At 37.4% G+C, this 288,358-nt stretch overlaps 2 protein-coding genes across 3 annotated transcripts; one reads left to right on the top strand and one right to left on the bottom strand.

The window, feature by feature from the left end:
• Nucleotides 1-21,855: 21,855 nt before the first annotated feature.
• Nucleotides 21,856-29,407, bottom strand: PTGS2 (prostaglandin-endoperoxide synthase 2). The gene is made up of 10 exons (XM_010992100.3): nt 29,120-29,407; nt 27,883-27,999; nt 27,617-27,760; nt 26,773-26,916; nt 26,250-26,431; nt 25,488-25,571; nt 25,127-25,373; nt 24,571-24,857; nt 24,108-24,255; nt 21,856-23,961 (listed from the first exon to the last, which is right to left on the bottom strand). The coding sequence occupies exons 1-10, from the start codon at nt 29,169-29,171 to the stop codon at nt 23,552-23,554; spliced, it is 1,815 nt and encodes a 604-aa protein (XP_010990402.1). The 5' UTR covers nt 29,172-29,407; the 3' UTR covers nt 21,856-23,551.
• Nucleotides 29,408-149,025: 119,618 nt separating this feature from the next.
• On the top strand, nt 149,026-271,575 carry PLA2G4A (phospholipase A2 group IVA). Of its 2 annotated transcripts, XM_010992101.3 has the most exons (18): nt 149,026-149,151; nt 172,087-172,189; nt 186,579-186,660; nt 206,332-206,480; nt 207,179-207,292; nt 218,846-218,883; nt 221,162-221,303; nt 234,133-234,269; nt 240,814-241,036; nt 241,796-241,910; nt 247,112-247,249; nt 247,334-247,426; nt 250,834-250,905; nt 254,980-255,222; nt 259,429-259,613; nt 265,861-266,056; nt 267,564-267,721; nt 270,961-271,575. In XM_010992101.3, exons 2-18 carry the CDS (start codon nt 172,157-172,159, stop codon nt 271,090-271,092), a joined length of 2,250 nt encoding a protein of 749 aa, XP_010990403.1. In that variant the 5' UTR covers nt 149,026-149,151; nt 172,087-172,156; the 3' UTR covers nt 271,093-271,575. The 2 variants fall into 2 exon arrangements, with proteins under 2 accessions (XP_010990403.1, XP_064333260.1); XM_064477190.1 differs by lacking the exon at nt 172,087-172,189 and having other exon boundaries at nt 149,040-149,151.
• Nucleotides 271,576-288,358: the final 16,783 nt, after the last annotated feature.

The raw sequence follows: 288,358 nt of genomic DNA, 5'->3' as shown, positions 1-288,358 counted from the left end.
CATGTTTCTATTTTACCTTATTATAATCTATTTTCTAGCAGCTAGGAAAATTTATATTGTCCCAGTGTTATTGTAAACTAGTAATAGGAGAAATGGAATCATGGAATATTTTAGTACTCTGGACCTTGGGAGAACCATTTCTAACAATTATTTCTTTGATATCAAGATCTTGATCAATAATGCTATCTATAACAAACTGTGGTGAAAAGGAGAGATTCTTTGAAGGTGGAATATGGTAGAATAGAATTGGAGGGATTATTTAAAGAAACTTTCAGTTATGGGTTTTAAGTTCTCCATCTTAGAAGCTCCCCACCTGCTCCATCCCCTCCACTGTTGTGTATCATCACATGCTGTGTTTTTCCGTAATGCACTGCACATACCCATTGAATATTGACAAGATTCATTAAATATACATTTTGAAACGATATAATGAATGACCATGTGGAAGAGACAATTGAGAATGAGATATAAAAAATATGTGCTTAACTGCAGTCTAGTGCAGGACTGTCAGCAAAAGTCACTTTCCCTCTTAGAGTGATCATCACTTTTATTCATAAAGCAGCCAGGGCAATGTTTGTGCAGTTGCATTTCATATGTCAACTTCTCTAATACCACTGATATAAATTTTATCTTGATTTTTTCCAAAAGGATTTTATTTATCTGCATAAAAGACATGCAAAATAACATTAATGAAATAGAAAGTCAGAGCAAAGGGGAAAAAGAAAATGAAAAATATCTTAACTCTGTGATAATTTATGAAATCAAACTTAATGTTTGTCTCAGAGCTTCCTGACATACTAGAAAAAAAAATGGAAAATGTGGTCAACAGTAGGGCTTCTTACCTATTACATCATAACAGAGCATTGTAATTATTTTAAGGGACATGATGGAAAACAGGTGCCTGCTCTATCCACCCTGGGATCCAGCAAACATGAGGGCTGATAGGATCAACATTTGGGCACACCTATAAACACTGGGGTACACTCATAAGCTATGACATCATGGGTGGAAAATCTGTTACATAGTTCACGTTACCAGAGAAAAGGGTATCTCCTAGTTTCTCAGGGGGAGTGGAGGTTGGGGTAAATGCTCTTCCTAGGTCTAAATTCTGAAATACTGCATTTGTCACATTGAGCATAAATAAGGATAGATTTCTCATATTTACAGGTGATATCAGCATAGTCATTCACTTCTGATGTTAATCAGTATAATGATTTGCCATTAAAAAATTTTTGTTTACACATTTGTTTGGCTTTCACTGTTTCTAGGCTTGGTCTCATCCTACATGGCAGGTTACAGCATCATCTAGCCTCCAGAGGAATTTCTTAGAGTAAGAGATGTAGGGCTTTCCTCCCTGCCTTCTAATAGAAGACATATAATTTCCCGTGGGGAGCCTTAAGACCAGCCAGTTGTTCAGCCATGGCAATGATGTATGAGTATGCGTTCTGCCATTGCCCTGCCCTTCCAAATCCTATGAATGGCTTGAAGGGCAGGGCACTGCAACTTGATGCCTGCAGGAAAAGGGAGACAGATTTTCATGTAAATGTAGACTTTTGCATAATATGCCCGCTTCCAAGTTATGCAAGTTGTAACGGGTAGTATTTTGGAAACAAACACCCAGGTATAATCAGCTACTAAGATACATAAGCAGAATATGTGGGAACTGTTTTTCTCCTACAGGGCCTCTTGAGGGGCGTGGAAAGGAGCTTTTAAAAATGAGGGAGACACCAAATCCCGTTGCCATGCAGAGCTGTAAAAAGTAAACAGTATATACACTCCAGGGGCTTTTCTCTAAAGGATCAGGATTGGAGTGAGAACAGCAGATATCACTTCCAATTGTTGCCATGGAAAGCAGAGGAACTAACCCAAGACCAAAAGATTCATGTGAACAGGTAACTCAGCTGAAAGTTAAAGGAACAACATTGGAAGTACTCATATTTACTAGGTAGATGATATTTCCACCTAGACAATTTTCTTAATAACTTTGGTTTGAAGTAATGTGATATTTCTTTAAAAATAAGAGTTTTTAAAAAAATATCTTTATTGAAGTATTTTTCAAAGTTGTGTCAATTTCTGGTGTACAGCATAATACTTCAGTGATATAGAAACATACATATGTTCATTTTCATATTCTTTTTCACCATAAATTTCTATAAGATATTGAATATAGTTTCCTGTGCTATACAGTATAAACTGTTGTGGGGTTTTTTTTGTTTTTGCTGAATTAGAAAAATGTCTTCATCTATGTGGAATACCTAGTTTGCTTATGAATCATCCTGACTGTACACATCACTACATTGTGTAGAATCGGTTTTCAGGGTGACCTGAATTATGTCCCAACAAATCCGTATGTTGAAATCCTAACCCCAGTACCTTAGAAGGTGACTGTATTTGGAGCTAGGGCCTTTAAGAGGTGATTAATGTAAAATGAGGTCATAAGGTTCAGCCCTAATCTAGTATGCCTAGTGTCCTTATTGAAAAGGAGATTAGGACAGAGACACACAGAGGAAGGATCAGGTGAGGACACAGGGAGAAAGCAGCCACCTACAAGCCAAGGAAAAGAAACCTCAGGAGAAACCAAACGTTCCAACACCTTGATCTTGGAATTCTGGCCTCCAGAACTGTGAGAAAACAAATTTCTGGTGCTTAAGTTACCCAGTGTGTGGTATTATGTTATGGCAACCTTAGCAAACTAATATACAGGGTATGAGATAAAAAATAACCTCCAAGTACTTCCTGATTTTTAAAAGATTAATTTCCAATATGCCTGCTTTACAAGATAAAATTCATGACTTTCTTCTAAAGTTGGCTGAAGTTCCAGAGTCCTCAATTTCAATAAGGGTCTCCCTGGCTGGCCTGTAAGTTCCTTCAGAAAAGAAACTGAGCCACATTCTTGTTTTCTGTGCGTCCCCTCGGTGATAGCATCTATTAGGTACTCACTCTTTAATTTAATTCTTTGATTTTTCATATAGGAGAAGAAAATGAATTCTGCAAACTATAAGTAAGTCAAAAATCTTGCCCTCAATTTGAATTAGGAATTCAGAGAGAACTTATTAAAAAGGCTTTTTGGAAGGTGAGGGTATATAGCTCAGCGGTAGACTGCATGCTTAGCATGCACAGGGTCCTGGGTTCAATCCCCAGTACCTCCATTAAAACAAACAAACAAACAAACAAACAAACAAACCTGATTACCTCCCTCCTCCAAAATAATTGATTTATCATTTAATAAAAAAAGGGATGGCTTTTTGGGTTGTGAGGGCACTTATACAATGAATCACTGACTGCAAAATTTAGCATGGTTCCACTAACTACAAGTAGTGTTAGCTTAATCAATCACTCAGTAATTCATTGGACATTGGACATTGGACATTACTGTCTAGCTCTTGAAACTCTCTCTGCCTTTGACGCTTTGACTTCTAAGACATTGTGTTGATCTCTCTTACCTCCTTGACAAGAGCTTCTCTGTCTCCTTCCCTAGCTTTTCCTCCTCCAGTCTCCTTTCCAAAGCTGTTGGAGTAACTGTTTACATTGAACAAGCATGCTTCTTACCATGAACAAAACATAACATTTATTTATTTTTAATGGGGTGAGGTAATTTGGTTTATTTATTTATTTTAACAGAGGTACTGGAAATTGAACCCAGGACCTTGTGCGTGCTAGGCATGCATTTTACCACTGAGCCAAAACCTCCCCACAATACAACATTTATTATTAAAAGAGCCTCTAAAATTTATTTATAGGGCAGTCAGTCTTCTCCTACCCTTGGATGGAAATTGATGGAGATCCCATTCCTTTGCTCTTACGTCTTAGAACTTTAGGGACTTAGAAGCTGGGCAGTATAGTGCTGGGACTCACCTATTCTTGCTTGATTCTTCATGTCATTCTTTGGTCAGGCTTTTCTATGTGTTGCCTGTACTCTGAGCTCAATACTCACAGCCCTAGAAGTTGAGGAGAAAAGAGGTTCCTATTGATCTGGATTTCTAAGTCATATCTGGCTTAGGTCATTTGCCAGGTTTTTACCAACTCCAAACTTTTATATTCTGCTTTGTGATGCTGGTGCTGGGAATACATTTCTCAGACTCCTTTGTCAGCTGGTTTCTTACAGGATGTATTGATAGGAGGCACTAGGGGAAAACTAGAGGGCAGGAGTAGAGAAGAAAGGAATTTCTTCCCCTCTTGTCTGTTCCTATCTTATCACTTCAGCAACAGGAGCAAGTGGCTCTAGATTTCAGCTTCTTTCTGAATTCCCAGCACCCCCTTCATTGTGTTCCTTAGAGGAGCCAGCAACTACTAGGGCATAGCCCGTTGCAGTTGGAGTAACAGCTGTTCTGCTGCATGTTAGCTACTAGGCTGTAACTGCCAGGCCATCCAGGGATCTGCCCAGACAAATATCCCCCTCAAAAGTCCACACCCCAGTTATGGAGAGCTTCCCTTTACAACTTGAAGCATCAGGTCTACAGGAGCCCCTCCCGTGAACTCCTCTATCCCTACTCCTCATTCCTTTTTTCTTCTGCAGATCTAGCAGTTATCAACCTCCCTGTTGCTCTTTCAATCCTTCTGCCCTTAAGAAAATCATTCCCTGGATTAATTCCTGTTTCTTTGAAATACCCAGAATGATTTCTGTTTAGTTTCTTGGCCTCTGAGTTACGTAGGTCACAGAGCCAATACCTAATTGCTGAGGCCAGAGAATGATCACAATTGGTCAAGTCTGGGACGTAAGCTTATTTCTTTAGCTGAAAGCATGGTCTTTTACTAGAAAAGGGATGAGTAGGGAGGATGGCACTAGTGAACAGCTATGAGGCAAAAACTACAGTCATCATTGTAAAAAAACAGCTTTTTTTTTTTTTCATGGGAAACTGGAGAATGATAACTGGAAAGGAGGAAATGAAATTAAGGAAGGAGTTTAGTTCTCAGATGGACATGCCTGTTTAAGTGCTGATGGCAAGGGCTAATATATGGAAAGAGGTAAAGAGACTAGAGAAAGAAGAGACACTTGGATGGTGTTGGGCTCACAAGGGACTGGGAACCCAGGTTGAAGCTAGGCCTTGAATAGGAGGAGGGACACATTTGATGAAATAGGAGTGAAGGAGGCCATAGTAGATCCAGGTGCAGGGACATTTTCTAGGTATGATAGAAGGAGCTTTTTGGTGTTTACCTCTGCTGGCCTCTATTTTCTCTGTTAAGATGGAGATAGGTCATCTTCAGGGAGCAAGGGGAAGACTGAGTCCAGGGCAGAAGTTTGAGGAGAGAGAAAGTGTGAAAAAGCCCTCCTCTTGGAAAGGGAGGAAAAGGTTGGCCAGGGGAACACAGTGGGATTCTGAGGAATACTGAAGGCACATCTGAATTGCATAATCATGAGTTTGTAAGGGTCTTTCTCTCCTGTGAATATGGAATAAGTATAGAAAAAGTATGAGGGGGTATGGGGTAAGTATGGAGAGAGTGTGGGAAAAGTGGATATTTTATTTCTTCCAGGGACTTTACCATAAAAAAAAGGAATGAAAGGGAAACAAGAGAGCTTCATGTTTTGGTGAGAGAATTGTTGAGGTGATGGATCATTTATTCTGGAAAAGTAGAGAACAATAGACAGAGGGGAGCTTAAAAAAAAGAGATAGAGTAGAGATACTAAAGGACTAGAGAGCCCAAGGGGATGCAGGAGTGGTCCCATGGGGGTTGTTCAGACAAGCAGTGTGGAAGGATAGAAGGATATGGTCACAGGGCAGAATGCACGATTTAATAGCCTGATGACTTTATCTAGTGGTGACCATGGAAGTGAGCCATTAAGAAAGAGTGGAAGAAAATGTACTGAAGAAGAACCTAGGAACCAGGAAATATTCATTTGTAATTACTACAATAACTCCGTACTTCATACATTCAACATTTGTTTTCTTTAGTTAAATTGGAAGCCCACTGAGAGCAGAGAATGTGTCTAAAATATATTTTTGTTCACCAGGAGCCTCGCAAAACCTCTTTCTCATAGAATGTTTTGATAGATCAACACTTTTTTAATAAAATAGTAAAAATGGCAATATTAGAATTGTTTTTGACATGTTTCACTGCCTTCAGGAAGATAAGATATGATTATTCTCTTTTGCAGGTATAGCAATTGAAGGTTTCTGCATAGGGTAAATTATTACCCACGGTGAGATAAAACTAACTTCAAATGTACAGAAACTTAGTAGACTTAAAAGAGAACACTTTCTTCTGAATTTGTTGTAACCTAGAACTTTGCCTTTTTTGTGGGTTTTCTTTCCATATATTGTTTTGTAAAATCAATAATGAAATGGCTGTTACAAGACATGAGTGTAGACTCAAAGGGACGTGGAACTGAGTGGCAGTGACAGTCCAGCCACGAGTAACTCGAGGGAAATGGGAAGTGCAAATGATTTCCGTGGTGTCATCTTTCCTGTTTCAGAACCACAGGAAAGGTGACGCTCTGCTCATTTGCGCACCATTTCCCCCTTTTACCACTCCTGCTCCCCTCTGTGTAACATTTCATCTGGGCCAGCCCTCTTTGTCTCATGCCCACCATCTCTGGTCCCCTCCCTGACCATCTCCTGAGACTTGACACAGTTTGGGATTAAAGTATCAATGGATTAGTGCTTAGAGAATTTTAAAATTCACCCTCCTGAAGTTATAGTTATTCAAAGTGACATCCCATGTGGTGCTCATTACAAATGGTAGCAGCTTTCATGACCCACCTGCTCCTACCTCTGTCTGCATTCCTCTTGCTCAGAAACTCTTAATCAGTGAATTAATCACTCCTGGGGTGGATTTAAAGTTATTTATAAAAGTCAAAGACCCACAGTTTGCAAATGTTTACTTCTTTAAAAATAAATCTCAGAGGAAACAACTGAAATGTCTTTCAACGAGTGAATAGTTCAACAAACACAGATACAATGGAATCTGTACAATGGAGAGATCAGCAGTGAGAGGGAACTGTTCATACATGTGACAACTTGGATGGTTCTCAAGGACATCATGCTTAGTGAAAAGAGCCAGTCTCAAAGGTTACAAACTACATGATTTCATTGACATAACATTCTCAAAATGACAAAGCTATAAAGATGGAGAATAGAAAAGAGGACAGGGTTGGGGTGGGAAAGTATGACTGTAAAAGAGGAGCGTGAGGAGTTACGATAAGCTGACGGAACATTTCTGTATCTTTTTTCCACCACACATAGGTGCGATTTTATTTTTATTATGATGAGAACTGTTAAGACCTATTCTCTTAGCAGCTTTTAATATACAATACAGTATTATTAACTATAGTCACTATTGCTGTACATTACATCCCCAGGACTTATTTATAACTTGAAGTTTGTACCTTTTGACCACCTTCACAACCATTTCACCTAGCCTCCACCTGCTTTGTTCTTTATATCTATGAGATAAGTGGTTTTTATTTGATTTTACATACAAGTGAGATCATATATGGTATTTGTCTTTCTCTGTCTAATTTATTTCATTTAGCATACTGCTTTCAAGGTTCATCCACATTGTAGCAAATGGCAGGCTTACCTTTTCTTACGACTGAATAATATTACACATATATTCATATATATATGTTTAATCAAATCATCCATCAATGGACCTTACATTGTTTCCATGTCTTGGCTATTATAAATAATGCTACCATGAACATGGGGGTACGGATATCTTTTTGAGTTAGCGTTTTTATTTTTTTTTTTCAGATAAATACCTGAAAGTGGAATTGCTGGATCATATAGTAGTTCTATTTTTAATTTTTTGAGGAACCTCCGTACCATTTTCCATAGTGGCTGCACCACTATGAAAATATACATTCCCACCAACAATGTATAAGCTTTCCCCTTTCTCTGTATTCTTGCCAATACTTGTTATTTCTTATCTTTTTAATAACAGGTATTCTAACAGGTGTGAGGTGATATCTCATTGTGATTTATTTGCATTCCCCTGATGATTAGTGATACTGAGCACCTTTCCATGTACCTGTATGTACATTGGCCATCTGTGTGTCTTCTTGGAGAAAATAGCTATTCAGATCCTTTGCCAGTTTTTAATCAGATTATTGTTTTTATGCTATTGAGTTATATGAGTAGTTCTGTATGTTGATTTTGATGGTGCTTACATGAATTTGTATATGGTATTAAAATTGCAGAGAAGTATACACACACACACAGGCAAATAAGTATATATAAAAACTAGTGAAAACTGACTAAAGTATGTAGTCTAATTTGCAGTTGTTATTAGTCAGGGCTCTTTAGAGAAACAGAACCAGAATTGTGATTTATTATAAGGTATTGGTTCATGCAACCATTGAGGCTGAGACATTCCATGACTGGCCACCTGGAAGCTGAAGACCCAGGAAAGCCAGTGGTGTAGTTTAAAACCCTGAGTTCCAGACTTTTACTCTGTGTGAGATGGGAAATCTTTTCACCCACCCCCTAAAATCTCACACCTGTGACCTAGGAGAACTGTGCCCAGTGTTTTTCTTATATCATTTTTTATTTTTTTTTTTGGTTCCATCATTTACCCCATTTAACAAATTAAGAGACTAAGTAGGGAGGTTACAGAAATTACTCAAGGTTGTAGAATTAGTCAATTGCAAATTTCTGTTCCAAACCTAGTTCTGCTAACCTCAAAACTCACTCTCTGAACTACTCTGCTCTACTTCTGGAGCATAATCTGATTTAAGGAGTGGAAAGAAATAAGGCTGTAGAGGTAGACAGTCTTCAGACTGCCAGAGATTTTGTATGACATACATAGTAAGTGTTTCTATATTTTATCTGTCTGACTTCCCCTCCACTTCCTCCTCAGGCTACCCATCATAGTGCCTCCTCCCAGGTCTGAGATAGGCACCCGATCTGTACTTGGCCTGTCAGAGTGACTCATTCACACCTCCAGCGTCAGTGGTTGAGCCAAAGATGAACATGTGATTCCAGCCAGGCCAACCAGAGGCTTTCATTGAAGATTTTTCTGAAACTAGAGAAGAGAACTTCTCTTCTGGGTCTTGGTGATATAAGTATGTAATGAGGAAATATGATCAATCATCTTTCTTTCCACGTGGTGAAATGAGTCTACAATGGGGAAAAAATAATTTGGGCATAGCACTCTTCATTGTCAGTCAGCTCAGGAATGCTTTACAATGTATCCCAGAGCAGGGGTGGAAAGAGAGAATAAATGTTCTTTTTGCAGAGTTGCATGAGGCATGTTAATATTAGCCCTCTCAACATAAAGTCAGTTATTTGTAAGTGGGTAGAATCTCTCTTTTAGCAATACGTTTCCTCAAGAAAAGCAATCTTCTTGATGATAAGCTGTTTGTGCATTAAGAGAAAATGGACTCCATCTGGACTGAAGAATGAAGACATGGGCTGAAGACCATCCATCATTTTTCCCTTCTTCCTGAACTCACCCTGTAAAGTGAGCAAACATTAAGATTCTTCTCTCTACATAGACATCAGAAACTGCACAGAAATGTTGCCTGAGGCTGTACTTTATAAGAATTCAAAGAGTAGACTGATCCACAAAGTGTATATAGTGCTTGTCACAGTTCTGTTCAAGGCCCCCAGAGAATCTCCACCACATTTAGGATAAATCCAGTCATCACCATGGCCTGTGAAGCCCTAGGTGACCCAGCATATGGCTTTCTCTCTGACCTCATCTTCTACTAGTTTCCTTTTTGCACCTTTTGCTCCTTTCGAACCAACTGGGCTCCTTGCTGTTCCTCAAACACTCTAAGCCCTCCTACTTCAGAAGGCTTGCGCACTCTCGTTCCTCCTTCTGAAACACCTTTCTTTCAGATACCCAAAGGACACTTTCACTTCTTTTAAGTCTCTGTTCAGATGTCACCAAAACATTGAGGCCTTTACTGCCCTCCCTAAATAAAACAACCTACCTGAATTTATGTGCTATTTTCTTTATAGTACTTAGGACTACTGACTTATTTCTTAATTGTCTGTCTCTCTCCGCTGGAATGTAGACTCTGTGAAAGCAAGAACTCTATTGCTTTGGTTACAGCAGAATTCCCTGCACCCTCTGGTAAGTGCTCAAGAACTGTTCTTTGATTGGATGAATGAATGTAATTGTGACATTCATTGTGACATTGTGTTAATAACTGATTTGTAATTATTGCTGTATTCTTCAAAGTTCCTTGAGTCTTTTCATTTTTACATTAACATCACTAAACATTTTTCTTTTCTAAAATTGGTCATGCATATGTACATGCACCAGTGTAAGAACCACTGAGTTGGTAGAGAGGTAAATGTGTTAAGATCACTCTGGTGATTAAGTGAAGGATAGAATTAAGGGAGAGAAAATTGTCAACAAACTGTTTTAATTCAGGCTTTGAATGATGAAAGATTGAATTAGGCAAGTGGAAATGGATGAAGGTGTATATTTAAAATGTTTAGGTAGTAATATCAGCAGAACTTGGGAAATAGTCATCAGGAGTTGAGTTAAAGGAATAGTCAAGGATGACTCCATATTTCTAGAAGTGAATGGTTGATGACAATGCTACCAAATGAGAGGGAATACAAGAAGGGGTGATGTGGAGGTGGGGACAATCACAAAGCTAGTTTTGGCAAGACTGACGAGGTAATGGTGAAGAAAGCATCCAAGAAAATATGACCAGCAGACCACTGGACATATGAAGCTGACAGTTAAAGGCATGGTCTGCAGATTGAAATCTTAGTGTCATGTCCAACAATTACAACTTGCCAACATGCCCCCAAATGAAATAATCGCCAGTCCTCTAAAATTGCTCCTGTTCTTCCTTCAGAGTGATGTATTTAGGTTTCACCATCTTTGAATAGAACAGATCAGTGAAGTAACATTTTTAAGTTAAGTATGACTTTACTAAAATGATAAATGTACAAAGTTTGAATATCAAATAAGAAGTCTTATATTGAGAAAAATCTTCCTTTCCAAACCATTACTACTCCACTGAAACAACTCCTTTTAGCTCTTAGTTTTTTTCCTTTAGGGTTAAGCTTCTTATTTCCTTTTTTTCTTTTAAGTCATTCCTTTTTTTCTTCCAGTTTTACTGAGATATAATTGACATACAACATTGTATACTTTTTTGAGGGGGTGGTGGGGTAGGTAATTAGGTTTTATTTATTTTTATTTAATGGAGGTGCTGGGGATTGAACCCAGGACCTTGTGCTTGCTAGGCACACACTCTACCACTGAGCCTATACCCTCCCCCCAATCTTCTTATTTCTAGATATTATGCTTACACTATTTCTTGGTTTGTCAGTTTTACATATTTTCTATTGATTTCCTGTAATGCAGATGAATTTTTTGCTCTCTTACTCTGTCTTTGTTCATCTCCTCTCCCAACATCCTAACCTAACTTTATCACAAGTTTTGATCAAATCAACAGTGTTTACATTATTGTGACTGGAATGTGATGTAAAAAGTCCTCAGAATCAAGTAGTATACCAACAGTTTGATTAGCTTTCCTTATTTGGCCCAAATTTAGCTTTTCTTTCAGTCAAATTTAATTAGCTTTTTATTTACTTAGTATTTTTTCCTGAATACCTATGCTCATTTTTACAAATATTTCATCATGCCTATTAAATTGCTATCAGTATTACTTTCTAAAATCCCAAACATGTCAAGTAATCTCTCAATCTCTCAATTCCGTATTTTCCTTTGTCCTCTTATTCCAATTTAACCAGTTGTTTCTAGTCCTGCTAAGTGTCTCATCCTGATTCTTTAAGCTTATCCATCAATGTGGAACTGAATTTTAATCACTATACTATATTGGATACCTTGTTTAACAAGACCCATCATTTTCTCCTTTCTTATTTTATATTCTTATTTTACTGTAGTAATCTTCTAATAGCTTCTTGTGGATGAATACTTGAGGTCCTTTTTTTTTTCATATTCTTTCTTTTTTCAATCCTTGCATGGCTGAAAAAGTCTTATTTTAGCTTCACATTTGATTGTGAATTTGGCTGGCTTTAGAATTTCATCTGGAAAATAATTTTCCCTCAGAATTTGAAAGGTATGTTTCTACTGATTCCTGGTGTCTAATGCTGTTCCTGAGAAATCCAATGCCATCTAGTTTTCTTTTTTTTGATTGTAACTTACTTTTCATCCTTTCTCTGGAAATTTTTCAGTTCTCTTCTTCATCATTAGTGTTCTGAAATTTTGTAACATATGGTTGGGTTCTGTTTTCATTTTCTAGGCTGGTTTCACTATAGAACATTTTTTTCGAATAATTTAAACAAAATTTCCCTATATTTTTGTTATTTTCTCTTTCTAAATGCCCTGTTTTTTAAGAGCTGGACCTCTTGGATTTCTCTGATCCTTTTATCTTTCCTTTCTCATTTCCCTCACATATCTTTTATTCTACTTTCCAGAAGATTGTCTTGAGTTTCTACATATACTGAATTCTTTACTCTTAGTAGCATGTGTTTAGTTATGTTTAGGTTCTTCTTTATTTGATGACTAATTCCTTTTCATAGCATTGCCTTTTTTAAGAATGTCAAAGCTTGTCCTCTGAACATATTAATTAAGGTAGGGGATTTGCTAAGTAGAGGACAAGTGAGTAGGAGCTTGGCTAAAGGGGGTGGGTGAGTGAACCAATATGTTTTAGCTAATGTGCCTAGCCCTTTCGGCTGTCCCTCAGTTATCAGCCCCTCAAGGAGTTTTCTCTTCTACTCTACTTTTCCAAATGTGAATTCCTCATGCATTGAAGACCTAACTGTGAAACACAACACTATACAATTAGTAGAATAATATGTAGACCTTAGAGTGAGGAAGTTTTTAGCAAGATTTAAAATCACAAACAATAAGGAATTCATAGTTTTGACTTCATAAAAAAGCAAAATTTCTATTCAAGTTAAGATAATACTGTAATGTTCTTATATGCCAAAATATTAGGAATAGTTATCTCTGGATGGTGAGAACATATCACAGGGAAGAAGAAAAACTCCAGAGAAGGTTGATTGACTGAAATAAAATAGAGGAATAAGGAATTAGTTCCGCAAGTATGAGTCAAGGTGGGAGATAATTGTTGGTACAGAAGTGAGTGGAATCAAGTTAAACTTTATGAGCTAATGTAGTGCTAAATGATGATGAAGATTGTCTTGGAAAAGAGTGGATGGTGGTTGAAATGGAGGAGTAGTGAAAATTATAGACCATTAAATAGATTAGCTACATGGTCCCTGTAATCTTTTAAACAGTGGGCAAGAGGTGTGGAGAAGTGTAAGACTCTGAGCCATTATCAAAGTCCTCAGTGTCTGATTAAGGATTGTCCAAGGATATTATAGACTAGGGAATTGGAAGACCACACTTCCAGAATTTGCTTCTTTATTCAAAGAAATATCCCATCATACTTACTTTTATCTAAAACTGGTTATTCATAAATCGCAGCTTTTAGGATCAACCTAGGAGGAGTTGTATTTTTTCACAAAGGACCATTATGTTGCATTTAATACAGCCATAGTTCTCCTCTGTTTAGCTTTATCTATGTAGTAAACATTTTCCGTAGTGTTGAAAATCTCCACTTTCCTACTAAACTGACTGTTCTTTCATATTTCAATCTCTTAATTTGTGTGCATACCTAATTGTATCAGTGAATTCAGGCTAAAGGAAGATGAAAAGGTAGGGAAAGGCTGTGACATATGACAAGCAACCTTAAAAAAATTTTTTTTTAATTGAAGTATAATCAGTTACAATGTGTCAATCTCTGCTGAACAGCATAATGTCCCAGTCATACATATACATACATATATTTGTTTTCATATTCTAAGCAACCTTTTAAGTCTAAGAAATTTTACAAGCCCCCTACTGATTTACAGAAGAAGTCTTCCAATTGTTTATACCAACTGATTGTCTTGTCTGCCCTAGGTCTGCCTGACCCACTTCCTGGGTTGATAAAGATTACTTGAATGCCAAGAAAACACTGGCAAGATTAGTCAGAGTCATTCAAAGGAAGTTACTTAAGAACTCATTTTGCTTATGTTCCTTTATAAACATTTGCACTCCTACCTTTTACCTAAAACTTTCACACTTGCCTCCCCTACTCCACACTACCCAAAAAACCCTACCAAAGTAATAATGAAACAGATTTGTATTCTAGTTCTTTGTGGGTGGTCACATGTTTTTGATCAGTGCCCATAATTGGTGCAGATTTTAGATTTTATTTTTTTCCTCTCATAACATGCAGTAAAAGTGATCCTCCTAGTATATACCTCCGTCCATTCAATCTTGAAGTTTGTTTCTTCTTCTGTCTTCGTAGTCCTTTAACATTCACTCAATATTTGTGGACATTAGGATTCTCCCTAATGGGTCCAGGAACCCATATGGTTTGAGTAGATTGAATTAACTGCTTTAAATTAAGGAAACATCCTGGGGAGACCATTTGATACATGAATTCTTTCAGTTCTACTGAATTCTAGTCCCCGTCGTGAAAATGCAGGCTGATTTTTATATATAATACACACACACTCACACACGTATACATATTTTTTAAAAGCAGTTTTTATCTTCTACAAATTAAAAATTCAATAGTCTGCTGGCATTCATTCAATATTGTAACTCTGTTTTTCTCCTTGATAAAATATAAGGTTCAGTTTCTTAGTATATTCACAGATGCAGGAGCATTTACTTCTATTAACTTGGTGCTCTGGGAATACAATCCCCCAGAGGATCAGAGTTCTGGTTTACCCTAAAACTGTGCCAACAATGCTGCAGGAACATTTTTGTTGTTGGGTCACCTCTTTCTAAACTACAAAAGAACACAACCTTTTTGGTAACATATTCTCTCCAGTAATTTAGAAGCATCAATAAGGCTACAGGTTTCTTTCACATTTTGTCATATTTTATGAGATTTCCAGGCCCTTGCTCTCTTGTTCCTGAAGTAATTTCTTCAGGCAATGAATCTTAAACAGTAAGTATGAATTTTGTAACACTATTTTATAGATTCTTAGATGCACATTTTATGTTTGCTTTTTATATACCAGAAACTAGTATTTTATGGTTGATAGCATTTTACAATTAACTGGCATTGTGGAAGGTGTATATATATGTTTATATCTCCTACTAGTTCTGTCTTTCTGGAGAACCCTGACTATTATGGAGAGTACACTAATTTGACTCACAAAACCCTGGATTACTTTACTCTTGTTATGATACTTTCTACGTTATACGAGTAAAGCCATTGTTATCTACGGCCAGACATCAGAGGCATATTTATTTATTAAAGATTTGTATGTTAGAGAAACTCCACATCTCATTACAACAATTCAGAATTTCATTCTAGTTTGAGCCCTTTCCCATTTAATTGAGAAAGAAGAATATTGTAGCCAGCGTCAACCTGTGCCTAATTTAGAAATGTTTATTCTTGGAGATCCGTCTGTTTATCTGGGCCATACAACTTTCGTGCTAGATAGAATTGCTTTAGCAGAAATATATTTTGACATTATGGGGATGATTTTCACTCTGAACTATTCTAGGCAACAATCATCTTTGGGCAATCTCTTTGTCTTTTGTCTATTCTCCAGGCCATCACAAATTAGGTTGTTCAAAACCACTTAATAGAAAACATTCTGAAAAAGTCCTTGTCAAAGAACAGATTTAGCTCAATTTTTGTTTTATCTTCTTTTGTCTTTCTCTTCTTGGTTTCTTCTTTAGACTTATTTGGTTTTTATTTCTTAATTATTTTGGAAAAAAATCATCATTCCTAATTATGGTAGGCAATATCAAATTATCTTTGAGAATGTATTGAGTTTAAATCCAATGATGATAAAAATTCCATAAAATGTGTGCAGATCTATATATCTCACAATGTGTAGTGAAATTTTATAACAGGTCAAAACAAGGTCAAACTTATTTTTCTAACAATAATTAAATTGTATGACTATTTATAAATGAAACTGTATATGTGGACACAGTTAACATTAAGTTCCTCCCAAAAAATTAAGGTGTGCTTAAAGCTATATGTCGTTTTTCACTTTTTTCTTCAATTATTTCTGTGCTTGGTTATAACTCTTGTGTCAAGAACTGTGTTATAGCAATACATTGAAAGACATTTTAAATGATGCCTTATTCTTCCTTAAATGATCATCTTTAATCAGCCTAGTGCATATTTTTTCCTCATTTGTAAAAGTGATACAAAGAGAGATAGTGAAGTCTACCAAATATAGACAGCTGAATGTCTGATACCCCAACAGATCATTTTATGAAAGATGCAAAGATTGCCCATTTCTAGTTGTTTCTTGTAATGGCCCCCAAACTGGACTAATCAGAGATTTATGACATTATGGAAATAGAAGTGATACTAGCACCTTAGGGATTATTCAGTTGTGTTAGTCTGCTAGGGTTGCCATAACAAAATTCCACAGACTGGGTGGTTTAAAGAACAGAAGTTTATTTCTCACAGGTCTGACAGCTGAGAAGTACAAGATCAAGGTGCTAGCCAATTTGGTTTCTGATGAAAACTTTCTTCCTGGTTTATAGAGGGCTCCCTTTCACTTAGTAATATGCATTTAAGGTTCATCCATGTCTTTTCATGGCTTGATAGCTCATTTCTTTTTAGTGCTGAGTAATATTCCATTGTCTGGATGTACCATGTAGTGTCTCTCCTTACAAGGGCGCCAATAGATCAGAACCCTGACTTTATAATCACATTTAACCTTAGTTACTTCCTTAGAAGTAAGTTCAACCATACTTGGGGTTAGAACCTCAACATATGAATTTTCAAGGGACACAAACATTTAACTCATAACACTGTCTCTTAGTAGCTTCTCAATTGAAAGTTCTTTCTATGACATTACTACCCTATTTTCTTGTGTAATTCTCTTAAGTCTTTTCCAGGTTGTTACTAATTCCCTTTCACTGCGTGAGAATCCACTGCCCTAGCTTCTTAACTTGGATTTTGCTCAAGGGCTTAAGAACTATCAGAAGTTTTATGATAATTTTTGTGTTATCTTTTGTTTTAGGTGTTTAGCTTTTAGCAGATCCTCAAAATAGTCTATGACAGCAAAAGTGCCCATCTACTCACTAAGCAGTAATTTTCTCTCTCCTACCAGAGTAACTTAGTCTTCTCACTTGTAAGTCTTTTCAATGCTAGATGAAGCATATCCACTCAGCCAAAAACCAGTAAGGAGTATTTTGTTTTGTTTTGGGTTTTGTTTTTTTTTTGTTTTGTTTTAAAAATTTATTATTTTTTCTTTTTCTTTTCTTTTTTTAAATTGAAGTATAATCAGTTTACAGTGTATCAATTTCTAGTGTACAGCATAATAGTTCAGTCATACATATACATATATATTCATTTTCATATTCTTTTTCATTATAGGTTACTACAATATTTTGAATATAGTTCCCTGTGCTATACAATATAAACTTGTTTATCTATTTTATATATAGTAGTTAGTATCTGCAAATCTCGAACTCCCAATTTATCTCTTCCCACCCCCTTACCCCCAGTAACCATGTTTGTTTTCTATGTCTGTGAGTCTGTTTCTATTTTGTAAATAAGTTCATTTGTGTCTTTTTTTTTTTAGATTTTGTATATAAGTGATATCATATGGTATTTTTCTTTCTCTTTTTGGCTTACGTCACTTAGAATGACAATCTCCAAGTCCATCCATGTTGCTGCAAATGGCATTATTTTATTCTTTTTTTTATGGCTGAGTAGTATTCTATTATGTAAATATACCACAGCTTCTTTATCCAGTCATCTATCAATGGACATTTAGATTGTTTCCATGTCTTGGCTATTGTAAATATTGCTGCTATGAACATTGGGGTGCACGTATCTTTTTGAATTAAGGTTCCCTCTGGATATATGTCTAGGAGTGGGATTGTTGGATCATATGGTAAGTCTATTTTTAGTTTTTTGAGGAATCTCCGTAATGTTTTCCATAATGGCTGTATTAAACTACATTCCCATCAACAGTGTGGGAGGGTTCCCTTTTCTCCACACTCTCTCTAGCATTTACTGTTTATAGACTTTTGAATGACGGCCATTCTGACTGGTGTGAGGTGATACCTTGTAGTTTTGATTTGAATTTCTCTGATAATTAATGATACTGAGCATTTTTTCATGTGTCTATTGGCTATTTGTATGTCTTCAGTAAGGAGTATTTTGGAGTTCCCAAATAGGATGAAGCTCATGCTAAGAATGAAAAAATGAATATCATGATTCTGTAATAATGACTTAGTGAAAGGGAGATTTATAAGAAGGAGTTGGAGAGGAGTAAATTTATTGAGCATACAAGTTTCTCTAACTCTAAAAACTATCATTTTTTCATTTCACCATGTCATGATAATCCTCAGTTTGACTTGCTTCCTCCTTCTGGATCTTATTGAAGCTGAAGGATATTGGGCATGAAGTATCTGACCAGTTTTTTCTTATTCTGAGCTGACATTATATTGGGAAAGGAAAAAATCTGATACTGTTGCACTTATTTTGAAAGTGGACAAGTTGAGGCTTTCATTTTCAATTTTAATTCCAATAAGAAATTATACATTCTTTTTAAAAATCTCCCTCCAGCCTACACACAATATAGATTAGAGTGGATCCCAACAGAGATACAGCAGAGGGTGAGCGCACAGGCAAAAAAGATGGTGAATCAACTCTATAGCTAGTATTTGCAGAGAAAAGTAAAAAAAAAAAGGAAGTCTCTGAAGTAATTTAGTGATAACTTTATGGGATTAAAGACTGTACTTAAAGTGAATTCATAAAACAGGATCTAAAAGAAACAAGTAATAAGGACCTTGAATCAAGAAGCCCACACCTGCCAGTCTACGTGGAATGCCAGAAGCATGTCCAAAAGAGACTGTAACATTAAAATGTAATAGGAGACTGAGCTCAAAATGCACTACATGATTTACTGCATATATTTTTGTTGAGTGATTTGCACATACTTCCCATGATAAGAGGTGGGTCCCATGACTCCCAGTCTGTTCTTCTCTCATCCACGTTGACTTCTGTATTAGTCTCCTATTGCTGCTGTAACAGATTACCTAAACTTAGTGGTTTTACCAATACAAATTTATTATCTTATAGTTCAGTAGGTAGTTCAGTAGGTAGTTCAGAAGTCCTAAATGGCTCCTGTTGGGCTAAAATGGAGGTGCATATTCCTTTCTGGAAACCCTAGGGAAGAATAAGTTTTCTTGCTTTTTCCACCTCCTAGAGGCTGCCCACACTCCTGCATCCCTGGCCCCTTTCATCTTCAAAGCCAGTAATAGCCAGTCAAGTCTTTCTCACATTGCGTCACTCTGACACTGACTCTTCCGCCTTCCTCTTTCACATTTAAGGACTCTTATGATTACATTGGGTAATCCAGGATAAGCTCTATTTTAAAGTCAGATGATTAGCAACCTTAATTCTATCTGCGGCCTTTATTCCTCTTTGTTGTGTAATATGTGAAAATTCTGGGGATTAGGACTTGGACAACTTTGGGTAGGGATACATGATTCTAACAACAGCTAGGAAGTTAAAAAATTAAGTGCCCTAATTAATGTTCTGTATAATAGTATGACAGGGAAGACCTTTCCTGAGCTGTAAAGCTTCTTATCCCTGGTCTCTTATACACATTAAACCATCTGAGAAACCAAGATTTATTTTGTTACCACAGGATATGTGGATATTAAGTTAATTTAGGAGTCATATATGAGAAGAGGAATTTTGTAGCCGTCTCTAAAACTTCTCATGGTATAACTGAAGCAAATGAAACCCAGAGAGATTCCTGGTTCTTGATGTCACAGAAAGCCATTATTAGAACATCAAATTACTTCTACTTTCTCTGCTTTCTCAATGCAATATTATTATCAACAGTTATTTACTGTATAATTAGAGGAATGAAAAACTTGAAAAGTCATTTGCCTTAAGTTATTGTTTGAAATAGAAAAATAAAAATAACTACCTTAAATTGTATGTCAATCCTGGGCTAGGAATACAGTAGGTAGTACTGTTTTCATAACCTTTTCAAGATGGGGCTCTTATTAACCACACTGCTAGAAAGTGGCAGAGCCCAGATTTGCCCAACTCCAAAGCCCATACCCTGGCTGCAAGCATCTAGCCAGTCCACCACCATGGTATTATCATCAGGATGTGAGAAGTCATGTTCTTGACTTGTAAGATCTAAATTAAGTAATTTACCTTAGAAATTCACAATTGTTTTATAATTCCCAAGGATATGTCCAACTATTTCAAGTGATGCTGTAAATTTCTAAACATAAAATAGAAGTCATATTCTAAATTAACCTATTTATGTGAATTCACTTTATTAAGACTGTTTATAATATATAACATCTCTTAAAAGAATTAATAGGAGAAAAGGGAGAGCTGAATCAATCTAGTTGGTGTTGAACTCCCCAAAGTTGGAACTTTAATACAATTATATTGTTTCTAACATTCAAAATCTCTCTCTCTCTTTAAAAGCAGGCATTTTCTGACTTAAACAGCAATTCATATAACTCAATATTTAGAATATTTCTCAATAGTGGTAAGTCAAGTCTAAGTAAAACAATACCATGATAATGTTACAGAAAACAGACATTTTAAATGGTAGATTTCAGGGTGTGGGTGAAAAGAGACATTCTTGTCCTTTGCATCATCTCCAACTATTTTTTTTTGTTTGAGGATAAGATTGTTTACCCATTGGCCTTTTTTCCTTGCTTTTTTCAGAGTACTATGTAAGTGTTTTCCACTCCTTCAAGAGCGTGCAAAACATACCCCACCCTGTGTTTTGTGAATGTTGCCATCTGAACAGATACTGAGTAACAGCCAGGGAAAAAGCCACACCATGATGCTTCCACATCGTCTGTTGGGAACAATCAGGAACATGAAAGGGCAAGTGAATGCTATCTGGACAGAGTCCATTGTACAGAGACATAGAGGCAGGAGAAGCCAAAGCACTAGAGGCTGAGGCACAGGACCAGTCCAAGCTGCTTCTGTGTTTTCAGTGATGAGTCAGTTAGGATGAAACTGATTGGTAAGTGAACTGAGGATAACTGTCCCTGTGTGCTTTATTTTATCAAATAACAATCTATTTTCTGAAGTTTTTCCCATGGGGTCAGCTCATAGACAATTTGGCCATTTTATTATTCTGAGCAAATTCACATAGACTGCTGAAATACATTCTACTTAATGGAGGGAGAGTAGACTGGGAAATGAGGGAGTAAGTCTAAAAATGGGCAATGGAATCTGAGTTACATGCATAAGGAAGGAAATAAAATAGGAAGTGAAAAATAGTGATGAGGTTTGAGACATCAATAGATTCAGTGAAACTGAAGAGTTAGATGTTAGTGTGAGTACTAAAATAGGTGAGCTGGAAGTGTTGGTAATAAAGGAAAATGATTGAAATCAAGTTTTTGGAAATGGTGCAGTAATTAATGATGAGATAGAAGTATGTATAATCATGGGAAATATGGTAGAAGAAGGCAACACTGGAATGGAGAAGGACAAGGCAGAGAGGCCAGGCAGGATTTTAAATACATGGTCCATGTGGACATTGAAACCCCCAAGATGTCAAGAGTAGAGTAGGAAAGACAATGTACTAGGTATCAATGACTTGCTCAACTGAGTGTAATCTCTCCCTCTTTGAACTTTTAACTCTGTACCTCCTTAGTAACTCATCTTGTTCTTTGACTTTTTTGTACTTGGTTTTTTTTCTTCTAAGATGAAGCAATGAAAACAAGTATGTTGCTGTCTCCTACAGCACAAAGCACAGGTTTTCTAATACAATGTTGAATGAATAAAAGATTATCAATAGTGACCCTAGGAAGCCTCTGTATGACTGAAGGCAGAACCATTTCATTAAGGGCAGGTCCAGTTTGGAATAGACAGGAGAATACAAAACAGTGATCTATTTTGAATATAACAACGCTTTAGAGAAATCATATCATATGACAAAGATATGCAGAAACAAGTAAAATTTATTTTAGAACTGATTTTTCAATTCTTAAATAGTACAAAAATAAACAGACATTTGTTTCAACTTAATTTTACATAAATTAATTTAATCATACATTTGTCTGAGGCACCAAAGCATTCAATACATATTCCAAATTCCCAGATTCAGTCAGATATTAACAAATCAGTTTTTTTATTTTTATTTTATTCTTTTAAATCAGGTTTTTTAATCAGTGAAGTTGATAGTTTTTTATACAAGCCCTTCTACTACTGACTTTCTTAACCATAACCCCTTTTATGTTTAATATAAAATCTTAAAAGTTCCCCTGAGTTATTTCTCTATAATGAACTTTCATTTTCTTCCTCTGCCAAAGAGGCATGCTTTTCAATTATTTACATAAATACTGATGTTATCTGTAATCAGTGCTGGATAATATTAAGACCCACAGTGCTTTGCAGACTGTCTTCCCCAGAAAGTTACGGTTGAATGAATTCATGAAACACCCACAGGTCCTTCAAAAATGTACAAAACGTCAGTCTTACAGCACATCCAGGCCAATGGAACACAATGTTCTCTGTGGGCTGGTGTATAGGTAAACCTTAAAGACATAAATTCCAACCTTACATCTCAATATACCAGAGTTGGATTCCTAAAAATTTATTCACAAATCTTAATCCAATCATTTATCTTGTAGTAATATTAATTTATAGAGGTAATCCCGAAAGATACATTGATTCTGACATAATGCAAAAATCAATGATTGCAGCCTTAAACCCAGTTTATAACAATAACCATCCTAATAAAACATAAATAAGAGTCCTCAATAAATTAAATTAATATACAGTACCAGAAAATGTCAGCTGACCATGAGATGTGGAAAAGAAGCATTATCTTCCTGGGAACTATTCAGTGTTTGGTTTTGTTTTTAAATGAGAAAGGACATTCATTAGAATAGGAATAACTTCCTTGCTGTCAAGAACTCCCTATAGTTCTAAGGTGTTAGCCTCTATAAGGCTTCTTTGGTTACACATGGTTAAAAATTATTTGTGAAGTTCTCTGCCTTTCACTTAAAATGAATGTATACCTTTTCATAAAGGCTCTTTGTAAGTTTTTTTTCCCCTTTTATTCCTCTTAAGAGGAACAAAATAGTAGTCCTGAGCTGAGGTTTTCCTGAAAGCTTGCAAAAGTTCAGATAAGAAAATATAGACAGAATCTAAAGAAAGACAAATTCAGATCTTAAAACCAGGAAGGCAAAATACAAGAAGCAGACTGATCAGAAGAGAATTTCTCTTAGCAAAATGGCTAAAAGATGATCATAAAAGGATCAGTGAGCAGGTAGTTGCTTCTCACATAAAATGGAAGATATCCTGGAAATATCAATAGTGTAGAAAGAAATGTGCAGCATTTCGTCATCTTGTAACAGCACTTAAATGTTCAAACATCTTAGCTTTTGTTCTTATTATAAGTTGAAATTCAAGTAAAAAGATGTCACGCATTTCCCATTGGCTTGTACAAAAGAATGAAAACTGTTTTCCCCTTGAACTTGAAAAGACATCTTTAAAATCAACATGAAAATCTTCACAAGTATGACCCCTTTCTCCTTAACAGAAGATGTTAAGTAACAGAGCTTAATATAAATATTAAATAATTAAGTTAAAAGAAATAGTTCATATAAATAAATAAATATGATCAATAGGCTTCTACAGTTCAGTTGAACGTTCTTTTAGTAGTACTGTGGGGTTGATATCATCTAGTCCAGAGTGGGAAGAACTTGCATTAATGGTGACTGTTTTGGTGAGCTGTGGATCTTGAACACTGAATGAGGTAAAAGGACAGCCTTTCACATTATTGCAGATGAGAGACTGAATTGAGGCAGTGTTGATGATTTTAAAACCTACTTCTCCACCAAAAGTGCTGGGCTTCCAGTACTCAGGAGAACATATAGGATTACCCATCAGTCCTTTCAAGGAGAATGGTGCTCCAGCTTCTACCATGGTCTCCCCAAAGATGGCATCTGGACGAGGCTTTTCTACCAGAAGGGCAGGATACAGTTCCATGACATCAATGTCACCATAGAGCGCTTCTAACTCTGCAGCCATTTCCTTCTCTCCTGTGAAGGTGACATTGACAGAGATACAGTGTAAAACTTTCACGAAGTCAAAAAAATAATTTTACCCCTTTGCTCAATTTGCTTTCAACTACTCTGTTGTTTCCATTTGTCCCTGATTCTTTTAAGAAGTTTAGAAACTTTCTCACCTGTAAGTTCTTCAAATGATTCATAGGGCTTCAGTAGAAATCGTTTGCGGTACTCATTAAAAGACTGGTATTTCATCTCTCTGCTCTGGTCGATTGAGGCCTTTGCTACTGTCTGTACTGCAGCTGGTAGATTCCTACCACCAGCAACCTGTGGAAAATGAATTAAATTGTAGAATATGAGTTTTAAGCATATTTATGATTTCCACTCTAAGAACATCCCTTGGGTACGAGGTAGGTAAGACTGAGGCTCCCCGCTCACAAATTATTCAAGTGTGAAGTATTTATAGAATATCTCTATAATCTAGATGTTAATGGTAACATTATATTATAATCTAGCTTATGTCTTAGACTTCTTATTTCAAGGAGAAAATTTTACTAGCACATTACTCTTTTAGTAAGTTTAAGAAAAATAATTTCTGTTGCAGTCCTTTGTTTTGTTTTGTTTTTCAATAATAATGCTTACCCTCCCAGCAATTTGCCTGCTGAATGATTCAACAAACTGGGTGACACCATGTTCTAGTAAGATAGAGTTGTTGTAGATAAACTGCTGATAGTTGTACTCTTGGTCACCAATCTGAAAGCTGTCAGGCAGAAGGGGATGCCAGTGGTAGAGTGTGTTAAATTCAGCAGCAATACGGTTTTGGTACTGGAATTGTTGGTTGAAAAGTAGCTCTGGGTCAAACTTCAGTTTGAAGTGATAGCCACTCAAGTGCTGCACATAGTCTTCAATCACAATCTTAATAGTTTCTCCTGTGGGCACGCACACAAAATTGAGAACATGAATTCTTTCTGCTCACAAACTGTCAAGCCACACTGAAGTGCAGTTTTATTAATTAGCCATTCCTTCACTTTCTATGTTTTCCTTTTTATCATCAAAACAAAAGGTAGATATATCACCACTCAAGCTCAAGGATCAAATTAATACAGAGCACATGATCTTACATTTACTATGTTCCTCAGAATTAGAGAAAACCTAGCAAAGAGAGTTTTGTTTAAATGATTTTCTCTTCTTGCTTTACCTATCAGTATGAGCCTGCTCGTCTGGAACAACCGCTCATCATCCCATTCTGGATGCTCCTGCTTAAGCACATCACACACTCTATTGTGTTCCCGCAGCCAGATTGTGGCGTACATCATCAGACCAGGCACCAGACCAAAGAGCTCCTGCCCCACAGCAAACTGCAGGTGTTCAGGAACATGAGGAGGGTAGATCATCTTGACCTGAGTATCTTTGACTGTTGGAGGATACACCTCTCCACCAATTACCTAAAAAAAAACAGTAATAAAAAAGAGGTAAGAAACAAATTTCAATCATTAGAGATTTTGAATATTGGTAGGTGGTGAGTCATAACTAATTCTTAACATTTAAATGGAACAAACCTGATATTTCATTTTTCCATCCTTGAAAAGACGTAATTTATGCTGTCTCTCCAAAGATTCACCATAAACATGATTTAAGTCCACCTAGAAGATAATGGAAAAATTTCAATTTGTTGTTTTGAAGTTGTTCTTATATAAAATGTCTATGATGTATTTATCACTAAATAATTTGATGAGTTTACTTTAATTAAAAGTTTTCAACAACACACATTTTTTTCATAGCCACAATAATAAATTTTAACTTACTTATCCACTGAAGCTACAAACCTATATATGTCTCCAACGTTTAAAGGTATTATTGTCTCATATGGAACCTACATCATATGCTTCACTATAATTATGTGGTATTCTTTTTAAAAGCATCATAAAATGTATTACTGATAAAAACTCTAATTAATAAGTTAAAGCTATATCATTGAAATCCAAGAGATAATAATGCTGCAAAAATCTCATCTTATAATAAAGCAAGATAATCAGGGTGTAAATGTTTTTGAATGTAACTTTTTGCAGTGCCAATATTTTAAACTAAAAGTATGAGCCAAATTGCAAATAATATCTTTATATATGTCAGTGTGTGTGGGTGTGTGTGTGTATGTATATTTTTACTAAACTAGTGAATTAAAATGGAAATTCTGTTAAGGCTTTTTTAGGTAGGACATTTTTAAAAAGAGGGTCAATTATTTGGTATGGTAAATATATACATGGCCTTAGTGTTAACACTTCACTATGATTTAGTATAATTCTGATTTAACTCTGTCTTACCCCATGGTTCAGTCCTTTGGTGAAAGCTGGTCCTCGCTTATGATCTGTCTTGAAAAACTGATGGGTGAAGTGCTGGGCAAAGAATGCAAACATCATATTTGTACCCTGGGGGTCAGGGATGAACTTTCTTCTCAGAAGTAATTTTTCCACAACTTCTTTTGAATCAGGAAGCTCTTTCCTCCCTGAAAAATGAGAAAGCCAAGAGAAATACAATTGTGAACAGAGTCATAATATAAATGGAAGTTCAAAGATACAAGGGACAACTTCTTACTGAATACTTTTCTTTAACTAGTACTAACTCGGTTTTAATGAAAGAATTTGAAAACATCATGACATTACACCAAAATGCCCATTCACTTTCATGGAATTGTTTTACATAGATTCATACTTTCAAAAGACTCTCCTATGAGATATTCATATGTTTTTATTAACAAATAAATGATAGTTTAGGGTCTAATTTTCTAGGTAGCAATCCAATCCCAGAATCCAATGAATATATCTCTAACTGCTTCCTCTCACTCACCTTTCACACCCATGGGTGTTGGGCAGTCGTCAGCCACAGGAGGAAGAGCTCTTGTATAATAGGAGAGATTAGAAAAGGCTTCCCAGCTTTTATAGCCATAGTGTGCATTGTAAGTTGGTGGGCTGTCAATCAGATGTGATCTTGCTGAAATTTCCAAGGGGGGGAAGAAAACCAAAAAAATCCCATTGTTATTTGTTTCCATACACAAGGTAAATCAATGTTTATTTTTATTGTAAAGTGTGCAAAGTGGCGCATTTAATTTGCCAGAGAATGAATTTAATTCCAAGAAAGATCCTCTATTTTAAAACAATTATACTTTAAAGCCTAAGTGCCACCTGTACTCGAAAAGGAAAGAATGATTCATTAAAATGCATCTTTGATAAAGTATACATACTTTATCAGAAGGCATTACAGTCTACCATCTTGATTTTTCAAATAGGCATGCACTTACAATTCAAGAGGCCTATGAGAAGAATCTCTGGGCTTGGCACTCACTTTAGAAATAAAAAGTTATTTTCTTGCTGACCCCAATCCAAATTATCCACTTATTTTAATGAGTGCAATTCTGTGGCCCTTGGGCATTCAGTAAACAACTGGATCACACTTCCTTCACAAATTGGTAAGAAAAGTGAAGGTTAGCAGAGGTATGCAGGATTTTTAAGTAGAATTCTGACCATGAGACAGAACTTTATAAACTGGAAGGGCCTGAGTTGTCAGTACTTTTGGCCAGTAAGGCAAACCAAAAAGGCATATTTAAATGTTTTGGATTTGGTTTAAAAATCTAAAGTTTTATCAAGTACATTTTTCTTTGAGGCAGCTGAAAACCCTAGAGATTTGTACTTACATATCAACACATATTTCATAATCATATTTCGCAGGAAGGAAATGTTATTGACAATGTTCCAGATTCCCTTGAAATGGGTAAGTATGTAGTGCACTGTGTTTGGAGTCGGTTTCAGGAATAATTTTATTTTTGTCAGAAATTCGGCTGAAATGAGAGGGGAGAAAAGGAGGCAGAAATTAACAGGACTCATTACAAGAGACAATTCTGTAAAGTGGTAGCTGTATATATCACCATTCTAAATGAGGGCACTGAATGGACAAACTTACGTGTTGAACAGTTTTCACCATAGAATCCTGTTCGGGTACAGTCACACTTATACTGGTCAAATCCTACGCTCATACATACACCTCGATTCTGGCATGGGTTGGAACAGCAAGGATTTGCTACAATAGAAGTAAGGACAGTAAATAAATCATTCTTCAGTGTCTTAATCTTGATGTAAACATTGAATTCTTTTACTTACTATGAGTCAACCTTACAATAAAAAAAAAATCAAGAAATATACAGGTAGTCATGGGAAAACAATTTTCTTTTTTAACTTGCCTCACAGAATGGTTATAATATAGAAATACCACCTTCCTATTCTAAATAAAGGTAATAGAATATTCCATCAGGGAAATCATGTTGCTAAGCTTTTCTTAGTAACTTTTTAGATGTCTGAATTAGCCTTTTTAAGAAGCTCAAAGAAGTAGGGCTTTAAAAATTAAAGTGAATGGGTCTAGTACATTAATCAAAATTTAGCTTTTTTTTTTTTTTTTTTTTTTTTTTTGTCAAAACTGCAACTGTAGAAAGATCTAGAGGAAGAGCATTCCAAGCTGATAAGGAAACAAGTACAAAGGTCCTGAGGCACGTTTGAGAGTGTGGCAGAAGCAGTGAGCAGGAGGTCGAAGGTGAGTTCAGAAAAGTCAAAGGCAGATTATATGGGTCTTATGGAAATCTGGGTTTTATTCCATGTGCCAAGGGCAGCCACTGGATGGTTTACAGCATTAAAGTGGCATAAGTTAATTTACATTAAAAAAAAAACAAACCAAATTTAGGGAAATTTTCAAAGTAAAACCAGCTTGCTTTTAAAATATTTTGCCTATCTTAAAAAATAATCAGGGCTTTCCTGGGGTAGGAAAGCACTAACTAGGGTATTTAAAATAATTATTTTCATTCAATAACAGTAGATACTACACAAAAACGTTTCGCATATATTGATTAGACCCTGTTTTATCATAAAAACAATCTGCAAATTAGTATCGGTATTCCTACTTAGCAGATGAGAAAAGTGAGACTCAGACGGGTTAAGTAACTGGCCTGTGATGATCAGAGCTAGTGGCAAAGCTGGGCTATCAGTCTAATTTGGACTCAAGTAGTCCAAATCTTTACCAAGTCATACAGTCTCTGTATTCCGAGTGTGTTCAGAATACCGGGAGGACCCGGGAGAGGTCAGAGCAGAAACTCAGCGCGGGTGTATGGAGTCGCGGAGTACCGGGCGCGGGGCGCCAGGTACCCACTCACCTGCACCGCAGAGCGCCAGGGCGGCGCAGAGCAGCAGGGCGCGGGCGAGCATCTCCGCGGCGGGCGGGGCGCGGGCTGATGGTCCGACGGGCAGAGGCGTTGCGGCGTGTGGGCTCCGGGCTGTCGAACTGGAGGCGGCGCTGTGCGGCGTTCTTGGGCGTTCTCTGAAGCTCGCTGTAAGTCCTTTGACTGGAAGCTAACGGAGAGGACCTTCCTTTTATGCTTGAAAACTAAGCCCACGTGACGGCATGACTGTTTCTTTCCGCCTTTCCTTCTCCCTCTCCAAAACTTTTCCCCCTCTCTCTACTTAAATAATTGCGTAAGACCCGGGTGGGGGTGGTACCCACGCAACTGAGAAATTCGGCAGCCCGGGGAGCTGCGCTCGGCTTCCCCAAGGTGGGTGCAAAGCGGTCCCGCCCCCTCCCCGCTCCCATCTCCCTGCGCCCCTGCTCCAGTTTCTCAGCCTCCGGCGCCGGGCTTTGCGCCTGATTCCTTTCCTTCCTCCTAATATTTGACCCAGGCTTCCGAGAGCCGGTGGGGAGGCATATCTTCTTCGGGGAGGAAGGGCGGCCCCTAGGCTTCCTCTCCGGGAACCAGAGCTGCTGGGAGGTACCGGAGCTACTGGGAGGTTCCGGAGCCTAGGGAATCCCCTCGCGCGCCGCCGCCCCGGGTCTGGTCCCTAGGCTTTAGTGGGTTGAAGAAGTCACAGTCTGGACAGACTCGCGAGGGTCAGGCCGAGAAAGGCTGACATGTTTTACTCATGTCATGTATTTCAAACGTGTGATGATTTTAGTCACGACCCTTAACCTCGTGTGTATACCGCACACACATACACACCTTTAATTATTTAAAATTTTTACTTGACGGAATGAAATGTAATAGGTATAGTCAGTGTACATATCTGTAACTTCTCTTTATGGCTAAGTTGTTTTCAACATAAGAAATACCGTTCTCCACACTACCACTCCCTCGCTCCACACTACCACCCCCTCGTTGCTTCTTGGAAAGGGGAAGAAAAGGTAAATTCCTCTCCTTAATACTGATCCTGAACAGTTAACCTGTGAATAGTCAGTTTGAGATCGAGCGGTCACCACTATATTTTTTCTCCTCTGATGAACAAGGGAAGCGGAGGTGACCGGAATCTGCAGAGATGCTAGAAGTCTAGCACATCTGCTTAATGCATTTCTTTTTCTGCCGCGTGGGTTTCCACTGTTTTGGTCAATACCTCTTCACAGGAGATTCAGATAGAAAAAAGCAGATTTTTAAAGTTTGCTTTTTTGTCTTTTCTGCCCACTTTTCCAAGATGGTGACTTGTGACAATGAATTAAAGTACATTACATTTACTTTTCAATTATCTGGGCTTATTAGGGCTAGTTTTCTGTTCTGATTTTGGAACATAGTTTGATGAAGAATTTGGATGGAAAGAACGTAAAGGAAGGGCGATTTTGACAATTTTGAACTTAATAGACCTTAGCTTTTGTTTAACGTCTATCTTTTGGTAATGGTTCAGAGGGGTGCGTGAGGGTGAAATGCTAGAAAAAAAAAAAGTAGCAACGAAGTAAAAAATTAAAAGCTCAATTAAACCAGATATGCTTAATGGAAAAGGACAGCATAAAACCTGAAATAAAACTACAACCAGATACCTCAATTTGTAGAGGTCTTAAAAAAAGACACTCACTAGATTTCATTTTTTATACCATTTTGCTTAATGTACACATTATCTAATTCTACATGAGACACAAATGACTAAAATTCCATCTCATCCAGGAAGCCTTTCTCCTCCTCTCGTCATATTTAATCATTCCACTTGTGACACTCCCATTTATTGTACTGACTCTTACATGAAATTTCAACTAAGAGCATAGATTTTAAAAAATAATTCCTTTTAATAATTCCAATTTTCTGTTTCATTTAAGAGAGTAGGATGTATCTACTTAAATTTTAAGTTGATATTTAGGACTACTAATTCAAGCTTGGTTAAATGCCATGTAAGAATCCATACTCTGACCCTGATAGGATACTAAAATTTTACATTGCAATACTGAATTCATTTTAAAGTCATCATCATCATCCTCATCAGATCTTAATTGTATACCTACCATGTATAGAAATGTGCTCTGTTGTTTGCAAAGACACTGATTCAAAGGTGAGAACAAAACAGGGTTTGGAGAATAATCACATTAAGACTACTTGGAACTTAAAGAAATCGAACTCCATTTCATAGTAGAAATTCAATTTAAAAACATCTATTTGGTTAAACTGCTCGGTTTAATCTGTAACTTCTGTAGCACAATTGAGTGGAGACAGTTGCATGTTCCTATGCAATCAGAAAATAGTTCAAAGAGAAAATAGCACTTTAAGGTTGGGTACAGTTTAGAAAGGAAGTCCAATTATGGGCTTGAGGAAAAACTTTTATGATATTTATTCATCAATTTTGACAAGTCAGAGACAGTAAAATAGAATGGATAAGTACATTTTGGGGTGCTGGTCATGGGAGGATATTAAATGTCCTAAACCAAATCAAAATGACTAAACCTGTTTTATGTGGAAAAGTACTATGATTATTATGCTATGACATGTCACACCATAAAAATAAGGTTATGATTATGTACAAATGTAACTCTCATTAGTGTATATATTTAGTGTTTCTGTGTACATTTTAGACAAATGTATGCTTCTGTTTTACAAACTTTCTATTATTAGTCTCTGAAATTTCTTGGAAAATTCTCAGTATGAAGTGAAAATAAGAAAGCCTATTAAAAATCTTCCAGAGTGTTCTGTTGAGTTTTACTGCCCCCTTCTGCTGCTTCAATTTCTGTCATCTTCTTTTTCTCTATGGTGCTATGAGGGTCGCTTAGGTAGGTTTTTTGTCTGATGTTACAGTGTTCTTGAAAGTCATATGTGCAGTGTTCATCTGAGATTTAACTTTCATGAATATACTGAAAAGGAATGAAATATGTACGAATTGAAATGATAAGCCATTTATATGAGTTAAAAGAAAATGAACAATAAAGACTATTAGTACCCAAAATTCCATAGAGCTAGCATTTTCAAGGGAGACTTTTTTTTTTTTTTTTTTTTTTTTTTTACTGTTTTGAGCAGGGTTCTACGTTCAGACATGGAGAGATGCTCATATTCACTATCTTAGGCAAGGAGCGTCTTTCCATTGCCCTGCCTTCTCCTTTGGCTGATTTAGTGATTCACTCAGAGAGTGCAGGTTGCCTTGTCTTTTTTATTCATGACATGCTGGCTAGAAAAAGAACTTTGCCATCTTGCATCTTGTCTTAAGAGATATTTTAGCAAGGTTATGCCACAGAGTGTGTATTTCTTGAAGGACAGGGGAAAAGACCTATAAAAGACCTCTACTTTAGTCTTTTAGTAAATCTTGGTTATGTAACCATTCCTGGCTACACAAAATAGGCTAAAAACAATTTGTGGACAAAGAATGTCACCTGTCATTTTATTTCAGTAAACAAAGGATGTAAAGCCACCAGCCACTAACTGCACCCCACCCCTGTGTACCCTGAGGGGAATTTAGGATGGAGATAAACAGGCTGCCTCAAGCCACCAGCCACTGCAGCCACCCCTGACTGTGCACCCTAAGGAGATTCAGGATAGAGAAAAATAAGACAGTGGCCCTATCAAAGGAGTAATTTCAGTAAACCCAGACTCTTGCATCTTCCCATACATGGAAAGTACTGTTAAATTCATTAACTTGAGCTACATGATTTTCTTTAATTAGCAGCAATCTTTTGATGTTTGACTACCTGTTTTTGTTTGTGTTTTTGTTTTTGTTTTTGCAAAAACTGTATATCCTGGCTCCTCCCTTACCTCTTCAGAACAGTTCCTCAGAACTATCCGAGGACTGCATCCTGGGCTTAAGTCTTCAGTAAGTCCACCGAATAAAACATAATTCTCAACTTTTAGGTTGTGCAGTTTTTTTTCAGTTGACAGGCATAAACATTTTCTTAACTAAAAAAGAAATCCTTGTCAAACAAACCAAAGAAACATCAAATAATATCCATTTCTAAGTTTTATTTTAAAAAGTTATCTCTTTTTTATCTCAATTCTCTGCATTTTTCTTTTTCTTTATTTTTTATGGTTGTGTATCATAACTACTAAGATGAGCTAAAATAGATTGAACATGGTCCTTGTGTTGGAGCTAGGAATCTCAAAGGGGGATAAGGAAGTACAAGAGGGTGTGAGCAGAGTGTGCTGGGGCCAGCAAGAACATACTCACCAATTAAATATTAGGCTTAAGAAGTCCAGTTTCTGATCCAGCTTGTTGCCACTCTGTCCTAACAACAAATAAAAATCTGAACAAACCGAAAACTCAACACTCTTCTTAGACCCCTCAAAGAAGTGAGGTGACAGGATAAAAAGCTGCCCCCCAAATTGGAGAGATCGACCATACAGAGGAGCACAATTTACCGGAGCAGAGGCCCAGAGGCAGAAACCTCCATGGAAACCAATGCCTAGGTAGGAAAACCCGAAGCATGACTGAGGGACTGCTGGTGCTCAACGTGGGTAAACCTGTGACTTAAAAATTCCAGGGGGTCTTTACGCTTTTGAGTGTTTTATTTCCTGAAACTCTTGGAGGTTCCCACAGTGAATATCAGGGGGGAAAAAATAATCCCCTTGAAGAACTGGCAGGGGCTACAGAGGGGGACTAACCATTTTGAAATATGTCAGAGCATTCTGTTCTTCATAATTAGGTCTGCACTCAGAAGAAACTGTTTTACCAGATCCTAATCTACGGGAATGTTATCAGAGCCTAAATGACTTAGGGGAAAGGAAATACTCAATTCCAGCACCCTCTAGCCATGTGTCTCACTTAAGGTGTGGCAATGAGAGGTGGAGAGGCACTTGTGATACCCACAGCTCAGAGGCACAGGCTCACTAAAAGAATGAGACCTGATCATAGGACTCTAGAAGACTTCTCCCACCCCTACCCCAGGCCTTCCTACCACGTTACTAAAGGTCTGTTTACCAGAATTCCATTCACCCAGTACATTTTGTCCAGCTTGTAACAAAAAATGACAAGTCATGATGAAAGGCAAAAAACACACTTTGAAGAGACAGAGAAGCATCTGAACCAGGCTCAGGTATGGCAGAAGTTACAAATATCAGACCTTGAGTTTAAAACAGCTATGATTCATATGGTAAGGGTGTTAACAGTATAGCAGATAATATGCAAGAACAGATGGGTACTATAAGCAGAGAGATGGAAATCCTAAGAAAGAAAAGAAACACTGGAATTAAGAACACTGTCACATATATGAAGAATGCCTTTGATGGGCTTATTAGTAGACTGGACATGTTTGAGGAAAGAATCTTTGATTCTTGGGCTTGAGGACATGTCAATAGAAACTTCCAAAATCAAAAAGAAAAAATATCAAGGAGAAAAAATACTGTAAAAAAATAACAGAATAGCCAAGAATTCTTGGGACAACTGCAATAGATGTCACGTAGGTATAATGGAAATGGAGTAGAAGAAGAAAGATAGAAAGGAACAGGGGAAATATTTGAAGCAATATTGACTGAGAATTTCCCCCAAATTAATGTCAGACACCAAACCACAGATCCAGGAAGATTAGAGAACACCAAGCAGGAAAGTGCCAATGAAACCATACCTAGGCATATTACAGTACAACTGCAGAAAATAAAAGGTGAAGAAAAAAATCTTGAAAGAAGCCAGAGGAGGGGAAGAAAAAACTCTTACTGTATATAGAGGAACAAAGGTAAGAATTATATCCTACTTCTCTTTGGAAGCCATGGTAGCAAGTAGAGAATGAAATAAAATATTCGAAGTCTTGAAACCAAAGAAATTCACTGACCTAAATTTCTGCATCCCAGGAAATTTTCCTTCAAAAGTGAAGGAACAACTTTTCTCAAAAAAACAAAATTTGGGGGAATTTGTAGCCAGTAGATCTGCCTTGCAAGAAATGTTAAAAGAAGTTCTTCAGAGAGAAGGAAAGTGATATGTCAGAATCTCAGATCTACAGAACAAAGAGCATTAGTGAAAAATAAGTGAAGGTAACTTAAAAACTTTTTTTTAAATTTTGAATTATGTAGAATCATATAGAATCCTCAACTAAAACCACAATTAGCAGAAAAAAGAGTAAAGACAAAATTAGGAACAGAAAACAAGGGCAACAAAATAGAAAACAGTAACAAATATGGTAGCTATTAATCTAGTATATCAGTAATCACTTTAAACAACAATGGTACAAAGATACCAATTAAAAGACAGAGATTATCAGAGTGGATCAAAAAAGAAGACCCAAGCATATGGTTTCTACTAGAAACCCACTGTAAATATAAAGACACAGAGAGAGTAAAGCAAAGAGGTGGAGAAAGATATACCCTGCTAACATTAATTAAAAGAAAGCAGTAGTAGCTATGTTAATTTCAGATGAAGCAAACTTAAGAGCTAGAAAACTTATCATGGATATTACATAACATAAAGGGGTTCATTCTCCAAGAAGACATAACAATCCTTAATGTGTACGTGCCTGACAACACAGCGTCAAAACACACGAGGCAAAAATCTGATAGAACTGCAAGGAGAAGTAGATAAAGCCACTATAAAACTGGAAGATTTCAACACTTCTCTATCAAAAACGGACAGATCCAGCAGGCAGAAAAATCAGCAAGAGCATTGGTGAACTCAACAGTACCATCAGTCAATTGGGTGTAATTAATATCTACAGACTGCCTTATCCAACAACACATTTTTCCAAAATCACACGAAAAATGCACAAAAATAGACCACATTCTGGGCCATAAAAAACACCTTAACAAATTTAGGACAATAAAAATCATACAATATATCAGAACACAGTGGAATTAAACTAGAAGTCAGTAACAGAAAGATAACCGGAAAATCCCCAAATATTTGGAGATTACTCAACACGCTTCTAAAGAACACATGGGTCAAATTAAAAACACAAAGAGACCATTTAAAATTTTTGAACTAAATGAAAATGAAAATACATTTAAAAATTTGTGGGAGTCAGCAAAAGCAGTGCTTGAAGGGAAGTTTATAGCATTAAATGAATATTTTAGAGAAGAAGAAAGAACTAAGTTTTCACTTGAGGAAACTAAAAACAGAAAAAAGGAAATTAAATCCAAAGCAAGCAGGATGAAAAAATATGTATTAGAGCAGAAATCAATGAAATTAAAAATTAAAACTCAATAGAGAAAGTCAACCAAAAGCTGAAAGCTGGTTGTTTCAAAAGATCAATAAAGTCAATGTGTCCAGCTAGGCTAAGTAGGAAAAAAGAGAGAAGACACAAATAACTTATATTGGAAGTGAAAAAAGGGCACTTTACTTCAGATCCCATGGAAATTACAAAGCTAATTAAAGTCTAAATCACAATTCTGTGACCACAAATTTCATAACCTAGATGAAATGGACCATTTCTTGAAAGACACACTTGCCAAAACGCCCACAAGAAGAGTTACATAATATGAATAGGCCTATATCTACTAAAGAAATTGAAGCAATAATTAATAACCTTCTAAAGCAGAAAGCACCAGCCTCAGATAGATTCATTATTCATTTTTACCAATTAAAGAGGAAATTATACTACAATAATACAATCTCTTCCACAAAATAGAAGCAGAAGGAATACTTCCTAACTCAATCTGTGAGGTTAGCGTTACTCTAAAACCAAAACCACACAAAGACATTACAGGAAAAGAAAACCACAAACTAATATTTCCCATAAATATAGGTGCAAAAATTTGCAAGAAACTACTAGCAAGTAAAGTCCAACAATGTATAAAAATTATACGTCATAATGAAGTGGAATTTATCCCAAGTATGCAAGGCTAGGAGCTAGCAAAATACAAAATCTATATGAAGAAAACTATAAAACTCTCATGAAAAAAATCAAAGAATTAAATAATTGCAGAAATATTCCATGTTCATGGATAGAAAGAGTCATTATTATCAAAATGTCAGTTCTTCCCAACTTGATCCATAGATTCAATGCAATTCCAGTAAAAATCCCAGCAAGTTATTTTGTGGATATAGGAAAACTGATTCTAAAGATTAGGAAATAGAAGAGACTCGGGCTATTTAGCTAAATATTGAAGGAAAAGAACAGAATTGTAAGGCTGACACTATTGACTTCAAGACTTATTATATAGCTACAGTCATCAAGTCAGTGCAGTATGGCAAAAGAACAAATAGAGCAATAAGACAGAATAGAGAGCCCAGAACAGAACCACATAAATAAGGTCAATTGATCTTTGACAAAGGAGTAAAAGCAATATAACAGAGAAGAGATTTTTTTTTTCAACAAATGATACTGAAACAAGTGAACATCTACATGTCAAGGAAAAAAAAAAGAATCTAGACACAGACCTAATTTTCTTTATAAAAACAACTCAAAATAGAGCTAAATGTAAAATGCAAAACTATAAAAGACAGATATAAAAGAAGATACAGAGAAAATCTAGATGATCTTTATGGCAATGACTTTTTTAGAAACAACACCCATGGCATGCTCCATTAAATCAGAAATAATTGATAATCTAGACTTCACTAAAATTAAACACTTCTGCTCTGCAAAAGACACTGTCAAGAGAATGGGAAGAAAAGCCACTTTGGGTGATAATGATGTGTCATTTATGTTCATCAACCCTAACAAATGCACCGTTCTTGTGTGTTCTGGTGGGGGATGTTGACAGTGTGGGATGTTGTGCATGTGTGGGGACAGGAGGTATATGGGAACTGTATACTCTGCATAATTTTGCTATGACCTAGAAGTGCTCTAAAAAATAAAGTTTATTATAATTACAAAAACAAAACAAAACAGAACCTCAGCTCATAAATAAGGGCTTTTGATTTTAGTTGTTTTCTTTTTCACTTGTTGACATATTAATTCTACTTTCCTCACAGATGTTTCACTTTATCTTTAGTGATGTATGAAAACAACCTCCACCACATGAGCCACAAGACTGTTTTACTGAAGGCAATGCATATTTGTTTGCCGGCTATTCATAATCATTGGTAAAAATCTTCAAAGTTGAATGCTGCAGGCTGAAAGATGACAGATGCTTGTTTCTTAACTAAAAACTCATTCTACCCTAGGGACAGTAATTCCTCTGTGAACACCTGAAGAATTTATTCTTTCTCTCATTCCTCTCATATCCAGAGATAGCGTTCATGTAAGGCCTCTTACTCCCTTTCTTGAAATGCTGCTGAACCCAAGTTCTTGTGCCCAACGCACAGTAAGGACAAATGGCAGTGTTGGAGTTTGAAGCAGAGAAAGGTTATTGCAAGGGCTCAGCAAGGAGAAAAGATGGCGCATCTCAAAAACCCTAAACTCCCTGATGGTTTTGGGGGAAGAGTTTTTAAAGGTAAATTTTTGAGTGAGGGCTGCAGGGTGTGTGACTTTCTTCTCATTGGTTGGTGGTGAGATAACAGGGTGGTGCTCCAGGAATCTTATGTTCCACATGAAGTTACCACCCTCCACCTGAGCGGAGGCCTTAGTTCCTGAAAAAGAACTCAAAGATATATTGTTCTATATATTCCTTGAGGAGGAACAGGGACCCCGCTTTATCGCTGCACTGTTGCTTGACTTCTCTTCCTTTGTTTCTGCATTCCCTCCCTTTTCTAATTAGTAACTGTTAGAATCTGCCCTTTGAAACTCAGGGAAAGTCTAGAAGGCTGAAGCCTCTTTCCTACAAATGAGAAATAGGGGATACAGAAGGCTTTTGTACCTGAAGGGCCCCACAGGGTTCTGCTCGTTACAGAAACACTACTGTCTTAGAATTTTGCATCCATTCCAATTGCTCCTACAAAAGCTTCAGGGTTCCTTGCCTCTAAACCTTTATCTCTACCCTGTAATCTAATTTCAGTTTCAGACACTCTTCCATTTGTCCCCTGGATCTTTTCATACGACTGTACTAAAAACCAAACTTATCCTTAACATAAAATTATTTTCCTTTAATTATTTATATTTTATTTACTATCTCCCCCACCAGTTAACGTAAACTCTATGAAGACAGAGGTTTTTTTATGCTTTTCTCACTGTTATACTCCAAGTGCCTGGAACAGCACTAGTAGTGATCGATAAATATTTATTGAATAAAGGGGTGAATCTATCTTCTGTGAAATCGGTTTTAATAATTAGATGACCTTCATTTCATCTTGTAGTCATTTCCTAAAATTTGAACTTCCGAATCAAAGGTATCTAAATTTTTAAAGCTCTTTTTTAAATGCGGTAATTACAGCCCACACTGCTGGAGTCCTCTAGCTCTGCCACTTGGAACTACATTGGCCGTTTGTAAGTCAACATATCAATGAGGTAAGAGAGGAATGTTAGAAAGAAGCTGAGTCCTTGATGGCATCATTGGGATGGAGTCCTGATTGATTTCCCCCAGAGTTTTCTCTACGTATGGATTTCTTATTAATGAGTTCCAACAGCTGCACGTAAGCAGTTGGACTGAACATATGTCAATTTTAGTATTTGGAGTTTTAATTTTTTAATTTAATTTTTTTTTGAGGGGAGGGAGGTAATTAGGTTTACTTATTTATTTATTTTTAGAGGAGGTAATGGGGATGAACCAGGACCTCATGCATGCTAAGCAAGTGCTCTACCATTTGAGCTACACCCTCCTCAGTATTGGTAGTTTTTGTTTTTTTTTTTAACATTTTTTATTGATTTATAATCATTTTACAATGTTGTGTCAAATTCCAGTGTAGAGCACAATTTTTCAGTTATACATGAACATATATATATATTCATTGTCACATTTTTTTCTCTGTGAGCTACCATAAGATTTTGTATATATTTCCCTGTGCTATACAGTACAATCTTGTTTATCTATTCTACAATTTTGAAATCCCAGTCTATCTCTTCCCACCCCCCGCCCCCTTGGCAACCACAGGTTTATATTCTATGTCTGTAAGTCTATTTAGTATTGGTAGTTTTTAAACTTATACTCTTAAAAGGGTTGAAAGCCATCATGTTCCATTTGTCAAGTCTAACTGCTTATTGCTTTGGAAATAAAAAGATCTAAACTCTTTACAATGGCCCATAAGGCCTTACCTACCTCTGACTTTTTCTCATAGAATACTTTCTTTCTCACTATGATCCAGTGACTCTGGGCTTTGTGTGTCTTAATTGCATCCAGCTCTTTGCTGCCCAAAGGCCTTTGCACCTGCTGTTATCTTTACCTGAAGTGGTTTTCCTCTGTATGGCTAGATTTTTCTTAGCTATCAGCTCAAATATTGTTTCCCCCAGTTACTCTCTCCATTATATGTTCTTGCTTATTTTTCTTTGTACTTTTTTACAACCTAATTTTTAAAGTTTATTTACTTATTACCTCCTTCCCTCTCTCAAATGTGCTCATCATGAAACAGTCCTTGTCTCTTCAGTTCATTACTGTATCTCCAACACCTAGTGCAGTACCTAGTACACATACCTAATTCATGGTCTGTGCTCAAACTATTTCTTGAACAAATGAATAAAATTATATGATGCTCAAGACATAGGTTACATGAAAAAATGTGGACTAGATAAAATTGTTTTAAATACTTATTTATTTTTTAAAATGCCCACAATATACAAAATTAAAAAGAAAAATTACACTAAGGAAATTCACTCGGCAAATAGTGATAATATTTACTAAATAAAGAACACTTGCAGGTGAATTAAAAAAAATCAAACATACCAGTAGGAAAACAGGCAAAAGCCATGATGAATTAATTCAATAAAGAATTGCTTAGTAATCATAAGAAAAAAAAAAGGTTTGCCCCTAAGAAGCAAAGAATTACAAGTAAAATCAAGAAATCATTTTACTTGAAAAATTAATAATTTGATAATAAAATAAAATAAATACTATTAATAGTGTTTGTGTATTGAGTTGTGTATTGAGTATAAATGTAATGTGATGAAAATGGTCACTGTTAAGAAATGTTCAAGGAACAGCACGAAGGCCAGTATGCCTGGGGGGAAGGGAGTCCAGGAGACCTTGGAAAACGAGATTTGAGAGATATTGGTATCCGGTAGCTAGCAGACACTTAATATTTTTTAAAGTGACTTCTCTTTGTGGTGGGACTAAAGGTAATTTTTATTTTCATATTTTTATTAACCTGTATTTCTGTGTTATCCAAACAAATGCTCATTATTTTTATAATAAGGAATAGGTATTTTAATGAAAATCAATGTCTTTTTATCATGTCTTTCTTATTTACAAAGCCTAATTTGATCTGAAATATTTGATATGAAAATATTGAACATATTCTTTATGTCAAGATGCCATAGTTATTTCCAACATAGTTTAATGAAAGAAGCATTTAATTTGAGAGATTGACCTTACATCTTTGAACAGGTCTTATATTTGTTATTCCTCAGTTTCTTATCTACTTATAAGTTGATAATGAAGGTAAGTAAAACATTCAGACTCCCTTGAACTATCAGAAGACATCTAAATCCAGGACATTCTGGCTTCCTGAAGTCCACTGCTTCCAATGCAGTCTGGTCGTTGTTGTGCTCTGCGGTTGAGATGCTGCACGCCTCTGCATTTCCACTCTTCCCATTGTCATCTTTTAAATTTTATACTTTGAGCTATTCTCAGATCAGTCCTTGGGCTGCTGGCTGTTGTTAAAAATTTCATCTGCCTCAGAGATGATCACAGGGCTGATATGACATTCAACATCCAGAGCATGTCTCCTTTTTGTGGTTTATCCTGATTCCATTTTGGCATTATTTGGAGAGTTGCAAACACTGTTTTTAAATTTACATTCTTCACTTGGCATTTGAGTGAAACCTTACTCTGTAAATCAGCTGTTTTCGCTTATAAGTGATGCATTAAATTTACTTTAGAAGCAAATGGAAAAAAATCTATTTAAAGAAGGTGCCTGCCCCCAACTTCCTTAACAATTTTTTTTTGTAAAAGATAATTTAGAAAAACAAAACAAAAATGACTTAATGAGTGCATCAATATTTACTAGGCCATTTATTGGTTGCTTCCAAATTTTAACTTTGAGTAATCCTAATACATTAAGCTAAAATTTCTATCTATTTAATATTCACTGAACGCAATATCTATTTTTTATTGCTATACATATTTTCACAGAATACTTACTTTGGTAAGTATCTTCTGTGGATAGGATATACAATGCTTATATCTGAGTCAAAATTCAAAGCTTGGTTTATTTAAGTTTTATTTTTTAGAGGGGAGGTAATTAGGTTTACTTCTTTATTTTTAGATGAGGTACTGGGATCGAACCCAAGACCTTGTGTATGCTAGGCATGTGGTCTACCACTTGAGCTATATACCCTCCCCTCAGAGCTTGGTGTAAAGCAAGCAAATCAATGACCTGCTTTTATGAGTAAATATGCCAATGGGAGTAGTTGTAAATCTCCACTCATACTAATTATTCAATAGGTGTTTGGCAAATGACAGATTGTGCATGGCTTTGATTCTTCTGGTTCCTTGGAACCATGTTCGCTCAGTCATCTACTGGCATTACAGGTAATAACAAATGATCACTGATTAACAAAAATAAGGGCCCTGCTTTTATCATTGAGGGGAAGACAGAAGATAAACTAGTAAGGAAGAAATGCATATATTTACAAATTGAAGTAAGTTTTATGAAAACATTGAACGAAGTTCAGTGATTAAGAAGTACAGGTTGGTCAGGGAGGGTCTGTTGATGCAGAAGATAACACATCTTTGATAACACATCTTTGTTCTTTGGTGAACTGTATTATGAATAAATGAACAATTTAAACATACCATATGTGGCAGTTTTATACAAAGGTTTTGAGCTTTACAGTAAAGAAGCTCTGTAGTAAGAAAAACAAAGCTGAGATACCAATTTATGTCATAAAACATCATTCCTTCTTTTATACTGTTTGATAGAAAAACACTTTAAACTTTGTTACCATGGAGTCTTCTCTAGGCCAATGATTGTTGATAAAGAAAAATATTGAATATCAAATGTTTATAATATTCCAGCAATTTAAAATAGTTTTCAAGAAATAAGTCAGGATTCTAGTGCTCTGATGAACACTTGGGTAATCATTCTTTCTACTACAGCATTGTCTACCACAGCACTTACTGAATATCTATTTGAAGTGAGGCATAGTATAGAGTGTAATTTAATCTCCACAACAGCTCTGACTGATGCATATTTTAAAGTCTATTCTATGGATAACAACATTTGGCCTCAGAGATGACCATGATCACACACCTAGTGAATTACTAATCTGAGATTTAGTATTTACATATTTGTTTTTCCAGCTATACAAAATAAGCTGCATAGCAGTAGGACCCTCTGTAGTTAAGAGTACAGTCTCTGAACGTAGGTTCTGCTAATTTCTTGTTGTCTAGCCTTTAAAAAAATACTTCACTTCTCTGTCGCTTAGTTTCCTTATCTGTAAGTGAGGATAAAGATATGATAATACACAGGAGACAGCTAGAACAGTGCCTAACAACATGGTCAACAGTCTGTAAATCTTAGGTGTTTTTATATTTGTTTGTATTTTGATGTTACTAATATTAATGACAGATAAAATCTATTTTACCCTTTCTGTATGCAAGCCCTGGGGGAAGTACTCTACACATGTGTTCTAACATCTTTAAGTGTTCAGCATCTCTGCATTCATGGGACTGTGTGGGCGGTACAGCTGCTCTAAAAAGTGGCTTCTAGTACTTTTAGAGTCTTTCAGGGATTTCAGAAAATTCGTTTCATATAATATTGATTTGAAGATCACATCAGGCTTTCCTATAGAAAATTGCCTCTACATTAAATACCCAAGTGTGTACAATGTTCATTGTTAGTAATGTCAAGTAAATTTTTTAGAATTGTTATAAAATATGGGTAAATGTCAAGTTTCTTTCATCAGGAGTGGTGAGGTTTCAGAAAATATCAAGTTTTTTATTTTTTATTTACAATGGAATATCAGATGATAGAGTTTACAGATAAACACTCATACTGTCTGAAATAAGTGACATTTTTTTCTCTTGTCCTTCCATTTTTAATGACCCTTCTTCTTTTTTCTAATTACTTTGTCCAGTTCTTCAAAAATTATGGTAATAATTAAGGTAATGGGGGTGCTTATCTTGTTCCTGATGTTAGACTATGAATATAGTTTCCCTATGAGGTATGATGTAATTTGAGTTTGAAAAAATTTACATTTTATTAGGTTAAAAAAAATCTATCCTTCCAGTTTTATGAAATTTTATTTTGAATCAGTAATGGATGTTTAATTTTGTCACACATCTTTTTGGCATCGATAGTGATGATTAAATGGCTTATTTCCTTTGACCTTTTAATTATATTAATTATAGCAGTAGATTTCATAACAGTGAAATACCTTCTTTGGGAAAACCCCTCTGAGTCATGGTGAATTATTCTTTTTATAAGCTGCTGAATTCTATTAAATGATTTTTACATTAACATTGATACTTATATGTGAGATGGATTTATACTTTCAAAAGATGACTTGGTCAGCTTCTGTTACCAATGTTTTATTGTGTGTCAGCCTGGATTCTGAATTGGAAGAAATGGAAACTTATTCTGACCAATAGTAGTAGAAAATGGGTTCATGAAAGCATTTGGGAGGCTCAGAGAATCTCTAAAATACTGAGAACTAGGCTAGGAGATTACACAGCCAGGCGCCATGCCCCAGAGTCACTCTCCAGGGTGCTATGGAGAAGACAGCACTTCTACCACTGGGGAGCACCAGACTTTGTGACCTGAATGGTCTACACAATGAACACAATGCTCCCAATGGCGCCACTGGGTCTGGTGCCACTGTTGTTTCTGGGAACCAGAAATAGCTGCAAACAATTCTGCTACTTATCAGATTTTACTTGATCAAGGCTCTGGTTCTTGAGTAGCTGGCTGACTTACAGTCTCCGCTGGGTACATTTCACAGGTGGAAACTGGGTTTTATGCCTAGCTGTATGATGCAAAGGATGCTGGGAAACCAAGTGTACGGCACTTCAGGTTTCTATTGTGGAAGTGGCCATTCTTGTCAATAGAGAATTCCTCAGTCAGTGCAATGGGTTTCAGTGTTGACTGACAAAACCAAAGGCCCCAGTCTTTGAAAATTACAAAGCCTATTTTTTCTCTGTAGGGTCTGGAATAAGTAAGTATTATTGAAATTATTTATTTGAGTAACTATATCATTTATTTGTGAAACCATGTAGATTTGGTACCATTTTAGCACAGAGGTCTTTGACTACTTGCTCATATTTTTTTCTATTAAAATCAGTCTGAAATTCGTACTTCTTTTTTTTAATTTCTAATACGGTATTTATATTTTCTGAAAACAATTTTTTAAATTCAGATATTCAAATGTTTTTGAATAGACTGGAGCAAAGCATTGAATTTTATTATTGCAATTTCTAGTATATAGGTGTGATTATTTTTTTCTCCCATTAACATTTGTTGTTTGGGAAATTTTTTTCCTTTGATTAGCTATGCTAGCTAGTGGTTAATTAGTTTTTGTTTGTTTATTTATGAAAGTAGATCATGGGCTTATCTATTATTTAATTTGTTTTTCCTCTACCCTTATCTGGTTATTATTTCCTGATTTTATCATGTTGATTTTTTTTTTTTAACAGAGAACCTTCTGTCTAGATTCTACTATTTTACTATACTTACTTTTTCATATCTATCTATAAGTCTGTCTACACATCCATCCATTTTATTTTTTCATGCATTTCAAAGTAAATTGTAAATATCTTTCCATTTTCTCTAAATGCTTCAGCATGTATATTATTAACTAGATTTTAGTAACATCAGAGCTTTCTTTTTTCCTTGTGACTTAAAATTTACATATAATGAAGTACAAAAATCTTAAGTGTACATTAGCTAACTAATGGATACCCTGGCATAATGCAGACCATATTAAGATATGTCACCATCCCCGTAGGAAGTTCCTTCATGTCCCTTCCAGTCAGTCTCCCATCTTCCCCCCTTAGAAGCTTCATGACTCTGATACTTTTCTACCATAATTTAATTTGCCTGTTATCTGAATGGAATTAAACAGTATATGACTTTTATATATGACTTTTTTACTCTGAGCATGTTTTTGAGATTAATTCATGTTGCTGCATGTATCAGTAATTCCTTCCTTTTTATTACTATGAAATGTTCTGTTGTAGGAACATACCACTTTCTTTATATATTTTCCTACTGATGCACAAGTGGGTATTTCCACCTTGGGGAGATAATTATTATTAAGTTGGTTACAAAACATTCTTATGCATATCTAGTTATGGGCATATGTTTTCATTTCTTTTGGGCGTTTGTCAATTTTTCTAAATACTCCATTATCACTTGAAAAAGCCACATTTTGTATTTTTTTGTTATTTAATTATATTACATAGTATCTATATATTCTTAGCCTATTTATTATGGATTGCATAAGTATTGTGGGTTGAGTCATGTTCCCCCTGCAAAAGGTGGTGAAGTTCTAACCTTCAGTACTGTGTATTGACCTTATTTGGAAATAGGGTTGTTGCAGATGATCAAAGTAAGAAGAAGCCCTAAATCCAGCATAGCTATTTCCTTACAAAAAGGGTAAATTTAGACAGAGATGGAACACAGGGAGAATACCATTTGAAGACTGGAATTATGCTGCTACAAACCAAGGAACACCAATGATTTCTGCAAACCACTGGAAATTAGGTGAAAGGCATGGTAAAGATTCACCCTTACAGACTTAAGAAGAAATCAGCCAGCTGACACCTTGATTTCAGACCTTTAGCCTCCAGAATTATGAGATAAAAATTTTCTCTTGTTTAAGCCACCCAGTTTGTGGAAATTTGTTACAGCAGTCATAGCAAACTAACACAGTAACGCAAGTTAAAAGTTCTTAACATTGTTCTCTGTGTATTCATCCTTGTATTAAGTTTAATTTAATTTTGCTCTGTAATTTTCAATACTATTTTATTTCCTGTATGAAGATTCACAGCAAATGGATCTTCATTTTTACTTGGCCTCTAGAGTAATTAAATTTTCTTCTGTTTTCATTTAATGCTTTTCTCTTGTATTCAGTTTTGTTTGACATTAATATCTTGGCCAGCCCTTTCCTTTTCTTTCTTTTTTTCCCCACATTTGCTTGCCATGTTAGTTCCTGTTCTCTTTTAGTCTTCCTTAACTTTTAAAAATGTGTGTTTTATATATTGCATAGACAGATTTTGTTTTTGTGATCTCACTGGTGGTATACACCTCTTGCTTAACCTCTGCACAACAAATATATGTAGCTCTAAGAAGTTTTGGAATCTCTTTCCAAGATGCTTTGATCCTACGTGATGTTTTGCAGTGCAGTGATTCTAAGATTATATGTATGTGTTATTAGTACCTGGTGACAACATTTCATTGTCTAATTTGAGAAATATAACCTGGAAGCCTAGCTTTCTGTGTTAGTTGGTACCTCTCAGAATCTAAAAATTTCCATTGTGTATGAAAGTTTCACATGCCTGGTTAGCCGTAGACTATTTTGGAAATTAAATGTACATATATACATATTTAAAGTAGTAAGAGGCAAGAGGCATATATTGTGGAAGATGGAGTAAAATAATATAACAAGTTTGGACATTTGTTCAGACCTTGTGATACTAAATCCCTCAGCAGTACAAGTTGCTATTGATCTTTTTTGCTTTTAAACTGCCCTTTTCCTTGACTTTCAGAAACAACATTCTCATGGTTTTTCTCATCCACCTCTGATGATTCTTAATCACTCATTTTTTAAGTTTCATCCTTACCTGTCCTATTTTGTTCTTCCTGCAAACAGGATCCCAGGCCCTCTTTTCTCCCTTCTTTGCCTTCTCCCTAGGCTCCATTATATGCAGATGGCTCAAATATTTCTCTCTCTGACTCAGACTTCTCTGAGCTCCAAACTTGAATATGTGAAGGCCTTCTTTTTTTCACTTGACTGTTACAGTGATACCTCAAACTTGGCACGTCCAAAATGGAACTCATGGTTTAAGCCTCTCTGCTCTCTTCCTACCCACCTCACTAAATCTGCTTGTCTTTTTTCCCTCTTTGACTGAATTATAGCATGATCCATCTATTTATAAAAAGCCTTTTTTCATGATTTTACTTCCTAAATATCTTTTTATCGGTGTAATTTTTTTTCTATATTCACCACCACTGTCCTGGCTCAGGCCATAATCTCCTCTCACTCCTACCTTCTTTCTGTCTCCTTTCCGTATGTTCTTCTTTGCAGCCAGAATGGTCTTTTCAAATAAAAATTTGACACATCATCCCTGTACTTAAAATCCTTCAATGTCTGTAGATGCAAAATTTTAGGATGAAGAGGAAAATTCTTCACACAGTCTAAGAGGTTCTGCATAAGCTGGTATCACCTACTTCCCACCCCAGCTTTGTCTCTCTGTTACTCACACTCACCACTTTTGGTTCTTAGAAATTAGTCAGAGTTCTCCAGAGTAACAGTACCAGTTTGATATAGAGATACATAAGATATTATCTGACTTGATTATGGAGGTTGAAAAGTCCCATGATCTGCTAGAGATCCAAGAAGGCTGGTGGTGGGTTGAGAATCAGTAGCATTGAGGACAGAAGATCTATATTGCAGCTCAGTTAGGTAGAGGGACTGTGAACCCAGCCTTCCTCTACCTTTTTGTTCTTTGCACACCCTCAGTGGATTGAATGATGCTGGCCCACTTTGGGGAGATCCATCTGCTTTATTCTGTCAGCCAATTCAAGGGTTGATCTCTTCCAGAAATACCTTCATAGGTATACCTAGCCATTATGTTTAATCAGATATCTGTGCATCCTGTAGCCCAGTCAAGTTGATGCATAAAATTAACCACCACACTCCTCGTGGCACTGTGTATCTTTCCTTCATGGTACTATGACAGTTACATTTTTACACTCATTTGTATGATGATTTGAGTAAGAGCCACCTCTCCCACTAGACTGTAAGTTTCATAAGAAGGACCTCGATTGTTTCATTCACCATTGTATTCTTAACATAATATGTATGCTCCATCTAATGATTGAATGAATAATTGAATGGATGATAAATGAGAATGAGTTCTATCTATGTAGACATTAAACTGTCATATTGAAGCTTAACATCACAAATATCTCATTGTAATACTTAAACTTTCTACAAAAATGTTGGATACACTGCATCATGGATTGTTTGTAAACCTACAACTACATTTTTTTTTATTGTGTAAGTGAGCTTTCTTCACATAGAAGATAGAATTTTACTGAAAAGGGTTAAATTGTAGGATTTTCGGCTTAAGAATTACATCTATACTAAATATTGTCAAAAGAGATGATTCACTTCAGTCAGATGATCTATATTCAGAAGCCCAGTCATGAGAAATAAGTAAACAACCATGGTCCTTAAAAAGAAAATCTAACAATTTACACAATGCTGTATATTTCCACTCTATTCCTCTCACGCGGCATTAATCAGAATCAACAATTTTATGGTTCAGAAGTACGTCATTGCCATAATCACATTAACTTTGGAGCAGCTTCAGTGACAACATATGTCATAGTTGCAGCAAACATGAATATGTAGAAAGATAATATGTGGAGTGAAAAAAGTTAGACAAACTTGTTTTAATTTTGGCTCCATCATTCATAAATTCTTCAAGTGTCAGTTTTCTTTGATCAGGAAAAAATAATTTCTATCTTGTGTTGCTGTAAGGAATTGCTGTCAAGTGGTTGGCCTGGTTTCTCTCTTACAGAAGGCATTTAACACATTTCCCTTATATTCTATTATCAATTTAATGCCAAATAAAAATAAATGTTTATATTCTATGAATTAATCAAATATTTCCAAATCTGGCTGATCATCAGAATCACCTTTGAAGCTTTATAAAAAGACAAATTCCCAGGCTCTGTCTACGGAGATTCAGATTCTACAGGTTTGTGTTGGGGCCCAAAGATCCGTTTTTCCAAAGCTCTACAGGTGATTCTGATGATGAGCCAACTGTTCCACCCCTGCTGGGGCATTTTACTTTTTATAACTGCTGTTTAGTAAGTGCCTGTGATGAGCCAGTTACTTTATTTTTATTACCCATAGTAATTCCATAAAATTGCTGTGGTACAAAAAAGATGAATAATTTGTCCAAGGACCCAGGGCTAGTAAGTTTAGGAGACGGGGTGTGAACTGAGTGTTGATAGACTACAAAGCTCATTTTCTTTCCTATTCTGTGCAACATCTCTCTGTCTCTCATTTAAAAACATATTCTTGGTAACTTGCTCAAGTTCTGTACTACAGGTAGATTCTAGAATAATATCTGAAAAGTTGCCATATGGAGGGAACATGAAGCAGCCTTTATGGATTAAATAGTACCAGACTGCGGGCGAAAGGCAGGACTGAGTCCCACTCCTGACACTCTAGCTTGTGGCTTTCGGCAATTCTATTAGGTGGTCTGAGTCTTAGCTTCCTCAATTGTAAAACATAGGTAATATATGAGATTACAAGACTTTTCTCATGAGGTTTATTGTGATAATGAGAGAATGTAATACCACATGCATATAAGGTGATATTATTATATGGGTTTGTAAATCTTGCAATGTTTATATATGTCTATGTGTGTGTGTATATATGTATATATATATATATATATATATATATGTATATATAGGCACCTTGCATTAGTTTGGGAAATAAGGACTCAAACATTACCGTTAAGATTTATAAATGCAAAGCAATATGTCTCCTTACAATTTCATTTATTCAGGCATTATTCTACTACAATAAAAGTGCGTGTGTGTGGGTGTGTGTGTGCACGTGCTAGTGGGTGTGTGTTCTCATTAGTTGTTAGGCATTTTTACATTTTTAAAATTATCTCACCAGTAAGCATTTTGTCGAACTTTAGAAATGAGCTGGTTAAATGAGTGTTTAGTTACATTTTAAAAATCATCATATCATTTACTTCAGAGGGCTGAATACAAACTAGGGTATGGATATCCGGGGTCTTCCTTAAACTTGAACTGGTAATAAAATTCCTATTGTGTGCTAAAATAATGAAAGATATGGGTACTTCTTTTCTGGGAACATTAGTTGCCCTGAGATAAACAGAAGCTTCATCCTTCCTAGATAAAGAATGAGGAAGGAAGTTAGCCCGGGAGGCAGTGGGTACTAGACATTTTATATTAGCCAGTAACATAATTTAATACTAAGTTTATAAGGAATATGAGGGGGGGGAATCTTTGACTAAAGTTGCCACATTTTGTGATGTGTTAGTTGAAAGACTAGAGTTTAGCAACTATAGAGAGTTTGGATTTTTCAGTTTCTTGAAGCACCTGATCACCTTGAACTATATTTACTATTTAAAGTGTATCTTCTGGTCTCTATGTTAAATCAGTATTGTAATTTAAAAAAAAATCAGTGGTTATAAACAACAGAGAATCAAAGTTTTGAGCCTTCTATAAAGAAAGCTGTTTTTCAGATCAGTTACCACCATCTCCAAGAATCTCACAGCTTTTTATGAAAATTTTGAAATGGTTGAAACTTTTTGAGAAACTTCCTCTAAGTTCTATATCTATTTTCAAACAAAGTCTAGAGGACAGAACTGGTTAGAATAAGTCACAATCAGAGAAATATCTGGAAAAATGATCTTTAAGATTTATCTGACTCAACTGATGGGCACCAAATTTCCTGTGATTTCATTTGTCCTCGGTAGGGAACTCAACACAGTAAATCAGCTGGAATTTTCCCTCAAGTGTGGGTATTCAAATGGGACCTTCATCTCAAGATAAAATTTATGTAAAAAATGATGAAGCAAAGAGGAAGAAGCTGGTAAGAGAAATCAAAGAAAATATCTTGCATATACTAAAATGCTGATAGGTCATCACTGAAGAATATAATATAATACTGAATAGTAAAGCTGAGTATGGATATTTTTCCTATTGTGGCTTAATTTTACATTAAAAATTATAATTGACTATAAATATTTAGTATCTCATCAGCTTCATTACATAATATTTACCCAATACTCACTAATCTGGGTTCTAGCTTCTTAAGGGTTCTCAATGTCTTAAGAAAACTTATCTTTCCTTAATATTTCTTAGATGTTGAAAAGAAACATGATTTTTAAAATAGTAGTTTTCATTGAATATGAAGTTTTGAGTGAGTTTTATTGTGACATATGTTAACTGTGGAGTAGGGAGACACTGTGCCTCTCCTAGAAACACTAATAAGAAATTCCACTTTTAGATAAGGCATGATGCCCAAGTGCAGGGTATCAGAACACAGGTTTTCAGGACAGAAGCAATACAGTTTCAAACCCCAGGTCCTGACGGGTAGGAGTGAACAATGAGAGGGAGCTTTAAGGGATGCTGTTCCAAGGGATTTTCATTGAAAATCCTGGCTGCCTAACAACTTGTTAGTGTAGGAAAATCAGAAAGCAAGAAATAAGGCTTTAATTCACTTAGTGGGCAATCTCTCAGGATCACAACACTCTGAGAAGGGAGGATGGTTAGTAAGAAAGTAAAATAAAGCCTCAGGCCTAGGAAGGGGAGGTCCTGGGATAATATTTCTATATTAGAAGGCAGGCCCTGATCCAAGGTAGAAGTTTAGTTTATAAGACCTTGGGCACAAGATCAGGGAGAGATTACCGTTAACAATGGGCTGATGCAAAATCCAACACGGTTGTACTTGTTTAACATGATAAAATCTAGTTTTGAACCTCCGCTCCACGGGGTCACGAGCTGGTTACTTCAGATAAGCAGGTTAGCCTTTTTTAGCCTTCCTTAACTCCTTTGAACTCTTCACAGTAATCTTAACTAAATTACTATAAAGTTATTATTCCTTTTTTTTTTTTTTGCAAAATGAAGATTATACTTTACAAGAATGTTTTATGAGTATTAAATGTTAATAATATATCAAAAATACCTGGTGTATAATAGGAAGTCAATGAATAGAAATACTTGTCCTCTTTTCTCAAATACTGTCTGACCTAGTCAGCTTAGTCCTGATGAGTAGAGAATGGGATGAACCAGTGGGTTTCATATTCTAAAGCCTGCATCTTTAAGTCCTATAAAGACCAATGCATGAACTGGAGACCTCAAAAGAAACCCAAAAGCAACAAGTTGCTGTCCTGGTGACCTGTTACGGTAACTGATCTGTCATCACCTTGATCTCAGATTTCCACAGTCCTGATCCTGGCCCTCATTTGTTCTGACATTTGTTTTGCTTTCCTGCCTTCAGATATAGACTTGTGATGAACTCTGTCTTCAGTCCATAGCATTGGTTTTGGCACTTGATCTTCTTCAACTTGAACCCATTCCTCTCTCTGGAATTGCTCTCACTTCTATCCTTCAGACAGATGTTGACAGAGTGCGTAAAACTCTTGGCACATGCCTGTTACCTACACAAGAGGGTACTCCACACAACTCTTTGCTGCATTATGAAGGGCTCTGTGAAGGACATTTTCCAGGATGTTATTCGTTGCTTCCAACATGAAATGCCATTTGGGAAATTTATTCAGAACTAAGTGCTAGGAAGAGATTGTCTAAAACACTGTTGTTTTCTCCATTTTGATAATGAAAGACCTGAAATGTATGTTATATCTCTTTCTTCTTTGTTTGTTAGTATGTTTAAAACTGAATTCAAAACAGCCAAAATGTCAATATGAATTAAAAAATCAGAATCAAGTAAATAGGAATTAAATTAGCATGTCAGAATTAGGAACCCAAATATGTGTGACCTTATGATCCTAATTCTGACATGCTAATTTACTTGATTCTGATTTTTCAATTCATATTGACATTTTGCATTTTTATCCTAGTTTTTTTTTTTTTTTTTCCTGTAAACCCTATTTGGATCCTTTGCAGGAAGAAGTAGGAGATAACAAATCAAATGATTTTATCCAATTCTCATTCTTATCACTCTAATAATAATTTTTCATGTGTTATTTCTTCAAGGCTTTGAATCCACTTTAAAATTTATCTTCATCGTCTCTGAATTACCTATTACAAGTAAATAATCAGCACATGTTTGTTGTATGAAAGAAAGCTAAAAGAGCCTCAACATTGGAAGACACAGATCCTGAACAGTTAGTGCAATTCACTCATTTATTCATCTAAGCTATTAAATAACCACAGGGTGTTAGACACTCCTCTAAGCACTAGGGGTATATTATTGTAATAAGAGATGTGAAATATTATTAGGACTTCTAGAATAGGATAAATGCCCCTTAATAGTAGGTGGCAAATTCAGGACAAGAACTTTGGGGGAGAACATAGATGTGACTTGAGCATGCAAATGTGAGAGCAGCTTAGGCTAACCTCTAGGTGAGAGTAGATTCACTAAGGGACATGGGCAAAGTCAAGCCTTCCAGACTTTTGTGTGATGCACAAGAATATAAATGATAACAGAGTTAAAATCCATTACATATAGAAGTCCTAAACCTCAAAAAGAAAAAGATCAACAATTCAGGACACATAGGGACAAACACACATTTCACAGAAGAAACACAAATGGCCAATACCTATAGGAAAATCTCCACCTCTTTACTTATCTGGTATATGCAAATTACAAACCCAGTGCTATATACCACTTAAATCCATCAGACTGTGAAAAATTACAGTCAGTATCTCAAGGGCCAGGATATAGAACAAATCTGTTTGAGATTAGAGAATATGTTTATTTAATTTCAGTAAAAACTATTGAAACATTGAAAGGCAACATGGACTTATGCTTGAAATAAGTAGTTTTGAAAACATACTGTTTCTGAGACACATTATTCACGAAAGTGTTTTTGCCACAAAAACAAGATAGAGGTCTTTTTTATATTTGTTTTCAGTGATTTATCCTTAGCATCTTGTACAATCCTTACCCACATTGAGTGCTCAATAAATCTTTGTTGAATTATAATTAATAAAAATTAACTTCAAGTGGAAGAAGCCCAACTTTATATATTTTGAATGAGAATGTGTTATCTCTGTGAAGAGATTTTTAATGAATCAGTGTTTTTCCATTCTTATTTGAACATGATGAGAACTTGGAAAGTGGAAAATTCCAAATCTTCAGAGATAGTTTTTTAAGAACTATTTAATTAATAAAATTGTTTGTATTTAACAATCTCAGTCAAAGATTTATTGATACTGATGTGCTGTCGCAGTTCCTACAAGTAGTGGAGGGAAATTTTAAAGCTTAGCTTAGCATAGTGATTGTGGAAAGAAAATATTTTTAATAAAGCTCTATATAATCTTTCCCTCTTGTAGTATTTTGATCTATTCAGTCTGGTATGGTAGATGAAGCACGGAATTATATTTCACTTACTTGCCCCTGCCACCAAATCCTGTGTAACTTTGCTAACTTAACTTCCCTGGGTCTTTGTTTTCTTTTGTGCAAGGTAAAACTCTTGTGACCTTTTAAGTCTCTACAAATGTAAGGAATTAGCTTATCTACAAGGTTCTGCTGGTAGAAGGAAACTTGTTTATTGTATGAATTGAATTTAGGATTTTTGGGGTGGAGGGGCTCTTAAGATACCATCGCAATAATCAAAGATATCCCAAATAATAATTTAAATAGGAAAATTTTATTGTTAATTTTATTGTTAATGTACCCTGTTCTGCTCTGTAGCCCTTGAGTTTCTATTTTGTTTTAGATCATTTGGGGCCACTGGCAAGGCATTTGAGAGATTTTTCTTTCCTAACTTTTCTCGGGAGTTAAAAAAAATCTGTGATAAAAATCTTACTGGAGTCAAAATGTAAATTTCCAGTTTATTCATTGGTCTATGATACATCGATGATACACTTACAAGACATTATCCAGTAACCTTTTCCCCGAATCCCAACTCTTCCAAATCTATTCATCCTTTAAAGTTCAACTAAATGTCACAGTCTTCTGAAATACCTGTCTTCTTTTGCTTTCTGCTATCTTGTCTCTATTCTACTGTTCCTTCATGTGGCTCCCTTCTCATCATCTGGCTGTCAGCTATCACTGGGCTGTTAATGTCATGAGGACAGATGAGGTATCTTGTTCACTGCTCAATCCTCATACCAAATGACATTAGAAAAAAGCACTAACAAATATTGACCAGTGAATAAATTAATGAATTAAACAGGCAACTTGTGTCTTTATTGTTTGAAGACATTTATCTTTGGTACGCTCTCCTTTCCAGTTTCTTAACCAACGTAGCCTTTATTTCTACTAGTCCCTATAATTTGTACTTATTGGAAAGAAAATTCTGCTAAAAGTGAAAGGCAAAATTTATGCTCCAGCCCAAGGTATTTATTGAATGAGTGAATGAATGAATGAAGAAACAATCAAACCTTTCACTAGATATTTAGAATAAGCCTTTTAAATTCTTTTGTACTCTACTTGTGTTTCTGTAATTCAATCACAAGCAAATGATGCTAAGATTAACCTGATCTGCTCTAAATACAATGAGAGTTGTGAATTTGGGTAGATAGTAAGTGTTAATGAATACTCTGCACTTGAGGGGGAGCTCAGAAGAACATAAGCGTCTGTTAAATCTGGAGTTTTTGTGGAGGTAGTAAAGGAATTATAAAGACAACTGAGTTGAGGACATTTTCCCTGAGTCTTTTTCTTGCATTTCTGTCTCAGGGAATTCTCATGGAATTGTAAGCAGTCAATGGGTAGTTTTCTATTCAGAGTAATGATTCTTCTTGCAAAACTAAGAAGGAACAGAGTAGAGCCCAAGAGAAATATAGAACTGAGATAGTCTAGATAAATGGAGCAAAACTACATTAGGATAGATTGAAATTGGGGCTTGGGCCTAAGACTAAAGCTAAATTTATTTTTAGGATCTTTTTAGGGTAGGATACATTTGTTGGTCCCTATTATATATTTCTTGGATATCTAGCTGTGGTATCATTAACTTGCACAAATGGCTAGTCAAGTGGATTTGTCCTTGATTACCTCTCCCAGAAGATAAAATTAATAGTAGGATGTCTTGGTGCATTTTTTTGGATTAACATGTGATATGATGAAGACAATATGCTGCAAAGATTAATCTTGTAGCAGTGTTCAGGGACAATTGAAAGAAGGTAATACTAGAACTGGAAAATCAACCAAGAAGTGCTTCGTTAATGCAGAATGTGATAATGAGGAATCAAATCAATGATTTCATGGGAATACAGATGAAAAGAAAGATTAAAGAGGGCACTGTGATTGTGAGAATGCAGGGAAGACAAAGACAAATGTTACTTGATGTAATTTACCCATTGTGCAACAGACTAGATTGCAGGCACAAAATTCACTTTCAGCTGAAGAAAAAGTTTCAAGATGTATGCTATTTCTAAGTCAAATCTATAAAACACATTTTCTTAATGTACTATGTTTTTTGTTTTTTTTTTTTTTTTTTACTATCCTTCTACATTTATTTCTTAATTCTCTTATCCAGCTTTCAGATAAAAATACATTTTAATTTAAAGTGAATTTTCAATCAGCCATTAGTGTAGCTTCGCAAAACTGGGAGCAGTAGATCAGGAAATATGTATAAAGTACCTAAAATAGGAACTGGCATAAAGTATGTAATCAACAAATATTAATTCCCCTCATGCTTTGTACCTTTTAACGGCACTGTAACATTGGGATTTGATATGTCTCCATTTGGACTAAGACTTCAAGCAATAGGGGCCAACTGATTTCAAATTCCCAAAAGAAGAGTATTTGATCCCCTTTTGTAAGACTTCAAAGAAGATAGTATCCAGTAGTTTTGCTATTCTTAGCTCCTCAACCCCATTCAGATATAAAATGGTGGAAGGTGAAGTAGCTGGGAATTGAGGGTTTTTCTGAGGAGAATTTTTGTCCTGGGAGGCCCACCCATGCCAAGGGGTAAATTGGGGTTCTTTCCCCTCACTTTAAGCATAGTGAGAGAGGATTTGTGGAGAACTCTTGAAGAGCTGTGTGTGGATCCTGGGGTTAAAAGTACAGAGAGATATAATTATATTTGATTCCTTCATGGGAAAAATGAAATTCCTAAGACAGAAGCTGGCTAAAACTCTCCAAGGCAAAGAATCTGAGGAGTGTTTGGGAAGTGTATCCCTCAAGAATGGGTCAATGATTAATTATTTTTTTAGGGAGCAAATGTGGAATATGAAGTAGGAGTTTTATCCTGGAATTGTTTGAAAGAGATCTTACTGAAGAAGGCTTCTTATAAGGGGCCAGGCAACCTCAGCATAAAACTTTTAAAGTAACCCTTTGGATGAAGAAAAGGGTCATACATTATCAGCTGAAGAATGCTGCCTGAATGCAAGGGAGGTAAACTACAGTAAGTCCCATTGGAGTACTCAAGAGGAAAAGAGACATTTTTTAACTTTGGCATCAGAGAGAAGAAACTAGTAGAGATTATATTGGTGTCAGTCAAGTAAGACCTTCCTACCTCTTATCTCTACTATCCATCCATCCCTTCTTCAACTTTGGATGAATCAGAGGCTGTCTAGTGAATGGAAGAAAGAAAACAAATTCTACAGGGGATTTCCACTTTCAGTAATGATGGAGTAGGAAACTGAACCAATTCACTCAGTGAGAACAATGAGAAAGCATCACCAAAGTACTTGAAAATGATGAGCTTAATGACATGAGAAGGCTAACAAGACAGTGAAGATGTGTGGGGCCAACATTTGGGAGAAGAAGAAAATGCAGAGAGATAATTCCAGCATTTGGAGCTTCTCTTTTCTTAGAGGTATCTACCAAGAAGAGGTGGCTTAGAGGATGAGAAGATGAAAAATATATTTGGACAATCTCTAGGACAATATCTAGTTCTAGTTATACAGATATATTGATATATATCCCAGCAGACTTTATACATATATTGATATATATACCAGCAGGATTTTTAATGGAAACTATCAAGTAGATGCCATAATTTATAAGGAAATAAAAAACACTAGAATAGGCAAAACAAGCTTGAAGAACAATAAAGTTGGGGACTAATACAACCATATTTTCAGACTTACTATAAAGTAATTGATTTTGGCTTATACATAGAAAAGTAGATCAGTGGGACAAAACAGAGAGTCCAGAAACAAACTCACACATATACCATCACTTGCCTTTCTACAAAGGTGTCGATGTAGTTAAATAAATGATGTTAAAGCAACTGTATACCCTTATGGAACCTCACACCATACATCATGGGCCTAAATATGACACTTAAAATGATAAAGGTCTTAGTAAAAACAGTTCTGGAGACAGGGGTGTAGACAGAATGAAAGCAAAGGACAAGTGTAGGGTACACCTAAATGAAAAATTACTGGATAAAACAACAACAATAACAACAATGTATTTGGCAGTGTATAATATACGAGTTAAAATGTTGTAAAACTATGGCATGTAAGTTAGGAGGGGGATAAATGGAGTTAAGGATTCAAATTTACATTAAACTTTAATGATATAAGGTTAACTCTAGATTCACAACTGAGACAATAATAAAAGAGTATAAAGCTACCAAGCTGATAGTGGGGAAATAATTGGAGTAATTTTTAAAAACTTATTCTAAAGACAAGGAAAGAGAAAAAATAAGAGACAGAACAAGTATAAAACTAGTAAAAAGAGATAGATTTAATATTTGCAAATGATGCAACTGACAAAGACTTAATTTCCAGAATATATAAACAGCTTATAAAACTTACAACAAAAAAAAAGCAAACAAACAACCCAATCCAGAAATGGGCAAAAGACCTAAGCAAGCAATTCTCCAGTGAAGACATACAAATGACCAATAGGCACATGAAAAAATGCTCAATATCACTAATTATCAGAAAAATGCAAATCAAAACTATAATGAGGCATCATCTCACACAAGTCAGAATGGCCATCATTTAAAAGTCCATGAACAATAAATGCTGGAAAGGGTGTGGAGAAAAGGGAATCTTCCCACACTGCTGGTGGAAATGTAGTTTGGTGCAGCCATTATGGAAAACAGTATGGAGATTCCTCAAAAAACTAAAAATAGACTTACCATATGATCCAACAATCCCACTTCTGGGTATAAATCCAGAGGGAACTCTAATTCAAAAGGATACATGTACCCCAATGTTCATAGCAGCACTATATACAGTAGCCAAGACATGGAAACAACCTAAATGTCCACCGACAGGACTGAATAAAGAAGTTTTGGTATATATACAATGGAATACTACTCAGCCATAAAAAAGAATAAAACAATGCCATTTGCAGCAACATGGATGGACCTAGAGATCATCATTCTAAGGAAGTAAGCCAGAAAGAGAGAGAAAAATACCATATGATATCACTTATATGTGAAATCTAAAAAGAAAAGAAAAGAAAAGAAGACACTGTGAACCTATCTACAAAACAGAAGTGGACTCTCAAGACACAGTAAACAATCTTATGGTTACCAGGGAAGGGGGGTGGGAAGGGATAAATTTGGGAGTTTGAGATTTGCAAATGTTAGCCACTATATATAAAAATACATTTTTAAAAAGTTTCTTCTGCATAGCACAGGGAACTATGTTCAATATCTTGTAATAACCTTCAATGAAAAAGAATATGAAAATGAAAAAAAGAGGTAGATTTAACACAAATAGATCAATAATTACATTAAATATAAATCAAATACTCCAATTAAAAGACAGAGAATCTCAGATTGCTTAAATATATGAAACCTAACTATATACTACTTACAATACAAGCACTTAATATCTAAAGGCACAGAAATATTGGAAGTAAAAGGATGAAATAAAGACATACTATTTAAAAACAAAAAGGTTATGATAGCCATATTATTAAATTAAGTGGACTTATATGCAAAAATTTACCGTAGATGAAGAGGATCAGTTCATGATATAAGGTTCCATTCATTATGAAGATAGAATAACACTAAATTTGAATGCACCTAACAACATAACTTCAAAATACAGAAAGCAAAAATTTGCAGAGATATAAGGAGAAATAGGCAAATGCACAATTATAGTAAGAGACTTTAACACAACTCTATTAATAACTAAAAGAAGAAGCAGATAAAAAAGTAGAAAGGATATCAAAGATTTGAACAAGGTGATTGAGTAACACAACCTAATTGACATATGTAGAACACAGCACCTAACAGTTGTAGAATATATATTATTTTCTAGTACAAAAAGAACATTTGCAAAAATTGACTTTTTCCTGGGCCATAAACAAGTTGCAACAAATTTCCAGCATTAAAATTATTTAAAGAATCTTCTCTGAGCACACTGAAAGTAAGCCAGAAATCAATAATACAAAGATAACTAGAAACACTAGGTAGAGAAATAAAAAAGGGAGCCAGCCCTCTCTTCCCTTTTCTTTCCCCTCTTTGAGTCCTGTAAGCCCTTAACCTGAGACCAGGCAGAAATTGGGGGAAGGAACAAGTTTTAATTTTAAATGCTTTTGGCATTTTATCTATTTGGTTCTGCACATGTTAATAATTAAAATTAACCTGTTCTAGGTAGTGAAAATAGTCCTTATTATCAAATTAGAGAGAAATTATAGTACCTTCTAGGTTTCAAAAAATGGGGTAGAGCAAAAAGATGAAACAATATATAAAGCAAAAATGGGACAAGTAGGAAAAAAATAAAATGGTATTTCTTTAACATAGCACCATTTGACACCTACTTATCCAAAGTGACAGCTACATTATGGCTCTCTACAGCTTTACCAAGAAATATACTAAATGGAAAAAAAACAAGTAAACCAGATATTTTACATTCCCAACATTAACAATTAATAGCACTCTGGAGGTAGCCATTTGATTGCCTGGTATTTAATGCTGTTACAGTGGCATTTGGTAGTAAAGAAACAAAATGCATGACCAGCCCGATAGAAATTTTAGCAAACCAAACTCTAGATTGGACAAACAGTGTAGTTAAGTGGGTAGTAGTTAGAAAGTTGGAATCTAGAGGCAGACTGCCTGTGTTCTAATCCTGGTTCTACCACTTACTACAATCCTGGGCAAGTTTCTTAACCATACTGTGCTATAGTTTCTAAATTTAAACTGAGATAATAATAGGATTTGGTTGAGAATTTTAAATAAGATAATATATGGAAAATGCTAGCATATACTAAACACTCAATAATTAGTTATTATTAGTTTTTGTATTTGTTACCTATCTCACCTTAAGGAAATCCCTCTAATTCATTTTGTATAGCTCTAAATCAGTATTTTTAATGGCTACATAGTAGACCATTGTATGGATGTACCATTGTGTGGAATACATCCTATTGATGAAAATATTCAATCATTTGCAACACAAAACATACTGATCATGAAATGAGTTGCTATGACTCATATACTGAATCACTGAGATGTGTCCTGTCATGTAGTTGTTGCAGTGATTTAGAATAATTTTAGTATGAATGTATTCTGTGCAAGAGAAAGGAGACTTATGATAGCCCCTCCCAACCACACCTTCAGCAGCATCTTTTGGGTGACTCGTGATGGTCCCTGTATAGTTGTCTACTGCTGTGTAGAATAAAAGGGTAGGGGAGGAGATGGTGGGTTTAAAATTGGCTATTAAGAAAAACTGTGTATCTTTAATGCCAAGACACCAATTTGCAAAGTGGAAAGATAAATAGTGTTTTTGGCATTTAAACCCTACTTGTTTTCCTTGATCGAATTTGAAAGAATGTTCTCTCTTCTTCTATTATAATTTATTTTCTATTGCCTAGACTCAAAATTCTATTACTTAGTATTCAGACAATCAATTCTTTGGCCCACACGTGTCTTCCAAGTCTTCTATCTTATATTATGCTCTTGCCAACCTGGAACACTTCACCTTTTCCCAACATGCTCTTTCCTCAGCTTTCCTGGGACATCCTTTCATCTACTTCCATCGATATCAAGCTCAAGGGTCAGCTCCTTCAGTGCCTTCTGTTTTCTGCCTCCCCTTCAGTACAGATCTTCCCTCATCTTAACTCTTGTCATACATTAAATCTGCCATGATTTCTTGCATTTTCTATTCGGGTTTTGTGGCAATGTGATTGCATGTCTTATGGCCTCTGTTAAATTATAAGCTTTTTGAAAACAAAGCATCTCTTATTTCTTAAATTGGATTAGCATACAACCTTGCATACATTTTATGCTCAGTAATACTGTTTAAACAAAGGAATGAGAATTACAAGCTAAAAAAGTTGTAAGGTAAAAGTTCACTTTTAGGTAAATCAGTAAGAACACCGATAGGAGGAACATCATTACCTTGCCTAATTGATTGTTAATTCATAGCTAATTAGCCATGGTTACTAGTAAGCATAGAAAATACAAATGATTATTTGAATTCCAGAAGCACAAAAAATACTCAAAAGAATGAATTCATTTAGAATACAAGACATCAAAATAAATGTATTTGGTTTAGATGAATTAATTCATTGGAATACACTTCTTTATATTTAACATATTTTGGAAAATATTTCCAGAAATAGACTAGACTACTAAGACCATGTACAGTTGCTTTTTGTCTCTGGTCTGCCAAGATCAGTCATCTAATGCTTTCTTTGTTTGCATATTTTAACTGTTCATTAGGCATCTTATGTATAAGAGATTTGCCTTATACCTAAAATAGTTCATGTGCATGATTTCTAGTGGTTTATGCATTTCTTTTTAGAAAAGGAATGCAAATATCTTTCAATTAATTATACAATCATTGAAAGAGCAGCACTCTTTTTAAAAAAAAAAAACCCAGATTTTACATTAGCTTTTTTTAGCTGTATTTTATATAAATATGAAAAAAAACAGAAGTTTTGAAGAATTTTATTAATTATACAAGCTCAGAACAATGAATCATTTCAGTGGAAATTATTAATTAAATGGGTACTATCCAGTTAAAATCATTCACAACTGGACTGTGAGGTGCTAGCCTGGATCATGAAATGCCTGAAGACAAAGTTCATGGCCATATTTGCCTGAGTTCCTGGCTCCTAGTGTCAAATTGGTGTTGGATAAATGTCTGCTGAATCAACAATGCACTAGCTAATGAGTAAGTGAATGAATGAATGTTATGCTTCCTGCCGGCTTTAGAACTGGAAGTGACATACTCACCAGTAGAAGGAAACTCTCCAATTGTGCTAAAATTAAATTCAGAATATGATAGGGCCAGCTTCAATCAATTGTCCAATGACATTTTATGAAGTGTGATTAGTTTTAAATAGGGAGAGATTTTTGCTTGTATGTTTCATCCATCTTTCACTCCCACCTCTCCTACTTGTTTAGAGATTGTTGTTTCTACTTGGACATAATTTGACTTTTGGTCAATGATGATTCAGAAGGGCCCCTTAGGTGATTCAGAGATATGTGCTGCACCCAGGTGACCTATCATTTTCCAAATACCTTTTCCAGTTCTGACAATGCCTAATTTTGTCTAGAATGTGAGTCTCATTACATTACAGGCATTATGGCTACTAGCCAGCAGGAATGTATTTACTGCACATGTAAAATTAATTTATAAAATTCTAGACTTCATGTGGACAACCCAGAATTGCTGTTAAAAAAATATGACAGCCAGTAATGGACATTTCCTGTCCATTCCTTCATGCATGATAATGAAAGATTATAAAGTCTGTCATGTTTTCACTCTAAAACTATAATTTTTTACTGTCCCTCATCAGTTGACCCTTATTGGGCCATTCACTGACAAAACTGAAATCCTGACAAAAAGAAATCCTGCTTTTGAGGGGATTAAAATCTAATTAGAAATACATGACACAAAATACAAAAAAGTGAAAATGACAATACGTTTATCTTTATATTAACTTCTAAATAAATGTGTCTAAAGACTTACCTGTGATGAGGCAAGCCATATGAAATCTGAGGTGCTACACTTGACTGGAATCAATCTTATAAGTGCTGTGGGCATTTTTATGAGCAGAGTTTATAGGCTGTCACAGTACTTCTGGACCAAGTCTAGGAAAAGTGCTGCCACCGTAAATACGGCCACCTAGATGCAAGGGTAGTCGTAAATAGGGCCACCTCAAATTCCTAATGTTATATTTACACATTTTCTTAAACCTATTTATTTTTTCTTTTTTTCCCTTCATATCAATGGAAGAGTAGCTAGCTGAACTTTACTTCCTTCACTTGTTCTTTAGATACTGCTTTCTCTTTCTTTTGCAGGAAGCTCACTTTTTCCAACTTTCTTTTCCCAGTTCCTTCCTATCAATCTTTAGGTATACTCAAGTCAATTTCTTATCTCATCAAAATAAGAAGATTCCTCTCATTTCTTAACCCCTTTATCTATGGTCCTCTTTCTCTTTCTACTCCACTTTAAAGAATAATTTTATTCTCTTTATATTCTCATTGCTCATGAAAGCACTCCAATCTGGTCTGCCCCCAAACTCTTCAGAAACTATTGTCAAAAATGTCACCAGTGATCTCCTTGTTGCTTAATCCAGTGACTACTTGAAAAGCCTTATCTTAACTAACGTCATTGTAACATTTCAAATTTTTAATTATTCCCTTCTTTTTAAAGCAGAATCTTCCCTAGGTTTCCATAATGATAGTGTCTCCTTCCTAACGTATTCCTTTGCTTTTTTTTTTCACTGAACCAGAACTTTCCCCCCAATATTTGGTGACACTGTATTCAAGCAAAGTTTTCCCACTTTTTACTTCAATGATTTATTTGGAAGAGTACACGTGACCTAGTCCTGGCTAAAAAGGTATAAGGAGGACTCTGGTAGAGGGCTATTAGCAAGCCCTCTCAGCCCTTGAATGAGCTGTGTGAAGAAGTGATGTCTAAAGCTGTGATAGTCATCATATAAGTAAAAAGGAGAGGCAGCCTAACATAGTGATTGAGCGTGTGAACTCTGAAGTCCGATGTTCAAATTCCAGCTCCCCAATATGTTATTTTATTACTTGGGTAGGTTACTTAATCTCTCTGTACTGACCTTTTCTTATCTGTAAATTGGGAATGATGATAAACTACTTAAGAGGGTCATAGTGAAGCTTAAATAAGTTAACTTTTCTGAAATAGTGGGGCTGGTATGGGGTTTATTTGTTAAAAACACCTGAGAACAAAAGCCAATCAAGTGAGTAGGCAGAGGGCAAGAATCTGGGTTCTGGAGGCTTCATGAACTGCTGAACTGACTACTTCCAAATAAGTTGTCTTGCAGATAATAGATCTCTACTTTAAAGCCATATTTACTGTGGTATTCTGTTATTTTCAACTAAAAACGTTCTCAATGACCCCTCTCACTCTCCTAGTTTTCTTTTTTTTTTTTTACATTTTTTTATTGAGTTATAGTTGTGTCAAATTCCAGTGTAGAGCACAATTTTTCAGTTATACATGAACATACATACATTCATTGTCACATTTTTTTTTGCTGTGAGCGTCCACAAGATCTTGTATATATTTCCCTGTGTTGTACAGTATAGTCTTGTTTATCTATTCTACATTTTGAAATTCCAGTCTGTCCCTTCCCACTCCCCACCTCCTTGGCAACCACAAGTTTGTATTCTATGTCTGAGTCTGTTTCTGTTTTGTATTTATGGGGTTTTTTGTTTGTTTGTTTTTGTTTTTTAGATTCCACATATGAGCAATCTCATATGGTATTTTTCTTTCTCTTTCTGGCTTACTTCACTTAGAATGACATTCTCCAGGAACATCCATGTTGCTGCAAATGGGGTTATGTTGTCAGTTTTTATGGCTGAATAGTATTCCATTGTATAAATATACCTCATGTTCTTTATCCAGTCATCTGTTGATGAACATTTAGGTTGTTCCCTTGTCTTGGCTATTGTGAATAGTGCTGCTATGAACATTGGGGTGCAGGTGTCTTTTTGAAGTAGGGTTCCTTCTGGATATATGCCCAGGAGCAGGATTCCTGGGTCATATGGTAAGTCTATTCCTAGTCTTTTGAGGAATCTCCATACTGTTTTCCACAGTGGCTGCACCAAACTGCATTCCCACCAGCAGTGTAGGAGGGTTCCCTTGTCTCCACAGCCTCTCCAGCATTTGTCATTTGTGGACTTTTGAATGAAGGCCATTCTGACTGGTGTGAGATGACACCTCATTGTAGTTTTGATTTGCATTTCTCTGATAATTAGTGATATTGAGCATTTTTTCATGTGCCTATTGATCATTATGTATTTCTTCCTTGGAGAATTGCTTGTTTAGGTCTTTTGTCCATTTTTGGATTGGGTTGTTTGTTTTTTTCTTACTAGATCGTATGAGCTGCTTATATATTCTGGAGATCAAGCCTTTGTTGGTTTCATTTGCAAAAATTTTCTCCCATTCCATAGGTTGTTCGTTTTGTTTTATTTATGGTTTCCTTTGCTGTGCAGAAGCTTGTAAGTTTAATTAGGTCCCATTTGTTTATTCTTGCTTTTATTTCTATTGCTTGGGTAGACTGCCCTAGGAGAACATTTTTGAGATGTATGTCAGATAATGTTTTGCCTATATTTTCTACTAGGAGGTTTACTGTATCTTGTCTTATGTTTAAGTCTTTGACCCATTTTGAGTTTATTTTTGTGTATGGTGTAAGGGAGTGTTCTAGCTTCATTGATTTACATGTTACTGTCCAGTTTTCCCAACACCATTTGCTGAAGAGACTGTCTTTATTCCATTGTATATTCTTGCCTCCTTTGTTGAAGATTAGTTGACCAAAAGTTTGTGGGTTCATTTCTGAGCTTTCTATTCTGTTCCATTGGTCCATATGTCTGTTTTTGTACGAATACCATGCTGTTTTGATTACTGTAGCTCTATAGTATTGTCTGAAGTCTGGGAGTCACTCTCCTAGTTTTCTTTTTTACATATTTGGTTTCTCCTACTTTATTATATTTGAAGGTGCCTTAAGCATTGTCTATCCCTTGGCTTATAGGGGATTCTTAACTGTTCCATTGCTACACCCACTACCCAGTCTTCTCATCAAGTTTCATGGCTCCAATTACTATATAATAATGACTTCAAAATATAAATATATAACACAGATCTCTCTCTGAGCTCAATTCATATAAAAAATTATTTTATCTCCATAGATGTCTCAGAGGCAACTCAAATTCAACATTTTCAAAAAGCATTCATTATCTCTCATCCCATCAATTCTAAAGCCAGTCTTCCATCCATGCTCCCTTCTTTAGTGAATGCATCACCATGCCCCTAGTTGCCTAAGCCACAAATTCCATTATTATCTTTAATTCCGTCTCTCCTCTATTCATCAATAGCCACATCAACCATTAATTAGATCTTGTCAAAAAATTCCAGGAGCAGCACAGAAACCACTATAGCTGGAGCAGAGTTAGCAAAGGGGAGAGACTGTATGGAGATTGGATCAGAGAGATAAGGAAGGATCATATCACAAAGGCACCTTGATGAAATAAGAAGCCATAGGAAAGGGGGCAGTTCTTAAAGGCATACATAATCTGCTTTCTTTCTTTCTTTTTAAATAATAGATTGAAGGTGGGTAAAGACAAAAGCAGGCAGAAAAATTAAGATGCTATTAAAATGATGCAGATGAGCAATGAAGGTAGCTTGGCCCAGGATTGTTGTAATGATGTGGGTAATAAATCATTCCACTGTGGATATATTTTTATGGAAGAATGGATGTGATTTGTTAACAGATTTATATAAGATGAATGAGAAAGAAAGGGATCAAAGATTACATCAGGGTTTTGGTCCTGAGTAACTGGAAGTACAGAGTTATTATTAACTGAGATAAGGAGAGACTGCACAAAGAGCAGATTTGGGGAGGGCGTGTGAGATGTTTATTTTTAATATGTTAAATTTTAGATGTCTGCTAGTAATCTAAGGAGAGAGTTTGGGTAGACTATTCTGTAGACAAGTCTGGATTTAGGACTGGAAATATAAATTTGGAAATTATTAACACATAGATGAAATATAAGATCATGAAATTGGATACATAACAAGAGACTGAGTGTAGAGATAAAAGAGTAATAGTCTAAGGACTGAGCCCAGTAGTACACCAGTACTACTCAGAGCATCTAACGAATAAAGGAGACTGAGATTAGATAGTAGGAAAACCAGGAGAACGTGATGTTCTAAAAGCTTTACAAAGGTATGGAAGCAAGCAGTTATGCCAAGGTTGCTGATAGGTCAAGTAAGGGATGAAGATTGAGAGCTGACTTTCAGGCTTAGCACCATGGAAGACAATGGTAAGCTTGGCTTGTTAAATTCTACTTACTTTAAGGTCTTAGCTTAGACTTTAACTCCTTTGGGAAGTCTTCCATGATCCTACAAAACTGGATTAAGGACCCCCAATGTGTGTTGTATCACACCTGTCATTTTACACGCATCCTCAGGTTTTGAAGTTGCCCTTTTACTTATCTGTAAGTAAATGCCATATATGCCTCAAAGGCAAAGACTTGAATGTGATCTCTGCTGTACCTTGCACAGTAACTGCCAAAGAGTAGAGACAGTATTTGCCAAATGAAATTTAATTGAATTGGCTATCATTTGTACCAGAAGGCCATCCCTGCCAGGTGAAAAAAGAAAAAAAAAAAAAAAAAAAAAGAGGGTGCGTGTAACAGGGAGTAGCCAGAACTAGCAAGTATCAGTGACACATCCTTGGATGACAAAGACTAAAGTTTTTACCTCATTTGGTTTACTTACAATTCAGAGAAGCTTGTTAGGACAATCCAAAATGAGCTTCTAGTAGAATATTTAGGTGTGCCGGTTACCTGGGGGCAGAAGAACAACCCAAAGTCAGCTGAGCAAATTAGTGAACATCATTAGTCAGCCATGCCCACCTCAACAGTATCTTATCAATGGATTGCTTGTAATTTTTCTGAAGTTTTCATGGAAGCGTTAACAAATGCTACGAGATGTGCATTGTTCAGTTCTACCTACCCACTAACTGAAAAGTTGTCTAAGGCTTCACTGAAACCAAATGTTTTTGTTGGAATCAAGTATGAATTGGTTTCCTTATGATTTCTAAAGATTTATATAATTTTTTTTCATATTTCTTTTAAGGTGGAACTACTTCTAAAAGTAGGCTGGAGGACTATTATAATATTAATTAAATTAGCAATTACATAATAATGTTGATAATTACAAGATTAAATAGTAATTTAGTAGATCATTTTAATTTTAAGGGAAATAAATGGTATACGCTAATAATGAAAACTGCCTAACTCTACAGGCTTTGTTTATAGAACTTATGGAAAACTAGTTAGGTTAAATTTATTTCCACAGGCAAAAGTAGACCTTTAATTTTGAACTTTTATATACTAAGTTAATTTTTAACAGGCTACACCTTACTAGATCACTAAGTTACTCTCCTAAAAAAGCATCTTCAACATACTAACATACTAAGGTTTACATTACATATCTGTGCAATTACATCAATACCTATCAGATTGTGTATATATGTGTCATATATAAGACCTAATATATAATACATAATAACTATATTATTGTATATAATTTAATATATAATGCTATATTAAATATGTATTATATGGTATAATATATTTTATATATGACATATGTAAAACCTAATATATGATTATAACATATTATTATATAATTATATATAATATATATATCCTTATATATATGAGGTCTTGTCAAAAAATTCTAGGAGCAACACTGAGACCATTATAGCTGGAGCAGAGTGGAGAAACTGCAGCAAAGGGGAGTACTAGACAGATATATATATATATAATTTTAAATTAAAGCTATAAAACTCTTGCTAGTTTGAGCATAACCATATAGTGTGATATAAATAACAAAATATAAAAGCAAAAGGTCTCTAAAATGTTTTAGGAGTGGTTTGTAGTGGAATACAAAGAATGACTACAAAGTAAGTTGATTCATTTTTTAAAACCAAATTACCAGAAATTATTCATCTGAATGAATATTGGTCCCTTCGAAGAAGTAACCTTAAAGGCTACATAGTTCATCTATTGTTTGTTCAAAATTTTCTGACCTTTTTGTGAATTTTGAGCAGTGCAGTGTCATTTTAGTAAAAGCTTAATATGCTAAGGGGACTAATGTACTGCAAAACATTCATTTTGGATGCACTGGTACTAGTATTAAAAATCCTTTTACCTCTTTATGGTTATGTAGACTTTTAAAAATATCTCTGTAGTTGGGTCCTAGTTTGAGAATACAATCTTTGATCATTCCATCTGCATGAGATTGAGAAACTTTATGGGTAGAATTCACTTTAGGATCCATTCTGCTTCTATTGCCTTTTCCAAGTTCCATCCTGTGTTTTCTAGAACTTGTGCCACAGCACAGTGACGAGGAAGAGACAAGATCAGTATAGGCAAACCAAAACACAAGCAGAAAAGCCAAACACCTCCAACAACACAAACCGTGATCTTATGAGCAGGGTTTAAACCACTCAACATAAAATAGCCTCTCCCCGAACCCATCTCTGTATCATTATCTGTGGAGTTCTTTTTCAGATTTTCCTCCATCAAAATTATCTAATATATTTGCTTGGTTTTTTACTCTCTGTTTCTGTGGTCCTACTTTTCTTTTTCCCAAGGATTGTTTCTTCGTACAAGCAATAATCTTTTATGAAGATGTGACTGCTTGCTCACTCCTCTGTGCTCTGTGCCCAGAATAATGCTGAACATACACTGAGTGTTCAGTAAATATGAGTGAATGAATAAGGATGTGAATAATTACTCAAATGATCTACAAAATAAAATTGGCACATACATTGTTGCTTCTTTCAAATGGTGTTGGTTTCTGAAATACTACTGGAGATAAAATAACATTTTATTGTCACTTACATAGTAACCTCAAGGATTTTTTTTTCACATCGGCTAATGCTTACTTTTTCCTATTTCCATTCCCAAATACCCTTCCAATTCCATTTTAAACACACTCCCTAATAAAAACATCTTCAATATACTGAGGTTTGCATTACATAGCTGTAAAATTAGACCACCATCTCAGTGTTCTCCTCTTTTTCTTTCCTTTCTCCTCCATTCCTACCTCCTCTTGAATCAGTCCATCTCTCTTTAGTATCAGGTAGCAAATAAACAAATGTGTCACCAAATTAGAGGAAGAGAATTCTAACTTCCTAATCAGAGACAAAGATTAATAACAATTTCTATTGCCCGTGCTTGCTGCAGGAAAATTGGACAAACATATCTGGATAAGTTTTTCAAAAAGGTGCTGAATCAACCCGCCACCCCCAACCTTTCTCCTTGAGTATGGGCTGCACTTTGTGGCTTGCTTCCAAAGCATAGAGTATGGGAAAGGTAAAAAGTAACTTTAGAGTGGAAAAATTTGTCAAATACTACTTTAAGGTTAACATCAACGTTAACATTTTCAGGAACACAATGTTGATAGTACGTACTCTTGCTATCATGTGATAAGAATGACACTTCACCTCTGTGATATTCTTCCCCTAAACCGATTGCCCCAGTCCAACAATGAGAAAAGCATTGGACAAATTCACAAAGAGGGACATTCTACAAAATACCTAACTAGTGCTTTTCAGAACTGCCAGGGTCATCAAAATCAAAGATGGACAATTTGCCACAGACTAGAGAAGCCTAAGGAGACATGTTGACCAAATGCAATGTGGTACCCTGAATGGGATCCTGAAACAAACAAAAAGGACATTAGGAAAAAACTACTGAACTCCGAATAAATTCTTAAGTTTAATTAATAGTAATACATCAGTGTTGATTTGCTGTGACCAATGTACTATGGTTATGTAAGATGTTAACAACAGGGGAAACTGGATGTGTTATGTATGAGAAGTCTCTGTACTATCTTTGCAACTTTTATGTAAATCTAAAACTATTCTAAAAATTTTTTAAAGACTATGTTAAATAAAACCACTGAATTCTAATTTGATGTCTCCTACAACTTCGCAGAGATATTTGTCAAAATATTATAACCCTGTTTCTATGGGGATCATAATTTAAAAGTCTGTTTTCTGGTGATATAATTACTAATATTAAAGTCTGGTACACATATCTCAGCAAATGTCCTTCACTAAGCAACGAATTTTAATATTCTACGAGGACTGTCACTTCTATCATTCCAGATTTTGTATATTTAGCTGATTGCTGCTCTTTCTCTAAGGAACTATTAGGACATCTATAAAACCCTGAGTTCACATGCTCTTTTATATGTTTTTTATACTTTGATAAGTTTTTTTAATCTGATGAACTTTATTTTTTATTGAAATATAGTTGATTTACAATGTGTTAGTTTCAGTTGTACAGCAAAGTGATTCAGTTACACATATATATATATCTTTTCTTTTTCAGATTCTTTTCCTTTTTAAGTTATTACAAGACATTGAGTCTAGTTCCTTGTGCTACACAGTAGGTCCTTGTTGGGATACTTTGATACATTAATCCCTAATGTAGAGTGGTAAACCAATGACCACATTTATTCATGGGGAGACAAGAAATTGCTAGCTTTTCTTTATTCAGATCTTTGTTTTTCAATTTGCTATGTGAACTTGTATTCTTAAAGGAATATCTTTAATTCAAAGAAGTAATAAATAATGATTACAGACAAAATTTACTGATCATCAATGAACTCTATTCTTTTGATGGATATGTACTATCATCTGTTTTTTAGGGAATTATAAATAAATACTGTAAATGGAAAAGAAATAATCACTTAAAACTCACATTTATAAAGCTTCTTCTGTGAATTAATTCAATAGATTTATAGTGTCCTAGGATGGTAAAGTTAGAAAGGTTTTGAACCTCAATTTTGGCCTTAGTTAATAAGTGATATTTTTGCTATGTTAGTTCTTTTTCATTTAGATTTTTTTTCCATTGGCAGGAGTTTTCAGAGGAACAGTTATTTATGGTTTTGAAAATTGCTGGTTTTCTACTATTTATATTCATTAACCACTAAACACTCAGGGAATATGTGCCTCAGGGAGCTGGGGTAATTGTCCAGGCTAACTGAGTACGGTGATAAAATGTTTAACAAATGAAACTTTCCACTTCTACTTCCCTTGTAGGAAGTTTATTAGCATCAACAACCACCATGATGTTAGGAAGCAACACTTATTAAAAACCACTTTGTGTAGAAATACTGCCAACTTCATGCCAACTCCTGAGGCCAAAGGGACCCACTGGCACTAAGCATCGATGGGCTTTGCTCCCAGCTCCTGGAGCTACTTAGCCTTTAATTCAGGAGAGACTACAGCAATTACTAGTTCATGAAGGAGCTAAGGCAACTGAGATTTTCTAAACATTTCAGCAATGTTTCAGAATCTTGGTGAAAAGTATTTTTTTCACCACAAGTCTAGGTATTTCAGAAAGAAGTGAGAGGTAGTGATCATATAATAAAGTGGCCAGGTTTTGATCTGAAAGCAAGTAGTATTGTGTTTCTTATGACCGAGAAATTAAAATGTTACCTTCATCTGTCTGTGATAAAGCTGCTGTGTACGTAATAGATACAAAGTTAATGGCCACTGAGTTTAAAGATTGTGGAAATTTGGCAAAGTCGTTAAAACTGTCTGAGTCTCATCTAGCTGATCTCTAGTAAATGGAAAAGCCACTACCAATCTTACAGGTCGCTGTAAGGAAAATAAAAAACAATGTATATAAAAATGCTTCTAACAGTGTAAAGCACGTGTTGGGTCTTATTATCTGGTAGACACAAGAGAAGGATGAAATTGGCTTTTCATCTTCTTTTTTGGCTGTTGCCACCTCACCCACATGAGTACAATACCAATAAAAAAGGACTCTGCATTGTTTCAGTCATGAATAAAACCATCCCTTGTTAATCTCTTTCAAGAAAGCTGAAGCAAATGACTCAGGAGAAATCTATGTTTTCATTACTTGCTTTGTTATATAAAAACTGTGGGGTTGCAAAGACACAGGATTCTAAATATTTAACTTAATACAAGGCATTTAAATTAGGGTTTCCATTCAAATGCTTCTGCATAATTAGTGCCAAATTGGAATTTTTATTGCATATTCATTTCTTCATTTGAGTCTCAGAATATAAACCAAAACCCCTCTTTTGCATGTGTTTGTGTGTGTCTGTGTATGTCTGTGTGGGTTTGACTGTTTTACAAATATTTGGTACGTAACAGACTTTTTTTTTTCCTAAGCAGATGTTCGCTGACCACTTCCGAGAATTTGTACTTATCATGATTAAACTAACTCCAAGAACATTTATGAATGGAAAACAGGCATTGTTTCTGTAAAAAGAAATGTCTCAAGACTTTCAGGTAAGTATGGTTTTTGAATGCTAAAGTTAACCCAGATTTTGCATCTGCATTATACAATTACAAATGTGTCACTTTTTCCCCTCAAGTGTTAGATACTGTCCCTTTATCACACTGACCAAATGCCCATATTCATTTTGTCTGTGTTTTGCCTCTCCAATACAAATAAGCCATGTGCATTTTTATTTTTCCTGGTTAGGAAACCACATATTTGTTAGATATTTATTTCTAAATTTAAAAATAGAGAAGGGAAATTTCAAAACATCAGGGTCCTACAAAATATGTAGCTGAAGTGTGTATATAAAATACTGCACTGAAATTGTTCACAGTCATTAATAAATGTATATCCATTAACTGCTAAGTTACCAAATTCATACCACTCAGCAGCACAGTAATGCTGACTAATAAAAAAATCAGCATTTTTAATAAGCGTTATGGTATTCTCCGATCTGGTCATGAAAATAATCAGGTGTTCACATGCCCAAGGTGAGTGCTAAGAGGTGCCTCCCAAATTCTTGCACCACCTTTACTTACCCTGGGAAAATATGAGTTAAGGGTTAGAAATATCGAAGATAGCAATGTAACCTGAATTTCGAATCTCCTCACCTCATCCTTCATAAACTGAAATCAGTCTGTTGAGCCTCTTTTGCTAAGTAAGTTGAATTATGCCTGTCAGGGAGCTGGCCATCAGTGTGATGTCAAACTCAAGATATAGTTTAAATCAAAGCTTTTTTTTTTTATTCTTATTTTTTATTGAAGTGTAGTTGATTTACAATGTTAGTTTCAGGTGAACAGCAAAGCATAAATCAAAGCTTTTTAAACTAGGACAGGTTGAGAAAATTACTTACCACAACACATTGAAAATGACAAGCAATTTATTGATCACCTAAGATCTACTGAATAGTGTGTGGCAAGCCTGGTTCAAGAAACATGACGTTTTGGGTGGAGGGTATAGCTCAAGTGGTAGAGCCCATGCTTAGCATACATGAAGGTCCTGGGTTTGATCCCCAGTACCTCCTCTAAAAATAAATAGATAAATAAACCTAATTACCTCTCCTCTTAAAAAAAAAAATGTTTTCACATAAAATCCCCAAATAACTGCCTTTAGTCACTAAGTATTAGAATTAGGTCCAGCACCATTCTCAGCTCTCCTAGGAAAGCAAAGCTATACCAAGCATTAAATCCTGCCCTCAAATGCTGGCTTCACAGTGAAAACACACATATGGATGCATCAAGAAAATAATTAAGACCGAAATTATATATTTCTCTCTTAAAAACAACCATAATTTAAGAAACTGAAAGATATATGTGCCAGAATATCAGAAAAAGTTTCCTGAAAAAGTTGGATCTTAAAGAGGGTCTTAAAAAGTGAGTAAATCTGAGTCAGTGATTCTCAACCCTGGCTGTGCGTTCAAATCGCCTAAGGATCTTTTAAAAACTACCTGTGCCCCACCCTCAGAAATTCTGGTTTAATTGGCCTGGGGTGGGGCTCAGCATAGTTTTACAAAGCTCTCAGGTGATTTTAATGTGCAGGCAGGGTTGAGAACCTCGGAGTAAGACAATGAGGAAGAATAAAGGAAGGGGGAAGGTTAACAGTTTAAGAACATGTGCCAATTCATTCATCCATTTACTCATTCAATAAAAACATTTATTGAGTGTCTACTCGATGCTACTCATTGAACTAGGTGGTGGGTCGAAGTAAAATGATTGAGAAATGATGCTTGGGGTTTTCCATGTAGTAAAGAGATTCATGTGTAAACAGGTTATTACAATGCAATATGGTACATACATACATACATATATATAGCACATTACAGGAGTGCTGGTTCTCAAAACTGTATGCAAATTGGAATCACCTGAGGAGCTTTAAAAACTTTGCTTTCTGAGTCCCACCCCCAGAGATTCTGATCTAATTGATTTTGGAATCAGAGTTTAAAACAAAAATAAAACCAAAACAAAACACCTCCTGTGGTTATCTTAATGCACAGCAGTGGACTAGAGGGACTGGTCTGACAACAGTAAAATGTACATTTGGGTGTCAGGTTGAATTGCCAAGCAAAACAAGACTTAGTGAAGCCTTGCATTCAAGGGAGAGGATCTGGGGTCACTACACTGAACGGCTGCCCTGGAAAGTTCTCTGTGATCCAAAGAAAGGGAAATTTTAAGAAGTATCCTCTGGCAACAACATGCAGGACGGAATATGGGAGAGACTATCTGAAGGTGATTTATCACGATACATGGTAACGATAGCGTATAGGATTAAAAATTTTTTTAATTGCCTCTGAAATTAGAAGAAAAAAACTTTTAGGTCGAAGAAAAAGTCTGAATAAATAATATTAGCATATTGGTCTTTTTACCAGCACAGTTGTAAAATATAATTTTCAATATCTTTTTAATGGAGGAAGGAGTTCACAGAGGCCAGTGTTTAGGCCCAACAGAAGTCATAGTGAAGTCCTGGGTTGAAAGATTACCCAGTCTCAACTAATTTTAATTTCTATTAGATTTATGATTTGTACAATCAAGCAAGCATTTGCTTTCCTATTCCCTTGAGTCTTTACCACCTTGATTTCACAGAACTGGAAAATAAGGGCCAAGTCTTCTATCTTATTAGAATAGTTTCATGCTGGGGAGAGCTGGACGAGTGAATCAGAAAGTTTGGTTTCAAAGGACTGTATACTTTCACAGGATATGTGGTTTTCCTTCATCTGGAATGCTCTTAGCCCTTTTGTCCACGTGGAGAACTCCGAGTTAGTCTTTCAAAACTTACCTAAAACATTTCAGTTTTGTGTGCAACTTCTTCTATCCTCCTCTGCATCTGCCTGAAGTAATAATCTCTGGGACTTCTCAATTCATCAGCATTTTTTTCATCCATTGATATCGCACATTCACCATGCGTTGCCACTAAGTAAGTGTGGGTAAGTCTCTTCCAACAGGACCCTCAACACCCTGGTTTATTCACCCCTGTGTTCTCAGATTCCAGAATCATTCCTAACCATAATGGGTGCCCCCAAATATATGGCCATTAATGTAGTAGATCAAAATATAATTAAATGTAATACTCTACCGATTTGGACTATACTTCGGAGAAGAGTCTCGTAAATGAATTAAAGATCAGGATAACAACATTGTTTTAATGAAATGAAATTAAATTACTTCTTGAGGAATTCACACTTCACCTAAGCTAAGACACAAGTTGGTGAAGACTGTTAATTAAAACCTTATAGTTCTTGACAGAACGCAAAGAATTTTGTTTCTTGAACAGTCACAACTGATGGTTCCAAAATAGAAAGGCCTCAGCAAGAAACCATCATTTCTTGAACTTTTATTTTGAACAAAAATTTGGATGTTACCACACATGCTGCACTATTTTTCCACCAGAGTTGGAAGATGGCCACCTAGCACTGGCCACACATTGAAGAAACTTGAAGAATGTAAACTAGTCATAAAATCTACAGTAGCCTTTGTTCATGAACTTTTTTGTTAATAGACCCATCTGTTCATGTTTAAATATGCTTCCTCTATCTCAGGTATGATCAGACTGAAGATCTGGCCACTCATTTGTATTTTCCAGGAACCACCAAGTTCCAAAGTGGTATTTCAAGCTGGGGCACTTGTGTAAAGACTGGTTCTATTAAAGAAAGTGGTGTATTTGAGTTATTCTTACTCTATGAGCTAATTTTGTTTTTTTTTTTTTTTTGATCTAGTCCCTAAGAAGCAATTGCATTCATTGTAAAATGGCCCACCACAGTTGAATCTTAATGTCAATAATGCTAGTTTCACCTCTCCAGAAATTATTCCATTGCTTTTTACTGTGTATGGCTGGCTTTGGATCAAAGATGAATTCCTCAAGAAATGAGTTGTTCAACTGAGATTGAGAAAGGAGGAGAATTTGTTCACCTGTGTGGAGAGTCTTACGGGTTGTTGTGGAAAGGTTTAGAGGAGGAAATAATGGAAGAATCCATGACCGCAGGAGATTCACAATCGAGCAGTAGTGATTTCAAGTGAAAATTACCATGCATAATGGATGACCCCCACAGAGGTAGGGGAAGAGCAGGGGACCAAATGGATTCATTAGCACAGTGCTGTGTATCGGTGATGTGAGAAGTTAGGGCATTCTTGATGTTAAGGGGAAATTGTTAACCTTCTGTGTAGGGAATAAAACAGACTCAGAGGCACAGAAAATTCAATCTAAAAGGGACCTTGGAGATCATTACACTAACCATCTCACTGTTCCGGTGAAAAGAGCAGCATGATTCAGTGGTTAAGAACACAAACTCCAGTCTGAGTTTACCACTTACTGAGTTACTGAACCCTTCTGTATCCCAGATTCTTCAATAGTACAGCAGGAATTTCTTGTGAGAATTAAATGAGTTAACACAAGTGAAATGTTTAGAACAGTGACTGGCAGGTAATAACTGCTCAGTAAATGCTAGCTATGCTTATTTGCAGAAACTTGGATAGGCACCAGGAGACTTCTAGTACCTCCCCACTCTGGCCTTGTCGCATTTGTGCATCAGTTAAATAACAGAACGTCAAGTCTTAGTCCTACTTTTGCTTTTTCATTTGTTTAGTTTTGGTTGTTTTCTGGTTACTCGTATAACTTTATTAACTCATTTAATAATTGAATTTTTGTTCAATAAACTCAACTTTATTCTCGGGAAGATTATATAAGCTATTATACTGTATCAGCAGTAAAACTGATGAAAGCAACCAATGAGCTAAAATCCCTGGATCTCAGAAGGCCTTGACTACTAAGCTTTATTCCTTTGGGACCTCCTGGCCACTGGCAGCAGTGTGTCTCGCTGCGAGGGCAACGTGGGCTCAAAAACCCCTCAACAGAGGCAGAGTATAGCCGAGCCAACTAATCTGCCAGCTCAGACCTCTTAGGCTCACAATTTCCTGCCCTTTAGGAAATGAAGCAGCTGAATATTGGCTTCAGACCCAGGCACATGCGCACACGCATGCACACACACACGCATGAATGCACTTACATACTCCCAAACACAAATAGACCTTGGCACCTGTGAGCTGAACTGTGTGTAGATTGTCATTGACAAAACTATAATTCACAGCTGAAATAGACTGAAGTAGACTGCCCAGTAAAAGTGAGTGATTTAAGGCAAGTCTAATAAAGGGACTATTTACAAGCATGTGGGCAATGTTTCAGAAAATCAAGTTTTGTTGTATAACACTATGGGGAGCCTTTACCATCGTTAGGTTTGAAGTGAGGAGTGAGGGATGGAAGGAATTGTCAGGACCCTGACAGAGCTATGTAGAGAAGCCAGTCAGTAGAAGCTTGACTCTCTTTAAAGGAAAGCAGTCACCTTGAAGCCACTTGGCAGGGAGGAAACCCAAGAGAAAACTATGCTGAATTCAATTCTCTCACACGCTTCGGCTCTCGGCCAGTGCCTCCCAGGGACTCAACCCAATCAGTCCTTATGGGTCAGATTCATGGGGTAAAAACTAAGGTGTAGACTGTATCTGAGGGGTGCATCCCAATCCCTTTTGTTGCTCATAATCAATATTTCTCTGGGTGAAAAATTTGTATCCTCAACATCAAATAGACAGAGTATTACCATAACATCATGGGATGGTCTTGTCATATTCTCACCTCAAACCTAAAATATTAGCCACACTAGTGCTATTCAAATAAAGTAGTAAAAAAAAAAAAAAAGGTGATGGGGTGTGAAGAAGCAATTAACACAAAGACAGCTGCTATTCTTGCTTCTGCAGCTGGCCACAGGCTGACTAAGTGGTTTAAGTTGATTCATTATTGCTTCCTTCCTCTCCCACTTATTTCTGCTGCCAGTATGTCAGCTGGTCAGGCACTTGCTTCACTTAATGGGGTGCCCAAGCCTTCTTTCCAATAGAATCTGAGTTCTTGATGGTCCTATATTTATTGGGGTCCCGTAGTTTCCACTGTGTTTTTGCTAAAAGCCATCCTTCCTTATGCATGATGACATAAACTCTCTGAGATGTCTTCTGAGTGATGGTACAGGAGGTAAGGCTAGTATATTCTTGAGCATAAGTTCATGGTGTACTTTCTTTGTTGTTAGGATGTGTTTCCCAGTTGTAGGTAATGTACCCACATGACCATTGATAAGGTGATGGATGGCATTCTCTAAATCCACAAATGGTGATACTAGCAGAAATGCTGCTGGAAGGGAAAGCAATACACCAGAAATATGTGTCTACTCCTCTATATCGTGTGTGAGGGGTTGGGGTTCAGTAAAAGCAATTTGTCATTGTGTAGCCAGATGATCACTCTGGTAAATGGTGGCCTCTAATGCTGGCAAGCTGGGCACCCAGCAATGATTAGCCAGACTGGCCTTTGTGAGTGGAAGTCCATGTTGTGGACCCTACGCATAGTTTCCATCCCTGCCCCATGGCCACTTTGTACCTGAGCACTTTGAATGAGTTTTGTTGTTGAAAGAGGCTTACCGACATCATGGTAAGGACCATCCTTCTAATAAGCATGTACATTGGACACAAACATTTTCCTATTCCTGTGCTTACCTGAGCTGCCCATTCTGAAATCTCATTTTCTGACCTTCCTATCACAAACTTCCAACCTTGTTCTTTTAAAGTCCCTATTCAGTTAGCTAACCTGAAGATGGCTTGGCAAATAAATATCCCAACTTTACTCTCTTCCTGTCCTCCAGATTTCCTGCTGGTGTCTCCTATTGGCTAAACCATCTGGAAGTGGAAAGGCAGGGAATTCTACTGATGCATTTCATGAGTCAAGCACCCAGGGAACTGAATAGGATGGATAAAGGGGAAGTATGTACCCCAGGGGTTTCAATCTGCTTACCTGATACTTAATTCTGATACAAAGCATCACGTTTATACAGATTCTTCCTTTGTGAAAAAGAAGTGTGCATGTGTGCACGCACGCACACACACTGCCCCTTGTTCAATGTCATTAAGATGAGAAATAAAAATGAAATGTCAGTAAGCCAATTGAGCAAATAAAGGTGAGTAGGATAAATAGTTTCAGAAAAAGACCAACATCCTAGGATCACAGACGGAAATAAGATTTAGTGGAACAAGCACAGTCTTTAGATTTAGGAGTCTTGGTTTGGAATTCTGGATTTACCATAAAATAAGTTCATTTCTAGTATATGTGAAAATTTTATCAAGACATTCCATCTTATGGGCCATAAAACTAGTCTCAACAGATTGCAAAAGACTGAAATCTTACAGAGTATTTTTTTTTTTACCACAATGGTATTAAATGGGAAGATAACAGCAGTAAATCATCCAGAAAAATCCCAAATATATGGGCAGTCTGGACTAGTGTATATCTATTAAAGAGATTAAATTTTTTTATCATAAACCCTCCCACAGTGAAAATTCCATGCATGAATGGCTTCACTGGTTAATACTACCAAACATTTTTGGAGGCAATGATATCAATGCTAAATAATTTTTTTCAGTAACTGGAAGAAGAGGGACTACTTCCCAACTTAGGTAATGAAGGCAGTGTTACTCTGATACCAAAACCAGACAATGTCACTGTAAGAAAAGGAAACTATAGACCAACAATCCTCATCATCTTGGATGTAAACAGCCTTAACAACATACAAGCAAGTCAAATTCAAGAATGTGTAAAAATAACATTCTATTGTAATCATGTAGATGCAAGTTCGATTCAACACTTGAAAATCAATAAATATAATTTGCTAGATTAACAAATTTCTAAAAATTACATGATCATCTCAGTAGATGTATAAAAGACGTCTGATAAAACTCATTATTCACTAATGATTAAAAAAACTTTCCAGAAAAGAGAAATAGCAAGGAAAGGCGTCAATTTGATATACAGCACCTAGGAAAAATCTACAGCTAACAACATACTTAATGTGAAAGACTGAGTTCTTTTCCTCTAAAACTGGAAATAAGCCAAGCCACCACTTCTATTCAGCATTATACCAGAGGCCTCATCTTGTGAAATAAAGTAAGAAAGAGAAATAAAAAGCTTCCAGATTGGAAATAAAGATGACATGATGGTGTATATAGAAAATCTTAAGGAATTTAAAAAAAAAACCTGCTAAAACTAAATTAATTGGGCATGGACACAAGATTCAAAAATTTTTACAAAAACCAATAGTATTTCTATATACCAGTAACAAACAGTTTAATTTACAATTGCATGTGAAAACAGAAACTGCCTAGGGATAAATTTAACAAAGTATGTGCAAGACCTGTATACTGAAAACTACAAATCCTTGGTGAATTAAATTTAAGGAGATTTACATAAATAAATGGGGAGATTTACCATGTTTATGAATTAGAAGACTCAATACTATTTTTTGTTTTTTGTGGGGAGGGTAATTAGGTTTATTTATTTACCTGTTTATAATGGCGGTACTGGTGATTGAACCCTGGACCTCGTGCATGCTAAGCACATACTCTACCAATGAGCTATACCCTCCCCACCTCAATACTGTTAAGATGTCAATTCTACCTAAATGATCTAGAGATTTAATGCCATCCCAATAAAATTTCAGCAGGCTTTTAAAAATAGAAATTGACAAATTAATTCTAAAATAAATATGAAAATACAAACAACTTAGTGTAGCCAAAGCAGTTTGTAAGAAGAATAAATTTAGAAGAATAACACCACTTTGTTTCAAGGATTATAGTAAAACTATAATCAAGACAATGTGGTCTGAATCAAAGGACAGATCTAAATCAATGGAGCAGAATAGATTCTAGATGTGCACCTACACATACATAATCATTTCTCATTTGGCAAAAACACAGCATATATTCAATTGGAAATAAAAACCTTTTTAACAAGTCATGCTGGATTACCTGGATATCTGTATGGACAAAAAAAAAAAAATCAACATTTACCTTATTCCCTTACATAAAAATTAACTCAGAATAAATTCTAGACTTAAATGTAAAAGATGTAACTATGGAACTTAAAAAAAAAAAAAATCTGAGTGACCCTGAAGCAGACTTCTTAGGTCAGCAGGAGAAAATCATAAAAAAAGATAAATTGGAATTTCTTCAAAAGATACTATTAAAAATAAAAAGAATAGCCACAGATTGGGAAGAAAATAATGCATTTAACAAAGAACATGTATGTCAAATTTATAAAAACATTTGCAACTGAAAAATAAAACATCCCAATTAAGAAATTAGCAAAAGATTAAAGAGACACCTCACCAAAAAAGATATATAAATAGTCATCAAGTTGAAAAGATGATCATCAATCAATTTCAAATGAAATCCATAATGAGATCATACTATATACACAGTATAATAGAGTCAATAAAAATTATGAAATCCTGCTGTGCACACATTATAAATGTCCCCTTCCCTGAAGTAGGAAAATTCCTTGATTAGAAGTTGATTTTACTCATTTGGAGCAAAGACTCCATTGTTCCTTGGCTTTTGGAAGTTATTTCTTGTCCATTCTCCTCCCTGGCCACCTCTGAAAGGGGTGTTGGAAATTATGTCCTCCCCACAGCATTGATAGTTCACTTCATGGTGGTGTAACTTTGGATACTTGATTGTTCTAAGCATTGAGGCTTATGTGGACTGGGCTTGTGGTTCTTAGCTACGCAAGTCCCTTAAGAGTGTAGGCTTCAAACCCATTTGTTCCAGTCAGAACCATGTGCCAGTAGCATTCTTAGTCAGAACTGACAAACTCAATTTCTTTGTTTCCGGCCCCATACCTCTTTAATGGCAGCCATCCAGAGGGTATCAAGCTTGGGGGGAAGTCCAAACCCTTAGATTGTCTTTTTTTTGCTTTTTGTTTTTAAGCAAGACTGAGTCTTACTATATCCTTGTAGCAAAATTTTCCACTGCTTGGCTTCTAGAAACACCCAATTTTCCAACATGTTGAAAGTCTGTATAATGGTACTCTATCCCTCCTTATGCCTGACTTGCTGAAGAGCCACTTCTTGCCCAAGTTTATTTTTCTTTAATAACAAGCTACACATGGCCATTAATGATCAACACATTTTAACGTTCTATTTATTATCCAACCTCCTCCACCATAGCTACAGGTCTGCCTTAGAACCTACCAAAGACTACGGCATTAGCAAACATTTAGATGCCTAACCTCTAACCCATGTCACATAGTTGAACTTTCCTTATGGAAGTACTTCATGTCTAATAACAATTTCTATATGATTGAAGGATGTCAGAGCTACAAAAGATAAACCCTGAAATCTCAGAACCTTCCATTCATTTCTTGCTCATGTTGAGGCTGATCTGTGGCAGGGGCAGGGGTTCTGTTCTACACAGTCGTCCCCATCCCAAGTCTACTGTGCTCTGCTTTCTTCAGTGGGCGGCATCTCAAGTCTCCCTGGTTATTGGCATTCTGCTAAATGCTGGGAGAGGATGCCTTGCAGCATTTCTGCCCACATTTCACTACCAAACGAAGTCGTATGGCCACCTGAAACTTCAAAGATGTCTAAAAAATAAGTCTAGTTGGAGATAAAAAGAGTTTAGCCAGTCTCTGTCAAATAATTTAATGGTGTCGTGGGAAATTAGACATTTGTTATTTAGGGATGCTCCACCTAAAACACAGTTAAATGGAGCTGTGCTGGATCATGCAGGAGCTAAAACAAAGTCAGGAAAATGTCACCCTCTGATATTAAAGAAACTGAGAGTAAAAATGAAAATCAAAGAGCTTGGCCTGCTACATGGATGATTTGCCAATGTGCTGAGCATACATTTTCCAAATTCAATCAGAGTGAAATAGTGTATCATTAGGAAGATAAAAGTGTAATATAAATTGTACAAAAAATACAACCTTAATTTTATTGTAGTAGGTTTTATATATTATTTTAAAAAGGAGATTAAAGAGTAAAATCTGTTCGTTTTTATATGGTACTAAAGAAAGGTAGCAGGAGGCCAAATATTTCTGATGGATACAAAGGTTCCAGTCACTTAGGAGAACATGTTTTCTCTAGTTAAAAAGGATAAAGGATGATTCTCTGTACTTTATCCTAACCTGGGGACAGTATTCCTCAGGTCCATTTGCTGTAACTTTAGTCTTGCTAGAATTATGATTATTAACTTTAACAGGTATTTGGATGATGACTTATTGACGATTTATGATAAGCCAGCCACTATTCTATGCTCTTCGAACACGTTAATTTGTTCTTCCAACAACTCTGAATTTATCCATTTTAATGATGAAGAAACTGAGTCATACTAATGAAATAACTTGTACAACAGGCTGCTGTAAATTCAGCTGGCAAGTTGCAGAGTTGGATTTGAGTGCAGACTGATCTGATGCCAAATCCCTTGATCTCAGCTAACACACGATCCTGCCTCTTGTGGGAAATAGACACTGCTACTGGAAAGGGGGAGCTCTGGGATAATGGAAATTCATCTCTCCAAGGTAAACAAATAGACTTACTTTCTGGTTTATATGTCTTGTGTAAGTCTTGATGGTTCCTGATAGCATACCCTCTGTCTTTGCAGGTGCAAAAAAAGAAAGATGATTTTAAAAAAACAATATACATTCATTTTTTGCAAGATTTACATTGTTATTAAGAGGATGCTTAAATACTTGGCATCACTCTTCATTCTATATAATAAACATCCCACAGTGGTCTCAATTTTACTTTGTGTGCTTCCTAGATCTGACATCATGTCCAAAATCACCTGTTGGAAGGGTAATATGTACACCTCTCTCTGTTAGGAATAAGTCACCAAGCTGGTCTTTAGTATCTTAAGGTAAAATACTTAATTCTACCTAAATGTCCATCAATAGAGGAGTGGATAAAGAAGATGTGGTGTGTGTATATATATGCAAAGGAATATTATACAGCCATTAAAAATGAAATCTTGCCTTTTACAACACATGGATGGACCTGGAGGTATTAGGCTAAGTGAAATAAGTCAGACAGAGAAAGACAAATACTGTATGATTTCACCTATATGTGGAATATGAAAAAACAAAATGAATGAGCAAACAAAACAAAAACAGACTCTTGGATACAGAGAACAAACTGGTGGTTGCCAGAACAGAGAAGGGTAGGGAGGTGGGTGAAATAGGTGAAGGGGTTTAGGAGGTAAAAATTTCATTCATAAAATAAATAAGTCACAGGGATCTAATGTACAGTGCAGGGAATATAGTCAATAATATCTTAATAACCTTGTGTTATGACAAATGATAGCTAGACTTATCGTGGTGATCATTTCACAGTATATAAAAATATAGAATCACTGTGTTGTACACCTGAAACTAATGTAATAATTGTAAGTCAATTATACTGCAATTTAAAAATAATTAATTCTATCAGAACCACAAAACACTAGGACTAATGTGAATGAAACATGCAACATACGTATAAATCTGTTCTTGATCTGGTCTTAATCATCTCATTTTATTTAAATATGAATATTCATACAACCTAATAACAAACTGTCTTCTACCCCGATTCTCTCTTGGGTTTGTACTTACTGAGCCAAGTATCAAAATCAGTAGCAGATAATTCTGCATAAACAAATTTCATTACTCCAATGTTCTGAAATTTAATGGGCAGCATGGTTCATTACTATTTTCTTTAAATATGACTAATATTTATTCCTATGCTGTTTTTACAGAACTCTTATAGATCTTACTCTGTTTGGACTTGACAATTTGATCAGTGTGTTGTCTCCCTCTTGCTGTGAGATTAATATATCTTGACCATTCTATGAATGTTTCAAAATAGACCCTCTATACCGGAATCTGACTTTTGTTTTGAAACATCTCATAAAACTGTATGATGTTCCAAAAAATATAAGCGGAAGGATGAGGATTGAGAAATCAGTTTTGTAACACAACTTACAGTAGAAGAGTGGCTGCACAATTTAATTCATTCACATTTAATCATATTTAAAACTAATTTAGACTAGCTTAAATATCAAGGAAATTCACTGGTTTATGTTATTAAATAGCAGCCCAACACTAAGGAATTATTGAACTAGGAACCTTGTGCCCACAAATAACCTTTCCTCCACCATGGGGAATCCTACAAAATTCCAGAAACATGAGCTGATATTTTAGTAACTGTAACAGTGTTATCAAATACAAACATACATGGTGTTCTTTTCCAAAGTGAGTCTACAAACATTGGGGTTTCCTACCTAAGACTGTTTTCATTGGAGAGAGCTTCAGTAGGGTGAAAAGTTTAAACCATTAAGAGGCAGTGCAGAATGAGATTATGAAGTCGCAATATTTCTTCTGTTTTTCTTTCCTTACTGTGATTGACTTGTTTCATGATGCAGTAACTCATTTGGCCTCTTCATGCCTTAGAAGACAATTCTGCTGTGATTTTGAGTTATGTCTTTGCTTATTTTTGAGCTTCACTACCAGAGACAAAGTACTGAAAAAGACATGTTAAATAAGATACGAATTTGTTGCTGTCATCTGATTCTATTTACAAGAAACCTTCAGAAAAGGCAAAACTATGGAGACAGAAAGCACCTTAGTAGTTGCCTGGCGCAGGGGTTGGGAGCAAGAGTTACTGTAAAAGGGAAGAGGGCAATTTCCTGAGCAGATGGAAGTGTGCTCAGATAGGACTGTGGTGACGGTGGCACTGCACAACTGCGGAAATGTACTGAAAGCCATAGAACCCTGTATACTAAGAAAATGGTATCTAATCATCAAAAGGCAGTTGTCCTGTGGCTCCCCTCCCTTCACTGTAAAGGCAGAGTCTTCACTGTGGCCCCCGAGGTCTGGCATGATCTGGCCCCTCACTGCCTCTATTCACTCCCTCCTCTTCCCTCACTCACCCATCCCTCCCACACTGGCCTCCTCCTCACTGTCCCTGCATCATCCCACACACCTCTCACCTCAGAGCCCTTGCACTGGCTGTTCCCTTCATGCTGAGCACTCTTCCCCCATGTATTAACGTAACTCCCTCTCTCACATCCTTCAGGTCTTTGTTCAGACATCACCCCCTCAGACCACCCTATTTAAACGACAACCCTCTTCCCCATTCCCTCACTTCCTCTCCCCCTCCCCAAATGTATTTATCCACGTTGCCCTCTGACCTGCTGTATGTTTTTCTTTTACGCTGTTCACTCTGTGTCCCTGTCCATCCTCTCCCCCTGCCTCACCTCTTCCTTCAGCTAGGACAGAGCTCCAAGAGGGTGAGGCCTGCTTTTCAAAGCTGTATATCCTCAGCAGTGGCACAGAGCCTAGCACATACCAGGGACACATTAGCTAAAGTAATGAATGGCAGAACTCTGGGCCCTGTGTCTGAGCCCCTGGCTACAGGAGGAGCTGGCTGGCTAGGGCACGAGACTGGGCCGAGGGTCTGCCTGCTCATGTGCTGGACCCCATGGATGGGGAAGGGTGGGGTGGCCCCAGACAGAGCAGTGACTCAGACATTGTTTTTGCTTTTGGACCTGCGTGTCCAATCTCACACAATGCCCAGGAATCTCTGCTAAGGGGCCCATGAGGGCTGAGAAGCAGCTGAGTAGCTGAGACCCTGAGGGCCAGACAGGGGACAAGAGCCAGCCAGATGTTCCAGCATGTCCTCACTGACTGCCAAGATCCTCCCACAGTCAGCATCAGGGGATTCCACCTCAGCCCAGCCTCTGTTTCAAAATCCACTCATCCCACAGACATTGAGCTCTTGCTTTGCACCCAGCCCTGTGCTGGGTAACTCTGGGGACCTAGTGTTGATGAAGACTCTGCCTTCCTGGGGTTCTCGGTCCCCAGATGGTGATAACCCCAGGTGAGCAAGGGTCAGGGGAGCCAGCAGGCTGTGGGAGCCCAGAGGCGGCACCTGATGCAGTCTCAGGGGGGGTCAAAGAGGGCTTCCGGGGAAAGGATCTCTGAGATCTCCCGTAGTAAGGATCAGCCAGGCAGAAGGGAGAAATTGAGGGCTATTATTGGGAAAGAGGTGGTAAGCCACAGTCCTGGAAATGAAAGCGATGCAGAGTGGCTAATCCTCCTCTAGTCCAGAGCAGGGGTGATTTTGACCCCAGAGGATATTTGGCAGTGTCTGGAGACATTTTTGGTTGTCATGACTGGGGAGAGCTGTGTGAGCTACTGACATCTAGTATGCAGAAGCCAGGGAAATGCTCCCACACATCCTGCAAGGCATAGGACACCCCTTACCCCAGTCCCAGCCGACAAAGAATTATCCAACCCAAAATGTCAATAGTGGCAAAGTTGAGAAATCCTAGTCTAATCTGAAGAAAAACCAGATCCTGCTGGCCTTGATATACTAAAGAATTTGTACTTTATCCTGAAGGCAAAAAGATAGACTTGAAAGGTTTTACTCAGAGATGGAAGAGAAATTCTGGGTATGTCTGACAACTCAAGAGAAATCAGGGTGCCCTGAGCCCTAGTCTCTCTGATCATCTCCCCACCCCAACCTCCCACAATAAACAACAGAAATTCAGAGTAGGAAACACCTGCTGTCGGCAAGTCTGGGAACCCTCTGAGGACAGGAATGGGCACGACCTCAGTAGAACATTTCTGGAGCTGCCTCCAGGCCAGGCCCAGGCTGGGGTGGCTCCGCCCAGGCATGCTGTGCTCTTTCACACCAATCTCGTCCTGGTGCCCTCCCCGGATAGCATTATCTTGCCCTGCCTCTGCGCTCCTTCAGTCCCTGGCACAGACTTTCATCAGCACCCTTGTCATTTAGGACCTTAAGTCTTTTTATCCGTCAGTCTCCTCTCCCACTGCACTGAAGGCAGGGACAAGGCTGGAGCTTTTGTGGCCCATCGTCTGGCCCTTTTGTCCAGTCCCTCTGCTTACCACTGGGGATGTGAAGCCTCAAAGAGGGAAAGGACTTGCCCAAAGTCACACACAGTCAGCTTCATTCTCACCTCCCAACCCGCACTCCTCTCCCCTGTGCTGCCTCCCACGTGACAGTGTCATCCTAGTGGATGAGTCTACACAGCACCTTGCTGTCACTCATTGATTCCAGGTACCTGAAAGGTGGCTACCTGAACTGCCTGGTGTGCTCTGCAGCCTCAGTTTAGTTGCAGAGGTAATAGGCAGAAGTCATCAGTGCCTGGACTAATTCCCCCATAAGACTAGTTTATGCTAAAAGCATTCTCATCCCAGACCTGACCACCTTGGGTTGGTGATGTCCTGTGACTTCTGCCTGGGGTGGATCCCAAACCTAACCTGGGTGATTTTCTGTAAGCACCTCACCTTAGTCTCACTGATCCTTGGCTTCTAGTCTGTAAAATGAGTCTGTTGGCCTCCACAGCTGGTGCCCTTTATTACAGTGTTTACCTGACTTCCCCAGAACTAGAAAACTAGTTAGTCATTGTCCACATCTTGAGTACCAAGCAAGATCCTGAATGCCGGACCACTGTAAGAACAATCTTGGAACCTGGAATCTCTGAGTGGAGAACCCAGGACATCTGGGTACCAGTCTGTTCTGCTCTGTGCCAGCCCCCCACTCAGCCAAGAACCTGGTGGTTTTCAGGCACTAGTGTGCAGGGCATCCAGAGCACAACAGGGCCCAGCTCCCTGCACTGCTGGCCACGTGGCCTGGGTCTTGCCCGGGCTTGCTATGCATATTCCCTCTGGGCAAGGCACCCACTGCCTTGGATTCCATGGAAAGGGTCAGGACACACCTGAGGCCTCCAGGTAGGGAAGAACCCCTTAGCCCTACCTCTGCCTTTGTACTTGACCAGAACCTCTACCCCAGTCCCCTCCTGCTCAGCTGATATCCTCTGGATTTTTCAGTATATTACTTTTAATTAATCTGAGATCCTCACCGTACTTTGAACCAATGGTAGAGTGGTATGCATTGCTGTTCTAATTCTTTGAATCTTAAAATGAGTAGAAAGACACACAGAAGGATAAATCACAGGATAATGATACTAGAAATTAACTTTCCCAGTTAGACAGTTTTCCATATTATCTACCACTGAGGCTTTTTTAAAAAAATAATCCACATTAAAAAAAAAAGTTGGATCTTTTATTAAATTTATGAGATGCCATTCATTAAAAATAAGTCATCCTCTCTAAACTTAAAAGTAAAGAGACTTCTTGAGTAATACATTTGGTGGTAGAGAACTTTTCAGAAGGTCCTAGTCAGTAACCTAGTCTAAAATTTAACTTTCTCTTGGTTACCTACTATTAACAGAGTGCCTAGGAAATAGTTCTCGCTTGAGCATCACATTGCTTCACAAAAAGTTAGGATGGACAACATCCTTTTTCTCATTTGAAAGAAACTGAAGCTCATGAAACTCTTCATGTTCAAAGAACTTATCATGGTGGGCCTATGACAAAAGTCTAGCCTTCTAACTTTTAAGTGTTAATAAATAAAAGGGTGAAGATCTTGAGTTCTGCTGTCAGAACAAAATGGGTTAAAATTCTGGCTGTCTTTTAATTGCTGGGGGCACTGGATAAATTCAACTCTTCATCACTCAGTTTTTTTATCTTTACATTAGGGATAATAATAGTGCCCACTTCATAGAATGGTTGTAAGAATTAAGTGAGTGCCTGTGCAATGCCCGGCTTATAATAAGTACTCTTTGTATGTTTGCTGTTGTAATCAGCCTTGTCCTTTTCATGCTATAGAGGCAACCTCGGGAAAGTGGTAAAAGCTTGGCTTTGGAATCAGCCAGACGGTTTCTGATTTCTGCTTTATCACATGACTTTTATGTAAGTTATTTCCCTATAAACTCTTCTGGCCAGTTTTGTCATATGTGAACTTGTAAGGGAGATTATGAAGATTAAAGTCCTGGTCTATAGAACAGGAGGTTTAATAAAAGTTCAATTTTTTTATTCCACCTAGAACCTCTCTCAGAAAGTCTATTTACTAAGTACTTAATTTTACAGGATGCATTTTGTCCCTTGTTTATATAAGCCATCTTTTTCAACAAGGTATCACCAGTACCTAGTACAGCGCCTGCATCTTATTAGGTGTCGGACAAATATGTATTTCATGTTGTGGATTCTCTGAAACTTAGGATGGCCAGAGAGGATTTCTTGAAGGAGACAGGATTTAAGTGGATCTTGAATAATGTTTGGACAAGATGGTCACCTTATAAGAATAAAGAATGATATTTAGGAGACCTGCTCCCAACAACAAGCAGACCACAAAACCTAAACTTCAAATATGGGCAAGAATGATGATCCTTGTAGAAGTTCTAGAGGCAATAACCTTCAGACCTGACACAGGAGGTATTTATTCCATGGCAGGAGTGACATGTATCCTGGAAGGAGCACAGGGAAAAGTGAATGTTTGGTGGTGGTTTTAGAAATGGAAAAAAAGTTATCTTTTCCATCTTTTGAAAGGGGTGGAAGAATGGTTCATTAGGCTGTATTCACAATTCTGATTGAATAAAATTTAATAAACCAGTTGTTCTTCCATATATATTCTTTACTTGGATTTTTAACCTTTCTGTTTGGATTGGAATCATTCCACTGATGTTAATAATATTCCACACAGAGATAGAAAGAAGCTTTGGAAACATCACTGTCTTATAAGCTACAATATTGTCAGGAGATAAAGTCTTTTTAATAACAGGAAAAAGTGCAAAGGCATTGGTGTTCCTCTGGAGGTGTCAACAGGTTGGGGTGTTAGTTGAGGTGGCGGACAAGCGGCTGCAGAAATTTCATTGCATTTTTCTTCTCCACAGGTCTCCTTGACTATAGGTGCAGAGTTCTCCCATGGCTAAGGGAAGATGATGTGTGGTAGGAATTTAAAGTGCAAAGGGCATGGAAACTGTGGATATTGCCAGAGGTTTTTCAAGGGTGTGAGTCCAGGTGTCCTGATTTTGAAATTTCCTTTTGAGGCTACCTCCCACTCTGTTAGAGGACAATGATTGATTTCTCTGTTTATTCTCATGCTTGAGCTAGAAAAGGATGAGGTTGATTTGAGAGCTTCGGATTACGTTTGACCACTTGCTTAAAAGGACTTTATCTATTCATAAACTCTTTCTCTTCCTTATTTCTTTTGTAAAAACAACTCATTTCCATTCCCAGTGACCAGACTCTGGAGTTTGTCACCATTCAGAACTGCTATACTTGAAGTCAACTCAAATCCTTCCATTCTCTGGCCATAATGTCTTAGTCAGTTACATTCTTTCTTTCTACTCTATGATCTTGAGAGAAATTTGGAATTCCAGGACCCTTTTCTTTTATCTTCACTTATCAGTTGTTGTTTTTTTTTTTTCAATAATTCAACCCTCCCCTCCAGCTGGATTTGGAATTCCAAGACCCTTTTCCTTTATCTTCACTTATCAGTTTTTTTTTTCCAGTAATTCAGCTCTCCCCTCCAGCTGGTTCTGTGGTTCACATTCTAACCTTTTCTCTTACCAATAATATACATTTCAATCTATCATTACCTGTGCCTTGTAAAATTCCAACCATGGATGAATACCATGGGTCCTGCGCCAGAAAAGTAAACTTCTACCCAATGCTTCCCCAGTTTCTTTTTATTCTTAGAACACCTTAATACTTAATTCTGAGAAGAAATGAAGGCCATCAAAATAAGAGCCTTCTCAACATCTGTCTCTAAAATTTTCACCTGCATCCATATTCACTCTTCCTTCTTCTCTTTTAAAAGACATGATGTCCCTCTTTCTAAAGTTAATCTCTCTACCTGAGTCCTCTGTATTCCACCTACCCTCTCAAAGACTTTCCATATTCATGTTCCAATCTCTCTCCTATCACATTCTTTATTGTCTCCTTCCTGTGAACATTAAGCTTGCTTAAATCTCTCCTGTTTAAAAACAACAAAAATATCTACTCTCATCTTTCTTTTCCATTAAGGACACCTCTCTGAAGGCATTATCTACTCTCACCCCTCCACTTCCCAATAACCCCTTACTATTTATAATTTTCTATATGGTTTTCCACCTTTACAAGTCAGTTACAATAGATTTGTTCTCACTAAGGACTGCAATGATTTCTTATAGTTAAATTCAATGGAAAATTACTATTCCTTGTAACTTTCTGTAGCATTTAACATTGGTCCTCAGTTCCTTTCTCTTGTAATCTTTCCTTCCTTAGTGTCTGTGATACTACGCTTTTCAGTTTTCTTTTTTTCCTTTTTTTTTTTTTCTTGTTCTATTTTTCCTTGCTAATTTCTCTGACTCAGTCTGTTTTGCTAGCTTGTCTTCTTTTGGCCATTTCTTAAAAGTTGATGTCTCTAAGGACTTTATTCTCAATTCTCCTCTTTATTATAGATAATCCTTCCAGTCAGTCTCATTAAGTTCCATGGTTCAGTTTTCCACCCATTTGCTGATGACTCCCAGATGTACGTCTATTCCAGAAGCTCTTGTGAATAACAGATTTACGAATTCAGCTCCTCTTGGATTTCCAACAGGTACATGTCTGCCTTAATCTGCTCAGGCTGCCATAACAAGATATCATAGAATGGCTAGTTTAAACAATATAATTTTTTGTTCTCATAGTGGTGAAAACTAGAAGTCTGAGATCAGGGTGCCAGCATGATTGGGCTCTGGTGAGGCCATCTTGCTGACTTGCAGAAGGTCATCTTTTCATTCTGTCTTCATGTGATGGGCGCAGGAGAGGTCTTTTTCTTCCTTTTTTTTTTTATAAGGCCACAGTCCTATCAGATTAAGGTCCTACCCTTATGTTCTCATTTAACCTTAAGTATTTCCACAAAAGCCCTATCTCCAGATATAGCCACATTGGAGATTAGAGCTTCAACATAAATTTGGGCAAGGAAATGGAATAATTCAGTCCAAAGCAATGTCCAAAATTGAACTCATTGGCTTCATATTAAAATCAGTTCGATTTTCGGTGTCCCCAATTTTAATAAATAGCACCAGGGACAGTATAATGTAATAATAAAGAAAACAGATGCCAGAGCCAGTCTTCTTGGGCTCAAATCCAGGTTCTTATCTTTTACTAACAATTTGCTCCTGGGCCCCAGTTTTGTTCATGCATAAATGGGATTATTGTATAGTATTTATCCCATAGGAATATTGTTAGGATTAAATGAATTGATATAATCTTTGAAACAGTGCCAGGCACATGGATATAATTGTCAAAACAGTGCTCAGTACACAAATGAACTTATTTACAAAACAGAAACAGACTCAGACAGACATAGAAAACAAACTTATGTTTACCACAGGGGAAAGGAGTTGGGTCAGGGATAAATTAGGAGTTTAGGATCAACAGATAACAAACTACTAAACATAAAATAGATAAACCACAAGGTCCTACTGTATAGTACAGGGAACTATATTCAATATCCTGTAATAAACCATAATGAAAAAGAATATATATATATATGTATAACTGAGTCACTGTGCTGTACACCAGAAACTAAAACAACATTGTAAATCAACTATACTTCAAATTAAAAAAAAAACAAAACACGGTGCTCAATAACATCAATTATTATTATTTTCATCCACCTAATAGGATAAACTAAATGCCTTCACATCATCCTTGACCCTTACCTCTCCCCTCTCTCTGGTATTTACTCAACGTCTGGGCTCTGTAGTTTCCATCTCCTCAGTCCTCTGGGACTGACTCATGCTCTTCATCCCCTTACCTTTTCCAGGCCAGGAATCACTCCTATTTCCTGGATTACCACAATGACATATTAACTAGTCTTCCTTGGCTGACCTCCTTCCAGTCTAGTCTCTCACCACATCCAGAGTGTTTTTCCAATAATGCAAATCTCTCCAGGTCAGTTCTCTGTCTAAATCCATTCAACGATTCTCCAGAAATCTTTATCGTGGTCTACAGGCCCTTCCCGATGTTGCCATGCTTAGCTTTACATGTTAGCTTCATTTCTTTCCAGTCACCAGTTTTCACTCCATGTGGTAGCTACACTTTAAACTACTTTATGTACTGTGAGGGAGTGCTTCCCAAGAAGCTTTTTTACTTCACAACACCCAGAAAATGATCATAGATTCAGGGGACACTGGGGTAAACCAACAAGTTTGCTAGTGTCGAGGGGCAGCGGGCCTGAGAGCTCACCAAGCCCCTCTAGGGTGAGGGAGTCAAGATTTAAACACGTCTGTAACCTTCTCACAGCACAGACACATAATAGGGCACGTGAGTCTGAAAGCTGTGTCTAATGACAGATGGCCACACCAGTGCCATGAATTCCACTGTCCATTCCTAAAGGGACACCTTATCCACTGCCCAAACTCCTCCAAAGTGCAGATGAATCCCTCATATCCCACTTTATTTTTTATTACTCTATAAGACTACGATAACAAAACCCTGAGTTTAAATGTCTAACTAAATTTTAATAAAAAATGTTATTAAAAATGTAATATAACATAAATAAGGTAAGTTATATGCTTCATTATGATTTGTAAGCTCCTTGGAAAAGGATGGTATCTTCGCTCTGTAAAATTTTGCATCATCTCTGAATATATGTTTTAATTAATGAAGGAGCAAAGTCATGAGACAGGATTCAAACAGAAGGCAGCAAGAAAGAAACCAGATGACAAGAGAGGAGATGTTCTAAGTGAGGGCAGGGAAGGAGTTAGTGGAGGGCAGAAAAAGGTGAAGCCAGAAGGAATTCCTGGAGCCAGGAGAGCAAACTAGAGGTACTCCTCAAGGGCGCTCGCAAATGATAGGTACTGAACCCCTCACCTCACACAATTCTAGGTGCTCAGTTAGGAATTGGACGAGCTGCCTTCGTGTCATTCATAAATAAGCAAGAAAAAATTAGACAGAGAGAAAACGAGAAAGAGGAAAAGTAAGAAAAAGAAAGATCCTCACATCTCATTTTAGATCCTAAACTCCTAATTTATCCCTGACCCAACTCCTGCTGAGAGCCTACCGCTTCATGTCTGGGTTTTTTTTTCCCGTGTGTTCCAAAGAACAGCTACGTGTCCCCTTTCAGAACTTATGCAAAAACATGTTCCTGAGGAACTTTCCACAGATATTGATAATACAATAATAGATAAAGGCTTAGGATCAAGCGGGAACATAGGAAAATCTGCAGTTTGTAAGAATCCAATACTGATATAAAATTAATTCTCAACAGTGCCTAAAAATTCTGACCAATGCTGTTGCCTCCTGTACTTAATTACACTGACATAAGAAAACAAACACTTTTTACATAGTAAACCAATTTCCTTTTTAATTAATACAGTTGCACCTGCCTTAGGCACCAGAATAAACTAGCAAGATAATTGCTTTCCTGAAATCCGGAGGGTGTAGCTCTGGGTATGCTTGGCTTTTGGCAGCAATACCAGAGTGACTCTAACTAAATGGTAGATATTTAGATTGTAGGTTCATTTGGGAGGAAATTTTTAAATGCTCGCAAGCATCAGAATCTCTATATACAAATAATAAATCCCACTATATCATCGAAAAAAAAATGTGTCTTAAATGCATGATTACCTTACCCTTTTGGATTCTTGACTCAAGTCTATTTCAAACTCTATGAATAATTGAGAATTAACTTGACATTTTAACATCTCTATTCTTGGAAATAACGATTCCACGAATTCCAAAGTGCTTTTTAAAGATAACTCAGTTTATTTAACATTTAATATCTTGTTACATCTTTGGGACTAATAATATATACACAGACATAAATTAATCCCTGTTCTTCCTTTAAGCTAACTTATCTGATTTTGAATTACAACTTATTTTTAAACAAAATTTTTACTTGAGAGGAACATATCTGATATGAGAAAAGTGGTTATAAGAATTTAGGATTGTAAAATAAATTCTTCAGAACAGGATATGTTGGCATTTTCTACTAATAAATATCAAAATCAAATCATTAACTGACACAAATTACACAAGTAATGTCAAAGGGAAATTTAAGTAAACTTACTAGGTAAGGAATTATAACAAACTGACTAGTTAACAAAATAGATTTGAAGCCTATTATTGTATTAAGAATTTGGTTTATTATCATCTCTCTTTATCACCCTTTTCTATTCATCTACCCCCTTTCCACTGTATTTCTGTCTTTTTTGATTCTTTCCCCTTAGTTGCTAATATATTCAAATGACCCAATCATCAAGTAACAAGAACAAAAAGACAAACAAATATTCTTGGTGCCTACTTCCTCCTCTGGCCACCAGCTTACTTCCCTTTCCTCTTTAGGCAAATTTACCTTTTGGGGGAGGTGAGGTAATTAGGTTTATTTATTTATTATTTATTTTAATGAAGTACTAGGGTTTGAACCCAGGACCTCATGCATGCTAAGCATACACTCTACCACTATGAGCTGTACCCTCCCCCATTCAGCCAAACTTATTTAAATGGCAACATTTTCCAGTCTTCTGTATCTCCTCAACTATTCTTTAGTCTTCCGCACATTACAGTTTGCCTTTCTCCTATTTTCCTGCTGAAACTGGTCAGTAATTTAACTGAAAACCTTTCATCTCCATATCTAGGAGATTCACCGCTATCGTCCTTTTGCTCTCAGCAGCGCTTGATATCACTGACAACATCTCTTCTTGATTTTTGCCCTTGAAATGGTAAAACCCAGACAAGGCATCTGGGTTCGGGCCCATCCAGGAATGGTAGGATACACAGTTGCTGGTAAAATAAATAAACAAATCTGTAAAAATCCCAGAAGTGAAGAGGGCGTTTGCAATCAGTAATAACAGGCTCAGTGTCTAAGTAGTTGTGGTTTGATGTCTGTGCGAAGAAAGCAGATGTGGCCTTGAACCTGCAGGAGGCAAGCAGCTGAAACTGAGATGCTTGCATTTAAGCAGCACATGGAAAAGGGGACCTCAGTGAGAAAGAGGATAGAGCACTGAAGAGGAAAACAGCAGACGTATGTGGCAACTGTAAACTTGCAGTTTGGGCCTGCATACTTATGGGACACAAATGTTGCAGTAATGCCTCAGCTGAAAAAGTAGTAAAAACTGGTTCCAGAACAATAAAATGAGGAAAATATTGCAACATTTTAAAAACTAAGGGTACCTGGGATTCCTTAGAAAACAATCCCTGTTGAACACAATTTCACGATAAAAGTAACAAACCACAAATTGGCGACTCAGGGATTCAGCTTCATTTATCTTGAAACACTGTCATCTTAAAGTCCTTCTTCTAACTATAAGCACAGGAGTGAGAGTGGAGAAAGTATATCTGCTTTTAATTGCCTCTGACTGGGACTGACACGTGAATTTTACATACATTCCATTGGTGAGAATTCATCATATGACACCACCTTGTTAGAGGGGGGCTAGGTAATGTGTCTAGCAGCGTGCCCAGAAGAAGGTAACAATTTTGTGGACATATAGCAATTATCTTTGCCACATTGTCCTATCAAAGAGATTAGTAAGAATTATCGATTCTGCCTTGGATATCAGTAACTAATCCATCTTCTTCTCCTTCCCAAACATCTTCAAGCTTGTTAGGCTGTCATCAGCTTTCACTTGGAATACTGCAGTAACCTCCTGACCTGTCTTCCTACTGTTTCTTTCTGCCACTGTCAAAATTCTTTGATTGTAAATAATACTACCTCTAGCTAGTTTAGGAAAAATTGGGAAATTACCATACAGGTCTGTTTATCATCTTATGGTCTTGTGAATGAAAAATACTGCAAACCATATCAGTAAACAAAGAATGCTGAAGCCATCAATCAAGTCATCAGCCGCTGCCTGCCACCACCCTCCTCCAGTGAAGACAAGCCTGCAGCCCAGCCTCTGCAGCCACTCACAATGGTGCACTCTGAGGGGACTCAGAATAAGAAAGGACAAGATACTGGCCCGAGATAGCTAGATGCTTGTCAAAGGAATGAATTCAATGAGCCCAAATGTTTGCTTCCTCCCATACACAGAAAAGCACTAAATTCTTTAACTTGAGATGCCTGATTTTCTTTAGAAAACAAGCAGTCTTTTATTGTTCTAACTACTTGGTCTTTGCTGTAAAGCTCCTATATATCCTAGCTCCTCCCCTACCTCTTCTGAGCAGTCCCTCAGAGTGATCTGAGAGGCTGTCATCCCGGCTTGAGTCCTCCCACCAAATAACACATAACTCTCAACTTTTAGGCTGCATATTTATTTCAGTTGACAGACTCCAGAAGCAATAAGAAAGCTAAACCCAGGAAAGTCCTGGAAAAAGAGATTGAAAGGGTATTAGGTCAGATATCCGCAGTTGGCCTTTGTCTTATTTGGCCTCTGTTTAAGAGGAATTTTTTTCCCTCCCAATCCACAGTGGTGTTTCCTGTCTTAATGTTGCAATAGTATTCAGTTGCTTTTCCTCCAATATGGTACCATTTGTAGAAAGCTTTGGCATAGAATTCTTCTGTATATAAGGACTAGGACCCAATCTAAGTCACCTACTACTTTTTATCTCCCACAGACACTAACCTAAAGTACGATGTTTTATACAATCCTGGCCGAGTGATTCCTCAGTAAACATTCGACAAATCAGTGAATGGACAGCAACATTATGCCATTTTATTCCACTGTGGGCATATTGTTAACCAATTCCGACCTAAGAGTTCTTGCACTGATTCAGACTAGTGAGTCTTTCATCCTTCAAGAAAATTTCTCATGACGGCTAAGTTTCTAAAAAGAGGGACAACTGACCCTTTATTTTCTTGATTTTATGCTCCACGATATACCTTATCAGTTGCGGCACCATAAAATAACTACGTTGTGTCCTGTGTTTGACCTCATTGGAAAGCTCCGTGTATTTGTCATTGCAGATCTCTGTTAACTCAGAGCTTGCTAAGTGCTTTGGCACCCATTAATTACTCTGACTCTCAAAATTTTCTTGTTAAGAAAATGTTAATAAAATTTAGCTTAATAGATAATTGTATAGTATCTTAGAAACTATTTTATATGTATTAATGCTTTTGTTTTTCGGTCTTACAACAATCCCATAAGTAACTAGAGATGAAACTAGTTTTTTCCCCAAGGCATTTTCCCCTTAGTGTTATCTCAAAGCTCAAATCTGATAGCTGATTTTGTTATCAAATCCCACATAATATCACTGTCCCACATAGCATCTAGTGAAACAGCTTTCTTGGAAGCGAAAACAAACATCATCAAGAAAAAAATGGACTGTAAATAAATCACACCTCAATTAAAATAAATCCAAGGAAAAGAAAAAGGAAAAAAATGGAACGTGCTTCGGAGGCAGCATAGAGTGGTGGTAACAAGTGTGAGCTCTAAAACCGGACTGCCTACAACCATGTCTAAGCCTCCTAACTTTTTGGCTGTGGCACTTTGGGCAGGTTAATTTATCCATAAAAATGGATATAATAATAGTACTTAATTCAGAGTTTTGAAGTTTGTTGAGAGAATTAGATTAGGTAATGGCTGAAGAGTATCTGGTACAGTGTGTAAGTACATGGTAAACACCTATGCCCATTGGAAAGGCTGTATGGGGTATTGGGTTAGAGCCTGACTCTGGACCCATGGCACTAGGGTTCAAAACCCAGCTCTACTTTTTTACTATCTGTGTGACCTTGGACAATTGACTTAAATTCTCTGTGCTTTAGTTTCCTCATCTATTTAAATTGGGACCACAATAGTACCCACTTCATAGAATTGTTGTGCAGAATAAATGAGCTAATAAGCTATAAGATGCTCAGTAAGTTGTTAATTAAATATTGCTTCCTATTAGAGGAGACCCTCAAGATTTTTTCCAGGGTTGAGTACTTAATACAGTTAAGCCTGACCAATCTTGTTGTTTTCTTTGAAGTTGGCAAGTCGATATATGTATATTTAAATAAACTCCAATGTTTTCAAATAAATTTATCATTTTTATTGTTGACATTTATTAAATTCCAGCTAAAGTTATTGAGCTTACTCCCAGCAAAAAGCAGAAGCAGAAGGAAACCACCCAGTAACCTAGCATGGCATATACAGCTCCTTATCCACTCACTAGCAAGCAAGTCTTTGTTTCTAGCAACTGACATTTTCTTATTCTTGAAACTGGTATTTTGATATGTAGGGTATCAGACAGATGTGGGTTGCTGCATCCCAGTTTCATTCAAACGACTACAGATCTAGTGCTTTTGTTCTTTTTCAATCTCCTGCAATGTGCCAGGTAGGTGAACAGACATCTGTTGCTATGAGGGGTTAAACATAGACAGATAGATAGACGGTAGATAGATAGATAAATAGATTTTCAGCTCTGTTATTGAACCAAGCTATTTACGCCAGTTAAATGCACTTCCCCTTTCCCAAATAGCTTTCCAACCAAACAGCCTCAATCCACAAGATTTCTCTTATTTGAAAACTCTTTGTTATATTATTCAACATCAGGAGAGACTGTAGAGGTTGAAAAATCATTATTGGAATACATGGGAGTTGGAACTAAACATATCTAGGAGAAACCAGCACATTTGGAAAAGAGAAAGGAACTATTTCATCTTTAGAGAAACAAAGCAATAAAAATACCTGTACTTGATTCTGCTCTTACAATGTCCTGGTTACTTCTAAAATTCTCTTTAGACCCACAGTTGACTGGGCTGAAGAGAGGATGTTTTCACATCCTGTGGTCTGTGTAACCCCTTCCTGCTTTATCTGCACTGCAGTGGCAGGTCCCTGCAAATAGTCACAGGCAGCACTTCTGAAAGAAGTCTCCTTGCTCTGCGAGCCACCTAGAAGTGCACAGAGATGCACATGAAAGTTGTGGGCTCAACCATCCATTGTCACTTCCAGTTATAATGATCTCTGATTAAATGTATGTATCTAAGCTCATCTTAAGCCCACAGTATGTGCTTTCTTTAGAGCTTACTGGGTTTTGGAGCACAACATTTACTTCAATGTATATTTTATAACTGCCTTATGAATTTAAAAATATTTTATTTTCATTACAATCTCGTAAGAGAATTGCCACAACATGCATAACCAAAACTAGGATAGAGACTAGGCAATGAAAACCCCTTTACATGAACAAGGGCGTGGCTGCTAACAAATGCAGCTCCTCACTTGGGGAGGCAGTCAGAAGATGGTTGTTTCTTGCTGATTAAGGCTAGTTGCCAGACCGACCTGACGGATTGCATCTTGTCCCACTTTGCTTTCTGTGCACTGGAGGTAAGGCTTCTCTCTCCTGAGGGATCTTAGGAACCAATAAAATGCTAGAAAACAGGTGGAACCTTCAGCACAGAGCAGGTGTAGTGAGATCCTGCATTCTGGAGCTTGAAAGGAATCTTAGAGTAATTGGTAAAGGTCCCTCATTTTTCACATAAAGAAACTGAGATCCAGAGAAGGTAATGCACTGCCCATGGCCACAGAGAAAGTATGTGGGGCAACCTGAGCCTAGAGGCCAGCTTTCTTCTCTAGAAGCTAGTTTTCTCCCCCTTTACCATTTTCCTTCACCCTCTGTGAAGATCTGTGAGGATTCACTTGCTGGCTTCATTGTGGGAGACTGGGCTCCAGGATCAGCAACCATCATTTTATCCACTGGAAATTCTTAGCTATAGCTAGGCTGGCAGAGTGGATATTGTATGAATTTTAGAGTAAAATCTCAGAGCTGTTGCTTATTAGCTGTGTGAGGTAGGGTAAATAACTTCATCACTTTTAATTCAGTTTCATCATATCTACATCAGAGAGTTACTATTTCCACCCAGTACTGAATACTCAATACCTTTTGGTTCTTTCCCTCCACTTGTTTACCTCCATGAAGTTCCGTATCTTTTGTCACAGCTTCTTGAAACAAAATAAAACAAAATAAGTTAATAATATAAATATATCCTCTTAAACTGCTACCCTTGGGTCTAAATTTAAGGGGCACTACGTATAATAATCACTTAATAATTAATGCACATTTTCATTTTAGACAGGGCTGAAAGAAAGCATTTCTGCTCTATTTTTCACTTGAGACTGTAGTATATCAGTGACCCTGAGTCTAGTTACAAAAGGCAACTGGAATGGTTCAATTATTCAGGTAAAAACACAACACATAGCCTAGATTTTTCTAATTCTTTGAATAAGCTCCTGTCTTTGAGGAGTTTGTGTTCTTATTCTGAGGGGAAAAAAGCCAACAATAAGGAAGTTGAAACTATAGGCATATTTTGTTTTGCTTTACTTTACTGCATTTTTAACAAATCAAAGGTTTGTGACAACCCGGCGTCTAGCAAGTCTATCAGTGCCATTTTTCCAACAACATTTGCTCACATCATATCCCTGTCACATTTTGGTAATTCTAGAACTATTTCAAACTTTTAAATTATTATTATATTTGTTATGGTGATCTGTGATCAGTGATTTTTTGATGTTAATATTGGAATTTTGGGGGGCATCACAAACTATACCCATATAGGACAGTGAACTTAATCCATAAATGCTGTGTGTGTGTTCTGACTGCTCCACTGCTGGCTGTTCCCCCATCTCATTCCCTTTCCTCTGGCCTCCCTGCTCCCTGAGACACAACAACATTGAAATTAGTAAACCAGTAAATAACCCTACAATGGCCTCTAAGTGTTCAGGTGAAATGAAGAGTCTCATGTCTTTCACTTTAAATCAAAAGCTAGAAATAAGATTAAGCTTAGTAAGGAAGGCATGTTGAAACCCTAGATAAGCTGAAAGCTAGACCTCTTGTGCAAAACAGTTAGCCAAGTTGTAAATTCAAAGAAAAAGTTCCTGAAGGAATGTAAAAGTGCTACTCCAGTGAACACACGAATGATAATAAAGTAAAATGGTCTTATTGCTGATACAGAGAAAATTTTAGTGGTCTACACAGAAGATCAAACCAGTGACAACATTTTTTAAAACAAAGGTTAATCCAGAGCAAGGCCCCAAATTTCTTCAATTCTGTGAAGGCTGAGAGAGGTGAGGAAGCTGCAGAAGGACAGTCTGAGGCTGGCAGAGGTTGGTTTATCAGGTCGCAGGAAAGAAGCCGTCTCCATGACATAAGAGTGCAAGGGGAAGCAGCCAGTGCTGATGTAGGAGCTGCAGCAAGTTATCCAGAAGATCTAGCTCAGATCATTAATGAAAGTGTTACACTAAACAACAGATTTTCAATATAGATGAAACAGCCTTCTATTAGAGATGATGCCATCTAGGACTTTCATAGCTGGAGGAGAGAAATCAATGACTGGCTTCCAAGCTTCAAAAGACAGGCTGACTTGTCAGGAGTGAATGCAGCTGGTGACTGTCAACGTTCATTTACCACTCTGAAAATTCTAAGGTTCTTAAGAATTATGCTAACTGTACTCTATCTGTGCTCTATAAATGGAACAACAAAGCCCCGATGACAGTGTCTGTTTACAACATGATTAACTGGCTATTTTAAGCCCAATGTTGTAAACTAATGCTCAGAAAAAGAGATTCCTTTCAAAATATTATTGCTCAATGACAAAGCACCTGGTTAGCTCTGATGGAGATGTACAATGAGATTAATGTTGTTTTCATGCCTGCTAACAAAAGATCCATTCTGCAGCCCATAGATCAACATTCAAGTCTTATTAGTTAAGAAACATACTTTATAAGTCTCTAGCTGCCATAGATAGTGATTCCTCTGATGAATCTGGGCACAGTCAATGGAAAACCTTCTGGGAACAATTCACCATTGCTAGATGCCATTAAGAACATTTGTGATTCATGGAAAGAGGTCACAATATCAACATGAACAGGAGTTTGGAGGAAGTTGATTCCAACACTCATGGATGACTTGGAAGGGTTCAAGATTGAGTGGAGGAAGTAACTGCAAATATGGTGGAAATAGGAGAACTAGAATTAGAAGTGGAGCCTGAAGATATGACAGAATTGATGCAATCTCATGATAAAACTTGAACAGATGAGGAGTTGCTTCTTACGGATGAGCAAAGAAATTGGTTTCTTGAGATGGAATCTACTCCTGATTAAGATGCTATAAAGACTGTTGAAACAACAACAAAGGATTTAGAATATTACATACACTTAGATGATAATGCAGCAGCAGGGTACAAGAGGATTGACTCCAATTTTGAAAGAAGTTCTACTTCTGGGTAAAATGCTCTCAAACAGCATTGCGTGCTACAGAGAAATTGCCCATGAAATAAAGAGTCAGTTGATGTGGCAGACTTTATTGTTGTCTTATTTTAAGAAAGGTCCACAGCCACCCCAGCCTTCAGCAACAACCACCCTGATCAGTCAGCAGCAATTGACAATGAGGCATGATCTTCCACCAGCCAAAAGATTAGGACTCACTGAAGGCTCAAAATATGGTTAGCTTTTAATTTTTTTAGCAACAAAGTATTTTTTAAATTAAGGTACGTACATTGTTTTTTAGACATAATGCTATTGCACGGCTTACTAGACTATATAGTACAGTGTAAACATAACTTTTACGTGCACTGGGACACGAAGGAATTCATGTGATTCGCTTTATTATAATAATTGTTTTATTGCAGTGGTCTGGCACTGAACCCACAATATCTCCGAGCTATGCCTTTAGTCTTGCCTGCCTCTCATCTGTAATCATAGAGTACTGGCTTATAATTTCTTGATTTGAAAGGAACTTCTAGAATGTAATCCTTAACTGGTGTTGCTCAGTTTCTGTTTAAGAGATCTTGCCTGCCACCTGTGCCCTGAGGCCTTCCTCTCTCTAGCTCCAGGAAATAGCTTCTCTGTTTTCATCTTCTTTCTTCCCCTTAGCCAATAAGCATGTTAACTTTTCTCTAGATCTACACAAAAAGTAAAATTAAACCTTATCTTTTCTTTCACATATCATTTACATGCCATCTTTTTCATGTCCTTCCCTTGTTTCTCTTACCCCATTGCGCTCTAACCTCAGCCCTTGTTTCTCCTGCTCCCTTACATGCTAACCTCAGCCTCAAGCCCTTTAGCAAACTCTCTTGTTAAGTATTGAAAGCACTGCTACTGTCAAAGCCAATGAGTGTCTCCAGTCCAGATATAACTTGGTTTCTCTTTATATATTTGATACTCTTCCCTTTCTCTTGATTTAAAAAAAAAGAAAAAAAAAGTTTTTCTTTAAAACAAAACCCAAAATCTCATTTTAGAAAATTAGAAAATACAGAGAAGCAAAAAGAAACAAAAATTACTGACATTCCATTACCTAGAACATACTACCCAAAACAACTGAGTGTGTATCTTTACAGCACATTTACTCACTATGAGCACACACGCACGCGCGCGTGCACACACACACACACATATCCTCCCCCACACATGAGAATATGCTATTTATTGTATTTGGTATTGTTTTGTTCATTAACGTATTGTGAACTTTGTTCCATGTCAAAAGGCCCAATTTTAATTTTGTCCATGTTTTAGAACTTATTTTAAAATAAATTAATGAGTATTTCTTACAAATCTAATGAGTACTCATTAGATTTATAATCCAATGAATACTTCTTACAAATCTTTTTAGCCAGTTGTATATAATATGTAATACAATATGCAAACGAAACCAAAATAAAGCACATATAGCTATATTAATATTACATCAGATAACATTTTAAGATAAAATTTTACTAGCAATTAGAGGAGTTCATTTTATAATGATTACACTTAATTTCTTGATTTAATTCACCAGAAAAATGTAACAATTTTTAATTTGCATACAAGAACCTCAAAAAAGATAAAGCAATGATGGTCAGAACTACAAAGAAATTTAAAATATCCATAACCATAGTGAGAAATTTTAACACACATCTCACAGTATTTGGTAGAACAAATAGGCACACAAAAAATCAGTAGGGAAATACAAGATTTGAACAATAAAGTTAAAAATTACCGAGTGAACAAATATGGAATACTGAACGCAACAATTGCAGAATAACATGTTTTTAAAGTACACATAAAACATTTATTAAAAATCACTATATTCTAGGTCATAAAAAACTCAAAATTTTACATATTAAAATATATCCTCTGACCTCATATTAAACTACTGGTATAACTAATAATAATGATTTTTTTAATCTCCATATATTTGGAAATTCTAAATAAAACATGAGTCAAAGTTGACTGCGAAACAATCACCACAACAGGACTAGCTGCCATTCATCACCATTCAGTGTTACTATTTTTCTTTCACCTTATAATGAGGACTTTCAAGATTTACTCTCTCAGTAGCTTTCAAATATGCTAAATAGTATTAAGTATCATCACCATGTTCTACACTACATCCCTATGACATTTATTCTATAATCATATGATTTGAAAAACTTCATTCTTTTTTAAAGGAGAGAGGATAAAGTTTTTTATCATGTGATTATTTTTCATTTGTCAATCTTCTGAAAAACATTCTTGTTAATAACCTTTACTCTTATTTTTATTGAGTGCCTTTCTTTGTTATTAAATGAGTTCTCTACATATTAATGATAGCAAACCTTCATATAGATGTTGTAAACATGTTCTAATTGTCACTGATACTTTTGATGTATAATTTTAATTATTCATTTCTTTATATGGATTCTTGCAGTGTTGTGACAAATAATGCAGCATTTTGAAAGCAGATTAAGACTGCTACGCAGATATGCCAGAGCTTAGGCATGATGTTGGGTATAAAAAGGTAGAGCATATAATAGACAAAGTGTTCTACCAGTTGAATGCTCTAAGCATTTCATTAATAATTCAAAGTAGGGAGATACCGCACTTGAAAAGCATTGAATTTAGAGTGAGAACTCCTTAAAAAAAAAGAAAAGAAAAGAAACAGACTCACGAACGTAGAGAAGGAACTACTGGTTACCAGTGGGGAGAGGGAAGGGGGAGGGGCAAGATGGGGGTGGAGGATTAAAAGGTACAATCTCTCAGGTATAAAATAGGCTACAAGGATGTACTGTACAACATGGGGAATACAGCCAATATTTTATAATAACTATAAATGGAGTATAAGCTTTAAAAATTTGTGAATCACTATATTGTATACCTTAATATATAATATTGCACATCAACTATACTTCAATTTAAAAATGATACTGTAAAATAAATATATTAACAAAAACAAACAAAAAATAGAATGAGAATCCTGAGTTTGAATACCAGGTCTGCAATTTGCTTGCTGTGTAACGTGGCTAGATCAGTACCCCTCTGAGATGATGGGGTGTGTTGGAAATTGCTACTTAGATACAGATAATGTCTTTAGTATATCTGGTCTCTAGAAAATAATTTCACTTGAGATTCAGTTGTTTAGAAAACTTAGAAATGCCAACATTACAACAGGTTTCAATGCAATGTTAATTTCTCATCTATGTAAATAGTTAACTGTCTAAAGCTTTCCTTGTACTAGGTGACTTTTTTTTTTTCTGTATGACTTCAGTGTGCCCTCAGGATCTACGTAATTAACATACTTTTCAGAAAGAAGGTAGTTAAAGCTAAATAAATGGCGACCTTTATTATACCAGCAGGGGTAAGGCATTTCAAAAGCTAGGCTCTTAACTAATCTGTGTGTGTGCGCAGGTATGCTGTGCACGTGCCCATGTGTCTGCTGTTGCTTTTAGAGACGTAGAAGTATTCAGAATTTCACCAAAACATGAAACTGCTCACACACACCCCTCAAATAATAGAAGCTTAGAGTTTAAAAACTTTTTTAAAAATACATACATGCAATATTGGGTTTTGTTCCCTTTCACTCAAAGGCTCATTGCCGTCACCCAGAGCAGGAGCTAAAGTCCTTAGTTGCAAAGGTAAGGGCTTTTTGTAAAGTACTAACTAAAAGCAGGAAAGGAGAAAACAAAAGAGGAAAAAATAAGAAAACTATTACAAATAGTACACAAGCTCTTTCAGATAATAACAGATAATAGAGGTGTTTTCCAGGTAATTTTGTGAAATCTGTTGTGATTCTGATACCGAAAGAGCTGAAGCCATTACAAGAGAAGAAAAAATATTAATTAATATTCCTTATAAGTACATATACAAAATCCTAAATAAAATACAAGCAAATCAAATATAGCAACATAGAAAAAGCGTAATATATTGTTGGTTTAACGTGAAAGTTCAACAGTGTGATTTAAATATTAATTTAAGGAGAAAAGCTATATAATTCAATAGATGCAAAAAGAGCATTTATCAAATTTCAGCTCCAGCGTATGATAAAAACTCTCCGCAAAATAAGAATAGAAGGAAAAAATTCTCAGCCTTAATGAAAGACATACAAAAATTCCAGAGCTAATATCATGGTGAAACACTAGATGCTCTACCTCAAATATAGGTGAAAAGTATGGGTGTCCGTATTTTTTTTTAATAGGCTTTATTCTTTAGAGCACTTTTAGGCTTACAGCAAAACTGAGAGGAAGATATGGACACCCATGCACCTTTGGTGCTGACATATTCACAGCCACCCTGTTATCAACATCCCCCTTCCAGAGTGGTACATTTGTTGTGATCCGTGAACCTCCATTGACACATCATATCACCCACTTTACATTAGAGTTCACTCTTGGTGTTGCACATTCTATGGATTTTGACAAAACTATGATCACATGTATCCACCATTGTAGCACTGTACAGAAAAGTTTCATTGCCCTAAAAAATCCTCTGTACTTTGCCTATTCATCCCTCCCCCCTCCTCCAACTCCCTGGTGACCACTGATCCTTTTACTGTTTTAATAGTCTTGCTCTTTCCAGAGTCTCATATAGTCTGAATCGTATACTATGCAGCCTTTTCAGATTGGCTTCTTTCACTTACTCATATATCTTTTCATGGCTTGATAGCTTATGTCTTTTTTATGTTGAATAATATTCAGTTGTCTTGATGTATCACGGCTTATTTATCCATTCATTTACTGAAGAACATCTTGGTTTCTTCCAAGTTTGGGCAATTATGAATAAAACGGCTTATAAACATTCTTGTGCAGGTTTTCTTGTGGACATAATTTTTCAACTCATTATGGTAAATACCAAGGAGTGTGACTGCTGGATCATATTAATTTTTAAGAAACCACCAAACTGTCTTCCAAAGTGGCTGTACCATTTTGCATTCCCACTAACAGTGAATGAGAGTTCCTAATTGTTCCACATACTCATCAGCATCAAGAGTTGTCAGTCTTTTGGATTTTGGCTGTTTTAGTAGCTATGTAGTGATGCCTAATTGTTTTAATTTGCAATTCTCTAATGACATTTGATGTTAAGCATCTTTTCATATGCTTTTCCATCGATATGTCTTCTTCGGTGAGGTGTCTCTGTTCAGGTCTTTTGCTTATTTTTAAAATCAGGTTTTTCATTTTCTTATTGTTGAGTTTTAAGAATTCTTTATGTTTTGGATAATAGTCCTTTATTTGATACATCTCTTGCAAAATTTTCTCCCAGTCTGTCTTTTCTTATTCTCCTGCAGGATGCCCACTTTTACAGCTTCAGTTCAAAATTGTCATAGAGGTCCTACCTAGCACAATACAGCAAGAAAAAGAAAAAAGACATACAGATGAAAAAGGAAGCAATAAAGCTGCCTTTATTTGTAGCTGATACCATTGGACTTGTAGAAATTCCTTAGTAATCTATATAAAATCTGCTAGAACTTATAGGTAAGTTTAACAATGGTTTAGTTATCAAAGCCAATATGAAAAAATAAATTATATTTTTATATTTCCAATATTTGAAAGTAAAATTTAAAATAACATTATAAATAACACTCAACGTTATAAAATACTTAGGAATAAATTTAATAGGAGTTGTGTAAACCTCTACATTAAAATATTAAACATGAGAGAAATTAAAGAAGACCTTAAATAAGTGGCGAGACATATCATACTTATAAATGGTAAGTCTCAACATGATTAAATGTTCAGTTGTCCCCAAATTGGTCTATTGATTCTTTGTAATCACAGTCTTAGCAGACTTTTTAAAAATAGAAGTTGACAAGATAATTGTAAAATTCATATAGATATTCAAAGAACCTAAAAATAGGAAAAAAATTTTTTAAGTAAAGCCCCCCTACCCCCATGAATGGTGCTGGAACCAGTGGGCATCCATATAGGGAAAAGAAAAGAAACTTGACCTCTACCTAAAGTCATAGGCAAACATTAATTTGAAATGAGTGATAGCCCTAAATGTAAAAGCCTAAAATGAAGCTCCTAGAAGGAAATAGGGGAGTATTTTGGCAAGTTTGTGTTGGGCAAGTATTTTCAGAAGTGACATAGAAATAAAGCTAAATTTAAAAGAAAAAAATGATAAATTGAAATTGTTAAAATTCAAAACTTCTGTTTATCAAGAGACATTACTAAAAAAATGAATATACAAGCCATAGACAGGGAGAAAAATACTTGCAACACATATATTTGAGAAAAGGACATGTGTTCAGAATATAGAAAAAAAAAACACCCTACATTTCAATAATAAAAAGACAACCAACCCAACATAAAAATGGATAGAAGACTTGAACAGATACTTTACAAAGAAAGATACATGAATGGCCAATAGGCACATGAAAATGTAGCCAACATCCTTAATCAGTAGAAAAATGCGAATTAAAACTACCATGTGAAATAATTACATAGCCACTAGAAATTCTAGGCTAAAATGGAAAGACTTACAATCAAATGTTGATACAAGTGTAAAGCAAATAGTAGAAAACTGTTGGTGGGAGTACAAAATGGAGCAACTATTTTGGAAAACTGGTAGCTTTTGAAAGACTTAAACATACTTCTTCCCTCTGACCCAGCAAGTCCAGTTTTATTCAAGAGAAATAAAAATATATGTCAAAAAAAGAAAAACTTGTACAAGAATATTCAAGCAGCTTTATACATGATAGACAAAACCTGGAAACAGTCTAGATTTCCATTAATGGAGGAATGAATAAACAAATACAAAAGGGAATAATAACACTTAGCTATAAAAAGGAATAAATTACAAATGCATGCAGCAGGATTATACAGAGTGAAAGGATCCTGACATAAAGAAATCCATATTTATATGAAGTGGTAGAACAACAACAAAAAATGTTTTGATGGTGATGGAAAATCTGAATAAAGCTACTCCTGGGTGGGAAGCGATCGACTAGAAAGAGGCAGAAGGTAATCTTCTATAGCCATGAAAATGTTCTCCATTTTGATAGGGTGTAGATTATGTGAGTTTATCCATTTGCCGAAACTGACCGTATTATACCCTTGAAGTCTACCTACTTCACTGCAGTAAAATAGAACTCAAGAAAAAAAATTTTTTTTTTAAATAGCACAAAGCAAATACTAGTGGGAAGTTAACATTCACAATGCAGGACAGTTACTTTTTCTGTAGATATTCTGCCAGGCAGGCAGACTGTCATAAAGTCCTTTCCTTGCCCCTCCCCACCTCAAACCCTTCAGGATCTTGTTTTCCTCTCTTCTCATCCAACAGGACATCTTTGAAGAGCAGAGAATGACTGACACCCATGAGGGAGGTCGAGATACAGTCTACTTTGTGAGTCAGTGGAAATGTGGGGATTACCTCCTTTGTGCATACCGTTTTCTGATTCTACTAGTCTATCATTTTAGGCTAACCTCAACTCTGACTCAGTACACTTCTACTATATTACAAAATATGATTTCCCAATGTTATCCAAGGATTTGTCACTGAGTCTGCAAGAATATATTTCTTCCTGGTCCATCGATTGCTATTTTTTTGTGGTCACAGTGGTGTTTGACATGAATTTCTTCTGCCAGAAATGTTAAGGTCAGAAGACTTGTGTATAATTTGTGATGCAGGGTTTTTTTAGGGCAACTCATTCTTGTCACTTTCTCCCTGATTTAGTGCTATACAAGGAGACACGATTGGCAAATTTCTAGTTTCCTAGGTTACAATAAAAATTCTACTTTAGGACTCTCTCGTGTTTTGAATTATGTTTTCCCTGTTATTATTATTTACTCCCTGTGTGAGATTGATGGAATAGTGCTAATAAGTAACCAGTAGTATCATAAACACTGTGCCCCTGATTAATGGTATATATGAGCTCTGGGATGTACAGTCTAGAACTTCATTTTTCATTTTTTCATAGATGTTGTCTTTTGAGAAGAAGTAAGGAATTTAAATGCTGTAATTTCTGAGTATATGCACTGATAAAAGAGAGATACTTTTTTTCTTTTTCTGGGGAAGTTTTGAATGTGGTACCAAAGCGCTGAGTATTACAAGAGTTTCCAGGAGGCATTTCCTGTCTTTAGTGTGCTGCTTAATATTGTTTAGGTTTTTAGTATGTGAGCAAACATTTGGAGATCTGAATTGTTTTGGTTACACAGTTAACAACCAGATAAATGAAGTGGGTTCTAATGTCTACTCATTCAACATCCTGTGAGAATAAAATGTTTGGAGGGTCCTTGTCTCCTGGGAATTCTTGTATTTATGAGTCTTTAAAGAGGGAAAAAAAAAATACATCATTAGGTAAACTCAGGTGTAGCTGACCTGTCGTAATGACCTCTATTAGCGATCTAGCTCTGGCAATTGGAGTTGCCTGAAGCTTAATCTCTTGGGATTTATATGCTTGTGCATTCTGGAACATGTTTTCCATTCAGAACTAAATGCAGTTGTTAGTCTTTAATATTTATGTATCTGGGCAGCCAAAGCCTGATGAAACTGACTCCCAGTGTGTTGAGAGGTAAGGTTGAGTGAAAGACAAGAAATTCACAGATTCAGCGTCATCTCCCCCATGAAGTCTTCTCTGTTCCACTTTTTCCCCGGTCCACGTACCCCTACATTTTGTACATATTATTAGGTTTGCACTAACTCATACATTATATTTATTTTTATAACTTTTTAAGATATAATTCATATACCATAAAATTCATCTTTACAATATACACATTGGTGGTATTTAATAGACTCTGACAGATGTGCAAAAATTGCTAAAATCTAGTTTTCAAATATTTTAAGCACTCCCTAAAAAAAACCCTGTACCCATTAGGTAGTTGCTTTCTGTTTTTCTTCTCTCCCCAGGCCCTAGGACCACTAACCTAATTTTGGTCTGTATGGGTTTGTCTGTTCTGGGCATTTCATATAAATGGAATCATACAGTTTGGTCTTTTGTGACTGCCTTCTTTCATTTAACATATTTTCAAGATTTATTCATGCTGTAACATGTAGTACTTCATTCCCTTGTACTGCTGAGTGATAGTTCATTGTACTATATACCACAGTTCACTCATTTATCAGTTGATGGGCATTTGTGTGGTTTCCATGTTTTGGCTGTAATGAACAAAACTCCTATGAATATTTGTGTACAAGTCTTTTGTGAACGTATGTTTTTCTATCCCTTGGGTAGCTACCCATGAGTGAAATTGTTGGGTAATATTATAACTCTATATTAAACATTTTGAGAAACTGCCAAACTGTTTTCCAAAGTGACCGTGTCATTTTGCATTTCCACCAGCAGTGTATGAGAGCATTGACTTCTCCACACCCATGTCAACACACATTACTGTCGGTCATTTTGATTAGAGTCATCCCATTATAGGTGAAGTGGTATCTCGTTGTCATTTTGATTTGCATTCCCCTAATGACAAAGGGTTTTGAGCATTTTTTTTTTTCATTAACTTATTGGTCATTTTAGTATCTTCTCTGAAGAAATATCTATTCATTCAAATCTTTGCAAATAAACACGTTACATTTAAAATATTATCTCCAGGCTCACACAGGCCCCTCTCGTCTGTGTGGCCCGCTGTTGTCTATGGCAGCATCACCTAATAAACTCCTTTCCTATTCTCCTTCATCTCTGATCAATTATTTTACCAACCCAGCGACACCGACAGACTGCTGCCTGTGTCCCACAACATTTGGAGGCCTGTACGTGGCCAAGACTCCGATGGAGCCCTTTGGGGTTCTCTCTCTGCCTCCTCCCTATGGGGGTCTCCCCTTGGCTTGATCGGACGCTCTGTTCTGGAGGCCAGAGTGGTCAGGGTAGGTTCCCTCTTCCCTTTCCTCTCATACTTTCCTGCTCTTCCCTAGTGTTCGGGAATTCCCAGAAGCCTTGCCGAGGACTGCAGAACCCTGGCCGGGCTGCTCTCAGCGGGCTCTGAAACCCAGTCTGACAGACGGGAATGACCCCCGGCGCTCAGGGTGAACACACACCAGAAAGGCGCCTTTTCTTTCCTAAATGCCCTCTTCTCCATCTCTCCCTTCCTCTCTCTCTCCCTTCCTCGGATGCTGGCCCTTGAGACACTCCTTGGTTCTCGGGCCCAACCACCTGGTGCACCTCTGTGCCTTCTCTCTGCCTTTTGAGGAGCACACCTGCAGACTGACCAAGCCTCCCGCCTCCGCTGCACCAGATAGAAATCTCCAGTAGGTGAGTCCCCGTCTCCTTTTTTTTCTTTGCTTTCCCGCCTTTTGTGCTGTCTTTTCACCTGGTTTAGCTTCTCTTTCTTGGGGAACGCCCAAAGTAAGAGGACGCTGGAAGTTCAGGTTCTCTCTCTCTCTCTGGGGGACACCCAGAATAGAGTTTGCGCATTTAGCCTCTCTCTGGGGGACACCCAGAATAGAATCTGGGCTGGTTTCTTTCTCTCTCTGATACCTCCCTTAATCGCTATGGGAAGCAGTTCCTCTATCCCCCAGGACTCACCTTTGAGCTGCATTTTAAAGAATTGGGAAATGTTCAATCCCCAGACCTTAAAGAGATTAGTGCCTTGCCTTTTTCTGTAACACCATCTGGTCACAATACCAATTTCCATATCAAGAGGCTTAGCCCCTTACTGGAACCCTAAATTATAACACTATCTATCAGCTAAACTCTCTTGTCACAACTTGGGCAATTGGCCTTTATGGCTGTCTCTCAAAACTGCCAGGACCAGAGTGTGGCTCCAGAAAGAATCCAAAACCCACCAATCCTTTTACCACTCCCCAAACCTCCCCTACATAACTTAAGGGACTTGTAAGTATCTTTGTGGGGGAAAAAAAAAAAAAAAGAAAAAAGAAAAAGCCTTTTTCTGGCCTTTAAGGGAACAAAATTATTCTAGGAGGAACCTACCTTTGAGATGCAAATGTTCCATCTGGTCTCAGGAACGTTTATCTGCCATCTTTTTAAAATGCAAATTTTGAGAAAAGGGGTAAGTGACTTGACCTGTTAAGGACAAATAGAAGTCTTGTTTCAGATCTTGTGGTAGCTCACAGTGGAAAAAAAAAAAGTGACAATGAATATATGTATGTTCATGTATAACTGAAAAATTGTGCTCTACACTGGAATTTGACACAACATTGTAAAAGGACTATTACTCAACAAAAAAAGTTTAAAAAAAAAAAAGTCTTGTCTCTTTTCCATAAATATTAGTAAAAAGGATTTAGCCATCTTTGATGTGCTCCATCTGCCAGAAACCCAATTTGACTCCAACTTCTTTTGTAACTGATAAGTTTTAAATTCCAGTTTTGTTAAATGAGGTCTGTATTTACTAAGACTTCACTTCCCAGACCAGTCCTTGCCCTTAGATTACAAGAAAGGGGACAAGTCACAGCCAACAAAAAGCTGTCCTGCCCATGGGAGGTTGTTACAGAGTTTAATTGACTTATTCAAAGAACACTTTAGGTTTATTTCTAAGCTCAGTAATTTAAATATATTTCACAATCTTAGGCAGAGTTAAAGTTAATCCAGTTGTTAAGTTTATTGTCGACTACCTATATCCAGTACTTCTGGGTTACCTTAGTGGATTTCTGCATTCTAAGGGTCTAATTGGTAGGGCTTTAGGAAATTTATTCTAGAGGAAAGAAATTATAGTTCTGTTCAGGCCCCTAGTGATATTGCTAGATGGGATTCCTTCACCTGGCTAATTAATACTTGCTCTAATTCTGGCTATAAATATAAATTTTCTTCTAAAGTTACTCAAGGTTAATCAGCAAAAATATAACTTCCCATAATTGTGGGATGGATTTATATGGTTAATACCAGGCTACAGTCATTTAGGCTCCCTTATGCTGGGAAAACATTAAATCGTAGTAAGGATAACCAGCCTAATAACACTAGGATCATAGTGTAACTCTAGATATGGGGAATGGCAACAAGAGGGAATATTTCCCTGAACTATAACAGGCTAGTAAGACAGGTGGTCCCGAGATTTTTGCTACTGTTAATAAGGCCTAGTCCTGTAATAGCACATGGAGTGGCCCACCAACAAAATCTTTGCCTGACCTAGAAATGAGCAAACTTCTAGCACCGTGGGACGAAATGGTCATGAAATGCCTTCCAAGCCATGATTGTATTTATGATTATGAGGGCACTTGCCATCTGCCTCTACAAGGATTAAGTTGCAAGCCACTGAATTTGCTGACCATCAGCACACCCTGAAAGGAGCTCAGGGCAGAAGTCAAGAAAGAGGCACTCTGTGTTCTGGGAAAACTGGTGGAACAGGCCTTCAGATAGTGAGATATTTTCAGGAAATGACTTTATGAACCCAAATTCTTGCATCTCCTCATATCTAGTAAAGCACTAAAATCATTGATAGTGACATCTACTTTGGCCATTAAGGAGAGCTGTCTTACAAAACCACATGGCTCTTGACGTCCTTATGACAGTGTTTACTATTTTGTCGTAGTCACAAAACAGGTCTTTGACTGGTTCTCCAAGCCTTTTCCTAGATTCCCAAACAGATAAGGTCTTTTTTTTTTTTTCCAGATATTCTCAAATTTCTTCTCTCTGTTTTTACTGGATTTAGCTATTTATCTTGGTATATGTTTACTTTTGTATTGTATTCCTCTCACAAAAATGATTGTCTCTCTTTGAAGTCCAAGATTCATGAACTTAGGAAAAAAGACATCCTTCCTACCAGGATAGCCACCAGGAACCAAGCCAACATCCTGGTGATGCAGCCCTTGGAGCAACTAGGGTCTCCTGCTCCCATCTTTAAGGTTGCAGGGATGTCGGGGCCCCATAATCCCATACAGAATGGCACCATAGGCAGGGACAGCACGGTGCCCTCATTCAGCAGAAGGTAATATGGAAGATGAGACCTTCAGCCCTGTTCCAAAGAGTTGTCACTGCCAATCTGTCAGAGGAGAATGTGGGGCCAACTGGCATCCTTCAAGGTCCTATGACCCCCATTCCTGGGCTCTCAGATGTCTGCCTGCAATCCCTCAACAGATAAAGTACATTCTTTACTAGGTGTGTTTCCCCTAACAAACTAATCGCCCTATGCAATGCCTAATCTCAGAACAGCTCAGGCAGGCTTGTTTCAGCTCACGTCTTCACCTTATCACAGTCATAAATCTCATTGCCCTTCACAGACCCTAAACTTCTTACCTCACCTGCAGTGAGTCAGAGACTTGCACACAAGCCAGTCAGGCACCTTGTGGCCCTACCTTGTAAAAGACCCGAACAACCGGCCCCCAGGGCTCACACAGGCCCCTCTTGTCTGCGTGGCCCACTGTTGTCTATGGCAGCGTCACCTGATAAGCCCCTTTCCTATTCTCAGAAATAAAATAAAATAAATAAAATATTATCTCCACTCACAATTATAACCTCCTGAAAGATAAAAATGATTTCTTCCTTCTCCACATTCTCCATATTTATGGAATAAACAGCTGTTATGAAATATGTGTAATTCCCAAGAAAGAGAGTTGCTCTAGACACAATTAAAAAGTTGGAGTAGTGGGGTGGGTACAGCTCAGCAGTAGAGCACATGCTTAGCATGCAGGAGGTCCTGGGTTCAATTCACACTACCTCCAACTGAAAAAAAAAATTGAAGTAAATCATTCATATCATCATTTTATCTTCCAATGAGCAACTTTCTGCTTTTCAGAACATTACTACGTCTGAAATAACACCTCCAGTGCCCCTCAGGCAATAGTTATAGTTCCTCCTGCATTACCACTCTTCTACCCAGGTTCTCTCTTCTGTCCCTTCAAAAGCTGTCTCTCAAAAGTATGAGTCATGGTTTTTCCGTCTCTGTACTCTCAGAAACAGATGTTTGTTGAATGCTTTCACATTCTTTTCCGGACTTCCAGCGCATCCTGGTGCATTACCCCTTCCTGTCACCATCAGAGTTCTTGGTTGCAAGAAATAGAACCAGATTCTGGTTAAATTAAGCAAGGAGAAAATTATTCTAAAGCTAGACAACACTCCAGGAATCAATAAGAGGTGAACAGTCAACCTCCCAGATATATACTCCCACAAAACCACACCCAGTGGAATAAAGATAAATTATGCAAATAAGAGGATGCTCTTAGGAAAGGGGAATAAATTCTGAACCGTAAAAGTAACTAAATATTCTCTGTATTATCCATTTCCTATTCTTCTCTATACCATCACACCAAATGCCATTCTCTCAGGATATTTGCTTCCTAGGAGCTGATAAAACTCTACAACAGATAAGTTTAATGACTTTAGGTATTTGACATCTGAAGACAGTGATCTTTCAGTCATCCATTCATCCATTATCTATTCATTCATGCATTCATTCATTCCACGATACACTTGCCAACCCAATACTTGCTAATCACTGGGCAGTTCTCAAGAAAAGTGCCAGCAAACACAGACATGGTCTCTGCCCTCATGAAGCTTACTATGTGGGAGGCAGATAATGCATTTGTAAGTATACAAATTAAAAATAGTGATAAGTGCCCCGAAGAGGGTAGGGATCTGATCCAATTTGTCAAATCAGAGAATTTCCCCAGGAAGAGATATTTGGATACTTTGAAGGAAAAGTAAAAATTATTAGGCAAATGGGCATGTGAGAGGTGTTTTGGGTGGAGGGAACAGTATGGGGAATGGCTCTATGATGTAAGAGTCATGGCATATTCAGAATTGGAAAGAAGTCGTAAGTTCAAACAAAGACTATGAGGAAGAAGATAGCAAGGAGGAGACTGGAGCTGAGGTGATCTGGAGTTAGGTCAATCAGAACTTCCTAGAACATGTCAAAGAGGCTTCTTTATCTTAAGAGAAATATATTACCTTTGAGGGTTTTAAGAAAAAAGATAATATGATGAGCTTGGTATTTTAGTCAGCTCCTACAGAGGGCTGTGTGAGAGAATCAAAGGTAAGGAACAAGAGTTGTATGGTAAAACCAGATCAAGAGGGTCCTCCAGTAGACCTTGTTTGAATTAGGAGTGGTTGACAATGGGGAGAAAGGGAGAGGGGTGTATGTAGATTTAAAGGATATTTTAAAGGCGATATCAATGGACCTGACAATGGAGGTGTCAAGGGATAGGACGTCAAGGATGATAACTGAATGTGTACACCCGTCACTGAGAGAGGCAACACTAAGAGAGAGTCCGGTATGAGACAAAAATTGTGGTTTTAAGTGTTGGTCACTTTGAGTTTGAGATGCCTTTGAGACATGTAAGTGGAGATGCCAAGTCAAGAGTTGGATACCTAAATCTGAACCTTGGAATTTTAGATACCTTGAAAAATTAATAAGAGAAAAGACTTTTAGCCTACTAAATCTTATAAAGAGGAAAAAAAAACACACTTATTATAATGAGTATTTTGACAAAATTAAATACAAGACTAACTATAATCATTTATAAAGTTATAACAAATTTCCTAGACTTTCCTGTGAGGATGTAAGGATGAAATAAGACTATTCCAAATTAGTACCCAGCTCCTGAATAAAGCCTGGTCAAACTTGTCCCTCTTGACTCAGTCACTTCCATCACCGTCTTAGACAATCCCTTCAGCTTCTATTCCCAACCTGCTAGTTATTTCCTTTTCTGATCATCAAGCATTTTTATGATGCATTCCAGAGCTGTAGTCATTTATGAGTTTGTGCTTGGGTCAGGTGTGTTTCTAAGTGTGTGTGGTTTTCACACATTCACTTACATTATAAAAATTTTAAGTTATTGTTATTTACTGAAGAAATTATATCATCATAAATAAGCAACAGGCCTCTGAGTGAAAAATTAGAATTTCTCAAAGTACAAGAGGAAAACAGAAAATCCAATAGGTCATGCATCTCAAAAACCTGAATAGTCGTGTTACTGTCATACTCGCGCTAAGTCTGCCCACTCACTAAGGCTCAGTTTGCATTCTGGTTTCCAAAACATTAGTAAATATTTACTTACCTTATTCATCTTTGTTAGGTTCTAAATCCCTTGGAGAGAAGGAATAGTCCCTTTCAAAAGATTCTTCATCAGCTCAGAGCCTCTGTGGGAGTTTGAGTAGGAAATCATAGCCCACTGTAAATGATGACATTTGGATTTGCAGATGGAAGTCTTGACAGGTTTCAACAGTAGGAACTTTCACAGGGTCAGTTTCAGAAACCAAAATTTTAATTCAGGCAAAAGGTACTAGTATAATGTTCAGTTAAACTTCAATATTTGCTAGTTTGGAAGAATCCTTTTGTTTTATACTGTACCCCATACCTCAACTTCTAGGCTTGTTTTCAATAGCTAAAAGAACTCAGAGGTGCTATGGGAATGAAGTAATGAATAAGTTGACCTGAATCATACAAATAGAGTGAGAAATAACTAGATGATACATGAGGTCTCTTCACTCTGGAGCCAAAGCTCTGTCTGTGTAGCACTATGCAGTTAGTTTTGATGATTAGGATAAGTGTGACATAAAGACTAGGGGCTATGTACACACGCGTGAGGAGTCATCCCTGTGCAATGGGCCAGGAGCTACCAGTTAGTATTTCTTCCATTCTGCCACTACCTCTACCGGTTCCCAAACCCTTTCACCTAAACAAGGCTGGAAATGTCATTATCAGTATTTCATTTCTTTATCCTCAAGTTTATATTTCTTGACGCAAATACTTCTAGGAATGATAATTAATAAAACCCAATCCTTTAAATACACTTTAGTGTGACTATATGAATTAGATAGTTTTCTCACAGGGGTGGGTGATTGCTAGATGGTTAAAAAAAAAAAAAAAAAAAAGGACCTACTAGGGTAGTAAGGAAACCAGATCAGCAAAGGAGACCCCATGGATGAGAACAACTGTGGAGGGGCTCAAGTGACCAGAGACAGGCATCTTGCCTCAAACCAGGGCTTTACCTTCTTATCTAGAGCACTCCTCACAAGGCTTTTAATCGTCTTTTTATGTACAGATTTCAGGATTCCAGAACCTCCAATTAAGTTCAGTCTGACGGATAACTCAATTCATAAAGCAAAGACAGATATGCTCTGAGCAAACATCTCTCAACTATGACCTTGTAGATGTCGGGTGAAACATGCTTCCCGTTTAAGAAATACAGGACATTTTGAGCATCTATTATGAGGGGAAGTCCCAGTCAGAGAACCAGAGTTCTTGCCCTTTGTATCTGTTCCCATAACTGACTTGGTAATGATGGAAATGTTTTTAAAGCAAATGAGATTTTATACATTTAAGCTATAATTTAACTCTGCATCAGTGACTTTAGAAACAGGTTCAGCTGTTAGAAGAAAGATGAGATGTAATAGAATGTGGAGTAAATAAAAAATAATAATCTAGAATCATTGATTATATTACTGTTAAATAATTAAAATAATGCCAAATGATACCAGTGATTACTGAGCTGGAAGATTAAGGAGCTGCTTAATCTCTTTCCACCTCTCAAAGTTTCCCATCGCCATTGAGTAAATAATACATTTTATTTATTCATAGTACTATCAGATTAATAGTACTACAATTCATAGTATTATAAAGTTTCTGTCTTATTTTTTAAAGATATTTTTGTTTGTTTGTTTCTGTCTTGTTTTTAAAGACTCGCTGATTGTTTCTGAATTGTCTTCTCTTTTCTTTACTCCTCTTCCCTTTCCTCCCCTTTCCTTTTCATTCCCTGCCCCTCTCTTTCTCCTTCTCTCCCTTTCTGAACTAATTTACTCTTACAATCACAGTAAAAGTCAAGTTATTTGTCTACTCGTAGACTCTTGTTTAGTTTTTTTGCCTATACTTCCCCTTCTTATACTTAGAAAATGTCCTACGTGAAAGATACTAAACACTTTTTATTTGTATTCCAGCTTTATAGAAAATCACAGATATTTGTATTTCACGTATCTTCATGTTATAGTGCAAGCAAGGATGTTAGCACCTAATGCATTTTTAATGCTTTAGCACAATCCATACATGTGTAGATGTTCTGTAAATAGGATGTGATTGAAAAGACAACTGTGATTGCAGTATTATGTAATATTGCATGGTATTCAAAGCATAGCAATTTCTATCATCACGCTTTGGTCAACATACCTGCAAGTCTTTGCTGTGTATCAAAGCATGGCAAAGGCTAGGCCACTGCAGGTAACTACTGTTACCAGGTTATTGCTTTGAGGACAATAGATGGGAAGAAATGTAGAGATTTATTGTGCATATAAGATGTTACTACCATGTTCACCTAATTTTCATTCATATCCCCCAACTTTCTTCCACATTGGTTTTAGGATAGCAGCTATCCACATTCCTGAATTTACACCACAGCCTCCGAGCCGACCAGTCTGAAGATGTTATCACGCTTCTTGGTGTTCAATTAAAAATATTTTTAAGACAATATCTCTCATGCTTTTCTTGCTCATGCCAGACAAGATTTTATCTACTTGATGACTTTTAATTCGTACTTTTTTGACTGATGGTATTTTGATGGGAGATATCTAGATACAAACCTTTAATGTGGTGAAATTTCAACAAGGTAAAATTACATTCCTCTACCTTTCAAATCCCTTTGCTCCTTAACTCTGACTTAAAGCAGACACTATCTGCTTCAAGCATTATTAGAAACTGACAGCAAAGGACTCCTAAGAGTCCTATTGCATTGATTTTGATTTTTCAGAGATTTGGAAAGATATTTGATTCTTGAAGTAGTTGCCTGACTATTCCAGACCTTGAAGATCATTAAATTAATTTTATTTAATTAGTATTTTAAAATATCTTATTTTTATAAGATGTAGAGTGATTTTACTAAGCTGTACAAAAAACATAAATATTAAAATATTATAGTGTACAAAGACATAAATATGTATATTATATATTACAAATATGCACTAAATATATATATATATTTCCAGTTCTATTGAGATACAACTGTATATAAGTTTAAAGTGTACCAAAAAAATGGTCTGACTTACATACATCATGAGATGATCATCGCAATAGTTTTAGTAAACATCCATCATCTCACATAGATACAACATTAGAGAAACAGAAAAGTTTTTCCTTGTGATGAGAATTTTTAAGGTTTATTCTAAAAATTAATATGCTATAAAACTTTAAAATTATTTATTGCAACTTGTTCTTTGGTTGCCTTTCTGGAATCTAAACAAGCCCACTGTTGAAAGGTGGCATAAAATAAAAAGGAATATAAATAAATGAGAAAAAATTATGAAGCATGGCTGGCGCAACAAAAGGAAAAAAATTTAAATCTCCAAAGTTTAAGTTAGTTAAAAACCTACCAGTGATCAGTGACCAATGGGGTTGGATCCACAAAGTCAATCAATTTGTCTTCTTCATTTTATTGTACTACCAGTATAATAAAAAAACTTGAGAGGAAATTATTACAGGGAGAATATGGAAACACACACACTCAAGAAATGCCTAAATAAAGAAGCTACAGGACCATGATTGCAAAATGCCAAAAGATACTGATTTTTTTTTTTTTTTGATTCTTCACTGGCCTCGTAGACCAAAAGAGCCCTTAACATGTGATGTATTCTGAATGTCTTTTTGATGGAATATTTGGGGAAGGTCAGGAGAGACTCCCTTCTCTTTATTGAACTCAAAGAGAAGTTATTTGCTTTTTTAAAGATAAAATATTAAGAGCACCAAGGAAAAGGTATCAAACAAAAGTATTTTTCACCATTGTCTCTTACATTTTCCTCAAGGTAAAATTAAGAATAATTATCAAACATCGCTCCTACTGTTCCTTAGCTTTTTGCTTGTGAGGTTACTTTCTTTAGTGCAAAGTTTCTTTTTTCCCAACCACTTATAACTTTTCTTTCTCATTTGGAGTTCTGAGGGGCAGGTTTCCTCTCTTCTCTAGTAGAAATATTAGAGCAACCAGTGACAACTTGTAATGTTCCTCTTCTTCTGGGTGATAGAAGAACTGTTGTATAGCAAATGGCCAAGACCATTGCTGTAGACCCAATAGGTCGACTTTTCTAAGGATTTGGGAATATCTGCCAATTTACAGATGTGGAGACCAGACATTACTGAGCAGCAATGCTGTGGAAATGTCTCTTTTGCTAGGTTTCAGCCACTATTCCCTTTGTCTTGGGCTGCCCTGAGTGAGGGAAGTTTTGAAAGTAACATTTCTGTCCCTCCATACTAACCCTTAGGGAGAAGCTGTGATTCTGAGTGTCTTAACATGAACTGGCGGGCCAGGGGCAACATTTTTCCAATGGGCAGAATCTTACTGTTAAAGGCAGATACTTGTGTTGGCCATTTCTTTATTCCTACTGCTATCATCTGGTCCAGCTCGTAACTACTTCTCAAGTAGAATACTGTAATATTCTGTAAGTCCAAAAGTAAGACTATTCAAAGACTCCTAGATCAGGGATGAGTGTTTTGAAATGAGAGCAGTTTTTGGATTCCTTGGAATCTGAAGTCCTTGGGGCAGAAGAGGTGGCAGGGGTGGACAGAGGAGAGGAAGGCACTGGCCCAGAGGAAACTGTTTGATTTCTTTCATTCTAGTTCCTTTGCATTCTTCTTTTTATTGCCTACAATTAGTTTTCAAAGAGGAGACCATCTGTGTACTAAATTGGTTATCCATAAAAGTGAAAAGGTTGATGGGAGTGAGTGTTTGTCCTTATTTACTTGTTTTCAGGCCCATTCCTCCTTCTTTACTGAGTGATGAGATTGAGCAGTGTGGTCCCAGTGGGCATCCGAAGGAAGAATGAATACTGCTGAAGCTGAGGGGATAATAATGAAGAGGTTGGAGATCCTTTAAAACAAACATCTGAACTTCAGACTTGACAAGTTTGCTCGTTGCTTGTCGTTATTATTATTATGATTTTTTTTTTTTTTGGAGATAAAATCTGTTTGGCTCTTCTGAGACAATATTGCTGAAACCATGGTACGAACTATAAGGATCAGAACTCTGATATCTTGGTGCATCATACAATGTATTGGAAACTAACAAGCCACATATTTATTTTTTTCAAAATAGTCTATAAACTAAAGGACTAACGAAAGTATTCCAGAGACCCCATCCAGAAGAAGGAAGCTGCCTGCACAATTATTCTGAGTGAGTGAGGTTTTACTACTCAGTATGTTGTCAGAGGCCTGGGTCCCCAAAAGAGTATTTTGCAATTTGGTAATTCCCTTGGGGAAAGGGAAATAATTATGTCGTTACTCTTTAACCATGGACAAACTTTGAAATGATTGAATAGGGTATTCAGAAACCTAATGAGCTATGCTGTTTTGAGGCAGGACACGGTTATTACGCATTTTCTGAAGGGCATACAAGGTTATTCACACCACTGCCTTTTTGATTACCTACTCTAACCTCGCGTTGTTGGTTTTTAACCACACTGAACACACACAAGAGTGGAGATTTTTAGTGCAATATAAATGCTTTGAAATAACTGTGTTCCTGCAACATGAACATAAATTACTCATGATGTGAGCCTTCTTGGAGACATATAATAAATCAGCTTTTCACTAAAACGTCACCAAGCACCTAATATTTATACTTTCATGGTCTTTCGGGTATTGTTATCTGTGTTAAATGACTAGAAAATAAGATATTCCTTATGTTGAATGTGGTATATAGGTTATTTATTTATTTATTTATTTATTTTCTTAATTTTTTTAAAAAATTTTTTATTGATTTATAATCACTTTACAATGTTGTGTTATAGGTAATTTATTGATGCAAAGGTAGGTTAAAAAAATTAAATAACTTTGTCCTCTATTTTTAGATTCCTTTCCTTTGGAAATAACAACCTTTGTTCTACAGGGGAAAACAATTTGCCACCCTAAAATGTCTCTTTGGTATGCAGGTTATTTCGAGCCAAAAATAATCAAGGCCAAAAGACTCAGGAACAAAATTTGACCTCCCCCTTTATGTTACTGAAAAATCGGCCTCTGCACCCCAAAAAGTGAGTTCAAACTCGGAGGCAGAGTTTTGGGAGCAAAGGAAAGAGCAGCTTTATTGCTTTGCCTGGCAAAGGGAGTCACAGCGGGCTCATGCCTTAAAGACTGTGAGCCCATCTTGGGGTTGGGGTCTTGAGGTTTTATAGAAAAACTGGATGGAACAGAACAGGTGACAGCAATCAAGCATTTTACAGGGTGTTCATTCTCTTCATCTTGATAAGAACTTGCTCTGATTATGGAGGAATTGAGGAGGGTCTTCCCATTTTCTTGACGTTCAGTCCATGACCTTCTTTCAGTACCTCTTGGGTGAAAAAGGATTAAGTTATTCTAAGAAAAGAGTGCACAGAGAGGGGAGCCTGTTAGTCATAAGACCAGTGTAGCTAGAAGTACAGGCCTGAACAACTGTTTACCAAATATTTGCTTTTCCATCTCTTTGTAAATTGCCTTCTTCCTACTTGAAGTCTCTTTTGTACTTAGCTGAAGAGGGTATTGAAGGGCTTCAGGCATTTTGATGCATTGCTCAGGTTTTCTGGGTCTTTCCTATGTATATATTCCAGTAAACTTTTGTTTGATTTTTCTCTTGTTGATCTGTCTCGTGTCAATTTAATTCTTAGGCCAGCCAGAAGAACGTAGGAAGATAGAGAAAAATGTCTTCCTCCTTGACAATTTAAAAGTTCATGAATTATCCTAATTTGTCTCTTGAATCCAGATTGCCTGGCCCACTTGAGGAGGAAAATAACCACACTGATGAAAACTGCTTCCACTGTCAAAGTACATCATGAACGGGTCAGACCTGTGTGTATCTATTAATGCTAAAGACATTATGTAATTAGCTCACTTTCTACATCCTCTTAAACACATGAATTGGTAAAATTGATTGAGTTGCAATCATCTTGGGGAGTCAGTCGTTGGTGAGAACCAGTGTCCAAACTCTAGGCATGACAGCAGAGGAACCGTAAGCCCAGCATCCTAGTTGGGCTGGTTTACAAACAATAGGAGGAGTGCATGCTTTTCCCTCACTGTTCTCCCTCAAATAGTTTTTTCCTCCCACTAAATTTTTTAGGCTTAAGGAAACAAATCACAAGTTGTTTTCTCTTATAGGTGCCTCGAATTGAGCATTTTTTTGGTGTGTGTGTGTGTGTGTGTGTATATAAAATATATATATTTTATTGAAGTATAGACAGTTTACAATGTTGTGTCCATTTCTGGTATACAACACAATGCTTCAGTCATACATGAACATACATATATTCGTTTTCATATTCTTTTTCACCATAAGTTACTACAAGATATTGAATATAGTTCCCTGTGCTATACAGTATGAACTTGTTTTATATCTATTTTATATATAGTAGTTAGTATAGCTGAGCACTTTAAATTTGTTCTTAATCATTTTTTAACAATTAAAATAGCAAAATCTCCTAAAGCTGTATGTTACTCATTCACTCCTTACCTGATTTTGTACACCTGCCCTGGCTGTGTGAGTCTTGACCAGCTTCCCACATGCTCTACTGAGCTGTAAGTGTAGGATGTGATTTGTGTCTCTTAATACTTGATTTGAATGTCATTGAGGAAAACCTTGCCTATCTGGTAGTAACATAACTACTTTTCCAAAGTTCTTATAGCCTTACAGTCAGTAATGCTCCTTATCACGTGAGGAATTCTATAGTTTTTCCTGATGATTCTGACTTTTTTCTTTTTCTTTTTTGAAAAGCATGAGATACTTGCTTCCATCATAATTTTAAATTGTTACCAGAGAATAGATTCTTGTCTCACGCAGGAAATAATTCAAGAGTAAGACATAGTAAAGGGAAAGCAAGTTTATTCAGGGAGATACACACTCCATAGACAGAGTGCAGGCCATCTAAGAAAGCAAGAGAGAAGGTGACCCTAAGGTGGGGGGTTGTTAGGTTTTATGGGCTCAGTAATTTCATAGTCTAACAAGTAGGAGGATTATTCCAACTATTTTGGGGAAAAGCAGGGGATTTCCAGGAATTGGGCCCCTGCCCACTTTTTGACCTTTTAAGGTCAGCTTGGAAACTGTCATGGCGCCTGTGGGTTGCCATGAGGCTCAAGATCTACTGGAAGTCGAATCTTCTACCAACTTGGTTCTAACCATTTTGTCCTGTCCTCGTTTGCAGTGTCATTCCTTCAGTGGTTGTGCCCTGCCCCCTTCCCTCCTGTCTCAAAATGATTTTTGTGACAGTGATCAACAAATAAGGACATGTTTGTAAAATAAGCTGAGAATTTAAATATTTTTATTGTGATACTGTGATTTATAAGAAATATTTCTGTTTGGTCATTCTGATGACCAAAATATATTTCTCGTATATATTTGGTCTTCATCTACAGTTTCTGGCTCACAGTTCCCAAAACCCTTGAAATTTCCTGAGCAATAAGAGAAATGGGAGTATATTCATTATAATATTTGATCTCTTGTCCTCAGTTCCTGAAAATGCTTCATTGATGTAAAGGTGAAATAAGTGTCTTGTTATTCACAACAAGCTCTTACTATCATGACAGGGTTTATGTTTCTTTCTCTCTCTTTTTTTTAATTGAAGTATACAAGTATTGAAGTTTACAATGTTGTATCAATTTCTGGTATACAGCATAATATTTCAGTCATACATATACATATACATACATATATATATATTCCTCTTCATATTCTTTTTCATTATAGGTTACTACAAGATATTGAATATAGTTGCCTGTGCTATATGGTATTAACTTACTGTTTATCTATTTTATATATAGTAATTAGTGTCTGCAAATCTCGAACTACTATTTTATCCCTTCCCACTCCCTTTTCCCTCTGTAAGCATGAGTTTATTTTCTATGTCTGTGAGTCTGTTTCTGTTTTGTAAATAAGTTCTTTTTTTTTAGATTCCACATATTAGTAATATCATATGGTATTTTTTTTCTCTTTTTGGCTTACTTCACTTAGAATGATGATCTCCAGGTCCATCCATGTTGCTGCAAATGGTATTATTTTATTCTTTTTTATGGTTGAGTAGTATTCCATTACATAAATATACCATAGCTTCTTTATCCAGTCATCTGTCAACAGATATTTAGGTTGTTTCCATGTTTTGGCTACTGTAAATAGTGCTGCTATGAAAACTGGGGTGAATGTACTTTTTGAATTCAAGTTCCTTCCAAATATATGCCCAGGAGCGGGATTGCTGGATCATATGGTAAGTCTATTTTTAGTTTTCTGAGGAATTTTGATACCGTTCTCCATGATGGCTGTACCAAACTACATTCCCATCAATAGTGTGGGAGGGTTCCCTTTTCTCCATACCCTCTCTAGCATTTTTCAATAGGATTTATGTTAATGAGGTGGCTTTTGGAAAACACCTAAGGATGGGGGCTGGCTGCCAGGGGAACCAATCATGAATAGAAGATGGGAAATTTCAGTCCCACCCTCTGATTTCCAGGGAGGGGAGAGGGACTACAAGTTGGATCAATTATTGATGGCCAATGAGTTAATCATCCATGCCCGTGTAATGAAGCTTCCATAAAAACCCAAAAAGAGGGTGCTGTGGGGAACCTCCATGTTGGGAAAACCAAAATACTTCCATGTACCACTATGTTGTGCTCCAAATTTCACAAGGACAAAAGCTCCTTTGATTGGGACCCTCCCCCAACCATGTATCTCTTCATCTGGCTGATTCGTATCCTTTAATATCCTTTGTAATAAATCAGTAGTCTAGTGAGTGAATGGATTTTCCTGAGTCCTGTGAGCCCTTCCAGCAAATTAATTAAGCCCAAGGAGGGGGTCATGGGAACCTCTGGTTTATAGCCAATTTAGCCAGAAGCACAGGTAACAACCTAGACCTGAGCTTGGCATATGAAGTGGAGGGCAGTCTTGTGGGACTGAGCCCTCTACCAGTGAAATCTGATTCTCTCTGTGGGTAGGTAGTATCAGAATTGAGTTGAATTCTCAGACACCCTGCTGACATCAAAGAATTGCTTGTTAGTGTAGGGAAGCCTACACACAAACACACACACACACACACACACACACACACACACATTGGACTTGGGTCTAAGAACCTAATGACCTAATGCATTTATGTGGCAATATATTAATTTTCCACAGATGTCTGGGAAGGTAGTTCTGAAAATCAAAACATTAAATGAATAGAAAGCAGTAAAGTGAGAAGAGTCACAGCTGTTGTGGATGAATTTCATTTGAATGCTTTTTTTCATTTAAAGATCTCTTCAGCAACTGTAGGAGCTGGAAGGGCGACAGGAAGGCTGGTGATGTGACACCCCCTGCTGACCTGTGAGAGAATGCTATGCCATTTCCCCACAACATCTACCCTGACAGGCCAAACCTCCGGGACTTTTCCACCAGGCATTATTATGACCAATAACACATTGTGTTCCTTTGTCCCAGATTGCAATGAAAATCAGTAATTACAGGAAAGTTTAGAGGTTGATTTGGGACCCTTACACATTCTGATCCTTTACTCTTAGATTTTGTTACACCAACATGGTCCTATAATTTAACTAGTTCTACCAGTAACATGCTGTCTTGGAATTATACTATATTGACAGCTCTGGATAATCCTAAATCATTAAGGCCAGTTTTATTAGACCAATTTTATAGATACAGAAACAAAGTTTAGTAAACAAGATAAGTAAAAATGATATAGTGCCAAGTCTAGAGAAATTAGTTATCCATTTATTGGTTTCTCTGTATTAATCGGACCATCTAGATTAGTGTGATTAGTACTCACTGATGTCTCAATAGGATCTAAAAGTCTTCCATTTTCCAATGCCTAAAAGTGGGTACCAAAGGCTCACTTACTAGCCACTTTCATAGGAGAATGTCTGACCCAACAGCCCTTCTGAATAACTCTTAGCTTAGAATTTGAGCAGACTCTGAGTTTTATTTTAATGGACCCAGGCCTAAAGTCATTGTGTGTACTTTAAAATTCTTCTTTTAATTCTCTAACACCCCCAAAGTTAGTGATTTACATTATGCAACATTTAAAACAGCAAAGCTAGAACTAGAATTTGACTCTAAGGTTAAATAAACTTCCTCAAGATAGGAATTATATCTTTCTAAAATTGCTATAATACCAAGGAGGCATAATTTTCTTTGAAATCTTTGGTTAATTCTTTTGCTAAATGAAGGAATTGATGTTAAAAACTGGGGAAATTTTATTCTATTTACAGTTCCACAAGAATGTTGACTTTATCATAGTTTATCAGTACATAGCATTTGAAAGTATATACTTTAGATCTCAAGTTACTGACAGCAATACTACAAAGCTACAGTAGTAAAAACAGTATGGTGCAGGCACAAAATCAGACACATAGATCAATGGAACAGAATAGAGAGCCCAGGAAAAAACCCACACAGACACGGTCAATTAATCTATGACAAAGGAGGCAAGAATATACAATGGGGAAAAGACAGCCTCTTCAACAAATGGTGTTGATAAAACTGTATAGATACATGCAAAAGAATCAAACTGGACTACTTTCTCATACCACACACAAAAATAAACTCAAAAATGGATTAAAGATCTACATGTAAGACCTGAAACCATACAACACCTAGAAGCATCAGTCTTAACAATATTTTGCGGGAGGTATATCTTCTCAGGCATGGGAAACAAGAGCAAAAATTAACAAGTGAGACTATATCAAACTAAAAAGCTCTTGTACAGTGAAGGAAATTATCAACAAAACATAAATGCTGATGACTGAATGGGAGAAGATATTTGCAAATGATAAATCCAATAAGAGGTTAATATCCAAAATATACCAAAAGTTCATACAACTCAACATCAAAATAACAAACAACCTAAATAATGGGCAGAGAGCCTGAATAGATATTTTCCAAAGAAGACATACAGATGGCCAATAGGCACATGAAAAGATGCTCAACATCACTAATCATCAGGGAAATGCAAATCAAAACTACAATGAGGTACCGCCTCTTACCTGCCAGAAAATGGCTCTTTTCTAAAAGATAACAAATGACAAGTGTTGGCCATGGTAAGGAGAAAAGGAAACCCTGGTACACTGTTGGTGAGGAGTAAACTGGAAAATGGTATAGAGGTTCCTCAAAAAATTAAAAAGTAGAACTACCATATGATCAGCAATTCCACTCCTGGACATTTATCAAAAGGGGAAAAAACTCTAATTTGAAAAGATATGTGCACCCCTATGTTCATTGCAGCATTATTTACAATAGTCAGGATGTGTAAACAATCTAAGTGGCCATTAATAGATAAATGGATAAAGAAGATGTACTATATATTCATACAATGGAATATTACTCAGACATAAAAAATAAAGTCTTGCTGTTTGTGACAACATGGATAGACCAATAGGGTATTATGCTAAGTGAAATAAGTCAGATAGAGAAAGACAAATACTGTACGATACCACTTATATGTGGAGTCTAAAAATCAAACCAAATGAACAAACATAACTAAACAAACAGAATCATAGATACAGAGAACAAACAGATGGTCACTGGAAGGGAGGGGTTTAGGGGAAGGAGAGAAATAGGTGAGGGAGATTAAGAGGTACAAAGTTCCAGTTACAAAACAAGTGACATGGTTATGAAATGTACAGTATGGGAAATATAGTCAATAATTATGTAGTATCTTTGTATGGTGACAGTTACTAGACTTATCACGGTGATCATTTTGAAATGCATAGAAATACTGAATCACTATGTTGTGTACCAGGAACTAACATAATGCTGTAGGTCAATTATACTTCAAGACAAACAAACAAATCCATAGAAAAAGAAATCAGATATATGGTTACCAGAGTAAGCAGAAGGCTTTGGAGTTAGAAGACCAATTTCAAACTCCAGTTATAGTTAAGTGGATTTTGACAGGTCATATTAATTTTTGTGTTTGGTCTCCCCCTCATGTATAAAATCGAAATGGTAATCGCATACATTTCACAAAATCATTGAAGGAGCAAAAGAGAATGTTGCTTGGAAATGGTAGTGCTCCGTAAGAGTGTTATTGGTACCATTATTATTATTGTTTTTATTATTAGCACTACTTTTCTTTCGTGTGTGTATGTATTTTTATATACCCTATTGGAGTGTAAGCTTTTGGAAGGGAAGTGTTGAGTCATTCTTTACTTTTGAATTCTCCCTTGGTTACTAGTATGTAATAAAGATTTGAATAAGGCTTATTGAATGTATAATTAATTTTTTATGAAAAGGAAAATTAAGAGGGCTGTAGTCACCCAGAAATGCATTTTTGTTTTGTTAGGAAAAAAAATACAGGGTGGGAGGCTAGCAATGTGAAGATGGACGCCTCTGTCACTGAGGGATTGTCTCATAGTGACGAAAACAGTCTTACTATTGAAATCTTTTCAACCACAAGAATTTTTAAAATATTCCAAGATAAATAATTTACAACTCCTCAAGGGGGAATGAGGTCAAAATTCTACAGGGAAAGAATGAACCAAAAAAGAGGAGACTTGAGTATGAATCAACATGAAAAGTAGGAATATAATAGAAAGTAAGTTTAGCTAAATTCTGGGAATTTAGCTGGGTAGCTTACCTCTTACACAAAATCATTTAAAGAGATTAAAGCTGAAGTTATCTATATAGTTAAGTTCTTAATATTCAGTCAACTGAATGAGTGGCAGCTTATGTGAAGGATTATGGTACTATAAGGAAAGACGTGTAAGATGAATAAATTTTCAGTGCTTTCAGAATTACATGAAATGCTCCTAAATTTCTAAGTTACAACATACTTTAACTAAAATTAAATTCTGGTCCAGTGAGAAGGTTCAAGGTTAAGAATAGGCTAGCAAGAAAAGGCATATAGGACCAAACATGTGTCTGTGTGTGGGAAGAGAGAAATAGAGCAAATGAATGACACAAGAAAGATGAGCCAAGGGCACAGTGCACCCAAGACGACGATGTCCTGCCTGTCTCCTTTTCACTGCCTTTCTCCAGCCTTTATACCTGGACCTACTTGACATCTGTGGGCACTGTTCCTCTCTGTTTCAGGCTCTGAAGCCAAATTAAGGAAAATATAAGCCCTGAATTAATAGTTCACTGGCTCAGCCTCAAGTAAGAGATGTCATTAATCCCTCTCTGACTGTGATCCTTGCCTGGTTCTCACCTGCCCCTTGCTGTGATTGAAGTGGGTCCCTCCTTTGTTTGCTCTGTAGCTACGCCCTGGCTGATTCGGGGTCCTGCGCAGTAACACATTACTCTTACCACTTCTCTTTGCCACGGACATACAACTGATTCTTCTAAGTCTGGGGTCCTTGGTGCCTTCTACACAATATGGGAAAATAAATTACAAAGCTGTAAACAAGATACATTGAAAAAGCACCTAAAATAATTATACATTTGATTTTCTTCCCATTGAGGAAAAAATGGACTTTCTGTAAAAACGAGTAAAAAAAAGTTAAGAATGGAGGACCCTCTATATTTTGGTGCTGAAGCACAGGGCCCATGAGCACCGCTCTCTAGGATCAACCCGTTAGGCGAGTGCAATTCCACTTGGCAACAATTCCGCGGAAGCCAAAGCAATAGAAGCAGCACTTCAGGGTCACATTTTGAGCTGTTGGTGGAGTGAAAGGTCTCAGCTGTGCTCCGCAACAACCTTTGGAAACACAATGAATGTATTTTGGTCTTCAGTGAAGCTCTCCTGAGCACCTGTATATGTCAAATAATGTGCTAGCTGTTAGGAATTTATAGATAAGTGAAACTGGGCTTCTGTCCTCAGGAATCTCATTGTTCTGGTGAGTGAGGAGAGGAGAAGGAGTTGTGGTGATACATTAAAAAAAAAATGATTGCAGTGTAGAGGTGAAGAGATTTAGGATTTTGGTGAAATCAGCCACTCTGAATAGTCATGACAAGCAAAACTGTATAATGTCTGTAGTAACTGGGACCCAATTTAACTTAAAGTCTTTACTTTTTGTCTCTTGAGGAGAAGTCATGAAACAATGATGGAAATGAAGATAAGGATGAAAAAAGAGATCAGTAATAATAACTAGTTTAAAACACTTGCAGTGTGGCAAGGGGAAAACAAATGCATATGTTTAGGGATATAAAAAATTTAAATCAGTGCTAAAAACTGCAATATGGTACAGCTTAAATAAACTAATAAAGGACATGATTGCAGGGAACTCTCATTTGAAGGTGATTAAGAAAGACTTGGAGAATAGCTTTTAACCAGAACCTGAAGGTAATGAAAATAAATTCTTATCCTATAGCTAAGTCTAGGTGATGACTTGTGTTAAGGCACAGGACAAACATTAGTAAGTCTAGTTTGAGGATGACAACTAGATATTGTTGGCTAAAATAGAAGGGTCAAACTGCTGATTAATAAAATATGAGTTAAGGATTGGGATGGGGAAGATAATGGATGACCTTCAATTTTAGACTCGTGGATCTCAGGACTTGCGTAACAACCAGTGGGGCAGTTTATAAAAGTTTAGAACTAGATGTCTGCTGATAGCAGAGGAATCTATTGGCTCTGAGAGTCTAGGGAGCCTGGAATTTATGGTCAACTGGCAGAGTAGAGATACTCATTCATTCATTCATTTAATCACTTATTATTCTAATATTTATTGTTAATTTACTATGTTCCAAGAAATGATCTAGGCACTGTGGGTGCCATAGGAAATAAAACAAACATGACCTCAAACCTTAGGGAACTTACATCCTAGTAGGAGTCAGAAACAGATAACAAACAACTGAGAAAAAATACCAGGTACAATTGCAATGCAGAAATTTCAGTGAGTAATATGGAAAAGAGACTGAGTTGTTCTTTTATATCTGGGTGTGGGGAAGGGAGGTGAGGAGGAGAGGGCCCTTTGAAGATGTGACATTTAAACAAAGACCTGAAGTCAAGAAGGATCCACACACGTACACCGAGGGATGTGAGGCTGGGATGAGCATAGTCTGGTGGAACAGTTCCCAGCAGACAGACTAATTCCAAAACCCTGGGAGGCCAATGTGGTTAAGAAGGAGTAGGCAAAGAAACCAATGGCTAAGCAGGCAAGCTGGGTATGGACCCTGTGAGGAAGGATCTCAGGAACTTAAACCACAACTCTGAGGTCTACAGAAGCAGAGAGCTAGCTCACAGAGAACATGTCCAGGGGCTGGGTGTGGACATAGGTAGGGGATTCAGTTATGGATAAACTGGGCAAAGTTAGAATTCAGTACAGTTTGCTGTAAGAAAGCAGAAGTTAACTTGGATCTGAGGCAATGTTTTCTGGTGGAGGTCTTTACACAAATAATAATCACAGTGAAGTTTGTAGTAATTTACCCATTTACCTCTGACAGTTTTTCTCCTCTCTTTGCCTTCATAACTTTAATTCATTTTTGCCTATTGGTTGAAATCTGGTATCCCATCCTTTTGACCCAACTCCCAAATTTTGGTAGAGTTTAGGATTCCTTCCTCAGAGACCCCCTAAAACTCAGTGTATTACTATTCCCACATAGTTACATCGCTTTATATTTTTATATTTTGCTATGATGTGAAGTTTTTCAGGCTGAGGGATTACATCTTATTCTCTATATTCCAAGTAACATAATGTCTGGCACAAGGAAGTGCTCAATATAAGGTTTTTTGCTGAGTAACTGAATGAAAAAAATGAGTAGAGAATGGGTTACTCAAATCTTTTCTGAAATTAGGCAGGGCAAATATATAAAATAATAGTAGCTAAAGGAGTGAGTGTGTCTAATACATACCAGTTGCTATAATTGCATTATGTCTGTTAATGCTCACAGCAAGTCAGTGTGCTGAAGCATGAAATCATCTTCCCTTCAGAGATGCATAAACTGCAGCTCAGAGTTGATAAAGATATACCTGGTGATGGGCAAGGCTTGGAAAGAATGCTGGATTCTCTCCACTACTGTATTTCTTTTAATCCGTTAGCCCCAAGATCACAACACAGGTGGTGTTGGACTCACAGGCATGCATGCAAGAAGGAAAATTTTCTCTCAGGGAGCAGACAGTTCTGATTGCTATGAACATTTTTGATTTATTAGTCAATGGAGAACCATTTAAGCTTTTGAGTGATGGGATTAAATGTAAGACGCTATGATGGAAATGATCTTTGAGATAATTATTCTCTCTACTCTGGCTACTTTGTATAGGCTGAATGACAGAGAGGGACCAATTAGGTGTTTATTGCAGTCTTCTAGATGGGGAATTAAGGAGGATTAGAGTGTAGCCCTAGAACTGGAAAAGAAAAAGTAATAATATAGGAGATACAGAGGAGGAAAAAATGACAACAAAGTCTCATTAGGCGTAGAACAAGGAGAGAGTTCATTCAAATACAACTATAGGATTATGAGCCCATGGATCTTACGAGCATTAGGAAACTTGAGGTGTCATCGAATTTGGAGAATGTGCTAACTGTTGCTTAAAATTCATTACATTTTTTAGATACCCTAATGGTCCACCTAAAAATCGTGGAGTGGGTGAATGCAAATGAGTGTACTATTTATGTCTCAGTTTCTCATCTTTAACTTGGTGAGAGTTTTCTTACGGGATTTTGAGGGTCATTGTCCTGTTTTTATACATTTCTTGTGAATTGAAGCAGCTTCCTTCTTTTACATGCCCCTTCCCTTCCTTCCCTTTTTTTATTTCAAAATGATGGTCCTGAAAGTAATCATTATCTAGGATGAATGAACGTGTTTAAAAACAAGTATAGAATCAGAAATCTTTCCCAGGTTTTGTACACACAAGGTGCATATTTTTAGTTTGCCAGGCCTGAAAAGGTTTGTGACTGCTTCTTGTCTTCGGTAAGCACGTTCCACACAACGACCTGCCTTTGTATCTTTGTTTCTTTTTTTTTTTTTTTTTTTTAATTGCTTAGGATGAAGCTGTTTTCTATTGTGGTTTCTCCATGGTAATCATTAAGCAGGGCAAATTTTTTTTCTGTTTATCTTACTTTCAGTCATTTCACCATCGCACACCCTCAGAAATGGCTAAGAGACCCCAGTGCCATCCATCATCTAGCTGAGGTATGTTGCAGAATCTTAAAAGTTCATTCTAGAACCTTAATGTGAGAAATAGAAGCAAACCAGTTTGTGTTAACTAGGGTCCTGGATTCATTGTGCCTTATCTTAAAAAAAAAAAAATTCCACCAGAATTTGGGAAGCACAATTCAGAATTTGGTAGCACAAAGAAGAGACATTATAGGGCAATGCATTATTATCATGCATTAATATCGTATATTAAATAGAAATTGGGATGTTGATTTATCACACTGTCTGTTGAATTAATTAAGATGAATTGTTGAAACAAATAGAATTAAAAAAGTCACAAGAGAAAAGAGCTTAGAAGGTTAAGCACAGGGAATTCATTCATTTGAAAATATTTATTGAATACCAATTACTAAGGCATTGTGTTAGACACTGGTTGTACAGCAGAGCATAAAACAGACTGTCCTTGCCCTCCCCAGGGGTACAGACTAGAACATGAGGCTATAGGGACTGTAGGCACTGTGTAAATGATTTGAAGTGCTAAGATGGAGAATTGCAGGTGAAATAGAAAGAAAAGGAGAGAAGCCAGGTTTGTTTGGGCACCAGGTTGGCCTGGTGAAGTCTTTTAGGAAAAATTAATCTTTAAGTGGGAGTTAGCAAGGCAGAGATGTTGAGAAAGAATTGGGATGGATATGTAGGAAAGTAAATAGACAATCAAGAGTGTGAGATATTCCTGGAATTGAAAGAAGTCCATTCAGCTCTGGAATTAAGAGAAACAGAAGATATTTACTTCCATCAAGATATTTTGAGACCATGTCAAAGAGGATGAGTAGCATTCCAAAGGAAGCGGGGACCCACTGAAGGACAGTGACTTAAGATGCGTGTACTGAAGAGATCATGATCATGTTGGCTGCTACTGGAGAATGCTTTGGAGGGGAAATGAGTGAAAACAGGGAATATATACATGTGTATATCTATATGAGCCTCTCAGAAAATGTATCTTCCAAGCAATAAGGTAAACTGCATTAAGTGAAGAAAGATCGAGTGGAAGTTTGAGATAATGATTTATCTTATATACGCAGCCTGTGGAGTCTTCCTTCTTGATGACAGCTCATTATGAGATTGCAAACATTTGTACTGCTGAAAGTGTCCTAAGAAAGCAAGTGCCCTAGCCTTTCTGGGAAGAGTTCAAACCATGGTGTCCAGACCTTTGAATATCAGGGATCAAAAATCACTTCCTTCTCCCCTCCAAAAAACCAAACCAAACAATACCCCCCCAAAAAATTTGGATTGCCATTTTAACACCAAAATTTAAGGAGGCTATAATCTCACAATGAACGATTAGCCCTCTAGTTCCTCTGAAAGGATGGTTAATAACACTTTTGTGCACATGATTTTCCTCATTTTTCTAGCTTGTCCACAAAGTTATAACATTGTGACTTATCCATAATGGCCCAGAGACTGAATTTTGTAAACCTCAGCTCTACCTAGTGCAGAGACAGGATGAAGACAGGTACTGCCTTTACCTGTGAACCAAACATATCCAAAGTCATTTAAGAGTTTGAAATACACCTTAACTCCACAGCTGTCTTTTAGGATAGATTAGAAGGTGACTTAACCTCTCTTGCTGAGAAAGCAGCTTTAGTTGTTTCTTCACTGGAGGAGAGTAGGTGTTTCTCAAAATATTCCTTTGTTTGATAGCTCCTAGGTTTATAAATATACCCCTGGAAGACACAACACGATTCTGATGAGTCATCGAGCTTTCATATAAGGACGCTGAAAATAACCTCAAAATAGGAACAGAAACTGAAAACCTCTTATTTTAAGACCTCCCTGACTTACGGTGTTTTTCTAGGGGCCGTACACATACAATAGGATAGCTGCATATTAATTTAGATTAAAATATTTAGAAAATAATAATACAGTGAGCATCTCTGAAAATGTTTGTTTTCAAAGAGCCGACATCATATTTTTGTTTTCACTTTATTCTTTTTTCTTTAAGTAAAGTGAGGATTTATTAAGGGATAGATAGCACACTCTCAAGGGGAGAGCACACTTTCACTTTATTCTTAATTAAAATAATCCATCCAGTGGAAAACGGCTCTGGTAATAGGAAAATGTAATTTTCATCTCTATATAAAGCGGGCTTAAGAAGGTCTGTGAATTGAGTCTTAACCTAGACAGGAGTAACACTAGCACACCTCCCACGAGCATGTCAAGAAGAATGTTTCCAGAAACTTGAACTTCTTCCTTCTTTCATCACTTCTTATATATTTTATCTGTGAACAGGCAATGGGGAATGTGAACAGAGTATAGAAAGAGATACATAATCTGAGGTCAAAGGTTTGATTTATACTTCGACTCAGATGTTCAGTCTTGGGTAAATCCACCTGCTTGGTAGGAGTCCATGGTTTCCTATCCTTCCAGCAGAGGGACAGCAACGTAGGCTGGGACCATGCTTTCAGGACCCCGCTGTCCATGCCAGAGGTCACACACAGTGCCAGCAGATGACGCCGGTACACATTCTTCTCTAAGCAGTTCTGTCTGCCTTTCTGAGTGCTTGAAAGCAGAGGATACATTTTATAATCCCAAATCTCCTTTTTTTTCCTCCAAATTGTTTTTCACAGCTTTCAGATGGCAAATCTGATCCCAACTAAAAATAACTGACTTACCTGTTCAGACATAAATATGTGAGGTAAGCAGCAGTTTGAGGATTAAATCTTACATCTTAATGAAAATATTATTCAATACATATAATGTATATTAAGTCGTCAAGTGTAAATTGTCTCTGAATCATCAGTCTTCTACAGATTATTTTCTCATACCACCTGGCCTGGTTTGCTCCTGCAGTTGACCTTTGTGAAATTGTCACAACCTTCCAATTTCATCTTTTCCATCTTGTGTCAGACAAGGCGTTTACCATTCCTTCTTGACACAGTAACACAGTAATCACTCTTGTTTTCCCCCTCCCCGCATCACTGTCTCCGTTCTTCAGCCTACCTTGCTATCTTGCTGAATACCACGTTAATAAAGTCATCCCCAGGCTAAGAGTTGAGAAACCAACACCCATCTCTTGGCAAACAACCAGCTATGAAATTCAAAACAAAATAGTGCAACTAACCACTAACATCTTTGATAGCTGGGAAGTTTCTTCCTCACCACAAGAAAGTGTCTAAATTTCTCCACCTGTTTTTTTAAGAATTTTAAAACTCTGATCCCCAAAGTACATTTCCAAACGTACCTCCGCCTGCTTTCCCTGTAAACTCTCCTCCTCTCGTAGAATTGCCTTTCCACTTTCTCCAACCATTAATTTCTGCCTTTGCTTTTGCTGCTTAAATTTATCATAGCTACCCACCAAATTCAAACCCTAGTTTCACAGCCTCATTTGGATTTCAGATTTAGTTCAGTTCTTCCTTGTCTCTCTTTCCTCACTCTAGGACTTCCTGTTCCAAATGCTCCTAATGGCTTTCAGTCACATACATCTTTCACATTTCACATGTCGGTACTTGTTTCTGTGCTGGTTCTTCTGTCTGGAACATTCCTCCCACACTCAGTTTCATGGCTGGTTGGTTTATTCTCATCTTTCAGTCAAACTGTTGTATCTTCAGAATGACCTTTTCTCGACATGTTTTTTTTTTTTTTAAGCCATTATCTCGTTAATCTTGTCCCTTGCCTCCTATGTGCACTAGGATGTAAGTGCCATGAAACTATGGACCTTGTCTATCCATTGCTCTCTCTTCTTCAGTGCCTAGTGATATGCTAGCTGCATGATAAGCAGGAAAGACCTCTGGGGAATGGCTATATGGAGCCCTTGGTAAGTTGGAGTATGTTTTCAGCAGTTCTCATGAATCAGACTTGGCATAGAAGCATAAAAGCTTACTTTCAAAGGATGAAGTGACTTGGCCAATGGACCTCTCAGTAATAACCTGTGCTTACTGAATTTAATTTTTGCCTCCTCAAGTGTATTAAAAAATTTTAAAGGATCTCTTAGCATAGACATTTAAAAATCTTTGTGAATGAGTGATCAAATGAAAGAAGCATATTTATTGGGTGAACAGATGCTATTTATTGAATATTTATTATACCCAAAGAGAATGTTGTGTAAAGTTGCTGGAACATTCCAAAATAATGACCATATATAACTTAAGCCATGAATTTATTACAAGTAGCAGAATGGCTGTTAAGAAAAACAAATATCTAGAGAGCCAAATGAAAGGGAGATTGTTTTTCTAGAACTATTATTTATAGAAAAATAATCACACTTTCTTCTTTCTTCCTATTTAGTGATAAATCAAAATATTATCTGATATTGCAGTGCTTTCTTAAAAGGTAGCAAGTTGTAAGCAATAACAGACACAAAACTGTTTAGGATATTAATGTAATATTTTATTTTTAACTCAGCTCTTGGAGAAGTTTGCTATTTTCAGGAAAGTACAAATATCTCAGAAGGGTATTAAGAAATATTTAAATTCATGAGTCAGCAATGTTTTCCTTAATGGTCGTATCTATATGTGGAAAAGGAGTTGAATCATTTTGTTAACTTGGAATAAATTTGATTAGCACAAATTATATAGATAGATGGGCAGCAGCTTTTGGAATTTTATGGTGGCGGTTGTAAATTATCTAATTTTACTCGACTCTAAAAAAACAAATGTGGGACAAACTGAGATTTAAGGCTAGATCATAAATGTAATGAAACTAAAATCTAGCATGTGACTATCTTTGTTATTTGGTGAAGCTAAGAGTTGTCTTTCTTTCTTGTGTTTCCAGTCATAGAAGGATGACATATATATAAAGGGAATGAAGGAAGACAGATTTTTTTTTTCTAAAGAGAAAATGTTGGTCTTGACAACATATTTGAAAATTCAAATAGCAAAAGTGCTTTTGAGATGCTTAGTCACTGGGTTTGTAAGCATAAGTATGGGAACGCTGCTATCTTGGTTCTCTAATGGAAACTGTCTACTGACATCATCAGAGCTGTTACTTGAGGGACCCTGGACATTTCCTTAGCAGTAATTCTTCCCATTCAGGAGTGCCTTCACAGCAAAAGACATGGGCTCAGCCTCTCATTGTTGTCAGTACATTTAAATTCCAAGGGCACAAGAATTTAAAAAATCCTATAAAGTGCCTGCAATTTAATTTCTGAGCTGTGTGATTGGGTTGGTGCCCATTCTGACAGAACAGCTGAAACTAGACAGGCACTTGCTTTACCAAATTTAGAGGGATCTTGGAGAGCAGAAAACAGCTTGCTACATTATTGCCATTAGTAGGTAAAATGAATTAGGACAACTTGGTTTTGTCAAAAGTTCCTGAACGTGGTTAATCTGTAGTGAAAATTTCCTACTGTGTATTAAGTCATATTAATTATGGACAATACGATTCTTTCCACTTGTACAATATAAATTTGCAATTTGTTTAAAGTCTGAAGGGATCCTGGTTTAATTTTCCTTTCTACTTTATCTGCAAAAGCAAAAGAAGTATTTTTAAGGTTTAGTGTATGATTTGATAGGCAGTGGAGAAAACTGAGTGTGGCAGTGGAATGATCTGATTTGAACTGTGAGAAACTTTATCTGACAATGAAGCCTAGGATGGCTTTAACAGGGGGAAAGAGATGCAGGAATGATGCCCATTGACAGGATACATATGCAACAGTTATGCAAGGGTATCAGTTGATATTTTGACAGTAAAATATAAAAAATTATAGATATAAACATTCTGAATATAGAAACAAGAAGATGGAAGGAGTTGGGATGGGGAGGAGGGGCAAGACAGTGACCATTGCTGATGAAGAAAAAAATCGTGAAACATTCCTAAACCTGGGTGCTTAGGGGGTTCCGTTTTCTACCAGTGGCTCTGCTAGCACCAATGTATAATGTTTGGCTGACTTGGGACAAGCTGAAAAGATGGTCAAACAAAACTTGCTATAAGAGATGGCATGATATCCCAGAAAAATTTTTGGCTTTGGAATCAGGTAGACTTGGATTAAAATCCTGGATTCACTACTAATTTTGTGTGCTTAAATTCTAAATAAAGACGATAATGCCTAATTTCATAAATACAGTGGTTAGTGGCACTGCAAATGCAGTGATTGGTTAATGGGGGGCCACTGACAGTCTTTCCTGTTTTTATCTGCAATCTGGATTAGATTTCCTTATTCAGTTCTCTCTGAGAATCCCCTGCTGGCAAGTCATTTTCACTGGATGCATGGATTTAACTATCGAATAGTATCTCATTCCTCATGTCTAAGTTCAAGGGAGACAAATCACTTTCACGTGGTTAGAGGACAGGCTAGGTGCAGTGGAAGTGGTAAAAAGAGAAGAGAAAGCAACTGCTTCTAAAGGAAGAAAAATCAATCATGAAAACATCAGGGGTTTTTTTCTGCTTTTTAAGTTAGGGGCTTTGCCAAGTAGTACTTCCTTGTTAGTTAATTAGGCCGGTTTTGAGGCTGTTCATTTTGCTGACTTATCCAGTGCTTAAAATAAGCTTATTATTCTCAGTCTAAATTTTTGAAAATGTTGATAATTAACGGTAAGGGGTCTGAAACTTATCGACCAGCAATAATGCACAAGGTGGGACTGGACTTAAAGAGGCTGGTACCTACAATATTGCTCACTGTCAGATGGGCCCCGCCTGTATTCCTTCTCCTAACAGATCTTCTTGATGGACAGGCCCAGAAAAGATGGGTCTTCAGAACTAATTCATCCTATGGACTGAGGCAGGCTACGAAAGCAGGAGCTCTCTTACCTAAGGTGGAGGCAGAGACTTGGAACTGCTAGGCTAATGTTGGAAATATTTTTGGAGGAACTAGGACAAAGTGAGGACAATCTGAATAAGCATCATTCATCTAGGGGTCTGTGTGAACAATGAGATTATAGGTGGGGAGCCCAACAGAACTGAACACGGGCATGGAGGCCACAGGACCACAGAATGGGCCATGGGAGGTGGTTGACATCCATTCCAGAGGGAGAGACATACCTGCACTAGCTTTTATTCGCTATAAGAATGGAGATGAGTCAGTAAGCCTGGAAAGAGGCAAACATCTCCCCGTATGTTTTAACCCTAGCCATAATATATACTGAGATTCTCTTTAAAACATTTAATCAAAATTTTTCTTCTCTTTAACGTGTGACACACTGTTGGATATCTTCTTCAAATACTGAAAGCTACAGCTGTTTGTTACCAACTGACCAGAGCACTATAAAAGCTGTTTTCCAAAGGCATCCTTCTTCAGCAGTCTTAGAATAAATGTGCCCTGCAAAACAGATTCTTTCTTTATTTGGGGGAAACGGTAAAAAAAAAAAAAAAAAAAAAAAAGCAGTGTGTTCTCGGCTCCTCTACTTAGCACACTTCATCTTTCAAGAAATTCAGGCTCCTCTTTATAAAGAAAAATACTGTGACCTTCATGAGACACTACAAACATTTTTTTTTTTTTTACAAAGGAGAGATTTATAACAGGTTGAATTTATAGGAGAAAATAAAGACAAAAGAGAGTTGAATCTTGGGCTACAGAAAGCAGATAATCCAGCAGATTTAGTGATGGAGTCTGCAGAAATTGTATTCTTTGAAAATGTTACAAGAGAGCTAGGAGAGTGTGCTCAGCATTTGATTAGAGGCAAAAATAGAAGATGCTGTGTTTGAAAAACAACATATACTAAATATGTCACTCTTTAAAGACACTAATTGATTCTTGCAGGGTTTGGATAAATTTAAACAATACACCTTCCTTGTTTACAGGCATATCAGGTATTTGAATTTACTTTGCAAATTTGTAATTAAACCTGATTGCTTTTCCACCTACATCTCAACATATGCATTATATCCTCTGGTATGCCTTTAATCTTAAATTTAGAAACACATGTTTATTACCTCAAATGTTTTGAGTTTGGGGAGGAACTATTTGAATGGATTTAATTTTTAAAGAGGTCTTATATGGTTGGTTCATCTTCAAAACGCACACAGTCTATATATTTTGGGGTCATTATAAACTTTGCCTTTTTAAAAAGGCAAAAATGCTCTGGGTTATTCATCTTTTCAATTGAGTTCTTACTCGAAGGACAAGAAATACACACATACACACACACCCCGTTAATTTAGGACTGGTTAACGTAAATATTATTTAAGCTTGTTTTCTGACTTCAAGTTACTCGTTCTGATACGTAAATATTTCCATTTAAGATATTAGCTGCTCCGAGAACAGTGTTTTTCCTCCCTTCCTCTTTAATTCCACCTTAACACATCTGCAAAAGCTAAAGGAAACCAGCCCACATTTTAGCCCCTCCCACCAAGGGAGACTTGAATTTCTCTGTAGTCCCGGGGCTGAAAAAGGATCCCGACAGAAAGCTAGAGGCGTAAAGGAGCCTGAAGAATCTCATTGTAACTCTGGGAACTGTAAGCAATATATTTACTCTCCCCCTGCTCCACTTCTCTCTCCCACCCTCCCTAGCTTTTAGTTGGACTTTGTTTGGAAGGAAGAAAGGACGGAGCGAAACCTGGTGTTCGCCGCTTTAAAAAGTCCTGTCTTTTGAAAGGAGATACAGACCTGAGACCTTAATTTCCTTCTAACAAATACCAGTTTGCTTTCCGGCGCCTAACTGTCCTGTGAGTCTGACGAAAAGGTGTTTCCTTCACTTAACAGCCCCCGAGAGAAAGCGCACATGCAGAGCGGCCGTGCGGGGGCTCTGCTTAGGGCTCCACGTGATACCGCCGGGTGGTTGCCCATCCCCAAACTGCGTCAGCGCCGTCTGGCTGCCTTAAAGATCTTTAGCGAAGGAATGTATCATTTGAGTCTTAATTAAAAAAAAAAAAAAAAGTCATTTCAGTTACTTAATGAAAAGCATTCCTGGGTATGTAATGTGTGGTAGTGTTCTGCGGAAGGCAGTTTTGGAAAATTGTTTGTAGAATGATTGGTATTCTGACTCGTTCTTCTAAGTTATTTGACTTGCGAGAGGAGCAGATACTGGAAAAGATTTGCTCAAATAAGAAAGTTAACTTTTGAGTGTGAATACTATTTTTGTAATTTTGTATCGGAAGCACTTGTGAAAAAAAGGCATTTGGATTTGAAATAATAGTGTCTTACTATATCTAAGTCTCCTATAACTCATAATCATTTTAGTCTTAAAAATAATTACTTCCACCCTCAAAACTAGAACAAGAAATGCTCTTCATACTGGTTGTTGATGCAGGCATTTATTCAGCTAAGGCAGATGGGGAGTACCAGAGGTCTACCATTTAGATGGATGTCATTCTTCCTTACAGTCTTTGCATATCTAAACTGTTGGGTTTCAGGAGAGTTTCTGTTTTGTTCTGTTTCAGTTTGTTGCATAAATTTGGAATTGTAGACTGAGAAGTATTTGCAGAGAATAGTAGTGAAATAAACCTTGTCAAGAGTTTTTTAATTATGTTCCACAGACCCCTAGTCCTTGTCAGTCAAGTGTGATATTGGGATTCAAAAACAGGTATTTGCTTCTTTCGTTGAGCAGAAGAGTTAAATTTTAAATTAAGCAATGATTGTGAAATGCATAGAGAAGTGTTTAATCTGCATTTGCTCAAAGCAGCCTTACAAACTTCCTTTAGGGGAAGCACATTTTATGGGACAAGAAGCTAAGAAATCTATTTAATAATTTTCCTTTTCCCAAGTAAATGTAAATGCAAAATATTCAGAAGTGACTTGCAATGTTAAAATGCTTTTTTTTTCCTTTTTACATTTATCAGTCTTGATAACAGTACCTGATAAAGGTCATCCCACTGAAAGAACTTGGCCTAGGTTTTTAACCCATCAGTATCATTCATAGTGTCTTTGCTTAGAAAGCAAAGTCATAAAACCAAGTCATTTACATATTAAAAAATATGTTCCAGGAATAAAAAAGAGGAAGATGCTGCGGTTCCTTTTCCTCCCCTGTGCCTTTTATTTACCATCAGTCTTTTTCTTCCTCTTGCTAGCAGACTCTAGCTTTAGTTATTTGCACTTCTTTTTTCGTTTGTTTTTTTATCACAGACCCTTTTACAAATCTTATGAAAACTGTAGACCCCTCCCCAGAATCTTGTATGTATGCTTCTCCAACATGTGGAAATTTTGAAACACGTCTAGGAAATTCACAAATACCCCCAAAACAATTCGTGTCACATGAAAACAGTATTTCTTAGAACTTCAGACTTTTTGGGTAATATCAAATAATTAGCAAATTATTTTACTTATAGGTAAAGAACTACCTCTCAGTGAATAATTGCAGTGCCCATATTGTGACTTCCTAGTTTTTCTAGAACTCTAAATAATTTGATGTAATGGAAAAAACTACTTGCCTGGAAACCAAGTGACCTAGATTCTAGACCCTACCCAGTAGTAATTAGCTGTACAATATTAAGTTTGCCATTTTTCTGTAACATCTAAAATATTTTATTGCTGAATACAATAAATAAAACATAATAGGAAAGTAAGTAGCAAATTATTTTTTATTGGATTGTGGCATGTCTATATGTGCTACTTTGTTCCAAAATTCCTAATGCTATTTCCCAGCGTAATTATTTTATAATATTCTTGTTTATTACAAAGATAATTCATGCTCACTGTTTAAATTTTGTTAACTATAGAAACCACAAAGATGAAAGGAAAATTTTACATATAGTCCCCCCAAGGGGTAACTACTTTTAAAATGTCACTCATTCAATCAACAAGTATTTATTGAGTAACTAGCGTGCATCGGGACAGAGACAAAGAGCCAAGGAATTCATGTATATACATCTATTTATACTTCTAGGCATTTTCCTATGCATACACGCACATGTAGATTTTACAAAGTTGTGATCACACTTGTTAAAAGATTGACCGAGGCACGTTAAAAGTTTTAAGTTCACTTGAGCAAAAATTGAATGGGGCAATGCCAAACCAGAAGTGGTTAGCAGCCCTTCACTGACAAGATATGGCGGAGAGACTTGTGTAGAGAAAAAAAGCAGACGCAGAGGAATTAATTGGCTACAGCTTAAAGCCTAGTTGGCTATTTGTGAACGATTATCCTCAGGTTTGTTTTGTTAACTTTGAGGCTTTTACAGGTGATTTTGGTTTGCTGATGTAGGTTGCTGGGGCATTAGAGCCACCTCCATCTAACAGCCTCCTTGTTTAATTAATTTAGCACCCTGTTTTGCTGTTTCAAAAGTTGCTTCCCCTCAATCATGAAATTTTCTGTTAAAGCATTGTATTTTTATATTCGTGGTATTTTGTCTTCATTCATACCTTAAACAAATATTATTGGGCCCCTCCTATGTGTCAGGCACTGAGCAAGCGATGGCAGTCTAGCCCTGAGCAAGAGAGTGTGGGTCTCACTATGTTGTAATGTTTAGTCTACGGAGCTGCTGTGTTGGCTGACCATAAACTGTTGGATATTTAGGTGGATTAAAGTTTTCCACTATTATAAATAGTGTTTCATCTAAGACCTCTTAATATAAATGTTTGTACACATTTTTGTTTATTTCATTTGGATTGATTCTTAAAATACATTTTCCAGGTTCTAACAAAAGTTCCACTACTTACAGGTTGTGAGATCATAAGCCAATTGCTTTATCAAAATGCTCTTTCCTCAACTGTAAAATAGGAATAATAATAATAACAATTGAGTATTTGGAGGTTTTAAAAATGTATTTAGCAAATATCATGGAATGCTAGTTATTATTTTTGCAGTTTTGCTCTTTTTTACCGTATCTTATTTAAATTTGTATTTCTTTCATAGTAGCCACTTATACATCTGTGTTTATGAATTTCCTCTTTCAAATGATTTTTAAATCTTTTTTTCAGTTTTAATTTCTAATATGGTAAATATCAAATGATATAACTCACATAATCAAAGGCCCTATGAGGTCCTCAATTATTCTGAAGAATGTTAGGGGCCTTAACATTAAAGGCTAAATTTTGAAATGGAAGTAGAAATTCTGTAAACTTCGCTTTTTTCAAGTTTAAGGGATTGTTCTGATAACTTTTTTTAAACAATGGGTGAAATGTATAGAAAAATGAAAGCAAGTCATTTCATTTCTCACAGACTAGCATTTTCTAAAAACTCAGGGAACTTGAAGAGGTTTCTGAGAAGAGGGCAAAAGCCCTGTAGAATCTCCCACGGCTTTGGGAACATCCAGACTTGCTTAATGCAGAGAAGGTGGAAATAGGGTTAGGGTTACGAGATGACTCTTTATAAGATTTTATAAGAAAAATGATGTCCATGTTTGTCAAGAACCAACTTAAAGAAAGTGAATTTAAGCTTTAGGCAATTCATCTTCTACTCCTTGGCGATTCGGGCAGTGACAGCTGGGAGGACTGAAAGGCTGGTTTTGGAGTTCTTTCCAAAGAAGGCAGTAAATGCAGCAGATACCATTCCGGCCTTGTGCTGCCATCACTGCCTGAGAATAAAAGAGAGTGTCAAAATATTGCCACTCTTGCCACTGTGGGAATCTGTATTTTTTTGTTATTGTTGCTTCTCTGTTATTCTTAGTCCACCTTTAGAACAGTCTTTGAAAATACAGTTTCTCTCTCCTTTATACAAATATAAAATAAGCTTAAATAATTCAGCGCTCACCATAAGCAGATTTACAGAGCCAATCAACTAATCACTTATTTAATGAATTCAAATGACTTTAGAGACACTCAGCAAACACCTGTAAGTGATCCTTGTCAGGGTCAAACAACCCCTGAGTCAAAGATGATGGGCTGAGAGCCGAGGTGGGCTCACTTTTCTTTCACTCCCTCCTTAGGGAATGGAGGAATCTCACACTACATTGTTGTCATCTGCTGCTTCCTTTTTCTTAATCTTCCCCTTTATTTGCTTGACCTCTGGAGTCTGCAGGGAAATTTAGGTATTGTAGGTAATAGTATGTTTTGAATTAGAAAAAAAAATGTCCTTAATATGTGTAATTTCAATATTCCATAGTACAGAAAACTCATGTATTTATAATAATCAGCTTAGTTTTTCATTTTATCATTTAATTTACAATCTGTTTTCTGATCACCTAGTTTGAAAAAAAAAATCAGCGGGCCAATCATGTCTCGAGTTCACATAGCATTTTGTGGTTTATAAAGAGATTGCTCAAGAACTTTATTCCCACAGTAACTTTGTAAGTTAGCAGAGCAGGTATTCACGTTTTATGGATGTGAAAAGAGAAATGTTGGGAAGTTAAAAGGCTTATTTAATGTCCACATCTTAGGACTTCCACTTTGATGTATTTTGTATGCTTCAGTTGATTAACTGATTGGTTTATAGTTTCAGTTTTGACGAATGTTATTCAAGGCTGTCAACTTCTTTCTATTTGTGTTAACATCAGAAAAATTACAGAGGAAGAACCAGAAAGTACACGTCCTGATGCATACTTCCATATTAACTCAATTGTTCTGCTCTTATAACTGGGTTACTGATTGACGTAATGGAGGAAGTTGCACAAACACTTATGAATAATTGAAGAAGCAGTGTATGATTTAGAATTTACTATTTTGTAATTATTTACCATTTACATATATATATATATCACGTAAGAAAATAAAGTATATGCAGTTTAACCTAAAAATACAAATTAGACACATTATGAATGATATGAGAAATACTAATGTTACCAAAGGTTTTACTTCCATTTGGTAACTGAACATTCTCTTAGAATATTCTAAGTATACCCGCAGAACCTGTGGCTTCCTTTGGCTGTTATAAATCCTGGTAGTTGGCATAAAGTGTTTGTATCAAAATGGTTACTCTGACCTTGGATTTACCATTTCTAGAAAAAAATCATTATTTTACTTTTCCAAACAACCCAGTAGCTTATGGCAAATCAGATATTCCCTTTCAGGAGTAAAAACCAACTTTAGTTTTACACATGGCTTATTATACGTACATATAACTTCATAACAAAAGGTAGCAGGTCAGGTTTGACTGCTAGATGCAACTGTACCACTAGAAACATTAGGTTGGTAAAAGGCTTCTGAATTTCAGTCAGTAAATTGGCACACTTCCTATTTGCCCCATACTTTTATGTCCACAGCTTTAACAGTATAAGCAAGTTGAACACAGTACCTCGGAAACAAGCTGGGATGTTAAAACCCTTATGGAAGGGAGTATGCCTGCTGAATTCTTGGAGCTGTAATTGTAGAGAGACAGTTTCTGCCTGGGGCAGAAAAATGGTGTCTTTAAGATTTCTTCAGGCTTTTGTTTTTTATTTGTTGAAAGAAAAGTCTAGTCCATTTTGTGGACTTTTTACAGATATTTGATGCAGTATTATGAAAGTATTAAGAAAAATTATTGAGAACAATTAAGAATTTATAGAAAAGCAATTTGGGGGAAAGTGTCTAAAGATGCATGCAGTTATGGGGACATGCTGAATAGACTCCTGCATCTGTAGTTAAGATTTCTTATTATCTATCAGTCCCTTGTTATTAACTACCACAAACCTTAAACAGGTACCAATTTTCTTTCCATTCAACTGTTGGAAAGAAGCAGCAGATGAGTTTAAAATTGATTGAGGTCGTGAACTTAGACCTTTTGCAAAGAGATAACACTGGAGCATCTCCCCAGTTCATGGAATAGTCTTCAACATCACTGCTTTCAATGTACGATGGGAATTCATGTCCCAGTGTACCTTCAAAGCATTATTATATTCTTGATTATTAGAAGATACTAGTAACATATTTTAGGAAGATTTCTTACAGCAAAAATTCTAATTTAAAGAGATTTCTTGTTTAATTAAAAATTTAGTTGCAAAATATTAAGATGGTTACTTACAATTTGCCACTTGGTACTTACTTTTTGAGGTAGTTATAATCAGGGATTTATAGTTAAAATATATAAAAGTCCACAATGTTTATATGATTTTTTTTCTTATCCTTATCACTAATGATCCCTTTGTTGTCAATGAAAAGCAATGAAAGAATGGATTTTGGAAGACTCATTCAGGGTTTGCAGAAAATTTTACTATCTGCTTAAATTATGTGAAAGATTGACAAACTGACTTGGTTGATTAATACCTTATGAGCTGTTGTTACAATGAAAAGAACATTCTTATATAAATTACAATTTTCTGTGAAGAAAACATTTCTAGATACTATGTCATGAATATATATAGCATGCCTAGGAAAAGAACTGGAAAAATGTATCTTTAATACTTAGAAAAGTAAGCGATATTAGAGGAAGCAATTCAGATAGTCTGTATTCTCTTTCTCACTTAAAAATTTTACCTGTTGGGTCCAGAAAAAAAGTGCAGATGCTAATATCAACCAGGAATTGTTGATTCCAGGGCTACGTGCATTTATTCCTTCACCAATTCCATACGTTTCCATTAATACCAACTACAAGCAAGGCACTGTGCAACATTTAGGGCATTCCTGGGTGAGTAAAGAGTTAATTTTCTCTTGGAGGAGAGAGAGAATAATATAGCAAATGATACACGAATAATAAAGGAAGCAAACGGACTTTCACAGTACCCAGGGAGCTGAGGAGGGAAAGGTTTCCCTGAGACGTGAAATTGAAGCCAAGATGTGGGGGATGAGAAACCACGTGTGGGAGGTGACTGGGTGAGAATGGTGTGGCTCAAGGCGCGGGCTCCAGGCAGAGAACAGCATTTGTCAAGGAGAGCAATGGAGAAATTACATGGAAAACCAGGGATTAGGGTGATGTTGCGGGAGCAAAGGAGGAAAAGTGGTTCCAGAGAAACACAGGATGGGAGAGTGACGACTGCATTTGAAAATTAGGAGGTCATTAGTGGTCTTGGTGAGAGGGTTCCAGGGGAGTGGTGGGGACTCAGTGAGGTGGCTGAGGGGATGGGAAGTGAGGACTCTGAAGATGTAGACAGATAACAGTGTGAGCAAATGGCTCTGTAGAGAAATCTACATTAAAAAAGGGCGACTTGGAGCATAAAGGAATATGAAGTCAAGGGAGACTGTGACAAGCTTGCCAGTCAGATTATCTAGTAAAAAGTAAAGTCTGATGATTCAGAATAGACAGGCATGGCCGTCAGAGTGAAGTACTTGAGGAGGAGAGAAGGATTTGTGTCCAGAGAGCCACACGTGGGGCCAGATCTGGAACAGGAGTAAGTCTGTCTCCTTTGTGCCGGAAAGGAGGAGAACCCAAGTGTACGGGCAGAGCGAGCAGAGGAGTGTGCAGATCTGGTGGTGGGAAGATAAGGAACTTCCACCGGTGCCTTCTGTTTTCTCACTGAAGGGAGATGTCACCACCCAAGCGTGGGGGTGGTGTGAGGTGAGAGACTTGGGGAGAAGAAAGTCATTTTCTCGAGTGGGAATGCCTGCGTGCCAGAAAAACTTAGAAAGATGCTGTGTAGTGCTGAGAGCCTCTTCTGAGTTTTGAGAATGTGAAGCTAAACTGAGACCAGCCTTCTGGGTTTATGGTATTCCTCCAGCTGTGCTTAAATGCAAGAAGCAAACCCAGAGAAGCTAGAATGGCTGAGTTTTTCTAGAGCAGGTTTTGTTTGTTTTGAGTGAGAGTTTTTAGAGAAAGAAGGAAAATCTGGAAATCCTTAAAATGAACGACTAGTACGCTAAGCAAACAGAACAAAAACACCTTAAACAAAAATGTGTAGAAATTCATGAGCTTGTAGAATGCAGATCATTTTATCCAAGGTAACTATTAACTAGTAAGGAGTAGTCACAGACTACTTTGTTCCTTTCAGATTCCTTGTCTGGTCAATTGCTAGGCCAGGTTCTACACTTCAGCGAGTCTCAGAGAGTCTCAAAGCATTTCACCTGTTCCTGGAGCAGTCATGCTGGGCTCCTTTTTCTTCAAGTTAGTTGCTGGAATTGTCCTTTTGAGTTCTGAGTGTTTAACCCTTGCCTCGCCTTCCTTTCTTGGATGCCTAGCTAAGTTCTCGTGTCTGGTGTCTCTTCCACCCCTCAACTTTTGCCTCCTCTCCTCCAGGTTTCTGAAGGCACTTTCGTCCTCCCTCAAGATAATGCTTTATGGAATTGGAATCATTACAATTCTGCAATGTAGAAATGGCCAAAACACGTAGTAATAATAATCAACTGTCAAAAAAGGGGGTTCTTCTTTTTACAGCCCTGCTTTCAGGATGTTCTTTCTTCAACGTGCCAAAATCTTTCATTTTGCAACTAAGAAAGTCATTTTCGTTTCTTTCTCCCCCCCCCCCCACCAAAGTCTTTAGAGCTTCTTAGAAGAACAGCTGGTGACCATAATCCAAGTGATTTTTTTATGAACTAAAATAATATTATTGAAATACTGTCTCATACTTCTTCAAAGTTAAGAAAATTCCTGTTTTTTTAAAAAAAAACCTTGTAATTTAATAGCCAATTTTTATAAATCCTTTTAACATTAAAGTGCTTTAATTTTCCGCTGTTGATGGTCAGGCACTTCCATGATGGGAAGCAGGGAGTCTGTGTGGGCCAAGCTGGGCCATGGCAGGAGGAGGGGCAGCTCCTAGTGATCAGATGCCCTTGATATTTCGTTTCCCAGATGCACTGCCTGGCACTTGCGAGGTGCCTCTTTGTCCTCTTTCCCTCCCTGCCTCAATGAGATGTCTGTCATGCATTGGAAAGTCATAAATAGTCCATAAAGTGGAAGTCTGCACTTTATTCCTGGTTCTGCCCGTATTTCCTTAGGCTAGGGTTTAGCTGCAGTTATCAAACTTCTTCCTGTCCAAAATGAGGTGGTGGGCGGGAGTGTAACATTGTTTTTGTTGATTTCATTTTGTCACAAAATCCATTGAGGCTTCATATCTCACCAGAGAGGCGCAATGGATACATTCTTCTAGATTTTAGTAATGTCCCTGGCACTGATCTCCATTGTTGATCAAAGGTTGAGGAAATGTAAATTTCATGATTTGGTGCCAATGAGTGTTTCTAGTTCACTTCAACCCGTGTTTACTATATATCACACCTTAATGTTCAGATTGTGCTTACATGTTCGTTATGGTGCTGGCAGGGGTTGATAGTCCAAAAAGAACTTAAGTTTTCTATCATTTTACCCTTTATTGTATTAGTTCAAAAACCTTTCATTGAACTTTAGAACTACATAGTTGTATTCCTCAGAAGTAGAGGCAGAAAACGCAAGGCTGCAAAGCATACGTGAGTACCATTCGAAGGGTCTGCTACACCGCATGGACTCCATGTATTTCAATATAATTGGTTTCCTTTGTAGTCCAGTGCTTGTACTTCATGAATTTTATAATGTCACATTGTATTGTGAGGTCCATAGGCTTCCCCAGACCACCAAAGGGGCCCAAGACAAAAAATATTAAGAACTCTTGAGAATACTCCCCTTGAATGCATACTTTCTACTTATGGAGTTCTCAATCCTGCAAAAGCCTGGGTTTCCCATTTGTTAAAAAACAAACAAACAAACAAAACCAGTGAATTGCCGTGCACAGTGTCTGGAAGCATGTTTCTAAAACCTATTACGACCTGAGAAAGGAATGATGAGCTTGAATTACTATCATATGTTACACCATCCAGGACTTTAGGGTGCTCATGTCATGTCTAGCGGTTTAACTTCCTGGTAACCCACAAGACTGATCTTCCACAACTCCTGCCATATTTTTCTTTCTTTTTTTTTTTCCCCCCCACTTCAAGATCATAGTCTACATCCGTATTTTAATGACAAGATCAGCCTCACTAGCTGCTTGAAATAGTTGTCGTGTGAGTTGAAAAGTAAAACAACCTCGAGATGTTAGAACTTCATCCAGTAATAAGATGGCTCTCACGAAACATTTAAGCCAGTGTGACGGCTTTCCTGGGGGTTTTCCCTGGACTGTTTACTTTAGAAAAAAGATACAGCTTTCCCTGCTGTGGCAATCTTGAATACGTCATAAAAAGAGGCAGCAATTAAGGAGGGAGTGGAAGCCTCAACAAAATACAAACTCTCCCCAGGGGAGCATGTTTGCAAACCGTCTTGTCTGGAGAAAGTTGTAGAAGTAAATGCACTTTTCAAAACCCATTCCTTTTGCTGGCATCTTGTGCCACATTGTAGATGTATTTAAAAAAAAATGTGAGCAGTGACACCTCACTGTTATCGGTTTCTTTTCAGTGGAAGGTAGAATGGTACTTTGTATTTTCTGAAAGTGAACATAGTATAGTTAACACTTGTCAGTGTGATATGAGTGTATACTGAGCTGTGTGGGAAGAGGATTGCTGTTTTTTTAAACAATCCATGTTTGTATTTGTAAGTACACATCTTATAACTATGATTCAAATCTAGAAAAATGTAAATGATGAAAATGACTCTTTTTCAGTCAAAGAGAGAAATTCAGTTGTTTTCCTTCAAGTTCACATCCTGACCATACTCCGTGCCACCAAACAACAACTTGGCAACTTAAAATTTGGGTCAAACTAAAATTTATATAAATACCCTTTTAATTTTGGCTCTATTTCCTTTTCAGTCTGAGTATGTGGGGAGGGGGAGAGAAAGGGGTGCTGGGAGGGTGCAAAGGAATAGCACCTGGTTGAGAGTGAAGAGATGTGTTTAGTTGTTTCCCTAATTAGGTGAACTCGCTGCGTTTGTTTACACCGTAGGCCTCAGCTTACAAATGTGCACAAGTTCTGTCTAGGTGGTGATTATTTTTTCCAATCCCGAAATTTTCTGACCTTAAAATAAAGCCAGAGTGGCCACTTGTTTCTGGCCACTAAAGAGGTGAGACAATGGAAAATAACAGCAAACCAGATGGTCAAAGAAAGGAAAACTGGAACACTGGCTGGAGAGTAAGGAGACATTCTTGCTTTGTTTGTAATGCGGCGTGCAAAACTGGACCAGCTGGTTTTCTGGCCCCTAAAATAGTCAGGTTTATCTGGATTCGGACTTCCCAGTGGTGAAGTGGTAAAATCAGACGGCATTATGCATCGTGTTTCATTTATATACTCTCTGTGTGTGCTTTTAAAATAACGAGATGAGGGAGGCTGGCTCGGCTAAGTGATGTTGTGCTCTCTCCTCTTCTCTGTCCCCTCACAATCCCGGTTTAGGTGCCTGTCACGGCACATCTGCACCTCTCTGGGTGGCCGTCCCTCCCTCCTCAGGTAACACCTTCCTCCGTGAACAACTGCAAGTGTCTTTGTTTAACGGCTATAGTATAAATATGGAAGTGTGTTATAGACTGAATGGGGCCCTACTCCCTTCGTATGTTGACGTCCTAACCCCCCCCCCCAGTACCCAAGAATGTGACTATATTTGGAGATTAGGCCTTTAAAGAGGTGATCGAGTTCAAAGGAAGCCCTTAGGATGGGCCCTAATCCAACTGGCAGGTACTCTTATAAGGAGAGGAAACCTGGATACCCAAAGAGACACCAGGGGAGCATGGGCACAGAGAAAAGACCATGTGAGGACACAGGTAGAAGATGACATCTTTACGCCAAGGAGAGAGGCCTCAGAAGAAACCAAACCTGCTGGAGACTTTGATCTTAGACTCCTGGCCTCCAGAACTGTCAGAGAATGGGTTTCTGTTGTTTAAGGCCAGTAGGCTGTGGTGTTTTCTTATAGCAGCCCTAGCAAACGAATGCAAAGTGTTACCCCCATCATGTGGCCTCTGTCGGCCCGTCCTCCGGGGTCTTTGGTAGAATGACAGAATGATGTAGAAAGAAGGGATCTGGTGTGAGTCAGGGGGTCAGGATTCTAGGGCCAGCTCAGCATTTGTCAACCTAGATGACCTAGGGAAAGTTTCTCAGTCTTTCTGGGAGACAGTGTTCTCTTGTAGAGCGTGAGTAAGGGGGACCATATGCCTCAGTTTGAGTTGTCAGTGAGACAAATCACTCACCCTTTTATTTCTCAAAATTGCAATAATATTCCCTCTCTTATTATGAAGACAAAATGAGGTGATGTGTATAAATCACTTAGCACAGTATCACCAGCATTTGGGAAATGTGTAACTAATGTGAGCTTCTGAAATTAGGTATTCAAATTAGCAATTGCTAAGATATCGTCCAGCTCAGCCTTCTAGGTTCTATAAATAGGCTTGACTTCCCCCATGATGATTTCTTAACACGGAACTTCGTCTACGGTCTGATCGCTTTTCCCCGGTGCTCCATATAAGTTCCCAAGTTTGTTCATTCACCCTTTCGAACATAGTCATTGGGTGGTCACTCAGGACCCAACAAGAGTACAGGGAGAAGGCAACAGAACTCCCTCCTGTTGCTCACAGCCTGGGGAGACATAGAGTTTATAATGTGTCAAGAGAAATCAAGGAGGAATACCAGAATCCTAACCAAGTAGACAGAGAGATGATTTACTTCAGAGACTGAGTTTATGCCAGAACTGAAGGGCAGGCAGAGAAGATCCTGTTGAGAAGCTGTAGGGGGGAGGCGAGGGGTGTGGTGGGCAGCACAGGTGAGAGCCTGGGGTGGGGCGGGGCATCTCCACGGCGGCTGCAGCTTACTCCTGAGGTTCGTTTTTGTTTTTGTTTTTTTTTATTTATTTTATTTTTTACTTTTTTAATTTTTAAACTTTTTTTTTTTTATTGAGTTATAGTCATTTTACCTCCTCAGGTTCTTTTCCAGGAACACGTGTTCTCCCTCCCCTCTTTCTAGACATCTCCACCCTTTCGTGGTTTCAAGCATCAGCTCAGGTTTTTACCTTTTCTAGCGAGCCTTTTCTGTTTTAAACCATGTGAATCTTTCTCTGCTCTGAAACTCTGTGGGTATTCCATATAGGCTTCCCTGTTTTAATGATGAACTTTCAATTATACAAACTTGAGAGAGAGAGAAGCAGTGTCAGAGGCCTAGGAAGAAAAACAGAGTGGAAAAGTCAGTTCAGGAGGAATAGTGTGGACGGACATTGCGATGGGCCCAGGCATCTCACTGTGGGGCCTGAGAGGCACTTCCACGCTGTTGGGTTTCTGGCTTAAGAAACAGACCCAGCTAATCAATCTGTGCCTCTGTAACTGGTGGCCTGCTTTTCCATTTCCTTGGGAACAGGCAAATTCTCCTAGCAGGTTTTCTGGACCAAATTGAAGGTACCGCTTGAGAAACATTTCTAATATAAAGTGGCTCCATCCCCTGTCTTAATTTCTGCTGTTTCTTCATTCCTCTGTGCCTGCTAGTCATATCAAACCCTTTGCTTAGCCTAGGTTTTAAAAAAGCAACAGATAAATAATTTAATAATTTAAAACTTCAGTAATGCCTTAGTAACTAAATGTATATGGTTTATATAAATATACAGTTACATATTAGTTAATACATATATAAATGATGATGGAAACACTGCCCTTCATGCTTTTAAAATATCTTTCTATACCCAGAATAATGGAGAAAGCTTGAATTTGGAAGCAGACAAATCAGGGAGGTACGTATAAAAATTTTAATGGATCAGATTTTAAAAATCTCTATTCAAACTTTTATCAGTTTTTTTTTTTTTTAATTTTAATGGAGGTACTGGGGATTGAACCCAGAACCTTGTGCTGGCTAAACATACGCTCTACCACTGAGCTACCCACCCCCCCAATTAGTATTTTTTACTCTCAGTTAAAACTAATTGTTGAGTATAAAAACGTATACCACCTTTATAAACGGTGCTGAACAGATTTCCTACTTGAATTTCTCAGCAATCTCTATAGAGCCAAATAAGTCTTAGGAAATTGGGGAAAAACATCAGTTTCATAAACAACAATAAACATGATAATTTTGCATGTTTGTGACCCACTAGGCCCTGCACTTAATGATTGACATACACTTTCTCATTCCATCCTCCCATTGCCTCTCTGAGGTGTGGGCACCATTTCCCCCATTTTACAGATAAAGAAAGAGGATCGTGGTCACACAGTCAGAGGAAGGAGGAGACAGGCTTGAACTTAGATCAGCTGGGCTCCAGTAGAGAGGCCTGCCACTGGTTCAGTGCTGAGCCTCCTACTACCTCCTCTGCTCTGTTCCACAGTGAAATCGAGGGAAAGAGAAGAGGACCCTTTGCATTCCTATCCTTCTTTCCTCCACGTGCCACAAACCTAGTACGGGCAGACCTCGTTTTATTGTGCTTTGCTTTATTGAGCTTCGCAGGTACTGTGTTTTTTTCACAAGTTGTAGGTTTGTGGCAATCCTGTGTCAAGCAGGTCTTATCAGTGCCATTTATCCAACAGCATCTGTGTATTGCAAGTCTCTGTATCACATTTTGGGAATTCTTTCAATATTTCAAACTTCTTCATTATTGTTACATTTGTTATGGTGATCTATGATCAGTGATCTTGGATGTCACTATTGTAATTCTTTTGGGTCCCCATGAGCCATCCATGCCTATATAAGACAGCGAACTTAATTGGTAAATGTTGTGTGTGTTCTGCCTGCTCCACCAGGAAGGGTATAGCTCAAGTGGCAGAGCACATGCTTAGTATGCACAGGGTCCTGGGTTCAATCTGGTTCAATCCCCAGTACCTCCTCTAAAAATAAGCCTAATTACCTCCCCCACTGCCGAGATAAAATAATTAAATAATACAATAATGATTGCTCCACCATCTCTCGCCCTCTCCTCAGGCCTGCCTATTCCCTGAGACACAGTTATACTGAAATTAGGCCAGTTAACAATGGTCTTAAATGTTCAGGTGAAAGGAAGAGTTGCACATTTCTGACTTTAAGTCAAAAACTAGAAATAAGTTTAAGCTTAGTGAGGAAGGCATGTTGAAAGCTGAGACAGGCCAAAACCAGGCCTCTTGTGCCAAACTAAGCTAAGTTGTGAATGCAAAGGAAAAGTTCTTGAAGGAACTTAAAAGTGCTACTCCAGTGAACACATAAATGATAAGAAAATGAAACAGCCTTATTGCTGTTATGGAGGAAGTTTTAGTGGTCTGGATAGAAGATCAAGCCAGCCACAGCATTGCCTTCAGCCAAAGCCTGATCCAGAGCAAGGTCCTAACTGTCTTCAATCCTAAGAAGCTACAGAAGGAGAGTTTGAAGCTAGCAGAGGTTGGGTCACAGGTTGCAGGAAAGAACCTGTTTCCATGACATCAAAGTGCAAGGGGAAGCAGCCAGTGCTGATGCAGAAGCTGCAGTGAGTTCTCCAGAGGACTAGGTGAGATCATCAGTGAAGGTGGCTGCGCTGAACTACAGATTTTCAGTGTAGATGAAACAGCTTCTATTGGAGGAAGATGCCATCTAGGACTTTCATAGCTGGAGAGGAGAAGTCGATGCCTGGCTTCAAAGCTTCAAAGGACAGGCTGACTCTCTTGTTAGGGGCTAATGCAGCTGGTGGGTTTAAGTTGAAGCCAATGCACATTTACCATTCTGAAAATCCCATGTTCCTTAAGATTTATGCTAAATCTACTCTGCCTGTGTTCTATAAATGGAACAACAAAGTCTGGAAGACAATCCATCTGTTTCTGATATGGTTTACTGAGTATTTTAGTCCCACTGTTGAGACCTACTGCTCAGAAAAAAAAAGAGTCTTTCAAAATATCACTGCTGCTTATTGACAATGCACCTGGGCACCCAAGAGCTCTGATGGAGACATGCAACAAGACTAACGTTATTTTCATGCCTGCTAACACAGACCCATGGGCTAAAGAGTAATTTCAACATCCATCCTGCAGCCCATGGGTTAAGGATTAATTTCAACATTCAAGTCTTGTTAGTTAAGAAATACATCCCATAATGCTATAGATAGCAATTTCCCTGATGAATCTGGGCAAAGTCAATGGGAAACATTCTGGTAAGGATCTATCATGCTAGATGCCATTAACAACATTTGTGATTCATGGGAAGAAGCCACAATATCAACATGAATAGGAGTTTGGAAAAAATTGATTCCAACCCTCATGGATGACGTGAGGGATTCAGGACTTCAGTGAAGAAAGTAACTGAAGATGTGGTAGAAACAGCAGGAGAAATAGAATTAGAAGTGGAATCTGATCATGTGGCTGAATTGCTGCAACCTCATGATAAAACTTGAATGGATGAGGACTAACTTCTTATGGATGAGCAAAGAAAGTGGTTTCTTGAGATGGAATCTAATCCTGGTGAAGATGCTGTGAACATTGTTGAAATGAAAATAAAAAATGTAAAGTATTACATAAGCCTAGTTGGTAAAGCAGTAGCAGAGTCTGAGGGACTGACTTCAATTCTGAAAGAAGTTCTACTGTGGGTAAAACACTCTCAAACAGCATTGCATGCTACAGAGAAATTTTTCCCGAAAGAGTTAATCGATGTGTCCTATTTTTAAGAAATTGCCACAGCCACCTCAGTCTTCAGCAACCACCACCCTGATCAGTCAGCAGCCATCAACATCAGGACCCTCCACCAGCCAAGAGATTCCAGCTCAGTGAAGGCTCGGATTATGATGAGCTATTTTAAGCAATAGAGTATTTTTTAAATTAATATGATGTACATTGTTCTATTAGACATAATGCTGTTGCACACTTAATAGACTACATTAGAGTGTAAGCATAATTTTTATATGCACTGGGAAACCAGAAAACTCCTGGGACTGCTTTGTTGAGACACTTGCTTTGTTGTGGTGGTCTGGAACCAAACCCGCAGTACCTGTGAGGTATGCCAGTAATAACCCCTTGTTTTCCTATCGTCCTGTCCCTCTGTGGAGGGAAAGGGAATGACCAAACACTCTAGTCTGTATTTTTCGTTCTCTTTCACTTTTCCCAGAGAAACCCATCTTGCCCTGAAAACATGACTAACAGGGTTTTGGGCAGACCACACACTGTGAAGCATTCGTTGAAAGCCAACAGTTGCATTGCACAGGCAAGCATGTGTTGGAAACAGTATCTCCATTTCCCCCTCATTAGTGTTCAGGAAGTTTCTAATTACAGGGCAGCCAAAAAAAAAAAAAAAAAAAACAAAACTTGTGAGCTTTATATCTCTTGCTTCAGACTTAAAGGACTGTACACTCACCAAGACTGGTTATTCAGCTTAGTTATAAAAACAACAACAACAAAAAACCCCAAAATGCTGTTTTGTGAGCATTCATGATAGTGGTTATGCAAATGAGTTGCAGTAATGTTTCCAGGCTGAGCTAATTGTGGGGAGAAAACATTTTCCCAGGGTTCATGTGGCTAAGGTGGAATGCCTGATTCTACAGAAACCTAAAATATGTACTGCTACTATTAACAGTTTGGCGGGGAAAAGGATGAATGGGTGCATATTTGTGACTGGAATTGAAAATGTCATTACTGACAATAAAGACTGATGATTTTATTCTGAAGAAAAGGACACTTACCCCCCAATTTTTCCATATGAATGGTTTATTATTTCTTTCAGACATAACACATAACTTTGGAATGAAAATTGTACATAAAAATTACATCTATCCACATGTATTAAGAGTTCTTATTTTTATTTAAAAAGGTTTTTTTATTGAAGTATATAGTCAGTATACAATATTGTGCTAATTTCTGGTGTACAGGGTAGTGAATCAGTTGTACATATATATATTTCTTTTCATATTCTTTTCAATATAGGCTATTACAAGGTATTGAATATGGTTATCTATTTTATATACAGGAGTTAGTATCTGCATATCCCTAACTCCCAGCTTATCCCTCCACTCAGCCCTCCTGCCTTTTCCCCCTGGTAACCAGAAGTTTGTTTTCTATGTCTGTGAGTCTGTTTCTGTTTTGTAAATAAGTTCATTTGTCTCTCTTTTTTTTTTTTAAGATTCCACATATTAGTGATATCATATGGTGTTTTTCTTTTTCCTTCTGGCTTATTTCACTTAGTATGACAATCTCTAGGTCCATCCATGTTGCTGCAAATGGCACTATTTTATTCCTTTTTATGGCTGAGTAGTATTCCATTGTGTGTGTATGTGTGTGCGTTTATGTATTGGACTTTTAAAGTAATTTTTTATTTTGAAATAATTTAAGATAAGAAATTGCAAAAATATTACGTGATTTCCATTTATTCTTTACCCAGATTTCCCTAGTGAAATATCTTATATTGCCAAAGTACATTATCAAAAGCAGGAAACTAACATTGATATAATGATATTAACTAAACTACAAACTTTATTTGGATTTTACTAGTCTTTTGTATGTATTAGATTTCATCCAATCTGACAACCTCTGCCTTTTGCTTGAAGTGTTGAATTTATTCACAGTTAATATTATGTAGTTCTCCCTTATCTGCAGGGGTAATATTTTAAGACTCCTGGTGGATGTCTGAAACCTTAGATACAATGAACCCTATATATATTATTTTTTTTCTTATACATACATACCTATGATAAAGTTTATAAATTAGGCACGGTAAGAGATTATCAACAATAACTAATAAAATAGAACAATTATAACAATATATTGTGATAAAAGTTATGGGAATTTGGTTTCTTTCTCTCAAAATATTTTATTGTACAAATTTAATGTCTTTTCCATCTTAACTACTTACCAGCACTGTGGCCATAACTTTTGTAGTTTGAGGTGCAACAGCAAAACGAGCATGAATTTCTTTTTTTCTTCACAATTTTTATGGATAAAAGATTCCTTCTTACCATAGATCTTAGCATCTCAGCATAGGATTTCTTTTTTCTTCTTAAGTTGAGAACTTTCACCTTTTCACTTACAGGAAGCACTTTATGGCTTTTCTTTGGCATATCCAAATTGCCAGCATCACTATTCTTGTACTTTGGGGCCATTATTAGATGAAATAAGGGTTACTTGAGTTTAAACACCGAGGCACTGCAATGGTAGATTTTATAACCAAGATGGCGACTAAGTGACTATTGGGTGGGATACTCGCGACAAAGGGATGATTCATGTCCCAGGTGGGATGAGCAGGACATTGTGAGATCTCATCATGCTGCTCAGAACAGTGCAAAATTTATGAATTGTTTATTTCTGGATTTTTCCATTTAATATTTTCAGACTGCGGTTGACCACAGGTTACTGAAACTTTGGAAAGGGAAACAGCAGATAAGGGGAGACTAGTGTATTATAGTTATGGTTGGAGTTCCATCTGCCATTTTGCTTTCTGTTCTCTATGTCTCACTTTTTTGTTCCTGTGTTCTTTGTGTTAAGTAGATATTTTTTAGCAGGCCATTTTAGTTCCTTTGTTGTTGTTTTAACTATATTTTTGAGTGATTTTTAAAAATTTTGTTTTGGTTCTTTTTGGAGGGGGTGATAATTAGGTTTATTTATTTATTTTTAATGGAGATACAGGGATTGAACCCAGGACTTCATGCATGCTAGGCATGCAGTTTACCACTGATCTATACCCTCCCCACCTTAAGTGATTTTCTTAGTGGCTACTCTAAGAGTTATTTCTAGGTGCACCTTAATTTATTACAATCTACTTTATATAAGTAATACCTTAATTCCAGGAAAATATAGAAACTGCTCTAATATAGTCCTAATCCCTCCCCACTTCTTTGTGCTATTATTGTCATATATATTAATTCTATATATGTTGTAAACCCAACAATACAGTATTGTAATTTATTGCTTTGCATATTCCGTTTGTTTTAAAGAAGCTTAAGAAGAAAAGAGAGAAAATCTATCTATAAAATATTTTTTATTGATGTATTATTTACTGTTTCTTTCTGTGGATTCAATTACATCTGGTGTTCTTTCCTTACTCCATTATAGCCCCATTCCCTCCCCCTTTTTTGTGCTATTATTTGCATATATATTACATCTTTAAATAAGTCCAACAGTACAATTTTATTATTATTATTTTATGCAACTGAGTTCTAAATCAGTGAAGAGAAAAAGAGAAGAAAATTTATCTATTTATACCATCCTTTAGAATTATCTACGTACTTACCTTTATTGGTGCCTCTATTTCTTTCTGGGGATTTGAGTTACTATCTGGTGTCATTTCCTTTCAACATGAGCTTTCTTCACTATTTCTTGTAATGCTTGTCTCCTAGCAAAAATTACCTTAGTCTTTATTGATATGGAAATGTCTTTATTTTGCTTTCTTTTCTTGAAGGATAGTTTTACTGGACTTAGAATTCTGGGTTGACAGTTTTGTTCTTTCAGCACTTGGAATATATCATTCCACTGCCTTCAGGTTCCACTGTTAAGTCATCTGTTAATCTTATTTGGGTTACCTTGTATGTGACGAACCTTTTTTCCCTGTGACTTCCTAGATTTTTCTTCCTTTCTTTCTTTTTGTCTTGGATTCTCAACAGATTGACTATCATGTATCTAGGTTCTCTTTATATTTCATACTTGGAATTGGTTGAGCTCTTTTGACATGTTTTTAATCAAGTTTGTAAAATTTTTAGTTATTATTTCTTCAAAATTTGTTTTCTCTCTGAGATTCCACTTGCATTAGTGTACTTGATGTTGTCCCTCAGTCTTTGAGGCTTTGTTCATTTTTCTTCATTATTTCTATTTTTCTGTTCTTCAGATTGAGTAACATCTATTGATGCCTCTTTAAATTCACTGATTCTTCCATAAGGTCACATCTGCTGTTTATCCTCTCTAGTGGATTTTTCATTTTAGTTATGCTTTAGGTCCAGAGTTTCCATTTGTTTATTTTTTTCTAATGTCTACATTTCTTTATTGCCATTTTCTATTTGATATGTTATTGTGTCATACTTTCCATTAATTCTTCTTGTGTGCTTTCCTTTAATTCTGTGAACATATGTGTAACAGATGCTGTGAAATATTAAGTTCGTAATCTGGGGACCTTCAGAGATGGTTATTATTGGCTGCTTTGTTTCCTGTGTGTAGCTCACTGGCTCACATTTTTCTGTTTCTGTTCTTTGTTTTTGCTTGTTGTTACTGAAAAAAATGGACATTTTATATTATATATTTGTAGCAACTCTGGATTCTAATCCTTTGTATGGGAAGGTTAGTGTTGCTATTCGTTTGTCTTAGTAACTTTTTCAGCTTATTCTATGACATTTTTCCTTATAATGTTCAGACTCCGTGTCAGCTCAGTTGTTATTTTTCACTCTTGTTTTTATTTTTAAGCTTGGTAAGAGATAGCCCTAAATGGATTTAAAGAATAAAAGGATAGAGACAGCAGAATGACAGGTGGTTGCCAGCTGTTGGCAGACAGGGAGGGATGAATAGGCAGAACAGAGAGGATCTTTAGGGCAGTGAAAATACTCTTAGAATACTGTAATGATGGATACATGTCATTTTGTATTTGTCAAAATCCATAGACTGTACAACACCAAGAGTGAACCATAAGGTAAACTATGGACCTTGGGTGATTATGATGTGTCAATGTAGGTTCATTAGTTGTAAGAAATACCACACTCTGGTAGGAGATACTGGTATTGGGGGAGACTGTGCACGCGGGGGTGGTGGTCGGGCAGGGAGCATATGGGAACTCTGTACCTTCATCTCAATTTTGCTGTGAATCTACCTAAAACTGCTCTAAAAAAAATTCTCTTTAAATGTAAGTAAATAAACACCATTATTTTTGCTTAAAAAAATGACAAAGGAAGTGAGTTTTAAAATTCATAAGATCTCATTTATGTAAAAAAGTTTAATTACCTCTTTTCCTTTTTCCTTAAAATATATGAATATACTTTGAAATAGTTTGTTAGGATACACTTCAAAATGAAAGTAATGATTATACTTTATTTACTCCCGTTATTCGTATTTGTGACAATAAGCATGAAACTTTTAAAATAATTTTTAAAACGTGATGTCTAAAAATAAAAAACAGTTTAAAACCTTAAGACAATTTTTTATTCTGAAATTTAAAAAATTAGAAATTACATATTAATCATAAATAATACAAGCATTTGAAAAGATGTTTCAAATTAGATGTGATTTGTAGAATACTAAAATACAAGTATGTATTGTTTTAAAAGTTCCAAGGAAAAAAAAATCTAGGATGGAAGAACAAAGATATTTGTTGATTAGTTTTTAATTTGATTTTAAATACTATGGAGTAATTGTAAAAGAAAAGGCAAAATATAGAGCATATTTTTTCATTAAAATATTTTCATTTAACAAATTAAACTGGTACCTTAGAATGAACAAACATTTCTTTTAAAATGTTAACATTAAAGTTGAAATTCAACATGAATATGTTTTTAAAATTCTTAATAGCTAAAGTGAAAAATGTTCCTTTTTTATTGTGAATTTGTGTAATACTGATGCAATTAAGGAAACAATGACATGGCTTTTAAATTATAAACAGCACAACATAATTTTAATTTTCCAAAACGTCAATAAATTTCTCATAAAATACTTGGCAAATGCAAAAAAAAAGTCCTGGAGTTTCCTAATAATTACAGAATAAATTTGAACAAATAAATATGGAAATTAAGCAGTACTATCAAAATGTGTTTACCCTTTCCCTAAGTTGTATGTGTATAGCCACTCAAATAAACAATTAGGGAACTCACCCTAACTGGTCCCCTTGGGTAGACTTTTGCTTCCTAAGATTTGTACTCATTATCATTTAAATCTTGAAACTGCATCCAAGAGGAAGCTTAACAATAAGGATTGTTTATTTTGTAGATTTTAAAGAAGCTAGAGTGCCAGAGAAGACGTTTGAAGTGTGAAGAGATTGCCTGTAATTGAAACCAACATGTCATTTATAGATCCTTATCAACACATTATAGTAAGTCATTTGCTGTTTGTATTTTCTTCTGGGAGAGGGGCAGACATACTTTTGTGCATGAGTATTGCTGGTGTTGCTAGTACAGTAATAAAACTCTATGAAAAATCTTGGATTCTTTTTACGGAAGTCATACGAACTTTGTGTAGTTCAAGTAAGGTACAATCCGTAATAAAACTAACTCATCTCTTTCTCTTTATCCCAGTAAGTTTCCAGAAAAGAGGGGCTTGGATGGAAAAACTACCAAAACATCCGTAACAGCATTTAACTTTCATGAAACAATTAAAAAGTACAGTTGTCACTTAGCAATTTGCATCCTGCACCCTTCACATGAATTGATGGAGAGAAAATAAAATAATTATTGAATTGAGGGCTACATTTTTGTAAGCATTTCCAGGGTAATTAATTTTGTAAATGTTCCCTTAGTTTGATATGTGTAAGCAAACTTTTCTATGGGTGGGCAATATTAAGTAGAAAGTAGAATCATTTGACTTTTACTGTGTAATTTTCCAAACTCCATTGGAAGTGTACACTCTCTCTTCTGATCAAAAAAAAAAAAAAAAAAAAAAAGAGGAGAAAAATTCCTTTGCTGAATTCAACACCTAAGATCCAGTTAGATTTATATGGACTAGGAGTAGTTTTTAATGGATATTGAGGGATAATACAAAGCCTCATTTTTATTTAAAATGAAACTCTTCTCTTACCCTACACCCCTCTCTAGCTACCATCCTCTTTTTTTTTTTTTTTTTTTTTTTTCCTGGCTGGATAGCAAGGATTAAAGCATAATTTTTTGTAGTGCCCTCTTCCATTCACAACTTCAGTGATTGAAAACTGGACTCAACTTTCATTTTAAAAAAAGTTCTCATCAAGGGTCTCTTTGGTGTTGAGTCAAATAGATTCTTCAGTCCCCACTGCCCCAACCCCTAACCCCATCTCTGCTGGGCATTCCCCTCTTCTTAAAACTCCTTAAAGGTTTTGCTTTGTTTTCAAGCTTCTCTTTCTCTTTGATTCTTTTTTTTTTTTAAACTGAGGCATAACATATATAAAATACATAAATCTTAAGTGTTCATCTTGATGAATTTTTACATATATATATATTCCCACCCATGAAATCATCATCCAGATTAAAATACACATTACAAAGGACCCCAGAAGAGTTGCTCATGTCCCTTCCAGATAATAGACTCCTCCAAGGCAACCAGTATTTGACTTCTGTTACCAAAGATAAGTTTTGCCAGTTCTGTACCCTCATAACGATGTCTACTTTCAACATTTTATCTGTGAGTAGCAGAGTTCCACACTGCTACATTACCATGCCGTTTTTTATTATCCGAATACTGGACACCACAAACTGTTTATCGAGTGTTCTGATAACCGTCATGTCCTCACTGAATGGCAGTGGTGCCTTTGCTGTATGTAAATCAGGCAACTGTATATGTGTGGCTTGACTTCTGTTCTGTTCCTTTGGTCTCTTAGGCTTTGTTTCCCCCAATACCAATCTGTCTTGATTTCTGTAGCTTTGAAAAGTGTCTTCATATATGGTAGTGTGAATCCTCCAACTTGTTATTCTTCAAGGTTGTCTTGGCCATTTTCAGGCCTCTACGTTTCCGTATAAGTTTTGGAATCAGTTTGTTAATGTACGTACACACATACACACACACAAATGCTGGGATTTTTATTGGTACTGAAAAGAGTCTATAGGTCAGTAAGGGGAGAGATGATATGATAATATCGAATCGTCCAATCCATTTACAGCTCATGAAACTAATGTTAAACTGTTTAACCAGAAATCAAAAAGCTAATGTTGCGTTTATATGGAAATGCACTTGATTTTTGTAGTGAACTTACCAAATTTCTTTATTAATTCTAATTGTTTGTAGAGTCTTTTGGAATTTCAACTTACACATTCCTGTTATTGGTGAATAATGACAGTTTTATTTCTTCCTCTTTAATCTTTAAATGTTTATCTTTCCAGCATTACTGGTTGTAGATCATCTACTTTAGGTATAGCCCATAAGATTGAAAATGTCTTACTTTTATAATTGCTCAATTAAAAATATTTTCTAACTTTTATTGTGATTTACTTTTTGACACATGGGTTAAACATGTATTTCTTAATTTTCAAACATTTGGTAATTTTTTTAGTTGTCTTTGTCATTGATTTCTAATCTCATTCTTCTATGTTCAGAGAACATACTCTGTATAATTTTTTGTTGTTTATAATATGTTTTTACATGAGATGGCCTAGTATATTGTCTATTTTGGTAAATGTTCCATGTACAATAATGAGTTTCATATTCAACTTCTGCTTTATGAATTTTGAATAAATGTTACTAGTGCGTATAACTTCTGAATTGTATATATTTCTGTTAAAGTGATGTTTTATTATTATGATAGGTCCTTTTTTATCTCTAATAATGACTTTGTTTTAAATTTTACTTTCTTTTAATAACATAATCCTTTCTAGTTTTTTTGGATTAGTGTATGTATCCTTTTACTTTCAATTTATATTTTTCCCTTATATTTAGTGTGTGGTTCTTGTAAAAAGCTTATGTAATTATGTGTATACATATGCATATTTATATATATATCAGGATTTAAATTGAGATAATCTTTATTTTCTGAAACAATATCCTACTTTCCTTCCATCATCATTCTGGTTTTCTGTAGATGAATTTAAACAGTGAATATAGGCCCTTTTTAATTGTTTTTTTTTTTTCATATTAATGATGTTTCTGTATCTTATGAGCAGATTAATTTTCCTCACCCCACTACCTCAAGAGAGGTGGGTAATTTCTATAACTCAGAGAATTCCATCAAAATGTTCATTCTTAAACTATAACATGAAATTTGGCACTTGCAACCAAGAAAGAAGATAAGGTTAAGGTGTAAAACCCTCAGCTTGAGACAAAGACCAATGATGCTTCTAAATCTTAACATTTCCATTCATGCTGCCTCAAATTCTATTTTAATATTTATTCTGAGCACTTAGCACCATTTATTGAACCCCCATTGTGCATCACGCCCTGTCCGTAGGCACTAGGGAATCAAAAGAATCCTTGAATTGAGCTTATGTCTGGGAGAAAAACAGTTTATAGTAACCACCACGTTGAGTAACAGCTTGGATAAGAGAGAACAAAGATTTCTCTGGGAATATACAACATGAATAACTAAGAACAAGAATCTTTCTGGAATTCCTAGAGATAGTGACATGTAAGGACAGGCCTGAAGGTTCAGTAGAAGTTAGGTGAAGAGGGAGAAAATGACTCTTGTGGACTGGAAAAAGCATATACGAAGTTGTCTGGAGGTGGAAAAAGTATGTGATTTAAGGAAATGAAAGAAGTTCAGTATGTTTGGAACATAACACATTTCAAACAACATTATTATTTCAAATGATCTTCATTTTTCTACCCAATCTGACCAGGCCTTATCACTACCCATTGTGCAGCCCCCACATGACTCTTGTCAGATGACCTTGTGAACTGGCTGTTTAGTTTCTTTTTTAACCTGGCAGAACGTACTTAAAGTCAGACTGCATCTGGATACTTTAAGACTCATTTCTGTCACCTATTCTCATAAATTTTGTTAACTATATCTAGATATTTAAGCCGTAGTCATTACCTACGTGGCATTTTAATATGATGAAGTATGCTAAAACCACACATCTGTATCACATTTTTCCTGAACCTTCTCCAGCATGAGAATTGGGATTCTCATCAATCAGCATTCCAATGGATCTCCCTTTTCAACAAAGAGGATCCTCAGAGCCTTATAGTTTTGTTCATTCTTCTTGCTATATGCATGGGGAAAAAACAAAACAAAACTGTACACGTGTGTGTGCGTAAATTGTTTTAGTGACAAAATTCCCTGCTCTAGTTTTCACAGAAAGATACTTTTCCCAATTTATAAGTGCGCACACCCCACACAGAACAGTTCTATTAAAAAGGAAAGGTGGGGAAAACTAGGCCAGCTAGGGAGCAGTGAAGGGTGCCAGACAGGCTGGCACAGTTTTGGGCGCATCAAGGCCCTGAGGACTTTCACCAGCCCTGTGACTCAGTGACATGTTGGAGAATCCCGTGGGCTGCTGCAGCAAGTTCTCTTGTTTCCAGTGGTGCCAGCCTTTAAGAACACAGGAGAAAATGGAGTGATAAATTTAAGGTGGAATGTAGTTCCCATATGTCTAAAAAGCTGTTCTGAGGTGTTTTCTAGCCTGAAGGATATTTGTGTCTCCAGAATCTATTGAAGATCTTTTGGACCAGGAAGACACTAAAATGACAAAAGAATAGATCAGATATAAAATATTTCTAAAAATTTCCACCTTTTTTACTCTGAAAATATGAGTCATTTCCCTGGACTGAAAGAAATCCACAGCTCTTCCCACCACCTCCTAGCCAGGGAGGGCCACTGCCCCACATCCACGGAAACTAAGGTTGTGTCCACACTTAGAGATGGCCAGCCAGATGGGTGTGCTAGCACGACCGCCTGCTAAAATACAGGGGCCTTTGAAAAAGGTCATTAGAGGTTGGCTGGAAGTGTTACCGAAAAAGGAGAACGCTATTAGTTCAGATTATTATGGTAACGCGGCGGGGGGTAGGGAAACACTGAGTAGGTAATCAAAGAACTAGTGTTTTAGCGGTAGTTTCAGACTTCAGTTACGTGCTCATAAGCACCTAGACGAGTTTTAGCTGCTGCGTACGGAAGACAGGGTCTGAATACTACCAGCTGTGTCTGCTTCACTGGGCTTTTATAAATAATAAATTAAATGTGCGTAAGTATTCTTTAGAAACTTAATAAGATAAGGTATTTCCAGGAGACATGAGAAGGTGAGATACTGCGGCTGGGAAATCAGAAACAAAGGTGACGAAACTATTACAAAAGCACAGCACTGTGCACAGAACAATAATGAGTTTTACAGCAAATAACATATTTATTTGTGAGCACTCATCCATTCTAGAAAAAGGAGAAAGAGGATGGTTAGTGATAAGCTTCTCACCTTTCTCTCATACCAGCCCTCCCCTGCCACAAGCCTCTAACCTGAGGCAGAAGTATCTAAATTTAAAGTAATGCCAGTATTTCTGCTCCTTCACCAGAGAGCATAGATCAGAAATCCCTAGAAGATCACCAGGTTTCCTTCTCAGTTCTTGCATTTCTATTTGGTTCGTTTAAAAATCTTCTCAGCCATTTTTTATAGTTTCTGGTTCCATGTAGTCATACTTAAGTTTGACTTCCATTGCCTTAAATGCTGTGGGTGTAGTGTGACTGGTTTTGTGTATGTTCATTAACTGTGCTGGTTTGTAGTCTTGGTGTCATACCTTCTCGTGTTTCTCATTATCTTTGATTTTGCTGAACGTTATTTTAATAAAAAATTATCTGGAGAAAGTAATTCTTCAGAATTCTGTTGGCTTCTTGCAGGCTTCTTGGGAAGCTGGCAGTCTGGAACAAATGTAATCCCAGTTTCAGGCTGGTTGTTTTCTGGGCCCCTGAATGACACTGGACTAGGCTGTGAGCCCACGGAAGGGCTCTTCAGACTCATTCCTGTGGTGCAGTCTGTGGCCTTTTCAGCTTGAAACGGGGCAGTGGTTTATCCTGAGAAGCCTCCGAACCCCTCGAGGATGCTCAGCCTCTCAGTCTCCTCCTCTCCAGATCAGCAAATGCCCCTGTGGGAAAACCGCACTCATCTCTCTGGGTTTTTGTGCTCTCCTTGACCTCCGCTCAGGGAACACAGGCCTTCCCATCTTGGTAGTTCTTTGTTACTGTATTAGTCAAGGGTTTCTAACTGATTAGAAACAGAACCAATAGGAGATAGGTGGGTGGGTGGGTGGATGGATGGATGGATGGATAGATAGACAGATAGATAGATGATGTCTTAATTCATTCTGGCTGCTGTAACAAAATATTACAAACTAGGTGGCTTATAAACAACAGAAATTTATTGTTCACGGTTTTGGAGGCTGGGAAGTCCAAGATTGAGGCACCAATGTAGTTACATTTGGTGAGGATCTGATTCATAGCTGCTGTGTCCCCAAGGTGGAAGGGGTAAGGGACCTCTCTGACTTCTTTTATAAAGGCAGTTACCCATTCATTTGCCCCTCCCAAAGGTCCCACCTCCTAATACCATCATCTTTAGGGGGCTTAGGATTTCAACATGTATTGTGGGATGACACAAGCATTTGGACCATAGCAGATAGGCCTAGATACGGAGATTTATTGTGAAGAATTGTCTCCTGTGGTATGGAGACTGAGAAGTCCCACAGTCTGCCATCTGCAACCTAGAGACCCAAGAAAGGCAGGAGTGTAATTCAGTTCAAGTCTGGAGATGAAGTGGGCTGTCTCAGCTTCAGTGAGACAGGAAAAGGGGGGGGGGGGAATTCCTTCTTTTATTCTATTTAGGCTCTCAGCAGATTGGATGATACCAACCCACACTGGGGATGGCAATTTCCTCTCCCAAATCCACTGATTCAAGTACTAATCTCATCTGGAAACACCCTCATAGACACACCCAGAAATTAGGTTTACTCTGGGCACCCCATGGCCAGTCAAGTTGACAGATAAAATTAACCATCACAGTTACTTTTAGAAAAATGCTTACAGATTTTGTAAAGCCTCATCCAGTTTTTATTCATTTTATGTGGGAACCCAGATTATTTAGTCTGCCATTATCACAAGTGGAATTCAACTACATTTACACTAAGTCAACAGTGCTTCTAGATAATCCCAAGAAGATAATCATTTTATCTTGAAAGATTTCCATAGATGGTAAAATTATCCCCCAACCTTGACATTCATTATTGCCTTATGTAAAATTCTAATGTTGGAATCTGGATGTGCATCAGGGGACCCTTGAGAAATCCCATGTAGTTGGTAATATTATAATTGCCATTTTACAGATGAAGAAACCAAGGGTGAATGGGGCTCCCAGACCCAATTCCAACATGTATGTGAAGGCTTCTCCACACCAAGCAATTCTTGGATGTTAGCTGAGTGACCAAGAATTCAACTCAATTCTATGATTATAAAATATATAATTATAAAATATATATATATTTGATCATCTGAATAACCAAATATATATATTTTTCCTATAAATCACAATATTGCAAGAACAGAAAACTGAGATAGAAAATATACAGCTCTGTCTTGTAAATACCATTTCGACTTATGTCTCTGTCTTTTAGTTACTAATCACTTTTCACTTAAAGCTTAATGAAAAGAACAAGACACAGGTTTTTAAGAAGTTTCTTAAAATAAGGATATATTATCCAAAATGATATCTATAAATATACCCATATTTCCAAGTATGTTGGATCTATTAGACTTAAAGTTCACATCTGAAAATTATCAATGCAAATATCTCTGCCACCCAAAGGACTCTAAGGATGCGTGGGGAGAACTTTTCAAGTGTACATGCCACTTCATGTGTTCTATGAGCCCCTCTAGGAGGGTGAAGGCATACCTATACCTCACAGTTTTTAACTCAGCCATAATTACTCCTAGGAGAGTGTAGATTTTTTTCAGGGGTATTGTTACCTGAAAACTGGGTTCACCTCTTGGTGGGTGTAGAACCAAAAGACACAGCCAAGCTAAAGATCAGGAGAAGGAAGGATTCATTATTTGCAGCAAGTAAGGAGAACACCGGGAATCTTCCTGAAGCAGTCTCCCACACAGCAAAACTGGGGAAGTCTTAAGCTAAGAGTACATGTATATTCATGAAAGGGCTTGAGCAGAGGAGAATTCAGCATAGAATTGGGGCACAGTTTGACAGACCCCAAGCTTTAGCTGATTGAAGTCACAAGGATCAGAAAAGTTTAACACCACCATCCTTCAGGTTCCAGGTGATCTGGTGGGTGAGTGCCTCACGCTTACCTTTACCTTTGAAACAGAACTGGGACTCATAACAGCTGATCGATTATCTTTCCTAATGTTACTTCTCTTGCCTGATAACGTCCTCTGTTCCTGCAATCTTTTGATCATTAATTACTGAGACCTGTTTAAGGGCAAGCGTTGTGGCTAGACTTAGATCACAAAATGGCTTAGGCCAAAAATGACTTCTCTTATATCAAGAAATCCATGCCTGGTTCTTTTCCTCCAGGGACCCCCTGCCCTGTCTGCTAACAGTATTGAGGTAGGAAGAAAGCTAACGTTCAAAAAAAATTTTTGTGTGTGTAGTACTATAGCTACTTAATTACCATTGGACTGGAATCTATATCAACTAAAATTTAGGTGCTAAAAATTTGGGTGATTGTTTATTTTAGATATCTTGAAGATATTATAGTCACTGTATAGTCATGGTGAATATGTCATTAAATGAGTATTTTAGACCCAAGCTGTCACCATCCGTTTTGTTTCGTTTTTTTGTACTCATTTCACTCCTAGAGCAGTCCCAGTAATCTTGATTAAAATAGGACCTAAAATCTAACTTAAGTGAAAATGAACTCTATATTTACTTTAATATTTAAAAAAATATATAATTATGATACAGTATTTTGTTACTGTATTTGACATATATATTTATTGTGCAAGTGGAAAGTTTCTTGTTGATGAGGGAGAAGAAATTCAAGTTATGTTTCTGATTATAATTTTCTTTAATAATGTCTGCTAAAGTTAACAAATTCTGTTGCCAAATTAGGTGTTTTGGACTTTAGGATAGTTTGTGCATATAAGCCAGTCCATGACTGATAATTCTTTTTTTTTCCTATGCTCTTACACTTTATTTATTTATTTTTTTAATTTTAAGTTATTTTTTTATTGATTTATAATCATTTTACAATGTTGTGTCAAATTCCAGTGCAGAGCACAATGATAATTCTTAAAGCAAGTTTGGATAACACTGTTGATTATAAAAAAATAAAGTAATTGCTCTTTTAAAAATGTGGGAGAATGGTAGCACGATGCTTGGTGCCTCTTAGATGTATTGGAATGAAACTCTATGCCAGGAAGTGAAACCGAAAATAAGTATCTTATCTAAAAAGGCATCATGATTCGGACGACATCAATGCAGCAATTCTTTTTAAAATTTCTGAGATCTGTTTGAAGTTCCCTGTTGCTGATTACAGTGATCACAATCTCTGGGTTCAGTAATGAGCTTCTGTGGTCTTTATCATAACTAACAGTCTTTGAGTTTGAGTTAAAATTAGGCAATGGCAGTTGAATAGAAAAAAAAAAGCATGTAGAATCTACCTTCTCTTCCATTAGATTTGTTTTATGGTTGTTCACTGGTTCTTCTTTGTAACAGCAGAACTTTCAACAGATAGGACAATCATCAAATTGATTTTGTACAAATGGACTACTTTTTTTTCCATTGCCCAATCAATTTGGTTACACATGTCGATAATAATTCTCCAGAATGAATTTAATACAGTAGTAGTTTTCATAATGACTTGGAAATTATAGTTGTGAAAGGAAAAATGGTTGTGATTTTTACTATGGAGAAGATTATGGATTAAAAAAAGAGAGACAGAGTAAACTAATCCAAGACCTGAAGGCAAGGCTTAATCTTGGTGACTAAGTCAGGATACTGAGCTTATATTTGACATCTCAGTTGAAATAGTGCATCTCTTTTTGTCAACTACTAAGTAGCACTATGCTGAGTCATTAGCCCCCCCCCCCCCCCCCCCCCCCGGGGAATACCAGTTTTGTGTTCAATAGCATCATTTCCTCTGGCAGCATCCCTGGGACATAACCAGAAGTCTCTTATCCAAGTCGGAAGCTAGCCCAGTCCATACTGGTTTATAATTATATGTGATACTGGCCCCAGGACATAACGGCTCTTTACAGCTCTTAGAAAGAGATTGCCATGATTTTGACGCTCTTGCTTCGAAAGTAATTTACAGGTCTGAAGATTTATGATGTTTCCAAAATTATAAAAAACCAAGAAAGTGGTCAATTTGCTCCTTATTTTCTGTGAGCAGTATTCCAGTATTTTATTCATTATATTTAGGAAGACAGAATTGAGGCTGATGGAAATTAAAGCAGATTAAAACGCAGAAGTGAATGATAGACGAAATATCCCAACTACTAGAGGGATTTTAGATCAACTACAGATACAATAGACAGACTAGATTGTAACTATCTATACAACTTTAACAAGTAGAAATAGCCTTTTTTACTGTCAGGTTTGGTGTTCATGTTATCATTCTCTGTGTTAAGTAAGGGAATGTAGAGAGAGTAAAGGCGTTGGGGACCGGAAGACTGGAGTCTAATTCAGTTTTAACTTTTACTATCTGAGATACTGGGAAATTACTTAATGTCTCAGAATCTCACTTCACTCCTCTACAAATATATATAATAGCACCTATTTTATAGGGTTGTTGGGAAAATTAAGTGAGAATTCACATAATTCACAGTAGAATGTTCAATGTAGGGTTTATATTCATTGAATCCTTATAATAACAATATCACCTGTCTGTACATGTTATTAATAAACGTTTGACATGTGAATACATTGGCAACAATTTCAAAAATTGTGTTAAATACTAGATGAGGATTGCTAATCACTTTTATCTCACAAGGGAGTTTTTAGGCATTTGAAAACCCATGTGGTATTGAAAGTACTAGGATATGGAAAAAGAGCATGGATGATTTGGGGAGGATGTGCTATTATTTGTAATAATCATTATTAAGAAGTTACCTTTAGTGGAGAGAGCTAATCCCTAAATTGGGTTTTCAAGAGCATTTACTTATTCTCTTTCAGGCTCAGATATCATTTGCCTAGATATATATATATATATATATATTTGCATGTGAGTATTTAGTTGTTCCAGCATCATTTTTTGAAAGACTGTCTTTTTTCCATAATTTTGCCTTAGCTCCTTTCAAAGCTCTTTTGTCAACACACAGAGACTATTTGTGTGTTGGTTTATTTCTGGCCTTTCTGCTCCATTGATCTATTTGTGTGTTCTTTCATCAATACCACACTGTTTTGATTACTGTAGCATTATAGTAATTATAGTAAGTCTTGAAGTAAGGTAGCATCAATCCTCCAACTTTGCTCTTCTCCTTCAGTATTATTTTGGCTCTCCTGGGGTCTTTTGCCTTTCCATATAAACTTTAGAATCAGTTTGTTGATATCTACAAAATAGCTTGCTGGGATTTTGATCGGGATAAGCTTGAATCAATAGATCAAGATGGACAAAACTGATATCTTGAAAATATTCATTCTTCTATCCATGAACATGGAATATTCTCTGTGTATTTAGTTCTTCACTGTTCTCATTCATCAGAGTTTTGTAGTTTTCTTTATATAGACTTTGCACTTTTTTTTTTTCACATTTATACCTAAGTATCTCATTTTGGGGGGAGGGTGCTTGTGGTATTATGTTTTAACTTCAAATTCCACTTGTTCATTGTTGATGTATAGAAAAGATACTGAATTTTGCATGTTAACCTTATATCTTAAAACCTTGCTATAATTGCTTCTTAATTCCAGGAGTTTTAAAAATCAATTCTGTTGGGTTTTCTACATAGTCATGTCTTCTGTGATCAAAGACAGTTTTATTTCCTCCTTCACAATCTGTACATCTTTTATTTCCTTTGTGTGTGTTATTGCATTAGTTAGGACATCCAGTACAAGGTTGAAAGGAGGGTGAGAGGGGACATCCTTGTCTTGATCTTTGCAGGAAAGCTTCCAGTTTCACACCATTAAGTATGATATTGGCTGTAGAATTTTTATAGATGTTTTTTATTGGGTTGAGGAAGTTCTGACCTGTTTTTAGATTGCTGAGAATTTTTATCATGAATAGGTATTGAATTTTGTCAAATCCTTTTTTTTTTTTTTTTTTTTGGTATCTACTGATATGATGATGTGATTTTTCTTTTAGCCTATTGATGTGATGGATTACATTAATTAATTTTCAAATGCTGAACTACCCTTGTATACCTGGGATAAATCCCATGCGGTTGTGATTATAATTCTTTTTATACATTGTTAGATTTTATTTCCTAATAATTTGTTGAGAATTCTTACATCTATGTTTATGAGAGATATTGGTCTGCAGTTTTCTTGTAATGCCTCTGTATGGATTTGGGATCAGGGTAAAGTTGGCTTCATAGAATGAGTTAGGACCTATTCCCACTGCTTCTATCTTTAGAAGAGATTGGAGAGCACTGGTGTAATTTCTTTCTTACATATTTGGTAGCATTCACCAGTAAATCCATCTGGGCCTGGTGCTTTCTGTTTTGGAAGGTTAAGTATTGATTTGATTTTTTTATGAATATAGGCCTATTCAGATTGTCTGTTTCTACTTGCATGAATTTTGGCAGATTTTGTCTTTCATGGAATTGGTCCATTTCATCTAGGTTATCAAATTGTGGGCTTGGAGTTACTTACTGTATTCCTTTGTTATCCTTTTAATGTCCATATGATCTATAATGAACTTCCCTCATACATTTATAGTATTTATAATTTGTGTTCTCTCTTTTTCTTATTTAGCCTGGATAAACATTTGTTGATTTTATTGATATTTTCAAAGAACTAACTTTTGGTTTCTTGATTTTCTCTATTGATTTTCCATTTTTAATTTTATTCACTCTGATTTTTACCATTTTTCTTCTGCTTTCTTGGGATTTAATTTGCCCTTCTTTTTCTAGTTTCCTATAGTAGACACTCAGGTGATTGATTTTAGATCTGTCTTCTTTTCATCTCATATATATATATTATTCAGTGTTATAACTTTCCCTCTAAGCACTACTTTCACTGCATTCTCCAAATTTTAGTAAGTTGTAGTTTCACTTTAATTTAGTTCCAAATATTTAAAAAGTTCTCCTGAGACGACTTCTTTGACATTGTTATCTAGAAGTGTGTTGTTTAATCTCCAAGCACTTTGTGATTTTTTTAAGCTACCATTCTGTTATTGATTTCTAGTTTAATCCCACTGTGAGAGTAGACTTTGTATTTTTGTCCCATGTGAGGTTAAGAATTACATGTATTCTCCTGTTGTTGGATTAAGTAGTCTGTAGATGTTAATTTTATCTAGTTGGTTAATGGTGTTGTTGAGTTCAACTGTGTCCTTACTGATTTTCTGCCTGCTAGATGTGTTCATTTCTGATGAGAGCAGGGAGTGGTGTTGAAATCTCCAACTATAATAGTGGATTCTCTCTCTCTTTTTTTTTTTTGGTGGGAAGGATGCATGTAATTTTTGGTTGTAGTATAAGGCAACATACTTTTTTTAAGCATTTATCGGTCCCCCCTTCATGATTAGTAACTTCATTTATGTAGAATAAAACTTCAGCTACTCAGAGCTCTTCTGAACATATAAGGTATTTTCCTTTGACGTTAAACTTGAATGAGAATTATCTTAAAAGATTTTATATGCTTCTGTGCCTTTTTAAACAAGGTTGTCCATCATTCATAACTTCATCTATTCTTGATACTGTGTAATAAATCTAAACATAAATTGATTAAGTGATATCTTCAGAAACTGTTGAATGCTGTATAACTTTTGATCCTATATCCGACTACTGCTGGTCCTTATGAGTCTGTTTTTTGCAATTTTGCTGCCTCCTTGCTTTTAGACTGTCATTCTAATTCTCAGTATTGTCAGTATCTTAGCTTCCTTTTAATTAGTTATGGACTTCTTAACCAATTAAGCAAGTCTATTAAAATCAAGAAAGGTGGGAGCAGCTTATAAATGTGAGCCACTTCTAAGATTAAACAAAAGTGCTTGCATTTTAGATAAAGACTTTGTAGTTTTTTCAGTTTCTCAGAGAACTTTATGAATTCCTGCTTTCCCGTTCTGTTTTGGTGGGTAGAGTTGTTGGTTAACCACCTTCTAGGTAGGTGAAGTGATTAATAAAGTCTTCTACCTGTTAATATTTATTACGTGCATGCACTATTAGGCTAATAGAAATGTTTAACATTGCCATATATGGTTTATAACAAATGCATTAAAATGAATAGATGCAGTTTGCTGGTTATTGGTCCAAAGGACCTTGAAAACTGCTCTGGAAATGTTATACCAGAAAAGTCTTTCACTGTGACAATAAAAACAAACAAATTTAGGTAATGCAAACATCTTGCTCTGACTTTGCCTTTCTAAGCCAGGGCTTTCTTATCATCTAGTACAAAGCCTGATTGTACTCCTAGGAAGCCTCCAGTCCTGATTTACATTTTTTTCCCAAGGGCTTGGTAAACCCTGCAAAGTAGGGACTGCAAAGAAGTCCTAACAGTCAAGCTGTAGTGACATTTTAAAGCATGATCTAAACTTCTCAATAATTCCGTGCGGGAGAGAGGAAAGGGTCAAAAACGGAAAAGCCTCAGGATCAGAGGATGTTTCTGGTATGCATGTTCCTTTGAACTGGAATCTTTTTTATTCGTCTCAAGGAAACAATGGGAACAATTTGCTGGGATGCTATATTACAAGCTTATTTTAAATTTATTATCTTTTTTCTCCCCCAGGTGGAGCACCATTACTCCCACAAGTTCACGGTAGTGGTGTTGCGTGCCACCAAAGTCACAAAGGGAGCCTTCGGTGACATGCGTAAGTACCTTTATTTGCTTTTCTGCTGAAAATACGTAATTATGATTCACTCTTTAATTGCTTGATTCCCTGGCCAAGCCAGGGGCTGTCCCTTCCTCAGATGGGGTAATCTTTGACTACATCTTCGGTAACATTTACGCTTTTTCATCTGTTGGAACAGCGTTTCACCTTGACTGTACGTTAATTGAGAGTACTTGGGGTCAGAGAACATGACTATCTTATGACACACAGATCTTTGAATTTCAGACATTTTATTTAATTCTCTTCTGGAAAGAGGACTGAGTCAAGTCTTCAGACCAGCTGCCTCTGTGAGGTGTTGTGCCTATAGGATTTTTTAAAAATGTAGTTCCTCCAGTTCTTATGCCTTTAAGTGTGTTTAGTATATATGGAAGTAGCTATAGAAACTGGTGTTGAAGTGATGTGAACCACACCCTCAGGGTAAGGTTGAATTACCTTGTTGACAGTATCCTTCCCTTATGTTTTAGAATGCGGTATTCCTACCAGTGGGTAAAGGAGGTGGGAAGGGATAAACTGGGAATTCGAAATTTGCACCTCTTGGAAAGTGATGGAGATGTTAGGTATTATGATTGTGGTGGTGGTTTCATAGGTGTAGACATCTATCAAAATTCATCAAATTGTACATCTGAAATATGAGCAGTTTACTGTACAGAAATTATACCACAATAAAGTTGTTTAAATTTTTTTTTTAATAAAATAAAATTTGGCATTCCTGGTTAATATCACCATTCAACTGGCGGTCATAGAGGTGGAAATATGAGGAAGGATGATACGTATTATGGTGATGAATTGGGCAGAGTTGTAGATGATTGCTAAAACGTGGGAATGGCAATTTACCCACCAGGGACAGGTTTTGGGGAAGGAATGAAGATTGCAGTTTATCAGTCTGGAAAACAAGGATGTCTTCCTGCTGAAATGACATTTAAACTGGTGCTTAAAGGAAGAGAATTTTGATGCTGAGAGCAGGGAGAGTCCCAGGTGTGTTTAAAGGCCAGAGAAGAGCAGAGGGCTTGTGAGGAACTAGAAGGTTCTGTGCTGTTAGAGACACACAGCAAAGATGAAGGAGGAAAAGCAACAATGAAACAAGATCAGACTGAGATTTTTCAGAAATAAAGTGGAAAGAATTTGATGGCTTTTGGGTCACAAGTCACACAGTTGGCTCTTCATCTTAAAAAGTTTGCTCTGGCCAGAGTATGTTAAATATATTGGAGGTGAATGTGGAATATGCTTTTCGTTTTTAAGAATAGGAGGGACTTGAGCTTGTTGAAATCACAATGAAAATGGGCCAAAAGAGAAAGGTTAGATTCTAAGGAATGAAGAATTTGAGCTCTGGGTTCAAGCCTTTGGGGAATCAAGAAGGGTGTCCAGAAGTTGGTAAAGTTGGAAGGAAGGAGGGGACCAGGAGGTGGAATCCAACAGCAAGAGTTTGGATGAGCAGCGCTTTTTAGAAGGGGACAGTTTCCTCAGATCAAGTCTGGCCCCTCGGTTTATGTTCTGAATGTTACCTCACACTTCAGTCTACCCCATTTAATCACTCCTTTGCCAATGCTTTTCTGAAGTTATTATTCTTATTTTTCTTTTTATAATTCTTTGGATTTTCATCAATTAAATGAGAGTTCACTGGAAGAAAGCTTTCTACAAAAGAGACACCACATCAGAAGCCATATGTAAAAACAGGCATCCCTCTGTGATCTTGAGAAAAGCACAGGCTTTTCTGTTAGAAAAGCTGTTCTTAATTCTCCTAAAGGCTATGTCAGTGACTCGCCAGCCATGCAAGTCACTGACCTAACTTGACTTTTAAAAATATGGTTCTCTTTTATACCATGTAGAAGCAACCTTTTCTATCAGTGCAAAGCTCTATCTTACAGACAGTGGCTGTTAGTATGCTTAAGATGAGTCTGACAGCAGTCCAGATTCTATACTCTGAGTCTACTTCCACTGGTGTGGATCTGACTTTTTAGCTTCTTTCGCCATAGGCCCCAGGCATTCTGGCCGAGGTTGTTTTTTGTAATTAGGACGGGGGAGAGAGTAATGCTGCAAGTTGCTGTGAGGTGAGCTGGTGATGGGCTGGTGACACAGGTTGGTAAAAGAATTTACCAAAGGCAAAGGGCGAGAACAGGAATGGAGTTTATTAGGGTGCACTGTGCATGGACAGCAGCAGGCCACGTGGACGAGAGGGGCCTGTGTGAGCCCCGGGGGCCGGTTGCTGAGGTTTTTTATAAGGTCAGGTCACAAAGTGCCTGACTGGTTTGTGCACAAGTCTCTGGTTGTAGGTGAGGTAAGAGGTTTGGGGTCTGTGAAGGGCGGTGGGGTTTATGACTCTGATAAGGTGGGGAGCCAGCCTCAGCTATTGTGAGATTAGGCATTGCCTAGGGCTGTTAGTTTGTTACGGCAAACATGCCCAGCAAAGAATGTACTTTATCTGTTGAGGGATCACAGGCAGACATCTGAGAGCCCAGGAATGGGGGTCCTTGGACTTTGAAGGACATCAGTTGGCCCCACACAAGTGTCATTTTAAACCTAGTTGATTGACATTGATAATATCACTTTAAAAAGAACATGACATATGCATCTCATGAAACAGGGAACAGGTACATCTTGGATTCCCACAGTGTACATATGCAACATGGGTTAAACCCTTGATTTCTAAAAAGCTTCAAAACATGGAGCTATAGGGGGAAAAAAAACCAGCTTCCTTTTTAAAGTAAAGGACCCATGGAAGGAATTGTCACTGGTGATTAAATGCTATCAGAGAAAGGATAGTGTGACATTCTGTTAACATTTTTATTCAGCACTTGTGATTTGATTTTTATTTCACTTGAGTTATCTTTTGGGGGAGAGGATTATTTCATTGACAAGTTTGCAGGAAATCAGGAAGCCATGAAAAGAGAGCGTCTCAGAGAAATGGATTCAATAATAAGGTTCGTGTGAAAGAGCAGAGGGACTATTACAGAGCCAAATAACTTATTTTTTAAAAATTGTAAGAGAGGAGAGTGGGTATAGCTAAGGGTAGAGCACATGCTTAGTATGCACGAGATGCTAGGTTCAATCCTCCAGTACCTCCATTAAAAACAGAATAAAAAAAGTAGGAGGTGATAGTGAGAAGAACTATAGGCATTAGTGAATATTTTTCCACGAGGAGTTTTGGTGATATTACTTGATGAGCTTGATCTATGCAAATTAACCAAGAAAGCTGAATTTGGGATGTTCAAAATTCTTTGAAGATAGATAAGGATAGACCTATAAAAAATGTACTAACATCTGCAAAAACTACACCTTCTTCTGTTGCTTATAGTGTCTATATTTATTTAAAAAGGCAAATTTCCATGAAGTTTTACATGTTGGTAAAAAATGACAAATTACTATTGGGTTTTTCTGCTTTACCTGTGTGTGTACATGGGGGCTTTCTCAAGGGTGCCACACAAATCAAATAGTTGACATTTGATAAAATACCTGTATCTGTGGTGTTTTGATTTTTTTTTAAAATCTAATATTATTTTTTATTTTTTCTCTTGATAAATCATCCTATTCCAGCAAGTTTCGTTTACAGATGCCATAGTGCACTCCTAAAATACCAAAATAAAATGAGCCGCACCCCATAAACTATCTTTAGAGGAGTCAGAGCTGACATTTTAATCATAACATCTCACTCATTTCCTTGTTTTCGCCTCAGAGCCCTGGGCCAGCTGAAAACAAAACAGCCCCTTCCCAGACATGGTTGCTAATCTCAGTATGTTCAAATGTAGCATTAATACCCCGAGCCCCAGTGCCAGCCCTTCCCTGCATTCTTATGTTAACGTTATTTGAATAGGTAGTTTGAAGTTCAAATTTGCACCTGACTCACCATAGGCTTATTTTAAAAGTAAGTAGTTTGCATTAATTTGACGATATTGACATATCCCCGGGAGTCATTTGTGCCAGGTACTAAGTGTTGGGTGGATGTATATTAAACTCTGGATTTTGTATCGTTTCTTTCCTCGTGTACCAGAAGTTTGTATCTGCGGACTGTAGTGACAGTATAATTTCAGTTGGCAATACAGTTTTCTTTGTTGCGTGTATGAAATAAAACACCCATCCCTGGCCACAAACCTCATTTTATAACCAAATGAGAAAGCTGGCACAAATGCTGTAGCTACCTCACTGAATTTCTGCTTCTTTTAAAAAGCGTTGAGGAACGCACAGATCATGTATGATAACAGAAGCTCGTCTCAGAATTCAGAACTAGATTACGTTTCATTCCCTAAGATGAAATCAGATAATGAATACCAGAGTATTTTTAAAAATGATAAAATACCGTACTAATGTTAGATATTTTTAATATCCTAATTGTTCTGATGTACTGAAGATTCTTGTCTGGTCTCATTGGACACAGCTCTTTCTCCTTACAGAATCAGCATCATAAACATTAGGGCATCTAAGGACAGTCCTAAGACTGCAGAAGGATCTCCTTTCCTTAAATTAAGCATTCAGCAGACAGCAGAGCTTAGTGCCAACATTTAAACTTTATGAAAAAAAATATACTTGGGAGAATTGTGAACTCATTGTATTTTTTTTTAATTTGCTTTCTTTTTTATTGAAGTATAGTCAGTTTACAATGTTGTGTCAATTTCTGGTGTGCAGCATAATGTTTCAGTCATACATACACATATATTCCTTTTCACATTCTTTTTCATTATGGTTACTACAATATAGCTCCCTGTGCTATACAGAAGCAGCTGCTTGTTTATCTATTTTATATATAGTAGTATCTGCTAATCTCCAACTCCCAATTTATGCTTTCCCACCCGCTTTATCCCTGGTAACCATAAGTTTGTTCTCTAAGTGAGTCTGTTTCTGTTTTGTAAATAAATGAACTCATTGTATTAAACCCATTTTATAAGCTCGTATTGCTTAATATTTTTTCAAGGACCCCAAGCTTTCATTTTTCATAATGTCTTTGTCTGTGAGTAAATGATTCTATTTCAGATAAACTCATAGCAAGATCTCAATCAAGTTCCTGATTTTTAAACTGCGGATTCGAGGCTGACCTTATCTCTCCAGACAGTGCTTCTCAAATTTAAGTGTCGATGTGAATCTCCGGGAAATTTTTTCCAAAAGGCACATTCTGATTCAGTAGGTCTGGGAAATAGATCCTGCGTTTCCAACATACAAGTGATACAGACATTGCCAAACCATGAATATTCTGGGAGATAAGGTCCTAGGCAATTTCTTCTATTTTTTGCTTGCTTATCGTGAGTCTACAGAGCTTAAAAACTCAGGGGGAAAAAAAAAAACTTTAAATATTCCACAATGGATTTCTAATGTTTTTTGGTTTCAGCTGATTTTACTTTTTTAAATGAAATAACTATGAAGGACCTTAATACTTTTTACTTTTTTAATTCCTATAAAGGATTAATTACATGACTCAATATAGTATCCCTGAGAAGAATGATAGAAATAAACACAAATGCCTTAAACCTATACCACAATTACACTATGAAATTCTGAAATTTGTTTATACTGTAATTATGATCATATTAGATTGAAAACAGCGAACTCTGAAAGGTCAGCACAGAGTGCATGCATAAGGCAAAATGATCAAATGTATGGAAAGTACTATATATGCACACAATATATAGTATACTTTCCCCTCATATACGTACTCTTTCTCTCATACACATAAAGATAGCCTCCACAAATATGTTAATATGGTTTAATGCTCCCTCAACTTACTGATTTGTGATTTTGTTATATTTAGGTCATATCTAAGCACCCAGGCAGGTACTCTGCTCTGAGGACTCTGCCCTTAATTACTACAGCACTGTGAAATACTGTTTTCCTCTCCTCTGCAGAGAGCTTTGGTTGAGATGGGGCACACCATTGGTGACTGTAAGGTGTGCTGACTGCATGGTTTGGGTGAATGCTTCTTAATTACTGAGAACATAGCTGTTCTCTACAAAGAAAATTTAAATTGTCATCCTTCACATATTGTCAGAGAATATAAGTACAAAACCGGGGTGATTCAGAGTGGAAGACTTTTTAAATGTTCTAGACTACTTGACTTCTTGTGGGGATTCATGAAGAACTTTGGGTTTGTACTCCCTGGTGATCTTGGGGAAAGAAGAAACACACCACAACCTCACTTCTGCCTTCAGGGCAGATGTGGGGTCAAGGATGAATCAGTGGCAGTACTGACGTGGGACTTGTGACACGAGGGAAGCCGGGGGGGGGGGTAGCATCCGTTAAGATGATTGGAACGAAACATGAAAGTTCCTTTACAAGTTGATTCTTACCACCTATTCCTGTGTAAACTAACCATCAAGTGCTAAAGGTTTACAAGTGTTCAGTTCTTTTTGAATCAGGCTCTGTTGCTTCTTATGCCTTTGCACTCCTATGGAGCAGTTACTCAGAGATCTCACACATCACCGTGCAGTGAAATGGGTATTCTCCACATCACTCAGCACCACAAAATCTCACCTTACATGATTTTTCTAGATTGCATTAATTTTGATTCCAAGCTCCCCACCACACTCACTAGAACAGGTTGGGTGTGTGTGGGTGATCTCCCCCTCTCCGAGGTCCTACAGGTATTCCAGGTACTTAGAGTTGCCTGTAACTTAGGAGTAGGGTCTGCTCTGAGCCTTGGTGGTTGCCTTCATTGGCATCAAACCTTCTGCTAAATGTTGTTTTCATAGGTGCTGGCTTTCCACTTTTGGCAGGCACTGGAACACTTTTCAGAGTAGCCTTCCCAGTAATCACGTGCCACACCAGAGGGACCCCACCCCTGTGCACAGGTTCTTGGAGTCCAGATTTCATGGCCACCCTGTAGTCATCACACCATGCACAGTGCACAAGGAGCTTGACTTTCCAGCACTTGAGGAAACTTAAGAAAATCCAAACACATTTGAGTTTTAGGAGAGGTAGACCTCTTTCCTCCAATCTTGTGTCTCCAAAGCAGCAGTCTCTATCCCTTGATGTCTGGGACCACCCAGAGGATTAAGCCTCTTTAAGGGACATGATTCTCGACACAAAGTGTTAAAAGTTCCCTGGGAAAGGAGCTTAGAAATCATCCTTCCTATTGGTAAATGTTGGGGTAAGAGGCATGGTGCTGGATCTGTATGTAGTGAAACATCATTTATTTAATCATTTGAGAATTCTTGTCAGCAGCAAGAGCAAAGTAGAAATTACTATGAAAATACATTATCCTCTGTGACCACTGTTCCTGAATTCTGCAGTGATCAGAATCTCCAGGGAGGAAGCAGAATATATTTATTAAAAAGCATGGTTTCCAGAGAGAAAATATTACTTACTGGCCCTGTGTCCTTGTGCAAGTTTCCTTCCTTTGTCTACTTTTTCTGATCCTAGAGATGCTGGGAGAATTCAATGAGCTGACATTTGTGAAGCACGTACATTCATTGATGCCTAGTAAGTGCTCAATGAATATGATTACTATTGTTAAAATTATTCCAGATATCAACAGAAGACATTTATTTCTTAAATATAATCTTTATCTGAGCCAAAGAATTTTCTTTTTGAGTAGTTTGTGCACTGAGATAATTTTCAGTTTTTCATCTTGGAGCAAAAAAATTCCATTCTGATTTTCTGTGTTGAGCAAGTTATTAGATCCTTTTTTTTTTTTTTTTCTTCCAGCTTGAGAGAAACAAATGGTGGAATAGTACTTCCATTGTCTTTTAGATATTCTGGGACACAGTCTTTGCTCCCCTGACAGCTTCCCAGACCTCTGTTTAAAACTTATCACATGTGCTTATAAGATTGGGACCTGTGTCTCACTCAATTTTTAGAAAATAGTTGCTTAGTAGATCAGTAGCATAGTAGTCTGGCCTAGTAGTAAGATCCCAGAGAATTTTGGGTGAATGAATAGAACACATGAATATGTGTAACTGTACCTTTCTTTTTGGGTGTTGCTGTCTTTTTTGCCTCACTAGGGAGAGAGTATTTAAAAAATAATTTTATTCTCCATTTTTTGTAGGTTATAAGTAAGTCTGTTATTTCTATCCATAACTATCTAGAATTTTCATGGGTTTCAAACTTTATAACATCTTTGGATTAATTTAAAACATAAATTCTTGAATTAATTATGGAGTTACGAATAGTATTTTTTATAACTGGCATTGCTGTTGGCTTATAACCGCGTGCTACCCTTAAGTATATCTTTTCCAAATCAAACATTTCCCTAGTGCCGGCCCTTAAGTTATGATTGGACATGAATTTTGGTTTACTAAATATTTTCGGAATGTTTTTGAGTATCCACCCATGATTCTAAAAATTCTGAAATGATTTCCCAGTGGGCTTTTTTATATAAAATAATTTCAAGATGAGTAAAATGTTCCAGAACACATGTCTCACTCTCATCTCTTATCTTATATTCTCTACGTGGTAGGGAAATAGAACGTGTTAGGAAGGCACCCCTGCTCCTCACTCATTTAGAATGTCATGCAGTTTCTTGTCACAAGGTTTTATGAGTAAAGTTAGCCCTTTTCCTTCCTATTTAAATTTCAGTAGAATTTTTTGTTTGTTGATATGTATATATTTGTGGTATTTTAGGTCTGATGAATATAGTGAATGATACTGTCTTACATTTGGTTAACATTAATTGATGCTTGGGTCGATTTTCACCACATTTATTCAGTAAGATAAATGGAGCTATATTCCAGTGGCACATTTGGCAGCAATACTTTTGTGAGATAATGAAAGTTGGTTCCTGTCTAAGGGAAGAGAACATTACGGGTACCAACAGGGACACAATCCATGTGTTCTTTTTAGTTTTTCGAGACCTATTAGTGACGGAGCCTATTCAGTTAGTTCTGTACTATCTCTTATACTTCAGCTTCTTCATCTTAAAATACTGCTTATATTTTTCATACATATTATATATATGTTAACATGTGAGTGTTCTACCAAATGAAAGAAAAACCTTAATTTTAAAAACTTTTTTAAAGCTGAGTGATATGCCACCTTCTTTTCATATGTTACTTAATTTCTCTTTGCCAGAAATAATACACCACTTCTGTATTAACAGGTGGGATTAATATCTAATGGAATTAAATAAAAAAAAACAGGTTAAATGTTTCTGAAATTTCCAAAGAAAAGTATGCTCTTAAAGTTTGTATTTCAAAGAGAATAACTCTGCTGCTCTAAAAGTTTCAGCATTTATGTGAAAACATCTATCAGAGATGTTCCTTTTAGTATTTAATATTTTAAAATTTTTTCTTAAAAAATAAAATTACTGGACGTAAAGCTTGAAATGACTAGTTCAGCTTCGAGGTATAGTCAGAGGGGGTCTGTAAATTTTCCTGGCACTTTGGAAGCACTTTTCCATTCTCACTGCTCACTGATACTGATGTATCAGTGTATTTTTTATGAAATATTTTAGATAAGATTCTAGACAGAATTATTTTAAGTTTCTGTACAAGGATAATCCAGATCTCCAGATACAGAATGAAATAACGATTTTGAAACTTTAACTTGGAAAAGAAATGTTAAAGAAATATAACCAGAGGGGAGGGTATAGCTCAGTGGTAGAGCGTCTGCCTAACATGCACGGGCATCCCCAGTACCTCCATTAAAAAAATAAATAAATATAATCTAATTACCTCCCTCCTCAAACAAAAACAAAAACAAAAACAATTACCAAAAAATGACCATTGCAAAAAAAAAAAAAAAGAAATTCTAGCATCTGCAAATTCAGTGACTTAAAAAAACAAAACAGAAAAAGAAATATAACCCAGTGCTTATCCTAGCAAAGTTCCCTTGTTAACATCATCACTAAATGCCGAGCATTTGCTCTGTACTTAGTACATATTCAGTGCCTTGAAGAAGGACAAAAGAAATGAACACGATACTGACGGTAGATAACTTTACTGAGTTCCTGTTTCATACCAGAGAGGAAGCAAGCTTTCCTGGTTAGGGTGGAACTGGCTTGCTTAGATTCGAATCTCCCTTCCACTATTTGTGAACTGTGTGAATTTGGGTAAGTTACTTAGCTTTCTTAGGTCTCCATTTCCTCCACTGTTACATGGGGCTAGTAATTACACATTTCTCCTGGATTTTTTAATGAGGATTAAATGAGATTATGTAGTGCTTAGAAAAGTGCTTGATGCATAATGTGCACAATATGTAAACAGAAATGCTAAGCAGAGTTCTTAAGACTTTATATTATACCTCATTTCCTCTCTTTCAGTAACACTATGAGATACGTGCTGTTTTTATTTTAATTTTAGAGTCAGAAATTTATTTAAGGACATTAAGTAAAGAGTCCGAAATCATGCCTCGGTTATGTTTTGGGGCTAGAGCGCAAGCCTATCTCATTCTGCTGCCTGTTTTGAGCAACTTACGGTCTAGCTGGGAAGATGAAATGGGTATAAATAACCGTCTGGAAAAATCAGCCCAAGAGAGTGTGTGCTCAGTAGTTGTGTGCTTAGATTATACAGTGTTACTGATTTTAAAAAAGTGTTGACAATAAACTCCTGAGAAGATGGGTTGAAAGGAGACTGAGATGTATTTTATAACTCAAGAAGAGTTTTAATGTATGGAATGCATGTGGGAATTTTCAGTTTGGGAAAAAAATATAAGATTTTTAAAAATGGGATTGACATAGCATGTCTAATATACATTATTTAGGGAATTTGGCTATTTTTTAGTGGTTTATCCTAGTGAATAACTCTCAGGTAACAAGGGTAATGCCTTGCTTTAGTACAGTGGTTCTAAACTGGGGGTCAGTTTTGGCCCCGAGGCACATTGAGAAATATCTGGAGACATTTTTGGTTGTCACAGTTGGGGGATCCTACTGGCATCTAGGGGACAGAGGTCAGGGACTGTGCCCCAGAGCAAAGGATTATCTAACCCCAAATGTCAATCATGTCAAGGTTGAGAACTCCTGTTTTAATGAAAAAGAATTATTCTTGCATAGAACAGAGTAGACTCCATATACATAGCTAAAACCATATAGCTAAAATTAGTAATGTAAATAAATTAATGTTTTATAATACTATATAAGAACTTCTGAAGAATTACTCTTTCTCTCCAAACTAAAGGGATTCTAAGAAACATCTCTAGATTATAAATCTTTAAAACGTTCCAAGCAGAAATATGGTAACAAAAACATTTTTGTTTCCTAACAAAAAAATATCTTAAGAGATTTAAGTAAAAGAGCAAGGCAGGCAACAACAAAACTTTGTTCTGTTTTAGATCTACGTTTAGCTTTCTTTGGGTTGTTTTCCATGTATCCTTCTCTGTTCTCTTGTGAATATCAGTGTTCTTTACAAAAGTCATTTTTACTATATGCGGATGGCAGGCCGCTTCATTAATGTAGTAAGTCCATTGTTATTACAAAATGTACCAAGTCAGTTGTGAGCAGACGTTACTGGGCTTTCTTCCTGATATCCACTCGGCTGATGGTACATTCTGACAGTTTCATGTCCATTTGCAAAAGGAAACGTGACGCTAAGAAAACACCCTGAGAGATCTGAGACTGTGAGAAAAAGGAAGATGAAAAATAGGAGGCGTTCAAACTGGGGACTCTGCCTGAGAAATGGTTCCCAAAATAGTGTTAGTAAAACTGCTTCATAACTTCACATGAGGAAAAGGCACTCTGAGTATTTGAGTTCCTAGACAATGCTGCCTTGGTTGTAAGGGTTTTGCTTTTCCCTCGCCAATATATACAGAATCACTGCCAAAGTTCTGTTTTACTAAACCACAGTGAATTCTACGCTAACTTTTTCAGCTTCTGCACTTCCAGAAATTTGCAGGGACTGCCCTTCAGCATCTAATGTCATAACAATTTCAGTTTTGAGCCCATTCTAGAGGGAGCAGGGGTTGCAACCTATAAACAAATCCCTTAGTATTTTACCTTATTCCTTAGAATGATTAAGGAAGGCAAGCTGAAATTTGAAGATTTGCTTATCTATTTATTTTTGCATTTAGTACTTAGAAATAAAGGTTAAATACAAATGCACTTGGGAAAAATAACTGACATTGATATATTAAATGACTGTCACTTATATTTGTATATTAAAATACAAATAAGTGGGGTGGAGCAATACACCAGGAAGATTGAGACGTACCCCCCAAGAGTAAAAATAAGTTAGAGAGCGGAGACTGTTGTATCTACGATAAAACTCACCTCTTCTACAGTGTTGCTCAGGGCTAATCCATCAGCCATTACATCAGTAATATCATGTCCCTATAATGTTTCAGACTCTGTGCTAGACTCCTGGACACAGTAGTGAGCAGGAAGGCTGTGGTTCCTGCCATCATGAAGGCAGGCAAAAAGAGGCAAAAAGAGGTTAGAGTTATCAGTGTTGATAAATTTGAAAGAATAAGAAATTCGGCTTCAGAAAGACGAGGTTAAACTCCTCTCTCTCAATGACCTTGATCAACTTACTAAATGCCTCTGAGTCTCAGTGCCCTCACTTTCCATGGTGAGGAGAATAATACCTAAATCAGCAAGTTGAAGCTCTACATAGAATTTTTTTTATTTTAAGTATAATTCTAGGAGACATGATATGCATTAGCCAGTTTAACCTGATAGGAAAATAGAACAACTAGTTGACTTATGAACTAGATAAGGGAAGAGTAGTGAGAACATCTCATTCCACTCATCCTGTAAGTGTACAGTCTTTGGACCCTTATCTTGCGTAGCCTTAGGACAAGGACAACGACTTAAATAACGTTCAGTTATTAGTTATTAACATTTAGTCATCAAATAAATGCCATGTGAGAACATAGTGATATGCACAAGTGAAAGAGAAGCAATGTTCTCTGAGACAGAACAGAGGCTTCTGCCATCAGTCTGTGTGAAGTGTTTGAAATGTGTGGATTCCAGAGATGCTCTGTGGAGCTAAATGTTGACTTGCAAGAGTGATGTTCCCATGCATGGTGGAGGAGGGTCACTGACTGGAAGGAAACTGGGGGTCCGGTAGTGGTGGTGGGGGTGGAGGAAGCTTGTAGGCCTCTCTCAGCTCCCTTCATAGGCAGTGAAGGTCAAAAGTGTGTTTCACAAGGATGACTGTGGCAGCATTATGGAGAGTGGCTTAATTGCAGAAAAATTATCAACTACAAGATTATGTGAATAGTCCAGGTAGCTTAGTTGACCTGGGGCAGTGATATTTTGAGAGGATCTGAGCAGCCAGATGTGAGAGGCATGTTAGAGGCGAAACAGATAATGTTGGAGACAAGCTGTAAGAAGAGAATGACTTTCAAATTTCTAGCTAGAAATGATGGTACCATGAAATAAAACAAGAAAGTTAGGAAAAAGAATAAGTTTTTACTTCAGTTTTTCGGTTCTGTTTTGCTTTTTCTTTCATCCTGCATTTAGGGAAAGAAATTCAAAATGTATTACTCAGTAGTAGATTATATATGGACACATAATCAAGAATCTTCTATTTGTTGTTTGTACCACCTCCTCCTTGTGGCCTTGAGGAAATGAAGGAATGCCTGATGGCTGCCATCGAAACCTGAAGGTGACTGGCTTCAAAGGATCTGAGAATAATTATACTGTAGGACTGATGCGTGCTGTGTGACTTGAAGGGTACATATTGAGGGTTCTTTTTTTTTTAATTGCAGTATAGTCAATTACAATATATCAGTTTCTGGTATGCAGCATAATGTCCCAGATATATGTATATATATATGTTTGGGTTTTTTTTAATGGAGGTACTGGGGACTTAACCCAGGACCTCATGCATGCTAGGCAGACATTCTACCACTTGAGCTATACCCTTCCCTTTGGGTTGGGTATAAATACATAAGAACTCTCTGAGAGGAGGTGGAATCATTTGAAATTGAGAGATGAGTATATAGAAACTTTTTCTTCTAAGACATGAGGGAAGAATTAAGTATGAATAAAGTACCATTTTAAATTATAATTATAACTAAGTATTTTTGAAATATGAGGTACAGGGAGGGGAAATTGGAAGACGACATTTGATCCTCTTCTTTTGCTTCCCCAGCACAATGTGAACCAGAGTCGCATCCTCAGACAAGGAGTAGTGAGTAGGGAAGGTGACTTGGGAAAAGCAGTGAATGTCTGAACAGTCGTGTGGAGGGTTGAAATTAAAAAGAATTGGGATTAGTAAGTGTTTGGTTAAATTAATAGCTACATAGTCACTCGACTATGCTGAAGTAGCTAATAGCAGAGCATTCATTTCTCTGAAGACCAACTTTGAAAACATAGATAAAATTAATTTTTTAAATTTGTCCAAAGGATTGAAAAGCTGCTGAGTCAACTGGAATTTGAGGGACCAGGATCTCAGAGAGAAGAGAAGTGGCTGAAGTAGACCCAGTTTTCAGCAAGCCACTTCCCCTCAGTCCAGTGTGGAATCTGGGCAGGTTTAGGGGTGATTGGCATGTGAGAAGGAGCCAAGCAGTGAAGAGGCGGGGACTCCACCAGAGCTTTGGCAATCTCAAAGGACTTGGGGACATAAGAACTGGATTTCAGAACCAAGTCAGTTGGAATCTGAGGGGCAAGATCCCTGAGAGAAGGGAAGCAGAGAGAAGCCTGAAAGTCAGTGCCTTTACCACGTTTCTGAGCCAAACTCGTGATCTGTGCAGGGCAACAGGCTACGAAGCAAATGTGGAACATGAGAAAAACAAATCAGTTACTGGCAGTCTCACAGCGCTAAGAGGAAAGTAAAATGGACATCAGAACGGCCAAATAAAAGGGGTCTAGAAAATGCCCCAGGCTCCCAGTGGAGAAGCTTCGGGTGGGAGGGAACAGAGGTAGACTGAGCCTTAGCAAAGATTTAAATCAGTTCAATTTTTGATTAAACCAAGCAGATCCATCCCATTTGCACTGCCTGCCCAAGAATAAGATGGGTAAGATGGGTCCTCCAAGGACGGAGATCTAGCTCCCCCACAATTTTTTGTAAAAAGGACTGACATCAGTCAAGAATTGCCAGGTGGACCAAAAACAAACCAACCAACCCCCAACAAAATCAAGAAAAATAAACAGTTCCAAAGTACTGGGTATGGACTTTAAAATAACTAAGATGAATACGTGCAAGAAAATAGATGGCAAGAGGAAGAATTTTACCAGGGAGCCAGATAGATAGAAAAGAAGAAAATGGAAAATTTAGAACTAAAATCTCTTGAGAGTTAAAAACTCAGTAGATGGTTTTTACTGTACTTTGGAGACAGTTGAAGAGAGTGAATTAGTGAACTGAATAGGTCAGTAGAAAATATCCTGACTGAAATACAGAGACCAAAAAGGAGATAAAATGCAGAATTAAAGCGTGAGGAATATCTGGGGCATGATTTAAAAAACAAAAACAAAAATCACTGTGTAAGAGAAAGAGAATGTCTGCGTTTTTAACTCCACGTGGTTCTGTGCAGATACTTTACTGGACTGCACTTTGGGAAACACTGCTTTAAGCTCACCAGCCGTGGGTCATAGTTATTCAGCATATGATATTATGACTGTGACTTTGGGGGGACTTTTCCTTTTGAGTTTTTTTGCTGTATATTATGTGAATTGTAACAGGCTATGAGTCATATTTATTTGAAGCAAAAGGGTTTAAGTTGCTACTGAGCAAAATGTATATGAGAAAGCAAATGGACCATATTTAAAATCAAACTTGGAGTTGAGAAGCTGCCACTAGCTCCTGGGATGAGTCATGTATTACTCAGACAGAGCCAAAATGACAGATGGACCGGTTATTTCTTTAGGCGGGCGCTCCTTAAACGACTGAAGTTTATGAGAAGTTTTATAATGCTGGAATTCTGAAGCTATTTCTGGTGCATGTAGTTTCATGTCATCTTTATGGGAGTAAAAAAGATCTGTATCCCACACCTCCAACATTTTTGTTAGTCAAGATTTAGATAAAAGGATAAGATATGAGGAAGTCCTTGCCCACACATCACCTATTTCCTCTACCACCTGTTTGGCTGGAGCTAATCAAGGTGAAGCTGAATCAGTGACATGACACTGAGTCCCCCATAGGCATTAATTCACAAAGCTCCGTAATAAGTACACAGGTGAGGGAAAAAAAATTGCTTTTCCTATGTTTGAATTATTTTTTCTCTCCTTAATGCATTTCTAGGAACTTCTCTAAAGCACTGGACTAAGTTTTGCTGTCCAAATGGACTGCTTTTCCTTTTCAAAGCTTCCACGTGCTGCCACACCAAGGAAGATTATAGAGTACGTTAAAAAAAAAAAAAGTGAGCTGAGATATGTGATTATCATAGTCCAATTTTAAACTAGCTTCTTAAAACTTCTTTTCATCGTGCGGTGTCTACCACTGCTACAGATGCTTCTTAACTTGCAGAGATGAGCACTGATGCAGATTGCAGTATCACAGTTTGCAGCTGTCAGTGGTTTTCCACTGTCTGGCACCCTTTGACATCTCCACTTTGAGCTCTCTTGCTAATGAAGCAAGAGGAGAAACTTGAAGAACCACCTATCTTGACCAACATTTTGAAGTCTTTATTTAAATGTAAAAAGAATAAAAATCGAAAATGACAGCTTTGAACTGGATTCCAATTTTAAGAAAAAGTCTGTTGGTGTTTTGACATGTAAACGTAGGGTTGAAATCTTGTATCGTGTTTTCTTTAACATTTGTCAGAGTTAGAATCTGGTAAAACATGACCCACTGAGAGTCCAAAATGGCTGAGAAGATGGTAATATCACTGGTTGACTTTCAACTTGCTGCATCCTGTGCTTATCTGGTTCCATCCAAGCAACTTCACTTTCTCTTCCTTGTTTGACCCCAGAAAATCTGTCCCTCCTCTTCTTCAAGGATTTAAATGAAGATCAAGCTTCAAAAGGCAATTTCTCCTCCTACGATTTGACTCTATGTATGTGTAATCATCTGGGTGACTGAGTTACTAGTCATGGGTGCAGTGTATCTGCTTGTCTTCTATTTACTCTTGCCTCTAAAATTAGGCTATTAGTATTTGACTCACTTCCATAATTCAGATCTGCACTTTCGTGCCTGGCTCCCTATCCAAGCCAAACTGCTTCGTGACAGGCAATTCCTGGCAGACAGCAGGCACCCAAATATTTGTTGAATAAATGAATGAGGTTTACCATCTGCATGTCTCCCTTCCCACACACTTGTTTTTTGGGTTGGCTTTTGCTTGGGTTTGTGTTTTTAATATTTTGGGGGAAGCGTAAAAAAGAGCATTAGTCCCATAAGACAGAACCAGCTCTATGGGATAAGGAAGGGCTCCATTTTTGTACATTTAATCTGAAGTGCCAAGTGAATATTCTCCTTAAAATCACACATTTACTTTTACTCAAAAGAGGAAAAGTCTTTTTCTTTATCATCTTCTACCATCTGCTATTCTTAACATGTAGTTTTATGTGTGGTTTGCAACACTGGCACCATGGCAGAAACGGAAAAGGAACAGTTACCTGTTATTCGAGGAACAAGTTGAATCCCCTTGTATCATGTCTTCTTCTCCTTTGGCCCGTTTCCTGTTGCCATCTTTTCTGACCAGTTTTCTGTTTTCCAAGTTGTCCTCTATGGTCCTGTTGAGAGATCTAAGCCTTGGGTTAGAAATTGGAATATATAAATGTATCAAACCAACACATTATACACCTTACACTTACACAGTATTATATGTCAATTATATTTCAACATAAATATATGCATATGTACATACATGCATGCAATTGCAGTAACTAGCTATTTCCTTCTCTCTAAAATATTATAGATCAACTCTACTTCAGTTAAAATAAATCCATAAATAAATAGTGAAAAAATATCAAAAGTGTGACCGACATCAGTGTAAGCTAGAGTTATTGTTTTTTGGTTTTTTTTTTTCATTTTTACTGAAGTATAGTCCATTTACAATGTTGTGTCAGTTTCTGGTGTACAGCACAATGCCTCAGTCATACATGAACGTACGTAGGTTTGTTTTCATATTCTTTTTCACCATAGGTTACTACAAGATATTGAATATAGTTCCCTGTGCTATACAGTATGAACTTGTTGAGTTTTTTTTTTTTTTTTTTTAATGCAGCTCCCTAGTCCCACTACAGGTCTACTATGGGTCTTAGGGGATGAGGGTCAAGCATCTGTGTTTTTAATCCAAACTCTAGGCATTTATGTTACACTCTCACTTTGAGACTCAGCTGCCCTTGACCAAATGCAAAAAATAACTAGGAGACAATCCCAAATGCTTATACCTCATTTGTAGATCTCCCCACTTAAGAGTAAAAAAGCACACTTAAAAATATGATGACTGTGAAGAAGAGTTATGAGCAGAGTTTTAAAATTAAGTGAAGGGCATTGCTTATGTTATTTGATGATCGTAACTTTTTTTGAAAGAACAAAGTATATTTTTTCAAAGTTGTCTTTGAAAGTCAATCATTTAAGACCTATTATGTTTTCTTTTACATTTTCAATTTTTGTATCTTTTTGTGTTGACCTCTCTACCTGTCTCTCTTTCCACCCTTACCCTCCCTTCCACTCTTATCTCCCTTCCTCCTCAACTCCAAAATTCCAAGTCTAGGTCCTCTTTCCATCACAATCCATACCATATGAAGACACCGTTAACACTTAGGAGCATGATGCCATTAAGAGAATGATTGTTGCAGCCAGATCTTGCTCTGATACTTGCTAGCTATGTGATATTGGACACATTGCTTAGCATCTCTCAGTCCCTATTGCCTCAACACTGAAAACAAAGTATTTACCTTATAGTGCTGTTGTGAGATGTGAATGAGACTCATGCATGTGAAGTGCTCAACAGAGATTCTGTCAGTCATCACTTGATGGTTGTTTTTTTATGGTTATGAGTTATAATGGCCACATGGGAAAGGATGTGTTAAAAAGTCGAGTCCTTAAGTTAGGAGACCTTAAATATTGTGATAGTTGTTAGGTTCTGAAGATATAAAGATGAGTAAGACTTGGTTCCTGACCACAAGTGCTATAAGATGAAAGATTCAAAGGAACCATCAAAGAGAGAGTGATCAATATTTCCATACTTTTGGTCAGTAGCCTTGTTGTTAAGTATGTGTGTGTATATATAGTGGGAGGAAATTGAAGTCATTCCTTTTTTTTAAAGTAGTTCCTTTATTTGCAGTTGTTTCTTTCTGTTTCCAGTGGCACCCATATCATGCCGACTCAAGTGAGTCTTTATGTGTAACAGAAAAAGCTGTCACTTCCTTGAGACACCCATTTCCATCTGGTGGAATACTGCCATAATAAATACAGAAATATATGTTGACTACTTATGTAAATGCCTCCCCATGAGTTCTTCAGTGCACAACCTGTACAACCGTACAAGGCAGCCTTATAACTATGAACAATATTTATGTCACACTGACTTTATTTTGTTTGGCAAATAACATAGTAGGTTAATTTTTCTGATATAGACAATGGTGATGACCCTGAACTCATGATCTTTCACCATCATAGCCCTGTTATTATTGTCTGGTAGTTGGACTGAGATATTGACTACAGTGAACATGCCCTTCTGAATAAATTACCTAATAAATGATTCCCTCTCACAGGACAGGAAGTGTGGGGACATAATATGTAAAAAGTATATAACCTATGATGTTCTTCTATTATATATTACTTTGTCTCAGACATTTTGAATATGTTAGTGCAGAGTCATTGAAAATAACCTGACAATGCATGTTAATAAAAACAAATGGGGAACTAATCACATTTTTGCCTCCTTCTCGCTTATGTTTACTGTCTATAGTTGACACTCCAGACCCCTATGTGGAACTTTTCATCTCTTCAACCCCTGATAGCAGGAAGAGGACAAGACATTTCAATAATGACATAAACCCTGTGTGGAATGAGACCTTTGAATTTATTTTGGATCCTAATCAGGAAAATGTTTTGGAGGTGAGTGAGTCATCTGGGGACTGTGAGATGGTCATCGTCATGTTGAGGTTGATGCTTGAGTTTGTCCCCTCACTGCCTTCATTCTCCTCAGTTAGGTGGAGTTGGATTCCAGCTGTGCAGTATGTGGTAGACTAGCTTCTAGCTGCTGCACCTCAAGTTATGTGAGTGTCCAATGGGAAATGCAGGAGTTAGGTAGGGCTGGGAAGAATTTTTATCCTCCCATGTGCTTTGGAGTAAACGTATTGTCTGTTATAAAGAGGAGGATCCAAGTCCAACAGAATAAAAATCTTGTCAATTGATCAAGACTTTAAAATAAGTTAACTTTGTTAAAATAATTAGCTTTAAAATAAGTTAGAATGCATCTTTTCCAATATAACTGCATGGATCTTCTACATTAATTTCTTTCTCAAATTCAAAAATAGCATTTCTACTGAGAGGGGATAAAGTTCCGTTTTTCAAAACATGACAATGAATAGTCAATCAGGAAAGTGAAAAAGATTATTATTTTAGAAGCAAATATGGTATTCAGAAAGAAAAGACAGAGTATTATTTACCAGTTAAGGATTGAGGATCTCAAATGACTGTTAAAAAGATGAAAGTTCTCCAATGATATGTTAAGTGTGGTGGAGATTTTACATATAATTTCCAAAGATCCAAGGGAAATTTTATACCTGTGCTCTACCTTTAACTCTCTCTAGATCACGTTAATGGATGCCAATTATGTCATGGATGAAACGCTTGGGACAGCAACATTTCCCATATCATCTATGAAAGTAGGAGAGAAGAAAGAGGTTCCTTTTATTTTCAACCAAGTAAGCAACCCAACAGAATTTTTCATCCTTATGTCAGTTAAAACCTATTTCATCTGGAAAGTTGGGGAGTTTAATGTTTGGACTCTCTTTTCTTTTCTTTTTCTTCCTTCCTTCCTTCCTTCTTCTTTCTTCCTCTTTCTTTCTATCTCTAGGTTTGCTGCATTTCTGAAACTTTAATAATTTACTTAAGAATAATAAGACCTTAGAAAAATTATTTATACACAGCAAACATTGGATTCTGAATTTATAGGAATCTGATTTAGTAGTTTCCAGTGAGAAATATAAACAACTGGTAAACCAGGATTCGGAAAGCTAGTTAATCTATTAATTTCTTCTTATTGGGAGCAGCTGTGTGTTTTTGCTCCTTGGAATGACTTTTTAAATATTTCCCCTTGCCCAAATCTGCTTATCCTTTCTCTTGCCTCCTTTCCTGTTACCACCCCAAATGACCTCTTCCATCTTCTGAACCCCCATGATAATTATCTGTGGTATTCATTGGGACGAAATCATTTAAACTGTTCAAACTAAAATTCTATAGGTCAGGAAACTGGAATACTGGTTATGCATGCCTGATTACAGAGCTAAATAGTTTGTATTTATCGAATGAATGTATACCTGTTTGGAGAGCAACTTAAACCCAAAGGACTACCTGACCAGTTCATGCAGTCAGAAAGACCTAGCTGCCTTGAGGACACTCCAGTCACACAATCCCTACTGATCCCTTTAGCTACTCCAGGAAGTATGTCTTCTATATGTTTTCTATCCAGTGCCAAGAGATACACTCCCCACATTTCTGTTGACCTTTTTTTTTAAAGTTATTTCATTCATTCCCTTTTCGAACATTTATTGGAGTCTACCAGCCACTGTGCTGTATTCAAGGCTTGTAAGGAAAAATAAGATACAGGAAGCTCTTCCCTCAATTATCTTCATCTGGGGTGGCGGTGGGGTGGGAGTTGGAAAAGGAAGTGTACATAGGGAGACACCTGTGATGAAAAGAACCCACCATACAGTAAGATAAGTATCAGTAATGTATGTACAGAGTGCAGTGGGAAGACAGAATAAAGAAAGATTGCATTGTGAGAGGAGACCAGGGATGACTTCATATCAGTAGGCGGTTTTGAGCAGGTTGAACAGTGAACATAGTGGTTAACACCTTGTCATTTGAAGCCAGTTGTTTGGTGTTTAAATCCCAGCTCTGTTTCTTACTGTCTGTTTCATCCTGAGGAAATCACTTAGCCTGTCTGGACCTCAATTTACTTGTCTGTAGAGTGAAGATAATATCTCATAGGAAAATCATTATACTTAAATGAGTTAATTATGCATATAAAATATGTATTATAATGTATACTATATATAAATATATTTAAAATATTTAGACATTATATATAAAATGATTATATATTAGTTTTTATATTTATTTAGTATATAACATTTCATATAAAATATATACTGATCATTGATTATAAGAATCTATATAAATATAATACTCACCTAGATGTATCCATATATACTTATAGTGCTTAGAATAGTGCCTGATACAGATTAATCACTTTAAAAATTGTTGTTTTTGTTGTTGCTGTTATTATACCATGAGAAAAGAGTAGAATTTCATTGTGCAGAAAAGCAGTTATGAGCATTCTAGGCAGAAGAAACCACAAAGGCATGGAATCTTGAAAGAATAAAGCAAGTTGGGGGAAGGCAGTTACACAGCTTGGCAAGAACACGTTGGTAGGCAGTGGGGTAGGGAGTTAGAGGTGGTCAAAGGCTGACATGCGCAGACCTTACCTACAGAACACGTTGGTAGGCAGTGGGGTAGGGAGTTAGAGGTGGTCAAAGGCTGACATGCGCAGACCTTACCTACAGCACGTTGCTAGAATCGGTTCTCAATAAACCTTTGTTGGGGGCTTTGTAAGCATGGATTGACCTTTCCAAAGTATAATGGTTTTTTCCCCCCGCTCTTCAGCCTATGACACAAAGGCTGATTATAAGAGAAGATACTGTAGGAAAACAAGTATTTCCTCGCCTCCCGTCATTTCCTATGCTGAGGTGCTGTAACACCCAGGCTGTAAAAAAGCCTTTCTACATTCTTGAATTTTAAGTAGCTTACATAATTATTTTCTTTAGTGTGCTTGAGAAAACAGTTGGCCAAACAACTTTTCTTCCTTACTCTGTTCTCAAGAGCCCTTTGTAGTTTTTGTTTGTTTGTTTTCAATGATGATTTTTTGAATTGGTGACCTGGGATGGTAGTGGGAGAAAGGGAAATGGGTGATGGCTAGTTGGGGAGCCCTCTGAGGCCCCCCAGATCATGTGGTGAGAGGCAAGCCATCCAGCCTCTCCTCACCCCTGAATGCCCATGGTGCAGAGGAGAACAGTCTTTTTTCTACAGTGCTTACGGAGGCTGCAAGCGAAAACAAATTGTGAGGGAATTATGTAGAAGAGATTTTTAAACAATTCTTGAAGACTGTTAAAGCAGTCCGGTGTAATAAGACCGTTTGGATTTGGCAAAGGAAGGACTCATACTTCAAGCCGAGACATTACTAGCAAAATCCCCTTCAAATTTTTGTTATCTGAAAGTTAAGACTGGGTCAACATAGAGTGATTTCTGTGGCCAAGGAGCCAGCTGGAAAAATGGAGACCCTGCCTGATTCCCACTCAGGGTGGGAACTGGGAATTGAGAGACCTGGACTCTCATTTTGTCACTGTCATTAACCTCCCTCTAGAATGGCTGAGTTGTCATTCTCTCTCTGAGTTTTATTTGCTTCATTTCTAAAATGAAGGTTTCAATTAATTTATTTCTAAGATCCTTTCTAATTTATAAAATTCTGTGATCTAGGAAGAATTACCTTAGCTCTGCCTTCCAGCCGGCAGCGCATGCGCAGCCTCTGTTCCTGAGTGCTGTGCGCGTTTCCGTAGGTCGGCGCGGGGCGAAAGGACCGCCGGGAAGATGGCGGGGGTGGGCCTGGGTGCTATGGCGGCGTGGGAAACTTACAGCAGGTGGGGCTGGGCGGCCGTCTCCTTCGGTGTCCACCGTGGTCTCGGCTCGTTACTTGCACGGAAGCCCCAGCGGGCGTCATGGTGGCTCCCAGGTCAGTGTCCGAATGGCTGGAGGAGTACGTGTTCTTTCGAACATCCCTGGTCCGTCAGTTCCTGTCCCATTCACCTTTGGCGCCCCATTTGGAAATGCTGTTCTCGGGCTCTTGGTACCCCAGTTTTAGGCGCTTTCGACATTTCTGTGAAGGCTGTGAGGAGAGCTCTGCCGGGCCCTGGGTGTCCTGGACAAGCGGGGCGGCTGATGGAGTTAACTCTCTGCGGTCTAAGGATCCTGCTCTCTCCCGGCCTCCCCTGCGTGAAGTGCTAACACAAGGAAAATTTACATGTGTATTTAATAGGTTTGACTGTTAGTTGCTTTTTTTCTCTCTGCAGGTTATAAGGGGCTTACAGATCGTGACTATTGCCCTCCCTTGAGGGATTTTACAGTATGAACATTTTCTTTGTAGAAGTGTAGATGCCATCATCAATCCTAATTTCTAGGGTTCCTCCCCTCCCCTCCCCTCCCCTCCCCTTTCTTTTTCCGGTTATCCCAGTCCAGTAAAAAGCATAATCATTACTCTACAAAGGAAATTAGAATTTGGACCAAAAATTAGAGCACCTGACTATTTCCTTTATCTTGTGTTTGATTCTTCTCCGTCCCACCCACCTCTACCCCCAACCCCCGCATAAATAATCTGTCTTTCTGGGGGAGGGGGGGAAGGAAAGAATACCTTGTTTTTCACTTGACTGTTTTCACCCAGAAGTTTTCAATTTTTTCCCACTTGATGGATATGGGAAAAAAATAATAATGCAATCATCAAAGTCTGTATTATGCAGTTTTAAAGTACTGACCTATTAATAGATTATTTTAAAATATGAGACTCTGAGCCTTTATTGTGCACCTAAAACTTTGCTTAATATTAAGAAAGCTACAAAAGCTTCAGTTTCAAAAAACTAGTAGTCCACTTGGAAAGGAGTAGACGTTCTTGTGTAAGTTGGTTATTAATATAAGCAGTATCAGGCAGCATCTATTCATGGATTTACTTACCTAGGAGTTGTTAAACTCTGGTTGTGTTGCAGGCAATATTCTAGGTGGGCAAACAGCAGAGGACATGATGGACGATGTCCTGGTTTCCAGGGAGCTTGCATTCTAGCGGGGAAAGTAAATAGGCAACAGAAAGCAAAAGGATAGTCAACACAACATCAACTAGTGGTAAATACTGTGAATAAAATGAAATGGATGTCATAGAGAACAGTTAGTGAGCAACTAAATTTGTACAGTCAAGGAAGGCCTTTCTAAGGCATTATATTTTTTCTTCAGATTTTATTATCAAAATTTTCAAGTATACACAATGCTGAAAGATTTATCCATTGAATACCCATATAACTGCTACCTAGATTCTGCAGTTAACATTTTACACTATTTGCTTTGCCATGTATCTGTCCATCTATCCATCCATCAAACCATCTTACTTTTTTGATACATTTAAAAACAGATTGCAGACAACAGTATGCTCTACCCCTAAATACTTCAGCAGATCATTAACTAGAGTTTGGTATTTACAAATTATAATTTTAAGTACCAAATAAATAATGCAGACAATGTGCACAATGAGAATTAAAAGAAGGCATTATTCTCCACTCATTCATTTCCCAAATAACTATTGAGCACCTACTATGCAGCAAACGGTCTCTAGACACTACCTGTTCAGCATTAAACAGACAGAAACCCCTCATGGAACTTATGTTCTACTTGATAAGGTAAATAGATAAAAGATATCTGTGTTGGATAGTGATAGAGATAAGTGCTAAATAAACCAATGAAGGAGGAGAAGGGAATAGGTATATATGTGTGTGAGGAGGGTTGTAAATGCAGTTCCAAAAATGTGGCCAAGAAAACTATCTCTGATGACACCCGCAGGCAGAAGGCACTTTGAGTAGAAAGGTCCCGAGGCAGAAATTTGTCTGGTGTGTTGAGTAACAGCAAGGAGGAGGGCATGGCTGGAACACAAGGAGTAGCAGGGAGAGTGGTAGGAGGTGAGGACAGAGAGGCAAAGGGGGGATGGGGTTCCTGTGGACTTCTGTGGGTTACAGTGGATATCAGTGATGTGGGCTTGTCCTTAAAGGAAGGATGTGGTTGGATCGCTAAAGGGCTAGAAGGCCACTCTGGTGGAGAGAACAGCCTGAGCCTTTGCTCATAGACCTGGGACCAGAAAGGACCAGCCTGTTCAGGAAATGGTGTGTAGCTGAGGGTGATGGGAGCAGAGTGTTCATGTGTGAAGGGAGGACAGGTACATGGGAATCAAACCTTAGCAGAGCTTAAATTCAGGGTGCTGGAATTTGGATGTTATCTTACTGAAGCAGTGAGTCATGGAAGGTTTTTGACCAGGTAATGGGGGAATTTAGAGCAAACAGGATTTGGCTTGAAGTTAGTAGGTAAAGATAGAGAATGTTTTGTAATGACAACAAAAAAGTTGAGGCAGCTCTAGCAGACTTCTGTTGAAAGTGACAGGTATAAGGACTAGACAGGGTGACTTGAACTTGAGCAAACTAAATGTGGCAGTAGCTTTAATGGGTTGGTAAGAATGATTAGAATGATTGCCTTGTGGCAGTGAGGACCAGATGAAGTTGGAAAGCAGGAATATATTCAGCTTTTCCTGAGACTATGGTTTATCATTCAACTCAGTTTTAGAGCTGCTGCTTTTTTTTTTTTTTTTTTTTTTTTGAGAAGAAAACCAATCTTAGGGCTGGGCCCACAGTTCCCTGATAGCATTTATAAAATCTGGCTTAGGTTATGTTTGTTGGAGTCATAAGTTTCAAGAGCATCAGAGTTGTCATTTGAGAGAAACTGGTGGGACGTGCTGCTGTAACCCCAGGCTCAGAGTCAGACAGCCACCGTCTGGGTTGGAATCATGATTCGGCTATTTATTCACTGTGTGATGTCGGACAAGTTATTTTTTTTCTCTTTGCCATGCATCCTCATTTGTCAAACAAAATTGTATATAGTACCGACCCCTAAGGGTTGTGGTTATGGTTAAGTGAGTAAATAAATACATGGGAAGTTTTAGAATAGTGCCTGACCCAGTAAGCATTTAAATAAATATTAGATATTCTCATTATAATTATACTGGCCAGATTTAACTGTTTGTCACGTGCTTCATGAAACTGATTTACTGGCTATTACATTTACTTACTTGTTTGAACTTACTGACCAAAGTAAACTTATTTATATATAGGTAGAGCCTATAAATTTAGTGATCATTTGTTTCAACACAGTTCAAAATTTAAAATGCTCTAGTCACCCATTACTGAATATATCAAGTGTCACTTTGGGTTACAGTACCCCATTTTAAAGTGGAAAGATAGAGTTTCTGACGAATTTCATTTGTTTTGTGCAAAGTAGCCCATTTCAAGAGAATCATGAACATGCTAAGGTTTTGAAGTAAGGAGAGGTTTTGAAGAAGGAGAGTTTATACTTCTTTATTCTCTAGATGAATTTTTGACTTGGCCAATACTCTGAGAAAGGCAGCCTCTGATTTTACATTGTACTGTGTTTTAATTTGACGTGTTTATTTGGAAGTGAGTGTTATTGTTTAAAAATAGCCACGTCTCATGGTTTCTGTGTTATCTAATTTTGGCAGACTGCTTTCTTTGATTACTGTTCATACATGATTGCAACTTGAAAATAAATCAGAAAGTTCTATAGAAGAGATAGTGGCAAAGCTTGAAAAAAAAAAAGGGAGTTTTGATGGTGAGTTCAGAATGTTAAGTTAGTCTCAAGATGATTTCACTGGAAAACTATGTATTGATGTGTGAAGACAAAGACTACAATTTAGCTAAGTGAATGAGACACAGCAGACTTTGGAGAGAAACCAAGAGAAATACATAATTTTGTGAGAAATTTGGGAGATCTCTGGCTAAGATGCGAATGCCATCACATTTATGCAGGGCAAAGTTCAAGCGTAGGTCAAAGAATTTCTGGCTTTAAGAGAGAATGCATTTTTATTTGGGGATGCTAGCCATGGAAGCTTAAGTGAGTCTGCTTTGATGCTTCCACAGTTTATAACTCTTAAATTATAGGGGATTTAGAGTGCTCTTGTATCCTTGGGGTCCTCTTCCGGACCTACGCTCCCTCAGGGACTAGAACATTTTCAGGCGATTTACCATTGCACACCCGACCTGATACCGATTAAATACTTTCATTTTTGGATGAATGAATAATGAATGCACTTATGGGAAATACAGAAACTTATGGGAAGGGCTCAGACAGGCATAATGAAATTAAATGAAATTTAGAGAAGAGAAGTTGAGAGTCTTGAGAGAGTCCCATTTGGAGAAAAAGTGGTAGTATTAGTGCTGAAGGAAATCGGATTTGTCGTATCATAGCTGATGATTACACAGCTCTTTCAGAATTTTCCAATGTCCATGTAAAGAAAAGGGACCTTAAATTAAGGAAAAAGATTGCTGTCAAATAAACAGGAGAAGACTCTGTGTGACATGGCAACAGGGGAAATAGTGTATTTTTATCTGTCAAACTTTTAAGACTGGGATATTTGGGGACACAGTTATCTTGGACTCTTGGGTGAGGGATTATATGATTCCTGGTAATGCTAATTTAGTTTTATTAAGAAATCGTATGGGGGGAAGGTAGAGCACAGTGGTAGAGCACATGCTTAGCATGCATGAGGTCCTGGGTTCAATCCCCAGTATCTCCATTAAAACAAAGAAACAAATTTAATTACCTCCCCCTCCAAAAAATAATTTCTAAAATCAAAAATTGGTGACAAATTGTACACATAAAAGAGGTAAATTTAAAAAAATAAAAAATAAATTTTAAAGAAATCATATGTTAACTAGACTTACTGTGTTGATCATTTTGCAATATATACAAATATCAAATCATTACATTATACACCTGAAACTAATATAATGTTATATGGAATTATAACTCAATTTAAAAATGTTAGTTTTTTGTGTTATAAAAGATCATATATATTTTAAAAGATGATTTTAGCAGCATATCATTCAATTTTAGACATGCAAAATTTATTTAGATGTAATCTTGTTTGTATTGCAGGGTTGTATTTTCCACTCTGCACTTGAATTGCCTGTTTATTAGATCCGTATCTGGTTCCTTCTTCATAGGATGGTATTATGGTTTATGGAAACATGATTCTTTGTAAAAGTGATCCTTATTTTTTGGATATAATTTTATTTTTTATCTCACATAGGTCAGGCATATACAGATAAAGCAGAAAATATTATCTAATTCTCTTGAAAGATGTGATTATTGAGTCAACATGGTGAATAGTTGCCTTTTGTTTCTACCAAGGGGAGAAAAAAGAGTGAATTGACTGAGAAGGGATCAGAATTCAAAATAATGTTTTGTTGAAAGTAAAATTGTAAATACTGGAGGATTTTAATAAGAGAAGGCATGGCATATTTAATGAGCTCTTTACTACTAGGATAGATTTTCAAGTTAAAAATTATTTGCATCTTTTTGAAATAATGATTTTAAAGGGCTTCTTCAGTGTCAGGCGTTTTGCTTGTTACATTGGCTTTATTATTTCAAAACAACCCTGGAATGTTTGCAAGAGAATTTGTGGGTTAGATACTTTTAAAATTATCTTTGAGTCTGAAATGGCATTTGTTTTTTTTTTTAAATAGTTTCTCTCCTCTAGTTCCCCTTCCCTCCCCAGCTGAACATCTCCCATCGTAAGCATCTCAAACTGCTTTCCATTGTGGAATTCAAAGACAAGATTGTTGTTTCCCCCCAAAACGTACAATGAGTACAGCCTGCTTCTTGCATTCATCATTCCTAGAAGAGATGGAGTCCTCATTGTCCTTGTTCTTGACAAAGTATCATGGTGTTAGGGAGATTTGGTCACCTTGCCTTCTGGTTGCCTTGATAATGCAAGCCACCTGGAAAAAGGTCATGCAGAGCTGCTTCATGCAGTGTGTGGGAAGGAGTTGACAATAATTGTTTAATGCCTCACAGGAAGTACACATTTTTGTGGCTCTTTTATCTGAACGACCTGTTCCAGGTGAAAGGAGCAGGGAGACTGGAAATGCCCGCCTTCATAGCATGTCTGAACATAACGCATCAAGTGGAAGAGTTTAACATTTCCTCCACGTGGTGGGTTATCCACGTGGGCAACATGTGGAAGTAAGGAGCCCAACCCAAGTGACAAGAATCAGAGCAACATATTCTTGTTTGTTTTTTTTTGGTGGGGGAGATTGTTTTGTTTTGTTTTGTTTTAATAGAGGTACTGGGGATTGAACCTAGGACCTTGTGCATGCTAAGCATGCGCTCTACAACTGAGCTATACCTTCCCCCCTAGCGCAACACATTCTTAAGACTCTAGATGGCAGAAAAATCTTGTGTCTTCTCTTCTCTTATCCTGCCTTCATTTAAAGAGCCTCAGTCTGTCTAGGATTACAAATGTCTTAGCCAAGAAATGGTGTAGGTGGATGTAGAAGGGACATTCTTATGGAGAAGACACATATGACCATAAACATAGCACTGCTGATTTTCCTTTTATTAAGTTGTTGGCTAAGTAAGCATGAGCTATATTCAAGCATCAAATATTTAAAAATGTAAAATGTTTAGGGACCTGCCAGTTGAGAAGCCAGCTTTTTCCTGAACAATTTCTGTTATGAGATGGCATTTTGGCGTAGGAAGCCCATTCCAGCTTTGAATCTTTCCATTTATTAGAAAACTCCATATTGAGTTGTAGTATTGTTCTCTTAATTTCCATTCTTCCTTGGTGCTTTTGCCCTCTGGAGATAAATATAGTAAATCTAGTCTCATTTTAATAGCAGCTTTTAATGTTTTTGTTGTTGTTGTTGTTTGTTTTTAAACAGACCATGTTTTACCTATGTCTTGATTTTCTTACCAAATACAACTTCATTCAATATAAAATATTTTCCAAGCCCTCTTTGGGAAAGATTCCATTTGAAGTGTGGAAATGGGGAATAGTCATAACGTGCTGGGATGTGGTCTGAGCAGTCCTTTCACTGATAGAATGCAGAGCAATTACAGTTAGTGGTTAGAAGCCAGTTACCTTTTTGACTTACAACTGAACTATGATTCATGTGGGCATGTGTAATTCCATGTGTACTAGGATTCTTGATTATTTTATTTACTTCAAAGTAATATTTATATATAGCTTTGGTGAATGAAGTTTCATAGAATTCCATACACAGGAATTGCTCTCTGGGTGGGACCAGCCCCTGATTTTATCTCTAGTAGCAATGAGGTGTTTCTTGACAGGAAAAGACACCTGATGTGCAGCCTCACACACACACATACACAGTAATTCAGCAGACACTTACTGATTGTATGCTGTATGCCAAATACCATGCAATGAACTGGTAATAGAGACCTATTTAAGACAGTGCGTATGGTTTAGTGGGAGAAGCAAATTTTTGTACGGATAATTTCAGTGCCTTTTTCGCACTTATAAAATTCAGTACTGAGAATTATCCATGAATTTATTTTAACTTTTTGGAGAACTCCTTCTAGTTTATTTTTTTCCATCCTCTGAAACCAAAAAGGAAAAACAAAAGCCAATAATCTATAGCATTTTTTGTTGGTTCTAAAACTATCCTCTTCCCATTTTAAGAGACACATCCTAGCACTGCTCTATTTGAAGGTATTCAACAGGTTCACTCTAACTATGTTCTTACGGTAAACTGATGTGGTAAAAATAACAGCACCCCTCGAAACGTTTCTCATTTGGTTCTTGTAACAATTCAAAGTCACATTATTCATAACTAATGGCTGAGATAGTATTGAGAGGGTCTTTCTATACAACAGATTCATAGTCTCTGGAAAGACATCTTTTAATACCCCTTTTCTCTGTGCGTATTAGTCATGTTCTTTTTCATTAAACCAAAATTGGTCCATGGACATGATGGCATCCGTCTATAAGTTTGGTTGGCTCTCACTGCATTGAAAAAACAAAACCAGAGCCCACATTCCATTTTAAACACCTTAAGATGTTTCTTAAGGTGACCACCATTTGATGGCTCCTGGGTCCTGCCATTCACCTTGGATAGATATTCTGTCTTCTGTTTACTGCGGTCTTGCACTTGTCACAAATGCGCAAGTGTGAATTTCCGCCCAGGCTTTCTTTAGCTTTGGCTTCTGATTTTGAGGCCCAGGAACAGCTCCAAATCTTCATAGTTTTGAGATCTCAGGAAATTTTTATGTTTTATGAATAATGATTTTTGGAATAAACTACTTTATTTTAGTGAAGGTGGAAAACAACCTTGCCGGAGCAATTCTTATGCTTTTTAAAATGACATTAAAAGTAGGCTTAGATCATGAAAAATAGCAAAAAATTATTTATTGAAAATGCACCTTTTATATAGGGTCTTTATGGACATATGTTGCTTTTATTTTTAGAGTATTTAGGTTAAACATAATCTGACACTCAAAAGTTATGTTGACTTTGCATTATATATAACACAACATACATTTTATGATAACCTATATATAACCTAGTATATCTGTTTTAGGTCACTGAAATGATTCTGGAAATGTCTCTTGAAGTTTGGTAAGTGCATTTTTATTTCATTGGATGAAAACTATTGTGAATGATCCACTGACTGATTTTAGTTATTAAAGAATATACTTTTAATATAAAATAATTTTGACAATTTTAAGTATAAAAATGCATTAAATGTAATTTGGTTTTCTTTAGTTCTCTCCTAATAGTTACAACATTTTAACAAATTTAATAATCTTTTCTTAATTTTTCTATAGTTTGGTAGTTAAATTATAAATGTCAGAAGAAGAGCTTTTTGAAAGGACCCTTCCTTAAGTTATACTTCTGTTCCCATAGAAGTGAACACAGTGACTTAAGTCTGTTTTCATTGTAGATTCAGATAGATATTAAAAAAAAACATGTACATGAACATAAATAGGAAACTAAGGGGGAAAACTGAAAATTGAGACTGTCTTTGTCCATAAGGATCAGCAGGACTACGGATGGTAAAGTTCCATGAAGTGCGTTGCTTTTTCAATGTGGCCTCCAAAAGTGAATATTGGAGAATCATTTATTTTCATGTGGTGAGTCTAAGGGGAGTCAGGCCTCCCTTGAGAATTAGCTCATCTCTGACCTCACACTGGGGTCAGTAGGTCCCACCTCCCTCAACCTCTCTGATTCTCTTTGAACTTCCCTGTTGAAGTGGATTTTACCAGTTACTAGTACATATTTTATTTACATAAACACCGCAGAATTAGTGTAGCATTTTCATATTTAATGATTTTTCAAATGAATGATGATGGGTACATTGACATTGGGTTTAGGTATTTCTTTCTCTTATTTTGATCCCTGGAACATGTTGATTTGACTTAGAAAAGTACTGTATAAATTACCATTGTCCTCTATATGTCAGGATGTATCAAAGGACAGTCCAAATTATTTAGTTGTGTTATTTTGCATTATATTGATTCTTGCTTACAAGTGGCATATTTTGGTATGAGATTAGAAATATTTTTGTTACTTGACTGTGAAAGTAATGCTATTTGTTTTCATGAGAAATGGTCTCCACTGGTGTAATAAGAACTATATTATGTAAAAGAAATGGGCTTTAACAAAGCACAGTTATCAAAAATGTAGAAAAAAAATCAGCTAAATAGTACATGTATGTCCAGAAATAATTTATTACATATTTACAATGAACTTTAAGCAAACTCTATTTTTATATGTAGATTTGTCTTCACTCTAAAATGAAATGCTCTTTAAAGAAAAATTCATTTTTTCATTGAATGACTTCTACTGAATATAAAATAAGACCAGGAAAGAAATTAGAGAATTACAGATAATACATAAAAGAAGAAATCAATGAACCATACTTCTGTTATTATATTTATAAAATTACTCAACATTTTTAAAATTTTCTTTTAGATATTTTTGTACTGATATCTTCTAAACATCTGTGTTTACAGATTGCTAGGGTTTTTTTTTGTAATTATTTTAAAATTCAGTAGCTGGTTTTAAATTTTAATATTAAGAGCTGTCTTGTTGGCAAGGCATTGCTGCATGATGGAAAGTGTATCACATGTTTGCTCTGTGATCTTAACCTCTCAGAGCTTCAGGGTGTTTTTTTTTTTTTTGATATCTAATATGGAGTTGTAAAAATAGTAATACAGTGTATACTGTTTATGCCCATCATTGTTGCAATGATGCATGTACAATACCTAATGTGGCTTCTGGCAGGGTATAGATAACTGAAAAATTGCTGCTACCATTATTGGAAAGGAAGGGTATATAATTCAAGGGTTCTGAAATCCAGTCATAAATTCACCTGTAGTTCTGTAACATTCTACCATTAGAAGTTTCTTTCCTTGTCGCAGGGGGCATCCATTAGACGAGGCAACTTACTAAGATAGCATTTCTGCAAGTACCACCCTCAGAGAACAGATTCGCTGGGATGTTAGTGTCATGATGCAGACTAATGGGGATAGAGGGACAGAGGAAGGAGTTTTTGATCAAGTATGTTTGGGAAATACTGACCCAAAACAGACCTAAACAGGTGTCTTTCCTGAAGCACTTCCCAAAGTCTTCACTATCATAATATGCAATTTATCAGGGGCTATTTGGTTTTTTCTAAAACATCTCATACTCCTTTGTTCTGAAAAAAATGTGCCTTGGATGATGCTGTGTTAAGATAGCCATTGTTTTATACTCTTTTCAGATTCCCTCATAGGAAATAACTTGAGGGAAGAAGTGAGCATGTATCTGTACAGCTGCCAGGGGCTTGGGGAACTGGATGATGTGTAGCAAGGCTGCTGGGGACATTGGTTCATGATCTCTGTTTTATCCACAGTTCATCCCCAGACCTCCGATTTAGCATGGCTCTGTGTGATCAGGAGAAAGCTTTCAGACAACAGAGAAAAGAAAACATAAAGGAAAACATGAAGAAACTCCTGGGCCCAAAGAACAGTGAAGGCTTGTCTTCTGCACGTGACGTGAGTTGGAAATTTTTCAGATGTTATTGCAATTTAATAATCATTTTGTTTGTACTTTCTCCCAAATTCCCCGCAAATATGAAGATATTGAGGTTGAGCGTAATTTGTTTATCTTTTTAAGATACGGTAGGTAAGGTAAGTGTTTCATAAATGGAAGCTCTTTGAGGAAGATCATCACAAATGCTGCCCGTATTTGGTGATATTTATCAGATACAGTTTTTTAAAGAGGCACAGGCATACTGATTCACAAACAAGATGTTCATTTCATTAGCTGGGACAGTTTAACCTCAGATACAGAAGGATCATTGAATTCATTTTAATATATACCAAAATTAAACAGCTGTGAGAATTACCATTACTGAATAAGAACAAAATGTTATAAATCTTGTTAATGATAATATTTAACCATTTTTTTTAAAGATATGAATAGGGGAGATAAAAGGAAATGTTTCAAATTCCTAATATTTCATAGCAGGGAGTGAAAAGATATCATCTAAAATCGACAAAGTAGTTAAAAATAATGACCTCCATATTTTATTGTTTTTCATAATCCTAATTATAGAGAGAGATTAAATTATTTTTGTGAACAAATATTGAAAGAACAATCCTTCAGCTGTACTTCAACTTCTTTTTCTTCCCTTAAGTTCCAGTAAAATAAATGGCATTTGTTATTCAGTGACTTGTATAATCCAGTTTCTGTCTACTTATCTCTTCATTTATCCCTTCACTGATGTATCTGTCTACCTATCCATCCATCCATCCATCCATCTATTGGTCTATCCTTCTTTCTGAAATCTACAAAAATAAATTGCTGCCATAGTTAATAATACTGGATTGTATATTTTAAAGTTGCCAAGAGAGTAGATATTAAGGGTCCTTATCACAAGGAAAAACTTTTATAACTGTATATGGGGATAGATCTTAACTAAACTTGTGGTGATTATTTCACGGTATATCCAAGTATCAAATCATTATTTTGTACACCTTTTGAAACTAATATACTGTCATACATCACTTATAACTCAATTAAACAAAATTTTAAAAAAATTTAAAATTGCTGCATTGATGCTCATCAAGTGATAATAATGCAGTTTCTTATTAGTGGCATATCAGGTAATTTTTTACTTACTTCTTTGAGCTTTTCTGTGAATTGAATATTTTAGATGAATGTTTATTTTTAGAAAGATACTTTCATTAAATGCATAAGGACATGTCTATTTATAATAACTTACATATATATATTTATTCCCATGCATGCACACACAGACCAGGGATTTAAGATTATTGTAAATTAGGGACAAAATGGAATTGGAAGTAAGACATAAATTCTGAGTGAGGGAGCCGGATGGGCACCCCTGTCCCACATGTGATGGCAGATTTCCAGATGTGTTTCTAGGTGGATGTAGGGGTCGAAAGCCAGTCTGCTTCTGCTGGAGTGGCTTTTGTTGTTAGGGAGCAAACTTGAAGATAAAATGTTGCTGGTGGGGTGTTTTTGCTAAAAGGAAACTAGGAGGAGAAGCAGAATCTTCACTGATGTTTCTAAGAGATAGCGACCTCTCCAGTCCTGCACCCAGGGGTTGATGATTGTCCTTGAAGGTACTGCCTTCTCTACATGTTACTCAGAAGTTTCTAGCTTCCTGGGAAGTGTTTCTGTTTTTGGTTTTGTCCATTGTAAACCTTTCATCAGCACCACTACACCTTCTTTTTGTCCCCGTTCTTGTTTTGTATTGTTACACCCTTGGAGCAGAGAAACGATATTTCCGATTCTTTTCGTCTCTGCCGTTTGTCATTTGTTGAGACACTGTGCCAGGATCTGGAGAAGAACAAAGCTGATGTGGTTAATACTGAACAGTCACTTTCCTTGGTGAGTTTAAAGCCTAGTTGGGGAGAAAGACATTTAAGCAAAATGGCAATGGAAATGGATAGCTCGTTAAATTCATGGCCATCAGCCTCGTTTGGGAGACTTTCTGGCAGGCTCAGCATTTCTCTGCCTTTTTGCTTTCTATTTATTTACAGTGATTTCTCTTGCTTCCAGCTGCTGGTCCACCCTCTGCTCCCCTCACAACTGATGGACTTGCCTCCTAATCAGAGAAATTAAAAGCTATCAGATGACAAATCCTTCATTTCTTGCTACAGGATTGACATGCTCCTAACCTGTGCTCTCAATTGCCACTTCCATCCAAGTTCCACGGAGGCAATGGCCCCTTTTCTCTCAAATGTGGGGCCACAGCAGACAGGAATTGCAAACCCCAGTTAGGGAGCCCACCAGAGCAATTGGCCGGTACCCCCAGGGTCACTCTGCACCTTTGTTGTCTATCTCTACCTCTATGAATTTTTCCTATAAAAATACAACCATGCTCTAAACTCTGATATATAGAGAAAGAAAAAGGAACCCCCCCCCCAAAAAAAACCCCTGGAATGTGCATTCCCTTCTCCCTTCTCTACTTCTGTCCTTACCTTCACAGACAGACTTTTCCAAAGTTTCCTACACAGCCTCATTCTGCTCCCCCAGGTCCCTGCCCTCGGTACTCTGCCGCTGCCCCCTGCTGGTCACAGGCGCTGACTCAGGCAGTGCGTAGGCTCTCCAGCCCTGTCGTCCCGGACTCTGCAGCTGCACGTGACTCCTGTCTTCCTGCTGCCCTTCGCTTCCTGCCTTCTCTTCAATTCCCTTCACCAGATCTTCTTCCCCTGCACATTATTTAAATGTGAGTTCTTCAATACTCAATCCTAGGCCCTCTTTCTCCTCTTTCTGAATTCTTAAGAATTTTCTCTCTCTCCCATGTGTCACCAAACACCTGTGAGCTAAGAATGTTCACATCTATGTCAACAACTTAGAACCTCCCTTCTGAGTTTCAGACCCAAATATCTCCACCCCTCTTTGATGTCTTTGCTTGTATCCCTCATGGCCACACTTAGCGTGTCTGAATCCAGACACCAGATCCCCTCCTCTCTGTAGTTCTGCCTGTGCCTGTCGTCCTCTCCCCGCTTTCTGTTCACACTGAACTCAGCGTCACCTTTTAAAGACATAAATCTGATTCTCTCAAACCCAAGCCTAAAATCCTTCCACCACTCTTAGGGTTGTCCTCACAGCACTGCTCTGGCTTCAGGTGCTCTAGTTCACCCCAAACCCCCAAGCCCGCTCCACTAGGTGCCTGCCTCTTAGTTCCAGGGCTCCCCAGTGGCGCTCTTGCCTGCAGAGGTGCTTCTCTCTGCAGGATGCCTCCCCTGTACCGCCCTCCCTCCACCCTACCCCATTTTCATTTGACTAACAGCCTCCCATTTTCGAACCAGTGCACATGTCACTTACTCTAACACAGTCTTCCTCACCGACTCCTTCCCTCCCTCTCCCCAAGTCCAAGTTAGGTCTCTCAGTCAGGCTCTTCTGTAGCACAAACAGGCATATTGTCTTCTCAGCATTTCCCACAATCATATTTTAAAAATACTTGTACAAATATTCATTTAATGTCTCTTTCTTTTTTTCCATTAGAATAAAAGTTTCACAAGGTCCAGGGCAGTGTCTGTATTCTTCACCTTTATATTCCCAGCACCAGCTTAACTCCGGGCTCGCGGTGGATCCTCAGTAAATCTTTTATTGTAAGAGTCAGATGTAGGCAATGGCATTACAGCCAGGGGATGGATTAGCTAGAGAGATCGGGGCTCGCAACTGAGGAGCACCTGCTTCAGGCTGTTAGGGAGGAGACACAAGTTGAGGAGAAGGTTTGAGTGATGCGATCCCAGGTTGGTTGGATTGGCAAGTCTGTGGGACACATGGGTGCATGTGTCCAGTGGCCTTTGCTCTTAGGTTTTCCTTTTCGAAAGGAAAGTTGCTGCCACACCTCCTAGGCTCTTCTGCTTTTGTGAAAAGGAGTCTTTCTGGGAAATGAAATTTGGCTTAATATTCATACACACTGGCTTTTCTGCAACAAACGGAGAATGAGGTAATTGTGCTTTTCTCTGGGCTATTCTTCAGAAATATTGAACTCATATTTGTGGAAGTCATTCCTAGAATTAAAACTCTGGATGATGCTGTTTTAGGTTTTGGTCTAGACTTTTTTCGCCTTGGCAGGAAGAATCAGTTTAGATATATTCAGCACCACCCATCCTCATAACACAAGCTTCATTTTCCAAATTCATGTTACTCCTTGGCCAAAGGCCTCTTAAACTCCCACGTCCCTTGCTCCCTGCCAAGATCTTCACTTTTTATTCAGCACTGGCAAGCTGGCCTCCTTAGGGGAAGGAGGAGCGGGCTGCTAGGGCAGCTCGTCTGAGACAGAACCGCCCAACTGCGTTCTGATGGCAGAGAACGTGCTGTCTTGTTCCCGGTTTTGAACAAACGTTTTTCAGCATCCAGTTTAGGACCTCCATGTTGAATTAAAATACTGGATTGGGGTGGGGAGGGGAGGGTAATAGCTCAGTGGTAGAGTGCATGCTTAGTATGCATGAGGTCTTGGATTCAATCCCCAGTGCTGCCATTAAACAAAAAAATCAATAAATAAAAATAAAATGTTGGATGAATTTGAGCACATTGTTTTTCTCCTGGGCTTCACTTGTAAAATGAAGACAATGTCTCTTATTTGGCTCAAAGAATAAGTACGCTTGTAAAGCAGCCAGCACAATGTATAAGGTACATCTTAGTTAAAATAGTGACTATTAAATATATACTTGGGTGTTGCTGTTGCATAACACCCTCAGGCAATGTCCAATAAAACCAGCTTTCCTGTTTGGCTAATGAATTAGTCAAATAGTTAAGGTTTCTAGTAACCCACGAGTTTATTCTCCTAAGTACTAAGACTTTAAAAAAATATATCCTCAATAATGGGGCGGAGGGATGTAGCTCAGTGGTAGAGCATGTGCTTAGCATGCACAAGGTCCTGGGTTCAATCCCCAGTACCTCCATTAAAAAATAATAATAATTAAATTAAATTAAATTAATAAAAATTCTCAATAATAAAAGTGTTTAATGTATTGATTTTAATAATTTGATGGAAAACTTTCTAAAATATGTTGTTATTTACCCAGATTAGACTGATTTAAGTGCTCACATGACTGCAGCCTTTGCAAACAACTGCCATTTCTCCATGCTCGGTATATACTCCCTTGAAGTAATTTCTTCAAACCACCCTTTTCTCTTTCAACTTTGTTGTTGTGGAATTAAAATCTGATAAGCAAGCTTGTTGTCAGATCAGTGTCTCTGATTAGTGTAATTGCTCCATAAATAAAGGGCTGGGATCTTTCCCTTGAGTAAGATCTATAACACTTTGTGCAGAGGAATTTATGACCTCTTTGGATCATTTAGAGGCCGGTGCTTTTAAATTTCCTTGTTCCAAAGCAGCTTTTGGTTAGATGAGGTTGCCAGATGACAGTCCGTTCTGTGAAGGGAAAGGCTGCTCTGCCGTTTTCAGGCCCCCGTGTAACTGAGCGTGCGACAGAGCGAAGCTGGTTGTGGGACTCAGACCCAGAGTTAGAAAAGTGGGGCAACAAGAGAAGGAAGCTTTCCTCCAACCTTCAGCAAAGCGTAAAGGAGGAGGTGTTGCCTCTCAAGGCTGAATGTAAGGAATGTACTTCATTTTAAACACGTAGGTGGCTTTGGATGAAAACAGAAGTATGAAGTGGTCCTCAAACAATACATGCTCTGAGTCCTCGTCTGTACTTAAGTTTGTCAGATAAATGAAGTGGAAAAACTAGAGAAAAGAGAGACTATCTAGTGACAGAGCAGGGAGGCCAAGCAAAACGGTTTCTGAAGGAGGCAGTAGAAGTCAGTCTTGAGTTGTCAACAAGAATTTTTATTTCTTCGTTTATTGTGTTTCCTTCCTCTAGAATATTCTTCCTCTTGCTTCCACCTTCACTATGACAATAGCTCTTTGTGGTGCCAATTCATATTCCTTTTAGACTGTACACGTGGATGGGCAGACAGTTTGAACTCCCCTTAGTTAGTGTGGAATGGGGCCCAGAACAAGAGGAGATTTGGCAACAGGCCCAGCTGAGCCTATGAGCTGCCCTGCCCTGGGCCACGTGACCCTTCAGCTCCGCCGATGCTCGAGGTGTCTGTGGGTGGAAGGACGCTGTCCGCAGCCTGCCGTAGGCCTTTGTAGGTGAACTGCAGCACAGGCACTTCTGGGGCAAGGCCCTGCCATCCTCTGTGGATAACTACTGTCGTTTTGAAAAAAGAGCTTTTGGCCTGCTACTGGGCCTTAGTAGAGATTGAATGCTGAACTGTGGGTGACCAGGTTATCTCGGGACCTGAGCTGACCGTCATGATATCTGACCCACCAAACCATGAAGTTGGGTGTGCACAGATTACTCCCACATCAAACGGAAGTGATACATATGACACTGGGCTGAATAGGCCCTGAAGGTACAAATAAGTTACAGGAAGAAGTGGCCCAAACGCCCGTGTTCCCCACTCCTGTTACACCACCTTCTCTTTTCCATCCTGCAGCGAGAACCTCATGGGGGAGAGCCGTATGATCAGTTGACAGAGAGGAGAAAACTTGGGCCTCGTTACAGATGGTTCTGCACAATACTTGTCCTGAAAGAGGACAGCTGTAGGACCCCAGCCCCTTTCTGGGACATCCTAGAAGGACAGTTGTGAAGGGAAATCTTGCCAGGGGAAGGGTTCTAGGAGTGCCCTTCGTTTTTCATTTTACTTGGATGGGGAAATGGACGTGCAATTATATACTGATATATGGCCTGTGGCCAACTGATTGGCTGTGTGGTTAGGGACTTGAAAGGACCAAATTAGAAAATTGGTGACAAGCAAGACAAAGGCTGAAGGAGAGGGATGTGAACAGACCTCTCTGAATGGGTGAAAAATGTGAAGATGTGTCCTAGGTCAATGCCCACCAGAGGGTGGTCTCAGCCAAGAAGGATTTTAATAATCAGGCAGATAGGAAGATCTGTTCTGCGGATACTAGTAAGTTTCTTTCACCAGTCACCTGTCAGTTGCCCAGTGGGGCCATGAAAAAAGTGGTCATCGTGGCAGGGATGGAGGTTATGCCTGGACTCAGCAACATGGACTTGCACTCACTTGACTACCACAGCAGCATCTGCCAGCAGCCAAGACCAAGACCGAGTCCCCAGTACGGCATCATTCCCAGAGGTCATCAGTCAGCTACCTGGGGGCAGGCTGATCCAGCACCCTGGACTGCTTCCATCATGGAAGGGGCAGTGTCTTGTTTTTGCCTGAATAAACACCTATTCTGGATACAGATGTGCCTTTCCTGCACTCAAAGTTTCTGCCAAAACTACTATTGATGGACTTACAAAATGCCTTATTCAGTGTCACAGTATTCCACACAGCATTGCTTCTAATCAAGAAACTCACCTCACAGCAAGTCAGTTATGGCAGGGGCTCATGTCATGGAATTTACCAGTCTTACGGTGCTCTCCACCATCATGAACCAACTAGTTGATGGAATGGTGGAACAGCCTTCTGAAGACACAGTTGTAGTGCCAGCGAGGTGGCAGGACCCTGCCGGCTGGAGCATGGTTTTCCAGGAGGCTGTACGTGCTCTGAGTCAGCATCCAGTGTCGGTGCTGTTTCTCCCCAGGATTCCCAGGTCTAAGAGTGGAAGTGGGAGTGGCACTACTCACTATTACCCATAGTGACCCACTAGCCAAATATTTGTTTCCTGTCTGCATGACCTTATCCTCTTCTGGCTTAGAGGTCTTAGTTCCAAAGGAAGGAATGCTTTCACCAGAAGTAGAACAATGATTCCACTGAACTGTAAGCTAAGGCATCTGCCTGGCCTTTTTGGGCTCCTCATGCCTCTGAATCAACAAAGAAGGGAGCTTCTATTCTGGCTGGGGTGATTGATTCAGCCTTTTAAAGGGAGACTGGACCACTCCTCTGTGATGGAGATAAGGAAGCTTATGTCTAGAATATAAGAGATCCTCTAAGGTGTCTCTTAGTAGGAACATGCCCTGTGGGTTTAGTCAATGGAAAATGGTAAGAACCCAGTCCAGGAAGGATTGCTAATGACCCAGATGTTTCGGGGATGAAGGTTGGGTCCCCCACCTGCTGAGGTGCTTGTTGATGGCAAAGGGAATGCAGAAAGGATAGTGAAAGAAGGTCGTTATAAATACCAGCTGTGACCAGGTGACCAGTTACAGAAATGAGAACCATATTTGCCATGGGTGTTTCTCCCTTAGTTTATTATGAACATGTTTGTGTGTGTGAGTGCACATGCACACAGACACAAAAACAGATTCATATTTAAGTTATGCGGTATCAAGGAGAAGAATAAGCATTATTTAAGGACTTGGTATCCTTTTCTGGGGAAAGGATTAGTGCATTTCCAGTTGTACAAAAGGTAGCTATATCATGTAAGCCAGGAGTATGACCTGGTTGTTTTCTTTATTTGAAGATTAAGTGTGGTTGAAGATGTACATGGCTGCTTAGTTGAGAAGGGGTGGACTTGTGGTGGTTAATTTTTAGAAACTTGGGGAATGTTTTTTGATGAGATTACTATTTAAATCAGTGGAAATTTGAGTAACCAGACTGTCATCTGTAATGTTGGTGGGCCCCGTCCAATCAGTTGAAAGCCTGAATAGAACAAAAAGACCAACCTCTCCAAGCAAGAGGGAATTCTTCATTCCTCTATCAACTATACTTCAATTAAAAGAAAAAAAAGAGAGGGAATTCTCCAGCAGACTGCTCTTGGACTTCATCTGATCCATCAGCTCTTCCTGCTGGCATTTGGACTACAGCTGCATTATAGACTCTCCAGAGTTAGGAGCCTGCTGTGCCATACTGCAAATTTGGACTTGTCATTTCTCACAATCATATGAGCCAATTCCATAAGTAAATCAGTAAATAAATAAATAAATAATCTACCTACCTACCTACCCATTGGTTCTGTTTCTCTGGAGAACCCTGACTAATACAGGAGCTAAGGAGGCAAAGGTCTTTTTGTAATCTTCAGAACTTAAAATCTATGAAAATGTAAAAAAAAAAAATCCTTGAGCACTTTAGAATTTTCTTTTGCAAGAGAGGAAATTAATAATATCTGCAGGCCCACATGTGAAGATAATTTAGTCAAAACACAGGGGTTTTGGTAAATAAAAATTCATTTCCTGTAATCATACAAGAGAAGTATGAGGAATATTCATTGAAATCATTTATACACAAATACTAGTGCAGTCAAGTCTAAATATAACCTAAAAACTCTCAACAACCTTAATTTGTTTGATTCTTTTGGATTTAGAGCCAGGACTAACAGCTGCACCTTGTAAGTCCTTAGTTAATCGTTGAAAGTTATTCCAAAATGATTACCACTGTTAAAGCATCCAAAGTTAGCTTTCATTTATTGCGTAAAATTGTGCTGTCATCTGAAGTGATAGCGTGAATCTGAAATGGAATTTAGCTAAATATCAGATGGTTTCTCTCAATAAAGGTTACTCTTTTCTTTCTGAATAATGGAAGAAGAAAAGAGCATGAACTATGTGTCAGTGACCCTACAGCTCACATCCTGGTCATGAGCTATCAGCTACTTATCAAGCTCTTTGTATGTGGACAGGGTATTACGTATGCACTGAATACCTCTTCATCTGAGAAATGGAAATAACGACCTCCTTTTGTTGGAGACAGATTGAGTGAAAATGCCCATGCTAGTGCCAGGCACACAGTATTTTCTTCATAAGTCTAATTTCCCTTTTTTTTAATAGTTAATAAAAATTTATAGTTTAATAATTCATATTCTAGATGAGTTATAGACTCTAGAATGTTACCAGTAGCAAAAAACTTCAAGTTCATGAATTCTACCCCAGATTTTTACATAGAAATACACTGAGTCCAAAGATTTTCTTTGCCTCAGGTCACAAAGTTAGTTATAGGGGAAGTTTTCAGAGACACAGTGGAACATAGTGAATTAAAAACTTTGGAGTCTGACAGACCCACCTTTAAATCCACAGGACACCACTTTCTAGCTTTGGGACAGTGGAAAACTTATCTTTGTGTTTCAGTTCCTTTATCTGTAAAATAGTAATAATATCTCTCATAGAGTTGTGGAACTTAAATGAGATGATACACAAAAACAGATTAACTCATGTGCAACAAAGGTGTTAATTAAAATCGGTACAGTCCTTCAGTTATTTCATTATTCAATTTTTGTGTACAAATAATCTGACATTTTCTTTTATCTGATAGCAACCAAGATTTCTGACATAAATATCTTACCTGAAAACTTTAAGGATTACTGAAGAGCAATAATGAAAACAATGGGTTACATAACACATGAATCCCAGTTTGATAATTGGCTGCCTCCAGAAAATTCATAACAACATAAAGTGGTCATCCATAAGTATGTGTTGGACTAGTGGCATTTAAAGGACATCTGGAGAGTTGTTTTCTTAGGATTAAAGAGGTCTTATGTTCAATTTTCCAACTTCCCTTATTAAATCTCACTCTGAACAATAGTGCAGGTTGTGTGTTATATGTTGAAACAGTATAATCTGTTACTAAGAATTTTTTTACTCTGAACTACCTGATTTGTATTGTATTAATATTATTTTCAATAATACAAGTTGCAAGGAACTAAATCAATAGACTCCCTAAAAAATGTTTCAGTATAAACAGTCTTCCTCCTACAGTATCAACCCTGACTTGTTTTTCCCCCTAAGAGCCCTTCAAAATCTTATTTTTTCCAACTCTGTAATATTCTCCTGCTAAAATAAGAAGACTGATCTTTTTACATGCATACCCTTTCCTATTTCTGCCTGTCTTGGCCCGACCTTAAATCCAGTGCTTGGCATGTAGCTAAACAATAAAGGGCTATTATTATTATTATTATTTTGCCTATAAACTCAACCCTTCATTCAAGGCCTAATTCAGATCCATCTTCCTCATCGTAACTTCTAATCTAAGTTCCTTACAACTAGTCTTGCTATTGTATACTATATTACACTCCATTCACCCACTTTATAATCCACCTTAGTTTCTTATCTTATCTTTCCTCCCTCTCTAGGCAAATTTTTAAGAACTTACAGATTTTACTTTGCTTACAATTTAAAAATCTATGTTTGAGAACGTTGCGTTCACCTAAATCTACACAGGTTCAAAGCCTTTAAATTGATCCATTGTGTTGAACTGGTAGAGTGTGTTTTCATCAGTGAGGTCTTCAATTTGCATCTAATCTGATGCCCATTCAGCATTAGAGAAGAGCCCTGAATTAGGAAATTAGTTCTAAATGTCCTGCCACTCAGTATTTACCTCCAGTAAGACCTAACCTGTACGGAGTTTCTTTTCTACATGTAAGAATTCTATAGTCTTTTTGGTCCTTTTAGTTCTAAAATAATGATTCCATGAATATATATATTTATCACATTGGTGACTGGGCCCCCAAGCGTCAGGATCCAGGTGCTTAAAATACAATGCAGGTGGATTCTCATATCTGCTTTTGAATTCAGACTATTGCTGTATCACACATCCATGTCGTCTCTGGAAAACTCCATTGTACACTCACTAGAGAATGAGAATGAAAAAAGGAAGATAACATCTTCCTGTTGTTATGAAAATAGTTTTGACCCTGTGGACCCCCTGAAAGCTATGCACACTTTGAGCACGGCTGCCCTAGGGTATAGAGAAACGACCAGCTCTCTTAGGCAATAATGGTTCAGGACCACAAAGAAAATGACAATGTCTCCCTCTCCAAACACTTTTGTGTTTAAGTCGCATTACAGACATCCTCTGCCTCTCTATTTTACTGCAAAAACTCTTCATTGGCTCACGCTGCTCCCATGTCCAGTAAAGCCTCCTTCCCTGCCCACATCCCTTCCTGTTGAATAACTGTGCATCTTTAGCATCAAATTCAGTTTTATTCTGTGTCTATGAAGCTTCCTGCACGACTCCAATTCCTCTGATAGGAACTGACCACATCTTCTGGACGTCAGGTCCTGCCATCCTGTAGCACTCGACTTTGGTAAGGTGTTGTAGCGTGAGCCTGGTACAGGAGCCTGGCATTTGACTCCTGACTCAACTCTGATACTTATCAGCTGCATGACCCTGAACAGGTTTTTAAGGTCTTGGTGCCAAGTTCCTTGGTTTCCTCACCTGAAAAATGGAAACCTTAGAGGGATTTTGTGAAGACTAAATGAGACAATTTCTATAAAATATGAGAACAGTTCCTACCAGATAAGAGCTCAATGAATATCATCTACTCCTATTAATTCTTGTCATAATTGTTACTGTATTTCTGCCTCACTTAAATAAACTATTCCCCAGACCTACGTGAGATGCCTAAAACATAGAGACCATTTAATCAGAATTATGAATGAATTAAAGAATAGAGAAATAAATTTTGTAGGTCTTGTTAAGTTGATTAAGTTCTTTTTTATGGCTTAAGTAATAGCATATATTTTGAAATGGGTCAGCATTAAAGGAGCACTAAGGAGTCTGGACCAAGAAGGCAAGGTACTTACTCAACTCCAGGTTATCAGCTAATAGATCTAACGCGAGTAACAGCATCCTTTCAGAACTTGCATCTGCAAAATGACTCAATACATGTTTGCTCCCTCCACAGGAATTTTGAGAGAATCAAATTTAAAAAGTACACCCCAAAGGAGCCCCAAAACTGCAAAGTGTCAAGCAAATAGCAAGGATTGTTGTTGTTATCAAATAGTCATTTTAATAATGTTTGTTTTCTAATAGACATTAGTTCTTGATTTTCTTATCTGAAACATTACTTTCTTCTTTTAAAAAATTAGACATTATCAAGATAGGAGTGAACTTACAATTTTTTATTACTGAATGTGGGACATAGAAAAATCGAAACAAAAATGACATATTTTATGATTTTACTTTACAAATAATCTCTATGCTTCATCCTTCCAGGTGCCTGTGGTGGCCATACTGGGCTCCGGTGGGGGATTCCGAGCCATGGTAGGGTTCTCAGGTGTGATGAAAGCACTGTATGAATCAGGAATTTTAGACTGCGCTACCTACATTGCTGGTCTTTCTGGATCCACATGGTTAGTATTCATTTTGAATCTTAACTATCATCCTAAGTGCTTAGCGTTTATCCACCTGAAACTTTGAAAAGAAAAGAGGATTTAGAAAATTGAACATTAACTTCAAATTACTGAAATGCCCCAGCTTGATGCAGTAATTTGTTTCTTAAAGTTTTTTTTTTTAAGGCAAATTCATACTTAATGATGACTCTTGTCATCAGTTTGCTCCCTTGAAGCTCGCTTGTGGCTTAAAATGTAGTGAAACAGAAAATAAAAGATAGATCAATTGGAATAATTCTGTATAAATATCTCAGAAGTGGAATAACATACTCCACCCATAATTAATTTAATCTTCCTATAATTTACTGATTTGTAATCTTGTAGCAATCACGTCTAAGTCTACATGATTCATGAGGTATTCATTTTCTTCTTTAGGGCAAATAGAATGAAATGCAAGATACCTAATATACAGAAGAAGGAAAACAACTTTTGAATAAGAAATGCAATAAATTTCACTGATTTGTATCTCACTAATTATGAAATTAATCCTTTAAACGTATCTAGGCTCAGCGATATTTGGATAGAGAGTTAAACAATCTATATGTATAATATTTGTACACTGTAGATTGCCTTTTCAGCAATATATTTATAGAACATTTTCAGAGAAGATACTGTGTACTTTCTGGTGCTCCTCTCACGTAAGCATGTTGAAAATCAAATAATTAGTCCTTGGTTAAATTTCTCAAATAGAAGTATCACCTTATTACAGAATGTCTGATTTTGGCTTATAAGGCTTTTTAGTCACTCAGCCATGGTAAAACTTACCTATTATAATATTTTATTATATATAATTATTTATAATTTATGAGTATTACATGATTGTGTATAATATGTGATATACTGTATTATATAATTATAATATATGTTATATATGACTATATTTTAACACTTCTGTGTCTCCTCACTCTGTGAGATGGCTATGAGTTTCTTCATTTTTCAAGTAAAAAAAAAAAAATCTGACTCAGAAGACAAGTAATTGGTCCATGATCACTAACAGAGCCAACACACAGACTCAGGATTTCAGTCCTCCATTCTGGATTCTTCTCGCTAAACCACAACCTTCTCTTGGACAGCTATATATTCTCGATAGAGATTCACATTTTAAAGATCTATAGTTTCTTAAATATTTTGAACCAAATTCTTCAGCTAAAAAAAACAAAAACTAAGAACTATGGCTGCCACCTTCTTTATATGTACCCTCAAAATGATGTATCTGTTTTGAAAGAAGGGTGTAGTCCATCATTACTCTTTCCCTCGAAGGAAAGAGCAGTCACCTGCCTGTTTAATGAATAATATGAATGTGAGAGAAGCACTTGGACCCTTAGATTAATTCGCCTACTCAAGCATTTTGTTATTACTCCTCGGGTGCTTTTCTTTATCTGTATTCACTATTTGTTAGACCCCTGTGGTCCATCACTGACTAATACATTGTAAGAAGCTTGCTTTCTTAAATTCATCTAATAAAGACCAGGCCTTGTACTGTCTGGGGGCATATAACAGTATATACTTGAGCCTAACTAGAGCTACAGTCATTGCTTTGGTTATAGATTTGGGACAACATCTAAAATTCCCTGTCAGGGTTATGAAAAGAGGTTCTACAGAATATAATTAAGAGAATTTTAAATGTTACAGGCCAATCATTTACATGTTACAGGCCACCTATTTATATATACATAATTTTCTGCTCTATCCTTCAATGTCTAATTTCCTCAAAGATTAGCCTTCTCTTATTCTATTTCCCTAAAGGTCACATACTCCTAAAATTCTTACAATCCTTATTTACCCAGAGACCACCTAATTCCCAAATATAATGGTGTGTTTTGAAGCTCTTATTCTCCTCAACTTTTTAGGGGAGTCAGGGAGGATGAGGATGTTTTACATATTGAGTTGTTTCTCTTTCAAATCACTCCTACCACACCTTTTTTTTTTCCCCTTCCTCATTCTCTCGGATTGCTCTCTGCTCTACTTTTCCCCTTAAAATGGGTTTTCCTCCAGGACCTCTCTTTTCTGTTTATCTGCACATCCTCCCTTGGTAATTTCACCAACTTCTATCACTTTGGTTATTGCCGTCAATAATTTAATTCATAGAACTCCAAAACATCCCCCAAAATTAGTGGGCCAAAAAGAAGAAAGAAAACCCTAATGGACAATGAAAAGTAGCTGTCAGGGAAGTAAGGATGAGATGCAGAGGTCAAGGTGGAGAGTGCGAAGTCATGGGTATTTTAATAGAGTGAGGAATCTGTGAGAAGCTTAGCTGAGAACTGGGTTTGGAGATCTTTTGTGGGTTTTAGCAAGAATTACTTGATAAAGTAAATAACAGGTACATCTGATCCTGAAATTACAAAAAAGAAATGCATAGAAGACAAAAGGAAGAAAGGTGAGAATGTGGACTTAGAAGGAGACATCTATGATCTCAAGAAGGGGAACAGAGGACCCAGGAACTGTTTTCCTTTTGTTTTATTTTCAGAATATAAGAGATTTGAGCATTTTTATAGGAGTCTGAGATGAAGGAAATCGTCTAGAGGGACAGATGGGAGATAAAGAAATGGATGGATCATGGATAGAAAAAGATTCAGGCAGAGACAGGTCAGGACAAGATACAAAGCACAAGTGAAGCTGTTAACCGTGGAGAGAACAGGCACTTCCTGAGATGGAAGAAAAAGTGGTCAGGATGATTCATGTGAACAGTTTTCTCTTGAAAAGTACAGGTGAGAAGGTAGAAAGTTCAAAGGAGGGAATTCGGAAAGACTTGGAAAAACAAATTACACTCTGTGTTGTGTAAGTTTTTGTATTCTGCGGATACATGACCATGACCTGGCACAAATTAGGTAATAATGGAACTATCTGGAGAAGCCCTGGACCTCCCATGAAGTTTTCTGTGATAACAAAGGAGAGTTTTATGTAGGACAAAAGCTTTTCTTGTAACTGCTGTGACCTTTATGGTAATTATTTCTGAAATTATTTTGGAATGATAGTTGTTATTTCATTCAATATAAGTATTTAGCCAACCGGGAGAACTGGCCTGAGTGAACGAGTGACGGTAATCCTGTGTTCTCTTGCTCGCTTAGCACAGCTCCCTTCCTTGGCACAGCCATTCGTTTGTAGTGTCATGGGCTATTGGATATTGACTGCTGTGTCTGTATGGCCTCAACATCTAAAGAGAAATGAGGGCAGCTCTGCATCCATACACAATGAGACCCAAACAAACAAAACAAACAAACAAACAAAAAGAAAGCCATTTAAAGAAAACTAGTCATTGCCTGCTAGTCCATCTTTAGCTATCACCAAAACCCAAACCCAGGTTTTGGATGTCACCACAATGATGTCATGAAAAGTCTATCCAACTCATACTTGTTAATTTCAAGGGGGCATATGGGCTCATAGATGCTGAACAAGCAGAGAATATTAGCCCAGTGCAAATGATTGAGGTATTCTTGGTCTTTCTGTTTCTCCATAGGGCTTGTATACCCAAGCCAACTGCTTCATGAGAAGGGAGAAAAGAGAGAAAGAGAGAAAGAGAGAGAGATTCCCCAAGTAAATGAGTTTACTTCAAACTGTAGAGAGCAGAAACAGTCTGCAGCCATTCTACATGAAACAAAAAGAGTGAATTGGGGTGACTTCCATATACATTTTGACCTCTTAAAAAGATCTGCCTGGAACTGTGGCACAGAGTCCTAGATTTTGAGCAATCCCTGGACCTCAGAGGAAGGATTTTCTTGATCAAGAGCCAGTGCCTAACATTAATGGGGAGGAAGGAAAGAGGAAAGAGGAGCCTCCAGATCTTGCTGGAGGCAATCCATGAGGCAGAGGTACTTCTTAGAACCATAAATTGATTCATTTAAAGAACAAGTAAATATAGATGGAGAAGGGAAGTCTTAAAATAATATAAATGAGGTTTGAGTAATTACATCATTCTGCTGAACTGTTAGAAATGACAACTTCCAATAGCAGAATGATCATATCATTTCCTTTCCACTTACCTTTCAGAACATTATTCTGTAACTAAATTGATTTCAACTGACATTGTTTTTTTTTTTTTTAATTGAAGTTTAGTCAGTTACAATGTGTCAATTTCTGGAGCATAATGTCCCAGTCATGCACATATATACATATATTTGTTTTCATATTCTTTTTCATTAAATGTCGTTACAAGATACTGAATATAGTTCCCTGTGCTATATAGAAGAAATTTGTTTTTTTACCTATTTTTATATATAGTGGTTAACATTTGCAAATCTCAAAGTCCCAAATTTATCCCTTCCATTGTTCGTTTGATTCTTTTCCTTATTTTCATCCTGCTTCATTAAGGAAAGGATTTAATGTATCTTTATAAAAAAGTAAAACTGGATTGCATACAAAAAAGACAGAAGTGATAGAAGTTTTATATATATATAAAACTTTCATATATATATATGTTTTTTTATATATATATGTATATATATATATAAATATAACTAGAAACTAGGTTAAAAATTCATGCTATAACCTACAGCTTTGGGAGGCATGAGACACAGGCTTGAGTTTTTGTTTTCTAGAATTCAAGGCAAAAGCCAAACTATGCACAGTTACACAAGGCACATTTTTAATAAGTTAGGGCAAGCCAATGGTCCGTGGAGCTAGAAATTATTCTTGTTAATAAGACCAGTAAAGAATTTCTTAGTGTTCTCATAAAGAACAAAGCATATCCTGAACAGTTTCAGAACTGATCACTTAGAGACTCAAAAGGAAGTTTTATTTTCCTATTTTTTATCATGTACTTAAATGTAAACCAATATCATTACACCAATGTGTGCATTTATTAAAAAGTAAGGTCCAGAATCAGATCTTTGTTCATTTAGATGAAACACGTGGCAGCCCTTGGAATAACTATAAGAATGGATGGATTCTGTATCTCTCCAGCAATCTCAGCTGTATTTCTAAAAAGTATTTGGTGATTATACCAGGCTTGAATTCAGAGTCAGTTTATTTGATTTATCTTCATCACATGCTGTGGGAAATGTTAGGAATCTAGTTTGTACAATAAAAATCTTTTAAGCATTTTTAATTTGTTTTGCAGCGCTTGTATTCCATTTTAGGTCTGTCATTACTCTCCATTTGTTAAGTTATAAGATTCTCAGTTTGTCTCTAAAGAAATCTAGATCAGCAAGAAATGCTAATTTAATGTGTAGGGGGAATAGTTTATTCTCTAAGAACTGAAATCTTATTTTAAAGATTGAAAAAAATGAAGCCTATTGTGGAGAGGACAAATTTTAAATTCAAGTTATTCTGTTATTAATTGGGGGACTATGAACATGTTATTTAAATTAATCAATCCTCTCCTCGTCTTTAAAATAGGAGAATTGAAAGCTATCGTTAAGTTTTCAAGACAACAGCTTATGAGCAATTAACCATCACAGGCCCAGAACATACCAGACTCAACACAAGTTAGTTTTCCCTCCTTTATGAAGGGAAAATAATGCACTCTGGTGACATTTTGATTTAAATGGAAAAGGAAACAGGAGATTTAAATATGTGCTGTATTCTCTTTGTTCGGATGGAGTGGTGGAGTATTCCTTTCATTATTTTGTGCTCTCAGTTCAGTAGTCAAAAAACTGTGCTTGCCATGGTCTAGGCATTTGCTAACCACTGAGTCCAAAAAAAGGTGAATAAGCAAAGTTTTTGCTGCAGGAGGTCACAACTTATTAAGGGATACAGATAAGTAAACTAATAAATAATAATTTAGTATGAGAGCTACAATACTAGATACTGGTTCCTTGGAGAATTGTAACTTAATGTTTATGGTCTAAATGTCAAATACCAAGGCGCATAGTGATTTCCAGCATCACTAGAAGTGGCCAATGGCTGGTGGTCAAGAATCTTCGCAAGAAAGCATTTACCTCCAGACCTACTCCTCTCCAGGATTTCACCATCAGATTTGTATGCTCAGAAATTTCGAGACCTACAGTTGGTAAGATTTAGGATTCTGTCTGGTTGGCCAATGGACAAAAATAAATAAATAAATAAATTAAATAACACCCCCCCCACACACACACACATTTGTCAGTAGAATTAGGCACTCACAATAGTTTGGACAGCACATTTGCTGTCATCATGGAAAGTCAAGTTATCAGACGGCTTGGTTAGTCTTACGTCCAACAGTTCAGTTTATTTCCGTGACTCCAGTGTGTTGTGCCATCAGTCTCTGACGGTCTGACAGGGATGCTTACTCCTGGAGAGCAGGCAGTGGACAGTAAGCCCAGGAGGGCACACTCTCCCCTGGGCTGTGCAGGGGAGATCCAGTTTCCTCTTAGATCCCTCCTTTACTTTACTTCATTGTAGACCAGCTCCCTTCTGATTGATGCGTGCTTTCCTTAAGCAGGTTAATACGTCAATTGGAAAACTCAGTTAACCAACTAATTCTACCGTTCGTTCTTCTTCTGGCGACTGAGAGTTCCTGCTTTCTTTGGAGACTACTTACTATGTGATGCTCTTTATCTTTACTGATTATCGTTTGTTTTCTTTTCAGGTACATGTCAACCTTATATTCTCACCCTGATTTCCCGGAGAAAGGGCCAAAGGAGATTAATGAAGAGCTAATGAAAAATGTCAGCCACAACCCTCTTTTACTTCTCACGCCACATAAAATTAAAAGATACGTTGAGTCTTTGTGGAGGAAGAAAAGCTCTGGCCAACCTGTCACCTTTACTGATATCTTTGGGATGTTAATAGGAGAAACACTAATTCACAATGTAAGCTCTGGCTCAGTCTGCAATCCTTTTAATACAAGAAGCCCATGTATATCCTAATGTTGTAAATTAAGCAAAATATGGTACATTTTGTAAAAGTCAGTTGACTCAACTTATCCTACGAACAATGTGCACTGAGTACATACTCCCTGCCAGACATTACTCTTCCACATTGCATTCTACATTAGTGCTTAAATTTATTCTATCTGTGTATTAGTTTTGATGTGTAGGGAAGTACTTTTGATTCTTTTTCTTTGGGGAAAAAAAATACACCTTTTAAGCTTTAACTGCTCATTCTGCCCAGTGGCAATCTTTTTAGATAAGGAGATGAGTACAAGTAATATTTAAATGGCAGAGGAAGAATGGAGGTTGCCTGGAGGGAGTCAGCAAAGAGAGTGAATCACATGGAACAAACCCCTTCAACATGTGACCACAGAGTGACATGTTATCTGAAGATTAAGCAGGGAAGACAGAGTCTGTGCCAAGGGGTCCGGAGGCTAAATTCCTTCTGGGCTCCAGTAGCTGCCAAATCTCGAGTTTGAATGTCAACATTGTCCCTAGAGTTACAGCTGCTTTTAGAGTGGAGATAATCACTTCCATAGAGCTTATTTACTTTTTGTTGTTTCACAGGACTCAGAAATTTCTAGAAGTAATAAGACTATTATAAAAACTTTCAGCGTCCAGATTGGCAGTACTATTTTACATTGTTTTCTGTCTGTATCTGTTTGCATTTGTGAAGCCTTTTCTTTCTTCTGTGGACAGAGAATGAACACTACCTTGAGTAGTTTGAAGGAAAAAGTCAATACTGGACAGTGCCCTTTGCCACTTTTCACCTGTCTCCATGTCAAACCCGATGTTTCAGAACTGATGTTTGCAGGTATGGAATTTCCTCTTTCAGAACATTTCCTGGAATCTTTGAACTGTGATTTCTCATGGTTTTCTTTAGAGGAAGGTCATAAGCAATTTTAGTTGCTGATTTTAATATATTTTCTGTGACAAAAACATTTGAAAATATAAGAATATGTTATGCTAGATGATTTTCCGATGTAGAGAATATTCTGTGACACTAGCTACTAATATATCTTCATGCAAACTAGTGCGGAAAAAGATATAAACAGTAAATCATGAATATGATCAATACTCAGATTTAATTACCCATTTCTCAAGGACTCTTAACAGAATGGTATGCCTGGGGCTTTTAGAGAATGCGTATTTTTTTGCTTGCTGCCTATCTGTTCACTAAATGGAGTAATATGGTATATGTTTATCATTTAAAGCACTATTCTAATTTTGATAATTCAGCAACTAAAAAGGACTAGCCTATGCTTGTAGCAGCTGGTGAACAAAATGCCTCATTTTGTTAAATCTCAGATGTAAACCGTTGTTTCTTCTGTAGCTCTGCTTCTTGTTGGGTGCTCTAAAATTACGTGGCTTCATACTTCCAGGGGGCCTCTACCAGTCCCAGTCTGCAGTGTGGGTAGCACTTCTGACTGTGGCTGGTGGGGTTCTTTGTATTTGTAGGAAAAGTATCTCAGTGACATTAGTCACACCATGAGCTTAAACAATCATTGTAAATGGCATGTAATTAACAGATTTATATCTAGAATCCTTTGGAAAGTTTACCAAGTCTCACTTTTTCTTCAACTGACTGCTCTTAGGCAAGAATTTTGAGTAGTTTATAAAAACCAGCACACCTGGAATTCATTCATTCAGCAAGTGTTTTATCGGTTAGTTATCCTGACTAAAATGTTTCTCATGCTTATGGTTCAGAAAGCACTTATCATATTTATTATCTTATTCAATATTTGCTACAAGCCAGGGAGGGAGGTATTTTTAGCTCTGCTTCACAGAAGAAAACACAAAACCTCAGAAAGATTCAGTGATTTGCACATTGCCGCATAGAAAGTAATTACAGAACTGAGAATTTGTATCGAAATACTTTGTTCATTTTATTAAAATATTGGCTTCTCTGATTACTGACTGTGGAAATTACAGTATGCCAGGCACTAAGAATGAACTCCCCTCCCTCCACAGTATATTGCCCTTTTTCTATAAGACCTTATAATATGTGTGGGAAATTTACAATAGTTATTAAAGAAGTTAAGGCACAAGAAAGAACAGCTTGTTACTATGCACTGATCCCTTGACCAAGTGACATGACATCTTTTAGTCTCAGTTTCCTCATCTGGTAAATGAGGATGAGACTCTTCTTACAGTATTTTGCTAAACAAATGAGATAAAGTATGTAAAGTACTTAAAGCAGGTGCAGGCCCAAATCAAGTTTGAGTAAATCTTAACAATTTGGAGTGTTCTATGAAAGTTGCATAAGAGAAGTCAGAGGTCTGGATCTTAAAGATGAAAAGAATTTGTATGTGAAAGGCAAATTTAATTACTTGATGGGGGGGTTAAGGCACACAGTTGGAGTCTAGGATAACCACGGTGTACTTAGCAGCAATAAGGAACCACATTTTGACTTTTTGACTGTAACAGAGTTTATAGGGAGAGTTAAGATTCTATCATGTGAGAAAAATAAGTGCTATGCTAAAAAATGTTATTGTTGTCTTTGCTTTTTTTTTTTTTTTTTTTTTTTGCTTTCCCATAGCTATTATCTTATGAGGTCTTGGAATATTTGGAAATTGGCTGGTAAATACCACTAGCATGCTGGTCAGATCTGTACATAGCCAAACAAGCCATCTTCATCTTTTACCCCAGAAGCATTATAATACAATTAAAAAAGCATTAGACTACTTTGGAAGCTGTGTCTTACTTCTAAGTTGAAATACCTTGGGTGGGTCATGTAGTCTCTCTGATTCTTATTTTCCTGATTATTAAAAAGAGGAATATTAATAAACATCTGTTTTATCTTACAGAGCTATTAAGACAATTGCATGAGGTATGAATAATACTGAATATGATAAAGAGACATAAAAATACAATGGTTTTTGTTATTACTGTTTTGATTGTTGCGGCATTTTCACAGTTGCCTCTTTTTATTCTGAACTTTTTAGTCAATAGCTATTCTCAAGAGAAAATTTGACTAAAATCATGAAAGAATAAATAATATTTCAGCGAGTGAGTATTTTGGATTCACCTAGAGTGAGAAAAGGCTGTTTCATGTTCAGTTAGCAGTCTTTGAATGTGAATGTGTCTGATTTGGGCCAACTGCCTAATTGCGATATTGTTACCGAGATGAGAGAAGCACCATTAACCTTCATTGTTAAGCTTCTAGGATAAGGAGGTTCAAGCTGTTTCTTCCAACAGAATTGGACAAAACCATCAAACATTTATGTGGATCTTGTACCCAGATAAGACATTCAAAGGGGCATGTTATGGTAGTTCAAATAACTTGAGTTATTGCACACACACACACACAAGCACAAATGAAGATATGTCTAAACTTTATGCCTTTCAATTAGATTTGCTTAGATTAAAAGTGGATATTCAGGAAAAAAAGTTAAAATATTATTTGAAATATATTATAACAAGTCAAAGAACCAAATTAGCTTACAGAAGTTTTGTTAACTTTACTTCAACAATACTAGAGAATGTTTTTCTTCCCTCTTAGAATAGTTTTAAACACTTACCCCTTTTGAAGAATTTAAACAAATAAACATTAGTTGTTTAAATGGTTACATATTTTTGACTCCTCCACTATGCTACACAGTGCTGAGAGGATTTCAAACTTCCATTTTTAAAACTTGCATTGGTCAGTAAATTGCATTTACTGAGCACAACTTACAGACTCAACATCATGTTAAATTCCTTAGCAGACACTATAGGAGTAAACATATCTCTGTCTCAAGAAAGTTACAGTCCCATTAATAAGAAAAATAAAACATGAAAAATTAATAAGCCATACACATAGAGTATTATTATCTGTTAAAGTGTAAGATACCAGAGATTTAGTATAGTCGTAAGAAAGACCTCATGAGGGTGTTAGAGCTCGGATTCAAGTTGAACTTGGACAAATCTATCGAGAAGAGGTGAAAAGTCACCTCTGTGTGAAACATTATAAGAAAATTCTCAGAAGGGAAGCGAAAGGTATGTTTTTGAGGAACAGTAAAAAGATACTAGCCTTGGACTCATGCATGAATTGGTAAAGAGTAGGTAGTACATTTGGGGAAATCATTAGTGTCAAGTTATAGAAAGATTTGAATTCCAAGCAGAAATGTTTTTATTCAATTATGAAGATCACGGGAAATAGTTAATGCTTCTGGGTAGGGCAAGAAAATCATTCAGGTAGTGTTTTTGAAGAAAGTATTTTGGTGATTCATATGGGTAGGCTGGCAAGGAAAGGAACTGGATGTTACTGTGTTTTTTAACTGAGGTCCTGGAACGAGGGAGATACTGATAAGGAAATAGAGGAGAAGATGGATGTGAAAAGCTTAAAGGTTACCCGTGAAATGTGTAATGGATGGATGTGATGTAAGTGGGTATAGGAGTGGTTTCAGTTTAAAAAAATTCCCCTGGGCTGTTAATAGCATGGTTTACAGAAACAAGTAAAGTAGATTTGAAGGAAAGGTGGTAAGTTCCTTTCCAGAGAAGTGTAGTCGGATGTGATGACAGCATATCCAAGTGTAACTGTGCAACAGAAAGTTGGAAATGAGTAGATGGAAGTTCAGAAGAGAGGTTCAAGTTTGCAATGCATGAGTCAACAGCAGAGGAATAATAATAGTCAAGCTACCACGGTGATTTCTTCAGTAAGATTTAGAGAGCAAATCTTACCTCTTAAGAATGTCTCTCATTACTGTGTGCACAAGCCACAGCATTAATAAAGAAGAGATTAAGAAGAACCTAGAGGAGGAACCAGGAAATCATGCTTTAGTTCTCTACACATGGCTGTGAAATCCAGAGATAAGAAATTACACGTGGTGATACAGAAATTTTCCCAATGGCCTCTGATTCATTGCTAGTCATGTCTCACTAACCCCACATAAATCATTATAAAACACACCACTCTCACGAAGGATATACGTGCCATTTGGCTTTGATATGAAATGAATTATAATGTGTTCTCATCACAGTTGTGATTTTATAACTTGTTTCCCAAAAGTAGAATATCCTTATCTACTATTGAGTAAATAATACATACATACATATATATCGACAATTCCTTTTCCAAAGCTTTAAGAACAGATATTTTAGAACTCTGAATATTTTAGATTTAAAAGTTTAAAAAAATACTTAAACTACATATTACCTAATACCCACACTGGGGTCTTATAATCAGAGTGACTTCCCCCGTGGAGTATGTTCAGATAATGATTAGACATAGTTACAGCCATAGGAATACATGAAATATTAAGAGTGGCTACCATTTATTGAGTGATGGAAATGTGATGTGCCCTCTTCTCAGCTCTGTACACTTCTTAACTCATTAGATTCTCCCAACAATTCTGTAGACTATCTACTGATTTTATTCACATTTTACAGATGAAGGAACTGAGACACAGAGAGCACAAGCAGTCTACCCAAAGTTGCACAGTTAGGAAGCAGCGGGAATGGGATTTGAACCCAGGGCTCTGGCTGCAGGACCTCTGCTCTTAGGACATATACTTTACTGACCCAATGCCTGTGCATTTCTTAAGACATACAGTTTAAAACCCTCTCCTTGTAATCTTGGGAGTTGGAATAATGGTTAATAAGCAAAATTAAGGAAAGATGAAAGCACTTTCTTCCATTTTCATAGTCAGCTTGCATTATCAGAAGAGTTTCATTTCTTCTATTTCCATCACGAATTTTAAACATCTGAGTCAGCAGTTTTTTAACTGAGCCTAAAGTTTTCCCTTCTTTAGAAATTCTAAGATGAACTTTATTAAAGATGTCTGAGTTTTTAAATGCAAAAGGGTGTTCAGTTTGTGCAGATTAAGGGGTCCTATGTGTTCTCATCCTAATCATCTATAAGTTTTTCCCCCCAACTTCTATACAATGCCGTATACATAGTAGGCATTTGGTTATTTTTAAAAAACATTTTAAATAAATGAAAGGGAATAATCATGGTAATGTTGAAGTAATCTTTGTGTACATCTCTGTAGTAGTTTCCTATTAATGGATTGCATTTTTTTTTAACAATTTCAGATTGGGTTGAATTCAGTCCATATGAGATCGGCATGGCTAAATACGGTACTTTTATGGCTCCTGACTTATTTGGAAGCAAATTTTTTATGGGAACAGTTGTAAAGAAATATGAAGAAAACCCCTTGCATTTCTTAATGGGTAAGTGATCAAAATCTGCCACGAGTTTATCTGTTTTAAATCTTGATGCATTCTAAGTTTTTCTCTGTTTTTGCTTTATTTCAGGTGTCTGGGGCAGTGCCTTTTCTATATTGTTCAACAGAGTCTTGGGAGTTTCTAGCTCACAAAATAAAGGTTCCACAATGGAGGAAGAACTAGGTATTGTAAAAACTTACTTACACTGATAATAATTATGCTATATTGATAAATTTTATTGACACATATATAAAGAGAAAATTAATTCATCATAAAGATTGTAATTATTCTAAAATTATTAATAATTTAGTTGAATCAATTTAAATATTTGCTAGAAATCATATGTGTATTACCTCTTAAGTATTATTCTGATATTGAGCCTGTGAAATTCATAAAAGCTGTTGATCCCTGTGAATAATTTTTACTAGGGTATCACCATTCTTTTTAGTTATTTATTATACATCTAAACATACTATTTGTGTTAGACAATACACATGGTCCCTGGCTTACTATAGCTTAACTTACGATTTTTCGACTTCACAGTGGTACAAAAGTGATACTACTCAGTAGAAATCATACTTCGAGTTTTGAGTTCTGATCTTTTCCAGGCTAGCCATATGTGGTATGATACCCTCCTAGTGGGGTGAGCTGCCGCTCCCAGCCAGCCAGGCGATTACGAGGGTGAACAGCCAATACACTTACAACCATGCAGCCATTCTGTCTTTCACTTTCAGTACAGCATTCAATAAGTTACAGAGATATCCAACATTTTATTGTAAAATAGGCTTGTGTTAGATGATTTTGCCCAGCTGTAGGCTAATGTAAGTGTCATGAGCATGTTTAAGGTAGGCTAGGCTGTGATGTTATGTATATTAAATGCATATATGATATTTTTAATTTACAGTGGGTTTATTGGGACATGACCCCATCATAAGTTGAGGAAGATCTGTACTGCTGTTATCAGTAAGGGTAGCTTTTAAACATTAGATTAATCAACTGTTGAACACAGTTGTACTTAGAGAAATTCATGCTTGTCAGTTTATTTATGTCTTAAATGCTACCTCACTTGAATTCTGTTAACTCCTTATAGCTAATTCATACCAAAAAGATGAAAAAAGGGTTTCAAATTACATCTAATAAGTTAATATGAATGATTTTCTTTAAATCTAACTCACCGGCCTATGGTAAATTAAAAATGATATTTCCAAAACTTGAAAAAGTAGACAGAGTCAACTGAGGACCAGTGGTTCTCATCTGTTATAAGATTAATGCCATAGAAACATGTTTTCTTTGTTGAATAAATTTGACTTAAAACAAGTCAAACAAGAGCTACATTCAGTATCTCCCAAATGCCCTGCCATCTGTATTGTAATCAGCGCTAAATTTTGTTATGGCTGTCAGGACTGGCAGTGGAAAGAGCAGGGGAATGCTGAATTTGGATTTGGGGCCAGCCCAGCTGGGGCTGGGGAGGAGAGTCCTGCAGATTATCAGCACTCTAACTGCCTCCTACCACCTCTGGTCTGTCCATGAAGTATCACATGTCCGTTTGAGGACAGAGTTAACAGAGCAACATAAATGACTTTTTCAACAATTTATTTGAAGAATACTTGCATGTAAAAAATTTACTGTAGGATTTTTCTGACAAGCCATCCTTAGTTATTCCAGATAATGACAGTTGATTTAATTAAGCTTTGTATGCAAAAATAATACAATTGATTGTAATGTTAATTAATGCACTACAAGGTGGCTTGTAAATTATCATTTGTAAGATAAGGGTGTTACCATTCTTCCTGGAGGAATTGATTTTAGTTATGTGATAATTATATTAAGTGCAGTAACTTTCTGTAGTCCTTAATATTTTGGGGTAGTTCTTAAAAAGTTACGGAAAAGTGATCTTATGATTGCACTAGAGCCAAAGATTTTTAAATAAAACTAAAAACAACCAAAAAGGTACTTTGTACTTGAACTTGCTCCTGTCCTCCAAGCATCATTCAATGAATAAACAGCCTAGGTTGGCGGAACTTTTGAGTGTGCTCTGGCCTCAACTACAGAGCCACATTCTCTTAAGGGTAACTGCAAGGAAAAGTATATAATGCTGAGATGCTTTGACTTGATTTATTTTAATGACCATTATATCCCAGATGAATACCCTGTTCTCAACTCTAATTTTGTGAGAATAACTAACTCTTCTCTAAGTTACGTGAAGATTTCAGAAAAAATACAAAGAGAAAAAGAACAGAAGTACCACGTCTTGTGAGGCTTGGTTCTCTGTGGTCTTCTCTGTTGAATAATCCAGATAAACCCAGGGTTTGTTGCTTTTTCCTCCTGAGGCAGGAAGAGAATAGGACTGAAATAACACATCTGAAGGTGGGTAAGACAATGGCCGCAGGCCAAGGGAAATGAGAATGTTTATATTCAATAGTCTTGAGCATGTTCTTTGTTGTGAGACTTCCCCTTTGAGACCCGTGGTTGGGCCGCTTATTTACTTTTCCTGTGTGTCAGACTTAAAGGGAATATTGTGTCCCTGAGGAGCGTCGGTCAGCAGGACGCGTGTTACCTCAGGTTAGGTAAGGGTTTCCAGAAATGAGACCAGAGGGGCGGCTGAGGGGAGCTGCAGGCTCCTGGTGACCCTTCATGCACTGGCCGACTAAAGTCTACCTCTTCAAGGTGGTTTTTGTTTATATTTTCCTCTCTTCTAAAGAAAGACTTTAAGGTAAATTGGAGTGAAATATGGGGAAACCAAATGTTATACCTGTATTTCTCTGAGTTTAAAACCCCAAATGGCTGAAAATTATAAATTTGGAGTCAGTTTCTTAGGATTAAAAAAAAAAATTCTACTGACTAGTAGCAGGGAAAAAAGTCACCCTACAGAAAGGAGTTTCAGGTAAGTGTCCAAAAGAAGTTTGATTTTTCTGTAAATGGTGATTATAAAATGGTCTGTGTACTCCATAATTCAGATACATTTTATTTGAAAAAAGACAACTAGTTATGCTAGATTCTACACTTGTCTTTGTTTTAAGGATTTATGGTTTCTATTTTAGTTTTTATAACTGCTCTCTTAATATGTTTTGAGGAAGCACAAATCCTTGATGCCAAAAGGCACTTTTCAATAGACAATATCCAGTATTATTAAAAGTCAAAAGATACCTTATATTAATAGCTTCATTCATTTGAAACTGATTTGTAAGCCCCTGATAGATTTTGGCTTTACCCTGTATTTACTGTCAAAAACATCATTTCAACATATTTGAGGAAAAATGTTTTGTTTTGTTTTGTTTTGTTTTTTGGTGTAACAAGAATCCTGTAATCAAGTTATTCCTCCTGTCAGAATTAAGATAAATAAAAATTCTCACCTTTTAAATCATGTAAGAATAAATTCTAACCTAATTTTTTATATCAGGGAAATTTTGTTTTCCAGTGAGAAATTTGAAAATACTAGTAAATACAATACATTTAGATTTACTAACTTGATCTAGGTTTATGCTAATAGGCCTCATTCTGTGGTTTGGCTGAGGTGACTTCCTGATGGTGAATTTCATTGTGAGTCTGGACACCTGAGACTCTTCAGTTGTTTTGTTTTCTTTCCACAGAAAATATTACAGCAAAGCATATTGTGAGTAACGACAGCTCGGACAGTGATGACGAATCACAGGAACCCAAAGGTAAGCGAGCTGGGAACTTCCTTGGCAGTAGTGTTTAAGAAGGGATGTGAACATTTTGTCTTTGAGTGAGGGAATTGTAGCTCTCAGTTCAGAGAGCTGAAGATGCTGTATGTGGGATAAAATCTGCAATACATCAGTGTTCTCTTATTTCATTACTTTTTAATACCTCAGAAATATCAATTGGACAAATAGAGAACAAACGGAGATGGTAGAAATACCAAATTCTGTTTTAAGTCTGATTTAGAGCTCCAGGCTTCTCAGCGTGGAAACTGTGGTTTGGGAGCATTTTATATGACTTTAATAGTTAAAATTTCATCTTTTAAAATTTTATTATTAAGTAACATGTGAAGAATTATGTTCTCCCTCCATTCCTGAGCCTTATCCCATGGCCAACATTGTTTCTCTCAGGAAGGGATCAGTGATGAAGTGGGGTAGAATTACCGAGAACTTTTTGTTGCATATATTACTTTGTAGTTTGAATGAGTTCTTCTACATCTTGACAAGGCAGTTTTTTAGCTTGGTGTGGATCATGGAGGTTACTGTGGAGTTGGGGAAGAGATAAGGCAAGGATCAGGGATATTTGTTGCAAATGTTACATGGTAAAATGGAATGATTTTACGTTTTGACACACCCTTTGGTACAAATGTTCCCAATAGCTCAAAAAACAAACAAAAATCAAAAAGAAGATTTTATAACAACTGGGTTAACATGTCCTATTATGGTTTGAATGCAATCATCTAAGTTTTAAAAGATATTAAATGCTTTCTTGTTTAAAATTTAATGAATTCCACCGGCCATGGTTTAGATATTGGAGGAACCTGTTTTATCCTTGCTGAATCACCACTAAAATTAAAGTTCTCTTTTCATAGCCAGGCTATTATTTTTAAGTTGTTCAGTTCTTTTTTTTTTTTCCCCGAATTTTCTTTTTAATGAAGGTGATAGTACAAAGGAGATGGATAGCATATGCCTAGCATTTCTAACATGAACTATGTGTTAATTTGGAGGCTATCAAGTAGATGTAATAGCAGCTTCTCAATTAGCAAGTAAATTGCCAAGATCAGTACATTTGATCACCTTGGCAGTACTGGTTGGTTATCTTAAGGCTGAGAAGTTCAAGGGCACTTTGGACATGGCTGCTTTGGTTTTAGTACCAGCCTACATTGGAGAATGATATTTAGGATGTTTTTGAGTATTTCTTATTAGCTCTTAATTCATTTTTTTCTTTTCTTTTTAGCCTTTATTTTTTTAGAGTAGTTTTAGACTCACAGCAAAATTGGGCAAAGGGTACAGAGAGTTCCCATACATCTCCTGTACTCACACATACAATCTCTCACACTTTCAACATCCTATACCAGAGCGGTACATTTGTTACAATCAGTGAACCTATACTGACACATCATTGTCACCCAAAGTCCAAGTTTTAGGGTTCACTATTGGTATTGTATATTTTATAGGCTTTCACAAATGTATAATGACATGTGTCTACCATAACAGTATCATAAAGAGTAGTTTCACTGAGTTAAACATCCTCTGTGTTCTGTCTGTTCATCCCTCTGCTTCCACTCCCAGCCCCTAGCAACCAGTGATCTTTTTACTGTCTCCATCATTTTGCCTTTTCAGAATGTCATACAGTTGGAAGCATACAGTATGTAGCCTTTTCAGATTGGCTTCTTTCACTTAGTAATATGCATGTTAGTTTCCTCCATGTCTTTTCATGGCTTGATAGTGCACTTGTTTTTAGCCCTGAATAATATTTCGTTGTCTGGATGTACCACAGTTTATCCATTCACCTACTAAAGAATACCTTGGTTGCTTTCAAATTTTGGCAATTATGAATAATGCTGCTATAAACAGCCGTGTTTAGATTTTTTGTGGGGGTATGTTTTCAGTTCCTTTGGGTGAAAATCAAGAAGCATGATTGCTGGGTCATGGATACAAGTGTAATTAGGTTTTGTAAGAAACTTTCACACTGTCTTCAAAGTGATTGTACAATTTTGCATTTTCACCAGCAATGAGTTTTTGTGTTGCTCCCCATCTTCGCCACCATTTGGTGTTGTCAGTCTTTTGGAGTTTGGCATGTCTAATAGGCATGTAGTCATCTCATTTTAACTTGTTTTTTTCCCTGATGAAATATGACGTGGAACATCTTTTCACCTACTTACTTGCTGTCGTCTGTATCTGTATGTCGTCTTTGGTGAGTTGCCTGTTAAGGTCTTTTGCCCATTTTTAAATTGGGATGTTTGTTTTCTTCTTGTTGAGTTTTAAAAAGTTCTTTTTTCTATATTTTGGATAACACTCCATTATCAGATGTGTCTTTTGCAAATATTTTCTCCCAGTCTGTGGCTCACCTTCTCCTTCTCTTGGGGCCCCTTAATGTTTAGTTGTGTGATTCTGAACAATGTCTTTAGTCACTTTCAGCTTTAGTTTTTTTCAACTCTGTTCTGGCATCATTTTACCTGCTCTCACAGAATTAGTATAATCATCAAATTAGCAAATGCATACAAAGGGCTGTAAGTCAAGGGCTATCAAACAGAAATTTACTATTGGCATTATAGCTGATAAGCAATAGATACCGTTTATCTCTTGACCACTAGGTTGGTCCCACATGACATCATTTCCAAATATATCATAAGGAAAGTAGATCCTCTGCTGGTTTAGAAGTGGGATAAATTTAATAAAAATAACAGTGATTGATGATAAAGAAGAACAACAGTGATGATGATAAAGAAGAAAAAGAGAAGGAAGCTCCAGATCATTGGAAAATAATGATCTTTTTCACATCCTGGGTAGCTGAAGATATAAATCACCCATTTTAAAGCCTAGTTTGTTCTAGTGAAAGATTTTCTTTGTCATATTTGGCATCAGAGAAATGTGGGAGTAGAAAAGAGTGTGTATTTGTTTTTTTGTGACTCGTCATCTGGATTGGTTATTGAAAGATCTCATTTACTCAGCTAAGATAATCTTTGTGAGGATAAAAATCAGTATTATGGTTTTATGTATGTTTAGTTAACATTTATTGAAAATTATGAAGTTTGAACATAGACACTCTTTTTTCTTTCTCAACACACACAAATATAAATATAGACTTATATATGTGCATATATTTATATATAGAGCTCCCAGAAATCTGAACAGAAGGGATTTAGCTAGGGTATTATGCTCTACCATACAGTGCTCTTAGATTTCAGTTGTGAATGGAAAATATTGATGATGAGGATTACGATGGTGCTGCTGCTATTGCAACTACTTCTATTACCAACTGATGTTTATGAAGAATTTAATATGGAAATTTCCAAGAAATGTACATGACTGCACTAACAACGTGATGAATGAAGGCTGAGAAAGATTAACTAACTAGTGAACAGTGGGGAGAGGGCTGGAATCTGGGCAGTCTGTTTCTGGAGCCAATGCTCTAAATACTGACACAATATGTCTTCCTAGGAGTAGTGATGAGTACATAGGTTTTAAGGACAGAGTCATTTAAAACTGCTTCCTTTGGAAGATTCCTGAATTTTAAAACATTTAAAAACATGTGCTTAAATTATAGACTTTTAAAGCCCAAACTTTATAAGCAAGGGTGCAATGCCAGTTCACAGGGTGTTTACTGAGCAGCAAAGGCATATTGGATCCTTCAGATGACTGCTCTCAGTTTGCAGGATTTCTGGATGTTTATTAAACAGTACAGAGAAGGAAACTTAGGAAAGGACAGGGATGGGATTATCTACTGTGGACATTCCCTGTGTGTGTGTATATGTGTGTGTTTGTGGCCAAGGAAAAGGAAGAAAAGAACTAGGGAAAGAAAAAGGGAAAATAGAAGTTTCTCTGGAAATCTGAGAACAGGCCAAGTCACGTGGTCAAGAATACAACCTTTAGACTGACGACAGGTAAAGGGTAAAGTAAGAACAATTTGAGAACAAAAATGATTCGCTGAAATATTTATTTTATACAAACGTTTGTGAAATCAAAAGCCATAGAGCTTCATCGTTCATTTTAACCTTCAATTGCCCAAAGATCTTTTTCTCTTTTCTTTTGTGGATTCTGGGATCTCTCTAATGGCCCTTTCTTTTTCCTTAGGCACTGAAAATGAAGAAGCAGAAAGGGAATATCAAAATGATAATCAAGCAAGTTGGGTCCAACGTATGATAATGGCCTTGGTGAGTGACTCAGCTTTGTTCAACACCAGAGAAGGGCGTGCTGGGAAGGTGCACAACTTCATGCTGGGCTTGAACCTCAATACCTCCTATCCAATGTCTCCTTTGAGAAGCTTTTCCACCCAGGAGTCCTTGGATGAAGATGAACTGGATGCAGCTGTAGCAGGTAAGTACACAAAATGTAACCTGTGGAAGCAAATGCAGGAGATCTTCATTCCTTCTCTGGGGAGCGGCATCTTAATTATTTATTAATAGTAATCCATTTATAATCAAATAACAGAATATGCATTTAATGTGTGAAGGGCTCTGAATTACTGTTTTTTGGGAGAAAAAAAAATACATGGGACTGGAAATGGTGTTGCCAGGTCAGCATAAACAATTCTCATCAAAATATTGAAAGGGGCCTGAGCCCCTTTCTAGATAGGTCAAGGTTCACTCACAGAAAACAGGAAACCCTCTCCTTTGTTTAACTGAAAGGGGTTTAAAATAGAGAATTAGATGCTTACAAAATCGTTCCAAGGCTTGGAGGAGCAAGCTCCAGGCTATGCGTCTAGGAATGATTCCAAAAACGCTTCAGAATCACCCCCCAAAACGCCCCCACAAGTATGCTTGGCAGTAGAAATAGCAGAAACGTAGCCTCTGCCTCATTTCCTCCTTCAGATTTCACGTGGGTGTGTTTCCTTGGCAAAGGACGGGTCTCAGTAGAACCGAGGCTGTGAGGAAACGTGGTTGATGTGGTCCTCAGCCTGACTCTCCAGCGCAGTGCAGTAACGCGTGCCGCCTGCGGGGGGCAGTGGAGCTGACTTCACCAGTCTGCAGTGTCCATCAGGCTATTGAGTCTGTCCCTCCAGTTCTCAGAAAGGTTAGGTAACTTTTTTAAGGTCACCGCGTAAGAACGTACTCACTTGCAGGTTGGTCACTTAGCCAAATTCCAAAGAATACTTCCCTTTATTCTTCAGTTCCATGCGTGTTCCAAATTAAAAGTTAAATTTGTCTTGGTGAGTAATCACCACCCTAATAACCTTTCTTATAATGTTCCTGTCGTCTTAAATTTTTCTACTTCATCATACCATCTTTTTTCCCTTAACAGCCCAAAAGTCATTGAGCAGTCATTTCTGCCTAAAGACACTGACAGGAGGCTATAAAGACATAAATGGAATTTTTCCCAAAAGTTTCTACTACTCTTGTTTAAGGATTCTGTCTATAAGATATTTGTGAAAATTAGGACATGGCTTTAGATTTTGTTGTGGTTTTGGTAATGCTATTTCTGTTTTTTGCTTGAGCTTAAGGGACATTGCAAAAGCAAAAGTTACCCTGTTGTCTGAATAAGAGGAGTAGAAATTCACTATATTTTGCACTGTTTTTGGCATCAAAGTCTAGGATATGAGGTATGTCTGATTATATACCTGTAATGCAAACCCTTTCATATGAATGATAATAAGTCTATCTGTGATAAAGTCAACGTCTCTTTTTAAATTCATCCAAAATAAAAACACTTGACCATACAGTGACATTTTATTTGTGTGTATCGTGGCTCATGCTTTTACTTATTGCCATTACAATACCAATTAAATACATCTTTAGAAACTTAGGCTTCATGGATGAATGATGATGAGCTTTAAAAATCTTAGCCTCGTAGAGCATTTAGAACTGGAAAGAATTTTAGTTATTTTACTCCATAGAAAAGGATACTCAAATAAGATAGTATTGTCTTTGTTAGAATTGCACAGCTGAGCTAGAACTGGGATACTTGACTAGGCCACTTGATGTTGCTCAGAAACCTTTTCCTTTGGCTACACTTCCTTCCCCATGGCCCTTGGCTTGATTAGTCATTGTCTTGATGTAAAAATGGAAGTTTCCTTTTGTGTGTACTTATTACATCTGTTTTATGTTATTACTTTGACCACATCACCAAGTGTAGTTCCTTCTGTGGTTTACACATCACAGGTTCTGCACGTGACATTTTAACAACTTCTTGGTGGTTTTGCAGTAGTTTATGTAGATTTGAAGGCATTAGCATTGCTAGATAAAATACAGTGCTCAGTTAAATCTGAATTTCACATTTTATATATATATATTTCACATATGTATATAGTATAAGTATATGCCCTTAGAACATTGCAACATTTGGGACATACTTGTGCTAAAAATTATTTGTGGTTTATCATCAGAAATTCAGATTTAAGTAGGCATCCTGTATTTTTATTAGACAAATTTGGTGAACTTAGGAAGTGTGCCACCTTCATTATTCCCACCTTCTTTCAGATTGTTCTTCATTTTCATCTGCCGTCTTTCCTCTGACCATTCTTGCACTGAGTGTTTACAGAGCTCCTTCGGTGTGTGTGGCACTAGGGAGCCAGTTGCCAACAAGAAGACGTGCAATCCTTGCCCTTGTGAAGACTGAAGTAATTTCATGACCCTTACACAAAAATTTGATTCATAGTTGATTCATTTTCTTCCATTATCAATAGTAGAAAAGTACAGTAAAACTAAAAGCCAGCAACCCCATCCTGCTAGAACCCAGATCGTGATGGAAGTGAGGTCAGTGAGGATGCGTGGTCTCCGTTTGCCCTCTCCGTAGTGCGTGGACGACCAGAGATGTCCATCACCTTATCTGACGCCTTTATTTATTCAGTGCCCTTTGCAAAAAGAGTCATGGAAAGTTTTCATAAAATGACATGAAGAGATAGAAAATATTAATCATTCCAAAATATGATATTACACAGACTAAATATTTATTTTGTTGAGATATTTTGAAATATTCTAACCTAAAATTGCTTTAGTGAGCTTAGGAAAGAATTTTAAATTTTATTTCTCTGTATATCTCATTAAATTATACTTCAGTCACTTTGTAATTATCCAGTTGAAAACAATGTACACAGCATGTTGACTTTAGTCAAAAATCCAGTCAGGTGAGTGACAAGTTCATTCAAATTTATTGTTTACAGACCAACATTGCTAAAAATGACTGCATTTTAGATTGAATGTGCTGAACTGATAAGAGCTTTTTCAGACAAAGCCCTTACCAAGATAGATTCTGTTTATCTCCTGGTTATTTCCAAGTTTTAGAGTAATTATATGTTTCAGGATTGAAAAGTTAAAAGGTTTATTATCATCAGCTGTGATCAATTTGGTTCATAAAGTCTTCATTAAAACTATTATTTATTATACAGTTAAAATACCACAATTTAATTAAAACATTAAGGTTATTTCTCTTTTATTTTTGGAGTTTGTTTTTATCGTACCTAGATATTATGTTGGGACAATCTTACATTTAGTTTACTATTTTGTTTATACAGATTAAAATTTGAGCATTCTAGAATTAGAACAATTGCTCAACCTACAATGAGAAAAAGTTCACGTCCTGTCTTGTACCTGTTACTTCACCTTGCAGATCATCTCTCGGAAACAAGAGAAATAAGACGATAAAATTCCCCTCATTTGTTTATTTCAAAATAGTTGTATACCTGCGGAAACTAATGTTGGAGAAGTTATTTATTAGTTACATGACTTCTTTCCTGTTTACTTTTGTGTTTATATTATTTACTGTGACACACACCATCTGGAATAAGAAATCAAATCATGAGTTCATTTAGGCCAGAGTTCAAAACACAAACATCCAAATATTTGTACATTATAAATTGAATCTGTGTGATGTATTTGTACATTGACCATCATAAAATTCCACAGCTGAACTGCTTTAAGGAAATGGTACTTAATTATAAAACAAAGCATGTTTCCATATCCATCAAAGAACCTGATTAACTCATTCACAGGTTTGGAAATCCTGCATGCTTTAACTTATGGAAGGATATTCTTCCATCAAGGCAATTATCAAACTCTGTGATGTTTTAGTGGATGTTAAACAATAAGTCAGGTTCAAGTTCAAATGAATTCAGAAAAACTAACAACTCCACCCGCCTCTTCACAATGCAGTGGGGGGTGCTAAAGTATTTGAGAAGTCCCACTTGAAGGTGCCTCAAGTATAGGACTTTAAAGACAGACTGACTTGTATTTGACTCCTAGCTGTGTCATGTGTTAGCTGGACAGTCCTGAGCCGTTACTTAGCATAAGCCTCAGTTAACGAGAGAAAAGCAGAGCTACAGGAAAAACCAGCAAACCTGATCCTGATGAAACTGTAGGTTAGTAAGGATGCAACAGTCCTCACTGTTTACTCCTAGTTGACTTGTAAAATAGAACAACCGTTTCCTATCTTGTAGAGTTATTGTGAGAATTAAGTAGCGTCTCCACTAGAGTGCTAACTAACTCCATGGAATTCTAATTCAGACACTGACTAAATGAATAGTTTCCATATTCTAAACAAAGTTAAATGATTATTCAAGTCATTCTTTCCTTTCTTTCCTTTTTGAAGATCCTGATGAATTTGAGCAGATATATGAGCCTCTGGACGTCAAAAGTAAAAAGATTCATGTGGTGGACAGCGGCCTCACATTTAACCTGCCTTACCCCTTGATCCTGAGGCCGCAGAGAGGAGTCGATCTCATCATCTCCTTTGACTTTTCTGCAAGGCCGAGTGACTCTAGTCCTCCATTCAAGGTAAGGAGCGTTTTACATAGCCTTCCATTATCTACTGCATTCTTCGGCATGCCTTGTGGCTCTCTCAGTCCTCCTGAGCCCAATTTCTTACCCCTTTCTCTGATTTTCTACATTATTATTGTAGAATATTTTAAAATGTTTTACAATATTTTATTCCTAGCATTCCTGAAATATAAGTGTGATTTAATCACTCCCCTGCTTAAAGAAACTTTTAAATGATTTCTCATGACCTACATTCGAGTTCATAATTCTGAGCAGGACAAGAATGATGCCATATATCTGAAGTTCAGGAAGGACATTAGGCTGAAATTTGGGGGTTGGCAGGTAAAAGATAATTAAAACCATGCATGGGGAGTGTACACTATGAGAAGAGAAGAGGGCATAAAATAGCATCTTGACAAGTCAACAGTAATGTCAGGGGAACAGGACAAAAAATAAGGAAGTGTGCAGTGTTATGAAAACCAGCTGGAGATATTTAACAACAGGAAGTCTTTGGGGAAATGGACAAGAGCAGTGTCAATAAGGTTGTGAGGGCAGAAGTCATACTGTAGTGATTAAGGGTTAAGTGGAAGGAAATGAGAGACAGTTCTATCAACCATCCAGGGAGGAAAGAGATGGACTATCTCTGCAGGAGGGTAGGGGGACTAGGAGAACCGTGTGCCTGTGGAGGGTAGGCTGGAGATACCTGAGCGTGTTTAAATGCTGATGCTGGGGACTCGTGAATGAAGATGTTATTAGAGAATGGAGAGGTGACATATATGATAGAGTCACATTCCTGGGAAGATTGTGGGGGTGGGGAGTGGAAGGAAATACAGAAATACGGGTGGAGAATAGTAGAAAATGTCTGTATTGGGACAAGAGAGAAAGGGGGAAATAATGATGGATGGAGATTCGTTGTTAGGCATGGAGACTGGAAATTGGGAAAGTACTCACTTGATGACTTCCAACTTTTATAGGAATCAATGGTAAAACATGGTTCTTGGTCTCTATAGCATTTTAGCTTTTCTGAGGGAAAGACTTTTATATACAAGAGTCATTCAGAAGGAAATCAAGAAACTTATTGTTAAATAGTTATTAGGGTTTATATAACTATGGGTATTATAGGAGGGCCAAACAAGAATAGATTAGTGTGTCCTGGAGCAGATGAGCAGGGAAATAAATGAAATAGGATGACAACGGCACAGAAGTGGAAATCAGCACATCTGAGGAGTGATCTGATCAGAAGTGATATATGTCACGCTCCCATCACGAAGGCGTTAGGGGAGAATTTAAGATTTGATGATAGCAAACAGAATCAGTAAGGGGTTTCCAGCAGACAAATGACTTCATGAAATTGGAATTTTAGGATGATTAATTTGACAGTGGAAAGTAAGATGAACTGGAGAATGGAGCACAAATGATTAAAATTAAGAGGGATTTAGTGTAATCCAAGCACAGGCCAGTGAAGTATTGCACCAGGGCGGGTCTCTGTGAAAACCAAGAGCAGGAGCTGATGACCTATGAGCAGCAATGGGGAGGTGAGTTTCAACAGATGACTCTACCATGATAGCTTAGAAGCTAGTTCTGGAGGTGGGAGAACCTGATTATTCATTTCACCAGTGGGAATGTAAAAGGCCAACGCCATCATTTTACGTATGAATCAGAGTTCCACCACCTCAATGAACTGATATTGGAAGAAGGTTTTAGAATATTACTTTTTACCCCTAAAAAGAACCAATGTACTTTATTGTAGTTCTGAAACATTCTTTGGTTCACTATTTCTAATTAAGAAGAACACGCATAAAAAATTTGGAAGTTTGCAATATACATCAATCAAGTGCTTCTGCTTGACAAGTTTGGTTTTTATTTTTTTCTCTCTTCACTGCGTGTGTGTCTGTGTGTTTGTCAACACCAGCGTCACACGGTTTTGCAATCTGATTCTTTCTAAAATTACATTGTGAACATTTTCCCATACAATTAAATACTTTAAAAACATAATTGTAAACATGGCATGCTACCTCTACGTGTGGATATGCAAAAATGTATTTAACAATGCTGCTCTATTTTCAACTTTTAGATTATTGTTATCTTGTCACTTTTTTCCTCCAGTGGTCATCTTTGCACATGAATCTTTAATCACACACTTTATTATTTCCTTAGGTTGGCTTTTTAGATTTGTATTAATCAAGACTTGTAATAAGTATTTCTAGATTGCTTCCCAAAAAAGCTGCACCAATATATATTAGTATATTAGAATGTATCTGTTCAATTGGGCTAGCACTTACAAAGCACTTACTTTACATGGTTTTGCTGGCATGAAAAAATATTAAAACCAAAGTTCAGAAAATTTACAACATGATACAAAAACACATTTTTGCTTCAGTTTTCTTCCTTTGCTTGTGAGACTTTATTTCTGATGGTTTTAATGTTTTAAAAAATATAGTGACTTCTTTCATTGGTTTTATTCTTGAAATTCAGACTTCTTATCAAGATCAGTTACACATAGATCGCTATTTTTCTTTTCATGATATTCTTTTAAAATATTTTAACTCATTAATCTTCTTAATATATTGGGTGTGTACTAACACAATCCCTCAAAGACTTTTTTTTAACATTGTGATGCTTCCTTTATCATATATTATAGAACATGAGGATCTATTTTGTGTTGATCTGTTGTTTTCCATTGACCCATCTGACAGTCTGACAATTCTTATCTCAGTACCACACTGTTTTGTTTCCTATCTTAGAGTCTACAATCACTACACACACATGTAATATACATTATACCCACACACACGTGTAAATCTGTAGACCCTTCCAGCTGTGCATTCTCATTTATGTGTTTTAGAATTATGTTGTCAGTTCCTTACATGCTGCCCTGCTTCCTCATATGTGACTATCTCCTTTATTGATTGGTTGAGTATAGCATGAAGCTTATCATTCTGGAAATAATGAATTATATTTCAGAGACTTAATATAAAGAAGATTGCAATATTTTATATATATATATAAATATAAAATACATTTTTTTCCTCCAAAAATGAACTTCAGGAAATTCAAAGTGAACAAACTGAACTTTTCAGGTTCATGTGGAATATTGCAAGTGATATTTTAAAACACAGGAGTGTTACGATTGTCACTATAATAATATGCATTTCAATTGAATCTGGAAGATTACTCAAATATAATTTTTAAATTGATAAAAATATTATACTATTTAAAATTTTTAAAAATAATTTTATGATTGCTTTATTTACCTTTTTAACAACATACATTACAATGCCATGCAATACTCATGGATACAGTTTGATTAATCTTTCCATTTGTACACACTTGTGAAGCCACCACCCAAATCAAGATACAGAACACTTCCAGCCCCCCAAAACATCTTATGCCCCCTCCAAATAAAAAAAAAACCATATTATACTATTAATGCTAAAGTAGAATAGTCACTTTAGGTATAATATAGTAAGGTTTAAAAATTGAATCTACGTGAAAGTTTCTGATGAGAGGGGAGAAGTATGAATGCAATAGCTGGACATATGCAGTATGATTACGGTGCTTAAATAGTAAATAACTCTTATTTTTTTCAGACTGAAATATGGATGCCATTTGAAATTAAAGAGTAGAACTTAAATCCTGGGCAAAAAATTAGAACAACTAACTTTATTTCACAATTACTGATAAAAGCATTTCATAAGTGTAGTTAAATCTCAGATTCTGTGAGGGAGATAGAGAATGATGGATATCAGGGCTTTTGATAAAGGCAACACAGTTCATATTATATCTACATTGTAACTGGCCTTGACTGTTCATGACGTCAATGTCAGTGATACTGGAGTTTTATTTTTTTATTTTAGCTTAGTGGGCACACACCTTAATAACAGTCCAAATATAATGAGCCTCATGACGCTAAACAGTATTCTTATTAATTGATTTAAGAAAAGCAACTCTCTTTCATTTTGTCAAGTTTCTTTTTATTAACAATTTAATAACTTAGATATATGCCATGCAAATTTAGTTTACCAGTAAGGTCGCTCGAAGGAAAATTTGAATAGGATTTGTCATTAATATTTCTATGTTATTTAGATAGTTTTTCCTATCTTCCAAGATGTTTCAGTACTCACAAATGAGCAGGAACACCTGACAAAGTATCACTTGGAAGGATACTGTCAAATTTCTATGGACACAGAAAATCATTTTAGTCAGTACTATGTAAATTTACCATGGATTAGTCTGCAGAAATCTGAAGTCCTCAGGTGTCAAACCACCACCAAAATAGAGAATCAGAACACAGTTCTGACTTACTGCTGTAATTTGTGAAGCAGCAAATTTTTGCTCACTGCATTCTTCTAAAATACTCCTCACACTCGTCTGCTTTCCTCATAGTGGTGTCACTGTTTCTCAGCCTTTACAGAGAAACGAGACATCAGAGAGGAGACAGGTTTTCTATCCCGTAATCACTGCCTTTATAGTCATCAGTTTTTAATCTTTTCCATGTCAGGATCATATAAAGAAAGGGAAAGTTCCGTCGCTTCCTGATTCCAGCGTCAAATATCTATCTAAAAATAGCCTGGTCTTTTACCTCACACAGTTCCCTTTTCCTTTTTTCTCCACACATCCACGCATCATTGGTCATACTCTTGAGTCATGTTTGTAAACACTAGAAAGCTCTTTCTTTTCCTTGTTCTCACGCAATCCCAGGGTGAACTTCTGGTTTTACTTTGATGTTGAACAATCTTAAATGAATAACTGTGAACAGTGCTAGATGAGAAAGAAGCTGAATAATTCCACTGAACAGGGAGAAAAATGATTTAGAGGTGAAATTTTTCTCAAGTTTCAAAAAGCAAGTATTCATATATATAAGATTCTAAGTGAAATATAATCACATTTAGCTTAACAGTTTATGAAACAAGTGCTTTGATATAAATCACATCCTTTGTTCTCCCAGGTTTTTATTTCTTAGCAAATGGCTTTGAGAGAGTTGATCAATTGAAAATTCATGACATTCCAGAAGCATCAAGAACAGTGAAAGTTCAATGAAAAGTAATTTTTCTCTAAATTTAAGGTGCTATTTTAAAGTACTCTTTTGTTAAATATAAATTACTAAGTTTTTAAAAAAATACATCATCTCATTGAATCCTCACAGCAATGCTGAGGAAGATAATAGTATTAATCTTATTTTATAACTCATTTATTTACAAATGAGTTTGCTATACAATATTGTAAAATGACTATAACTCAGTAAAAAAAAAAGTTTAAAAAACAAAACAAATAAGTTTGCTGAGAAAGAAGTACACAAAAGGTAGTTGAAATAGGATTGGGGGCTCGCTGTTGAGAATAGTGAACATCCTGGTCCCTGTTTACTGTTACTTAGGATCCTCGTGGTGCCACTGGGAGAGCATCACTGGTACCTCAGCCCGCAGAGTAATTTCTTGCCTGTTGAGCTGTGGTGCGAAGCAGTTGTCTCAAACCACCCAGCTAAGGTATGCTGAGCTTTCAGACTGCACAGCCCAGGCACGAAGCCATCCGTCATGTTCCCTGCCTCTTTCATCCTGCACTTATAGTATCTATTATTCACCTTTCCCATTGACTTATAACCTGCCAGGATTCAAGGACAGCCTCTCCCTTATGGCTAGAACACAGCAGGGGCTCAGTCGTTAACACGGAATGAACTGAATGAATGAATAAGCACGCTGAGGAAACAGTCCAGGTACACTGCAAAGTCTCATGCCAAATGAGTATTTTTCATAGCATTTGCCACTGTGTTCAACCTGAAGGGTTATCTGATTACTGTCTGTCACCCACCGGGCTATGGAAGTCCCATGACAACAGAATTTTACTCACTGTTATGTCCCCACCGCTGAGCATGGAGCTTAGACTGGCAACTAATGATGATCACTGAATGAATCCATGTGATGACAAGAGTACTTAAACTTTCTTTTTAATTAAAAAAAATTTTTTTTCCTTAGCAACTAAATCAACATAATTTCATTCTACTTAGTTCATCAATAATTTTTCAAATGCCTCCTGTGTGACTCGCACTGTGCCAGGAGTTGACAAAACAATAGTGAGTTTGTCTGTGGAGGACTTTTGTATTTTTTGAGGTTGAAAAGCTTCTTAAGAACAGGGTCATCATTATTCATCCCAGCAAGGAGCATACTGCCAGCACACAGTAGACACCTAATGAATATTTAATGATGAGCAGAACCACCTGAACAAATGAAGACTGAAAATTCCCTAATGCATCTTGCCCTCTCTTCCATAGGAACTTCTACTTGCCGAAAAATGGGCTAAGATGAACAAGCTCCCGTTTCCAAAGATTGACCCTTATGTGTTTGATCGAGAAGGACTGAAGGAGTGCTATGTCTTTAAGCCCAAGAATCCTGAGGTCGAGAAAGACTGCCCAACCATCATCCACTTTGTTCTGGCCAATATCAACTTCAGAAAGTTCAAGGCTCCAGGTACCTTGGGAATGATACGCTGTAAAGCAGAAATCTGATGAAGCAAGACCATCATCAAGCGGGTTCGCACCGGCACTGCAGTACCAGCGTTACAACGCTGAACACTTCCCTTCCCTTGAGAGACACATGGCTACTCTCCTGAGACTCAAGTACTCCCCCTCTTTCTCACCCCAGCGTCCTCTGAATTCCTCACAATCCAGAACCTGAAGGGTGAACAACTAGCTCAGTAAAAATCGCTGGGGCTTTACTCCATAGCCTCAGATTACATTTGTTCTGACTGATGGGTGCCCTTGTCATAGGGGTTGTTAAATATTTTGAATACTACCCTTGTAAAGAAGCCCTTGTTTCAGAGCAAAGCACGCAAAAAATTCTGGGAATTTTAATTTATCATGAGATTAATGTAACCTAGCAGTACAATATGGCTAGTAACTTCATGTTACATTCTATAGAAAAAGAGAATCAAGTTCAAGTCACGTATTTTGTTTTTACTACATCCAGAGGGGTCTACAGACTCTTCTGTGTCCTGGGGGATTTTGATTCACAAATGGAGATTTAAAGATTGACAGGCAAGATTCTAAAGGCCTAAAAATCATGTTATCTTAAGACCATAAAATGTAGCTGTGAAAGGGAAGATGCAAAAAATAGTCGTGGAAGATTTGAGAGGTGACAACAGAGAGGAAAGTCATCTTTAGATAGTGGAGGAAGTCAGGGAAGGATCAGTAGCGTGGAGGTTGTTATGAGTCAGACTTCTACCCAAGAGAAGGAAGAACTGGCTGGCATTTTTACTTGTTGAACAGTGGAGTACTGAAAAGCTAGAAAATTTTGAATTTTCTGTCACTGTTAATTCTCAAAAAGAGACTGTGGAAGGGATTCCTGTGACATGAAGACAATTAATTCATGTTTGGGTTCTACCAGAAGCAGATGCTAAGCAAAGGATTTAAGTATAAATAGTTTATTTGGGTGAACTGGGCAACTTTAGAGTGGGAAGCTGGTAAAGGGAAGAAAGGTAGATCACAAAAGATGTAGTAGGAAGCCTGCTACCATGAGGAGAACTTGATCCAGATGAGAAGCCCTAGGAAATGGAACAGAACCTACGGTCCAGAATCATCCTTCCTGCTTAAACAGCAAGCGGAAAGGGAAGCAGGGAGTTCATACACCAGCATTATAGGGTCTTTGACCGCTTCCTGGGACAGAGTATTATTTACTGGAATTTCCAGCCAGCTGCTAGTGAGCAGAGCAGCCGTGCACAGTTACAGTGAGGGATAGAAAACCCACAGGCACAGAGATACACATACTGGCAATTGGCAGTTGCCCAGTCAGAACACACAGAAATGGTCGAGTCTGGGAAATATGGGTGGAGGCCTCGTAGTGTTTACTAAGGATTACATGACCCCTGCAGGGGTTCCCCATGTTGTGTTTATGGCTATTTGTATGTTTTTCCCCCTGGGTTTTAGAGATACTTTGTAATTTTCAAAATTACACCATTTGAGACTCTTCTTCTGTTTAGGTGTTGCAAGAGAAACTAAGGAAGAGAAGGAGATGGCTGATTTCGATATCTTTGATGACCCCGAATCACCGTTTTCAACCTTCAACTTCCAGTATCCAAACCAAGCGTTCACACGGCTGCATGACCTGATGTACTTCAACACCCTGAACAACATTGACGTAAGTGCCTCCCGTGGCCCATCACCGACAACGTCAAGCACTTCCATATCACATGGCATAGCAATACCTCTTTCTAATTAAGTAAAACTAAGGTTTATGAATGACACCAGCTGGATCATACCATTTTTTGTGAGTTATTCTGTTGATCTCCAGCAGAACTGTATAAAATCCACAAACAAAAAAGCTAATTAATGCCTCCAGATCGGCAGAGCCCACGTTTCATACTGTTATATGACTGAAGGATTGATTAATCCTCAGCTTCTTTCCCGAAGTACCTCGTGTATTTATCAAATGATAAGATAAATTATAAGAATAAAAGTGATAAGAAAGGAAATGTAAGAGAGGGAAGTGAGTGTAACAAGAAGTGTAGTTAATGTGCAAAAAACAGCATGAATTTTAATGAATACACTCACACTTATCAATGTCTTTATTTTTAGGGACCTTGGGAATGTTGCCCAACGCAGCAGCCCCTCTGTTTTTAGCCCTGGAGATACCAAGTAACGCTTTGCTTAGAAACGTTAGAAACAAGTCATTCTCTTCAGTGTCCTTCCTATCACTAGTGTGTCTGCTGCTAAGATTCTGTCTCTATGTGAAATTCTTCAGCTGTTAACTCACCGTTTAGGACCACAGTTGTGTTAACTAGAGTCATGTTGGCTTGTGCTTCCACATTATAGTGTCGGACAAATGATTATCAGCTATAAAAGCCCAAGTTCACCAGCCTAATCGGATATTGCACATGAGAAAAAAAGAATAAAAGAAAGAAATTAAATGGAGAGGGAAAGGCATCATATCTGATTTGCCAGTCATTTTGGAGACTCTATGAATAGAACAGAAAGAATGTACCATATGTGGATGAGTGTTCTCTGCATATGAGGTTTAATTTGATTTTATGAGCTAATAGAATTCTGGCACATTTAGTTTGCTTGTTTATTTAGGTTGGCCTGAGATTATTAACGATCAGTTGTGTGCAGTTGTAACAGTTACACAATATGTGTATTAATCGATATCTATAATTTTTGTAACCATATAAAATTTTCCTCAGTGTCAGTTTCTGCAACTATCTAAAGGGTTTCTTGTTAGCCTTCATTAGTGAATAATATGTGATAATTCACATAAAACATGCTTAGCAAAATTTATAGCATAAATCATTTTCTAATTAGATTTTTCCCTTTATTATTATTCAGTGAAAATCTGAAATCCATTTGCTACATTGTTTCTGTGATGATGGTGAAAATTTAAAGAATATTAAGAGAAAATCAGTATTTTAATCTATGATTCATAGAGGCAAACACATTCTCAAAATGGAGTTGTGTTTTCTAAAACCTCATGCTGTTAAAACAGAAAAGAACTAAGGGGTAATATAGGAGTTATTCTGTTTTTCCAGTATGAATCTAATAACCTCAAAACTAACTATACTGTGCATTCCTTGAGATGAAATGTATTAAACTATCAATTATCCTCAAATGAAAAAAAAAATATATTGTAGAACTACAGTAATGCCCCATTGGACTTGGGAAAATAGAAGGATACACACAGAAACATCCATCTGTATAAATACATGTGTACAAGTATATACATATGTATAATTACATCTGTGTGTGTGTGTGCATATATATGTATCTGTGTGTGTATATATAACTTACACACCTACATTTTTCTCATTGTTTTCAGTTCTGGTTCATGTAAAACCTGCCAAGCTGTTTTCTGTGAAGAATGATACAGTTCTGTTTATATATTTTACATTCTTCAAAGTAGTTTGTTTGACACATACATGAAAAAGTTAAAGCCTGAACAAAACCAGACTGAATTCCAAAATAACTGTCCTGACTTTTTGACAAGCCAGTTAATTAAGCAGGTTTTAATTGCTTCTAAGAACTTTTCTGGCACAGTATATAGGAGCAAGGTCACAGACTTGATACCACATTTAGCTCTTAGATGGGCTACTTGTGTGACCTTGAGTAAGCTACTTAAACTTTTCGCGCCTCACTTTCCTCATCTCTGAAACAGGGGTAACAGCGCCTGTCCTAATGGCAGTAGTGAGTCTTCAGTCAGGTGACGTATGAACAGTGCCCGGCAAACAGAAGCTGCTTTTAAATGGGAACCATACCTACGTGTGTCTATACCTTGTACCATGGTGGGTACACCTCAGCACCTCTGTAAATGGCCAGTTAAGAGCATGGGCATGTCAGTACAAGTAACAGCAGCCTAGGCAGTAAATACGTATATTTCTGAATGAATGAATGTAGGCTTCCTCTTAAACTGTATGACCATTGAGACTTGTGTTCAAGTGATTCTTGGTTGTGTGTGTGTGTGTGCGCGCGCGTGTGCACGCGCCTCATACCCAGGTAAGACTTCCAGTTTTCACTGGCATTCATCTCTTCCTTGATGACTCCCACTCCTTGCTTTTAGCCAGGCAAACATATTTTATCAGAATCAAAGCTTCTTGATAAGTGATAATAAAGAAAGACCCACCAAACTCTGAGGTAGGCTGCTGGAGAGGTCATTAGGCTCAGTCACGAGCTAAATCGCTCATTCCCACACCATCTGAATAGAGGAGGTGACTAATTCACACTTCTGCAACACAGCACAGGTTTACTTGCCATAGACTGGCAGAGTTGCTCACAAATCGGAGACACTGTGAATATAAACTCTTTTAGTGCAAAGACATCTCCCTGCCAATCCCATGGAGACAGTTTTCAACTTTGTGGCCTTGACCACCCTGACTGAAGACAAATTTTCACCTTCAGTTCACATTCTGACTCAAATCCTTACTCTGAAAAGGCCAACCTGCCTCGAGCAGGCTGTGTGCATCTGTTGCTTCATTTTCCCAGAGATCCAAGCAGGCCTGCTCTGCTGAAACTAAATTCCTGTTCATCTTTAGAGAACTTCTGTTTCTGCTCATTTCGTGACAGCAGGCTGGGTTTCTCTGTAGCATCGGGTTTCTGCACTTACTCACTTCTCCCAAATTCCTTTTCACTGAACATTGTCTCAGTGCTTTTACAATGGCAGCATTTCTTTTTTTCTTAAACGTAATATATAGTGACTTCTACTGGAAGACACGTGGTATGCGGAAAATGCAGAGGCTCTGAGTCAGACCGAATTGGGTGCTCAGATTTTTGTTTGTGCCTCTTCTCTCGGTGACCTTGGGCATGTTGATTTATTACATATACTTTGACTAGGCAAATGTTTAAGTGAGTTCAGAACAGCACTAATCATACACCTTTTGCCTCTGTTTGCAGGTGATAAAGAATGCCATAGTTGAAAGCATTGAATATAGAAGACAGAATCCGTCTCGTTGTTCTGTTTCCCTTAGTAGTGTCGAGGCAAGAAGATTCTTCAACAAGGAGTTTCTAAGCAAACCCACAGCATAGTTTGTGGACTAGAAAGGGCAGCAATTTCTGATGCGGAGGCAGTTTGAAATGCCCCAACAACTGGATTTAAAAGCACAGGACAGATATCAGCACTGATCTCAAAAGGACTGGCTGATACTCAGCGATGTAGTTATTTAGCTGCGTGAGAATAAGACCCATGTAAGTTTGCTAGGTTGACAGATGGTATCAATTGTGTGAAAATATACTCAGCTACGTTTTCTATCGGTATGAGTTTCTTGATGCAAAGGTAAGGACATACACTGTATTTTTTAGACATTCCTCATCAACTATCATTTGTGTCCTCTTTTTTAAAATGTGGTTTCTTTTTTAGAATATTTAAATAGTTCAATCTCAGTAAGTAAGACTCTGCATTGTGTGAATGTAATTCACTGACTGGATTTACTTGTGCCCTGAGACAACACTATTTTTTATTTAAATATGCATAGATACATATATGAAATAAATACATCTGTACACAAATTAGCAAGAGGCAACTGAGTTTTTATTATTTTTAGGTGAAATACTGCACTGTTGCTATGACAGATTTTCGGGTTCATGGCTTTCAAATACAAAAGCTGTTAATCCTACACTCAAATGTGAAATGTCACTTTAAATCATGATGATTTTTCTTAAAAGAGAAAGTATATATAATTTGTTGAGCAAATGGTATATATTTATTCAGCATGTAGGGGGTGAAAAACATAACCACTCCTAGTTTAACATTTTACTTTGCTGGTATTATCCAAGAGACAGCAGTTGACCTCAGAGAAAAACTCAGAAGAATGCAAAGGGCTCTACCTGCAAGCCTGTCCGTTTCGCACGACCTTGGTTTGTTACTGTGGAACCGCTAAGGTTCAGGGTTAGTCTTCCAAATACAAGGGCTTCCTCATTCTTCTCTCTTTGATTCTACCCTTTTCTCTCATTTCTTTATTCATGTCTCTTTTTCCCTCCTACCTTTCATTCACATTTCTACCTATGAGGAAAGACCAAAAAAAAAAAAAAGGAAGGGAACATTTGAAAGTTCATTCTTCCATTGGTTGATTTATACACTTGGCAAGTGAACGCCCAGTACGGGTGATCAGGCATGTTGCAGGATCTGGGGATACAGCACTGGACAAAAGTGACAAAAAGGGCCTGCTCCCAAGGACCTTACATTCTACTGGAGGTGGCCAATAATAAACAATACAAATAAGTTTCTAGAAAGTTAGCACTAAGTGGAGATCTTGTCAAGGTGGCGGAGTAGTAGGACCTCAAGCTCGCCTCCTCTCACAGATGCAACAAAACCACAACTAACTGTTAAACAATCATCAGTACAAAAAAAGACTGGAACCTTCCAAAAAAGATCTTCAACTGAAGACATGAAAACCACAGAGGGACAACAGGAGGAGTATGCTCATAATATAATCGGGCCCCAGACCCCCCAGGTGCGCGACCCACAAGGTGGAGAACAATCATGTTGCAGAGGCTCCCCCAGAGGAGAGTTCTGATCCCCACATCTGGCCCCCCAGCCTGGGGACCCAGCACTGGGGGAAGGAGCCCCCAGCGCATGTGGCTTTGAAGGCCAATGGAGATTAACCACAGGAGCTCCACAGGACTAGGAGAAAAGAGGCTTCACTCTCTTAAAGAGTGCACACAGAATCTCAGGTACCAGGACCAAGGGCAGATGTGGTGACTTCATAAGAACCTGGGCCAGACCTGTCTGCTGGTTTTGGAAGGTCTCCTAAGGAGGTGGGGGGGGGGGGCAGCTGTGGCTCACCCTGGGGACATAACAGCCGATAGCAGACATCTGAGGAGCATTCATCTACTTGAGCTTTTCTGGAGGCTGACATCTTGCTTGCGTCATTAGCACCAAGACCTGGCCCCACCCAACAGCCTGCAGGCTTAAGTGCTGGGAGGCCTCAGGCAAAACAACTGAGTGGGAACACAGCCCCGCCCATCAGCAGACATGCCCCTAGGCATGCCCTACCCACCAGCTCCTCCTGCCAAGAAACCTGCACAAACCTCCAGTCCAGCCTCACCCACCAGGGAGCAAACGCCAGAAATAAGAAAACAAAAATCCCACAGCCTGCGGAATGAGTCCACAGAAGCAGGTCAGACTCTACCCTGGGACCAGCCGGCCCCTGGCATTTGGGTGACAGAGGGGGTTCACTGCTGGTATGCATAGGACAGGTCATACAGAGCACCATTTCTTATAAGGTCGAGAAACATAACAAACATATATAAAACTACAAACAGAAGTTTAGATAAAATTAGGTGGCAAAGGAATATATATGTTCCAGGCAAAGGAACAAGATAAAATCCCAGAAAAAGTTCAGAGTAATGATCATGAGAATGATCAGAGAACTCAGGAGAAGAATGCATACACAGAGCAAAAAGTGAAGAAGTTTTTAGCAAAGAGTTACAAAGTACAAAGAATGGATAGAGTTGAAGAATATAATTATTGAAATGAATAATACACTAGAAGGAACCAAGAGTAGACTAAATGATGCAGAACAGATCAGTAAGAAGACAGTAGTGGAAATCACTACCAAAGAACAGAAAAAAAATAAAAAGAGGTGAGGATAGTTTAAGAGACCTCTGGGACAACAGGAAGCACATTAATATTTGTGTTATAGGGATCCCATAGGGAGAAGAGAAAGAGAAAAGACCTGAAAAAATAAAAACAAAAATAAACAAATGGGACCTACTTAAACTTTGAAGCTTTTGCACAGCAAAGGAAGCCATAAACAAAATGAAAAGACAACCTATGGAATGGAAAAAATACTTGCAAATGATGTGACCGACAAGGGATTAATTTGCAAAATATACAAGTAGCTCACGCAGCTCAATATCAAAAAAAACAAACAACCCAATCAAAAAATTGGGCAGAAGACCTAAATAGACATTTCTCCAAAGAAGATACAGGATGGCCAACAGGCACATGGAAAGATGCTGAACATCACTAATTATTCAAGAAATGCACATCAAAACTACAATATATTATCACCTCACACCAGTCAGCATGGCCATCATCAAAAAGTCTACAAATAATAAATGCTGGAGAGGGTGTGGAGAGAAAGGTACCCTCCTACACTGTTGGTGGAAATGTAAATTGGTGGTCACTATGGAGAACAGTATGGAGATTCCTTTAAAACTAAAAATAGAGTCACCGTATGATCCAGCAGTCCCACTCCTGAGCATATATCCAGAGAAAATTCTAATTCAAAAAGAAACGTGCACCCCAATGCTCAATAGTGGCACTATTTACAATAGCCAAGACATGGAAGCAACCTAAGTGTCCATCAACAGATGACTGGATAAAGAAAATGTGTATGTATATGTATACACATACACACACACACACACACACACACACACACACACACACACACACACACACACAGAGTGGAATACTCCTCAGCCATAAAAAGGAATGAAATAACATTGGCAGCAGTATGGATGGACCTAGAGATTATGATACTAAGTCAGTCAGAGAAAGACAAATATCACGATATCACTTATATGTGTGATCTATAAAAATGACACAAATGAACTTACAAAACAGAAAGAAATTGACAGACATAGAAAACAAACATGATTATGGGGGGAAGTGGGAGAGGGAGGGATAATTTGGGAGTTTGGGATTAGCAGATACGAACTACCATGTATAGAATAGATAAACAAGGTCCTACTGTATAGCACAGTGAGCTATAGCCAATGGGTTGCAGTAGCCTGTAATGAAAAAGGATATGAAAAAGAATATATATATATATGGATGTATAACTGAATCACTATGCTGTACACCAGAAACTAATGCAACACTAAGTCAACTATACTTCAATTTTTAAAAAGTTTAAAAAAAAATGAATACCAGAATGTATTCTGTAGTATTAGATACTTTAAATTAAATTTCAACCTATCTATCTATCCATCTATCATTACACGGATATTCCCTGGGTCTATCAGTGAGAGGGCCTAGGAGGAGTGACACCCAAGAACAAGGACAACACCTTGTGTGCAGATCCTGGCCTTTAAATCCCATTACTTACTAAAAGAAACCTAGGCTCCTTGGAAAAGTGGTTGATTCCAGGGCTGGGAAAAGAGAAGTATAAAATGATCCCCTAGACCATTTTATTTTCCAGAAAGCAAGTTAAGTGCTCCAAGAATGAAAGGGACATGTCAAAAACCACACAGAATCCAGACTGAAAGGACACCCACTGAAGAGACCCCCACTGGCTCTATTTGAGGAAACTGAGCATTAAAATAATGATAGGAATGGATTGTGAACCATTGAACAGTATCAGAAACCATGACTCCAACTTGATGGATAGATAAATAAGTTGCTGGCTTAGTACGGAGCCAGATAGTTACAACATCTCAAAAGTGTGCCCCTTTACAAAGCACTTAGTAATTACAAAGGGGAAAAAAGAGTAGCTTTACAACAGAAAAACCTGGCAGATAAGTAATCAAAATGAAAACCATCATAGGAGAAACTGAAATCTTGCACACCTGACAGAAGGCAATGAGAAGAATGTAGCATCCCTTCTGGCAAAATCCTACCAAATAAAAATGCACCACTTGAACCCATTCATGAGTAAGTATCAGGCAAGCTCATATGAGGGAAATTCCAAGCATAATTGTAATATTAGAAAATGTTAAAGTCATGGAAATCAGGGAAAGACTAAAGAACTATTCCAGACTGAAGACTACAGAGGCATGACAACTGAAGACCATGTGTCATTCTGACCTGAATTCTTACTGCTATAAAGGAAGTCAACAGGACAGTTGTTGAAACTTGGAATGGGCTCTGAGGACTTGACCATAGTAAGGTATCATTGTTAATATCCCGATTTTGATTTCTGTGCTGTGGTTATGTGCCAGGTTATCCTTATTTGTAGTAAATACATTTTAACATTTCAGGGTAACAGACCATGCTGGCAACTTGCTTTCAAATGGCTCACAAAAGAAAAAAAAATGTCTTCAAATTCTACTTGCCACTTTTCTGTAAGCTTGACACTGTTTCAAAATGTTAAAATTACAGTTTTGGCAACAAATCTCAGTTGGAGGATTCTCAAAAAATTAGAGGTTTACATGAATGGTCTCGTTTTAATCAATTTTTTTTTTCCTTTTAACTCTTCTTCCAGATGTTCAGTGCAAATCCTACTTTCTCTCTACTGAATAAAAGCCAAAGGAATAAATCATAGGCTAAAAAATTCTTTAAAACTGCTTTCACTGAATATTTTAAGAAATAGAGTTCTATGATATCCTTGACTTTTTTATATTTCTTCTGTTACTTTAATAACAAATTACAAATCCAATTAATGCTACCACTGGCTGCATAAACATAACAGCAAAATAAGTAATAGCCAATAATAAAAATTGAGGGGCACAGAAAAGCTTCTCTTTTGGTTGAACATTTTAAATAGTGCAGATCAGTAGACACCTGTCATTTATGATGCCATACTTGGTTCTGGAGGCAGACTGTAGTGGGCACTGTTGGTGTCCTGCCCAGATCCCCTTTGCCTAGTCGGGGCACCCATCCCCCAGTTGCTGTAAGTAAGTGCTGGCTGCTAAAAGCCCACAGCTGCATCCTCCTCCCCAGATTGCTCTCAGTTGATGAGACATGCTTGGGCAGTGACGACTTCCTCCTGGGGGAAGTATGCAACCAATGACTGACTGATCATTAACTGCATTTTGCTCATTAATAATTCCTTAGTTCAATTTTTCCCTTCTCGATGATTATTCTAAATCCGGTTGAAATATTGTGTTTGGTGATGCCTTCACGACTGCTCGGTACATCATGGTAAGAAGGTCATTATGGAATGACATAAAATAATATTATGTTAATAATAACCAAGGAAACAGCAAACCCATCCCAGGTCTGGTTTCTGATTTTCATCAGCCAGGCTCTTGTTTAATTAATTCCTGATTTAGGTATCAGCATTTATGTTACAATTACTAGAGGCAAAGTGCTAAACTAAACATTGTAAAGCATCCAAGGAAAGAGTGATAATATTCATCACCAGCTTTAGGAAATCATGATGAAGTAAGATTAATAGAACCATGTAATAATAGTAAACAATAACAACAAAAAAACCACCCCTAGAAAAAGTCCACAATAGCAGCCACATTAGAACAAACTCTAGATTGACTGGAGCACAGGAGGCCAGAGGTCTCAGTGTCCTTGCAAGTCTCAATGAAGCAAGTTTCACTATCCCCAAATTCTGCCTCTACACAGCCATCAGGGCCTCCTTCCCAAAATGCAAATCTGATTGTTATTCTCCTGGTCAAAATTATTTAATGCTTCTTCATTCACTCTAGGAAAGAAGTCAGAACTCTGAAGAGACACACAGCCTGGAGCTGTCTGGTTTCTATCTGCATGTTTAGCCTTACTTTCCTCTTTGCTCTCCCATCACACTCACATCCCTCTTGCAATTTATAACCCAGTTCACCAGTCTGCATTGTTGTCTTTATATTTGCCAGTCACTCCATCAGCAATGCCTTTCTCATTCCCATCCCACTGACCTAGAAAGTACATATCCTCTTTGGGAGTCATGGAAACATCACCTCTGTTATGTAACTTCCTCATTTCTGGTTTTTTTTTGAAACTTAATTTTTTATTGAAGTGCAGTTGATTTACAATGTTAGTTTCAGATGTACAGCAAAGCGATTCAGTTATACATATATATACATATATTTCTCAGATTATTTCCCATTATAACTTATTACAAGAAATTGAATATAGTTCCCTGTGCTATACAGCAGGTCCTTGTTGTGTATCTATGTAAATATAGTTGTGTGTATATGTTAATCCCAAACTCCTAATTTACCTCTCCTCCCCTTTCCCCTTTGGTAACCATAGTTCGTTTTCTATGTCCGTGAGTCTATTTCTGGTTTGAATAACTTGCTCATTTCTTGAGGCAGATTCAGGAGTTTACTCCTCTGTGGTCTCAGTTGCATTAAACTGTGATGATAGTTTTTATGACAACATATTCCGTGCACTCCTCGAGCAGGACCTGGCACACAACTGGTTTTGATTCTTTTGACTGAATTATATGAGAGAAGAGTTTGAAAGAGTATTTTAAATCAGTGACATGCTTTGGGCAGAAAAAAGAGGACTCCAGCCTCCATCTGTTGCCACCATATAATCTAAGTATGTGGAGACAGTAATGACTAAACCTTATTAAGCTGATTGTCAGTCACTGTCTTGGGCTCCTGGGGGAAAGGAGTCTTCTGCCGACGTTCAAGCCCGCACATGTACAAAGAACCTTATCACTCTGAAGCCAGATATACTGGGACTCCAAAGTCTAACCTGGGGCAGAGACGAACTGTAATGAGACACCTGGGAGTCCAGGTTCATGGCAAGTCCAGCTACTCATCAGGCAGCAAGTCCAAATGCAGCCTGCTGTTGCCAAATTTCAGCTGCCTCCTCAGAATGATTTTCTGGGTGTGGGATCCCTCAACTCTGGGTGCTCTGCAGGTGGCTGTCCTAGCCCTAGCTCCCCAGGCCAGGAGGGTCCATGCTGCCCAAGGCATGCTGAAGAGGTAGAGACTGCACTGCGCATGCCAGGCACTGCAGGGCGGCTGGGAGCTGGCACAGGACAAGGGTCTGGAGAGGCCAGTTCATAGGACTGGGCCCTTAGGGAACAAGGCATATGCTTGACTGCAAGCCTAACATCCTCAATGGGGAACATTACGTCTGAAGGCGGAGCTCAAGGTTACTCTGTTGCCTTGCTGGGGAGGGGCAAGGAAGGCTGCCTGGGTATCCTCTAGTAAGAGACACCTGGGAGCTCTGGTTGCAGGAGAACTGTGAAACCCCATCAGGCAGAAAGTAAAAATGGGGACGATCTGCCCCCCAGTTTGCAGCTGCATCCTCACCAAGATATTCAGAAGGGGGGACCCCTCCACCCTAAAGGCTATGCAGGGGGTAGGGACACTGGCCTCAGCTAGAGGGGCCCGAAGGGCCCCAGCTACCCAAGACCCATTAAAGGGGTGCATGCTGGGCATGTGTGTGCAGCACAGTTCAGGGTCACCAGGAACCTGGAGCAGGGTGCAGGTCCTCCAGCAGAGGGGGGTTATGGGGTCACCAGGCATCCACCTAATTCTAAGCCCTAAGCTACAGGAATGCCTGTATTCCCAGAGCTGGAGGGTACTTGCCTTGCCAGGGTAGGGCGTGGCAAGCTGGCTGGGGTGTCATGCAAAAAAAGAAATAAACAGAGTCCTGAATTAAAACATAGTTGGGAAGGTGAAAGGGAGAGTTCTCGTGCCCTGTGATGACAGTGGGGCCCAAGCGGAAGAAGAAAGACTTCCTCTTCTTGCCTGGCACGAGCTCAGCCAATGAAACGGTCACAGCTCAGCCAGTGAAAAGCCGCTACACTTGAACTCTCAATTCCTCCGATGGACATTTTGCTATAGTCCTCCCAGCTTCCTCTTCCCCTCTTTTAAAGAGTTCTCCTTTCCTTGTTGCATGTGGCTCACTACGGTTCCAGACCCCAAACTGCAATTCTTTGCTGATCCCAAATAAACCCATTTCTTGCTGGAGAAATACCTGGCAGTCTGTCTGTTTTAGGTCAGCACCTGGGTGCTCCATACAGGCATCCGGGGAACACCCCCTATGACTCAGGGGCTGGTGAGCGAACAGGTGTGGGTACCCACGTGGAGCTCACTGTTACTCACTGCCATTCTCGCCAGCCCTGGGGTTTGAGGATAAGTCTTTCACCCGGCTCTGAGCTTCCACCCTCTTTGCATTTTGAAGCCCTCCAGGTTTTACATGGGATCTATTTTAAGGTTCTGCCCTTTCAGGTTAAGGCCTCATTCTGTACGAGAGTACTCATCTGGCACTTTGGCCTGAATTTTTAAATCAGGCTGTTTCTACTGGAACTGTGCTAGCCTCCAGGCTGTCCCTTTTGGAATACGGACTATGGGGACTGCACCGTCAAACATTTGTCCTGACTCCCTTGGAGTTAGGCTGTTTGATGAGAGCTTTTCTGAGCAGCCTTCAGCTTGGATCCTTCGGGACCAAACTATTCCCTTAGAACCAGCTGGTAGTAGGCCTGCAGGCTGTTTGGCCTAATTGAGCCGTTTCTTTACCCTAGATGTTGGGGTGCACCTCACAGGCCTGCAAACCTTGTAGTTGTCCAGCCTGGAGACCAAAGAAATAGCCACACAGACATCAACGGTCTGTTGGACAGGGGGATCTTATGCCAAGTCCTGGACCAACACACACTGGGCACTGCCGACGACAAGCAGGACATGGCAGCAGCCTTCACTGCCTGGGGCAGGAGGCCACTATTCATGGGAGGAAACTGACGTTAGGTGGGCTCAGTTACCAGGGATTAATTAGCCCTATAATTAAGAGGATTGGATAGGCATGTGAGTGACACAGGGACTGGTCAAGTAGGGGATGTACAGAGAGAAAGAGAACAGCCACCCCAAACGGCCTGGCCAGACACTAGAGAAAAGCCTCTAAGAAATGGGATCCCAATCAAGTATGTAAATATTTGAGGGTGTCCGCCCCCACCCCTACAGGGACTTTGGCTGCTCTTATGTTTAAAAACCATGGTCCTGCTTCACGAGCATTTTCTAATGAAATGGACCAACCTAATCAGAGGCAGTTTAGAGCATCAATGGCCATTACAGGGAACTCTGAAATCCCCAAACTTACTTTTTTTAAAACCAAATCGGACAATCATATCTTTAAAATTTCCAAAACTGAATACAATACCTTTCATTTGGTATTTTGAGGCTTCCCAATGTTATCAGGAGCCTAAAATTGCCTCTCTGCAGAGATTAAATTAAAGGTCTTCTTAATTAAAGATTTTAAGGTTAACTACGGCAAACAGATAAAATGGCTTATAAGCCTCAAGCTCTTCTTCCCTGGCTTCTCTGTCTCAGCTCCGCATGCCCGGGCCTCCCCTCTGGTGCCATCTTCTTGTTCCCCTTCCATACCCCGCAATACCTCCTCTACACTCTCAGTTCCCCCTTACTTTCTCTCGCCCACCCTCTTCCCTCTGAATTCCCAGAACCTGTCCCTTTAAAATTAAGCCTTCTGAGGAGCCAGGGGCTAAAACCTTAATTTCTTTTATTCCTTGAACTAAAACTGAACAGCAAGCCACAGCCGAAGATTGTCCCAAAGTAACCAAATATCCTCACGTATTTGCTAAGGAATTTAATATTGTTATTCAAACGTATCAACCAGGTTCTTCTGACTGACATCAGCTGGTTCATATGCCTGCTGGTGAAGGCCAGGCCCAGCACTGGATAAACACCACTAACTGGGAAAATCCTGTAAGAGCTCCAGGATTACAACCAGGAGATGAACCCCCCGCATTACCATATAATCAGTCTTGAGCAACTGCGAGGTGACTTCATCAGGCAATTCCCTGGGCTTTTCAGAAGCCTGTTGATTGGAAGAAATTTAGGCTTGTACACAAAAATCTGATGAACCTGGTTATGACTATTACAACCAACTTCAGATTATTTTAAAAGAAAATTCTGGTTTTCCTTTAGATTTTGATTTCACCTAGGTAGCTTTTAACTTTATGTTTATTAAGGCGCTGATCTGGGACCCTCCCCTTCTCATAAAAAGGACCAGGATGGAATGGGAAATTTTGTCCATTTCAGGTTTAGTTAATTAGGCAAACCAGCCCTCTTGCACTTCAGCTGAATCCCCTAAAAGAAGGACTGCTAGAAGTCTTAATCTTCAAATCTAGCAAAAGAAGGCCCCTAAAAGAAACCAAAACCTTCCTAGTTTTTGCTATTATTGCAAAGAGCCAGGACATTGGAAAACAAGACTGTTAACAAATTTCAGTGCTCCGGGTGCCTCCAGCCCTCTAACCAGCCTTTTCAATGTCCTCAAACTCTCAATGACAAGACTCAGAGGAACTACAGAGTTTTAATCAGCTGGAGAAACATTTCTGCATATTGAGGATGAATCTCTTCCAGTCCTAAATGACACCTGAGCCACATTCTCAGTGCCCAACCCCACTGCCATAAAGCAGCCCCTGGCTCAGGGTATAAAACAGTTGCAACAACAGGAATCACTAATGGACCTCAGAAGGTTCCTGTCTCTGAACCTATTCCCTTGTGTTCAGGCCCTTTGTCCATAGTTCCTCTGCTCCTACCCACTTGTTGGGCTGAAGCTTCTTAGAAAAGCATCATGCCAGAATTTCCTTCCTCCCAAAAGTGGGAAATCATTCTAGAATTTGACAGTAGTCATCAAAGCAGCCAACCAGGTGAATTAAGTAACACTTTTGTCAACTTTTATTTGCTTTGTCTCTGATGGTATTAGAGCCGATTCTGGAAATACTGATTATCTGTCCCTTTGAATCAGCTACCACCCTCCCTAGGGGAAAATTCTCCAGCTGATACTGGCAAAGTTCACGGTGCATCTTCCATCAAGATTCAAATAGACACCCCCACCCCAAAACGTCTTCCTAGAATTAATCAATTATCTCATAAGCAAAGAAGCCTTTCAAAGTATAAAGCCCATACGAGAAGTTCACAAGGCTCAAAGGCTCATTTCTGTTCTACTAGTCCCTGCAACACTCCCATTTTACTGTTGAGAAAACCTAAGCACTGAGGGTGAAGGACAGTCTAGGACCTCTGACAGTTATCCCTCCACACCTGTGGTTCCTAACCCTCAAATGCTACTAATACCCACCTTCCCTGGACATAAATTCTTCATTGTCCTCAATTCACACAGTGAATTCTTTAGTATTTCAATTAAGCAAGCTAGTCAATACCTTTACCTTCACCTGGGAAGAAAAATAATTCATCTGGACCATAAGGCCTCAGCGTTTTACTGAAAGTTCCTCTTATTTCTCACAAACCCTCAAGGCTGCTCTGCATGATACAAAGTTCCCTGGGGTTCTCTCCCTTGTCAGAACATGTGGATGACTTGTTGCTTTGCTCTCCTCAAGCTTCCTCCTGGGAAGACAGCATCCACCTGCTAAAGCTTTTAGCCTTAAAAGGACATAAGGTCATCAAGGAAAAACTGGGCTTTACCCAAACTCAACTTCGATATTTAGGGCATCTGATAACAGAACAAGGACTACACCTAGATCCAGATAGGTTTCACGGTGCCCTAAGTTTTCCAAAGCCCAAATCTAAGCACCACCTGCAAGGTTTTCTCAAGCTAACTGATTACTGCCGAAACTGGATTCCAGATTTCTCTCATGGCCAAACCTCAGGATATTTTATCAAAGAACAACTCCAACCCAATTTGATGGGAAGAACTGAAGGGCATAGCCTAAGGAATTAAAGGAAAACTTGATGAACCACGTACCCTTGGGCATTCCAATGACCAGATTCTCTTTTTCCTTTATGTATATGAAAAGGAAGAGAATGCCCTTGGGGTACTCACCCCAAAAACACAGGGGCCACCACTAACCCAGAAGGTATGTGAGCAACTTGACCCTACGGCAAGAGGATAATCCCCCTTGCCTTGGAGGCATGACTGCCACTGCCTTTTTAGTTAAAGCCACTGAGATCATGGTGAGATCCTCCTTAAAAGAAGAGATATTCCCATACTGCAAAGGCCTAACTATTTCTATTAAAAATAGCCATGTTTTGGTAGAGCACTCTTTTACAGCCTTAAGACAAAGACCTTAAGCAACACACTTTGCAACCTAGAGAATTCATCTATTGGAAAATATTCCTCCAGAAAAACCCTCTTCAACTTCACTGAAAAGACCCTTATCGGATATTGCTGACCAACCCTTATGCACACCATCAAATAAGGAACAGACTCTTGGATTCACATGACACGCCTGAAGAAATCACCAAACCCTGACCAGACCTGCACATCATCTGATGACCCAAAAGAAAAAATTTACTGAAATTGAAGCAGACAACATTTAATGAGACAGCTTTCCCAAGATAACTAAACTAGGCCTGTTAGAAGTTTGTCTGCTACACCTCTGAGCATGGCACAGTGCTTCAGATGCTCCATGACGTCTATGACCTTGATAGCATATGGACTTCAGACAGGGAGTGCCTTAGAGTTCTTCCTCCTGCTCCTCTTTGTTCCTGGAATGGGACCTCAGTAGGTTTCCAGTCGGTGCACTTGCCCTCGGACGTGAGACACTGCATCCAGGAAAGGTCCTTCCTGGCACTGAGGGACAAAAAGCCATGGAAAATGGAAAACCTGACTCTTGATCAGCAATGCTTTTGAAGGAAGAGCTTGCTCAAAAGGGGAAAAATATAAAGAAATATAAACAAAAACTTCGAGTAAAATCATCTGGAGGTCAGAAGGAGGAGCTCTTAAGCCCTATCATGACAACTGACCACAACAGGAGTCAAATATATTCCTCTCTTCCCTGGCAAGGGCTCCACCAACGACAGACTATCAGAATTCAGCCAACAAAAGCCATTATACTTCTGAACACTCAATTCCTCCAATGGACTTTTTGGTTACGATGATCCTTCCATCTTCCTATCCCTCCTTTAAAAGATTTCTTCTCTATCATCTGTGGAGGGAACTGCACGTGCCCCTCCATGGCTGGAGACGCCGAACTGCAATTCTTTGTTGACCCTAAGTAAACCCATTCTCGCTGGAAAAATAACTGGCAACCTATTTTAGGTCAACACATCTAATAAGAGACACCTAGGAGCCCTGGTTGCTGAAGAAGTCCTGGACGGGTCAGGTAGCAAGTCCAAATGGGGACTGATCATCACCAGCTGTTTCTGAGGGTAATGCTCAGGGATCGGTCCATTCCATGCTGGCGCCCGTTCAGGCGATTGGGGAGTGGCCACAGATACCCAAGGCCACCTGAAGGGTATGAACTTCCCATGTGCAAATAGCACAGTTCAGGGTAGCCAGGGACCCAGAACAGGGCTGGAGTCTTGAGAGACCAGATCACAGGAAGGGCTCCTGGGGCTGACACCTATGTGTACTTCCAAATCCTAATCTGCACAACGGGCAGTATTTCCCCCTTGAAAGCACAACTTGGGGTTATTGGACCTCCTTGGTATGGAGGGGCCAGGCGGGCTGGCTGGGGAACCATCTAATAAGAGACCCCGGGAGTCCTGATTGCTGGAGACGCCCAAGACCCCCTCAGGTGGCAAGTCCAAGTGCAGACTGACTGTTGTCAATTTGCTACTGTCTCAGCGTGTTTTGGGGGTGGGCTCCCTCAACACTTGGGTGGAGCCCAAGCAGGTGGTTGAGGCTGGGCTCCAGCTCCACTGGCCTGGTGGGCCCAAATGCCCCAAGTTAGCTTAAGGATGTGAAAAGTGCATGCGAGGGCAGCCCACTTTGGGGTAGCCAACGCGCCAGAACAAGGGATGAGTCTTGAGAGGCTCGGTTGAAGGAGTGGCTCTCGGGGATAAGGCCGCAAGTCTTCATCCACCCAGTGGGCGATGCTCCCCCTGAATGCAGAGCTCTAGGTCCCCGGACTGCGTGCTACCATCGGCCAGGGCACTGGCAGGGGTGTCAACTAATTAGAGCCGCTCGGGAGTCCTACCTGATGGGGAAGCCCGGGGTGCCATCCAGCAGCAAATCCTGACCGGGACTGATGGTCGCCAGTTTGCAGCTGCCTCCTCAGGCTGATTTTCGGAAACTGGTCACCTCCACACTGGGCCCTACGGAAGCGGCTGGGACCAGGCCTCAGCTCCACCGGCCAGAACCGCCCTGCAGCCGGAGAGAGGCGGGTGGGGTGAGAACCGCGCACGCGTGTGCGTGCAGGTCAGCGCGGTGGGGAACCCGGACCAGCGCGAAGGGCCAGAGAGGCCTGGGCACGGGAACGGGGTCTTGGGGACACAGGTGCCTCCAAAACTCCAAGCGTGAACCAAACCCAATGCGCATATCCCCCTTGGCTCAGATCTAGAGGACACCGGTCTGCCTTAATAGCTTGATTCTCGGCCTGTTCAGCCAGCTGGTTGGGGCCGGATCCCAGGTCTACTTGCCTGGTTGGCCCACCTGCCTCGAGTCAGCTGAAGGGTGCAAAATGCGCTTGCGCAGGCAGCCCACCCCTGCCTAGCAGGGACTTGAAACAGTGAGGGTTAGTTTACATGGTTAGCGCTTGGGTTGCTACCACTCTTTGGCTATTGTGAATAATGCTGCTGTGATCATTGTGTGCAAATATTTCTTTGAGACCCTAGTGTCAAGCCTTTTGTGTATATACTCAGATGTGGAAATGCATAATTATACAGAAATTCCACTTTTAATTGTTTGAGGAACTGCTATGCTGGTTTCCATAGCAGCTGCATTATTTTACATCCCCACCTGCAATGTGCAGGGTTATAGTTTCTCCACATTCTCCCCAGTACGTGTGTGTGTGTTATTGTAGCTATCCTAATTGGTGTGTGATGGTATCTCCTGGTTTTGCTTTGTGTTTCCCTAATGATCAGAGATGTTCCAAGGCCACATTTTTTTTTTAAAGGAGTAATCATACCACGTATTTTGTCTGGTGACCACATATCTGGAAAAGCAGATTTTAGTTGCTGGAGCAATATTGTTTACTGTTGGGATAATGAGTGGATAATTAACAGTACAGATTTATTTTTGAAGGACACATATTAAGTAAAGACCCTTGTCATTAAGGCATTTATAATCCTTATAAAAAAAAGGGACAGATATGAAACACCCTCAGGATTTTTTAATTATGTGCTAGTGATCGTGTAAGTTTGGGGAAGAAGAGTATGGGCTTGAGCATTTAGGGGTGGGTTCATGGAGCCATGAAAAGTCAGGGAAGCATTCTAAGTCAGAGTGACTGCATAAACAAGAGGTGCAGGGATGAAACTGAGCTTGGCCCATCTGTCACCTGAGAGGTGATTCACCACTGGTTGAGGGAATGTGTGTTTATCAGCAGACTGATGGAGTGGGGGCCGCACAGTTAGATGTAACATACCACCAAAGTTTGAGCTTGCGTGCTCGCTGTTAGGTCCACAGGTGCTTATTACATTATAAACACACACATGCAGGCATATGTACATACACAGAAGAGGGTCATGCATGAACCATCCAGAAGAATGGCATGAGCCAAGGATTAAGATTAATCCAAGTCTGTGATCTTGGGGTCCTTTACAGGAACAAAACAAAACAAAATACAAATAAAAGCAAAACACAGTAATGCTTTGCAAACCCAAATGATCCAAAAGCCTTACTTTTTTGCAGGGGGGTAGGTATAGCTAAGTGGTAGAACGCATGCTTAGCAGGCATAAGGTCCTGGGTTCAATCCCCCCTACCGCTATTAGAAAAAATAAATAAATAAATAAATTAATTAATTAATTAGTTAACAACATGTTTAAGAAAATGATTTAAAAAAAAAAACAAACCAAAGCCTTACTTTACATTCTCATTAATAATTAAAAAATGGGATATATTTCCTGTGGCAGAGAGTAATTCTCCCCAAAGTTTTAACCTGCACTTGTTCGTCTTCCATTCCCTGATGGAATGCAAATAGATGTGATGTAAGTTACTGCTGAGCCAGGGTGAGAAATACAGTTTTGCTGTATGAAATCCCTGAGATTTAGGAGTTGTAACCCTGGCATTCAGTCGTTTATGCTGACTAACCTGCATTATGAAAACCTCATACATTCCAAATTCTAAGCTTTAAAAAATTGATGTTATTCACAAAACATAAAGGATTCATAACTTTACCAAGAGAGTTAATGATGAAACAAGTCTCTAAAGCATCAAGAGAAAAGAACACTAGAATTGAATTGTTCTGACATGAGTCAATTTTCTTCCTGGTGCCTTAAGTGAATTCCTTACTCTGTTATGTTTTCGTTTGTTCACCTATAAAGGAGGATAATATTAAATTTTTTATTTTCTCATAAGATGGCTACGAATGTCAAATGATAAAGGGTGTATGAAAACTTTAACAAATTCAAGGGCTTCTTTGGGGCAACTTATTTTTCTTTGCAGAAATTATCTCCTCAAAAATCAAGATGCCAGAGACGCAAGACTTTGTTGTGAGAACCCCTAATAACTGAAAGTAATAAGAAACTATTAGCTCTTAGTGAATAGGAAAGTATTTATTCAGTGTATACAACTCATTAATTCACAAATGTGAAAGAAATATACTGAGGAATATATTCACATGTAGGTAAATTTCTCAATCTGACCACTAGATGGAAACATTCTTCCAAAAGTTGTTGTACACCAGCCATTCTTTAGTGGGTCTTTTAATGCAAATATAGTTACATTTCACCAATGAGGTTGCTTCAGGCCATGTCTTGCACTTAGGAATATTCATATAATATTATGTAATTGGATTACAATAACATAACACATTTTTTAAGTGTTTCAACCATTCTTTCATCGTTCTGTTTGCTGCTGTAAAGT

The sequence above is a fragment of the Camelus dromedarius genome, chromosome 21 (assembly GCF_036321535.1).
Source record: "Camelus dromedarius isolate mCamDro1 chromosome 21, mCamDro1.pat, whole genome shotgun sequence".
NCBI lineage: Eukaryota > Metazoa > Chordata > Mammalia > Artiodactyla > Camelidae > Camelus > Camelus dromedarius.
Note: the sequence above shows the minus strand (reverse complement) of the source record. Positions and strands in the feature narration are given on the sequence as shown.

Coding starts and splice junctions, on each gene's coding strand:
- PTGS2 (XM_010992100.3), bottom strand. CDS start 29,171: ATGCTCGCCCGCGCCCTGCTGCTCTGCGCCGCCCTGGCGCTCTGCGGT. Junction 28,000..29,119: donor CCTGGCGCTCTGCGGTGCAG/GTGAGTGGGTAC, acceptor CTTCTATTGTAG/CAAATCCTTGCTGTTCCAAC. Junction 23,962..24,107: donor ATCATTTGAAGAACTTACAG/GTGAGAAAGTTT, acceptor TCACCTTCACAG/GAGAGAAGGAAATGGCTGCA.
- PLA2G4A (XM_010992101.3), top strand. CDS start 172,157: ATGTCATTTATAGATCCTTATCAACACATTATA. Junction 172,190..186,578: donor ATCCTTATCAACACATTATA/GTAAGTCATTTG, acceptor TTTCTCCCCCAG/GTGGAGCACCATTACTCCCA. Junction 255,223..259,428: donor ACTGGATGCAGCTGTAGCAG/GTAAGTACACAA, acceptor TCCTTTTTGAAG/ATCCTGATGAATTTGAGCAG.